At 42.3% G+C, this 288,358-nt stretch overlaps 8 protein-coding genes, 2 long non-coding RNA genes and 1 pseudogene across 15 annotated transcripts; 4 read left to right on the forward strand and 7 right to left on the reverse strand.

Annotated features, from left to right (window-relative positions):
* Window positions 1–5,633: 5,633 nt before the first annotated feature.
* Window positions 5,634–10,480, reverse strand: adra2b (adrenoceptor alpha 2B). The gene has a single exon (XM_041899701.2). The coding sequence runs from the start codon at window positions 9,131–9,133 to the stop codon at window positions 7,535–7,537; it is 1,599 nt and encodes a 532-aa protein (XP_041755635.2). The 5' UTR covers window positions 9,134–10,480; the 3' UTR covers window positions 5,634–7,534.
* A 21,723-nt stretch (window positions 10,481–32,203) lies between these two features.
* On the reverse strand, window positions 32,204–35,105 carry dusp2 (dual specificity phosphatase 2). 2 transcript variants are annotated; one of them, XM_045226823.1, is made up of 4 exons: window positions 34,456–35,105; window positions 34,033–34,109; window positions 33,655–33,874; window positions 32,204–33,212 (listed from the first exon to the last, which is right to left on the reverse strand). In XM_045226823.1, the coding sequence occupies exons 1-4, from the start codon at window positions 34,850–34,852 to the stop codon at window positions 32,998–33,000; spliced, it is 909 nt and encodes a 302-aa protein (XP_045082758.1). In that variant the 5' UTR covers window positions 34,853–35,105; the 3' UTR covers window positions 32,204–32,997. The 2 variants fall into 2 exon arrangements, with proteins under 2 accessions (XP_045082758.1, XP_041740911.2); XM_041884977.2 differs by having other exon boundaries at window positions 34,033–34,163.
* An 8,945-nt stretch (window positions 35,106–44,050) lies between these two features.
* On the reverse strand, window positions 44,051–50,181 carry LOC121572923 (izumo sperm-egg fusion protein 1). 2 transcript variants are annotated; one of them, XM_041884969.1, is made up of 9 exons: window positions 49,750–50,181; window positions 49,525–49,563; window positions 49,308–49,391; window positions 49,113–49,133; window positions 48,795–48,878; window positions 45,554–45,681; window positions 45,255–45,405; window positions 44,772–44,943; window positions 44,051–44,161 (listed from the first exon to the last, which is right to left on the reverse strand). In XM_041884969.1, exons 1-9 carry the CDS (start codon window positions 50,015–50,017, stop codon window positions 44,098–44,100), a joined length of 1,011 nt encoding a protein of 336 aa, XP_041740903.1. In that variant the 5' UTR covers window positions 50,018–50,181; the 3' UTR covers window positions 44,051–44,097. The 2 variants fall into 2 exon arrangements, with proteins under 2 accessions (XP_041740903.1, XP_041740896.1); XM_041884962.1 differs by having other exon boundaries at window positions 49,489–49,563.
* Window positions 50,182–66,490: 16,309 nt separating this feature from the next.
* LOC121587258 (potassium voltage-gated channel subfamily V member 2-like) lies at window positions 66,491–71,101 on the forward strand. The gene is made up of 2 exons (XM_045227005.1): window positions 66,491–67,947; window positions 70,180–71,101. The coding sequence occupies exons 1-2, from the start codon at window positions 66,613–66,615 to the stop codon at window positions 70,438–70,440; spliced, it is 1,596 nt and encodes a 531-aa protein (XP_045082940.1). The 5' UTR covers window positions 66,491–66,612; the 3' UTR covers window positions 70,441–71,101.
* Window positions 71,102–76,670: 5,569 nt separating this feature from the next.
* Window positions 76,671–83,217, forward strand: LOC121530624 (purpurin). The gene is made up of 9 exons (XM_041835730.1): window positions 76,671–76,970; window positions 77,375–77,429; window positions 77,775–77,873; window positions 78,103–79,776; window positions 81,592–81,710; window positions 81,932–82,068; window positions 82,257–82,369; window positions 82,480–82,692; window positions 82,992–83,217. The coding sequence occupies exons 5-9, from the start codon at window positions 81,594–81,596 to the stop codon at window positions 83,000–83,002; spliced, it is 591 nt and encodes a 196-aa protein (XP_041691664.1). The 5' UTR covers window positions 76,671–76,970; window positions 77,375–77,429; window positions 77,775–77,873; window positions 78,103–79,776; window positions 81,592–81,593; the 3' UTR covers window positions 83,003–83,217.
* A 1,416-nt stretch (window positions 83,218–84,633) lies between these two features.
* Window positions 84,634–91,268, reverse strand: idua (alpha-L-iduronidase). The gene is made up of 14 exons (XM_041835731.2): window positions 90,841–91,268; window positions 90,088–90,228; window positions 89,869–89,951; window positions 88,224–88,331; window positions 88,025–88,120; window positions 87,649–87,851; window positions 87,295–87,474; window positions 86,856–87,072; window positions 86,167–86,376; window positions 85,821–85,942; window positions 85,486–85,611; window positions 85,266–85,342; window positions 85,085–85,185; window positions 84,634–84,972 (listed from the first exon to the last, which is right to left on the reverse strand). The coding sequence occupies exons 1-14, from the start codon at window positions 90,987–90,989 to the stop codon at window positions 84,872–84,874; spliced, it is 1,914 nt and encodes a 637-aa protein (XP_041691665.1). The 5' UTR covers window positions 90,990–91,268; the 3' UTR covers window positions 84,634–84,871.
* Window positions 91,269–92,229: 961 nt separating this feature from the next.
* LOC121587259 lies at window positions 92,230–93,904 on the reverse strand. Its single transcript, XR_006004028.2, has 4 exons — window positions 93,869–93,904; window positions 93,573–93,644; window positions 93,431–93,481; window positions 92,230–93,244 (listed from the first exon to the last, which is right to left on the reverse strand). It is a non-coding gene; the product is annotated as an uncharacterized LOC121587259 (long non-coding RNA).
* Window positions 93,905–97,011: 3,107 nt separating this feature from the next.
* On the forward strand, window positions 97,012–97,535 carry LOC121583561. The gene is made up of 2 exons (XR_006003538.2): window positions 97,012–97,155; window positions 97,287–97,535. It is a non-coding gene; the product is annotated as an uncharacterized LOC121583561 (long non-coding RNA).
* A 4,719-nt stretch (window positions 97,536–102,254) lies between these two features.
* Window positions 102,255–122,801, reverse strand: LOC121530628 (poly [ADP-ribose] polymerase tankyrase-1). Of its 4 annotated transcripts, none has more exons than XM_041835733.2 (28): window positions 122,258–122,801; window positions 121,457–121,681; window positions 120,926–121,021; window positions 120,592–120,628; window positions 120,383–120,458; window positions 115,495–115,515; window positions 113,841–113,935; window positions 113,605–113,671; window positions 113,274–113,460; window positions 111,350–111,471; window positions 110,946–111,037; window positions 110,658–110,736; window positions 110,248–110,419; window positions 109,883–109,962; window positions 109,590–109,735; window positions 109,146–109,311; window positions 108,682–108,901; window positions 108,215–108,324; window positions 107,320–107,508; window positions 106,555–106,795; window positions 106,111–106,193; window positions 105,832–105,952; window positions 105,018–105,115; window positions 104,232–104,306; window positions 103,595–103,700; window positions 103,204–103,399; window positions 102,844–103,000; window positions 102,255–102,615 (listed from the first exon to the last, which is right to left on the reverse strand). In XM_041835733.2, the coding sequence occupies exons 1-28, from the start codon at window positions 122,709–122,711 to the stop codon at window positions 102,529–102,531; spliced, it is 3,798 nt and encodes a 1,265-aa protein (XP_041691667.2). In that variant the 5' UTR covers window positions 122,712–122,801; the 3' UTR covers window positions 102,255–102,528. The 4 variants fall into 4 exon arrangements, with proteins under 4 accessions (XP_041691667.2, XP_041691668.2, XP_041691669.2 ...); XM_041835734.2 differs by having other exon boundaries at window positions 103,204–103,390; window positions 122,258–122,799; XM_041835735.2 differs by lacking the exon at window positions 115,495–115,515.
* Window positions 122,802–130,818: 8,017 nt separating this feature from the next.
* LOC121557333 lies at window positions 130,819–192,089 on the reverse strand (annotated as a pseudogene).
* An 11,270-nt stretch (window positions 192,090–203,359) lies between these two features.
* LOC121556351 (5-hydroxytryptamine receptor 7-like) lies at window positions 203,360–285,102 on the forward strand. The gene is made up of 2 exons (XM_041870555.2): window positions 203,360–203,833; window positions 283,645–285,102. Exons 1-2 carry the CDS (start codon window positions 203,373–203,375, stop codon window positions 284,381–284,383), a joined length of 1,200 nt encoding a protein of 399 aa, XP_041726489.2. The 5' UTR covers window positions 203,360–203,372; the 3' UTR covers window positions 284,384–285,102.
* Window positions 285,103–288,358: the final 3,256 nt, after the last annotated feature.

Below are 288,358 nucleotides of genomic sequence, written 5' to 3' on the forward strand. Positions count from 1 at the left end.
CAGAAATACAGTGTAGACATTGTTAATGTTGTAAATGGCTATTGTAGCTGGAAACGGCTGATTTTTATTGGAATATCTACTACATAGGCGTACAGAGGCCCATTATCAGCAACCATCAATCCTGTGTTCCAATGGCACGTTGTGTTTGCTAATCCAAGTTTATCATTTTAAAAGGCTAATTGATCATTAGAAAACCCTTTTGCAATTATGTTAGCACAGCTTAAAACTGTTGTGCTGATTAAAGAAGCAATAAAACTGGCCTTCTTGAGACTATCTGGAGCATCAGCAATTGTGGGTTCGATTACAGGCTCAAAATGGCCAGAAACAAATAACTTTCTTCTAAAACTCGTCAGTCTATTCTTGTTCTGAGAAATTAAGGCTATTCCATGCGAGAAATTGCCAAGAAACTGAAGATCTCGTACAACGCTGTGTATTACTCCCTTCACAGAACAGCGCAAACTGTCTCTAACCAGAATAGAAAGAGGAGTGGGAGGCCCCGGTGCACAACTGAGCAAGAGAACAAATACATTAGAGTGTCTAGTTTGAGAAACAGACGCCTCACAGGTCCTCAACTGGCAGCTTCATTAAATAGTACCCGCAAAACACCAGTCTCAACGTCTACAGTGAAGAGGTCGACTCCGGGATGCTGACCTAGGCAGAGTTGCAAAGAAAAAGCCATATTTCAGACTGGCCAATAAATAGAAAAGATTAAGATGGGCAAAAGAACACAGACACTGGTCAGAGGAAGAAAAAAGTGTTATGGACAGACAAATCGAAGTTTGAGGTGTTCGGATCACAAAGAAGAACATTTGTGAGACGCAGACCAAATGAAAAGATGCTGGAGGAGTGCTTGATGCCATCTGTCAAGCATGGTGGAGACAATGTGATGGTCTAGGGGTGCTTTGGTGGTGGTAAAGTGGAAGATTTGTACAGGGTAAAAGGGATCTTGAAGAAGGAAGGCTATCACTCCATTTTGCAACGCCATGCCATTCCCTGTGGACGGCACTTGATTGGAGCCAATTTCCTCCTACAACAGGACAATGACCCAAAGCCCAGATCCAAACTATGCAAGAACTATTTAGGGAAGAAGCAGTCAGCTGGTATTCTGTCTATGATGAAGTGGCCAGCACAGTCACCGGATCTCAAACCTATTGAGCTGTTGTGGGAGCAGCTTGACTGTATGGTATGTAAGAAGTGCCCATCAAGCCAATCCAACTTGTGGGAGGTGCTTCAGGAAGCATGGGGTGAAATCTCTTCAGATTATCTCAACAAATTGACAACTAGAATGCCAAAGGTCTGCAAGGCTGCAAATGGAGGATTCTTTGACGAAAGCAAAGTTTGAAGCACACAATTATTATTTCTATTAAAAATCATTATTTCTAACCTTGTCAATGACTACATTTCCTATGCATTTTGCTATATTTCCTATTCAAACTCATTTCATGTATATTTTCATGGAAAACAAGGACATTTCTAAGTGACCCCAAACTTTTGAACGGTAGTGTAACTCAATTCACTGTTGACCACCGTTACGACAGGCAGTAATGATGGCCATCACACTGTCATAACAAGATATGGTGTGTGTGTGTGTGTGTGTGTGTGTGTGTGTGTGTGTGTGTGTGTGTGTGTGTGTGTGTGTGTGTGTGTATGAGTGTGTGTGTGTGACACTCAAGGCAGATTTTTAAACAGTATGCTGTGCATTTATTCCATCAGGACGATACAGTAACTGTGTTTGTGCTGCTTTCAGTATGCCTTATACTTTAACCACTTTAAAATGACGTCTTCATTGCTGCTCACATGTTTAGGGGTACACAAGGTTAGAATTGTCCCATAATAAGAAACGAATTATCCCATATTAAGAATCCAATGTTAAACAGTATACTGTGGGCTTTTGGCATCTCCAAAACGTTAAAGGTACAGTAATATTGATCCAGTTAAGTCTGCTATATTTAGGGCCACCCCCAAGAGTCAGTGTGTAATATTCTAACCCCTAAGCCCATTTACTCATGTTCCCTTTAACGTCATAGCAGTACAGTATTACATGATATTAAGTGATTGAAATGACATCATGCCATGCTTATTTAAACTGCTTTATTTTCAAATGGAGGTGAGAGGGAGGGAGTCCAGGGTCAAACACAGCAGGGGAAGAAGAAGAAGAGTCCAGGCAGGTCACAGAGGAGCAGGGAGAATGATGATTCACTATACATTGAGATTTCATGGCCACCCTGTTACCACCAAAAGTTCTATGACAATCACATTCTAGAATGCAAGAGAATGTTATTGTCGCAGAACGATTTGTGCCAACACAGGGGCGGTTGTTTGCTGAGCTCCATGGTTATACAACCACAGACTGTTATAGTGCCTTCCATCAGCGCGGTTAAGTATCTTACAAACCACCATTTAAACTGTTTAAGAAACAAGTAAAAAAGAATACATAAAAAAATAAGCTGCAGGAAAATTCAAGGACATTCAAATCCATATGACCAATATTGTAAAGGAATTTTTCAATTCATGACATTTATCTTCTGCATTGACTGAGTTGCGATACAAAATAACCCAAACCCCGCATACATAGGTCTGCTCATTAATCATGTTCCTCTGCTCACTTTAAATCAATGAATCTCATTCAACATATTCAGATTTTATACAATGTTTAAAACTTGCTTGGAGTGCACAGCCAGGAAGAAAAAAACTATAAATATGAAACGAACAGGAAACACAAAATAGCTCTAAATAAATAAATAATACATAGCTTATCCAATCACAGCCCTTCGTTAGAGCATGATAGAGTCACATGCTCTGAGTCCCTCTCTGTCCGTGTCAGCCGGTGTCCCAGGGCTCTTCTGTCCCTCTGGGGGTCACTAAACGGCCATGTTTGAAAGGACAGAGGTCCAAAAAATTCAATTCTTACCACAAAATGCAATTTCAACAACTAATCCTTACCTCACCTTTGATCTTACTCAGATCCTTAAGAGTTACCATAACCCTAAATAAAGAACAAATAGATCATGTGCATGCTAAATAGTTCTGGTATCCCTCCCTTTTGTCCATTCTAGCAGGCCATCTAGTGACTAGTGTCCCTCAGGGAGAGCTCTTTGGATAGAGTCTCTATCACCACATCTGTTTTCTGTGCTTACCAGTGTGAGGACATCCACAGTATACAATAACAGCCAGCTGGTACCACTAGAAGTGGATCATTAGCAAACACACACTACTCATGCAGGCTCTTATCAAACACACACACACACACACACACAGTCTCTCTCTCTCTCTCTCACACACACACACACCCACACACACACACACAAGGGTCAACAGAATTTGACAACAGGAGAGTAAAAGTGTTGTTGCCGACAGCCCTTGTCCCATAGTGTCATAACACACCATTCACAGTTACAAACACAGCCTCTGTGAGGGAGAAAACACAAAGAGCATCATGACATGTCAGTCTCTGAGAAATACTGTACACAAAGAGCAACCATAAAGAGTCACAGTACCTCTCAGAAATAAAGGAAAGTGCCAGATAGAAGTCCAGTCAGCCAGTGCAGGCACATTCCTAAATCAATCAATTAATCCATCTATCAATCATTCATTCATTAATCCATCCCATAGTTCCTATTTGGGGGTTTAATAAAGTATTACATTATCTTATGGGATGAATGTTCTTCCAGAAACAGGATGTACAGGACATTTCAGTGTTATAATCGATATCAACTAGAGTTTTTTCAAGACTGTTTGAAGTGTTTGTGTCAGGCCAGCGGTAGGTGGCTGAGTTCCTTCTCTCATAGACATCCACTGTTCTGCTCTGTTCTGTTCCATGGGGAGAAGTGTGTTCGGTAATAGCAATGTCCTTTCAGGCTGAAATCAGGTGAATCCACTTAAACAAAGCTAGCCAGTCACTGTCCAGTGTCTTTGATAGAAGAAAAAAATAACTCCCAAGACTATATACTGCACTCCAAAAATCTCTAAATGTCCCAATTTGCTTTCCTTGTCCCAATTTGGGAAAGTATTTATTCTCTTTACAATGTAATGTGCTTGGAATTGTGCTATATACAGTGAGGGAAAAAAGTTTTTGATCCCCTGCTGATTTTGTACGTTTGCCCACTGACAAAGACCTGATCAGTCTATAATTTTAATGGTAGGTTTATTTGAACAGTGAGAGACAGAATAACAACAACAAAATCCAGAAAAACGCAGGTCAAAATTTTTATAAATTGATTTGCATTTTAATGATGGAAATAAGTATTTGACCCCTCTGCAAAACGTGACTTAGTACTTGGTGGCAAAACCCTTGTTGGCAATCACAGAGGTCAGACATTTCTTGTAGTTGGCCACCAGGTTTGCACACATCTCAGGAGGGATTTTGTCCCACTCCTCTTTGCAGATCTTCTCCAAGTCATTAAGGTTTCGAGGCTGACGTTTGGCAACTCAAACCTTCAGCTCCCTCCACAGATATTCTATGGGATTAAGGTCTGGAGACTGGCTAGGCCACTCCAGGACCTTAATGTGCTTCTTCTTGAGCCACTCCTTTGTTGCCTTGGCCGTGTGTTTTGGGTCATTGTCATGCTGGAATACCCATCCACGACCCATTTTCAATGCCCTGGCTGAGGGAAGGAGGTTCTCACCCAAGATTTGACGGTACATGGCCTCGTCCATCGTCCCTTTGATGCGGTGAAGTTGTCCTGTCCCTTTAGCAGAAAAACACCCCCAAAGCATAATGTTTCCACCTCCATGTTTGACGGTGGGGATGGTGTTCTTGGGGTCATAGGCAGCATTCCTCCTCCTCCAAACACGGCGAGTTGAGTTGATGCCAAAGAGCTCGATTTTGGTGTCATCTGACCACAACACTTTCACCCAGTTATCCTCTGAATCATTCAGATGTTCATTGGCAAACTTCAGACAGCCTGTATATGTGCTTTCTTGAGCAGGGGGACCTTGCGGGTGCTGCAGGATTTCAGTCCTTCACGGCATAGTGTGTTACCAATTGTTTTCTTGGTGACTATGGTCCCAGCTGCCTTGAGATCATTGACAAGATCCTCCCGAGTAGTTCTGGGCTGATTCCTCACCATTCTCATGATCATTGCAACTCCATGAGGTGAGATCTTGCATGGAGCCCAAGGCCGAGGGAGATTGACAGTTATTTTGTGTTTCTTCCATTTGCTAATAATCGCACCAACTGTTGTCACCTTCTCACCAAGCTGCTTGGCAATGGTCTTGTAGCCCATTCCAGCCTTGTGTAGGTCTACAATCTTGTCCCTGATATCCTTGGAGAGCTCTTTGGTCTTGGCCATGTTGGAGAGTTTGAAATCTGATTGATTGATTGCTTCTGTGGACAGGTGTTTTATATACAGGTAACAAGCTGAGATTAGGAGCACTCCCTTTAAGAGTGTGCTCCTAATCTCAGCTCGTTAGCTGTATAAAACACCTGGGGGCAAGAAATCTTTCTGATTGAGAGGGGGTCAAATATTTATTTCCCTCATTAAAATGCAAATCAATTTATAACATTTTTGACATGCGTTTTTCTGGATTTTTTTGTTGTTATTCTGTCTCTCACTGTTCAAATAAACCTACCATTAAAATTATAGACTGATCATTTCTTTGTCAGTGGGCAAACGTACAAAATCAGCAGGGGATCAAATACTTTTTTCCCTTTAAATGTACAGACCCAATCCATGTTGATGTTGGTGGAACAAGGTAGACCAGTATGGGAAAAAAAAGTATGAAAATACTAACTGTAAGTCGCTCTGGATAAGATCGTTTGCTAAATGACTAAAATGTAAATGTAAAAAAATTGGAAACAGAGGTCACCCTGTGGTGTAATGCTATTGGAGGAGAGGTGGAGCTGTACCTTTAAGGCTCTCTGTGAGACACTTGGAATCCCAAATGGCACCCTATTACCTACATAGTGCACTGCTTTTGACTAGAGCCCTATGGGCCCTGATCAAAAGTAGTGCACTATAAAGGGAATAGGGTGTCATTTGGGATTTAGAGAGTGTGTTAAATGGTTTCTTCTCTTCATCTTCTTTTAGTCCACCTGCACTGACCCAGAGCTGGGCAGGTGGAAACAAATTCCTGATCCTTCTTATTGCATTCACCGATATATCCTTTGTTTTTCAGTGCAGATGAAGAAAAAGACAAGAGTAGAGGAACAAATAATGGACTATTGAGATGCACCCGCTGTCTTCACAGAGCCAGAGGCAAGGTATGTTTGTGGTACAAAGGTGTCTTTCAAAATATAGCCTAAGCCCCACATTACAGCAGTGGTGGGGATCAGTGTTTGAGAGGGAGTTGAACAGTAAAAGTATTGTTGTTGTCTCTCTCATGTGGATAACATCTCTACAGGAACGTATGCTATTCCTGAGGCAGGAAAAAAGTAACTATGTAGAAGTAAGTAGACAGGCGACCTGGGTCTTGTGTGTTCCTCATGGTTCTGCCCTCTGATAGAGGTACTTAAACAGGCTGACAGGTATTTGGGTTCATTCTCAGTCCTCTATCTCTCCAAAACAGGACAAGCCTATCATCTCCTTACGTTGTTCTGTTTTGTTTTTCAGACGGCTGATAAAAGGATATTGGTTTGTTTTAAAGAATGTTGTGTGTAGATCAGGAGTTCTCAGTGAGCAGTGGTGTATAGGGTTGCAAAATTCCAGGAACTTTCAATAAATTCCCTGGTTTTCCCATAATTCTGGATTTCCTGCTTATTCCATCCTGATTCTGGGAATCTTCCAACAGGGATTTCAGGAAAACAAGGGAATTTATTGAAAGTTTCCAGAATATTGCAACCCTAGTGGTATACTTCTGGACCCAAACGTTTCTCAATTTTAAATTAAACGGATTCTCCAGACAATATGAGTCAGTCAGACAGATTCTGATGAGAGTAGTGCTACACTGTCATTTTACAAGCAACAACATGTCCTTTATGTCACGAGTGACTAAAAAGCCAAAATGGCGTTTTCTTTCCCTCCTCTCTTCCTCCTCTCCATCCACTTTCTGTACATACTGTGTGATGCTCACACCTCAAAACATGCCTCCTACCTTTTAACAAAAGATCATAATCAGATTCGTACACAGTATTATTCTAAAGCCCCCCAGAGTAGAAGTCACGGAACATATATTGCACATGCTCTCCCCACACTATGTCCTTGCAATGGACCGTCACAATTCTCCAGGTAACAGCCGGACTTGTGCAGATATGCACCAAGGGACTAAAACAACAAGCCCTTAGACAGTTTCTTTCTTACACAAGGTATTTTTAACACTGTTGCGAGGTGAGCTTTTCTACAGCTATTCTGAGTCCGCATTCTATTTGGAAAGTCTGTAGCAGTTCACGATAGAATTGGCAGCCATTTGTAATGTCATCAAATAGAATCAAAAAATCAGTGAAATTTCTTGGAAAAGGACAGAATATTTGTGCTGTTTTGTACACCTTAAAGGGTTTAGAGGGGAGTGAAAAGAAGGGACTGACCTTACAGGTAATCTGTTTAAGGCCCCTTTACTAAAGGAAGGTTGTCGTTGGTGTCCTTACAAAGCATCCAGTCTAGAAGAAGGTGCCCTTGGTGTTCTTACAGAGGATCTTCTTGAAGGCCTTCCTGAAGTCCTGGTTGAAAATGGTGTATATGACGGGGTTCAGACAAGAGTTGCAGTAGCCGATCCAGAAGAAGAACTTGAAGAGGGGATCAGGGAGGGTGCAGGTTTCAGGACAGATGGCCTGCAGCGAGTAGGAGAAGAAGAAAGGGAACCAACAGACGACAAACACTCCGATCACCACGGCCAGGACGAACGTGAAGCGCTTCTCTCGGTTCACCATGGCTTTACGACGTGCCGCTCCTGGAGTGGTGTCTGGCTTAGACCTCCTCCCCGCCACCAGCCGAGCCCCCTTAGATGTGACAATCATGTCCCTGTACTTCTGGATGGTGGCAGGGGAGTGGATGCCGGGTGAACCCGCCATGCTAGGTGTGTTGACTCCCCTCCTCCCCCCTCCCTCGTGCTCCATGTCACTGTCAGAGCTGTTTGAGCTGTCCCCATTATTGTTATACTTCTTCCCCTTCTTCCCCTTTTTCCCCCCATCTTTGGGTTTGGCCGGGGCTGGTGGGGGGAGGGTGGAGGAGGGAGAGGGAGAGACTGAGGAGGGAGAGGGACCCAGGGGGGAGGTAGGAGGGGAGGTGGTGGTTGGGGTTGGAGCTAGGGATGGATCCGGAGGATGGAGGAGGTTATTGGGGGTGGGAGAGGAGGGGGTCTCTTTGGCCTGGTCCGGGGACAGTGATGGAGTAATAGCCAGGGTGGGTGGTCTGACGCTGGAAGTTTTGTGGGGAATAGCTGGGGTTTCCCCTCCTTCCTCCTTCCCGTTGGCTTGGATCCCCCGAGGGGTTTGACTTGGGGTGGCACAGCCCACCCCATCCTTCCTGGGCTCGCCTGGCGGGTTCTGTGTGCGCTGCTTGGCGATCTGGTAGATCCTCATGTAGACCAGGATCATGATGAGACAAGGGGCGAAGAAGGAGCCGACGGTGGAGTAGAGGATGTACCAGCGCTCGTCGTTCAGCTGGCACTGAGGCCCCCTCTCACTACCCTCACCGCCCGGCTCGCTCTTATTCAGCGACAGTAGAGGAGGAAAGGAGATGATGGCCGAGATGAGCCACACCACCACGATAGAGGCTTTGATACGCATGGGCGTGCGCTGGCGGGAGTAGGTAACCCGGCTGATGGACAGGTAACGGTCCAATGAGATGGCGCACAGGTGAGCTATAGAAGAAGTGCAGAACAGAACGTCCAGCGCCAGGTAGATCTCACACCACAGAGACTTGAAGTACCAGTAACCCAGCAGTTCATTGGCCAGGGAGAACGGGATGATGAGGGTCGCCACTAAAATGTCCGCAGCTGCTAGTGACACTAAAAACAGGTTCTGTGGTCCTCTGAGTGCGTGGCTGGTCAGGACGGCGATGATGACGAAGATGTTTCCCACGATGGTAAAGACTATCATGAGGGTGATGGCCGTAGCAAAGAGCGCTGTGGCTTCGGGGGAGTAAGGGGCCAGTTGCAGGGAAGAGACGCTCTGATTGCAGGGAAGAGATGAACCGCTGGTCGAGCTATTAGTGTCGCCCAGCCCCACTGAACATGCACTATCCAAAGGTGAAGCCATGACTAACAAGATGGATGGGGTTGATTAAAGTGATGAATAAAATGTTGTTGTAATAAATATGTTTGTTTTATAGTCCTTTAGGATGGCTGACGTAAAATGATATCCTAAAAAAGCAGTAATATAGCTGAGCTTGTTTATGTTGCTGTCAAAGGGTTCACTGAAAAGTTTAGGGAAAAAACATTAGCCTGTAACTTTTCATTCTACAGCCTATAAAAAGTCTTAATTTCGTGTTATCGCAGTTCATTCACCTTCTCCTCCCAATTTCATCCTCCAAGTCCATTCTAATAAGCCAAACGATAAACTATGCCCATGGAGTGCGCCAGGCTATACTGGTCAATGGTTTTCTATTCGAGTGCCCTGAATAAAGTAGAGCGCAATTATATTTCCCGTCGATCGGGGCTATGTAGAAAATTTACAGTATGAAAATAAAACTGCTCAAACAATTAAAAGTAGTCCAACACACAAAACAGAATGGATTGTAATCTCACAGCTGCTTGATTGTTTGGATATTTTAAAGAGGCAGAACGTTATGGCCGGGCGGTTACAGAAATAGCCTTTCAATCTAATTTTAGCCTATAATACAAGGCGACACAGGCGAAATTGGGAACAAGTTACAACCACTTTTCCCTGGGTATGATAGCCAACTTCAGATATCAGTGCGCGCGCCTTTTCTCCCTCAAATCCCCGCTGTCTCTTGGGAGACGCACACAGCAGGGCTATCTGAGCATATACAAGCTGTGTAGATAGGCTAATTTAAGAACAAATAAACCATCGTTATTCTAACAAATATGACATTATCTTCAATTAGCTTCAAGAAAACATTGGTTTGAACAGATTTAGCTCATACAATGGTTGAGCCTCCGCAGACTAACTGGCGTGTTACCAAAACATGTCCCTCACTTCATCGGCATAAACCTGGACATTATTCGAGCAAAATGTATTTCTTAAATAATAAGTTGTTTCTGAATGGCACTGTGAAGTTAGTCCTTTATGTCGTAACTTGTGCACGTCCTCAATATAGCCAAAAAACGTTCTGGAATTAATGAAAACAAAACCGTGTCCAACAGAATTCCAAGTTGCGCATTGAGTCCATCACCCAGAGCTGTTTCAGTTTCCTCGTGTTTCCTCGTTCCTAGACCTCATATCTCGGTTTGGTAGGAATGTGTGCGAGTGTTTGGTATATCCAAGCGCAGATGATGCGCAGTCATGCTTTGGCTGGCTCGTGGCCCCTAGTTCTGTCTCTCTATGTCAGGGTGTACACTGTACAGTATATATTCGCGCAGTGGTAGTCCTGAGTTCAGCTCCTCGCCGCCTCTCTCCTCGAGTTTATCAGTTTGTCTCACAGCAACGCGCGCATCTCCAGGAGTGAGCGTGACCGCGAGCCCCGGTCTAATAACGGGAGCGCCTCTCCTCTCCTCCTCGCGCTTCTCCAACCCGAGTGATGTCAGTACGGGCGTCATGAGACCATGCCATCTCTCTCTCTCTCTCTCTCTCTCTCTCTCTCTCTCTCTCTCTCTCTCTCTCTCTCTCTCTCTCTCTCTCTCTCTCTCTCTCTCTCTCTCTACCCACTAACACATTGTCCATCGGTACCCCGTTATATCTTTAATGTAAACCATTGTAGTAGAACCCGCAGGACGCATAGGTCTCCACACTCATTTATCTTTCTACAAAGACCTACAGAGTGAGTTTCTAACTCTATCACCACCACCAACATCATCACCATCATCACCACCAATCATCATCATCATCACCATCATCCTCATCCTCACCCCTGTTAAAATAAAGGTAAAAATAATAATAACATTATCATCATCATCATCATCATCATCATTAATAATCATCATCATTATAATCATCACCCTTCTCCTCCTGATCATGATTTCATTGTTGGTTCCATAATGGCCTATTGACTACTCAGCAAGATAAAACCTAATTGTATGCTACCATATATTCCCATAAATTAGCCTTTTGACCCCTGCGTGATGAAGACAAAACACTGTTGTTAGTGACATGGATCAATCAAATGCTAATAGTTCAATAGTGAAGAGAGTGGAAGCACATTAAACTGACACACATACAGAAGTGTGCATTGCAAGCTTGTCTCATAGACTAGACGCAACAAATGAAAATCCAGGACACTCAAATTAGTATAATATGGTACCTTTGGTATGGTTACATAAGACAGAAGGTTACTTAAGCCAAAGGTTGCATGTTCAAATCTCATCACAGACAACCTTAGCATTTTAGCTAATTAGAAAGGCTGCTGGTTCGAATCGCCGAGCCGATTAGGTGAAAAATATATCATTGTGCCCTTGAGCAAGGCACTTAACCCAAATTTCTCCTCTAAGTCATTCTGGACAGGTCTCCGCTAAGTACAATTTTAAAAAATGGTAATGTAAAAATGTAGCAACTTCTTACTACTTTTTAGCTACTTTGCAACTACTTAGCATGTTAGCTAACCCTAACCTTAACCTTTTAACCTAACCCTAACCTTAACCTTAACCCCTAACCCCTAGCGTAGCTAACGTTAGCCATTTAGCTAATGTTAGCGTTAGCCACCTAGCTAATGTTAGCCACAACAAATTGGAATTCGTAACATATCATTCGTAACAATTCGTAACATATCATACTAATTTGAGTGTACCGGATTTTTGTTTACTACACTCTAAAAAGAAAAGGTTTATGGAGTATCCTTTAGGGGTTCTTCAAATTGAAACTGTGGGGGAACCCCTATAAGTTCTTCGAAGAACCCTTTAAAAGGGTTCTTCGAATAACTCCTTTTAATGGATCCTCGAAGAACCCTTTGAAGAACCTTTTGGGGTACATTTTTTAACTACCCCCCCTCCCCTATTATTATTATTATTAACAATAATACGCATGACAATAAGAACAATAACACAATATTTTAGTTGTCAGTGTTTATTATAATTTTAGTGGCAAAGCAGAATAAAAAAATCAGAATATGAGGTAAATTCCCAGCAGAGCCCCAAGTCCTATGAGTATACCCTCTGGCCTGTTGATGTTAATGTGTTGATGTTCTGCGTATCCATAGCCAGAATGATTTTGCAGTGCATGGTGATCGAACAGGTTTCCTGTTATATTCATCAGAGGTGTAGGGAGGGTGAAGTCTGTGAATCCCAAAAAATGTAATTATACAGATGATTAACATAACACACAACAGTATTCATACTTTGGTTTTTGTGGTGAATGTGAATGAAAAAACCTATTTTGATAATTTCATACACATACCTTGTCCATAATGTAGAGGCCTGTTGGATATTCATCGAAGAGGTTAGGGAGGAGGATGGTAAATGGGATCTGCATAACATACCAAAACCAATTGACATACCTTTGTATGCCTCCTCCTCTGTATACCTGCAGAAACAAAAGTGAACAGTTCAGTCATCTGCACCCAAAACAGATAGCCTTCAACATATTCTTATAGCCTACATATTCTTACCTCTTTGTTGATTTGATATCCATTGAATTGTCAATTTTCTGTTTTAGAAAGATGTGCACAAATATGAAAAGATAGATGGTATCATCATAAAAAATATAAATTTAGACAAAATAAGGGACAAACCTTACCTTAAGTTGAGGAGGTCTTTACATTGTTCAGTTAAGTGCCTGCACCTGCTGTCCTTTCAAATTCAAATCCAAATGTTTCAGTTGGGCATTTAGGTTCCTGCAAGAACCCCCACCAACTAAGGAGGTTCCTCGATGAACCCCACTTCCTATGGGGGTTCTTGGAAGAACCTTTTGGGGGCAATTTTCAGTGCCAAGAACGCTAAGGTTCTTCAAAGAACTTTGAGGATCTTAGAAGAACCCTTGTTGAACCCCTAATTTTGAGAGTGTATGCTACATCTATCCCTGAGTCTAGATTGGTGCATTATTCAGGCTCACACACACACACAAACACAACTTTACCCTCTCACGACTCTACTCTATTTACACTACCTAAAATAATTGCTTTATGTTTTGATGTTCAATAATGACTAAAAAGAGTAAAATGTAACAAACCAACACCCACACAGAGGTGTGCATTTAACAGTGGATGTATAGGGGGAGTTAGTCACACACACAGTATGCCATGTTCTCATTAAGGGTGTCCACAGCTGGTGGGTGGTTGTCGTGAGGCCATAATGTTTGTTTCCCATTTTGCATCGCCCACACAATGTCAGTTAGGAGTGAGAAACCGACCATAGAATTAAAATCCTAACCAACTCATTCTGATTCCATGACCCCAACCACCAGCAAATAACCGCTTGCGTTCTGTTCAATGCCAAGCGTTCTAAATATAAAAAAGCACTTTTCGCAGGAGAGTGCTCTCCAATCAAGTGTTACCTGCGGTCGTGAGTGAACTACTACGGTTGGTAAAACAGTGAAAGTGGATTCAGGAGGTTATTCTACACAATATTCACCTCTCATACACCCACTCCAAATAAGTCTATTGGAAAATAACAACCCCACACACTCCAAACATATCATAAAGAAACATCTGTCACGCTTCACTGCACATTTTGTGTTACAGAGTGACGGAATGCACCGATTCCACGTTTCTCTGTTTCTCATTAAGAAAAAACTTGATTTTTGTCTTTGGGGTGAGGTTCGATGTGCAGTTACTGATGTTTGTCCCCCATGAGACACCATAGGAACAAAGCCAGTATCACTTCCTCAAAATAGTCAGAGTGAATCAAAGATAACTCAAGAAATCTGTAATCTAGCTAATTAGCTGTTTGGTGCAGTACTTCTCAAGTAAAAAAATGCACAACATGTTCTCTTACGTAAACAAGGTCCAATCCGCTGGCTGCTGGGCAGTCTGTTGCTGCGTTCACTCGCTTGTCGGAGCTTCCTATTTGCTAGCTGTGATGTTGGAAATACGACTTTGTTTCATTCATGTGCTTTTTGGTCGGAACAATTCTTCAACCAATACGATTTTAACTAGCTTGATAATCTAGCTAACGTTGGCTAGCTTGCTTAACATTGACTACAGTATATGATCAAAATAGCTACATTAGGCCCTAGGCCTACCCATATTGTTGTCATCTTTTGTTTGAAAAGTTAAAAGGTCAGTGGTGAAACGTCACAACTCGGCAAATCGAGCAACAACATTTTCACTGAGTTTCCCACTTGTAATTCTGACTTGAAGGGAATTTCAAGTGACACTTCCCAGTCGGAACTAGAAACTTCCGATAACTCCTATAGCACGTGAACGCAGTATGTCTCACTGTCTGTGTGTACTGAGGTAGGACTGGATAGAGTGCAATCCCTGCAGCTGTGTGTCCCGTGTTAGTGGGCAAGAGAGAATTGTCAAAATCAAAACCTTTAAGTAAGTCATGACGAACTCACTAACAAAACTGTTGGACGAGGCTGACTTTGTGAACAAAATTATCCTATTTACACTTTGTAGTCAATTTTGACACTAGAATAAATAGGCCATTTTCTATCAGATAAATTGTTTATCGCCTTCAGTTGCTCTTTAAGCTGAGGACATTATTTTGGGATTTGTGCTTTTGGAATAAACATTAGACTAGAGTCAAACTAGTCGAGGTCTGAGGTATCCTACTGCTCTCCCAGGAAGTACCAATGGATTCCTGTCACTGATTGGCCAGAATGCCCACTCACCTGGTGTCTCCCAGCTAGCACATAAGATTCTGAGAACCATATGTTTCTTAGAGCTTGGTGAGAGCGTATATGTCCAATGGTTATTTTGCATACAACCTTCCCAAAACTTTTTGGGAATGGTGCAGGATAGTTGCATGGCTTTGGAAAATTCTCAGCACATTTAAGGAACTTCACAATTTTGTATTTTTTTCTTGGTATTTCATTACTTTAACCAGAACTTTCCTAAAAGTTCAAACATGGTTACATTTCATTTCAATTTTGGTAATGTTCTAGGAACGTTTTCCAATTGGTTTGACATTGGGAATGTTCTCAAATAATTCTGAGAACGTTAACGAACAATGTTCTTCTGTGGAAATGTCAGTACTTCAGCATAACGTCTCCTCATGGTTCTATTTAAAATCATATTCTCACATTGTTACGAGAACGTTAAGAAACAACATTCTTCTGTGGGAATTTCAGGACTTCAGCATAACGTTTCTTACAGGTTTCCTCATGGTTCTATTTAAAGTAATGTTCTCAAATTGTTTCGAGAACGTTAAGGAAACTTTCCATAATAAACACAAGAATACTTTAGTAATGTTCAGAGAACGTTCTAAATATACATTCAGTTCTCAGCATCAACAAAACTCTCTCTATCCTCTATCTTGTTAAGTGTGTTCAGATGTGTTGGCCGAACCCACTAATTGGCTACACCTGATCTTAGTGAGTGCTCATTTCCTTTGAAATGTGGTCTGTTTGAATAGACTAAAATGAACAGCTTTGTATGAGTTAAAAAAACAAGGCATGCTAGCTCCATCCTGGTGGCGCAGTGGACTCATTCCATGGTTAGAGAAGAGAAGATCATAGGTTTGAAGCTCACTGACACCGTACCACAATGAAAAATTAATCTGTTTGCATGACTAATGCCTAAGCAAATTAAGTTCCATGTGTACTTGGAGTTCAAAACATTTAACACAAACTAAGCTAGCAGAGTTATTAAAATTCTTATTGAAACATTTTCTCAGAACGTTATTTAATTACCTTCAAATAACCTATAATTTACGTTCTCAGAACGTTAACAAAACCTCCCAGGAAAACGTTCAGGGAACCATAGTAAAACGTTCTCAGAACCTCCCTGCAACGTAAAAATGTATGTTTCCAGAACAGGCGAAAGTTTAAAAAATGTTATGTTTTACCGGTCAGGAAACGTATGGCTTCGTTCCCAGAACCCAGTGGTGTAGTGGAGGGTATACTCACTTTTTAATCCCAATGATGCGTATCAAAGTAGTGTTGTGCAGGTATATGGCGTATCAGTTAATAAGGCTGATAGAACAGATCAAAATGTTGATAAACTATTTTTTCTTCACATTTTAGGTGCAGCAAAGTGCACACCGTGGTAGGCGTATGTGCGAATGTTACAAAATGCGAGTGGTTTCATGGACAGAGATGGAAATGTCCATTAGAAATGTAGAAAGAGGGAAGATCTAAAGATGCAACAACTATCATGGATTGCTAATATGACTAGGATAATGCCTTTGGCTTCTAGACAATGAAATACATTTGAAAGAAAACCAATAGAACATATGAGGAAGTCTTTATAAATAATTGCCTCCACTTTTCTATGGTGGGATTTTGGCTATAGGCTACTTTGAAGCAAGGTAAGACATGCCTCATAATATGAAGTAAAACATCCAGGTTTCAAACAATTAAGGAACAGGAAAAATATAACGATGTTAATGAAAGGCCTAACCGTCTTCTGGTAGATGGAAAGGCTTTCCCAAAAACCTTCTCAATGAAATGTTAACTAGCTACAAAGTAGCCTACCTGGCAGAATGATATCATGATTATTTGCATCAATCCAGTGGCCATTTGTTTAGCTAAATCCATCTCATGTGCTGCAGAAACACTGCTAACCAAACAACAGTGCTAGGTGCCTGCCTGCACACTTGAATTAAAGGGTAACTACTCTAAAAAATACAAATGTCTTAGATTTGTCCCAGGCCTCAAAAGTGGTCTCCTGATGTGGACCTCCAATTTTTCTATTAAAAAAGTGTGACTTTGAGAGCAAAAATCTGATTTTAAAAAACAGAAACTTGTGAATTTCTGACTCAGTTGAGTCTCATTTATGTACTTGCACAGTACAGTTTGGGTTGGCCTGACTGTGAAAGACCAATATGGGATTTATCATTTTAGGTCATTGAGTGTGTCACTATTTCTCATAGAACTTTTGACACAGGGCGCCATTTGGGACATTTTTGGCAAAATTACAGTATACCCACTTCTCCAGGCACCACTACACCACTGCCAGAACAAATGAGATACCAAAAATATACGTTCCCACAACTTCCAAGGAACTAAATGTCTCAGGTCCGAATCAGTCCCTGATTAGAGGATAAAACCAGCTGTGCAGCAGTGCCGCAAATCTGTATTTTGACAGCACACCTTATGTATGTAATTACTAGTTGTTTTCATAAATTATTCATATCCCTTGACATATTCTACATTTTGTTGTGTTACAGCCTGAATTCAAAATGTATAAAATTGATTTTTTTTTCTCACCCATCTACACACAATACCCCATAATGACAAAGTGAAAACATGTTTTTAGACATTTTTGCAAATTTATTGAAAATGAAATACAGAAATATCTCATTTACATAGGTATTGACACCCCTGAGTCAATACATGTTAGAATCAACTTTGGCAGCGATTACAGCTGTGAGTCTTTCTGGGTAAGTATCTGAGAGCTTTCCACACCTGGATTGTACAATATTTGCCTATTATTCTTTTCAAAAATCTTCAAACTCTGTCAAATTGGTTGTTGATCATTGCTAGACAACCATCTTCAATTCTTCCCATAGATTTTCAAGCAGATTTAAGCATAGCCGTGGGAAGTAGGTGCTGCAGCACCCCCTGAAAAATCAGAAAATAATAATAATATAAATAAATAACAATGAACCAAATATTTTTTCACAAAAGTAGTGCACTTGGCCTTTAATAGTCCTGTATTAGCGGATCAGCCTGGTCTCAGAGCATTTCGTATTTTTCTGTACGTAAATCAGAGACACTCCATTTAGTATGATATGTTACGTTTGGTATCAAATCAAATTAAATTGTATTTGTCACATAAATAAAATATACACGATGAAATAACAATAATGAGGCTATATACAGGGGGTACCGGTACCTAGTCAATGTGCGGGGGTACAGGTTAGTTGAGGTAATTGCGGTAATATGTACAGTACATGTAGGTAGGGGTAAAGTGACTATGCATAGATAATAAACAGCAAGTAGCAGCAGCATAAAAAAGGGGGTCAATGAAAATAGTCCAGGTAGCCATTTGATCAACTGTTTAGCAGTCTTATGACTTAGGGGTTTAAGTTGTTAAGGATCCTTTTGGAAATAAACTTTGCGCTCCGGTACCGCTTGTCGTGCGGTAGCAAAGAGAACAGTCTATGACTTGGGTGGCTGGAGTCTTTGACAATTTTTAGGGCCTTCCTCTGACACCGCCTGATATAGAGGTCCTGGATGGCAGGAAGCCTGGCCCCAGTGATGTACTGGGCCGTACGCACTATCCTGTGTACCGCCTTGCAGTCGGATGCCGAGCAGTTTCCATACCAAGCGGTGATGCAACCAGTCAAGATGCTCTTGATGGTGCAGCTGTATAGGGCCTCCTGTAGCTCAGTTGGTAGAGCATGGCGCTTGCAACGCCGGGGTTGTGGGTTTGATTCCCACAGTATGAAAAATTTATGCACTCACTAAAACTGTAAGTCGCTCTGGTTAAGAGTGTCTGCTAAATGACTAAAATGTATAACTTTTTGAGGACCCATGCCAAATCTTTTCAGTCTCCTGAGGGGAAATAGGTCTTGTTGTGCCCTCTTCACGACTGTCTTGGTGTGTTTGGACCATGATTGTTTGTTAGTGATGTGGACACCATGGAACTTGAAGCTCTCGACCCACTCCACTTCGGCCCGTGTTATGGTTACAAAAAACAAATGGTTACTTAAGGCAAAAACAAAAGTAGTGTATAACGCAAACGTCTAGCAATGCAAAGGTTGCGAGTTCGAATCTCATCACGGACAACTTTAGCATTTTAGTTCATTAGCAACTTTTCAACTACTTACAAATGTTTAGCTACTTTGCAACTACTTAGCATGTTAGCTAACCCTTCCACTAACCCTAACCCTAACCTTAACCCTTTTAGCTAACCCTTCACCTAACCCTAATCTTAACCCTTTTAGCTAACCCTTCCCCTAAACCTAACCGTAACCTTAAACCTTTAACCTAACTCCTACATTTAACCCTAACCCCTAGCCTAGCCTAACCCTAATGTTAGCCACCTAGCTAGCATTCGTAAAATATCATACATTTAGCAAATTTGTAACATATCATACATACGTTTAGAAAATGCGTAACATATTGGACATTTTGCAAATTCATAACATATTACACTTTTTGCAAATTCATAACATATTGTACTTTTTACAAATTCATAACATATAATACGAATTGAAATTCGTAACATATCATACGAAATGGGTGATGGACATCCACAAATTAATACATACCATACGAAACGTAACATATCATACTATACTGAATATCATACATTTAGCAAATTCGTAACATATCATACATACGTTTAGAAAATGCGTAACATATTGGACGTTTTGCAAATTCATAACATATTACACTTTTTGCAAATTCATAACATATTGTACTTTTTTCAAATTCATAACATATAATACGAATTGAAATTCGTAACATATCATACGAAATGGGTGATGGACATCCACAAATTAATACATACCATACGAAACGTAACATATCATACTATACTGAACAAAAATACAAACACAACTTGCAAGAATTTCAACGATTTTACTGAGTTACAGTTCATATAAGGAAATCAGTGAATTTAAATAAATCCATTAGGCTCTAATCTATGGATTTCACATGACTGGGCAGGGGCGCAGCCATGGGTGGGCCTGGGAGGGCATAGGCCCACCCATTTGGGAGCCAGGCCCACCTACTGGGGAGCCAGGCCCAGTCAATCAGAATGAGTTTTTCCCCACAAAAGGGCTTTACTACAGACATAAATACTCCTCAGTTTCATCAGCTGTCCATGTGGCTGGTCTCAGATGATCCCGCAGGTGAGGAAGCCGGATGTGGAGGTCCTGGGCTGGCGTGGTTAAACGTGGTCTTCAGTTGTGAGGCCGATTGGACGTACTGACAAATTCTCTAAAACGACGTTGGAGGCGGCTTATGGTAGAGAAATGAACATTTAATTCTCTGGCAACAGCTCTGGTGGACAATCCTGCAGTCATGCCAATGACACGCTCCTTCAAAACTTCAGACACCTGTGGCAGTGACAAAACTGCACATTTTAGAGTGGCCTTTTATTGTTCCCAGCACAAGGTGCACCTGTGTAATGATCATGCTGTTTAATCAGCTTCTTGATATGCCACACCTGTCAGGTGGATGGATTATATTGGCAAAGGTGAAATGCTCACTAACAGGGATGTAAACAAATTTGTACATAACATTTTAGAGAAATACGTTTTTAGAGCATATGGAAAGTTTCTGGGATCTTTTATTTCAGCTCATGAAACATGTGTAAATGGAGTGTCTAGGATTTACGTACAGAATAATACAAAATGCTCTGAGACCAAGTTGAGTGGACCGATATAGCCATCTGCAGCGCCAGCACAGGCAAAAAGATTTGTCCAGGCCCCCTGGTACTCAGTAATGTGTTGCATTGGATTTGCCCCAAACATAACACTTTGTATTCAGGACATGAAGTTAATTGCTTTAGTGCCTTGTTGCAAACAGGATGCATGTTTTGGAATATTTTAATTCTGTACAGGCTTCCTTGTTTTCACTCTGTCAATTAGATTAGTATTGTGGAGTAACTACAATGTTGTTGATCCATCCTCAGTTTTCTATCACAACCATTAAACTCTGTAACTGTTTTAAATTCACCATTGGCCTCATGGTGAAATCCCTGAACAGTTTCCTTCCTCTCCGGCAACTGAGTTAGGAAGAAAGCCTGTATCTTTGTAGTGACTGGGTGCATTGATACACCATCCAAAGTGTAATTAATAACTTCATCATGCTCAAAGGGATATTCAATGTCTGCTTTTTTTTTTAACCCATCCACCAATAGGTGCCCTTCTTTGCGAGGCATTGGAAAACCTCCCTAGTCTATGTGGTTGAATCTGTGTTTGTAATTCACTTCTTGACTGAGGGACCAATAATTGTATGTTTGGGGTACAGAGATGAGGTAGTCATTCAAATATCATGTTAAACACTACTATTTTTGCACACACAGGTGAGTCCATGCAACTTATTATGTGACTTGTTATGCATATTTTTACTCCTGAACTTATTTAGGCTTGCCATAACAAAGGGGTTGAATAATTATTGACTCAAGACATTTCAACTTTTCATTTTTAATTAATTTGTAAAAATGTATAAAAATATAATTCCACTTTTACATTATGGGGTATTGTGTATATGGCAGTGACACAACATCTCAATGTAATCCATTTTAAATTTGAGCTGTAACACAACAGAATGTGGAAAAAGTCAAATTGTGTGACTACTTTCTGAAGGCACTATTATATAAACGTACATAGACAAACGTGCTTTCCAGTTTAGAAAGTATTTAATCTGTGTGAAAAACAGCAGGACTTGTTAAGCACATTTTTACTCCTGAACTTATTTAGGCTTGCCATAACGAAGGGGTTGAACACTTACTGACTGAAGACATTTCATCTTTTCATTTTTTATTAATTTGTAAACTTTGGAAAAACATAATTCCACTTTGACATTATGGGTTATTTATTATGTGTAGGCCAGTGACAAAACATCTACATTCAATCCATTTTAAATTCAGGTTGTAACACAACAAAATGTGGAAAAGTCAAGGGGTGTGAATTCTTTCTGAAGGCTATCTATATCATTTTTTTAAACAAAGGGTGACTGATTTCCTACCACTAAGAGCCTCATTCTATAACTTGATGGTTGGAATGGCTCAGAACAGCGTCTCCTAACCTTAACCCTAACCCTAACCCTCAATGATGGCTCACTCACTGGAGAAGAGGCTTTAGGGCCCCCTTGATGCAATTCTGAACTGCAGGTCTAGACCAGCCAGGTCACCCGTAATACAAGTCAGTATTCGATATCCATCCATGTCTGAGGATGTCGGGAGATGAAGTGGAAACTGGCTACTAGGGGCAACAGTGAGAACTGTTACCTTCATCTGTCTCTGATGCCAAAGGTTGCATGTTCAAATCCAGTGATTTTAAGCCTATCCCAAACCTTAACCCTTACCTTTTTTTTATTTTTTATTTCACCTTTATTTAACCAGGTAAGCCAGTTGAGAACAAGTTCTCATTTACAACTGCGACCTGGCCAAGATAAAGCAAAGCAGTGCGATAAAAACAACAACAACACAGAGTTACATATGGGATAAACAAAAACGTACAGTCAATAACACAATAGAAAAATAGAAAATCTATATGTAGTGTGTGCAAATGTAGTAAGTTATGGAGGTAAGGCAATAAATAGGCCATAGTGCAAAATAATTACAATTTAGTATTAACACTGGAGTGATAGATGTGCAGAAGATGATGTGCAAATAGAGATACTGGGGTGCAAATTAGCAAAATAAATAACAATATGGGGATGAGGTAGTTGGGTGGGCTATTTACAGATGGGCTGTGTACAGGTGCAGTGATCGGTAAGCTGCTCTGACAACTGATGCTTAAAGTTAGTGAGGGAGATACGTCTCCAGCTTCAGAGATTTTTGCAGTTCGTTCCAGTCATTGGCAGCCAAGAACTGGAAGGAATGGCAGCCAAAGGAGGTGTTGGCTTTGGGGATGACCAGTGAGATATACCTGCTGGAGCGCATACTACGGGTGGGTGTTGCTATGGTGACCAATGAGCTAAGATAAGGCAGGAATTTGCCTAGCAGTGATTTATAGATGACCTGGAGCCAGTGGGTTTGGCGACAAATATGTAGTGAGGGCCAGCCAACAAGAGCGCTCAGGTCACAATGGTGGGTAGCATAAGGAGCTTTGGTGACAAACGGATGGCACTGTGATAGACTACATCCAATTTGCTGAGTAGAGTGTTGGAGGCTATTTTGTAAATGACATCGCCGAAGTCAAGGATCGGTAGGATAGTCAGTTTTACGAGGGCACGTTTGGCAGCATGAGTGAAGGAGGCTTTGTTGCGAAATAAGAAGCCGATTCTAGATTTAACTTTGGATTGGAGATGCTTAATGTGAGTCTGGAAGGAGAGTTTACGGTCTAACCAGACACCTAGGTATTTGTAGTTGGGCGGGTGCAAGCAGCGTTCGATTGAAGAGCATGCATTTAGTTTTACTAGCGTTTAAGAGCAGTTGGAGGCTATGGAAGGAGTGTTGTATGGCATTGAAGCTTGTTTGGAGGTTTGTTAACACAGTGTAAAATGAATGGCCAGATGTATACAAAATGGTGTCGTCTGCGTAGAGGTGGATCTGAGAGTCACCAGCAGCAAGAGTGACATCATTGATATACACAGAGAATAGAGTCGGCCCGATAATTGAACCCTGTGGCACCCCCATAGAGACTGCCAGAGGTCCAGACAACAGGCCCTCCGATTTGACACATTGAACTCTATCTGAGAAGTAGTTGGTGAACCAGGCGAGGCAGTCATTTGAGAAACCAAAGCTATTTAATCTGCCAATAAGAATGCGGTGATTGACAGAGTCGAAACCCTTGGCCAGGTCGATGAAGACGGTTGCACAGTACTGTCTTTTATCGATCGCGGTTATAATATCGTTTAGGACCTTGAGCGTGACTGAGGTGCACCCATGACCAGCTCGGAAACCAGATTGCATAGCGGAGAAGGTACGGTGGGATTCGAAATGGTTGGCGATCTGTTTGTTAACTTACCTTTCATATACTTTCGAAAGGCAGGGCAGGATGGATATAGGTCTGTAACAGTTTGGATCTAGAGTGTCACCCCCTTTGAAGAGGGGGATGACTGCGGCAGCTTTTCAATCTCTGGTGATCTCAAACGGTACGAAAGAGAGATTGAACAGGCTAGTAATAGGGGTTGTGACAATTTCGGCGGCTAATTTTAGAAAGAAAGGGTCCAGATTGTCTAGCCCAGCTGATTTGTAGGGGTCCAGATTTTGCAGCTCTTTCAGAACATCAGCTATCTGAATTTGGGTGAAGGAGAAGTGGGGGCATGGGCAAGTTGCAGCGGAGGGTGCAGAGCTGTTGGCCGGGGTAGGGGTAGCCAGGTGGAAAGCATGGCCAGCCTTAACCATTCAGAGTTAATGCCTAACCTTAAGAATTTGGAGTTAATGCCTAAACTTTAACCCTAACCTTAAAAATGCAGAGATAATGCCTAAACTTAACCTTAAACACTTTGAATAACTTTGAAATTTGACGTTTGAGAAACATGGATGAATGTCTAATTCTGATGTGAGACTGTGAGAGCTGGTATCAGTATTCTCCTCTAATCAGGGACTGAGTAAGACCTGGGACACCAGTTGAATCTGGCAGTCCTCTGGACCTCAAGGCTTGCATTTGAGTACCCCTGGTTTAGGTGGATCACAGTGAAAGAAGGTCTCGGAGGGACCCATTAGTTTAGTGAGAAAGCCTGCCACTTTGTGTGCATATGTGGAAGAAACCTCAATTGAACCAAGGTGGGTAGGTGCTAGTGGTATGTCTTGCCTCTATGCATCACTCTAAGCAGTTACGTACACACACATGGATGGAGATTATTATTTATGCTCTAACCGAGAGGGAGAGAGAGAGAAAGAGAGAGAGAGAGAGAGAGAGAGAGAGAGACAGAGAGAGACAGAGAGAGACAGACAAAGAGAAAGAGAGAGAGAGAGAGGGGTGGGGGAGGGAAAAAGAGAGAGGGAGAGCAAGAGAGATTTACATTTTGCTTACACTGTGCAGGGTGAAATATTGGCAGGTCAATCATGGCCAATTCAATGTAACACATGCAGGTCTCGGAGGGACCTACATGTACAAATCTCTGTTTGTACCTAATCATTTCAGACAAAAGCACCTGTATGTGTGTATTTGTACTCGCATGTATTTGTGTGCAGGGGCGGCCTGTTCAATAGGGCGATATGGGCGACGCACTGCCAAACGGGAAAAGGAAGGGATTTTTTTTCTAATCAATTATATCACGGCAACAGTAGTTATCAGTGTTGTAATCTATACGTCTGATCTGCCACAGTGCCACACTGCCACTAAATGTCGAATCAGGCTAAAGTCGTGCTTCAAATGGCTCCCCCCCCTTTTGGGGCGATTTCAGTCAGGTTGAAAATCGCCCAGAAGTCTCTCATAGCCTCTAATGTAAAATCTATTTTTTTCAAATTTCAGAGCCTTCAATACAATCTCTATGGGTGTCTGAGGGCTTGCACTTCAGCGCTTTCGTCATACGTAACGTAACGTAACCATGAACGTAACTGAGAAAAGAGTGGATTGTGTCTTTGAAAGAAGTTCCTTTTTGTCGGCGAACAAATGAAGATAAATTGGCAACGAAACAATTAGGACCTCCCAGACCAAATTTAATAATTCAACAGGTTTCTACTAAAGGCGGAAAGTCCTACACCCGAGGATTTTCCAAAAATTGGTACGAATGGAAAAATAACATTGCCACTCAACTTGATGAGGGATACAGGCTAGCTGTCCGCCGCCACAACGATGAGGTTAGTGTTGATAATCACAAGTTTACTGGAGAACTGAGACCAAGTAGAGACTTTGGACAGGGTGGATATGGTATAATAAAGGCAGTTTATTCAGAGGTAAAGATATCTGGAATCGCGTGCACGGACCCGTTCGTCAAACTCTTAGGGAGCTATAAATTAAGCCCCATTACTTACCATATCAGATAAGAGAAATTGCTGCAGCTACATATATTTTACATCCTGGCCCTACATAGTTCACTATTTGCATCACTTACCAAAATATTACATGTGGTCATATATGCTTGGAAAGTGGAGATGCCATAGAACGTCAAAAAAAGTAAACATTGCTGGAGACACATTGCCGTTTTGGAGAAGACATCGCGTTTGCTAGCGAAGAGATTTGTTGTGGCAAATGAACTTGGGCTGGGAATTGCCAGGAACCTCACGGTAAGATATATGCATTGCGAGTCTCATGATTCTATACGTATTGCGATTCGATACTGTGATTTTATTGCGCACCATATGTCTGTTGCAGAGGGATCAGAAAGCCATGAGAACGAGTTTTGATCAGTCATGGAAATAAAAGTGCTGAAAACAAATTGGCTCCCAATGTGAAAAGATTGAGAACAAGCTATGAAGGAACAATAATGGTGTTTTGGTGCAGGTACAGCCAACTAGCGCTAAAATATTGCGATATTGTCAATACAGTATATCGTAAAGTATCACTATGTAACTCGATTTCTTTCACCCCAATCCCTCAAATTAACGGTAAATAACTGAATTGTTTGCCCCACATTTAGCTAAGATGATTAGCTAGCCAGCTAAAATGTTTTATTTAGTTAGCAGTCGCATCTACAATAGTTTACTGTCAATAACATGTCTCCAAAAATGACGTGGTGTCTCCAATTGTGTTGACATTTTACAATTGCGATGCGCATCCATGAGTATCCACTTTCTGTAGCTCAGCTGGTAGAGCATGGCGCTTGTAACGCCAAGGTAGTGGGTTCGATCCCCGGGACCACCCATACACAAAAATGTATGCACGCATGACTGTAAGTCGCTTTGGATAAAAGCGTCTGCTAAATGGCATATTATTATTATTATTATCTGAAGAGAGCCCCGAAACATTGTGTGCAGACATTTTATGCAATAAATGAAGTAGGTTGAATCTAGTAGTTCTGATCTTCTGATTGGTCCTGATGAGTTGGGCGAGGTCCCCTCCAGGCTACTGTCACTGTTGCATTGGCTCTGAGTCGGGTTCTCTGTCTTCAAATGTTCAGCCTAAGAGAGGGGATTTTTGTGTGTGTGTGTGTGTGTGTGTGTGTGTGTGTTTAACAGTGATGATGTGTGTGTGTGTGTGTGTGTGTGTGTGTGTGTGTGTGTGTGTGTGTGTGTCCTCAGAGCAAGAACTCGTGAGTTGGAAGAACTGAGAGGCCTATGGCGTGGGTGTTGTCCTTGGCCACCTGCTGACAAGGCTGACAAGATAGGACCCTTTTGTCCATTGTTATTGGATAGGAACAGAACTTATAACCAGCTCCTGACCTAAATAGATCTTAGCACAACATTTTACTCAACATATCATATTCCATATTCACTATAACAAATATATTTACTACGACATTAGCAAGAACCGCCACATCCTCAGCCGGCTAATCCAGTGTGTGAAGTTTTGCGGAGTGTTTGAGTTAGCTTTGCGAGGCAAAGATGAAACTGAGGGCTCCACCAACCCTGGTAAGCCAACACTTTTGAGATCAGTCAATAAATGCTTCTGGTATTGACTTATATGCTGCCCCTGTCTTCATGTTGTTGCTGGACATATCTTTTTTAAAATGTGTGTAGGTCACCTAAATCATCAGAAAAATTGCCCCCCCTGAGAATTTTTTCAGGAGCCGCCACTGTTTGTGTGTATATGTGTGTGTGTGTGTGTGTGTGTGTGCGCACACCTTTGTATACTGTATCCTTGGCCTGGCAATATGTAACGATTTTGAAGAAATCGCCTTAACACTCACACAGTCATCCTCTCTGGGAAAGCTTCTCTTTTTTTTTTTTTTTTTTTTTTTTTTTTTCTCTCTTGTAATGTGTGTGTGTGTATGTGTGTAGTAACACTAGAACGTAAAGCTCCTGCCAGCAATTTCACAAGTGTTCCTCATTCTGCTTGGCACACGGTATGTGTGTGCATGTGTTACATTGAATTGGCCATGATTGGCCTGCCAATATTTCACCCTGCGCAGTGTAAGCAATATGTAAATCTCTGTTTGTATTCTCTCTCTTTCCCCCTCCCTCTCTCTCTCTCTCTCTCTCTCTCTCTCTCTCTCTCTCTCTCTCTCTCTCTCTCCCTCTCTCTCTCTCTCTCTCTCTCTCTCTCTCTCTCTCTCTCTCTCTCTCTCTCTCTCTCTCTCTCTCTCTCTCTCTCTCTCCTCTCTCTCTCTCTCTCTCTCTCTCTCTCTCTCTCTCTCTCTCTCTCTCTCGGTTAGAGCATAAATAATCATCTCCATCCGTGTGTGTGTACGTAACTGCTTAGAGTGATGCGTAGAGGCAAGACAGACCTAATCATTTCAGACAGTAAGTATTCGTCTGAATAACGTATTTATTCATAGTTCATAGTACTAACTGACATTAACATTTAAACACACACTCTCCCACTGTCTCTTTCCTTGGCCCAAACATGTGTGTATATATGTTTGTGTGTGTGCGTGTGTGTGTGTGTGAGAGAGAGTGAGGAACATATAATCTATAAGTACTAAATAAACCACCAAAAAGGTGCTGAGTAATAGGGGTACATGCTGTCCTTTTTCGTTTTGTTACATATTCTTGCCAAGAGAGAAGGAGTCTTGATATTGACTAAATGCCTTAGCCATGACAGATCTGTATTCCTACGGGGACCAACTCTGACAACAAGAGACGATTGAGGACAGGATCTGAACAGGACACACACACATACTGAGGTAATAAATAGAGCTACAAAGCTCTTCATCCAGGCTTTGGTTTGATCAAGACAGCAAAATTGAATTATATTTTGAGAAAATTAAGCAGTCCTACTTCATATAGGTAGGCTAGTATCCTCATGGGGGTGAGGGGGAGATTTTATGGTGAGGTGTGGAGGAGGTGGGGACACCGAATAAAATGTAAAATGCATCAGGTAATTATACCTCACAGGGAAGCATCAGGGAAATGCTTTGCTCTAAAGTGAGAAACCTTGTTGAAGATGCTGTTGGTGCAGCGGTGGCCTCGAGGTAAGAGAGGCGGGCAGGAGGGTGTTGTATATAGAAATATTGCATTTTATTGTATTGAATTGTACCCTGATTGTTAGTTATACAGTTGAGATATTTTAGATGACATTTTCAAGTTAGAGGGGAATAGCAGGTACTTGTCTTAATGATGGCCTTAGGCCTAGTCAGAAAGATGCCTTTCTTTTTACATTAGATTACATGGACAGGGGAACTGATCCTCGATACTAGATCAGCACTCCTGCTCTGAGACATTCGATAAATACGGCCCCATTTTTAAAATTCCCAGTCTGGCATTTCCTGTCCTTCTGTTGTCGCTAACTTCTCAGATCTCCCCTTCTCACCTTGTCCTTCTGTTGTCTCTAACTTCTCAGATCTCCCCTTCTCACCTTGTCCTTCTGTTGTCTCTAACTTCTCAGATCTCCCCTTCTCACCTTGTGTTTCTGTTGTCTCTAACTTCTCAGATCTCCCCTTCTCACCTTGTCCTTCTGTTGTCTCTAACTTCTCAGATCTCCCCTTCTCACCTTGTCCTTCTGTTGTCTCTAACTTCTCAGATCTCCCCTTCTCACCTTGTCCTTCTGTTGTCTCTAACTTCTCAGATCTCCCCTTCTCACCTTGTCCTTCTGTTGTCTATAACTTCTCAGATCTCCCCTTCTCACCTTGTCCTTCTGTTGTCTCTAACTTCTCAGATCTCCCCTTCTCACCTTGTCCTTCTGTTGTCTCTAACTTCTCAGATCTCCCCTTCTCACCTTGTCCTTCTGTTGTCTCTAACTTCTCAGATCTCCCCTTCTCACCTTGTCCTTCTGTTGTCTCTAACTTCTCAGATCTCCCCTTCTCACCTTGTCCTTCTGTTGTCTCTAACTTCTCAGATCTCCCCTTCTCACCTTGTCCTTCTGTTGTCTCTAACTTCTCAGATCTCCCCTTCTCACCTTGTCCTTCTGTTGTCTCTAACTTCTCAGATCTCCCCTTCTCACCTTGTCCTTCTGTTGTCTCTAACTTCTCAGATCTCCCCTTCTCACCTTGTCCTTCTGTTGTCTCTAACTTCTCAGATCTCCCCTTCTCACCTTGTCCTTCTGTTGTCTCTAACTTCTCAGATCTCCCCTTCTCACCTTGTCCTTCTGTTGTCTCTAACTTCTCAGATCTCACCTTGTCCTTCTGTTGTCGCTAACTTCTCAGATCTCCCCTTCTCACCTTGTCCTTCTGTTGTCTCTAACTTCTCAGATCTCCCCTTCTCACCTGTCCTTCTGTTGTCTCTAACTTCTCAGATCTCCCCTTCTCACCTTGTCCTTCTGTTGTCTCTAACTTCTCAGATCTCCCCTTCTCACCTTGTCCTTCTGTTGTCTCTAACTTCTCAGATCTCCCCTTCTCACCTTGTGTTTCTGTTGTCTCTAACTTCTCAGATCTCCCCTTCTCACCTTGTCCTTCTGTTGTCTCTAACTTCTCAGATCTCCCCTTCTCACCTTGTCCTTCTGTTGTCTCTAACTTCTCAGATCTCCCCTTCTCACCTTGTCCTTCTGTTGTCGCTAACTTCTCAGATCTCCCGCTCTCTATTTCCTATTTTATAAATAAATGTCAAAAAAGTCATAACATTATGAATGAAAATCGAGTCTGAGTCATTTCCTTCTTAAAGAAAAACTCCACCCAAAAACTATATTTTGGTATTTGTTTCATTAGTCCATTGTTGATATAGTCCCAAAATGTTTTGCATGTCAGCAATCAAGTTTTCAAGATATCTAACCTTCAAAATATAGCAATCTAGCCCGTATGATGCATTTGGCATCATGTGATGCTGTGTTTTGCTTCATATGATGCAAAATGCATCATAGGGGCAGATTTCTGTATTTTGAAAGTTACATATCTTGAAAACTTGATTGCTGACATGCAAAACGTTTTGGGACTATATCAACAATGGACTTATAAAACAAATACCAAAATATAGTTTTGGGGCGAAGTTTTCCTTTAAGAGATGACTGGGGTGTTAAGGGGGACTGGTCATAGAGCGCCATCCACTGGATATCTCTAGATATCTAGATTTATTATCTGAATATTACTAAAACTTGGTCTTCAAAGCTATCACTAGAGGACGCTGTTACGTTATAAATCAGTTATTCACACAGGCAGGACTTCGCTGTCCCTTTTTGCTTTATGGTACTGAACTTGATCCACTACAGGCTTGTGCAAGATTTTGCTCCCACATGCTGGAAACAAGAAAGGCTGTGGCCAGTTCACTTGAGTTTAACTTTTGATGGACAAAAACTGACAATTGATGAATGCATATACTATTTCATCCTCATCATGTGTCTATGTGGCCATAGCCTAAGATGTTTGTGTTGGCTGTTGTATCTTTCAACAGGATATCTTTGAGGGCAGGACAGATATAGTGCCTTCAGAAAGTATTCATACCCCTTGACTTATTCCACATTTTGTTGTGTTACAGCCTGAATTCAAAATAGATTAAATATATTTTTCCCTCACCCATCTACACACAATACCCTATAATTACAAATTGAAAACATGTTTTTAGACATTTTTGCTAATTTATTGAAAATGAAATTCAGAAATATCGAATTTACGTAAGTATTCACATACACCTGAGTCAATACATGTTAGTATCCCCTTTGGCAGCGATTACAGCTGTGAGTGTTTCTGTGTAGTTCTCTAAGAGCTTTGCACACCTGGATTGTACAACATTTTCACATTATTCCTTTTACAATTCTCCAGGCTCTGTCAAGTTGGTTGTTGATCATTGCTTGACAGCCATTTTCAAGTCTTGCCATAGATTTTCAAGCCGATTTAAGTAAAAACTGTAACTAGGCCACTCAGGAAGATTCAATGTCGTCTTGGTAACCAGTATTGGGGATAACTACAATGATGTTAATCCATCCTCAGTTTCATCCTATCACAGCCATTAAACTCTCTGGACGCCTGTATCTTTGTAGTGACTGGTTGTATTGATACACCATCCAAAGTGTAATTAATAACTTCACGCTCAAAGGGATATTCAATGTCTGTTTTTTTTTTTTTTTTACCCATCTACCATAGGTGCCCTTGTTTGCGAAGCATTGGAAAACCTCCCTGGTCTTTGTGGTTGAATCTGTGTTTGAAGTTCACTTCATCGACTAAGTGACCTTACAGATAATTGTATATGTTGGGTACAGAGATGAGGTAGTCGTTAAAAAAAATCATGTTAAACACTATTATTCCACACAAAGTGAGTCCATGCAACTTATGTGACTTGTTAAGCACATTTTTACTCCTTTACTTATTCTTGCCATAACAAAGGAGTTAATTACTTATTGACTCAAGACATTTCATCTTCTCATTTTTAATTAATTTGTAAAAATGTATAAAACATAATTCCACTGACATTATGGGGTATTGTGTGTAGGCCAGTGACACAAAATCTCAATGTAATCCATTTTAAATTCAGGCTGTAACACAACAAAATGTAGAAAATGTCAAGAGGTGTGAATACCTTCTGAAGGCACTGTACGTAAACAGGACATCATTATATAAACAAACAAAGACAAACATGTGTTTTCCAGTTTATAAAGTATTTAATCTGTGTGAAAAACAGCATGAAACTGCCTCCACATTGGCAAATAAAGTGCAGTAACAGACAGTGTAAATCACAACTGTCAAAACCATAATAAAATTATTAAAAATACGTTTGATAAAAACAATTGAGATGGCTTCTTCCCTTTGCCCAGAGCAGACCTGCAGGCTACAGCCAACACCTTTGATTTGATGAGGATGAGCTTGTTTCAGATTTGCATTGGTGTTAGGAAATTGATTGCATTGATGTATTGCCCTTAATACAATAAATCACCTGATCAAGATAAAAAAAATCATTCACATTTAGTTTTACAGACAGTAGTTATTAATCCAGTACCCAGCAGCTTGCTGGGGTTTATCTCACAGTATAGGCCTTTATGTCAGCCCTTGCAAAATGTCCAAAAAGGCAAACACCACACACATATTTCTCCTGCCAGCAGTACAGCAGATATACATTTCTCTCACCATGTACTGTCTCTGTGTGTTTCTCTCAGATATAGCCCAGCCAGTGGCAGAGTGGGTAAACATTTCTCTGAGCACAGTTATGTGAGGCTGTGGCCACGCAGAGACACATGAAAACGTGTGAAATCGAATACACATTCTTCATCATAGTCAGTTGTCCGTCAAAAGTTAAACAACACAAGTCAACTTTTTGAACAAATCCACCTAGTGGAAGTGCATATAGAAAGTACATTTCTCTTGAGTATTAATCAGAAATATATCTGTGCGAGTCTAGTGGCAAAGCATATATGTAAATATATCGCTAAATTATGGAGTCAGTGACATAGGACGTCGGTCTCAAACTGCAGCAGCTGTCCCATGAAGGCCAGGTTAGGAGAGATGACCTGGCGTCGCTGCTTCACGAAGTCGAAGGCCTCGTCCAATCGGACGCGCCGGGCGTGGATGAGGTAGGCCAGACAGATAGTGGCTGAGCGAGAGATCCCGGCTTGGCAGTGCACCAGCACACGACCACCACGCTCCTTCACCGAGTCTGCAACAGAGAAGTTAGAGAACAAGGTCGTTAGCGTTGAGCTCTGTGTTTTAGCACACAGTCTCAATAGTCTAAAATGTCTTCCTTCCTCGTCTCTCCAATCTAGATTTATGTGAAAGAAATGTCCCAGAAATTGGCAATCTTTCACCTGTCCTGCGTTTTCAAATGAAGGAGAGGAGACAACGGTCATGTTCCCCTGCTCAGACATTGCTGACGCATGCCAGATCTTACAACGCCTGGATAGGTATTTTACGTATCAGCTAACCACATCATATGTTATAGCAATCTGGTGCCCGACACCACAGTCGATGACGTGGCACGCAACCATTGGTGGATGCATGCAACGTCTGAGCAGGGGAACACGACCAATGTCTGCGCACCAAATTAGAATAAGGTGCCTTTTGGGACACACCCAGAAGGTGATGCTAGTAGTGGAACTGACCTATGAAGGCGATGGCCTCAGGGAAGCGTGCTCCGATATCTGCAGCCAGGCTGTCCTCTACAGTGAGTCTCATGTAGTGCAGTTCCTCTTCGTACAGGTTGGGGCAGGAGGAGGACACGTTGAGCACTGCCGTGATCCCCGCTGCTGCGAGAGTTTCGCGCCGCGACGAGTGAACTGCACTGCCCAGAAACAGGAAGGGGAGGAGCTCCACTGGACCCTCCTGTCAATCAAACACAAACCATCCGATCAAAAACAAGAACCAACCAAAACATGACTGATTTCAATCCATGAAGGAAAACATCCCAAACCAAGTAGGGGACAAATGTCTGAAAAAAAATTCCACATGCAATTATTTCAGTTATTTTCCCAGTCTCTCACCTGATCATAGAGTGGTGTTTTCCGCCCTGTCACACTAGGCTCCAGGTCCATCATTGTAGGGTTGTGTCCCAGCAGGCCTGGGGAGTTGAAACAGACTTCTGGATATTCTTCATGGAACCCTTCAAAGCCACCTGTCATTGAGAAACATTACTATGTCACTCAGCAGCTCATGACATAACTCCTCACATCTTCTGTACCAGATAGGAACATTACCTACTTAGAGGATGGCTTGTAGAGGAAATTATTAAAATGTATGTAACTAAATAATCTGGTTATTATCATATTTAGGCCTAAAGATATTCATTAACAACTCCAACTTTGGACTTTTTGGGCTATTCTTATTCTATTTTGTAGGCCCATTTCATCTCATTCTAAATGATCTAATAGCCGACTTGTTTTGTTTTGTAGCCTGGTAAATCTCACCTTGTAGAAAGCAGATCTGTGTTGAGCTGGACTGGACATCGGCTTGTAGAGCAGTCAGCAGCATACTGGCCAAGCTCTCCCCTTTCAGTTCGGCCATAGAAAGGCTACTCTCATCAAGCACCACGATTGGCGAGAAATCCCCTCTGCGCAGCCGACCAAGGAGGTCCTTGTCCGCGACCAACCACTCCAAACAAACAACGGAGCTCTTGGACCGACGCCGGAGCATCGAGTTCCAGTTGACATTGCGGGACTCGGAGATGCGAGTCCTGGAGAAGGCAAGGAACGGCCGACAGTCCAGCATCACACAGCCGCCTGAGGTGAACTGGTCCCGGGGAGTTCTGAGGATGTGGGCCAACTCAATACCAGTTATCTCCAGAGGCTCGTTGCTTGAACACATGATTTAGTTCTGGTCCCAAAAACAAACAGAAAAAAATAAGAAATTGTTGTCGTTTTGATTTGTTTCTCCTGTGGAAAGTTATAGACTAGCCTAAAAGCAACAAAATGTTTGCCAAAACACACTTGCTTCTTGATCTGAATATATTTAAAACTTGATCAACTAATTTCCACAATTTGACTTCAGCCTATTTCAATAAACAATTCACCTCGAAATCAGTACTAAACTGTCGTTACCTCTTGTTTCTTATTAAGAGATGGGATGAGATGGGAGGGCGGGGTTTTATACCTCACTGCTACTCCACCCTCTTTTTCCACATAAGGAAGACACATCACAGACGGAACGACCATATATGCTCGTCTGTCTGTACCGGTACTCCTTATATGGTGTTTGACGTAAAAACTCAGATTTTCCAAAACCACACGTGGTGCTCAGGGTTTACCCCGTGTTTTGTTCTAAATGACGTCATGTTTAGACTTTAACCCTTCCGTTGTCCTAGGGTCAAAATGACCCGCCACTGTGTTGAACCAACTTTATTTAATTTTTATATTTTTTGGATCATTTGTGAGAAGGAGGCAGTGAGACTTTCAGTATCACTGCCTCCTTTTCTCACTGCCTCTTTCTGTATCACTGCCTCCTTCTCACAAATGATCCAAAAAATATAAAAATTAAATAAAGTTGGTTCAACACAGTGGCGGGTCATTTTGACCCTAGGACAACGGGAGGGTTAAGCACCCATTTTCAACATATGAGAACTTGTTCTCAACTGGCTTACCTGGTTAAATAAAGGTTAAATAAAAATAAAAATAAATAAAATATGCACACACACACACACACCTCATTTAAACTGTCTCCATTGATTCAGGGCTGATTCATTGAAATTGCAGGGGGGTAGCCTGTGACATATAAAACATATTATTATTTACATGCTATTTTGTAATCAATCAAGGGTTTAAAGATAAGGTTAGGGTGTAGGCCTATTTTTAGGGGTTGGGTTAAAGGTTATGGTCAGATAAATATCTGTGTTTCAGTTCCCATCCTCTAGTTGTGTCCTTGCCTCTAGCTACAGTTGGATGTGTGAAAGTTGATTAGAATGGATTCCCTGCTGTTGGTTAGAATGGATATCCATTATCACTGTGGTGGAAAAATACCCCCAGACAGCCAGCCAGCCATCCAGACTACAGAACAGATACAACGTTTGTGAATGACTGTTTGAGATGCATTAAAAAATATATATATATATTGTCTGAATAAGTTCAAATCAATTAAAGAGTAACTTTCATGAAGAAAAATACATCATTAAAAAAACAGATGTTTTATGCTTAGTTATAGTGAAGCAAGTCAATTCTGGTCTTCATTTTGACAGTTTGTTTCAAAAGTGATATATTTTGGTATTTTAGTAGTAAATCTACCTCTTTTTGCCCCTAGAGGTTCAACTCTACCATTGAAATCATGATGCAGAGGGAAGGTGCCTCTACGTCATCTCAATGGAGGGATTCGGTGTGCTGGGTGGTACCACCTCAAGGAATACTATAAAATATCATTTGGCAATGGTCTTGGTAAATGGAGTGTGCCAATATATTTTGCATGATGCTTCCTTGACTACACTACTGACGTTACACAAAATTCAAAGACCTCCCTCTGCAACTGGATCCTGGACTTCCTGACGGGCCGCCCCCAGGCGGTAAGAGTAGGCAACAACACATCTGCCACGCTGATCCTCAACACTGGGGCCTCTCAGGGGTGCGTGCTTAGTCCCCTCCTGTACTCCCTGTTCACCCACAACTGCGTGACCAAGCACGACTCCAACACCATCATTAGGTTTGCTGACAACACAACAGTGGTAAGCCTGATCACCGACAACGATGAGACAGCCTGTAGGGAGGAGGTCAGAGACCTGGCAGTGTGGTGCTAGGACAACAACCTCTCCCTCAATGTGAGCCGGACAAAGGAGTTGATCGTGGACTACAGGAAAAGGAGGGCCGAACAGGCCTCCATTAATATCGACGGGGCTGAAGTGGAGCGGGTCGAGAGTTTCAAGTTCCTTGGTGTCCACATCACCAATGAACTATCATGGTCCAAACACACCAAGACAGTTGTGACGAGAACACCTTTTCCCCCTCAGGAGACTGAAAAGATTTAGCATGGGTCCCCAGATCCTCAAAAAGTTCTACAGTACATCACTGGGGCCAAGCTTCCTGACATCCAGGACCTCTCTACTAGGCGGTGTCAGAGGAAGGCCCAAAAAATGGTCAAAGACTCCAGTCACCCAAGTTGACTGTTCATTATCTATGCATAGTCACTTTACAAATGACCTCGACTAACCTGTACCCCCACACATTGACTTGGTACCGGTACCCCCTGTATAGAGCCTCGTTATTGTTATGTACTTTTTTTTTTTTTTCCTACTTTAGTTTATTTAGTAAATATTTTCTTAACTCTATTTCTTGAACTGCATTGTTGGTTAAGGGCTTGTAAGTAAGCATTTCACGGTAAGGTCTACACCTGTTGTATTCGGCGCATGTGACAAATACAATTAGATTTGATTTTGATTTGATTTGAAAAGGCAGTAAGGCACATTTCTGCATATGACCAAATTCAATGTTTTTACTTAAATACTGTAATGCGGGTTGGATTGAATTGAGCCCCTAATCTTCATTTTCAAGGTGATGATTGCACTTTTATTCCCAATACAATACCGCAATAAATGTGAGTCCACATTTCATATATATATTTTAGCCCTATAGGGGATTCGACTTACATCGGGGCGGCAGGTAGCTTAGTGGGTAAGAGCGTTGTGCCAGTAACCGAAAGGTCGCTGGTTCTAATCCCCGAGCCGACTAGGTGAAAAATCTGTCGATGTGCCCTTAAGCAAGGCACTTAACCCTAATTGCTGATGTAAGTCGCTCTGGATAAGAGCGTCTGCTAAATGACTAAAATGTAAAATGTAATCGCAAGTGGCAATAGATATCAGAAAGTTAGCGCCTTAGCACTGTACTCACTGTACAGAGCCGTGTTTGCTAACGATGCACAGATTTTTATTATCAGTGCGTGCCAATTGACTTCTTTCTGGTAAGTATGCTTTAGTGAGAAAGTGTTGGGATCCGGTACCACGTTTACTCACCCACATACATTTATATTTATTAGCAATTCCCCCCACCCACAACGTCTCACCTGAATGCATTTTAATTGTAATGTTAAGGGGTTGGGCAAATGCTGAAATTGGGGTTGAGAGTTCCCCTTTAAAGGGGAAATGTACAGTTACTACATCAATTTTTTTACTTTTTAAGTCATGATATATAGGCCTACCTATTGATTCTTGAAGAAAATAACTTATAAGTGCTTTGTGAGCTTAGTTAAACTGTCGTACCCCACCAGAGCCCAAAATATAAGCTTGTTTTAACTCCTTTGTTTGTAAACAATGTAAATGTAAATAAACGGTATAGCCTCAAAACATAGTTAGAACTCTAATTTTTATATCATAGATATCAGTCCTTGTATCCATAGCTCTGGCCAAGAATTTGAGAGTGGTTACATTTCTCCAGCCCCTCCCTCAGCTGTTCACCAAATCAGTGGCAGATTGCAGCTTTAAATCAAATCAACAAAAAAATGTCACATGCGCAGAATACAGCAGGTGCAGACTTTACCGTGAAATGCTTACTTATGAGCCCTTTCCCAACAATGCAGAATTAAAAAGTTTAAAAAATATATATTTTGTGAATGTTGAGAATATTATAAAGCAAATGTGCCAAAGAAACAGGCATGGAAAATACCATGCTGCAGGACTATGTGTGTGTGTGTATTAGTGGGTGCATTAATGCATGTGTGTGTGAGCTCTTATGTAATGAGGTAGGCTATTCTGCACAGCAGAGAAGGGTAAACATTCACATCATCCCCTATCCATAAACTGTTTCCCACCCCCTCTCTCTTCCTCCCTCTCTCTGGTTTACATGTTAATCTGACCCCAGTCTGGTTGGAGCGCTCCCTAATCTGAGCTAATGTTCTGTTCCATCATTAACTCTCTTTCATAACATTCATTAACTCTGTTTCAACTTTGGCTCCATTCATTCTATACAACAACATTCATTCTATGACTTCCTGCTCCCTTCTCCACCACTTCCTTGTAATCCACAGCACATCCATTCACTGTTTCTCCCACTCTTTTCCTCCCACTCCACTTCCTCTCTCTCCCTCCAGCTCTCATTCTCTCTTTCCCCTCCCTTGCCTTTGTAAGCTGAGACTGCACTTATTGTACCACACACACACACACACACACAGTCACACGGTTATACATGCCAACAGGCACACACACGCAACACATATCATGCTTGCCAACCGCTGAGCTAGCTTTACTGACATGCAATACAAACACAATCTGTCATCCTCTCCCACACAATACCCAGAATATCACTCAGAGAGCTACAGTACAAATCTGTCATCCTCTCCCACACAATACCCAGAATATCACTTAGAGAGCTACAGTACAATCTGTCATCCTCTCCCACACAATACCCAGAATATCACTCAGAGAGCTACAGTACAATCTGTCATCCTCTCCCACACAATACCCAGAATATCACTCAGAGAGCTACAGTACAATCTGTCATCCTCTCCCACACAATACCCAGAATATCACTCAGAGAACTACAGCACAATCTGTCATCCCCTCCCACACAATACCCAAAATATAACTCAGAGAACTACAGTACAATCTGTCATCCTCTCCCACACAATACCCAGAATATCACTCAGAGAGCTACAGTACAATCTGTCATCCTCTCCCACACAATACCCAGAATATCACTCAGAGAGCTACAGTACAATCTGTCATCCTCTCCCACACAATACCCAGAATATCACTCAGAGAACTACAGCACAATCTGTCATCCTCTCCCACACAATACCCAAAATATAACTCAGAGAACTACAGTACAATCTGTCATCCTCTCCCACACAATACCCAAAATATAACTCAGAGAACTACAGCACAATCTGTCATCCTCTCCCACACAATACCCAAAATATCACTCAGAGAACTACAGCACAATCTGTCATCCTCTCCCACACAATACCCAAAATATAACTCAGAGAACTACAGCACAATCTGTCATCCTCTCCCACACAATACCCAAAATATCACTAAGAGAACTACAGCACAATCTGTCATCCTCTCCCACACAATACCCAAAATATCACTAAGAGAACTACAGTACAGTATTCAATGATCCTTCATTAAAAAGAGACTGTGTGTGTGTGTCTGTGTGTGTCTACATGGAGGTTTGTGTAACAGGATGTATAGCTTCCGGTAATGCTGACATGTGGGCAAACGATAAGAGGAAAACACCCCTTATGACCCACACACATGCATACACACACACACACGCACACACACGCACACGCACACACACACCTTTAAGACCTTTATAGGGTAAAATACACTTGGTTATTTTCCACACGAGTCAGTGAGCAATGCAACAGTGAAATTAAGTGATTGATGCCACCCGCACATGTAGGATGCTGTGACTAACACTGAGGCAGTGTGACAAGTCTCTTTTACAGTTTTTTTCAATTGTTTACACGCGATTTTGAAAACAGAGTTCTTTTTGTCAAAATATAATCACAATTATCCAAACACCACAATCAATTAGCAAAATTCCTAGATTGTTTGCAAAATGACACACTTCAGTCAAAACATACACATTTCAGTCAAAACATATACACATATTTGTGAAAATGCTATTTGTTTTCATTTAACCAACACAGTCATCAATGATCATACACTATTGCAGCCAGTTTCACACTGCTGTGATAAATAAAAAACACATTTAAAAAACAAAACAAAAAAAAAGATTTTTGGCCAGACATTCTTACTGTATGTGAGAGATAATTTAGGTGACAAAAAATAGTGAGAAACTCACAACATTATTCATGATTTGTTTTGAGATATAAGGAGAATGTAGACAAATACTGTAGGCCTACTATAACCTTACCAAGCACTGCACAACACTTGATGCTGCAGACTGAATATTTCAAGTATTTATTTCAATACTTACAGTATTTCTTACCATAATCAGTTACAGTAATCAACCAACAATGATATCAATTACTGTAAACAAATAAAATCCGTAGACAAATAAAAATTACTGCATGAATTACAGTACATACACTTTGACTCTGAAGAAAAGTAAAGTAAAAGTAAACAGAAATGAAAGAAAACTACTGTAAAAGCAACAAGAATACTGTAACTATCCGTCTCTCCGTCTGGCTGGATCAGGCCATAACATTTCATCCACATCACAGGCTATGTCTTCATTGGCAAGGCACCGTTGGAAGAATCGCCTTGTGTGACGAATCCACCCCTGCACTGAAGCTGCTTCAATAAGATCACATGCCTGTTCCATGGCCTGAATGAGGGGCAAACGGTCATAAGGCCGCAGGTCATATACCTTCCACCGCCACGCTGAAAACAATTATTCTATAGGATTCAGGAAGGGGGAGTATGGGGGAAGGTATAAAACGTCAAAATCAGGGTGATCATGGAACCAGTTCTGGACTAGAGCAGCCCGATGAAATGAGACATTGTCCCAAACGACAATGTACCGCATCTGGTCCACTTGGTGTAATGCTGTGACAATCTCATGCAATCGGTCAAGAAATGCAAGTATCAGATTGGCATTATAGGGTCCCAGATTTGCATGGTGGTGGAGGACCCCATTTTGTGTGATAGCAGCGCAAAGGGTGATGTTACCCCCTCGCTACCCTGGCACATTGGTGATTGCCCTGTGCCCAATTACATTTCTCCCTCTTCTTCTTGTTTTTGCAAGGTTAAATCCAGCCTCATCCACATATATAAATTAATGTTGAATTTCAGCAGCATCCATTTGCAAGACTCTCTGAAACACATTAAAGAAAATAGGATGCTATTCAATATCTATAGCACAGTATTTTTTTTGTGACAGAACATTATGAGCAGTGCATGATACCACACCATAGTCAGATGAACAATGCATACCTCCACATACTCATTGCGCAGATGTTTCACTCTCTCTGAATTTCTGTCAAATGGTACCGATACAGTTGCTTCATGTATATTTGATTTTTCTTTAGGATTCGACCTAATGTTGACAGAGAGACTCGTTGGATGTTATTGAAAATATTGTCATCATTGATGATATTGGCTTGGATTTCTCGTAGCCTGATACAATTATTGGCCAAAACCATGTTCACAATGGCGGCCTCTTGTGCACGACTAAACATAGGGCCCCTTCCACCTTGGTGTCCTCGACCCTCAATCCTATGTAAAAAACAAAATAAGATAAAAATAAATAAATAAATATATATATATATATATATATATATATATGCAGCCTACTGTCAAATGTCACAGTAAACAATATTGATTATACAAGCTTCAGTTTCAATGTATACTGTGTGGTTAGCTTACCTGTTTTCTCGATGAAATGTCCGAATTACTGACGCAACAGTATTTCTGCTGAGATTTGGTTGAACTCTTTGTCCAGCTTCCATCAGTGTCAGTCCATGGTTGATAACATGGTCAATAAGTGTTGCACGGATTTCTCGAGTCAAATTTGGTCCTCGTCTTCTTTGTTCAGGTTCTATCAACTCTTCAAGTCCTTCTCTACCTCTTCCTCTACCTAGGTGTCTTCCTCTACCTCCTTCTCTTCCTCTACCTTCTTCTCCTCTACCTATGCCTCTTCCTCTACCTCCTTCTCCTCTTCCTCTACCGCCTTCATCTCCTCTTTGAGCTCCCCTCTCATTCTCACTCTTCTTCTTCTTCTAACTCCTTCCATTTTTGTTGAAGACAGGTGAACTCACCTGCTGCCTTTTATAGCACACCTGAGTGCTGCGTTTTCAAATTAGCACATGTGTGCTTCCACACCTGGTAGATGTGTTTATCCAATTCGTTCATTAGTGTGGTAATTGGCAATCCGGTGCTTTGTAATTACAAGGAAGCAACCTCACGATCCTTATCTGTGTGAAAATGTGTGTAGAGTTTTACAAATCACTGTGTGTAATGTTTTGCAAAAAGGGTGAGGCGGACATTGTGTGTAATGTTGTGCAAATCTGTGGAGGTGTTTTGCTCATTGGAGTACAATTTTGCTAATTGTGTGGAAATTTTAATTTTAGTGTGTAAACAATCGTAAAAAACTGTAAAGTCAAGCGTTGTCAGTAAAAGGGGCTATTCCATGAAGGGGGGAAATAAAACAAAAGCATTACAGTAGTCACTCAGAGTTCTGCAGTTGTTCCTACTCTTGTCTGCATTGTGAGCAACCAAAAAGCCACAAGGTAAGATGACTAAAACTTAGCTTGTTTTCAATTTCACTCACTTGATTACATTGCACAACTGAAGAAAAACCTTGTGTGTACAGTATGTTCGTCAACAGAATTATTGCGCATATCAATGTTGAGCACCATGACGCTTTGCAGAGATACACTGGTCACCTTGAAGGAGCTGGTTTTGCAAATGGAACCTTTTTTGTGAGAGGAAACCATCTTTTGATTGGTTGGCTAATAACTCTCCAGTACAAAATACTGATGGTGATGATGAGTGAAGGGCCCTAATGTAGACTGTTTTACTTCTCTGTTATCTCCCTCTCTCCTCCATCTCTCACTCACACGTCTCTCTCTATAGCTCAAGTGGTCCTCTGTAGCTCAATTGGTAGAGCACGGCGCTTGTAACGCCAGGGTAGTGGGTTCGATCCCCGGGACCACCCGTACGTTGAAATGTATGCACGCATGATTGTAAGTCGCTTTGGATAAAAGTGTCTGCTAAATGGCATGTTATCTCTCTATCCCATTTTTTCACACTCTCTTTATCTGAATAAAAAAGAGAACTTGAATATGAAAATAGTCTCTGTTTCCCCTCCCCCTCACTCCTCTCCCCTCCCCTTCTCCTCCCACAGTGGATTATCTAGAATTAGGTTAACGTTTGGGAATATTAATCTGAAAAAGTCTGTAATCCAGGAGTTTTACCACCATCCCTCGCTACTCTCATCCTCCCTCTTTTCATCCTATCTATAATCTTCTCTCCATTCAGAAAAACGTATTGAGGTCAATCAAGTGAATTAAATAACATGATGTGTGTGTGTGTGCCACACTGAGATACAGTTTTTAACAGTAGCAGTATTCATTTACGCCCTTTCTCTTAACTCTTTTGTTTTTTTAACTCAATGTCTTGTCCATCCCTTCTCATATTCCACGTCAGTCACATTCTTGTTCGTCTGTCTTCATCTCCCCCTTCCCTTCCCTTCCCTCTCCTCCTCTTCTCTCTGTTGTCTCAGAGTCATCAATCTAGTGGAAGGACACACACACACACATACATACACACACACACACACACACATTGTTCAGTCTTTATGACACAATGTCATTCTGTTTTCTCTTCAACTCTGACACCAGAAATGTGTCCTTGATTTTTCAAGGCAAAAGTTTACATTTCTGTTACTTCTCACTCTGCTGGCAACTAAGGACAGTAGATACTTTAAAATGTTACATCTGTCGGTAGGCTGTGGGATATGACGGTAATGAGGAACAATTCTATCGGCGCAATTTCGTAAGGGTGTACCTACACAGGGCATCTTTTGAATTTTGGAAGGGGAGTGAGATTGGACATGTTCTGTCCTTGTTCCGCCAATTTCACATGGTCAAACTTCTCAATTCATCTTTTGAACATCCATTCATCTTTTTTCAAATGAATCCCTCCATCATTCCTCCATCATCTCTCTCCCCTCTCTTTCTGTCTGTCTTTAACCCACTCAAATATTTAAGCAATCATTCATAATTTCATAAATCACTCATTCGGTCACTCTCTCCTCCTCCCCTCTCTCTGTCTTTCTCCCTTCCTCTCCCTCACCCCATCATTCACTCTGTCCCCCACTCCCACCTTCCATCCCTCTCTCACCCAAAAGCAACAGCAAGGCCTAGGCTGGCCGTCAGACTCAGGGCAGTAACCATGGCGATGATGACCAGCAGGAGGTCAGTGGGAGGGTGAGGAATGGGGGAGGCATCATCACCAGGAGGGAGGGAGGGCAGGGTGAGGAGAGATCTGGGAGTTGGGACAGGTGAAGGGGTGACTGTGGATAAAAGAGAGGGAGAGGTGAAGGGTGATCTGGCCTATTCTGTTTCCAAACCTCTTTATTTCCATTCCATTTCATGCATCTTCTACTGGAGAATTGTAACCCCTGAATGTCTATGCCTCTATCAATGGCTTTGTTAGAGACTGATCTGTCCTCTTGAAGTAATCACTGATCTAACACAGCCGGATAAGTGAAAGCAAAGAACATAACTTTTAACAACTCTTATCACTGATTTCTTCAGGGAAGGGAGAAAGGGATGATGCATTTCTGAAGTAGGCCATGGGCCACATGTATTCAAACTGGCATACCAGTGAGCAGGAAGTGTGTGCGTGAAAGGACAGTTCCTTTGCCATCCGTTAGGAGGCAGCGGTACATGCCCTCCTCATCAACATGCAGCTGGTTCAGCACCACAGAGGAATCCTCCGTAACCACCAGCACTCTGAAATCACCCTCTGTCAGCTAGAGGGAAGTGAAAAATGGGAAAGGGATGGATGAAAGACAAAATGAATAACATGACATGCATGTGTTCCAAGCAAGAATGCTCCTGTGTGGTTTTCTGCGTGTGTTTGTCTGTGTGTGTGTGTGTGTGTGCACACTCGCGTCTTACATTTGCAGTCCCATGCGTCCCTGGAGTCCAAGTGTAGTGATAATCTCGCCGGCCCACTACTAGACTATGCCAGGGGAGGAAACAGTCCAACACTGCCTGTCCTCCCTCTGCTGCCTCCACTGGATACTCTAGCAGAGAGAGATCAGTAGGGGGAGGGGTAGAGGGAGGAAGGGAGTGGGGTGGAGGGAGAGAAGGAGGAGAGAGAGTGAAAGAGAGAGGGAGGAGAAGGAGGATGGAGTAAGAAAGAGTGAGAGAATAAAAGAGAGAGAGGGGGAGAAGAGAAGGAGGAGGGAGTGAGAAAGAGAGAAGAATGGTTAGAGGAAGGGAGGGATAGACAGAGGGATTGATTTAACCTCAGATTAGAATAGTTTGATTAGGTCAGTATTACCTAAGTCATCTACACTCTAAAAATTAGAGGTTCAACAAGGGTTCTTCTAAGATCCTCAAAGTTCTTTGAAGAACCTTAGGGTTCTTGGCACTGGAAATGGCCCCATAAAAGTTATTCCAAGAGCCCCATAGGAGGTGGGGTTCATCGAGGAACCTCCTTAGTTGGTGGGGGTTCTTGCAGGAACCTAACTGCCCAACTGAAACATTTTGATTTTAATTTGAAAGGCACTTAAGTGAAAAAGGTCAATATCTCCTCAATTTAAGGTAAGGTTTGTCCCTTGTATGATCTAAATTGATATTGTTTTATGATGATATCATATATCTTTTCGTATTGTGCAAATCTTCCTAAAACTGAGAATGGACACAATTCAATGTAGGCTATAAGAATATGTTGAAGGCTAGCTGTATTGGGTGCAGATGACTGAACTTCTCACTTCTGTGTCTGTCTGCAGGTATACAGACAAGGAGGCATACAAAGTTATGTCAATTGGTATGTTATGCAGATCACATTTACCATTCTCCTCCCTTACCTCTTCAATGAATATCCCATAGGCCTCTACATTATGGACAAGGTACAGTGGGGGAAAAAAGTATTTAGTCAGCCACCAATTGTGCAAGTTCTCCCACTTAAAAAGATGAGAGAGGCCTGTAATTTTCATCATAGGTACACGTCAACTATGACAGACAAATTGAGAAAAAGAAATCCAGAAAATCACATTGTAGGATTTTTAATGAATTTATTTGCAAATTATGGTGGAAAATAAGTATTTGGTCACCTACAAACAAGCAAGATTTCTGTCTCTCACAGACCTGTAACTTCTTCTTTAAGAGGCTCCTCTGTTCTCCACTCGTTACCTGTATTAATGGCACCTGTTTGAACTTGTTATCAGTATAAAAGACACCTGTCCACAACCTCAAACAGTCACACTCCAAACTCCACTATGGCCAAGACCAAAGAGCTGTCAAAGGACACCAGAAACAAAATTGTAGACCTGCACCAGGCTGGGGAAGACTGAATCTGCAATAGGTAAGCAGCTTGGTTTGAAGAAATCAACTGTGGGAGCAATTATTAGGAAATGGAAGACATACAAGACCACTGATAATCTCCCTCGATCTGGGGCTCCACGCAAGATCTCACCCCGTGGGGTCAAAATGATCACAAGAACGGTGAGCTAGTGAATGACCTGCAGAGAGCTGGGACCAAAGTAACAAAGCCTACCATCAGTAACACACTATGCCGCCAGGGACTCAAATCCTGCAGTGCCAGATGTGTCCCCCTGCTTAAGCCAGTACATGTCCAGGCCCGTCTGAAGTTTGCTAGAGTGCATTTGGATGATCCAGAAGAGGATTGGGAGAATGTCATATGGTCAGATGAAACCAAAATATAACTTTTTGGTAAAAACTCAACTCGTCGTGTTTGGAGGACAAAGAATGCTGAGTTGCATCCAAAGAACACCATACCTACTGTGAAGCATGGGGGTGGAAACATCATGCTTTGGGGCTGTTATTCTGCAAAGGGACCAGGACGACTGATCCGTGTAAAGGAAAGAATGAATGGGGCCATGTATCGTGAGATTTTGAGTGAAAACCTCCTTCCATCAGCAAGGGCATTGAAGATGAAACGTGGCTGGGTCTTTCAGCATGACAATGATCCCAAACACACCGCCCGGGCAACGAAGGAGTGGCTTCGTAAGAAGCATTTCAAGGTCCTGGAGTGGCCTAGCCAGTCTCCAGATCTCAACCCCAAAGAAAATCTTTGGAGGGAGTTGAAAGTCCGTGTTGCCCAGCGACAGCCCCAAAACATCACTGCTCTAGAGGAGATCTGCATGGAGGAATGGGCCAAAAGACCAGCAACAGTGTGTGAAAACCTTGTGAAGACTTACAGAAAACATTTGACCTGTGTCATTCCCAACAAAGGGTATATAACAAAGTATTGAGAAACTTTTGTTATTGACCAAATTATTTTCCACCATAATTTGCAAATAAATTCATTAAAAATCCTACAATGTGATTTTCTGGATTTTTTTTTCTCATTTTGTCTGTCATAGTTGACGTGTACCTATGATGAAAATTACAGGCCTCTCTCATCTCTTTAAGTGGGAGAACTTGCACAATTGGTGGCTGACTAAATACTTTTTCCCCCACTGTATGTGTATGAAAACCATTATCAAAAACAGTTTTTTTTTTCATTCACATTCACCACAAAAATCAAGGTATGAATACTGTTGTGTGTTTTGTTAATCATCTGTATAATTACATTTTTTGGGATTCACAGACTTCACCCTCCCTACACCTCTGATGAATATAACAGGAAACCTGTTTGATCACCATGCACTGCAAAATCATTCTGGCTATGGATACGGAGAACATCAACACATTAACATCAACACGCCAGAGGATATATCCATTGGACTTGGGGCTCTGCTGGGAGTTTACCTCATATTAGAATTGTTTTATTCTGCTTTGCCACTAAAATCATAATAAACACTGACAACTAAAATATTGTGTTATTGTTGTTATTGTTATGCATATTATTATTATTAATAATAATAATAATAATAATAATAATAATAATAATAACAACAGGGGGGGGGTAGTTAAAAAATTAACCCCAAAAGGTTCTTCAAAAGGTTCTTTGAGGATCCATTAAAAAGGGTTATTCGAAGAACCTATAGGGGTTCCCCCACAGTTTCAATTTGAAGAACCCCTAAAGGATACTCCAGGAACCTTTTCTTGTTAGAGTGTATGACATTCAATAAGAGTAGACAGTGCTGCTGCATAAAGACACACACACACACACACACACACACACACACACACGGGCTCACCCACGCATGGATGCACACACACTCACCACCGCAGTCCTGAGTGGTAGAGGGGCAGGTGTGCAGCTTGTACTGACAGGAAAAGCAGTTCATTACTCTCTGATACAGCAACCCTGCAGTTTAGAAAGACAGCACAATTTGTTGCTGATATAAAGTAACTGTAATGGAAGAGGTTGTGTGTGTGTGTGTGTGAGACCCCGTGCGTGTGTGTGATCACAGGCCAATAGGTGAGGTAATGATAGGGGAAGCACACAATCAAAGTGATTAAATGATGGCACTATAGAAGGGGATGAAAGGATTGGCAGATTAAAAGACAAACAAATGAATTCATGTCATCATGGACTTACCACATTTGTTAGGGCAGAGACCTGAGAACACGAAAACAATACATTAAATTCCACTCTATGTTAAGTGTTGCCGTAAACTGTTATTACAGGAGGAATAGCTAGAATCATAAACATATTACAGTGACACTGTTAGTATTACTGTTGGTATTATTGATATTAACACTAGGCTTAATGTGTTACAGCTGAACCGTTCACCTTTTTGGACAAAAGTCTGCAGGTGTTTCTCTAGAATTTTCCTGCCTTTCTCCAGAATCTGAATGGCCTCAAACGTCAGAGGCCCTTACACAGGGAGAGGACAGACAGACGGTAGTCAGTTTCACACATACGCAAACGCGCAAGCACGAACACACACACACACACACACAGGCACACACACCTGTGAGTTGGCTGCCCTGGAAACGGTCAAACTCACTCTGGTATTCTGTACTGGCCCTGTAGAGGGTGGTCGGGTCTGGGGGCACACACACACACACACACACACACACACACACACACACACACACACACACACACACACACACACACACACACACACACAGACACAGACACACACACTTTTTAAAGTGCACTACAACCACTACTAAGAGGTCTGAACCTTTATGGCACAGTTGGTAGAGCGTTGGTAACCACCACCTACCAATAACTCCACTATACTGGTTGCTGGTGGTTCTGTAGGTGACATAGGCGTAGTCTAGAATCTTCTTCAGTTCTATCTGGTCCTCTACGGTGGCAGAGGAAGCAGCCAATAGGTAGTCTTCGTGGAGGAGCCTGACCCTGCGGTCACACTGCAGACAGGGTCTCCCCGCAGGGACACAGGACAGCAGGAACAGGAGACACAGAAGGCTGGGGACAGACAGGAGCCGGACAGACAGGGGGAAAGACAGGGCCCTAACTGCCTTTTCCATAGCTAGCTTTACTGACAGAGATGGAGAGAGATTTACCTACGTGGTTTCAACCCCAAAGCATTATGATGCTGCTGACAATGCGTAACTCCATGGCAGCTGTTTTAACGTCTACTGGGCAATGTTGGCAGGAACAATATACAACCTTCTAATATGGGAAGATACACTTGCTAACTGCTCACAAAAAAAAGCAACTAAAGTGCTAGAATTAGAACTAGTACTATATAATTAGAATGAAGAATTCAATTTCTATGGCAGCAAGCAACACATAGCTCTGTGAAGTCACAAAGACTAAAGTCACAAACACTTCATAGAAATATAATTTTACTGTGTTCCTGCAGTAATTTCACAGGGATATCACAGCTGTTTTGCTTTGCATAGTTCAATATAGGCCTAATGGGAACACAACCCTTTGTTTAGTTTGTAGCTCACTGCTGACACTCAGTGGTGGAAGCTGGGCATGTGTAACAGAGAAAGCCTGTAACTGCTCTATCAAATCCACTAATATAATAATAACATCGCTGACATGATAATGTATAGTCATAGAGGATCAATAAAATATGTTCATGATTGGCACTCTATTCTCTGTGCAGTTAAATACTTTAGGGAACTGGTCAAATGTAGTGCACTATATAGGCCAGGGAATAGGGCGCCATTTGGGATGCAGCCAAAGTGTTTCAGTATTAAAGCCTTCATCAGAGTGTTTTCAACACTGAGCTATATATTAATGGTTTTCACCTTTGCCAGGACATGACAGTAACACAACTAATAACATCATAGGCTAACAATGATAGACAGCAGACAAACCATTTAAATAACATACATCTTTATTGGCTGGCTATATCTATTTGTATTGGCTGGCTATATCTATCGGTAATCTAAAACATGCATGTCAGAATGACTGGACATGGATAAAGCAAGCGAATGAACCCTATGTAACAAACCCAGGCTAAGTCCCAAATAGCACCCTATTCCCTAAAGTGCACTATTTTGGACCAGAAATCTATGGGCCCTGGTCAAAAGTAGTGCACTAATAGGGAATAGGATGCCATTTGGGACGCATCCCAGAGATAACAACCCTTCACCACAACAACCCTGTAACGACTCATTATGACAACACTTTACAATAAAACCATATAGCTGTTCTAAAACTACTTTGGTATCCAGAATAAAATTACTCAATTGTTCATGGTAACAGCAGATACTGTATACAAAACAATGATTGATTGCAGTCATTAATTAGTTGATAAACAATTACAATGAAAAGGAACCATTCGATTTCTTATTAGATTTACTATTGTAGTTTATATTAGTTACATTCAATTACACCAATATATCTCAATTCTATGTAAGTTGAAACATTATGTCTTGCCATAATAACAGATAAACTTACTCTACGTTTTTGGCAACCAGAATGTGTACGTGGCTTTACAATAAACAATGACTGGATTATAATGAGAAGACAGTGACCAAATTCTGTTTCAATCTAGTCAATACATGTGGTGAAGTGAAAACACCAAGTAATCAATATTCGATGTATGTACAGTTGAAGTCGGAAGTTTACATACACCTTAGCCAAATACATTTTAACTCAGTTTTTCACAATTCCTGACATTTAATCCTAGTAAAAATTCCCAGTCTTAGGTCAGTTAGGATCACCACATTATTTTAAGAATGTGAAATGTCAGAATAATAGTAGAGAGAATGATTTATTTAAGCTTTTATTTCTTTCATCACATTCCCAGTGGGTCAGAAGTTTACATACACTCAATTAGTATTTGGTAGCATTGCCTTTAAATTGTTTAACTTGAGTCAAACGTTTCGGGTAGCCATCCACAAGCTTCCCACAATAAATTGGGTGAATTTTGGTCCATTCCTCCTGACAGAGCTGGTGTAACTGAGTCAGGTTTGTAGGCCTCCTTGCTCGCACATGCTTTTTCAGTTCTGCCCACAAATGTTCTATAGTATTGAGGTCAGGGCTTTGTGATGGCAACTCCAATACCTTGACTTTGTTGTCCTTAAGCCATTTTGCCACAACTTTGGAAGTATGCTTGGGGTCATTGTCCATTTGGAAGACCCATTTGCGACCAAGCTTTAACTTCCTGACTGATGTCTTGAGCTGTTGCTTCAATATATCCACATAATTTTCCTTCCTCATGATGCCATCTATTTTCTGAAGTGCACCAGTCCCTCCTGCAGCAAAGCACCCCCACAGCATGATGCTGCCACCCCCGTGCTTCACGGTTGGGATGGTGTTCTTTGGCTTGCAAGCCACCCCCTTTTCCTCCAAACATAACAATGGTTATTATGGCCAAACAGTTATATTTTTGTTTCATCAGACCAGAGGACATTTCTCCAAAAAGTACGATCTTTGTCCCCATGTGCAGTTGCAAACCGTCGTCTGGCTTTTTTATGGCGGTTTTGGAGCAGAGGCTTCTACCTTGCTGAGCAGCCTTTCAGGTTATGTCGATATAGGACTCGTTTTACTGTGGATATAGATACTTTTGTACCTGTTTCCTCCAGCATCTTCACAAGGTCCTTTGCTGTTGTTCTGGGATTGATTTGCACTTTTCGCACCAAAGTACGTTAATCTCTAGGAGACAGAACGCGTCTCCTTCCTGAGCGGTATGATGGCTGCGTGGTCCCATGGTGTTTATACTTGCGTACTATTGTTTGTACAGATGAACGTGGTACCTTCAGGCGTTTGGAAATTGCTCCCAAGGATTGCTCCCAAGGATGAACCAGACTTGTGGAGGCCTCTTGGCCTGGAGTCTGACCCAGTGCTGGACACTCTGGTTGGGGATAGTCACCAGGTCCTCATGTGTCTCCTGGCAGAACTCCAGGGCTTCTGACCAGGTCTTGTTCTCCTGGACCAGAATCAGACCGTCTGGAAAGAAGATGGAGAGAAGAGTGTCATTAATTAATTAGTTCATTAATTCATCCATTCTGACTCACCATTGTAGCAAAAGAAAGGATGATTTTCTTCACACTTCCTGTCACCCAATTTGCCATGGTAATTCAGCCATGTGACAGCACAGTCCTCATTCCCGCCATAGTTATCTGGAATTCCGCTCCTCCGGGAGTCATGTTAACTGTGTGTGTGTGTGTGTGTGTGTGTGCGCGCGCGTATGTGAGCGTGCGTATATATAGTGAGAGTGTGTGTGTGCGTGTGTGAACTGAGTGTGGCTGAGATAGTGACAGCGATGCTCCCCATTATAGCAGATGAAATTACTGGCTGTTGAACAGGGAATGTCATGCCAGTTACCATCATTGTTGATCCCGACACATAAGTTGTCACTAGTTGGTTGTTTGTTATCCCAGTTCCTAAATTCAGCCTCTCCCTCTCTGTAGTGATCTCTGTCTGCCAGGGACAATTTACACTGTTATACAAGCTGTACACTCACTACTTTACATTGTAGCAAAGTGTCATTTCTTCAGTGTTGTCACATGAAAAGATATACTCAAATATTTACAGAAATGTGAGGGGTGTACTCACTTTTGTGAGATACTGTATATGTGTGTATATGTGTGTGTATGTGCGTGCATGCGTTTCATGAGATACAAGTACAAGTATCTGTATTTAACTGAATTTACAGTGGGGAAAAAAAGTATTTAGTCAGCCACCAATTGTGCAAGTTCTCCCACTTAAAAAGATGAGAGAGGCCTGTAATTTTCATCATAGGTACACGTCAACTACGACAGACAAAATGAGAAAAAAAAATCCGGACATTGATCAGGAACAGGCCAGACCGGACTGGCAACACACGCCAGTACCTCTCGCCGTGCCTCTACATCCTCCTTCCCCCTGGTGACCAGTGACTCCCGTAACCTGGCGGCCTCCTGCTGCCCCGTCGTCCACGGCGTTAGCCCCCCCCTAAAAAATTTATGGGCTTCACTCCTACCCGTGGCCAAGGCCTCCATCCCTCTTGCCAGACTCGCACTCATCTCCTCCCAAGTCCATCCTCTCTCCTCGTCACGCTGGGTTTTTCTGTCACGATCGTCATTCATAGAGGAGGACCAAGGCGCAGCGTGATGAACAAACATACTTTAATTAGTTAAAGTTTAAACACAAAACAAGAAACGACTCGTGACGTCCAACGGTATCAATGACCGAACACGGAACAAAAACCCACAAACACAAAAGGGAAAACAGACAGTTTAAATATGGCTCCCAATCAGAGACAACCAGCCAACAGCTGACACTCGTTGCCTCTGATTGGGAGTCACTCAGGCAAACATAGAATACAACAAACTAGAATGAACACCACAGAATGAACACACCCTGGCTCAACATATAGGGTCCCAGAGCCAGGGTGTGACACATACACATACACACACGTACACTTACCTGTGATCAGCAGGGGAAGGACCCTGTAATTCTGCATCCTTGTGTAAGGCTACTGTAAATATTGAGATACATTGGTGAGAAAGTATGAAAACTGTGCTAAACTGTATGCTATACACTGTTTATAAAACTGTTTTGCAACAAATGATGAAGAGTTGGTTCACAGTAAAGTTGATGGATAATGGAAATATCGCAGCAAAGTAATCGGATTCATCCACAAACACACAAAAAGTAATGTTTTGCTAAATGGGCAACTACATAGTTGGGCTATGATTTTGATTTGATATGATTTATTTTATTTCTGTGTTTTACACCAATTTGTTCCCAGCCCGTATGGGCTTGTAAAACACGATTTCCTTAAGTACGTGTTCACAAAACACAATTATTACATTTAGCAAATGAAATGCATTTAACAATTAAATGCATAACTAGCAATCATAGCAAAGTACAGCTTTCATCTTATCACAATACACAAACAATACACTTCTGCCCCAGGCTTTAAAAATAAATTGTGCAATGTCGAAGAATCTCTTGCTGAAAAATAACTCCTGCCTATGTTCATCCTGTAGCCAGAACACTTCAGGGTGAGCACCGTCTCAAATCATCGTACAGAGGGCAATAAAACACCAAATGGATTACATTTTCTATTTCCACAAGATCACCCAATAAACACAATCTTTCCTCTTCATAGACTCTGTTAAATCTATCAGACTTAGCTACACACAAACTGACCTTTAGCCTTTTATTAGGTTCAGGACTGTACATATGGTTCAGGCCTGTATGGTCCAGGACTGTATATATGGTTCAGGCCTGTATGGTTCAGGACTGTACATATGGTTCAGGCCTGTATGGTTCAGGACTGTACATATGGTTCAGGCCTGTATGGTTCAGGACTGTACATATGGTTCAGGGCTGCTATTATGTTTTTGCAGATAACAGTAATATTCCTATTCTTATCTATGTATTGAATCAATTATTCTGACTCGAAAGATGTCTTCAATAATCATTTATTGAAAAGGATCTGTTACAAGTGTTAGAAGTTTTGTGTTAAGAGTTTTGTGTTAAGAGTTTTGTAAGTGTATAGTTACATAAAAAATATATTTTCAACCAATATGAATGTCCAGTTGGGGTCCAAACCCCCAGTAACCCACAGAAAGGAGCCAACAATGCTAAATCATAGTAAATACTGGTTTGTTATTCTCCCACAAAGGACTCCTTGCATGACATAACTTTAACATAACCATAACATGCCCTTACCTGATGAAGTCAGTCTCTTTCTCTCTCTCTGTCGCTTGTCTCTCTCTCCTTGTCTCTCTCTCCTTGTCTCTCTCTCCTTGTCTCTCTCTCCTTGTCTCTCTCTCCTTGTCTCTCTCTCCTTGTCTCTCTCTCCTTGTCTCTCTCTCCTTTGTCTCATCTCGTCTGTCTTGTCTTGCTCTATCTTCCTTCTTCTATCAGTCTCTCCCCATCAACATTACGCTTGAAGGATAATTATCATACATTAGTACAGATATTGTACAGTACATTTCCATACTGACATAATATCTCTGTTTCACTGACACAGCTCCATGCAAAGGTGTTTTTTCAGATGTGTCATTGTGTTTGTGACTACAGCTATTCATTGGTCATCTCTGTGAGTCTGATCTCACCACAGCATGCAAAAGGAGTGTGTGTGTGATGAAGTCAAAGATTTTTGCACACAACTAACATGCACTATGCATAATGGAGAAAGATTGAATCCTAAATCAATTTACTTGGTGAAATAACATTTTAATATGGCTATTTGGCAGCTTGGATTACTGTGAACATTGTAGGCCACAAGAAGGCCTCCATGCCCCACTCAGTGTGAGTATTTTCTATGGGAGTACCACAGATGACCTATTACATTGACCAGATACTCCATTGGCCTCTCTAACAATGAAAATAAATGTCTTAAAAAATGGAAGGCAGTCAGGAGGAGGCAAGATCAGGTGGGACCATTCTAGCCAATGAGAGGGCAGATACAAGTGTGATAACATGCACAACTCCGATATAAAGTGTTTTTTCTCAAAGTTGCCAGGAAGTCATGTGTCCTACATATATCAGTACACTAGTAACAACCTAAGCAGTACGAAACGTATATTCTATCAAATAAGACACACGTAGCAAATAAGCCATAACATTTTTTGCTAACCAAATTGGACACTTTCATTGACCTCAATACAAAAACTCCTTGCTTGGGATAAAAATAAAATAAAAAATGCCACCTGCTGGAGAAGACAGATTTTGGGCCCAGTTATACCTCTCGCTTCGCCTCTTCCTCTCTGGGAGTATTTACTGCCATGTTATGTCTTACTATGGCCAGAAGATGGCTCTTTTAAACCAAAGTAGAATTAAGAAAGATAAAGCAATAGTTGAGTTTGAACCCAAAGTTATTTTACCTTGGTTTTGGATTATCATTGATTTGATCATGTGTACATGTTCATATAAAATATTTCAGACACAACCAACGTTTGGTAAGAAGAACCTGTTGTTTGAGTTCAACACTAAAGTACCAGTTGAAGGCACACAGCAGCTCCAGCCAGATGGGTAAGGAAGCAAATAACATTAGTAGATGCCAGTAAGTTTTTGCAGATTCAGAGAGGGATAAACAATGTTCTAATCACAGTTCTAATCACAACCATGATGAAAGGAGACATGCAAAAAACCACAACTTTGAACTTTGCATGGAGTTGTTTGGTGTCAGTGAAACAGAGATGCTATGTCAATATGGAAATGTGTATATATATATACTAATTAATTAACTTTTAAGAATCATCCTCATGGAGAGACTTACAGAAGAAACACGATATAGCAAGAATAATGTATAAGTATAACAGTTGAGCATAAACCAACACACACACACATTTTATTGGTTTTAATGATTAAGTCAGTGCTTTCCAGATTTCAGACCTTTTAGGTAATGAAAAATCCAAAACACTTGTCACATCTTGTGTTTGGTTCTGACCAGATTGTATAATGAAAATGTTATTTTGCACAATATTTGTTTAATTATACATAGCAATGGCTTTTACGATTCTGAAAATCAATTAACATGATTCATGAATTTGATATGTAGCCTTGAGCTACGTGGTGGTCTGGAGAATCACTGTTTTGTTGCATGGCCTGAAAGGGCATGTGTATCAGACCACCTTAGTTTATATTTAACGTGCCAATAGAGAAGCTTCCGTTATGTCTCTGGATTTATCAACCACATGTTTATCTGATATTAAACATTCCTATGGCCAAATATTATGTTGTTCTCTAGGTGTAATCTCGGAAACCCAGAACCAAATAAGCTATTTGATTAAAGGCTGTCATGACAGGTTGATCTATTCTGTTACCTAAGGGTTGATGTCTCCTCCCTGTGTGTCACCCCTCAGATGGGCTGCAGTGATATGTGGAAAAATCTCACCTCAAACTACAGTCCACACCCTTTGATTACATGCATAAAAAGGAACTGTAGCCCTGTCCTATCCTTACAACAATATTGTTTCAAGAAGATACGCGCAACTGAATCTTGATAGTCATCTCTTGACGGTAATGTTGACTTAAGTTTGTTTTCTTCTAGATAGCCCTCTGTTCTGATTTAATTATTATATCTTCAATTATACATATGACGCTGTGGTTCATTTGATACTTTTGTTGATGTATTTCTATAGGCCATAAACTTGACTGTTTCCTTTTTCTATTTTTACAGAAGGATGTGGAATTTGATCTTTGTCATGTGCTTGATTGGAGTCTCCCTCAGTTTCCCAGTAAGTGACCATTTATTCACATTTAACATTTAAAATCATGAGGCAGCAAGCTGCTGATATCATCATATCAACACATGTGTTACTCTTTACCATAATTACATTTGTGTTTTATGTCTCTTATAAAGATGATGGCAAAGAGCAGCAGAAAACCTAATCCAGTTGGCCATTTGCTCAGATATCCCCTGTCAAGACCCTTGGATCAGAGGGACACGGACTATGACTCCTTCACTCCCACCTTTTACTTCGGAGACCATCCATTTCCCCCTCGCCGCATCCCCAAACCTGTCCGTCCTCCACTGCTCCGACCCACACCACCACCCCCACCCCCAGACGAGGACCCATACAGGCCCATCAAGCCCCCTAAGACCTCTGATCCTTCTGTCCCTCCTTTCAAAGGCGCTGTCCCACCTATCACAGGTATTGTATACCCTCCCTGTTTTCTTAGTGGAAACTGTGATCACTTATGTGGCCCTCTGCATCCAACCCTCAGACTCCACAAGTGGGGACGGGGACACAGACCAAAGTGGAGGCCTCCCCTGTGTGCCCATACAAGGAAATGGAATATCTCCCGTCCATGTTTTCACAGCCTCTGATAAGGAGCAATCCAGAGTATTCATTCTGCCCTCTTCTCCCAGTGGCCAACCAGACAGTTTGTCCCCCATCATGCCCTGTACGCCCATATTTGTACATCCTTCAGGACAGAGCCCAAACTCGGGGGCGGAGGCAGCAGAGGGACTTCCTGGACCAATCTTTGTATTCCCATCTGAGGTGGCCACTGGGATGGGCAACAGTGGGGTGAACATGCCGTCTCCTCCCCTACGACCTGACTTTGTTCTTCCTCCCATCCTCATTTACCCTGGTGTTTTTATTCCCATCATAGGAGAAAACATTGGATAGAAAATTGGCTGCCGAGATTCAGTCTTCACTGATTCAAAGTAGTTTTCCCCAGTTCACCCCACAGATCCTCACACAACTCGAGGTGACACACCTTGAGGAGATAGAGCCTCAATGAAGGCTCCTCCTGCATATGGATTAGAATAATATCAGGTTTATGTGTTTGTCTTTTGTATTGAAAGTAGCTGGAGATTAAACTAAATTACTGTATAATGCTGACTATCATATAAACATCCACACTGTCAATCGTTGGGTCTTTTTATACTTAATGCATATTTCTGTTTACCATTGGATGTAAAACAATGATCTGCAAAAAAACGTTTTAAACTTGTGTGTTGCAATGTTACAGTGTATCTGTGGACACTTTGGGAAGACATACTACAATGTATGTCACGGATCCCCCCGGTACTGCTGCTCATTCTGTTCACCAGTTCCAGAGGAACTACGACGTAGGGGATCAGGAACTCTTGGCGGGCAAGAAGGCTCTGAAGGCACTGGCTGGAGAGGTCCAAACACCCTTTTCTGGTGTGGACGGACCACTGCAACCTGGAGTACATCAGGGCAGCGAAGAGGCTAAACCCGAGACAGGCCATGTGGGCTCTATTCTTCGCCTGGTTCCAAATATACGCTTTCCTATAGGCCAGGCTCGAAGAACGTGAAGGCGGACATCCTGTCTCGCCTCTATGATGCAGAGGAGAGGCAGGGAGAGGACACCCCCATCGTCCCTCCGTTCCGTATCATCGCGTCAGTATTGTGGGACGTGGACGCCGACATATGGCAGGCCCTGCGCACGGAACCGTGCACGGAACAGTGCACGGTTCTCCGCGCACGGAACAGTGCCCGGAGAACCGCGCCTACGTGCCCACAGGTGTGCGGGACCGCCTCCTTTCCTAGGATAGACCGTACCATCGCCTGCCTAACTGAGAAGTACTGGTGGCCCACCTTGGCTAGGGACGTCCGGGTTTATGTCTCTTCCTGCTCCATCTGTGCCCAGTCTAAGACACCCAGACACCTCCCTTATGGAAAGCTCCTTCCCCTGCCGGTTCCACAACGACCCTGGTCTCACCTCTCGGTGGACTTTGTCATTGACCTTCTCCCCTCCCAGGGGAACACCACCGTTCTCATCGTTGTGGACCGGTTTTCCAAAGCTTGTCACCTCCTTCCTCTGCCTGGGATCCCGTCGGCCATGCAAACTGCGGAGGCTCTTTTTACACACGTCTTCTGGCGCTACGGGATCCCGGAGGACATTGTGTCAGACCGTGATCCTCAGTTCACCTCAAGTGTATGGAAAGCGTTCATGGAACGCCTGGGGGTCACGGTCAGTCTCACCACCGGGTACCGTCCTCAAGCTAATGGGCAGGTGGAGAGGGTCAATCAGGAGGTGGGCAGGTTCCTGAGGTGTTACTGTCAGGACCGGCCGGGGGAGTGGGTAGATTCTCTACCTTGGGCTGAGTACACACAGAATTCCCTCCGCCACTCCTCCACTAACCTCACTCCTTTCCAGTGCGTGTTGGGGTATCAGCCGGGCCCTGGCACCTTGGCATCCGAGCCAGACCGAGGCCCCTGTGGTGGACGAGTGGTTTCGGCGCGCTGAGGAGATCTGGAACGCTGCGCACACTCGTCTCCAGCGGGCCGTGCGTCAACCTCCACCGCAGTGAGGTGCCTGTTTTCTCTCCAGGCGACCGGGTCTGGCTCTCCACCCAGAACCTGCCCCTCCGCTTGCCCTGTCGGAAGCTGAGCCCACAGTTTGTGGGGCCGTTTAAAGTCCTGAGGAGGGTTAATGAGGTAACGTACCATTTGCAACTCCCTGCTGATTACCGCATTAACACGACTTTTCATGTGTCTCTCCTCAGGCCAGTGGTGCCTGGTCCCCTCGCTGAGGCTGGACCCAGTGACACCCCGCTTCCTCCTCTGGACATTGAGGGAGGTCTGGCGTACTCAGTCCGTGAAGTCCTGGATTCGAGGCGTGGGGCGGGGCGTCTCCAGTACCTCATCGACTGGGAGCGGTATGGCCCAGAGGAGCGGTGCTGGGTTTCTGCGGTGGATATCCTGGATGCTTCGCTGACCAGGGATTTTCACCATCGGCGCCCTGACCAACCCGCACCGCATCCCTGTGGTCGTCCCTGAGGCCGGAGTCGTCCCGCTGCTGGTGCAGCGCGTTGGTGGGGGGTGGGGGGTTGCTCATTCCGTTCACCAGTTCCGGAGGTCTACGTCAACGGCTTTCTAGGCATCACTGACATGGATCATTACCATCAACCCCGGACTGTCTTGTCTCATTACGCACACCTGGTTCCCATTCCCCTTGATCACTATGTGTATATATGTGCCCTCTGTTCCCCATTGTCCTTGTCGATTATTGTCCCATGTCCGTTGGTCTCGTGAGTACTGTGTATTGTGCTCTGGTTGTTTATGGGTCTCGTCCCATGTATTGTGTAGAGGTTACACCTCGCTCTTTGTTTGGGTAACATCCCTTTTGTATATATATACGTGTTTGTGTTGGGTGGAGTAATAAAACCCCTAATACGTATTCCTGCGCCTGTCTTCTAATCATTATACAACGTGACAATGTATTTATTTCATAAATATTAGATAATGGCATTTTAACGTGCAATGTGATTGTAGCTTCTCTGCTTCAGCAAAATGTGTATTGGTCTATTTGTTTTTCTGTGTTTACTCAAATGAATTTAGTTCCCGAGGAATGAGGGCATTCCTTTGGTTTGGTGCTATGCTATAATTAAAACATAATTCTTCCTTTAATGACTACTGTAGAGTCTTGACAGAATATCGCCCTGGGTCTAAAATTCTGTTTTAATTGTTTTTCGCTGTTTACATTGGAACTTTGGAACCACAAAAACATGTTTACCGAGCGTATCGTTTTTTCTTCAAATGACATTGGTTCGTCTGTCTGTATGTTATTTCTGCTACTCTCTCATTCAACACTTTGGGGGATTTAATGTTGAAGTTTCTATTCTTCATATATAGACAAGACTAAAGTGTATACCAGTATTGCCATGTAAATGAGTCAGCAAATGTAATGAATTATCATGGAGTGACACTTGGTTTATCCCACACACCAAATCATGCATATAAGCATACCCCATTCAAACAGCGTCCATTGTTCATTCATCCATCCTATTTGATTCTTATCAGCACTGGATATACAGCAGGAACAGTAACTTTTAATTTGTATTCATTGGGACTGTAAACCCCTTCCTTTTTATGCTGAAGACAAGAGGATACTCAACCTAATCAAGGTAATGCTTAGAATAAAATAAATTTGCCATATAGTGTTGAATGATCAAATGGCCCTGTGTTTTGGACAATCATATCACATGATCTGGATTTTAACCTTTATTTAAAGCTTTTTCAACAACCAGTCTCCTTTTCTTTTTATGTCAGATGGTCCAGCACCATCCTCAGACAGTTGCTAAAATGTTTGGTGTAATTCTAATTTCTGTCTTAAAATAAAGGTTAAAATCTAGGTAATGTGACATGATAGTTCAAAACACAGGGCCCTATGGAATGAATTATGTTAAATTATAATGTATTCAATAAACCTTTGGTACTCAACATTGCTCGTCAAGTTTACTATGTTAAAAACATTGACATTTATTTTACTCTTTCAGAAATGAAGGAAAAGAAATTGGAGATTTTGAGGACCACCTTTTATGTTTTATTTGTGGCAACAGTAGCATCTTCAAAACCAGTAAGAGTGTCCCAGTTGTTTTCGATACATCTGTAATTATTGTATTATAATGTGCACTGTGACACAAAGTCAGTGAATGGAGAATGTGTCAAAAGTGTGCTATGCTATTTTTCTCCACTAAAATAGTATTTATATTTGTGAAAACAGGTCAGTCTACATGGATTCCAATTCAGAAACATGATGGCTGACAGCCTGGAATCGTCTGAGTCCTCAGAGTCCAGCAAGTCTTCCTCAGAGAATGGTCAGCCAATGGTCACTGGCGCTGAGACCGCAATACCAGACACCCAGGAGGAGACAGACCTACCAGACAGCGAAGCTATAGCCTCTGAAACAGCCTCAGAAGTTGATGATGCTTTAATTGCTTCACAAACCGCACTTCAAACTGACGCCTCATCAGCAGATGCACTAAATGGGACAGAAACCGAGGCTACCTCACAGCATCCAGTCATCATCGCAGTGTCTGATTCTCGCAGTCTGACTTCTGATGATGTCGCAACCCATATACGGTCTATGGTCACAACGGCTCTGCCATCAATCACTGACACATCCACAATCCAAACATTCCATGTGGGCACAACTCCTCCCCCGGGTCCATACCCCATACCCATTATGGAGCAGCCAACACCTCCACCAGTCTCCCCAGTACTAAGCCTAACTCCCCAGCAGCCAGTTCCATTGGGAACCACTGATGACATAACTGGTGTGCCAGGTTGTTTTACTGTAGTATACATCACCAGCCCTCGTGGTCAGCCAGTTCCTGCTACAGGTGATAACATTTAAAGCAGAGAGGAAGTTATTATACCTTTGATTAAAGCCAGACATAAAAGCTGGCTTTTTTTTTCATTTGTCTTTATGAGCATATGAGCGCATTGCTGCCACCTAGTGAGCTGCCGGGGCGCCTGCGCTACAACTGGCTGAAATGCTCATGAAAATTATTCAATATAATATATAATATAATATGCCACTTAGCAGACGCTTTTATATATCCATCATCTGCAGTATATAAGTGATAAAGATGTAGATATAGATATACTGTACTTCATATTGCTCAGTGTCTTCCATGAGACAGTCTCCAATTTATTTGTATTTTTTCCCATATTTTGTCTGATTTATTTTGAAAGGTGACACAGATTGCATAAACATTGTGAACAACCTTTTAGTCTACTTGCAAAAGAGGATCTGCCATCTGTAAATAAATGCTCTTGAAATATTTAGAAAAATGACTTTTTCTTGTGTTGCAGAATGTGTTTGGGCTTTTGATTATACTGCTAAACGTATTCCAGGCGATTTGTAGACAATGCCAGCTGTTGGGCATTCTTTGTGACTCCCATTGTGTCCTCATTTATCATTGAATGATGATACATTCCTGGTTTAGTAAGCAGCTTTATCTAAATTTGTACTGTAAAGCTTGTCTTGAGTACAATTGAATGCATGACCCAGAAAGAGACAGAGATCCTGGAGCAGATGGCATTTAACTTCTGGTATGAATGCAATGCAGTGAGTGAACAAGTGAGTGTTGTTTTTTCCGGTATTACAGAGACACTTTTGTTGAGAGATACCAAAGCTCATGGCATGAAGTATGTTTGCCAACACACATTGATCATTTACTTGTGACACACAGACACAGAAAAATCATTTCAAATAGCTTCATAACTTGGACCCCAAATAAACGTTTTAAAGTTGTACTTTTTAATATTCCTACATGGAACATATAGGGACCATAGACCAAGCTGGACCACTAACAGTCAATCTACCATACAAAAGGCAACAGAAGGTAGCTAAATGTATCTGCCACGTTGTATAGATTATAACCTGCAACCTGGTTAGCCCCTTTTTGTCCTGAGATGATAACAGTCTGTAATCTGATGCGTTGCAATTGTTAAGCTCTTGAGCCGCTTAAAACCACTTGTGGTGTAAAATGCATACTCATCTGATAATGTGGACAGAGCAGCATATTAACATGAATAGCCTGCTCAGAAATACCCTCTATTTTCTAGCACTTACTAGGCACTGTTTTTTATAACTCCCAACTGAAAGAAGTAAGATGTCTTCATTGGGAATTGTATTCATGAACATTTATAAAATGTTGATTGACTTTTCAAAGCCTTTTATTCAAGTACCTGTAAAGATGTGTAATATTCATAATTTGAATCTACTGTACATAGATTAAACACTCTTTACAGTCCGTTTGTAGGTCCTATTGAAATCCACGTAAACCTATGGTATGATACTGCTTGTGACTGAGTACTACACCCTAATAAGTCTTGATCTGTGTCTAACTACTGTAACGACCAGGTCTGTCTATTCAGCAACAAACACTATTTCTGCATCTTCTTCACTTAAATACAAAAACGTTGTAGTAAAAATAAAATAAACAAATGCTTGTTCCTAGGGATGAGGTCAGTTATAGTTTAAGTCAGAACACTTTTAATCAAATTTCAATTTAGATTGACCCGTCCCCGACCCTCAGTGCACTAGTTCATACAACCATGTTTTTTGTGACACACTAACATAGTTCTCCTGAGCCTGGCAGCTCCATTTAAACATCAAGGCTATAACAAGTTCAGCTTAAGTCCTTAATTGCTTTAACCAATAGACTGGTTTGGGAACAGAGGAGAAAAAATGAAATAAATTATATTGTACAGTAACTGGCCCAGTACAAGTGCTTGTCTGGTTCTGTGTGTAGACCTTTTAATCAGCAAGTCAATAATCTGATATCCTATAAGAGGATTCCTTTTCCAAGCCAAGTTATGTCAGACAATAAAATGGCTGTTGAGTTCTTTTATAGAATGAATATCTTCTCTACGATCACTGTCACTCTCAGTCTTCTTGTCAGTGTTATTTTATATAATTGTTCTCCATGTGTAGTTGTAACATAATTAACATAATAATTTCTGTAATTTAATATCTTGTCAAAATGAGCTTGTGGCCTCGATTCTAATAGGCTGAGAGAGACCACAGACACCTGTTGTCCACTCTTACAGGAAGCATGTTAATGTCTTAAAGACTTTACCCTCTTTAAACACCCCCACACCCTCTTTGTTCTCCTGCAGCACAGGGGTCTCTATGTCATTACAATCTGGCAATAAACAATTAACAATAACATTCAGACTATTTTCTGGAATTAAGTGAAAACCAAAATGAATGCATTGTATCTCAAGAGAATACAAAAATCCCCTCGGTTGGAGAATCATTAATTCAAATTCTTAATTTGTCCCCTAAGCCTAAGGAAACGAACCATCACCTAATCTTTACATTCTTAAGAGACAATGGATTAGCCTACAACTAGATCACTCAATTGGAGCAGTGCTTGGCCAGCGTTCATGAACGCATGTACTCAGCAGTATCAGTCGACAAGGATGGAGTTGAGGTAACGGCAGCACTTACTCTGCCCAAAACAACACTACAGCAAACCTATTGATGAATTCATGAAGGGGAGAGTTCATGTATCGGTTTGTCTTCGTATACTCAGTTTAATGACACATACCGTATACAGACTTGTTTACAGACTCTAAGGAAGTGAGTTGATGAAGTATGTTCACTGACACGTCAGTGACAGGACAGACGTATTTGTATTTGTATTTATTAGGGATTCCCATTAGCTGCTGTCAAGGCAGCAGCTACTCTTCCTGGGGTCCAAACACATTAAGGCACTTACATTACACACAGGGCCAGAGAGCTCGGGAGGGGATAATGGTCTGTAAATGTTCTGTAAGCACACGGATCCTCTCAGTCAGCAACATTGATGGGACCGTGGCACGCAATGCATCCTGCTAACATCCTCTGCATGCGCTTAATTAGAAGGGGGTATTAAAGTAGAACAGTAATGCTCCCAGATTTGAATCTGCCGTCTGCTGTGTAGCCCACGGAAGGCAACGACATGGGAAGCACCGGGAGGATGCTCAACATGTGGAACAGGAGACAGAGCCTCTTCCCCAACTACAAAGTCACTGGGCCTAGTGCCGAACATAGAAGACCCTCAGAAGACAGCGCCCTTCCATTCACCAAGGACAGCTGTATAAAAGAATGGAATTCCATGCAGGAACTGAGCAGGGACATTTATGACATCTACTCTGAGTATGAGGATGACGAAGATGAGAGGCCTTCGGCTCTTCTTTCAAGGCTGGCTTCACCCACCAAGAATTACAATCTCAACATCAATGTTGGGGGGAAGTCCTATCAGATAGCTTACCGGTTGGCGGCCAGGTACCCCAAAACTAGGATAGGGCGGCTTGCCACCTATACAGACCACAACAAGAAACTGGACCTATGTGACGATTACCAAGTCAAGAAAAATGAGTACTTCTTCGACAGGGACCCAGAGGTTTTCAACAACATCTTCACCTTCTACAGAACTGGGGTGCTGTGGATAAAAGACGAGCTGTGTCCCAGAAACTTTCTGGAGGAGATCAACTACTGGGGTGTGAGGATCAAAAACACCCACCGCTGCTGCCGGATCTCCTTTGAGGAGCGGCAGGACGAAATAAACGAGCAGCTGAACATCCAGAGAGAGCTGGAGGCCGAGGTGGAGATCGAGGAGAACGAGGAGCTGTTTCAGGACATGTTCATGGGCTATAACCGAAGAGTGATCTGGAACCTGATGGAGAAACCTTTCTCCTCCGTCCCTGCCAAGCTCATGGCCTTGGTCTCCAGCCTGTTCGTCCTGGTATCCCTGGTGGCCATGACACTCAACACAGTAGAGGATATGCAGTACAAGACTCCCTCTGGCCAACTGAGCGGAAAGACTTACTGTGAATTTGTGGAGTCTCTGTGCATTGCCTTTTTCACCATGGAGTATCTGCTCAGGCTGGTGTCCACACCTGACCTCCAGACCTTCGCCAGGAGCATGCTCAACACGGTGGACCTGATCGCTATTCTACCTCAGTACCTGCAGCTGGCTTTGGAGTGCTTTGAGAACAATGACTACGTGAAGCACGAACACGACATGAGGACAGTTGGACAGGTGGGGAAGCTGGGCCAGGTGCTGCGGATCATGCGGCTGATGCGTATATTTCGTATCTTGAAGCTGGCGCGCCACTCCACCGGACTGAGGGCATTTGGCTTCACACTCCGCCAGTGCTACCAGCAGGTGGGCTGCCTCTTCCTCTTCATCGCCATGGGAATCTTCGCCTTCTCTGCAATGGTCTACACTGTGGAGCACGACGTTCCCCAAACCAACTTCACAAGCATCCCCCATGCATGGTGGTGGGCTGCGGTAAGTATATTAGTTTATAATAGGCCATTAGGAGTTTTAAAAAAGGCTGTCTAATTTTCATTCTCTGTAGCTTTATATTCAGCTATGTTTCTGGTGATCTTCCAGCGATGATGCAGTGAGGCTCAGGTCTGGCTTCAGGTCTGTAGTGTGTCCGGTCTATGGCTTGCTCAGTAGTCACCTCATAATACTACCTACTGCAGTGTGTACTAATGGCGGTCAGTGGTGTCCACTAACTGAATGATAAGCTTAAACACTGATCTAAGTAACGGTAACCTTTTCACATTAACTGCATGGCCTGATATTACTTAAATGGGTGGTTTATACAGTGGGGGAAAAAAGTATTTAGTCAGCCACCAATTGTGCAAGTTCTCCCACTTAAAAAGATGAGAGGCCTGTAATTTTCATCATAGGTACACGTCAACTATGACAGACAAAATGAGAAAAAAAATCCAGAAAATCACATTGTAGGATTTTTAATGAATTTATTTGCAAATTATGGTGGAAAATAAGTATTTGGTCAATAACAAAAGTTTCTCAATACTTTGTTATATACCCTTTGTTGGCAATGACACAGGTCAAACGTTTTCTGTAAGTCTTCACAAGGTTTTCACACACTGTTGCTGGTATTTTGGCCCATTCCTCCATGCAGATCTCCTCTAGAGCAGTGATGTTTTGGGGCTGTCGCTGGGCAACACAGACTTTCAACTCCCTCCAAAGATTTTCTATGGGGTTGAGATCTGGAGACTGGCTAGGCCACTCCAGGACCTTGAAATGCTTCTTACGAAGCCACTCCTTCGTTGCCCGGGCGGTGTGTTTGGGATCATTGTCATGCTGAAAGACCCAGCCACGTTTCATCTTCAATGCCCTTGCTGATGGAAGGAGGTTTTCACTCAAAATCTCACGATACATGGCCCCATTCATTCTTTCCTTTACACGGATCAGTCGTCCTGGTCCCTTTGCAGAAAAACAGCCCCAAAGCATGATGTTTCCACCCCCATGCTTCACAGTAGGTATGGTGTTCTTTGGATGCAACTCAGCATTCTTTGTCCTCCAAACACGAAGAGTTTAGTTTTTACCAAAAAGTTCTATTTTGGTTTCATCTGACCATATGACATTCTTCCAATCCTCTTCTGGATCATCCAAATGCACTCTAGCAAACTTCAGACGGGCCTGGACATGTACTGGCTTAAGCAGGGGTACACATCTGGCACTGCAGGATTTGAGACCCTGGCGGCGTAGTGTGTTACTGATGGTAGGCTTTGTTACTTTGGTCCCAGCTCTCTGCAGGTCATTCACTAGGTCCCCCCGTGTGGTTCTGGGATTTTTGCTCACCGTTCTTGTGATCATTTTGACCCCACGGGGTGAGATCTTGCGTGGAGCCCCCAGATCGAGGGAGATTATCAGTGGTCTTGTATGTCTTCCATTTCCTAATAATTGCTCCCACAGTTGATTTCTTCAAACCAAGCTGCTTACCTATTGCAGATTCAGTCTTCCCAGCCTGGTGCAGGTCTACAATTTTGTTTCTGGTGTCCTTTGACAGCTCTTTGGTCTTGGCCATAGTGGAGTTTGGAGTGTGACTGTTTGAGGTTGTGGACAGGTGTCTTTTATACTGATAACAAGTTCAAACAGGTGCCATTAATACAGGTAACGAGTGGAGGACAGAGGAGCCTCTTAAAGAAGAAGTTACAGGTCTGTGAGAGACAGAAATCTTGCTTGTTTGTAGGTGACCTAATACTTATTTTCCACCATAATTTGAAAATAAATTCATTAAAAATCCTACAATGTGATTTTCTGGATTTTATTTCCTCAATTTGTCTGTCATAGTTGACGTGTACCTATGAGGAAAATTACAGGCCTCTCTCATATTTTTAAGTGGGAGAACTTGCACAATTGGTGGCTGACTAAATACTTTTTTCCCCCACTGTATGGTTCCTGGATGGTGTCTTAATACTATAATACTATTACAGGGTGGACTTCAGGTCAGCGCACCTCCATTAGAATATGTTTATCTGTCCATGTCTGTGGTTGTTCACATGAAGCATGCCTTATGTGCTTAATTATGATCAACACTCTGGACATAAAGTCAGGACACCTTTAGGCCCCGTATATCTCTGTCTGAAATGGTATGATAGGAATTTCTTAAGTTGTGACTGAAGTGGGACAGATAACACTTTTACATTTCACTGTGAAAGGGGTTCAAGTTCCATAACTCTTGTAATTTCTGCCATCCAGGTGAGCATTTCCACCGTGGGCTATGGAGACATGTATCCAGAGACTATCCTGGGGCGTCTCTTTGCTTTCTTCTGTATTTCCTTTGGAATCATACTGAACGGCTTGCCCATCTCCATCCTCTTCAACAAGTTCTCAGACTACTATGCCAAACTCAAATCCCACGAGTACACCGCAAACATGAAGAACCGGGGGAAAGTTAGGTTTGCCAAAAGGACAGCAATGAAGATCTCACTTTGTTGTGGAGTTGGACACACTACATGATGCTACAGCTAACTGTTTAGGACTTCGTAAGACACAATATCTGCCTGATATTCCTTACATTGGCAACATATATAGTATTGAATTAATGTAATGTTAACTTTGATACCGCTGAAAACCCATGCACCCTCTTGTCTTACCCGTCAGATATGCTTCTCCAGGGGTGGAAATGGGAAGGAGCCTGGGGGAAGGAGCCCGGGGGAAGGGGTTTCCGGGAGTGAAACCATTTTGCAATGTAAAAATGTGCAGTTTTACATTGAATTCATAGATTTTACATTGGAGGGTTCCAGGAGTGATTTTCTTTCTCCATTTCTACCCCTGCGCTTCACCCATATTACCCAATGAGAGTGCTTCTCCCCCAAAGGGTAACAATACCATTTAGACAGAGCATTGTCATAAAGAGCTCCACAGGTATCGAGCAACTTGCCCTGTCAGGTCAAGTTCATTTTATTGCTCCTTTTTTTTTTTTTTTTTTTTTTTTTGGGGGGTTGCATTTAATGATTGAAACACTTTCTATTTTGCTTAATGTCCTTTATGTCACATGCTGCTTTTTTATTATATATATATATATTTTAACACTGGAATAACATGGAGCTTTTATGAGATTTGATTTTGCAATCCTATCATGTACGTATGTTCAATAAAGAGAAATAATGCTACATGATTTTTGTATGTGCCATTAAATTACTGTTGCAAAGATAAACATGATCACTCACTAATAAAGCAATTTTGTGTACATTTTAGGGTAGCCTATGAAATAGGCCCTGCCATGCCTTGAACTCTTTAACCTGTTAATCAAATCAAATCAAATCAAGATTTATTTATACAGCACATTTTAGACATGAAATGCAACGCAATGTGCTTTACAGGAAAACAAATAAAAAACAATGAAAATAAAAGCTGAAATATTTACTACACAACAAACAAGATAAAAAACAAAAGAATGACACAAACTGAACTAAAAAGCACCCTGGGGAAAAGCTAAGCTAAAAAGATGTGCTTTAAGATCTCTTATGTCAACATTTTCAGCCCCCCTCAGCTTCTCTGGCAGGCTATTCCAGAGGCTGGGGGCATAATTGTTGTCATTCATGTGTCATGCGGAGCAAGATTGAGGCCAAGTCACAGATGGAAAAACAAAACAATATAGTTTAGCTACTGTTATATCTAGCCTAGTTGTAAAAGAACGGACATCTGCACAGTTTCACATTGAACATCACTCTGTCGTTTAATGACATGTGCCACGCATTCTGACAACCCATTCATCCGTAACGCAGCACACTGTCGTAAACCATAACAACGTACAGTACGACGTACAGCACGTCGTACCATACATAACATTTCCCCCCCTTTCCAAAACCAGGGACTGGTACCATATAAAATGTCCATAGGGCAAGAACCTAGAGTGATACCTGTAAGAAATAAACATTAACCCTTAAACGGATGGACTCTCCAAACTAGCCAGTTCAGTCCATTAACCTGGAGGTTGACTAAGACACCTAACGGAGCCTAAGAATGAAAAGAGGTTAAGTAGTCCCCCAGATAAGCAGGGCGAGTTCGTGCCCGCATAGGCCTTTCTTCCACCGTCACCGCTTGTGGCTCTGGCCCTTGGGGAACCCACAGAGGCTGGGGCTCAGGTGGTAGTGGTGGAGGAGGTCCATCCGGTGGCGTCTCTGGCCTGCATGTCTGTTTTGTGTGCCTTCGTGTTCCTTGAGGGGCAGGGACTTTTCTGAGGCGGCTGGCGTGCCAGCGTGATCCATTGCTCATCATGAATGTGGCGGGCCCCAGTTGTCGACTGACCTGCAAGGGGTCCGACCAGAATGAGGCCATTTTGTTGCACCGCTGAGGCCGTCGGGCTCGGACCCAGTCTGACACTTGAATGATCGACTTCTTCACCCTGTGTGCCTTGTCAAAACGCTGTTTCATTGCTCTTTGGTGCCTGGTCACTGCCTGCTGTTCTTGGGTGCGCCTAGTCGCCGGTTCTGCTACTCTCTGTGTTCTGAGTCTGTCCAGTGGCAGTTCCATCTCACGACCTAGCATGAGGGATGCCGGGGAGACCTGTGTTGTTGTGTGTTTGCTTGCTCTGTAGTGCATTAGCGTTTGATTCAAAGCAGTTTGGAACGTGCACCCCTGGACCAGGTGCGCTCTGATGCCGTTCTTCAGCGTTTGGTTGAAGCGTTCCACCCCTCCGTTAGCTTGTGGGTTGTAGTAGGCCGTGCGGATGTGTTTGATTCCCTTGTTGCTGAGATATGAGGAGAACTCGGCAGAGGTTAGCTGGGGCCCATTGTCCGTGGTAAGGGTGAGGGGTAGGCCCCACCTTGTGAACAGGCTGTCTAGGATGTCCACGATGGCCTGTGCTGTGACAGTTCCGACAGGAACCACTTCTGGCCACTTAGAGTGGAGGTCATACACCACCACCAGGAAGCGCTGATGGTGAGGGACTGCGTGTCCATGGATCTCGCCACAGATGTCCAGTTGGATGTGCTCCCAGGGGTGGGACGGCCATGCGAGAGGCTGCAGGGGGGTGGGGCGGACTGTCCTGTTTTCCCACTGAGGAGGCATGCAGCACAATCCCTGACCAGGGCTTCAATGTCGTGGTCGATGCCTGGCCACCACACAAGGTCTCGACATCGCTGTTTGACCTTGACTATGCCCAAGTGACCCTCGTGCGCCATGGATAGAACACGCGCACGCAGGCCACTCGGGACCACAGTGCAAAACCCTCGAGAGACACAGACTTCTTCCCAGCAAGAAAGTTCGGTGCTTCACTCTGGCGAAAGTCGCCAGCTCTTCCGGCACATGTGCTGGCCATCCAGTGCGTATGTAGGTGCGCAGGGTAGACAGTGTGGGATCCTGTTCCGATGCTTGCTTCAGCTCCTCCAGTGAGACGACTGACTGAAGAGGAGCGTAGAGCATTTGTACAAGCTCTGTTTCGTTGTCGTCTGGCAAGACGGTTGGAGTAGGAGCGTCAAAGGAGCGTGAGAGGAGGTCTGCCACCACGTTATCCCTCCCGGAGTGAACTTCAGCTGATAGTCATACTGTCTGAGGCGGTCGGCCCATCTGTGCAGCCGAAGTGGCTTGTGGCCAGTTCCTGATGCTGACAGTAGCGTTGTGAGGGACTGGTGGTCGGTTCGGAGTGTGAACAGACGGCCATATAGGTAGAGGTGCCACCTTTCGCACGCCCAGACACAGGCCAGTGCTTCTCGTTCGCCCACAGAGTACCGTTGTTCTGTGGGGCTCAGGGCCCCTTGAGGCGAAGGCGACGGGCCTCTCAATGCCATTCTGCAGCTGTGAGAGGACAGCTCCTAGTGCTCCAGCTGAGGCGTCACATGTGACAATGGTGTGGCAGACGGGGTCAAAGTGAGCCAAGACTGGGGCTGTGGTGAGCTGGCTCTTCAGTGAGCGGACCGCGTCTGAGCAGGCTGCCGTCCAGGCCCATGGCTCATCCTTCTTGAGGAGCTGGCGAAGGGGCGCTGTGGTCTGAGAGTAGTGGGGCAGAAACCGGAGGTAGTAAGCTGTCATGCCCAAGAATGAGGCCACCTGAGAGGCTGAGGTCGGTTCCGGGATCCGGTGGACGGCTTCAATGTTCGACATGAGTGGGGCAATGCCTTTGGCCGACAGGCGGAAGCCCACAAACTCGACGGCTGGAGCTGCAAAGGTGCACTTTCCACCGTTCAGGGTCAGGTTGTTCCGCAGTAGAGCACTGAATACTCTGTGGAGTCGATAATCATGGATGTGGAGGTCAGGGCCGTGGACCACGATGTCATCCAGATAGACCGCCACCCCAGGTATTCCAGCGAGGATGGTGCTCATCACCTTCTGGAAGCAGCTGGGGGCGGAGCTAAGTCCAAAAGGCATGCGTGTATATCTGAACACGCCAGCGTGTGTGACAAAGGCCGTGAGGTCTCTGCTAGCTGCATGGAGGGGTACCTGAAGATAACCCTGACGAAGGTCAAGCTTCGTGAAGATCGTGGAGCCATGGAATTGTGCGGTCAGCTCCTCAGCTGTAGGCAAGGGGTACTTATCCGGGACAACGGCCTTGTTCACAGCACGGAGATCCACACAGGTCCGGATTCCACCGGACTTTTTGGTTGCAATGACCAAGTTTGAAATCCAGGGGGCAGCGTTGACTGGCTCAATGATGCCTGCATCCAACTGTGACTGGAGATCTTTTGTGACATCATCACGCAGTGCAAAGGGAATGCGCCGCAGGGGCTGCATGACTGGGGTCACTTCCGGATTCACTAGGGGCCTGTGAGTAAAGGCTGTGAGGCAGCCCAGTCCATCAAACAGAGTCGGCCAGTTCTGTTGCCATGTGCAGGTAACCTGGTAGATAGCTGACCCACTGTCATCTCTCAGTGTGAATCCCAAGCCTGTGAAGAGGTCGAGGCCCAGGAGGTTGCCACCCCGCTTTGCAACATGAAATGTGAATGATGGCAGATGTTTGGTGCCGTAGTGTACTGGGACCTGGAGGGTGCCTACAATGTCTATCTTAGATCTACCGTACCCACACAGGGCAGTGGAGGGCTGTTGGAGTGGTAGGTGACTGAAAAACTTGTAGTAAGTGGCAAGGTTGAGCAACGACACCGCAGCGCCAGTATCCAGCAGCAAAGGCAAACCCACCTCACCCAGCTGCACAGTGCATGTCCTGAATGACACATGGTTGGTGGAGACGGTTCGGATTTCCGTGTGTTCATGTTGAGAGTGAGATGAAACGAAGGGCCTGTTCTGGGTGGAGCTAGTAGCAGGGGCAGAACGACACACTTTCGCAAAGTGATTGTATTTTGAACAGTTCTTGCATATTTTCCCACGGGCTGGGCAGTTTGAAGCCCTTGAATTGTGAGAGCTAGCCCCACAGTTGCCACAGCTAGTTCTGTTTGTTTGTCTGTGTGCCTGCTGCACGGGCATGTCGGTGTCTGTGTCCATGCAGCTATCGACGCGGGAGGGCGTGCGCAGCGGCGTGATCGTTGTAGTGCGCCTGCTCGGGCTGAAGCTGCTGTGTGAGAATGGCTGGGGGCCGAGTGTATGCTGCAGAGCTGTCTGTTAGCATAGAAGAGCATTCCAACGCCGCTTCAACCTGGAGTGCTATTTTAATAGCTCCAACTAGTTGTAAATTATCCGATTCCAAAAGCAGTTTCTCCCTTGTCTTTTCACATAACGTCCCCTCTATCAACTGATCCCTGATGATCTCGTCCTGAAGTGTCCCGTGAGTTACAAGAGCTAGCCAAATCCCTCAGATTAGCCACGTAGCTTTGAATGGACTCACCCGGCCCTTGGTGTCTCTTCCGTAGCCGGTAGCGTCGGAGGAGCACTCGCTCTTTCCGGCGAAGTGGTTCCGTAAGAGGCTGACTGCAGCAGTGAATGTAGGAGCCGATCCAAGCGCTCTGAAAATCCTCTGTCCCTCTGTACCAAGGCAGTGACGGAGCAGTGCTGTCCTCCGCTTGTCGGAGATTGTAGAAAAGTCCATAGCTTCTAAATAAGTGTTAAAACTATCAAGCCAGTTATTCCACGGGACTGGAGGTTCGCCAGGCACGGCGAGGAATGGTGCTGGCGGTGGTAAACTGAATTCAGCCATCTTCGTCGCCAATGTTATATCTAGCCTAGTTGTAAAAGAACGGACATCTGCACAGTTTCACATTGAACATCACTCTGTCGTTTAATGACATGTGCCACGCATTCTGACAACCCATTCATCCGTAACGCAGCACACTGTCGTAAACCATAACAACGTACAGTACGACGTACAGCACGTCGTACCATACATAACAGCTACTACAGCAGGAGTAGATCCCATACGCTACTAATCTGTCTGATCCTGCCCAATTAGACTGCTGTCTGTCTGAAGCAAAGACCCACAAAAGCTTGCAGCTGCTGGCATCTTGTGGTTAGTGTTGATAGTGCAGAAAGTAGTAGGGCGAGTTTATGACGTCACTCTTGATAATCTAGAACATCTAGCTAAATACTCGGTTATGAAGTTGAGGATTATAAAGTCTGATAAAAATTAGTTTTTTTTTGTCATTTTATAAAACATATGAACGTGAAGTTTTTTTTTACTAGTTATCACAGCCACAAAGTCAAAATGGCCTATATCGTAAAAATTCATGACAACAAAGATTCATTTAAGGTTAGGGTTAGGTATAAAGTTAGCAGTGTGGTTAAGGTTAGGGTTAGGTATAAAAAAAAATATTTTAAAAAGAGGAATTGTTAAAATAGGCGGGGTCTATGACTTTGTGGCTGTGATAACTACGACCTGCGTTCCTTGGGGAAGACTAAAATTATACCGTCCCTACCCTATTGAAATTGACATTTAAAATGGTTAAATTAAGGATTAAGGTTAGGTAAGGTAAGGGTTATGGTTAGGGGGAGGGACGTCCCACTGATCCTCGATAGCACTAACCAAAATTAGACGCCGGTTTTTTCCCACAATCCTTTTCACCAGTAAAGTGACCTCTGGTGTGCAAGATTTCAGAGCAGGCTAACCAACCCAAACCAGCAGCAAAATGGTCCCACCAGTGGCAGTGTCACCGCTTATTAAGGTTTGTGGCAACACATTTGTGTAACATGCTGTTGAGAGTAGTTTTGTTTAAAAATAAATCGTGAATTGTTTCCTAATTTGCAGCTAGCAAGTTGCATAACAATGCTGCATTGTCCAAGACCACTGCCAAAGTTAAAGACCCCTGGCTAGCTAACAACCTAGTGGAATAATTAATAGCTAGCTACATTTTCAACAAATAGTTATTACTTACAAACCTGCAATCATTTACGCATGTTATGCATCAGCTAACAGCTTTGACATTGCATGCAGATAGATTGTTGTTGTTAAGTTAGCTTTAGCGTTGTGACGCACACACCCCATGAATTAGCTAGCATTTGGCTAATGTTAGCATGAAATCATTGCCTGAGTGACACTGTCTGATGTGTCATTTGTTTCTCATTACAGACAGCAAGGTACTCAGCGTTGATAGCTGGTATCGTCTTTGGCAAGAGGAGATATGGTGAGTTGTGAACCTTGAATAAAGGTTTTGCATTGACTAGCTGTGCAGACAGGCAGCATGCTATATGGGCGCCTCAGGTGGTGGTGTACTGACGTTAGAGTACTGAATGTCCTATACTGTAGCCACATACAGTAACGTTAGCTAAGCTAACAACCATAACATTGAAGCCATGCAGGCACTGACCTCGAACTTGTTGAAAAACAGCAATACAACTGACTTTACATTAATAGGATACTTCATAGTTCTTCACATAAATAGAGGACATGATTATGTGAAATCATTTTTAGAAGTAATTCCATTTAAGTTATGAATTTAACACCCTCTCCCCCTCTAAATTAATTTCAGATGAACTAAAGCCCATTGCTGCGGAGGAGAGAAGGATTGAGGAGGAGGAGAAGAAGGTTCGGGAAGAACAAGAAAAAATTGCCAAAGCTCTAGCTGAAGGTAAACGTCCATGTTTGTTTTTAAGAAATTACTGGAAATGTGCTACCTCATGTTTGTCCTTTGAGTAAAAAAATATGTGCATGTGCACAATAGATTTTTTGCATATTCTATAGGAATAGCCTGAATAATAACCGATGGCAGTAAAAACTGCTGCGTCATGTTATTCAAACTCTTAATTGTTTCTGTATAGAAACTTGACATCTACTTTTTTTCTGGTCTCTCACTACAGCCAGTGAAGAGTCCATTTTGAAATGAGCTGGCACTGGGAGAAGTTACTGTGAAGCTCTTCACTCTGCTCCTTTATTTTTCCACTCTTATTTTCCTGGATATACTTGGTACAAAACTCTCCAGCACAGTTATTTTATTGACATGTGCACTCTAACCGATGAACCCTCACTTGGTCTGGAGACCAAATATAGTATTTTGTAGTTATTCAAATGGCATGTAAAATAATGGCTTGCTATTTGAATTCAGAACTGTAATATCACAAATGTAGTATTGTAAGTAAAGTTAAATGTTTGTACCCTTGTTACACACCCTCATAACAATGTCATACATGCTACATGATAAATAAATGGTAAATATTTATTATGTCTTTGAATCTTCATCCTTTCTCCATTTTCCTTGCACTTGCTTAACTAACTTTTTTCGTCACACTTGCTTTGTTTTTAAGTCATGGATATGCTATTATGGAATTATTATTTTTTTACTGTAGTCTACGCTATATGAAGCATCATTCATCAACCATCAACTAATATTTATTGTTCTTTCACATTAGTGTACTTCCTAATCTTCTAGACACTATAAAACTGAAACTACAAAAATTATTAAATTATTACATGAAATAAGATCCTACTGTTCGGTGTCATGGCCATGCACGTGAATAGGAGGACTGTGGTCTGCTGTTATGACTGGAGTGGATCCAACACCTTCTTTCAGGTGAAGCAGACCCTTGACCTGGCACTAGCCAAAAGCCAAAGGTGCCAAGCCACAGTAATTCAAGCTCATCCCCAGGCTAAATGTAAGCAGCAACAATGACAGAAGTGGTTAATAATAGAAAAAGACAAAAGCTTTATTTGTCAACTACATATATTAACTATAGCGCACCTTATAAATTAGTAAGAGATGTGTTCCAATGTATGGCCTTCCTCACTGAAATAATTTTCAGAAATGACAGGGTTGTGACACTTATGCACCCATTTCACCTGGCGTCAACCCTCTTGTAATGCGCTTCAGCAGTCTCCTGCCCAAGAACGTTTTGTCTGGGATTACAGAATCAAACTGGTGCAACAGACCATGTTACTTAACCCAGGGGCAGGAACATAAAGTCCCACGTGGACTGTTAATTTCATAAAGCGTGTATTCTTACAATTGAATAATTTGTTGTTTACTCTTACTTCGGCTGCCTGAACTTGACATTCAATCCCTCTATTTATCCTTATTCAATGAATATATTTTATGTGAGTTCAAAGAAAGTGATACCAACTGATAAGAAATACATGTAATTTATTTCCATTTAATTTACTTTACATGTAACTAAGGAACTATCTAATAACTTCAATTTGCCATGCCCATGTGTAAACAGTACTTTGGCTTGGCTGAGGTGAGGTTAAGGTGAACTAATTCCCTAGACGTGCTTTCTCTGTGTTTAGACTAATATACACCCCTGCTACAATTACATAAAGCCATTTCATTGTTTGTATGGGAGAGTTCAACAGCTTACTGACAGGATTTTGTTAACTGGATTAGTAATAGATTAAGATTTAACCTTCCATTTAGGACCAAGATGTGAAAATAATCAGTGAGCTCGTCTGTGCCTTGGGTATATAAGGATCCTAGGCAGAAGAGAAACACATACCTACAACTTCATTGAAGCTTAACCTCTTGCTTTGTTCCTGAACAGGTATGTTTTTGCTTCTTTTCATGGGAATGTTGTTAAAATGTTGCTGCTAATATTGTTTAGTTATGGGCTTTTATAAAGAGTGGTTTGTAAATAGATTTGTCTGGGACCAATTTGTAGAGAAACTTTCCATCATAGTCAGCTTCTCAGTTTACCAAGTAATGATATGTAAATGTGGTTACCAATTGAGAGGAACAGCTATTGTGCTCTATCAAAATATTGATTTGTTTTTGTTATTACATACAGTGGGGGGGGGAAAGTATTTAGTCAGCCACCAATTGTGCAAGTTCTCCCACTTAAAAAGATGAGAGGCCTGTAATTTTCATCATAGGTACACGTCAACTATGACAGCCAAAATGAGAGAAAAAAATCCAGAAAATCACATTGTAGGATTTTTAATGAATTTATTTGCAAATTATGGTGGAAAATAAGTATTTGGTCAATAACAAAAGTTTCTCAATACTTTGTTATATACCCTTTGTTGGCAATGACACAGGTCAAACGTTTTCTGTAAGTCTTCACAAGGTTTTCACACACTGTTGCTGGTATTTTGGCCCATTCCTCCATGCAGATCTCCTCTAGAGCAGTGATGTTTTGGGGCTGTCGCTGGGCAACACAGACTTTCAACTCCCCTCCAAAGATTTTCTATGGGGTTGAGATCTGGAGACTGGCTAGGCCACTCCAGGACCTTGAAATGCTTCTTACGAAGCCACTCCTTCGTTGCCCGGGCGGTGTGTTTGGGATCATTGTCATGCTGAAAGACCCAGCCACGTTTCATCTTCAATGCCCTTGCTGATGGAAGGAGGTTTTCACTCAAAATCTCACGATACATGGCCCCATTCATTCTTTCCTTTACACGGATCAGTCGTCCTGGTCCCTTTGCAGAAAAAACAGCCCCAAAGCATGATGTTTCCACCCCCATGCTTCACAGTAGGTATGGTGTTCTTTGGATGCAACTCAGCATTCTTTTCCTCCAAACATGACGAGTTGAGTTTTTACCAAAAAGTTATATTTTGGTTTCATCTGACCATATGACATTCTCCCAATCCTCTTCTGGATCATCCAAATGCACTCTAGCAAACTTCAGACGGGCCTGGACATGTACTGGCTTAAGCAGGGGGACACGTCTGGCACTGCAGGATTTGAGTCCCTGGCGGCATAGTGTGTTACTGATGGTAGGCTTTGTTACTTTGGTCCCAGCTCTCTGCAGGTCATTCACTAGCTCACCGTTCTTGTGATCATTTTGACCCCACGGGGTGAGATCTTGCGTGGAGCCCCAGATCGAGGGAGATTATCAGTGGTCTTGTATGTCTTCCATTTCCTAATAATTGCTCCCACAGTTGATTTCTTCAAACCAAGCTGCTTACCTATTGCAGATTCAGTCTTCCCAGCCTGGTGCAGGTCTACAATTTTGTTTCTGGTGTCCTTTGACAGCTCTTTGGTCTTGGCCATAGTGGAGTTTGGAGTGTGACTGTTTGAGGTTGTGGACAGGTGTCTTTTATACTGATAACAAGTTCAAACAGGTGCCATTAATACAGGTAACGAGTGGAGGACAGAGGAGCCTCTTAAAGAAGAAGTTACAGGTACTTAATTTCCACCATAATTTGCAAATAAAATCATAAAAAATCCTACAATGTGATTTTCTGGAGAAAAAAAATCTCAATTTGTCTGTCATAGTTGACGTGTACCTATGATGAAAATTACATGCCTCTCTCATCTTTTTAAGTGGGAGAACTTGCACAATTGGTGGCTGACTAAATACATTTTTTCCCCACTGTATGTATGAAGTTATACTAAAGGAACTTCACTCTTCTCTAGAAATGGACTTCCATATGCTGCCCCTTGTGGTGGTGCTCCTGGCGGGTCTGGAGCAGAGTTGGGCCGCCTCCTGTGTGGTGGACAGTTTCAATGTCAAGGAGGACTTTGACCCCAAGAGAGTGAGTAAAACAAACAGCCCACATGTTGTACAGTAGATATTCTATAGTAGACCTACCTGTCCTGCAAGGCCCTACATCTATCTGTTTTTTTATGTTCTAGTGCTACAGTACGCAGCTAGAAAAATAGTTGTAACACTATTGCTCCAGTATGGAGGAAATAATCATTGCCTAGGCTACCTGCAAGGCCTTTTAATCAACCAGTTTTTTTGTGTGTGCTCCAGTATGCAGGGAAGTGGTACGCTCTGCAGAAGAAGGACCCTGAGGGACTGTTCCTCCAGGACAACATCTCAGCTGAGTACACCATCGGTGACGACGGCTCTATGGTCGCCTCCTCCAAGGGACGTGTCACACTTTTCGGGTAAGAGCTGCCTGGAGATTATTTCAGATGAAACGGCAATAGTCTTAAAAATTGGACATGGCTTTCCGAATCGGTGTATAAGGGTCAAACTGAAAACCTTATGTCTACTACATGTTTGTAAGTTAAAGCCATTTCACATGAATACTGTATCTATGATGTTGATTTGAAATACTTTCCCCTATTTACAGATTCTGGGTTGTGTGCGCTGACATGGCTGCCCAGTACACTGTGCCGGACTCTGCCAACCCTGGAAAGATGTTCATGAACTACCAGGGCCTGGCCAGTTATCTGTCCAGCGGAGGTACGTCTTCTGAATATACCCTTATACACAAATACACTTAGAGGCAGAGACGCAGCAATAGCAACCAGTAAGACGCGCTCGATACTCACAATACTCTCCTCTTCTCTCAGGTGACAACTACTGGGTGATCGACACCGACTATGACAACTATGCCATCACCTATGCCTGCCGTACCCTGAAGGACGATGGAAGCTGTGAGGATGGCTACTCCCTGATCTTCTCCCGTAACCCTCGTGGCCTGCCACCAGCCATCCAGAGGAGCATTCGCGCCAAGCAGGAAGAGATCTGCATGGCTGGACAGTTTGAGCCCGTGCTGCAGTCTGGTACGGGTTATATTTTATTTATAAAGCCCTTCTTTCGTCAACAATTGTTACGAAGTGCTTTACAGTAATCCAGCCTACACCATCAAAGAGCAAGGATCAGTGTTCAGTCTGCATTACTGTAAATGTTACATGCTGAATGCCGCCTTTACAAACATTTACGGAGTTAACTCATCTCCTACTTAACAAATATTTATTACCAGCATAAATTAGCTTTCTACAACTAAAGCAAATGTAAATTTTTGGGATGTCCAACAAATGTAGCCTTCAGTTGAACCTCTTTCTTTTTCTCTGCTCAACAGGAGCTTGCTAAACGTCTACTCTGAAGGAACTTGTGCTGCCAAGGGATCCCTACAACGTGCTGGCTTGGACAGAGATATTTACTGATGACTGAAGAGGGAAATCGCATAAGAGATTTCTTTTTTTATATAAAAATGATACTATGCCCCCATGTACACTATTAGTCAAAAGTTTGGACACACCTACTCATTCAAGGGTTTTTCTTTATTTTTACATCGTAGAATAATAGTGAAGACATCAAAACTATGAAATAACACATAAGGAATCATGTAGTAAACAAAAGTGTTAAACAAATCAAAATATATTTTATATTTGAGATTCTTCAAATAGCCACTTTGCCTTGATGACAGCTTTGCATACTCTTGGCATTCTCTCAACCAGCTTCACCTGGAATGCTTTTCCAACAGTCTTGAAGGAGTTCCCACATATGCTGAGTACTTGTTGGCTGCTTTTCCTTCACTCTGCGGTCCGACTCATCCCAAATCATCTCAATTGGGTTGAGGTTAGGGATTTGTGGAGGCCAGGTCATCTGATGCAGCACTCTATCACTCTCCTTGGTAAGATAGCCAATACACAGCATGGAGGTGTGTTGGGTCATTGTCCTGTTGAAAAACAAATGATAGTCCCACTAAGCCCAAACCAGATGGGATGGCGTATCGCTGTAGCCATGCTGGTTAAGTGTGCCTTGAATTCTAAATAAATCACACTGTGTCACCAGCAAAACACCTCCATGCTTTACGGTGGGAAACACACATACGGAGATCATCCGTTCACCCACACTGCATCTCACAAAGAAACAGCGGTTGGAACCAAAAATCTCAAATTTGGACTCCAGACCAAAGGACAAATTTCCACTGGTCTAATATCCATTGCTCGTGTTTCTTGGCCCAAGCATGTCTCTTCTTCTTATTGGTGTCCTTTAGTAGTGGTTTCTTTGCAGCAATTTGATCATGAAGGGCTGATTCACACAGTACCCTCTGAACAGTTGATGTTGAGATGTGTCTGTTACTTGAACTCTGTGAAGCATTTATTTGGGCTGCAATTTCTGAGGCTGGTAACTCTAATGAACTTATCCTCTGCAGCAGAGGTAACTCTGGGTCTTCCAAAGAAATTCCACAAATTAACTTTTAAGGCACACCTGTTAATTGAAATGCATTCCACGAAGCTGGTTGAGAGAATGTGCAAAGCTGTCATCAAGGCAAAGGGTGGCTATTTGAAGAATCTCAAATATAAAATATATTTTGATTTGTTTAACACTTTTGGTTACTACATGATTCCTTGTGTTATTTCATAGTTTTGATGTCTACACTATTATTGTACAATGTAGAAAATAGTAAAAATAAAGAAATGAGAAAAAATGAGTGTGTGTCCAAACATTTGACTGGTACTGTATACAAAAATAATTATGTCCCTTTGAGCATGACGCCTGCACCAATCCAATGGAGGTAAACTCTACATCACAGAAATACCTATATGAATATTAACACCACCGCGTTGTCACTCATACACTGTTCATCAGTTTGTGTTGGCAACAATACAGTTTAAGAAACCGAGTTGTCTTTGTGAATACATTGTCCAGGGGGAAAACATGAGCATTCTAATGTTATCACTGTCTCATGAGCATAAAAAAAAGATTCAAAATGGTAAACAAATAAATCACCAACCTTTTACTTATTGATTGTGAAATTACAAAATATGTCTGTAAAAATAATTCCATGTAAAAAAAACATTTCAGACGTTTTAAATCAACAATAAATTGGAGCAGCAATAATGGCGATGATATTTTCTGAAAGTAGAAATTTAAAAACACTGTACAAAAGCATTTTTAAAAATAACATACTAAATTTCAGTCATGGTACCATATAGGAAACACTAGTTGACTTTAGTTTTCCTCTGAATATTTCTCAGTCAGTGAATATTCTCCAGTTCTTCCCCAGTAGTCCACAGCTCGTACTCTGTAGCTACCACTAACTTCCAGGTTTTCTGTAATCAAATGAAATGTTCAAATGTGAATCAACAATGCTTAATACAGGCCAACTATTGCATATTGCATTAGATCACAAAAGTAAGTTCGAACTTTCTAAACCATTCTTACCTGGTGAATATACATAGGACGTGAAAATGGTATCCCGGGTGTTTACCCTCTTGAATTCTTCCTGGTCTTTGGAGAACTCCACCTCAAATGTCTTAATGCACCTACAAATAAAATAGAACATGTCCATCGTCAACTCACCACTAAGTAGAATAGCCCCCCCTCCCCCCCAAAAAGTACTTACTTGGAATTTACACAATGATCTTTCCACACAATCATAACTTGGCTTTTTGTGATGCTGATGAATCGCAATCCATTCACCTTATTGGAGATCAATAAAATACAATTAGGGTATTGATGATTTAACAGGACTATGAAAATACCACCCTGAGAAATGAAAGAAATTAATCACCAAGGTGTGGATTATACTGTCATCAAAGCCCATGTCAGCTGGTGGCACTGACCTGGTCTGGCGTGGCCTTCGGCTGGGCACACACATGTATGAGGAGGACAGAGGGCACATAGAGCTTGGCCCGCATGGTCAGGATGCCCTCAGCAGGGAAGGGCAGAGGTCCATCCACCTGAGGATCCTGGGGTCAAATCAACACAAAACATTCAGCTCAGCTACAATGGCTGTAGTTCATTCCATAAAAAACTGACCATGTTCATACATTGCTGTCACTTAAAATGAAGAGGAATATATGTGATTGACTGAAATACAAGCTTACTTGTTGAGAGTGAGACTAGTTATTTGAGAGAAGAATCTGTTATTTTAATGGAAGAGTGTTTTTCTTTGTACCTCCATGTTCCTCAGCTGTCTAAACTGCTCTGCTGTGGGGTAGTCTGGGCTGCCCATGCTCTGCCACAGCTGGAATGGGTTGGTCACATTGTTGTCCAGGTAATATTTCACATACAAAAGTCCTAAAGTCAAAATCACAATCATAATTCATGAAACTGCTGAAGTTGAAGTCACTCTTTTGCTCATCTAGTAACACAGGTTAAATCCAATACTTACGGTACTGAGTATGTCAACATACTGTAAAATGAGTTCTAATCCAACTGCAATTTTGTTTGCAACATCAAAGAAGCCCTTAAAGTTGAGTATATACATATGTCCTGATTCGGAGACATTCGTCGACACCCACCTTTCCGTCCTGTGAATCCTTTGAGAGAGACCCTAATGAAGTCTGTTGTGGTGGATGTGCTGTTGTCATCGCTGTTGTAGATCAGCACAGTGGCCTGCCAGCTGTCAGAGGTCCAAGACATGAGGGGGTCATGGGTGCTGGCAAGGACCCCCACAGTGCTGTTGTCGGTCCCCCCAACCTCCACAACCTCAGCCAGTACCTGAGTCTCTCCTTTTTATAAAACAATAATAAAACTAATATCAACTTCATTCAATTTAATAAAGTCATAACATCTGGGTAGACAGATTCAGTCCCACCTAAATTCTGTGGTGGAAAAAACTAACAAGAACTGTTCTATAAAGTTCTATCACTACAAGAAAAGACAACAGCTATTGAAAATAACTACTGAGAGTTACCTAGAAGGGTCAACACAGGTTTGGACAGTCAGAAAGCAGATAGCCTCACCTAGCAGAGCAAGCAGCCCCATGATGGTCAGTACAGGAGATAGCCTCACCTAGCAGAGCAAGCAGCCCCATGATGGTCAGTACAGGAGATAGCCTCACCTAGCAGAGCGAGCAGCCCCATGACGGTCAGTACAGGAGATAGCCTCACCTAGCAGAGCGAGCAGCCCCATGACGGTCAGTACAGGAGATAGCCTCACCTAGCAGAGCAAGCAGCCCCATGACGGTCAGTACAGGAGATAGCCTCACCTAGCAGAGCGAGCAGCCCCATGACGGTCAGTACAGGCTTCCTGAGCAGCTGGACGTGGGGGGGCTGGGTGTTGTTGACCTGGAAGCGGGCCGTCAGGGTGCGCTGGGTGAACGGGTGAGGGTGGTAGCTGAGGAAGGCGTTGTCATTGCTCAGCAGGGTGTAGTTGATGGTGTTGTTCTGGTAAGACAACAGCAGGTCCTGGTGTTGGGAGATCACCTAGTGGACAGCAGGGTTTGGGTCAATTTAATTTCAATACAGTCAATTCAATAAGTACAATATACTGAAATTCCAATTCCAATGTTCCTTAATGCATTTCAAAGTTTGGAATTGGAATTTAAATGTATTTCCTGAATTTAAATGGAATTGACCCCAAACCTGGTGGTCATAGGACATAGCAATCAAGACAGACAACAGACAAGTCAGTTGACTGTTTCATACCTTGACCACCATGGCTGCATATGTCACATCAGCCCTCCACACCAGAGGTTTGGACCAGCCCACCAATGGATCGGCCTCATCATTGTAAACCGGCAGAGTTCGGAAGAGAGGGAAATGCTCCTGGATCTCTCTTACTGTCTGGATCTCCTGTTCCATGATGGGTAACGAATAGCCTCCACCCTGAAATAAGTCTCACAAGCCCAAGCCAGTTTTCATTCTGAAACTGTGAGTGCTTCAATTGTCAGGATTAAGCACTATTATCTTGTTAGGAGACAAGAGTCAGACAGAATGATGGTTAAAAGAGAGTAATGAAGGTGTGCAGTTTACACACACACCACATAGTCCCAGTCCCACCTTTTTGTGCAGGGCGATGTAGTCCAGCCGCACCCCTGTCTCCCCAGTGAAGAAGTTGGTGCCATTGTAGCAGTGCTGCAGCATGGACCAGCAGTAGGGGGAGTGTGGTGGGGTGTGGCAGGAGTCTCCTGGACCGCCGAAGCGCAGGGCACTACTGGCAGCCCGCAGGCCCTCAGAACAGGCGTCATAGTAGTTCAGGAACCCTGGAGGTGGAAGCAGACCAATAGTCTCTAGTGGGTGCTGAGATACAGACCAAATACAGACTACATACAAATTATTATTCATCAGATGAGATTATATTATGCTTTCTTTCATTCCTTACAAAAAGCATGATGGTACAGGACTGATGCCACCTGTCGGAATAATTGTTTTTTACCTTGGATAGACACAGTGACGTTGTCAAAGTCATGATTGTTCGGTTCATTCCATGTTTCAAAGTTCCACAGAGATACACTTCCCAAGCCATATTTCTCTGTAATTCAGGATGAATAGTGTTAGTGGAGTACACCATTCATATGATCCATAAGATGACATAGGTAACTGTGTGTTCCCCTGTCACTGAACAGTATACTCACCAATATACCTCTTTGCAATGAGATGCACCAGGTTTCTCCACTCCACCACTTGTATTTTGTCCTCAAAGTTGGTGAAGTAGTTGTTCACACTGCCCATCAATTCAAAACCTGCAACAAACAAGTAGAAACAAAACTCAATCTGAACCATATTCATAGTCAGAGAAAAACACTACTGAGAAAGCATATACTGAACAAAAATATAAACACAACATGTAAAGTTTTGGTCCCATGTTCCATGAGCTGAAATAAAAGATCCCAGAAATGTTCCATACGCACAAAAGTTTATTTCTCTCAAATGTTGTGCACAAATTTGTTTACATCCCTGTAGGTGAGCATATCTCCTTTGCCAAGATAATCCATCCACCTGACAGGTGTGGCATATCAAGAAACTGATTAAACAGCATGGTCATTACACAGGTGCATCTTGTGCTGGGGACAATAAAAGGCCACTCTAAAATGTGCAGTTTTGTCACACAACACAAGGCCACAGATGTCTCAAGTTGAGGGAGCATGCAATTGGCACGTCCACCAGATCTGTTGCCAGAGAATGTAATATTAATTTCTCTACCATATGCTGCCTCTAATGTCATTTTAGAGAATTTGGCAGTACGTCCAACCGGCCTCACAACTGCAGACCATGTGTAACCACGCCAGCCCAGGACCTCCACATCCAGCTTCTTCCCCTACGGGATCGTCTGAGACCAGCCACCCGGACAGCTGATGAAACTGTGTGTTTGCACAACCGAAGAATTTCTGCACAAACTGTCAGAAACCGTCTCAGGGAAGCTCATCTGCGTGCTCGTCGTCCTCACCAGGGTCTTGACCTGACTGCAGTTTGGCATTGTAACCGACTTCAGTGGGCAAATGCTCACCTTCGATGGCCACTGGCACGCTGGAGAAGTGTGCTCTTCACGGATGAATCATGGTTTCAACTGTACCGGGCAGATGGCGTCGTGTGGGTGAGCGGTTATGGTATGGGCAGGCATAAGCTATGGACAATGAACACAATTGCATTTTATTGATGGCAATTTGAATGCATGGCGATACCGTGACGAGATCCTGAGGCCCATTGTCTTGCCATTCATTCGCCGCCATCACCTTATGTTTCAGCATGATAATGCATGACCCCATGTCGCAAGGATCTGTACACAATTCCTGGAAGATGAAAATGTCCCATGGCCTGCATACTCACCAGACACGTCACCCATTGCGCATGTTTGGGATGCTCCGGATCGACATGTACAACAGTGTGTTCCAGTTCCGGCCAATATCCAGCAACTTCACACAGCCTTTGAAGAGGAGTGGGACAGCATTCCACAGACCACAATCAACAGCCTGATCAACTCTATGTGAAGGAGATGTGTCGCGCTGCATGAGGCAAATGGTGGGTACACCAGATACTGACTGGTTTTCTGATCCACACCCCAACTTTTTTTTTAAAGGTATCTGTGACCAACAGATGTATTTCTGTATTCCCAGTCATGTGAAATCCATAGATTAGGGCATAATTAATTTATTTAAATTGACTGATTTCCTTACATGAACTGTAACTCTGTAAAATCTTTGAAATTGTTGCATGTTGTGTTTATACTTTTGTTCTGTATATATATAATTTGACCAGACCAGATGGTTTAAACTACTGTACCTGGGAGTAGTCCATTTATCCACAAGAGGTCAATCAGCTGGTCCAGTTGGCTAAAGTTGTACTGGAGTTCTCCTTTGTCAATGCTACAAAACAATACTTTAAATTAGATTAACGAGACATATCACAATGGGATATACAACATACAAAGGTCACCTCACATTTACATATTTGATTTACTAACCCACCACAAGGCCCTAAAGCAGGCATCCCCATACTCACTGTGCTGTGATCAGCTCCAGCATCCAGTGGATCCGAACCTGCTGAATCCCCCGGTGGGGGACAGAGCCCACGTAGGCCAGGTTCAGCTCCTGGTCCCTGCTCAGGTCATACTGGTTGGACTGGGTGTGTGGAAGAGGGGGGCTGGAGAGGGGTAGAAAGCATGTGTTTACAATGAACTGAGTTGTCAGGCAAATTGAGCCTGCTCTGTGGTTGCCCCATTGGGAATCCCTGTGCTTACCTAAGTCAATCAGATTCAAAAGACAGATAATACACCTTATGGAACAGCGGGCACTATGAAGAGACACTCACACAGGCATAGACACACATACACATTTACATTTACATTTTAGTCACATGATAAGACATGCACTCTACACACATGTACACATGGATTTTGTATTGTAGATATGATAGTAGATTAGTGGCCCGAGGGAACACACTTAATGAGTTGTGAAAAGTGTTATGAAATGTAAGATTTTAAATTGTATAACTGCCTTAATGTTGCTGGACCCCAGGAAGAGTGCAGCTAACGGGTATCCTTAATAAATACAGAATAGCCTATGACCAATTGGTGTTTTGTATGTGGTCCTGCCCTTATTTTAATGAAATAAGGTATTGTTTTAGTTGAATTAAAAAAAAATAACACTGTTGCAAAGTGCTCATTGACTAACAGAAAGTAGCCATGAAAGGTAGCATAGTCACAAGATTTCACGACATGACTCTAAACTAAATCAAAAAGGTGCATCAGCCTACCAGAAACCAGTGCTCCTCCAGAAATGTTTCAGATTTCCTGATGGCTTTCCGACATCCACTGTGATCTCATATGAAGAGCCGACAGCATTGGGTATTGTCATTAACAATGCAAAGACAAACAAGTTTACAGGGTGCATCAAACTGAACATGTTAGCAAGACAGCTAGCTCAAGCTGCTAACAAAAACGTAGCTAAACACCATCGCACAAGTACTGGCTGCAATTCTTATGACATATCTAGCAGCTAGGCATCATCCTTGAAATAAATGAGCATTTTAAATTATATATCTCAGTAGTTCAAAGATAGCTAGCTAAGTACAGTAGTTGTTTGTTGTTATATGTCGACGTAGCAGTACAGCTCGCTCAGCTGATTGTGCCGACGTAAAACACCCGCGACATTTACTCTTGCCTACTCCATTTCTCCGTAGCATATTTGTTCAGTACCACATTCCACATACAATGGAGGAAAATTATAAATGTTGGTGTTGCGTGCCCTGTAATCGTGTGTGCCTATTTCAAAATTCTTAAATTGTAATAATTTGTTTATGTTAAAGCTAGAATCCTTAGTTGCTACATCCATTTTTGGACTGGTGGACATGACTGCTTTGTTATTGATTCAATTAAGGATTCTAGATTTCAATGCATTAAAATAAATCACAATTTCATTACACGTTATCAGGTTTTATTAATGTTATTCCATTAACAGTTTAATCACAAGAAAAACTATCTATTGCTGCATAAAGACTAATATAATAATATATGCAGTGGTGAAAAAAGTACCCAGTTGTCATACTTGAGTAAAAGTAAAGATTACTTAATGGAAAAAGACTCGATTAAGTAAAAGTGAAAGTCACCCAGTAAAATACTATTTGAGTAAAAGACTAAAAGTATTTGGTCTTAAATATACTTAAGTATCAAAAGTAAAAGTAAATGATATAAATAATTTCAAATTCCTTATATTAAGCAAACCAGACAGCACAAATTGTATTAGGAAAAAATGTTTTACGGATAGCACACTCCAACACTCAGACAATTTACGAACAAAGCATTTGTGTTTAGTGAGTCTGCCAGACCAGAGGCAGTAGTGATGACCCCGCGTTCTCTTGATAAGTGCATGATTTGGACCATTTTCCCGTCCTGCTAAGCATTAGAAATGTAAGGACTACTTTTGGGTGTCAGGGAAAATGTATGAGAGTAAAAGTAAAAGTTGTCAAAACTATAAATAGTAAAGTAAAGTAGATACCCCCAAAAAACTACTTAAGTAGTACTTCAAAGTATTTTTACTTAGTTACTTTACACCACTGAATATATGCCATTTAGCAGACACTGTTATCCAAAGCAACTTACAATCATGCATACATACATTTTACGTATGGGTGGTCCTGGGAATCAAACCTACTATCCTGGCATTGCAAGTGCCATGCTCTACCAACTAAGCTACAGAGGACCACTACAAAGTGGAAGAAGCAGGGTTTCTGCTATAAATACAAAAGATACCAGAAAACAAGTACAGGGAATAAACTAAACAGACTCTTCATATTGTGTGGGTAGCTAGTTGTCCTCTACGTGTTGTTGTGGTGGGCAGTCTTCAGTGGATTGTGGTGGGTTGTCCTCAGTGAGTTGTATCTCAGACGGCACGAGAGTTGAAGATGCCTGGCCCCTCTCTCTGAATATGATGGGGGGAGATATGCCCATGGTTGGATAGACTCCCTTGAAGGGGTTCATCTGTGGAGTGAAAGCCCTGAATAAGGGGTTTGGCTGGGGTAGAGCTGGGTTGAAGAAGAGGTTGGGCTGGGGTAGAGCTGAGTTGAAGAAAGGGTTGGGATGGAGTAGAGCTGGGTTGTAGTAGCCAGGCATACCCTGTTGTTGAGGGATCAGAGTGATGAAGGAGATACCCTGAGAGTTAGGTTGCTGGGATCCAGGAAGAAGCACACCCTGTTGGGGTCCAGCAGAAGGAATACCTTGTGGGAGTCGGCAAATGGCATATCTTGTGGGAGTCCGGAAAATGGCATACCGTGTGGGGGTGCAGGGAACGTCATACCCTGTTGAGGCATTAAAGGGCCAAAGGGGACTGCAAGTGAGTTGAATGGAATGCCCTGTAGGGTGACTGGTGTGGCCAGTATCACTTCCTGGGTTGGCTGCTCTGGACTCTGGGGGCTGCTACCCTGCACTGGAGCAGTGATGTGGAGGTTGATGGTTTGGGGAAGAACAGGCCCAGGGGGAAAACTCTCTACTGCTAGGAGGAGCTGGGATGGTATGGACAATGATGTTTGGATTGGTTTTAGGAGGCAGATCCAGAGGTAGGGCTTAAGGGGGTTGTGGGGCAGCTGGGACCTGAGGAGGGAGTTGGTTGACTTTTGACAGGGTCTATATAATCTCAGGCATGAAGAGATGGAGGTCCTGTCCCTATAAAACAACCATCCACCTGTCCGTTTTAATCCATTCATCCAGAAAACATGGTATAAAAGCCGTGTAAACGTACTGCCTATGCCTGTGTTATCCTTTCCCTCTTTACTAATACATTTACAACACTTTCTCAAAATATTGATTTATTGTTGCTTTAACTGCAGTATAAAAGATATATCACATTACCTCTTCACTATCACTTGCAGATCGTGCCACTCTTTCATGGTTCTCATTAACCTATAAACAGAGGAGATATTTTACAACACAGTGTCCAGAACAAAGAATGAAAATATTAGAGAATGAAGGGTTCAATTGGCACGGCACTTACCGGGGCAGTATGACATGTAACAAGAAGACCCAGCAACAAAACTACGACTTTCATCCTTACAGTTTCAGAGACCTGTTCAAATGGACTCATAAGAATGTGTTGGCTGCATTTCATAAAAAAACATACATTTTGTTAGAGGGGGAATAAAGAAAAATCATAAAAATACTATGCATGTCTTTTTTATACTTAATTCCTATCTGACAAATCAACGTTAATGTGAAATTGAATTCACAAGACACAAAGATGTGAACCTAACAAACTGATCAGTATAATAGCAATAAGGATTATTATCTTACCTTAGAGAGCATTCCTGTTAATCTTGAGTCTCTGAATTTTACTCTAACCTAGACATAATATAAATGCTTTCTGTAACTGTTCTGTCATCCAATCAGAACCATTTACAGCCACATTTATCAAACAAACAAGTTCAAACAGGTGCCATTAATACAGGTAACGAGTGGAGGACAGAGGAGCCTCTTAAAGAAGAAGTTACAGGTCTGTGAGAGCCAGAAATCTTGCTTGTTTGTAGGTGACCAAATACTTATTTTCCACCATAATTTGCAAATAAATTCATTGAAAATCCTACAATGTGATTTTCTGGATTTTTTTTCTTCTCAATTTGTCTGTCATAGTTGACGTGTACCTATGATGAAAATTACAGGCCTCTCTCATCTTTTTAAGTGGGAGAACTTGCACAATTGGTGGCTGACTAAATACTTTTTTCCCCCACTGTATCTGTGAATAAACAATCATTGTCTGACAGGTGAATATCCAATATGAAGACCTTCATTTTGTTGCTTGGTTCTTTATACCTTTGTCTGGCAGTTCCAGTAAGTGAAAATACACATGATAACCAGATTGAATGTCTTTATTAAACTCAGCAAAAAAAGAAACGTCCTCTCACTGTCAGCAAACTTAACATGTGTAAATATTTGTATGAACATAACAAGATTCAACAACTGAGACATAAACTGAACAAGTTCCACAGACATGTGACTAACAGAAATTGAATAATGTGTCCCTGAACAAAGGGGGGGTCAAAAAAGTAACAGTGAGTATCTGGTTTGGCCACCAGCTCCATTACGTACTGCAGTGCATCTCCTCCTCATGGACTGCACCAGATTTGCCAGTTCTTGCTGTGAGATGTTACCCCACTCTTCCACCAAGGCACCTGCAAGTTCCCGTACATTTCTGGGGGGAATGGCCCTAGCCCTCACCCTCCGATCCAACAGGTCCCAGACGTGCTCAATGGGATTGGGAGCCGGGCTCTTCGCTGGCCATGGCAGAACACTGACATTCCTGTCATGCAGGAAATCACGCACAGAACGAGCAGTATGGCTGATGTTATTGTCATGCTGGAGGGTCATTTCAGGAAGAGCCTGCAGGAAGGGTACCACATGAGGGAGGAGGATGTCTTCCCTGTAACGCACAGCGTTGAGATTGCCTGCAATGACAACAAGCTCAGTCCGATGATGCTGTGACACACCGCCCCAGACCATGATGGACCCTCCTTGCAGCATGCCTAAGGCACGTTCATGCAGATGAGCAGGGACCCTGGGCATCTTTCTTTTGGTGTTTTTCAGAGTCAGTAGAAAGGCCTCTTTAGTGTCCTAAGTTTTCATAACTGTGACCTTAATTGCCTACCGTCTGTAAGCTGTTAGTGTCTTAACGACCGTTCCACAGGTGCATGTTCATTAATTGTTTATGGTTCATTGAACAAGCATGGGAAACTGTTTAAACCCTTTACAATGAAGATCTGTGAAGTTATTTGGATTTTTACTAATTATCTTTGAAAGACAAGGTCCTGAAAAAGGGACGTTTCTTTTTTTGCTGAGCTTATATTAATCTGTATCCAAGTCTCCTTTAAAACTTGTTTTGTTATTTAGGATCAAGCGCATGTCAGAAAGGCCAGAGGTTTGAGCTATGAGGTAAGCTGTATGTTTGAAGGATTTTACTTTAAGAATTGTGTTTGAAAAATATTGCTTCATCCCTATTCCCTGAATCCCTTCTTCACAAATTCCTTCACCATGAATCCATGCTATGCAAACAGGTTCCCTGTATCTCCAACTATTGGAGTACAGCCTATCATAATCCCAGAGACCAGCCAGTACTCTGACCATAGTCCCTACTCCAGCGGCAGGGACTCAAGAAGACATTGTTATGCCTTCACCAGCCACAGTGACCGAGTGTCAGATACAAGTTGACCCTTGACTCGACTGAGACAGAAAGCTCATTGCAGAAAACTCAAGTCCGGTAGCTACTATGTAGTAATGGTTCTAGTTTTGAAACATTGACTTGTTTCTTTTTATGTATATTACCTTCTTTTTTATTTTATTGTTTTATCTATGGAGCTGTAATAACTAATAATCAGGGCCCGTATCCTTAAAGATTCTGAGAATCCTCTCAGAGAGCTCCTAACTTAACCTAAAAATTCCTTGCCAGGAGTTTTAGCTTAGAAGTGATTCCAGAACATTTTCAGTGAACTCTGAGCCAGGAATGGATGAAAAATCCTATCTTAGTGAGGAGGTGTGGTTGACCCCGTTGCTAGGTATGAGTCATCATTTCAAAAGCCGTGATTGGTTGATCCTACAAGTTTGATGAAAATGAACTTTTGGTGATAATGAGCAAAGGATGTACCCTCAAATCAATAAACATAATTATACACTCTAATCTTATGCAGACTATAATTGTAAATAATATTTCACATTCAAGAAAATATCTGGAAAATGAATAGTAAGCTGTAGGGGGTTATAGCCTAACATTAGAATCTAAAATATGTGAAAACTTAAGCTCATTACACCCTGTTCAAATAATGATTTGTGTCTCATTTGCTCATATTAATATCCTAGCTGGCATATTTTGTACTTTCACTTCCATATGGACCCCATTGAAAACAAGATGGCCTATCTCAAGGGGCTGTCCTTAATGAAGTAGAAATTGCAACGTTACAACTCAGTGTGAACTTAACGAGGGTAACACAGCTCAGCTTTTAACAATGTCTGTGATTGCTGGCTGGTCTATTTATGAAGGCTTGTTAACAAATATCCTACAAACACAGAAAATGGAGAAAAAAGGAATCGCAAGCTCGAACTGGACTGAGGAGCAAGGTTTGTTGCTGGCCCAGTTGGTGAACGAACATAAAGGTATGTTACGAGGAAAATTTGGCCCAACTGTCACTAGCCAAGGCAAGAGGCGCGCCTGGGACACAATATCCCAAACAATCAATGCCTCTTTTCCACTGGTGGTGCGGACAGGCGACGATTGTGAGAAAAGGTGGTATGTGCTGCAGTCCAAGGCAAAAGATGAGATTGCAGCACACAAGCGGGAATCCTCACTCACAGGTGAGCAAAATACTATGGCCTACCACATAATCTGGCAATTTGCTCCTGCTGGCAAAGTTAATTTACATGCCTAAGTACTGTGTTCATTGACTGTTTCTTTCTAGGGGTGGACCACCTGCAAAGCGGCTGTCCCAGGTGGCCGACACTGTCTTTCAAGTCCTGGGACACTCTGAGGTCAGTGTCACCGGGCTGCCAACAGGCATTGACACGTCAATGATGCAGGCCCTTGAAATGCAGCAAAGGTAGGACACAGGGTTATTCATATCAACAGTGTTTATTCATTGCAGAAGCCATTTCATGTGTTATCCATGCTCATTGTATTAAATTAATTTAATCAAAACAATAATTAAACTAGGCCTATGTATTTCTGTAGCATGGAGCCATCACAAGAACCGGGCCCATCAAGTTTGCCGCCTGAACCATCTGCAGCTGCTACTCAGGATAGCCCGGCGGATCAAACACCATTCCCATCCGCAGCACCTGCTCCGTCAGCATCCCTGCAGGAGAGAAGATTGCAACTCACAATTGATGTGTTTGAACAACAAAAAAAAGTCCTTTCCCTTCAGGAGGAGTACTACCGCCTTAAAATTGAACACCTAAAAAATAAACCATTTAGAGATTGTGTTCTGTGTCTTGCATTTAACAGTTGCAGGTGATGTGCAGTAAAACTGTGGTAGTTCTTAATACCATCACAAGTTCTCAAATGACATGGGGCTACAGCTTGCCTGAAATGTAAATTTGTGAAGTTTGCCCTGTAAGGCAGTCCACTCTGGGCTAGGTTCCCCTGTGGAATGTGAATATCTTCTTCACCACCATCCTCATCGTTGTCTCCATCCTCATCCTCATCGCCATCCTCCAGAGGTTCTGCAATCTGTCTAACCTTGCAAATATTGTGTAATATTGCACAGGCTATGATGAGTTTGCTGACTTTTTCAGGCCTCAGCCGCACCTCTCCGTGGAGAACATGAAAGCGCCTCTTAGCTGGCCTATGCCACGCTCCACCACCGCTCTTGTTGTCTTGTGGGCCCTACAATAGAATACAGACCTTTAATTATTTGATGGAAATATTGCACTACTTGGATGCTCTAACATATTGCTTGCATTTCATTTCCATGATTTTTGTATTGTTTGGCTTACCTGTTATAGTTTAGTTGGGGCCCTTGGCGTGGCTGGAGGTAAGGTGTAAGGAGCCATGGTTTGCATGGGTAGCCACTGTCCCCTAACAAGTGGCAATTAGCTGGCACATAGCGTCTCTCAAAAAGCTGTCTGATGCCACTCTCGGAGAGCATTCTCGCATCATGTGTGGAGCCTGGCCATTTAGCCACAATGTCCAAAATCTTCCAGGCCGCATTGAACACTATTTGCACATTGATGCTGTGGAAATTCTTCCTGTTAACAAAGACAGCCTCGTCCTCTGATGGCGCAATTATTCTCACATGTGTTCCATCAATTACACCCACAACGCCAGGGAATCCTGCAATGTCCATAAATGCCCTTTTATGTGTGTGTAAAGTGCGGGCATCCAGCGGGAATGAAACAAATTGTGTCACAATATTAGGTTGTGACAAAGCTGTCAGTGTTTGGGTGATGACTCTGCTGACGGAGGATTGGGACAGACCCAAGTCATCACTGCTGCATTGTTGCATTTTCCCTGTTGCCAAATACCTCAGGGTTGTGATTACTTTCTTCTCCGGTGTAATAGCGTTGTGGCGTCGAGTTGGTGAAGTAATTGCATCTCTAAGGAGATCCACCACAAACATGATTCCTGCACGATCCAATCTGTAGCGTCTCAATAATTCCCTGTCATCCAGTGTTTGCAGGACATCTCTCCTGCCTCCTCTGTTGGCCATTTTGTGCAGCTGCTTAGGGTAACTCCTAAGCCACTAAAAGTCCTCTTCCCTGCTCTTAGCAGATCTCGCCTTAGGAGCCCTTTTAAGCGCTAGGACTCTTGAGGAATAGCTTTTATATTAACTGGGATTTTCGTGTCACTTTTAGGGGAAATTCTAAGAACGTCATGCCTCTGAGAATTTTCTTAGAATTTGGCCGCTAGGAGCCACTTTTTGCACAAAAATTATTTAGAGATACGGGCCCAGGTGTTGAACGGATCAAGCTGTTGGGATTTTTGTTTTTAAATCAAGGTATCCATGCCTCATACATCTTTCAACTTAAGTGCTTTTAAAAGCATTATCAGCTCTGTAATTACTTTTCTCTACTACTAAATCATGTTTAACTTCTGCATTGTTAGACATTGCGTTTTGTAACGTTTGGCTATACTAATTGCATATTTAATACTGTATCTTACAAACTGTAATGAATAATCATAGCCAACATGTAAATAAAATGACCAACAAACTGCTCTTTTTTTTTTTTTTAGGGGGTAGATCAGCTTAATATTGCAGATAGATTGTAACTTCCATCAATGTAATTGTCTGTATCACTTCCAATCCCCCATGTTTTTTATATACAGTGAGGGAAAAAAGTATTTGATCCCCTGCTGATTTTGTACGTTTGCACACTGACAAAGAAATGATCAGTCTATAATTTTAATGGTAGGTTTATTTGAACAGTGAGAGACAGAATAACAAAAAGAAAAACAAAGAAAAACGCATGTCAAAAATGTTATAAATTGATTTGCATTTTAATGAGGGAAATATGTTTTTGATCCCCTCTCAATCAGAAAGATTTCTGTCTCCCAGGTGTCTTTTATACAGGTAACGAGCTGAGATTAGGAGCACACTCTTAAAGGGAGTGCTCCTAATCTCAGTTTGTTACCTGTATAAAAGACACCTGTCCACAGACGCAATCAATCAGATTCCAAACTCTCCACCATGGCCAAGACCAAAGAGCTCTCCAAGGATGTCATGGAAAAGATTGTAGACCTACACAAGGCTTGAATGGACTACAAGACCATCACCAAGCAGCTTGGTGAGAAGGTGACAACTGTTGGTGCGATTATTCGCAAATGGAAGAAACACAAAATAACTGTCAATCTCTCTCGGCCTGGGGCTCCATGCAAGTTCTCACCTCGTGGAGTTGCAATGATCATGAGAACGGTGAGGAATCAGCCCAGAACTACACGGGAGGATCTTGTCAATGATCTCAAGGCAGCTGGGACCATAGTCACCAATAACTATTGGTAACACACTACGCCGTGAAGGACTGAAATCCTGCAGCGCCCGCAAGGTCCCCCTGCTCAAGAAAGCACATATACAGGGCCGTCTGAAGTTTGCCAATGAACATCTGAATGATTCAGAGGAGACCTGGGTGAAAGTGTTGTGGTCAGATGAGACCAAAATCGAGCTCTTTGGCGTCAACTGAACTCGCCGTGTTTGGAGAAGGAGGAATGCTGCCTATGACCCCAAGAACACCATCCCCACCGTCAAACATGGAGGTGGAAACATTATGCTTTGGGGGTGTTTTTCTGCTAAGGGGACAGGACAAACTTCACCGCATCAAAAGGACGATGGACGGAGCCATGTACCGTCAAATCTTGGGTGAGAACCTCCTTCCCTCAGCCAGGGCATTGAAAATGGGTCGTGGATGGGTATTCCAGCATGACAATGACCCAAAACACACGGCCAAGGCAACAAAGGAGTGGCTCAAGAAGAAGCACATTAAGGTCCTGGAGTGTCCTAGCCAGTCTCCAGACCTTAATCCCATAGAAAATCTGTGGAGGGAGCTGAAGGTTTGAGTTGCCAAACGTCAGCCTCGAAACCTTAATGACTTGGAGAAGATCTGCAAAGAGGAGTGGAACAAAATCCCTCCTGAGATGTGTGCAAACCTGGTGGCCAACTACAAGAAACGTCTGACCTCTGTGATTGCCAACAAGGGTTTTGCCACCAAGTACTAAATCATGTTTTGCAGAGGGGTCAAATACTTATTTCCCTCATTAAAATGCAAATCAATTTAACATTTTTGACATGCGTTTTTCTGTATTTTTGTTGTTGTTATTCTGTCTCTCACTGTTCAAATAAACCTACCATTAAAACTATAGACTGATCATGTCTTTGTCAGTGGGCAAACGTACAAAATCAGCAGGGGATCAAATACTTTTTTTCCCTCACTGTATATATATATATATATATATATACACACACAAACACACACACACACCATTTTTTAAAAATATATTCCCCTTCATTACTTTCCAACCCCACCACCCTTTCCCTAATTGGAGTAAACTAGTGAACAACAATGCTTAGGCCTCTACTTCCAGCTTATACTTACTATATACAAACTGCTCTTACATGGACAACGTTTATTCAAAAAGTAGACATAATCAAGGCCAGAAAGGAATTTAGACTTAATTTACAATAAAACTCCAAATGACAATGTTAAACATCAACTGTGATACACATCCATTTACACAACCTGTACATACATAATTTTTTTACCATTACATTTGCAATTAATTTCAAATAACTTAAATAGTATCCATTTAAAAGTGCAAATCTTTACGCATGGATTTGAAGTCCATGAATAAGACCATGGCAATCCGGGTTGTGGAGTTCACACTTCTTGTGCAACAAATAATATGTCCGAGTAGATGACTGCTCTTCTAAATCATGTGTGTTCTCCTCGTATAATTATAATTCCTAATACTATGGTTCTCCTGATGTCCTGCTTTATCTGGAATATACCTCAGGCATGTAGTAAGGTCATTCAAGAAGAGTCCATGAATAGCAATCCTATTAATAATAGAGTAATCCATGTGGTACTAGTGTTATCTGTATCATTATAAATCACAAATATCATCAGCTATTCAATGGCTATACAGTATGTATGTATGTATGTAAGGAAGGCTGGGCGGGGGGCAGTATTACAGGGGTTACAGACTGGTTGAGAACAACAGCGTTGAAAAGAGGTGATTCTCCAAGTCACAAGACATGATTAGGTGAGAATGGTAGACAATTATTCTGACCACTGCAGGGCAGATGAGGGCGAATCTCTACAACCCCCTCTCCAGGGGTAGAAAGTGGGGAACCCACACCCGATATTTGCCATACATGCGCCTGTCTATACATGCAGCCAATGCAAAGGAAACTGAAAGCCTATCACCACAAGCAGGAGATAATATACAACAGTTTATTTAATATTATAAACTGGGTGGTTCGAGCCCTGATTGGTTGAAAGCCGTGGTATATCAGATCGTATACCACGGGTATGAAAAAAATATATTTATACTGTTCTAATTACGTTGGTAACCAGTTTATAATAGCAATAAGGCATCTCTGGGGTTTGTGGTATTTGGCCAATATACCACAGCTAAGGGCTGTATCCAGGCACTCCGCGTTGCGTCATGCTTAAGAACAGCCCTTAGCTGTGGTATATTGGACATATACCACACCTCCTCGGGCCTTATTGCTTAAATATATTACAGTATATTTCATAGTATATTACAGTATATTACAATATATTTCATGTCATCTGCCCAGTCTACGGTTACTGTACTGGACAAGAAGAATGGAACTGGAACTCAGTCTGTGATGAAAATAAAAAGGTTTAGGCATTACAATAAAACAGAAAAAAACACCAAAAAGCTTCAGTCATGTGTTGTGGGTCAGGAGGACTGTGTTCAGGAACTGTGTGTGTGAGATTGGTCTGGTGGTGCAGGACTAGGTCTTCTGATCCTCTCCTGCAGCAGACGCGGCTGTGCTCTCCGGCTTAAGGATCTGATAGGTGATGAGATACTCTGGGTAGGCCTGCCAACACACATGGGACAGAAGTCAATGAGAAGAGCAAATAATAAGTACTGGATTACAAAGCAATTTCAAAGGAGATTTTCCATTGTGGATTCTTTAGTCCAGGTCTAGGCTTAAATCTGTGTCCGGGAAACCGGCCCCTAACGTGTAAAAACTTCTGCCTGATTGCCTAATGTCTGGACTTGTCTTTGAGGGGATAAATAAAGTAGAATTCAATTTAAGTCTCACCTGCTCCCCTCTGTAGATGACGTACTCTGCGTAGGCCAGGCCGTTGACGCTGGGCCGGCCAATCACAGAGTGGTGTCCAGGGGGGGCGTGGGCCATCTTCATGGCACTGAACTGGAGGAAGGACTTCCCCAGGGTCACACGGCAGAATAACATCTGCCTGTAGGTCACGGAGAACAGGGGTCAAATGATGGTTCACTAATGAGGTTTCATAATTATCATAGCTCTGATGAAGGCCATGATTGATTGATAGATTAATTGATTGAGAGAGAGGCACTAGTTTGGCAACAGTCTATTCATGAGTAATAGCAGTAAAGCCTCAATGCACCTAAATATGTGTTCTTTCCATCGATCATGTCTCACCTGTGGCACAGGTAACAGGAGCGGTCTTTGTGAGTGGGGCATCCGGTGCCGCCCCCGATGCCATACACATACTGGTTACTCTTAGAGGAGTTCTCAGCAAAGTAGATCCCTGCTCCAAACATCCCTCCGATGTACGCATGCCGCTCGTCAAAGCCTTTGTGGATGATGGCATTTATGAACGGAGAACCTGGAGAACCAAAAGACATGAAACAAGAACAAATGTCAAATACGACTGAAATTCGTATTTGTAAAAAACAAGAAATAATGACAAACACGGTTAACATTTTTCTAGTGATAATCAGTTAAGACATAATTTTTGTTGTTGAATTAACAAGGAGCGTGGTAAAAAATAAAACAGGTCGTAATATGAATATGGAATATGTCTTGTTACCATGGAAGAGCATACGCTCATTGTGGTGGTTGTGGTTCTCATCGGAGATCTCCTTCTGGCGGTGTGTGTATCGCTCCCGCAGCTTCTTATTGACCACCTTCTGAATCTGCATGGACACACAGACAGGAATAAACTACAGCAGCAATACTAATGACTTCTAATCTTCCTTCCTTTTCAGAAGATGGAATCATTAACACTACCAGAGTTCCTGAAACCATAGTGCAGGGGTAGGCAACTAGATTCAGCCCAATGCCAATTTTTGTCAAACGAATGATCGGGGGGCCGGAACATAATTATAATAATTTGTACACTGCAAACTGACCACAACTAAGCTCAAAAAGACACTATTTGAAAATAAGTCATTTCATACCTTGATTACATTAAGACAGGATCACGTCTCGTGTTATTCGTGAGAATACTTGGGAACAGATTTCCTAAATTAAACTAATTTTTGCTGAATTCCTCATGAATTCAGAAAAGAAATGTAATTTTAAAAAAAAACTTGCGGGCAGCCTGTTGCCAACCCCTGCCATTGTGCATTCTTACCAATCAATAAATGTGATGGAGGATGAGCTCCATCCTATGAGCAAATGTAGCGAGTAGAGCGTGTAGTACTGTAATATCATGTACAGCTGACCTTGATGATGTTGTATCTGCTGAACACCCCTCCTGCGTTGCCTCCATCCCTGTGTTCTCGGATGGTACTTTGCATCTGGAGCAGAGAGAAAAATAAACATGAAACGTCTTAAAATCACAGGAATTCATTCGATTTCTCTAAACATGGCACTCAGTTGGTACAGAATCTTCACTCAGCTTCATTAGGATGCTGTAGTTTTCTTTATCAGTACTCAGACCAGAGTGTGATGAGGTCAACTCACAGAATCAAATATAATACATGCGTATACAATATACACCAGTGTACAAAACATTAGGAACACCTTCCTAATATTGAACAGAACAGCCTCAATTCATTTGAGCATGGACTCTACAAGGAGTCAAAAGCATTCCACAGGGATGCTGGCCCATGTTGACTGCAATTCTTCCAACAGTTGTGTCAAGTTGGCTGGATGTCCATTCTTGATACATATGGGAAACTTTTGAGCGTGAAAAAGCCAGCAGCGTTGCAGTTCAAGACACAAACTGGTGTGCCTGGCACCTACTACCATACACTGTTCAAAGGCACTTACATATTTTGTCTTGCCCATTCACCCTCTGAATGGCACACATACACAATCCATGTCGCAAGGCTTAAAAATCTTTCTTTAATGGTCTCCTCCCCTTCATCTACACTGATTGAAGTGGATTTAACAAGTGACATCAATAAGGAATCATAGCTTTCACCTGGTCAGTCTATGTCATGGAAAGAGCAGGTGTTCCTAATGTTTTGTACACTCCGTGTATCTCTCTGTATGGGTGTACCCACCTCCTCCTCCACTGATTGGCCCTCCTTGTCGTCAGGGGCAAGGTCAATGAGGACTGTGCCCTGGTTGGCACAGTGGAATGTCAGGTACGGGTTGGCACCTGGAGAACAAACAAATAACCTGTTACGCACTCATGCTTTGTTACACATTGGGTTGGCTTCCCACCTATACTTTCAGGGCCAGTTTCCCAGACGTATATTAGGCCTAGTGCTGGACAAAAAAAAGAGCACTAAACTTTGAAAAGCAAGTCAGGTAACGATCGTTTTTTGGTCTTAAAGGGGCAGTGTTGCATTTTGAGACAGGCTTGAATAAGCTAAGTAGCCAATAGGCAGAGGGTAGCTAGCACAACTTGTCTGATTCTCTGTAATAATGGTATGGGAATAATAATGCATTTTATTTGTTTTCTTGCGTCAAACAACAATTTCAGTCACCTCCTTGTCTGAAGGACAAGTGGATAAACAGGTTAATGTCAAGCCTCGCATGTTTTTTAAAAAGTCTCATGGAATGTAGGCCTACATTGAACACCAAACATTGGCTGCTACTGTAGGCTGAATGATAAAACAGCTATTTCCATGTTAAAATGTTACGGGGCGCATTTTTTTTTCTCCACTCTGGTAGGCCTACAATATGATCAAATAGCCACAGTAGCCTACTTGGTCACTGTTAAAACTGTAACTTAAAGCAGGTACAGCCTCAGTGTTCACAGTAAACACGTGCTGGAAGTTGCACAGAATTTTCACAACGTTCAAGTTTGCGCTCAGCAGACCAGAAATGTACTCAGTGTCTAAAAAAATGTCAGGGAACATTGGTCCAGACCTTGTAGTCCTCCCAGCAGCCTCTCTACTCCCTTGATTAGTTTGTGTCGGTGGCCGTAGGCGTTGATCCCAATCTCCTTCAGCTCCTCGTGACCCATGTCAGCCAGAACATCCAGAGAGATCTGGGTGAGAACAGGACATTTAATTCAGAGCAGGGATCCTGAACTGTGTCATGACAACAGCAACTTCAAGAGGGGGAAAAAGACAGATGTCAGACTAATTAGATGCCCTGTTAAATAAGTTATGATATAGCATAAAACTCTATCATTAAAACAGTCACCTGTTCTCTCTCAAAGATGTCCCTCAGATGTTCCAGACCCAAGCTCTTCAAGAACTGACTGATGTTCATGTCCAACATCGCCACTGGAATACAAAGCAAATTCAATATGTGAGTAAAATGATAGTCAATACAGATGAATCAGTATGGCCCTTAGTCTTCAACCAGACTTCATTATACATTTTGTATTGTAGATATGTAGTGCCGTAATAATGTTATATGATGTACTGTTTTATATGTAATGTACATGCTTTAATGTGTTTGGACCCCAGGATGAGTAGCTGCTGCCTTGGCAGCAGCTAATAGGGATCCCTAATAAATACAAATACAAATCCAGTGAGTCAAAGCTGGTGATGGAGTTAAGATCTGTTGAATCTACAAGAATATATCAGCTACATGCTAAAACCCCGGCCCCAGTTTCGATCCTGGCTCTATAGCGCTACTTACATGCTCCCTCCTTCCTCTCAGAGCCCGTGGCCCCGTCGGCCACCCCGGAGGTCCCTGCGGCTCCCAGCTCATTGAGGGGCCCGGCCAGGTTGTCGATGCTGCTGGCTGCAGACAGGCAGGAGGGCGTGGAGGCCGGGGAGATGACCGAGCCGGCGCTGACCACTGTGGCCTGGGGCTTGAAGCAACTGGGCAGGGCGTCTGGGGGCATGGCATCCATCAGCAGGGCCCGGATGTCATCAGCCTGAGAGGAAGACATAATTAGATGGAGAAACCATGGGTCAGAACTGGTTGGTCTAAATGTTTGAATTTCAGGCTGTTTCAGTATTGGCCAAATCTCTAGTTTCTGCTAAGTGTGTCAAAATATATAAATGGGAAAAATGGTAAGCATTTAGAACGGTATGGTGCATAAAGATGGCAGCCCCCATGTACTTCTAACAAATGCCTAACTTGCCAAGTTCACCGTACTGTATCGTTCATCTTTTTGTATGGGCATTAGCACAGTAAACACGATTCCAATTCTAGCTCCAAGACGGCGGCAATTAGAAAAAACAAAAAAGTAGATTGTTCTGATTTATAGGCAGATTGAACCATGTCGCGCGCCGTAGTTAAACTGTGGATAGTGCGCAAACGATTGCGTCAGATCTGAATTCCTATCTTTATGCACCTTCACCATTCAAGCAAATGTCTGCCAGTAACAGCAAAAAACAACACTTCATTTTGTGGCATTGCTAGCTGCTCTAACAGTAGGAGATCAAGGCGTGTTACCGTGGCCAGGTCCAGTGCAGTCTGTCCCTCCTGATTCTTCATGGTGGGGTCCGCTCCGTGGGCCAGCAGGAGAGCACACAGCTGGGTCCGGCCCTTCTGAGCCGCCTCATGGAGGGGGGTGAAGGCCCACTTGTCTGTAGCATTCACACACGTGTTGAACTTTATCAGGAGGGCAGCAATGTCCACATGCTGTAGGAGAGAAGAGGAAAGACAGGAGAGGAGCGATTGAGGAGAGGAGCAGAGGATAGAAGTAGCAGATGAGAGGAGAGACTAAATTAGTAACACGATTGAATCATGACATGCCCAGAAACTGATGACAGCCACGCTGTTCCATATCTTCTTAAGCTTTCCACAAGGTGACTTTCATCACAGCGTGGGTGTTTTGTCCTTGTATTTGCTGTACGGGTTTCTATAAGGTTTTGTAACCCAAACAATATCTAAAAAGTCTTACATTTACGTCATTTAGCAGACGCTCTTATCCAGAGCGACTTACAGTTGGTGAGTGCATACATTAGAATTTTTTATATATATATTTTTTTTATACTGGCCCCCCGTGGGAATCAAACCCACACGTTGCAAACACCATGCTCTACCAACTGAGCTACATCCCTGTCGGCCATTCCCTCCCCTACCCTGGACGACGCTGGGCCAATTGTGCGCCGCCTCATGGGTCTCCCGGTCGCGGCCGGCTTCCACAGAGCCTGGAGTCGAACCAGGATCTCTAGTGGCACAGCTAGCAGTGCGATGCAGTGCCTTAGATCCAAGCTGTTACATATCTTAGGCCTCAAGGTCACAGCGTAGGTATTTTGTATGCATTATCTATGTTATAAACCCTTAGGCCAAACCGTACAGCATGTACAATGTCTTCCGAGGCGTAATCTTTGTGCCGACTCACCCCGTAGGAGGCAGCGTTGTGCAGGGGGATGAGGCCTCCTTTGTCCTGTGCGTTGACATCAGCCCCATGCTCCAGGAGATACTCTGCCACCTCCAGGTTGTTGTAGCCAGCTACAGAGGTGGGAAACAAGACGGATGACAACATGGCAGTCTACCGTACAAAAAAACCTGAATGAAAGATCTTTCTGTAATGTGTCAAAGTAATAATATAGCTCCAAATGATCAAACTGTCCAGGGTTTGATGATTTGCCTGTCATCCTTTTATGTAAGGGGATCTACTTATGTTTGAGTGGTAAAGGTCTGTGTCTGGTTTCCACATTTTCCATTCAATGAATTGATTCCACTGCTTTGCGGTTTAGGCTGGGTAATTGTAAAGCACTTTGTGACAACTGCTGATGTAAAAAGTGCTTTATAAAAATATAAAATGTATTGATTGATTCCACAAATTGATTCTGGTAGGTTCAGTACCTGCAAGGTGCAGGGGGGTGGAGTTGCGTCCCTGTGTGTCTCTACAATTGATGTTCTCTGGGCTGCAGAGTTTCTGGACACGGGCCAGACAGCCCTTCTTAGCAGCATCCAGCAAGGCAGCGTCTCCTCTCAGTAGGTCCTGGATGTCCGTGTCTCCATCCTTCACCATGTCCAGAGGCATGTTACCGTCACGGTTCTTCTTGGTGGGGTCTGCTCCATGCTGGAGCAACACACACAAATACATCATGAATGTACATTAAAAAATACTTTGTTCTGTCGTTGAAAATCTCTTCTAGCTATACACATAGCTACACAGAGACACGTTGGTGCTTTGAGCAAAGTCTATAAAAAGCTATCACAATAAATAATTTGCTGTTTTGACTATAGAAATGCCTCAGTATAGCCTTATTATGCTATTGGGACCTCATCATTTCAGAAGATATGAAAGGCACAGCTAGACTAACCTTGAGGAGCAGTTTGCAGATCTCGTATTTGCCCTTGGCAGCAGCCTCGTGGAGAGGGGTGAACTTCCAGAGGTCAGCTACGTTCACCGACGCCCCGTGTCTCACCAGCAGCTCTGCCACCTCATAGTGACCATAGGAGCAGGCATTGTGGAGGGGCACCAGACCGCTGCAGGACAGACAGACTAGTTAGACCACTGAAGGCACAGAGATCCTATAAATAATGTAATTATATGACTAAAGGTTTCAAGTATTGTACGTATTGAATGCTAAATGTAATCCAATGATAAAGATGTATTCAATGCAGAATGAAAGCCAATACAAAGATATGTATTCAACACAAAGTGAAAGCCTTTTTGCTGACAATCTGAGGTAAAAGTAAATGTCTCTGCAAAGACAGTAAGGAAAGACAGAGGTAGTAGGGTGGACTAGTAAGACAACACGTACCCTTTGTCTTTAGCGTGTACGTCAGCTCCATGATGTAGCAGGTACTCCACCACGGCCACACGGTTGTAGCCTGCAGCAAAGTGCAGAGGGGTGGAGTGACGACCCTCCAGGTCCCGACAGTTCACGTTCTGAGGAGTGCACAGTTGCTACAAAACACAGACGAGACAACATAGACAGAATATCAAAAGTGACAGAGGAAGACATCTTGGATTCATGGTGGTAGGTAGATCATCGTTGATGTATGGAACATGATTGAATTCATGAACCCGAGATGATGTAGCTGATCAGCCTACCTGCACAGTGTCCAAATCTCCAGCCTTGGCGGCTTCCAGAAACCGGTAGTCCACATCAGAGTTACGAGTTGGAACATTTTCTGTAGGAAACGGACCAACATCATGAAATAAAACATACTGTGAAATTTGACAAAGCACTGTGCAATATTTATGGGCAACATAACCGATAGTTTCTTTGTTATACATCCTGCTAACTTACCATCACTGCATAGCCTAGATTTAAAGGCCATATGTATGTAATGAATCTTTCATCAAAATTCATAAAACATCTTAGATGCACACAAGCACCATTGTCAATCCCAATGTAGAGAGTAGAATATAAAAGAGAATCTTTGTATTTAACCCAAGGTGCTCTACTACTGTACCATTGAGGATCTGCTGCACGGCCTCGTTGCCCATCTGTGAGGCAGTGAAGCCCTGCAGGGAGACGATGGCCGGGTCAGCCCCGTAGCTCAGCAGCAGCCTGCATGTCTGGATGTGGCCCGCCAAGGCTGCCCTGTGGAGGGCCGTCTGCCCCAGGGTGTCCACCGCATTCACCTGGAGGGTCGGAGACGGAGGGGGGAGGGAGAAGGACGGGGGAGAAGGACAGAGGGAGAAGGACAGAGGGAATAGTCAGTCACACAAACAGCAACAGACTCAAAGCTAAATGTGATACACTTATTTCATAATCTTTTTTTGTGAAGTTATCAGATATGGAGGCTACGAGCCAGAGAGAGAGATATGACAAGCTAAATGAAATGGTATTTGTTAGACTGAAGAGGCCTGCAGTGTGTACCTTGGCTCCATGTTTCTGCAGCACCTCCAGGATGTCGTTGTGTGCTCTCTCGGCCGCAACATGCAGGGCCGTCATGAAGCTACAGACAGACAGGAAGGAGAGAGCGATTGTTTAGGGGCATTGCTTTCCTTGTGCAGGAATCAGCCTCAGAGGATTCTCATTCTGCAGTTTAACAAGCCAACATTCTTAACTGAAACCAATAGATGCTAAAGTATTTTTTTTTGGGGGGGGCCTCCTATACAATATGTGAAACACTGACATGGTCTCCTCGTTGTAATGGTGTCTTACTCTTTGTTCTTGTCATTGATGTTGGCACCTTTACGCAGCAGCAGCTCTGTCACCTGCTTCCGTTTGGGGTGAGGGGAGGCAACGGCACAGTGCTGAAACAGAGGGACAACACCTTCCATTATATCACTGTATGGAGCATGTGTGAATGCCTTCTCAGGTTTTGTGCTTGTTTATAGTGGTCATCCTAGGTCATGTGTCACACAAACGGATTCTGACAGTGACATAGGATGCATCCCAAATGGCACCCTGTTCCCTATATAGTGCACTACTTTTAATCATGGCCCATAACTTTTCATATAGGAAATAGGGTGCCATTTTAGACATCCATAGCTGTTGATTATGAGGTAACGTTCTGTGTCACTGTGACATTGAGCATTAGCCAGAAGGAGCAGTGATGACCTCACCAGGGCGGTCTCATTGGTCTGTGGGTGTTTGAAGCTGATGATCTCCAGGGCCAGGGTCTTCTTCACCTTGGCCATGTCTGCCTCCCGAGCTGCCTGGAGCAGCGAATGACCTTTAAACTCATCTGGATGGCAGAAAGGAGATTGAACGAAAAGGGGAGATTGAAATGTGAGAAGAGCCGAGGGCCGACGCAGACATTCTCATCGGTCTGTAGTCTTTGTGAATTGAGAGAGTAGTCTGTGTGCAAGTGTTTTTTCATTATCATGTATATAAAAATGTGCGCACACATGTATACAGTGCATTCCGAAAGTATTCAGACCCTTTGACTTTTTCCACATTTTGTTACGTTACAGCCTTATTCTAAAATGGATTAAGTAAATTGATTTGCCTCATCAATCTACACACAATACCCCATAATGACAAAGCAAAAACAGGTTTGTAGAAATGTTTGCAAATTTATGAGAAAATAAAGAACTAAAATATCACATTTAAATGAGTATTCAGACCCTTTACTCAGTACTTTGTTGAAGCACCTTTGGCAGCCTCGAGTCTTCTTGGGTATGACGCTACAAGCTTGGCACACCTGTATTTGGGGAGTTTCTCCCATTCTTCTCAAGCTCTGTCAGGTTGGATGGGGAGCGTCACTGCACAGCTATTTTCAGGTCTCTCCATAGGTTTGATCGGGTTCAAGTCCGGGCTCTGGCTGGGCCACTCAAGGACATTCAGAGACTTGTCCCGAAGCCACTCCTGCGTTGTCTTGGCTGTGTGCATAGGGTCGTTGTCCTGTTGGAAGGTGAACCTTCACCCCAGTCTGACGTCCTGAGTGCTCTGGAGCAGGTTTTCATCAAGGATCTCTGTACGTTGCTGCGTTCATCTTTCCCTCGATCCTGACTAGTCTCCCAGTCCCTGCCGCTGAAAAACATCCCCACAGCATGATGCTGCCACCACCATGCTTCAGCATAGGGATGGTGCCAGGTTTCCTCCAGATGTGACGCTTGGCATTCAGGCCAAAGAGTTCAATCTTGGTTTCATCAGACCAGAGAATCTTGTTTCTCATGGTCAGAGTCTTTAGGTGCCTTTTGGCAAACTCCAAGCGGGCTGTCATGTGCCTTTTACTGAGTGGCGGCTTCCGTCTGGCCACTCTACCATAAAGGCCTGATTGGTGGAGTGCTGCAGAGATGGGAGAACCTTCCAGAAGGACAACCATCTCCACAGAGGAAATCTGAAGCTCTGTCAGTGTGACCATCGGGTTCTTGGTCACCTCCCTGACCAAGGCCCTTCTCCCTTGATTGCTAAGTTTGGCCGGGCGGCAAGCTCTAGGAAGAGTTTTGGTGGTTTCAAACTTCTCCCATTTAAGAATGATGGAGGCCACTGTGTTATTGTGGACTTTCAATGCTTCAGAAATGTTTTGGTACCCTTCCCCAGATCTGTGCCTCGACACAATCCTGTCTCGGAGCTCTACAGACAATTCCTTCAAACTCATGGCTTGGTTTTTGCTCTGACATGCACTGTCAACTGTGGGACCTTATATAGACAGGTGTGTGCCTTTCCAAATCATGTCCAATCAATTGAACTAACCACAGGTGGACTCCAATCAAGTTGTAGAAACATCTCAAGGATGATCAATGGAAACAGGATGCACCTGAGCTCAATTATGAGTTTCATAGCAAAGGGTCTGAATACTTATGTAAATAAGGTATTTCTGTTTTATTTTTTTTATACATTTGCTAAAATTTCTTCAAACCCGTTTTCGCTTTGTCATTATGTGGTATTGTGTGTAAATTGATGAGGATGTATTTAAAAAAAAAAGAATTTTTAGAATAAGGCTGTAATGTAACAAAATGTGGAAAAAGGGAAGGGGTCTGAATTCTTTCCGAATGCACTGTATATGCACGTGTGTTCTCTCCAGTCTCCCACTGAACTCACAGGTTAGTCTCTCTTTGAGTTCGGGGGTGGGGGCCATGTCCACGGCACTCTTGTTGTGGCAGTTGAGCAGGGTGGGGTCGGCTCCGTGGCTCAGCAGCAAAGAACACACCTCCACACGGTTCTTAGATGCAGCCTCGTGGAGAGGAGTGAACTGCCACAGGTCCATGGCATTTACACACGCTCCATGCTGTAGACAGACAGGAGAGTTGATCAATTATTCTCCATCAATAAAACCAACATTCTAAAATTGGCTAATTAAAGTGGGGCATCAATGACGGGTCTACAGAAATCCATTTTGTAAAAGTGAACTAGAATCTTTTAGAGCCCTTACCTTGAGCAGAAGCTCTGTGACCTCAAAGTGTCCATAGGAGCAGGCGTTGTGGAGAGGGACCAGGCCACTGCCAGAGAGATAGTCATTAAAATGAACAGCTATTTTATTCTATGAATCTGTGGTTGAGACGTTTCTCTGCTGAGAATGTTCTTAGACCAAGAAACAGTGGAGGAAAACAGGCCTTCAAATGGGGCTGTACAAATACAACTAAAGTTTTGTATTGAGTTTGGTCTTACCCTTTGTCCTTGGCATGGACGTCTGCCCTGTGCTGCAGCAGTAGCTGGACGATGCGGACTCTGTTGTAGCCAGCCGCCAAGTGCAGTGGGGTGGACTGGAAGAGAGGACATGTCATTAGACACACAGAGCTCAGAGTCAATACACATCAGAACACACTGCCTTCAGAGAGCCAGAGTGGGTGAATGGCTGATTATGCTAGGAAGCAAATTGTATTGACGAACGGTCTGTGAGTTTTCAATGCAGTTGAATGGTGGAAGGATGCAAGCTCAGAATGGTTCGAGTATTACACCCCAAAACAATCAACCTATTCTCAACCGCCCTGTCTATGCAAGTCTGACAGAACTCTCAGATCATCCATCTTAAAAGATACTTCTTAGGTCGCACACTGATGCTAGCTTACCTCAAACAAGTTATGAAAAGGAGAAAAGGGAAATCTGACTTGTCCCTCAACCCCTTCCTTCCAAAACATAATATACAGGATGCTAAAAAGCTGGCTAAGGAAGGATTGAATCTACTGTGTATTCATAACAAATGTTGTGTCGGTCTGTATGGCCATTCCAAATCACATGGTGCCTATGTGAGCCAAGCATAATAATGTTAGTGTACGCAAAGCTGTGGAATAGTTTTCCACCCAGGAGTTTAGCAACAGTTTACCTCACAGACAGAAAGGAAGAAACAGTAGCATTCATGCACTGGTAGGTATCAAGACAGAATAAGACCACTGAACAACTCAGACAGGACAGACCAACAATATCATTCATGTTTGATGAAGGCAATCACAAGGAAAAAAATCAAATAATTCAAAAAGCATGAGCAGCGACGTCAGCATAGCACTTAAAGATGAGAAATTATTGATTTTTCTTAATCCAAGGAACACTACCCATTCAAGACTAGTCGAAGTGACAAGCGGACAGTGTCAAAAATCAAACAAACAAATACATACAATATAGTACAAGAATCAACTGACAAAATGTAAGGTGCAGGCTTCCAGACATGCGCATTTGATCAAAACTGAAAAGTCACAGGCCTACAATAAATATATTGATTGAAGAACAAGAAGTGATTGAAACTTAGCAGAGGTGGGAGGGTGTAAAGTAGTTAGATAGAGGACTGCAGAAAGGGGAGGGTGGCACTGTGGAAATCAGGCAATGTGCTATATTTGAGCTCCAAATCCAATGAGCGAAGCAGGCCATGGCTTCAGAACCACTTACTCACCTCCTCCACCACCACACACACACACCAGACCTGGGTTCAAATAGTAGGTACGCCCATCTGTTTTCTTTTAAATACTTTCAGCATGTGATTGAGCCTGGCTGAAGTGCTAGATAGGCATGGTTTTGGTAGTCCACTTTAGGGACTATTCTGTCTGTACCGTTGCAGCAGGAAAGCTCAATCAAGCACAGCTAATGTATTTGAAAGATAACAAATACCATTTAAACCCAGGTCTGGCACACATATACCCCCCCCCACACACATTCACAGGACAGGAGCATGGGGTAGGAAATATGAAAGTGACCAGTAGACCCATGTCCATGATGTGCAATTAATTACAAGTGAGAGCCAGCGTATTGGTCAAATAAAACATGGATTAAAGAAAAAAATACAAATCACAACAGTGCAACAATCAGGTGGCAGTTATCGAGATAAACTTACCAGCATTTTTTGGGATGTTGACTGATCGACAATGTTGCCAGAGTCACACAAAAAACAAAACAAAACAAAAAATTACAAAATTGTAGTATTTTTATTTCACAGCAAAAAAGGATACTTCTAGCCTATCACCCTTTAAAATGAATGAGAAACACACCGGCATTATCCATTTATATAAATTCAAAGTGACACCAGGTACAATGAGTACACAGCTTTAGGGAAATGTGACTAGTCTCACTGTTGCTCTGTAGTATTCTTAATAAGGCAGGCAGGCTCCCTGGTTATCCCTCAGGAAAAGCCAAAGTGCTTATCCTACACCCACACAAGCCCTCAGACTGGCACAGGCACACTGAGGTGCAGGGAGTGAATGCTTTGTTGTCACCACAGTGTGCCCAAGAGTCTTCTTAACAAACGGCCCATTCATATAAACCCAAATGTGTTCTGCCAACAAAACAGATGGAGGAGGAAACGCTGTTATGATTATAATTTTTTTCAATGAGGATTTCCTAAAATGTCAGTTAGGAACAAGGTAATGTGCTTGGAAAACCTAAATGTCAAAGAATAATGAGTATGATTTTAAATCATCCACTTTAGGGACCTGGTTAGCCAGAGTGAATTATGATGCTAGAAAAATACTGCTCATCCTAGCCAATAGTCTCTAGATGATGCATTATTCATAATTATGAAAAGGAGACCAAGATATGGTTTCTTGCCAACTCTGAGATGGATGCTAGCTTTTTGGCGATGACTTCTCTACTCATGAGAATGCACTGGAAGTGAAAAACTGAATAATTAAAACTGGTGCCAAACAAGACGAGGGGTAACTACATTTACAAATGAGCCAGTACTATTCCACAATTACCAATGCAAAGTAGAGCCTTCTGACTTTAAGTACACACTTTCCTCAGACTGAAGTTAATTGTCAAGTCATGACGCCCTGAGTAGAGAGAGGAGTGCTCTGGTGAAACACAATGCCCTCTGATCCAAACACTAAACTCATCAACAGCTAATAACAATGCAAAGATTAAAATAATCCTAAACAACCACCCTATTACCACAACGCACTCATGACAGGAAGTCAATGACCATGTTTACGTGCGCAGAGTATTCCGGATAGTAGCTCATATCCCGCTTGAGGTCTTTTTCGGGATAACCATTTACATGCACCTTCGATATCCCGCTCACGAGTATCCCTGTCCATGAATTAACAGAATATTCATAATTAAAGTTAATATGGGTTAAATGGAATAGTAACTGAAATATGGACACTGACTGTAGGCCTATAACCTCTCAAATGTAGCGTAATATTAACTCCTGTAGAATTACACATTTCTTGCAGTAAAATGATACAACAAATGTTAATTTTGTCTCTGGAACAGGAGTGTAGAAATATGATTTCTTTCAGTATCTCGAGAAAATGCAAATGCATGTGTAATGTGTCATCTTTGACACTCATGCAAGTAGACAGTATTTCAACCACATAAAATATGCCCCCAAGACGAACTGAAGTCTCATTTGAAACGTGTTTCATAGTTCTCAGCTTTTCGTTTCCTTAAAACCGGTCAAACTGATGACATCAGGAAATTTTGCACAGGGCCAATCTTTACACTGTTTTGGAGTCATTGCGTTTTCTCCCCGGTCCTTAAACGAAACAGACAACTTAACCAATGTTAACTAGGTTACTTTCGCATTCATTCTTTCGATGTAAGACATTCTGGTGAGCACTACTTTATTTAGTCTTCTGGGGCAACAAGTTGACAGAAGAGAAGCTGCATGTAACTATAGTTGACAAACAAATGGCCTACCAAATGTAAGAAACTATAAGCAGAAACGTATAGGCTGTATAACCAGTAGGCTATACGGTCCAGTACAGAGTATCAGCAAAATAAATTATGGAATGATTATGGTTGATCGAATTCCGCAGGTAGCCTACATTTTAAAGCAATTTGTTTGACAATGAGATGAAAACATCACCCAACACCCATGATATGTGAAACTGAGCCTGCGCAGACTGTGAAAAACAACAGTAAATGGGATAAGATGTTTACATGCCACAGTATCCCGTCTAAGATAAGCATATCCCAGGCAATTTATCCGGGTTTCTCATAACCTGGATACAAGCTTTTTTGGGTTATTGTAAACGGGATATGATATTTATACGCGTCAACTCAAACAGAATACTTGAGTATCCCGAATAATAATGAGATATTGGTGTGCATGTAAACGTGGCCAGTGACAGTGTGCTAGAGACACAATGCATTAAGCTAAATTTGGAATTTCTATAACATTTCTACAATCCGTGTTTCCTAATCCGGTCCTCGAGTAGCCCCAACAGCACATTTTTGAAAACCTGACTCAACTTGTCAATGGCTTGATGATTAGTTGGCAAGTAGAATCAGGAGCGCTTGTCTTGGGCTTTTTTTAATTTTGGGAGTACGAGGACAGGAGTTGGGAAACACTGCACAACATGATTTCACATTTTTGTTTTAACCCTAAACTGCCACACCTGATTAAATGAGTCAACTAATCATCAAGCCTTTGACTAATTGAATCAGGTGTGCCAGTTTAGGGTTAAAACAAAACAATCCCAGAGGAGAAGGTTGGGAAACTCTGCACTACATGATAGAATATTAATGGATGTGATAAACATGACCAACTATTCAAAAACAAAAATGTTGATCGATATTGGCGACAACTTGGTTATAGCAAATGTTGGATGTGCAGAAGACAGAGGATCAGTGTTACTAGAATTAGAGGTAACTGAGGGACCAAAATAAAAGTGAAAATATTTCCTATGAATATCCCTCTGCAAAAAACTATTTGGAGCAATACTGAAGGAGTACCAAAATGAACCCTCTGCACACAGGGAATGGTTGAATAGGGTAACATACGTTTATATACAATAAAAAGGATTACATTTCGACTACGATCACAGGAGACAAAATAGTTGGACAGATGGGCATCTTTCAAGTCAAAAATCTGAAAAATCCCATGTTGACATCGCTGTTAAATCAGTGCCTTCGGAAAGTATTCAGACCCCTTGACCCTTCCACATTTTGTTATGTTACAGCCTTATTCTAAAATGGATTAAATAAATACAAATCTCAGCAATCTACACAGAATACCCCATAATGACAAAGCGAAAACAGTTTTAAAAATAAACAGAAATAACTTATTTACATAAGTTTTCAGAGCCTTTGCTATGAGACTCGAAATTGAGCTCAGGTGCATCCTGTTTCCATTGATCATCCTTGAGATGTTTCTACAACTTCATTGGAGTCCACCTGTGGTAAATTCAATTGATTGGACATGATTTGGAAAGGCACACACCTGTCTATACAAGGTCCCACATTTGACAGTGCATGTCAGAGCAAAAACCAAGCCATTAGGTCGAAGGAATTGTCTGTAGAGCTCCGAGACAGGATTGTGTCGAGGCACAGATCTGGGGAACCGTACCAAAGCATTGAAAGTCCCCAAGAACTCAGTGGCCTCCATCATTCTTAAATGGAAGAAGTTTGGAACCACCAAAACTCTTCCTAGAGCTGGCCGCCCGGCCAAACTGAGCAATCAAGGGAGAAGGGCCTTGGTCAGGGAGGTGACCATGAACTCGATGGTCACTCTGACAGAGCTCTAGAGTTCCTATGTGGAGATGGGAGAAACTTCCAGAAGGACAACCATCTCTGCAGCACTCCACCTATCAGGCCTTTATGGTAGAGTGGCCAGACAGAAGTCACTCCTCAGTAAAAGGCACATGACAGCCTGCTTGGAGTTTACCAAAAGGCACCTAAAGAACTCTCAGACCATGAGAAACAAGATTCTCTGGTCTGATGAAACCAAGATTGAACTCTTTGGCCTGAATGCCAAGTGTCACATCTGGAGGAAACCTGGCACCATCCCTACGGTGAAGTATGGTGGTGGCAGCATCATGCTGTGGGGATGTTTTTCAGCGGCAGGGACTGGGAGACTAGTCAGGATCGAGGGAAAGATGAAGGGAGGAAAGTACAGAGAGATCCTTGATGAAAACCTGCTCCAGAGCGCTCAGGACCTCAGACTGGGGCGAAGGTTCACCTTCCAACAGGACAACTACCCTAAGCACACAGCCAAGACAACGCAGGAGTGGCTTCGGGACAAGTTTCTGAATGTCCTTGAGTGGCCCAGCCAGAGCCCGGACTTGAACACGATCAAACATCTCTGGAGAGACCTGAAAATAGCTGTGCAGCAACACTCCCCATCAAACCTGACAGCTTTAGAGGATCTGCAGAGAAGAATGGGAGAAACTCCCCAAATACAGGTGTGCCAAGCTTGTAGTGTCATACCCAAGAAGACTCGATGCTGTAATCGCTGCCAAAGGTGCTTCAACAAAGTACTGAGGAAAGGGTCTGAATACTTATGTAAATGTGATATTTCAACAAAAAAATTGTAATAAATGTGCAAACATTTCTAAGCTCTTTTTGCTTTGTCATGATGGGGTATTGTATGTAGATTGATGAGGAGAAAAAAACAATTTAATCCATTTTAGAATAAGGCTGTAACGTAACAAAATGTGGAAAAAGTCAAGGGGTCTGAATACTTTCCGAAGGCACTGTATATATAATATGGCCTGGGCACAAGTTCAGTCAAATTAAAGCGTCCCCTGCCTAAATCCAATACAATGACACAAATCCTCTTCATAGTGTTCCAAACATAATAATCAGACTAGGATGAGATGGTGTTTTTTATCCCCACACAAGTGACTTTTTTTGGTATGTAGGCTGAAAACAGAGTTTCTCTCCAGACTTTTCTTGCTGTTGGTCACGCCAATATTTAGAACAAATCAAGCATACGCTACATATTATACAACATTAATATAAAGTGTGGGCATGTAAGGTTGTGTAGGCGATATCTTTATTACCTTGCGGCCATCACTGGCATGGCAGTTGACATTTAGTGGGGTCAATAGTGCCATCAGCTTCTCTTCATTGCCACTCCTGTAGCACACAGATCATAAGAGAACAGAAGAAAGATCAAATATTTTGTATTAGAAAATGTTTAAAGATGTGGTAGGTAGCCTAATACTACAAACAGATCACTCCAATGAAACAAGTTGATAAAGATACTCACCTTGCCGCTTCCAGGAGTTCATCTTTCTTATACTCACCTGAATACAAAATATCAGGTTAGAACGGCACAGAGTTCCAAGTCAAGACAAGCCATGATTCAGACAAAAGGTTACAGTCCTGGGCCCGGTTTCCCAAAAGCATCTTATGGCTAAGTTAATCGTTAGAACGATAGGATCCTATGGTTCCAAGATTAACTTAGCCTTAAGATGCTTTTGGAAAAGCGGGCCCAGATCGTTATAGTTGCAGTCACGTAAAATACAAGATACAACATAGGAACGTACCCAACGTAATGGGGGAGAGAACTGGCTGAAAGAGAGTAGTTGTATGAAACTCACCGGTGAGCACAGCCTTGGCAGAGGGGTCTGCCAGATCCAGGGCAGACTTGCCGTCCGTATTACGGATGTTGGGATCAGCGCCATGCTGGAGGAGCACTGTGTGAAGGAGACATAGGAAACAGTTTCATTATTTTAATTCAATTATAGTCTTATACCTTGCAGAGTTTACAGTATTTTAACTACCTATAGTAAATCACCTTAGTAAAGTCAATTCTACATCTGCATTATTTGCTCTTTGGGGGTTTAGTCTGGGTTCTGTATAAGCACTTTGTGACATTTGCTGATGTAAAAAGGGCTTTGTAAATACATTTGATATAAATTTGATTGATTGAATATTGTCAACATAACCTTTCCTGGGCAAATTACCAGGGTTTAAGAGTGTTGAAAGACACAACATTGTACATTTGGGTGCCATAATAAGGCACTGGGAGCAGCAATATCACGGTATTATTTTTTAGCAAAGTACTGGTATTCTCAAGTTTAGGATCTATCTTCAGACACACGATTTTTTTTTGCCACATCCACCCTCACCGATGCACACGTCAATCTTGCCCTTGATGGCTGCCTCATGCAGAGGTGTGTAGTTCCAGTTGTCCCGTGCGTTGGGGTCCGCACCTTGGCACAGCAGTAGACTGACCACCTCCGCGTGGCCAAAGGAGCAGGCGTTGTGCAGGGGGATGAGGCCACCGTCGTCTCTGGCGTGCACGTTAGCACCAGTCTGTAAGAGGTGCTCAACCACATCCTTCCGGCCAAAACCTGACACAGTGACAGACAAAACATGGTCAGTGCATCCAGTGTGACAGTAATGTAATGTCAGTTCTATGAAACAAAACAAAAAAATTAACAGCGCACAATATCAACAACCTAACTAACGTTACTTTTTAGCAGCTCCTCTTGAACAGGTTTTCCCAAACTCGATCGTGCCAAGGAATAGCTTGAGAAACACCCGTCAAAACACACATTTGTGCATTTTTGTTTACGTTTAGCAAGTAGCTAATAACTACTAGGGCTGAGAGACTGAGGCCTTCTGTCCCCATCCGTGTGTGTACTAAACTGTTTTTAGCATTAGCTAGTTAGCCAACTAAGCTAGCTGTTTTCGATGGGCCTTCATCTTGGCAAACTAGTTAGCTAACTAACAGTAGCGAATTAAAATGAGCATTCGTAACTAGTTACAGTACAGTAGCTAACTAATAACTAACCATCCATTCTCGTCGTGGCAGACCAAAATTGTGATATTTTTCACAAGCACCATGCGATGTGTGAAAACACTTCAACCTGCCAACTCGCGCTGACAACACAAAAACAAAGCTTGTTAGCGCTATCTTAACTAACCAGCAGCGAAATGCAGAGGGGTAGATTTTCGTCCGGCCATGTCCTTCGCATTCACATTCACCGAGTCTACAAGTCTCTTCACCCGGGATACATCTCCATTCCGACAGGCCTCAAATAGCTCCCTGAAAGCTCCACCGATCCCACTACTACCGTCGCCAGGGGTCGTGCCTCCTGAACCAGGGCTCGAAACACTACTACTCCCCCCGCCGGAGGTTGTTGTGGTCGGGCTTGTGCTGCTCCCACTGCTGAGGGCCGGGACTGGAAGATCCGGGGAGGCCGAAGGATTCTCCATGCCTGTGCTGCATCCACGCTCACCATCCGGAGGCACGAACGTCGCTGTCATAAGATCAAGCGGCGGAGAGCCCGGCGGACTTACCGAAAGAGAACCGTTTCGTGGCGGAGATTGCAGGTTGCCCTGTTGTTGTTGCTGCGATGAGCGACGAGACACCGCCATTTTCGCAGCAGCTCTCAAGTCAGAGAGGAAGAGGCGAAGCGAGAATGATAACTCAGCCCAAAATCTGTCTTCTCCAGCAGGTGGCGTTTTTCTTTTGCTCACGAAGCGAGGACGGTGTTTTGTATGGAGGTCAATGAGTGTCGAATTTGGTCAACAAAAAATGTAATGGCTTATTTGATTGAATATACGTTTTGTAATGCGTTCGGGTGTTACGAGTGTAATATAAGTAGGAGAAGTGACATCTTGGCAACTTTGAGAAAAAAAACACATTATATTTGAGTTGTGCCTCTTAGTGCTATCTGAGATCCTTGGGGCATCCCTACCCTAACCCTTTTTATCTTTCAACTTGTCGACGGCCCAATGACCCAGGTTAACACTAAGAGGCACAACTCAAATGTAAAGTGTTTTTTCTCACCCTATTAGACTACAATCACCCCTTTTTTCTCAAGTTGCCAGGATGTCACGTGTCCTAACGTTGTGGTAGTACACACGCGATATGCCCTCTCATTGGCAAGAACAGTCCCACTTGATGTTACCTCCCCTCCCATTTTTGAAGACAGTGCTCAAGTATGATGGAAGATCTGTGCTCAAGTCTTGTGTAACCGGTGTGAAATGGCTAGCTAGTTAGCGGTGCGCACTAGTAGCGTTTCAATCGGTAATGTCACTCGCTCTGAGACCTTGAAGTAGTTGTTTCCCTTGCTCTGCAAGGGCCGCCGCTTTTGTGGAGCGACGGGTAACGGTGCTTCGAGGGTGACTGTTGTCGATGTGTGCAGAGGGTCCCTGGTTCAAGCCCAGGTAGGGGCGAGGAGAGGGACGGAAGCAACACTGTTACACTTGCAACAAAAACAGCCCATTCACATTTCTGTGAAAGGCTCATTGGTCCTTCTGGTTGGGAAGGACCGTCAGAGTGGGTTGGCGAGAGACGGGGGGAACGATGGTGGAAGGGAAACAAACAGCTTCACGGAAGCGGATGATGAAGTGGAATCTGAATACAATGGCGGTAGAATCAAGGAGAATTAGAGTATTGTTCAAAATAATGGAAAACGGAGCAAAGTAGGGTACAGTGATGAGAATGACCCTTCTTATCTAGTAGGAGTACGGTTTGTTAATAAGGAGCAGCTGAGCAGATAACATTTACATTTTAGTCATTTAGCAGATGCTCTTATCCAGAGCGATTTACAGTTAGTGAATACATATTTTTTTTATACTGGCCCCCCGTGGGAATCGAACCCACAACCCTGGCGTTGCAAACGCCATGCTCTATCAACTGAGCTACATCCCTGCCGGCCATTCCCTCCCCTACCCTGGACGACGCTGGGCCAATTGTGCGCCGCCCATGAGTCTCCCGGTCGCGGCCGGCTGCGACAGAGCCTGGATTCGAACCAGGATCTCTAGTGGCACAGTTAGCACTGCGATGCAGTGCCTTAGACCACTGCGCCACTCAGGAGAATAACCAATCTTGAAGAAACCATTTGAGTTATCCAAACTGGTGGAGAGAGTGCTGGGGAAAGTGAAGGATGTGAGGATCACCAGAGGCGGGCTTGTTTTGAGCTTTTAGTTATGTATAAAGTGTTTGTTGAAGGGAGAAGCCGAGATGTACAAGATGTGGAAAATATCATATTATGTGTTATAAAAGTGAAGAAAATGTGACATGTTGTAATTGCGGTGGGAATCATGAAGCCACGTCTTCTGAATGCCCCACAAGGGTAAAAGGGAATGAGGTGGCCAAAGTCAGGGTTGTACAGAGCATTTCAAATGCAGAAACTGTGAAAAGGGTTGAGGGGTTGAATGTTGCACCAGAAGAGTCCATGGTAGTGGATAGGCCTTCACTGCAGGCTGCAGGGGTTGTCTTACACAAAGGATCCTGACATTTTAAAGGTTAAAAAGGTGGACTTTGTGGCCTTTATCACAATGGGGATCAATGGCACTGCCAAGGTGGAGAAAAGATCTAGGAAGATTGAAATCATTGGGATTGCGGCAGAGCGGTTCCTGGGGCTGAAAGATTTCACAGCAAAGGAGTTACATGGAATATTAGCAAAAGCCGTACCACCTTCTCAGGTCCTAGAGCCTGAGAAGGGAGATATGGAGAACTAAAAGAAGGAAGAAGTGGGAATTTTGTTTGTTTTGGCAATGTACTATTTTTATTAGGGTGGATTGTTAGAATCACTATTAAGTATGGCATTTTTTTATTATTTTTTTTACGTCTAGTTGGTGGCGGCAATACAACTTTTGGATGTAGTCCGCCATAAAACCCACAGAAGAAGAAGAAGAAGCTTCCGGTTTTGCAATGACAGCTTTTCTCCTCTAGCTTTATTGATCTAGCACTTGTGTATTATCTGACAGTGTTAGACTCATGTTCTGGCTGTAACCTACCAAGCAAGAACCTTTTGGCATTATGGCAAAAACTTGGCTGGTTGATTTAAAGGGTGTAATCATTACTTCAGAAAACGCAAACAAGTTACTATTAGACAAATTCGGGAGGGTACCTCTCCCGTTGCTTCTTAAAGCTGCAATATGTAACTTTTGGGGCGACCCGACAATTCACAGAAATATGACTTATAGATCTGTCATTCTCATTGAACGCAAGTCTAAGAAGCATTCTGTTCTATGTGCGCTATTTCTATGCTTCCTGTTCTTAAGTTCAATTTTTGCTTCTTTTACTTTTGGTTTTGTACACCAGCTTCAAACAGCTGAAAATACTATATTTGTTTATGGAAAAGCTATTTCAGTGGTTTTAGATGGTACAATGATTCTCTACACCACTGTTTTGTCACAAACTGAAATTAGCGAAACTATCACGCCTCTCACACCGTCAGCATCATTGCGCAAAATGGTATGCAGCATCATCTGGATATGTGTGCAACAAAAGTTCAACATTCACCTTCTGCTACCATTTCTGTCAAGCCATCTACGCATAGTTTGATGCATACCTTCGATAAATCCAACATATGCAGAACGCACTGCAACTGCCTCTGCAATGCAATGCTGCAAGGCAAACGCAGCATTCCATTAATAATGAATGTGTGTACACTGAACAAAAATATAAACGCAACATGTAAAGTGTTGGTCCCATGTTTCTTGAGCTGAAATAAAATCCCAGAAATTATTTCTTATTTCTCTCAAATGTTGTGCACAAATTTGTTTACATCCCTGTTAGTAACCGTTTATCCTTAGCCAAGATAATCCATCCACCTGACAGGTGTGGTTTATCAAGAAGCTGATTAAACAGCATGATCATTACACAGGTGGAACTTGTGCTAGGGATAATAAAAGGCCATTCTAAAATTACGTTTTGTCACACAACACAATGCCACAGATGTCTCAAGTTTTGAGGGAACATGCAATTGGCATTCTGACTGCAGGAATGTCCACCAGAGCTGTTGCCAGAACTGAATGTTCATTCCTCTACCATAAGCCGCCTCAAACGTTGTTTTAGAGAATCCTTGCGACATGGGGCCATGCATTATCATGCTGAAACATGAGGTGATGGCGGCAGATAAATGGCACGACAATAGGCCTCAGGATCTCGTCACGGTATCTGTGTACGGATCAAATACTTTTTTCCCCTCACTGTACTGACTGGTTTTCTACCTTTTTTAAAAAGGCATCTGTGACCAACAGATGCATATCTGTACTCCCAGTCATGTGAAATCCATAGATTAGGGCTTAATTTATTTATTTCAATTGACTGATTTCCTTATGTGAACTGTAGCTCATTAAAATCTTTGAAATTGTTGCATGTTTGTTCAGTATACTTCTGGTGTACCAAAATGCAATGACGCTGTCGGTGTGATCGAGGTGTTTGAATTTTAGGAACCAGGAAATGCCGGCGCGATTTCTGCATAGTGCATCTTTAAATGGTTAATGGTGTATTCATTATGCCGATTGTTGCGCAACCTTTGTCTGTTGCAAAATGTTTAGCAACAAACCGTTTACTCCAAACGGAAAACATTTTGCAAAGAAAATAGTTTATATTGGACATATTTAGGTAGGTCCCTCTCAGTTTTGTTCCGTTTGGTCCTTAAACGGTTTCCGTTGCAAGAGGTAATGAATATACCCCATGCCTGTGCCTACACGACTACAGAGAAGGGACATCACAGCTAATGGACTATCAGTACAATTAAGTGGAAAGCTTTTTGATCACTTGTACATGCAGCACATTTGGGAATGGCCCCACAAACTTTCTGGGAAAAAAGCTTAACAGGTTAAGAACTTTTCCCATCCACACCAGTTTTGTATCTGGAGCAACAAAACAGAACACAAATAAAAACGACTATGGTTGGTGTTAAATTAAGACAGACTTAAATGTCACACCTATATCACTTCACATAACAAAAATATACTGAAAAATAATATTTTAGGGGTATTTTATTAGAATCCCCATTAGCTGTTGCGAAAGCAGCAGCTACTCTTCCTGGGGTCCACACAAAACATGAAACATGACATAATACAGAACATTAATAGACAAGAACAGCTCAAGGACAGAACTACATCAATTTTAAAATGGCACACGTAGCCTACATATCAATACATACAAAAACTATCTAGGTCAGTGGAGGCTGCTGAGGGGAGGTTGGCTCATAATAATGGCTGGAACGGCGCAAACGGAATGGCATCAAACACATGGAAACCATGGCGTTGTGCCGTGAGGTGTTGCTTTGTGTTTTTTGAAACCAGGTTTTCTGTTCATTTGCGCAATATGAGATGGAAGGGAGTTCCATACAATGCTTTCTTGAATTTGTTCTGGATTTGGGGACTGTGAAAAGACCCCTGGTGGCATGTCTGGTGGGGTAAGTGCATGTCAGAGCTGTATAAAACGCAACATGCAACAATTTTAACGATTTTACTGAGTTACAGTTCATATAAGGAAGTCAGTCAAAATGAAATATACAGTTGAAGTCGGAAGTTTACATACACCTTAGCCAAATACATTTAAACTCAGTTTTTCACAATTCCTGACATTTAATCCTAGTAAAGATTCTCTATCTTAGGTCAGTTAGGATCCCCACTTTATTTTAAGAATGTGAAATGTCAGAATAATAGTAGAAATAAATTATTTCATCACATTCCCAGTGGGTCAGAAGTTTACATACACTCAATTAGTATTTGGTAGCATTGCCTTTAAATTGTTTAACTTGGGTCAAACGTTTTGGGTAGCCTTCCACAAGCTTCCCACAATAAGTTGGGTGAATTTTGGCCCATTCCTCCTGACAGAGCTGGTTCGACTGAGTCAGGTACACCTCCAATTGACTCAAATGATGTCAATTAGCCTATCAGAAGCTTCTAAAGCCATGACATCATTTTCTGGAATTTTCAGAGCTGTTTAAAGGCACTGTCAACTTAGTGCATGTAAACTTCAGACCCACTGGAATTGTGATACAGTGAATTATAAGTGAAATAATCTGTCTGTGAACAATTGTTGGAAAAATTACTTGTGTCATGCACAAAGTAGATGTCCTAACCGACTTGCCAAAACGATAGTTTGTTAACAAGAAATTTGTGGAGTGGTTGAAAAACAAGTTTTAATGACTCCAACCTAAGTGTATGTAAACTTCTGACTTCAACTGTATGAATTAGTCCCTAATCTATGGATTTCACGACTGGGCAGGGGCACAGCCATGGGTGGACCTGGGAGGGCATAGGCCTACTGACTGGGGAGCCAGGCCCAGCCAATCAAAAAAATGTTTTCCCCACAAAAGGGCTTTATTACAGACAGAAATACTTCTCAGTTTCTTCAGCTGTCCGGGTGGCTGGTCTCAGACGATCCCGCAGGTGAAGAAGCCAGATGTGGAGGTCCTGGGCTGGCATGGTTACATGTGGTTTTGAGGCCAGTTGGGACGTACTGCCAAATTCTCTAAAATGACTGAGGCGGCTTATGGTAGAGAAATTAACATTACATTCTCTTGACACAGCTTGGGTAGACATTTCTGCAGTCAGCGTGCCAATTGCACGCTCGCTCAACTTGAGACATCTGTAACAATGTGTTGTGTGACAAAACGTTTTAGAGTGGGCTTTTATTGTCCTCAGCACAAGGTGCACCTGTGTAATGATCATGCTGTTTAATCAGCTTCTTGATATGCCACACCTGTCAGGTGGATTATCTTGGCAAAGGAGAAATGCTCACTAAACAGGGATGTAAACAAATTTGTACACAATTTGAGAGAAATAACCTTTGTTTGAGAAACAGACGCTTCACAGTTCCTCAACTGGCAGCTTCATTAAATAGTACCCGCAAAACACCAGTCTCAACGTCAACAGTAAAGAGGCGACTCCGGGATGCTGACCTTCTAGGCAGAGTTGCAAAGAAAAAGCCATATCTTAGACTGGCCAATGAAAAGATTAAGATGGGCAGTCTGAGATATGGCTTTTTCTTTGCAACTCTGCCTAGAAGGTCAGCATCCCGGAGTCGCCTCTTTACTGTTGACATTGAGACTGGTGTTTTGCGGGTACTATTTAATGAAGCTGCCAGTTAAGGACCTGTGAGGCGTCTGTTTCTCAAACTAGACGCTAATGTATTTGTCCTCTTGCTCAGTTGTGCACCGGGGCCTCCCACTCCTCTTTCTATTCTGGTTAGAGCCAGTTTGCGCTGTTCTGTGAAGGGAGTAGTACACAGTGTTGTCCGAGATCTTCAGTTTCTTGGCAATTTCTCGCATGGAATAGCCTTCATTTCTCAGAACAAGAATAGACTGACGAGTTTCAGAAGAAAGTTATTTGTTTCTGGCCATTTTGAGCCTGTAATCGAACCCACAATTGCTGATGCTCCAGATACTCAACTAGTCTCAAGAAGGCCAGTTTTATTGCTTCTTTAATCAGCACAACAGTTTGATGCTGTGCTAACATAATTACAAAAGGGTTTTCTAATGATCAATTAGCCTTTTAAAATGATAAACTTGGATTAGCAAATACAATGTGCCATTGGAACACAGGACTGATGGTTGCTGATAATGGGCCTCTAGATATTCCATAAAAAATCAGCTGTTTCCAGCTACAATAGCCATTTACAACATTAACAATGTCTACACTGTATTTCTGATCAATTTGATGTTATTTTAATGGACAACAAAATTGCTTTTCTTTCAAAAACAAGGACATTTCTAAGTTTTCCCAAACTTTTGAACGGTAGTGTATAGTGTATATTTCTTAACTCTTACAAAATGTTAGCCATGTAAACATGAACCTCATCGGCAGAGCTAAAGCGATACTTTCTTCGTTCTCAATTCGAAAGTCATCGGTGTCTTAACTCCCATGGCTAGTTACAGGGGGAACGTTGGAGTTCAGAAAATGCTCAGTTATTAAATTAAATCCATTTTTGCTCCATGAAGTAATCCAACACTGCCATCTTATTTCTTATCTCATTGATCAGACATGTCAGGGCAGCAGGTAGCATAATGGCCGACTAGGTGAAAAATCTGTCTGTGCCCCTGAGCAAGGCACTTAACCCTAATTACTCCTGTAAGTCGCTCTGGATAAGAGCATCTGCTAAATAACTAAAATGTGAATGTGTCCACGTCATGTGCGCGACTCAGAAATTAAGCGTTGCTTTGAATGACGCCTGTCTCGATCAATGAGAGAAGACAAAGATTCTAATTGTTAAATTTTCACAATTCCAACATACCACATGCAACTTGACACAGAAGTTTATTAGACACCAGTGCCTTCTGAGAACAAAGAAGGTATCGCTAAGTAAAGGTTGGTCGAGAACTTGCTGATTACGGCTAAACAGGAGCCTTGTATCACTGGCTATCACAAGCTAATTAAATGAATTAGCTAATGATGATAGTCATTTTATCTAATCAGCTAACAAAATGTGTGATATATTGATTCAAGAGAAGATTACTAGCACCTTTTAAAGAGGAACAGGCTTAACTATCTCCCCATGTGATTGGGGGGGGTTCTGTGTCAGACAATGATTAATCTTACCATGAGAACATACAATTTTAAATCTGATCCAAGTCAGAATCTGAAAGCTTCCCCTTTTCTCATCATCATTTATTTTTTCCCTCCTTCAATTTTTCTTCTTCTTTACGGCTTGCTAGGTTGCGACCTCTTAATTGTTGTGCAGACTGGTGTGCTCCTTCTAGGGGGGCTGAGGCTAAGGAGGCAAACATCAGAGGAAGTAAAGCTTGTCTGCCAGCTGGATGGCCTGCTCTGAGTGGAGGTACTGGCCTGACAGGTAGGCCAGTTTGTGGGCGTATTTGCACGGCGCTTGCACCCGGATAGTCCCTAGCCAATACCAGTACATGTGGTACATTTTGAAGGTCAGCCTGGAGTGAGACCCAGTGTTAGATTATGTTAATACTGCAAGAATGACAGGCTTTCATGCTACACATTCCACGCCACCCACCAACCTATAAAGTCAACAATAACTGGGGTATTATGTTAACTAGCGGATACTATTTGGTCCTTACTGCAACCAGAGATTTATGGTGGCATAATCCAGTGTATGTTTAACCTTACCTTTGCAAGTGGTCTGGGGAGAGGTTTGCCGTGTTGTAGACTGATATCTAGTGTGTGGGCAAGCCACAGCCCTGTCGAATGTGATGCGCCATCAAGTAGAAGTCAACCCTGGGGAGAGAAAAATTAATATTTTGATAAATGAGGAAGTGTTAGAAACCTGATGCTGATGACCTAAGCCTAATTCTGATTCTGCCCACTTCTCCACTGAGGATATACAGTCAGAGGGGCAGAAGGGGGCGGATAAACAGCACAGGGCTCCATAATGACAGAGCCAGGACGAACCATTCCCTGTTGGTGACGGTGTGGTCCAGGACAGTCACGGGCGGAAGGGTTCCGAAGTGGTCTCTGGAACAGGAGTACAGGGTGGTGCTGATGTGTTTCTGGACCACGATGAAGGCCAGCTTGGGCTCGTAGTTAGGGAACGTCTAGAAACATTTGAGCAGCTGAGGGATCTTGTACAGCTCTACTGTGTTCAGCTGGCCGGAAACTCCGTCCTGGTACACCACAATCTTCTCTGGGAAGTTGTGGTTCACCTGGAAAAACATTAATCATATAAGACTATGGGTTATTTATTTAAATTCACTAACATTTAACATAGTCCATGGCTATTCTAAAAATTACAAAGTTCTCATAGAGGAGTCGAATAATGGAACACCCAATACTAGCCATGGTAGGGATTGTGATAATGCAAAAATATATAGATAGAAAAGCAATAAAACAAAACAATTGTTAAATAAAATATAGTACAACTACACTGTACCTTTCAAGATAGGGAATGATGTAAAATAATTAGTATTGCATTTTCCATTTATAGTATTTTATAAATGGATAAGACGGCATTAGAAGAAAGGATAACTTGCAAAATAATACATCTTCAAATATAACTAATTGGAACACAAAAGTACTAAATCAACATGGTGGACATAAAAACACAGCAAACAGAAGACATAGAAGGCACAGTATATGGGTATGTGTGGATGTGTTGTGATGGAAGTTGTGGTGTGTGTTTTTTTGTTTGGAAAAGTGTGGCGTTAAGTGAGTGAGAAAGGAAGTGGTTGCATATCCCAGAACCAATGTGTGTTTGTGAGCAGGGGTTGTGAGAGAGAGAGCTTTCAATTTTGTGCAGATGAGGGATGTACATTTAAAAATATTTGTCTTTATTTATTGTCCTATCATGATGGAACAGTCCCCACCCTATACCCTAGACACCCATCTGAGCGACCCATACATCAAAGACAAGTCCCTATCTGTTTTATGGGCCTGCTGTAAGTTGCCTATATGCAGCCAAAACAGAAAGATAAATGCGGTCAGAGACCTACCAGAGCAGCACCGCCCCCTCAAGATTCTGAGCCTGCCTGGCAGGGTTGGTCCTACAAAGCCAGAACCCCCTGATGGGAGAGCATAATATACAAGGAAATTCTCAAAACTGCTAATGAGAACCTTGACAACCTTTTACCTAGCGGTGGGGATTCCGGTGGGGTACCCCCACCCAGGTAGTGGCAGTGCTGGCAACACTGGCTGCAGTAACCCATCGGGAGGGGGGTCACACTTGGACAATCAGAGAGGGGGCATATTATTGTGTCTGACTGCACAGAGATGCTGGGGAAAATGGTCACAACGGGGGACCAGCGTGTGTGTGTTTCAGGGGAAGAGGGTGGATCTGATCGCCATCACCTAGGACTTTACATTGGTTAATCAAATCTCAATCTTGCATGCTTTCTCAAACAGCTGTTACTGTATATGCATTCATAAATCAGGTCCTTTCTTGAGTTGGGCTCTGGGATGTAACAACCGTTGAGCATCTGAGCTTATGGTTGATTGTGGGGGAAAGGAGTTGAGTGTGTAAGAGTATGTGTGTGTCTGTATGTATCCCACATCTGTTGCAATGGGGTAAGGATGTTAGGGACAATATACAGTGGCTTGTGAAAGTATTCACCCCCCTTGGCATTTTTCCTATTTTGTTGCCTTACAAACTGGAATTAAAATATATTTTTTGGGGGGTTGTATCATTTGATTTACACAACATGCCTACCACTTGTCACGCTCTGGCTCCGGGACTGTGTATTTTGAGCCAGGGTGTGTTCATTTGGTTGTGTTTGGTATTGGTTGTGTTGTATTTGGTTGGGTTTCCTTGGTTGGTCGTGTGACTCCCAATCAGTGGTAACGAGTGTCAGCTGTCGGCTCGTTATCTCTGATTGGGAGCCATATTTAAACTGTCAGTGTTCACCTTAGTGTTGTGGGTTTTTGTTCCTTGTCAGTCATTGTAACTGAGGACTTCACGATTCGTCATTGTTTGTTGTTTTTTGTAGTGAGTACTTTAATTTAATAAAGTTATGTTCGCTCAACGCGCTGCGCTTTGGTCTCCCTCATTAGACGATCGTGACAGAAAAACCCACCTTAACCAGATCAAGCAGCATGAAGAAGAGAGAGGATGGACTTGGGAGCAGTTGAGTAGGAGTCTCGACTGGGCCAAGCCAAGAGAAGAGGAGAGAGGTTGGACTTTGGAGCAGTGGGGTGATAGTCTGGCGAGAACGATGGAGGCCTGGTCCACGAAGAGGAGAGAACCCCAGAAAATTTTTAGGGGGGCTCACGACGTCGGACCAGCAGGAGGCCGCGATAGAGCGGTCCAGTGGGTTGCCGGAGGAGGCCGTCGGGTTACGGGGGCCACTGGTCGAAGAGGGGATGGAGGAAGTAGAGGCACGGCGAGAGGTACTGGCGTGTGTTGCCAGTCCGGTCCGGCCCGTTCCAGATCCCGGTGTAGGGCCAGTGGTGTGTGTCCCCAGTACAGTCCGGCCCATCCAAGCTCCCCGCACCAAGCCAGTGGTGTGCGTCGTCAGCCCTGTCCGGCCCGTTCCTGCTCTCCGCGCCAAGTCTGTGGTGCGCGTCGCCAGCCCTGTCAGACCCGTGCCTGCTCTCCGCACCAAGTCTATGGTGCGTTTCGTCAGCCCTGTCCAGCCCGTTCCTGCTACTCGCACCAAGCCAAGGGTGCGAGTCGTCAGCCGGATTCTGCCTGTTCCTGCCACTCGCACCAAGTCAAGGGTGCGAGTCGTCAGCCGGATTCAGCCCATTCCTGCTACTCGCACCAAGCCAAGGGTGCGAGTCGTCAGCCGGATTCAGCCCATTCCTGCTACTCGCACCAAGCCAAGGGTGCGAGTCGTCAGCCGGATTCAGCCCATTCCTGCTACTCGCACCAAGCCAGGGATGTGAGTCTTCAGCCTGGTGAGGCCTGTTCCGGCTCCACGCACCATGCAAAGGGTGCGTATCGTCTGCCAGGTCCGGTCCATTCCTGCCTCACGCGCCAAGCCAGGGGTGCGCGTCGGCAGTCCTGATCCAGCTAACTGGGTCAGATCGGACTGGGGGCACTACGGGGGGATTGTAGTAGGGTGGTGGTCAAGCCCGGAGCCGGAGCCGCCTCCGAGGAGCAATACCCACCCAGCCCTTCCCTATTTGGGGTGTAGGCGCGGTCGGAGTCCGCGCCTTTAGGGGGGGGTACTGTCACGCTCTGGCTCCGGGACTGTGTATTTTGAGCCAGGGTGTGTTCATTTGGTTGTGTTTGGTATTGGTTGTGTTGTATTTGGTTGGGTTTCCTTGGTTGGTCGTGTGACTCCCAATCAGTGGTAACGAGTGTCAGCTGTCGGCTCGTTATCTCTGATTGGGAGCCATATTTAAACTGTCAGTGTTCACCTTAGTGTTGTGGGTTTTTGTTCCTTGTCAGTCATTGTAACTGAGGACTTCACGATTCGTCATTGTTTGTTGTTTTTTGTAGTGAGTACTTTAATTTAATAAAGTCATGTTCGCTCAACGCGCTGCGCTTTGGTCTCCCTCATTAGACGATCGTGACACCACTTTGAAGATGCAAAATATTTTTTTGTGTGAAACAAACAAGAAATAAGACAAAAAAACAGAAGACTTGAGCGTGCATAACAGTCAATACTTTGTAGAGCCACCTTTTGCAGCAATTACAGCTGCAAGTCTCTTGGGGTATGTCTCTATAAGCATGGCACATTTAGCCACTGGGATTTTTGCCCATTCTTCAAGGCAAAACTGCTCCAGCTCCTTCAAGATGGATGGGTTCCGCTGGTGTACAGCAATCTTTAAGTCATACCACATATTCTCAATTGGATTGAGGTCTGGGCTTTGACTAGGCCATTCCAAGACATTTACATGTTTCTCCTTAAACAACTCAAGTGTTGCTTTAGCAGTATGCTTAGGGTCATTGTCCTGCTGGAAGGTGAACCTCCGTCCCAGTCTCAAATCTCTGGAAGACTGAAACAGGTTTCCCTCAAGAATTTCCCTGTATTTAGCGCCATCCATCATTCCTTCAATTCTGACCAGTTTTCCAGTCCCTGCCGATGAAAAACATCCCCACAGCATGATGCTGCCACCACCATGCTTCACTGTGGGGATGGTGTTCTCGGGGTGATGAGAGGTGTTGGGTTCGCGCCAGACATAGTGTCTCATCTGACCAGAGTACCTTCTTCCATATGTTTGGGGAGTCTCCCACATGGATTTTGGCGAACACCAAAGGTGTTTACTTATTTTTTTCTTTAAGCAATGGTTTTTTTCTGGCCACTCTGTGGAGTTTACGGCTTAAAGTGGTCCTATGGACAGATAGTCCAATCTCCACTGTGGAGCTTTGCAGCTCCTTCAGGGTTATCTTTGGTCTCTTTGTTGCCTCTCTGATTAATGCCCTCCTTGCCTGGTCCGTGCATTTTGGTGGGCGGCCCTCTCTTGGCAGGTTTGTTGTGGTGTCATATTCTTTCCATTTTTTAATAATGGATTGAATGGTGCTCCGTGGGATGTTCAAAGTTTCAGATATTTTTTTATAACCCAACCCTGATCTGTACTTCTCCACAACTTTGTCCCTGACCTGTTTGGAGAGCTCCTTGGTCTTCATGGTGCTGCTTGATTGGTGGTGCCCCTTGCTTAGTGGTGTTGCAGACTCTGGGGCCTTTCAGAACAAGTGTATATACAGTGGGGGAAAAAAGTATTTAGTCAGCCACCAATTGTGCAAGTTCTCCCACTTAAAAAGATGAGAGAGGCCTGTAATTTTCATCATAGATACACGTCAACTATGACAGACAAATTGAGAAAAAAAATCCAGAAAATCACATTGTAGGATTTTTAATGAATTTATTTGCAAGTTATGGTGGAAAATAAGTATTTGGTCACCTACAAACAAGCAAGATTTCTGGCTCTCACAGACCTGTAACTTCTTCTTTAAGAGGCTCCTCTGTCCTCCACTCGTTACCTGTATTAATGGCACCTGTTTGAACTTGTTATCAGTATAAAAGACACCTGTCCACAACCTCAAACAGTCACACTCCAAACTCCACTATGGCCAAGACCAAAGAGCTGTCAAAGGACACCAGAAACAAAATTGTAGACCTGCACCAGGCTGGGAAGACTGAATCTGCAATAGGTAAGCAGCTTGGTTTGAAGAAATCAACTGTGGGAGCAATTATTAGGAAATGGAAGACATACAAGACCACTGATAATCTCCCTCGATCTGGGGCTCCACGCAAGATCTCACCCCGTGGGGTCAAAATGATCACAAGAACGGTGAGCAAAAATCCCAGAACCACACAGGGGGACCTAGTGAATGACCTGCAGAGAGCTGGGACCAAAGTAACAAAGCCTACCATCAGTAACACACTACGCCACCAGGGACTCAAATCCTGCAGTGCCAGATGTGTCCCCCTGCTTAAGCCAGTACATGTCCAGGCCCGTCTGAAGTTTGCTAGAGTGCATTTGGATGATCCAGAAGAAGATTGGGAGAATGTCATATGGTCAGATGAAACCAAAATAGAACTTTTTGGTAAAAACTCAACTCGTCATGTTTGGAGGACAAAGAATGCTGAGTTGCATCCAAAGAACACCATACCTACTGTGAAGCATGGGTGTGGAAACATCATTCTTTGGGGCTGTTTTTCTGCAAAGGGATCAGGACGACTGATCCGTGTAAAGGAAAGAATGAATGGGGCCATGTATCGTGAGATTTTGAGTGAAAACCTCCTTCCATCAGCAAGGGCATTGAAGATGAAACGTGGCTGGGTATTTCAGCATGACAATGATCCCAAACACACCGCCCGGGCAACGAAGGAGTGGCTTCGTAAGAAGCATTTCAAGGTCCTGGAGTGGCCTAGCCAGTCTCCAGATCTCAACCCCATAGAAAATCTTTGGAGGGAGTTGAAAGTCCGTGTTGCCCAGCGACAGCCCCAAAACATCACTGCTCTAGAGGAGATCTGCATGGAGGAATGGGCCAAAATACCAGCAACAGTGTGTGAAAACCTTGTGAAGACTTACAGAAAACATTTGACCTGTGTCATTGCCAACAAAGGGTATATAACAAAGTATTGAGAAACTTTTGTTATTGACCAAATACTTATTTTCCACCATAATTTGCAAATAAATTCATTAAAAATCCTACAATGTGATTTTCTGGAATTATTTTTCTCATTTTGTCTGTCATAGTTGACGTGTACCTATGATGAAAATTACAGGCCTCTCTCATCTTTTTAAGTGGGAGAACTTGCACAATTGGTGGCTGACTAAATACTTTTTTCCCCCACTGTATAAGCTGGAAGTAGAGGCCTAAGCGTTGTTGTTCACTAGTTTACTCCAATTAAGGGAGGGGTTAGAAAGTAATAAAGGAAAAAATATATTTTTTAAAGGATATGTGAATATGTATGAATGTATTTATATGTGTATGCATATGTGTGTATGTATTTATGTACAGTACCAGTCAAAGGTTTGGACACACCTACAATTTTTTACATTGCATTCTGCAGTGATACGCCATCCCATCTGGTTTGGGCTTAGTGGGAGAATCATCTGTTTTTCAACAGGACAAGGACCCAACACACCTCCAGGCTGTGTAAGGTCTATTTGATGACTTCACTATTATTCTACAATGTAAAAAATTGTAAAAATAAAGAAAAACCCTGGAATGAGTAGCTGTGTCCAAACTTTTGACTGGTACTGTATTTGCTAAAAAATATATGGGGGATTGGAAGTGATGCAGACAATTACACTGATGGAAGCTACAAAAAGCAGTGTAGCCCACTGCCAGTAAAAACTTTATTTTTTAACTGTAACTGGTTTTGAACAAAACATTTTTATCATTTTTCCAGGCTGAAAGGCCTTTAGTAAGCTTTGTAAAAAAATAAAAAATGATCTGCAGTGCAGCCAGCAGGCACACCCTGAACCCATTGATGACCTCCTCGTTGGGCATCTGAAAGGTCACTCTGGAGTACCACCTGGTCAGCATGCTAGAGGAGGGGAAGAATAGGTGGAAATGTCATAGGATGTATCCCAAATGGCACGCTATTCCCTATACCAGGGTTCTTCAATTCCGGTCCTGGAGGGCCGAAACAATAAAATGAAAATCAATTACTTAAAAATCATACAATGTGATTTTCTGGATTTTTGTTTTAGATTCCATCTCTCACAGTTGAGTGTACCTATTATAAAAATGACAGACCTCTACATGCTTTGTAAGTAGGAAAACCTGCAAAATCGTCAGTGTATCAAATACTTGTTCTCCCCACTGTATTTGCAGCTACTCTTCCCGGGGTCCTATAGCCTATCATGTTTTGGATAACGGCACAATCATTTGGGCTTTATTTGGGATTGGGCTCATAAAATGACTAATGTAGGGCTCATAAAAATATTTAACGGGATACTTCCCCTTGAGTCAGATGATCTCGTGGATACCATTTTTATGTCTCTGTGTCCAGAATGAAGGAAGTTAAAGGTACTTTCGCAAGCCAATGCTAACTAGCGTTAACACAATGACTGGAAGTCTATGGGTATCTAGTAACATGCTAGTCCCGAAGTATCCCTTTAATGTAGTGCTCATCTGGCTCAGACAGCATCAGGCTTGAATTTTCATGCTGATCAAAGTTCTAATCAAATCCAGACATATTCATATGCTTTAGAATGACACTTCCGATTTTTGGGGGAAATACAGGGTTACCCGGGATAAGAGGGATTTATTCTTGGGATGGAACATTTGTAAAATACCGGGAAATTATTCAACCCTAGTCCGAATAGGACTATTGACTGATATGTTACTCTAGTATGTGGCTGTATCTTTTAGGGGGCATGTTTTTTTAACCTGTTCAGGCTGGCGACAAAGCCCATGACTGATCTGTTCTTCTTGCTGGTGTCGTGATGCACGTCCACTCCAATCATCATCATCAGACGTTTCTGTTTAAATGTAGAGCAAAGACGGATGCTAAAAATACTACACTATAACAACAAAAAAATCGACAATAGCAATAGGCAACTAACGGTCATCATGTGAAACACGTTTGTGCCCAGCAAGCCTCTCCTGCTCATCTATAATGCTATTGTCAACCCTCATTTAACTTCCAGCAATATTATTCAAATCAGAGCCCCCCAGTCTTCTTCCTCTGCTTCCAGTCACGACTGTGCCAAAACAGTGTGCTCTGACTGCAACCTGTAGCTTGCTGCCTGATGGCAAAGTCATCCTGGTCACATCACTCTTCCAAAGGATAACATGAGCCGCCCCACCTTTACCAGAACTGTTGAGTGGCAGGTACATTTTAAAATAGCTGACTACGGCCTCCCGAGTAGTGCAGCAGTCTAAGGCACTGCATCGCAGTGCTTGAGGCGTCACTACAGACCTGGGTTCGATCCCAGGCTGTGTCACAACCGGCCGTGACCGGGAGTCCCATAGGGCGGCGCACAATTGGCCCAGCGTCGTCCGGGTTAGGGGAGGGTTTGGCCGGGGGGGGGTTTACTTGGCTCATCGTGCTTTAGCGACTCCTTGTGGCGGGCCGGGCGCCTGCAGGCTGACTTTGGTCGTCAGTTGAACGGTGTTTCCTCCGACACATTGGTGCGGCTGGCTTCCGGATTAAGCGGGCGGGTGTTAAGAAGCGCGGTTTGGCGGGTCATGCCTCTCCCGAGCCCGTTGGGGAGTTGCAGCGATGAGACAAGATCGTAATTGGATCGCAATTGGATATCACGAAAAAGGGGGTAAAATACAACAAAATAAAATAACACAATTAAAATAACTGACTTGACTAAAATAACAAAACAAAACCCCTTACATATTCAGACTGCATACTGAAAATGTCATTTTGCTGTATTAAACTCTACTTGTTTAATATCATCCCATTCGCATGTGTCACTTTATGGGTAAATGTTTTTGTTGTTGTTGTACACTACAAAATAAGGTATTTGTGACTTGAAATCCTGATAAGCTCTCTTTATGTTGATTGCGGAAGATACATTTCGTTTGAATGCATTCAGTTGTGCAACTGAGTAGATATCCCCTTTCCCGCTTTATGTCATGCAAAGCTTTAATTCGGATCTCTGGATCCATCAACCCACTGTCTCCATCTGGTGGACACAATGCATCCCTACACCCAAACTTAGAACAGTCAATGTCAGCCAAAACCTTACCAGTAGAGAAGAATATAACACTAACCAGAGGGACGTTCACGGTCCACAATTCTCCCCCCAGTTTGCAGTTAATCTGTAGCAGGATTTTCTGGGCAACGCTCCTCAGCTTTTGGGGTTGGGAAATGGCCCCGTATGTTGATGGCCTACAAAGCCGAAGAGATTTACATATTATTTTTTTTTATTAAACTTTTTATTTATTTTAGATTAACCTTTGCATTAGGCTAAACAAGCAGTTGAGAAACCTTTTTGTGTGCTCATGAAAACCTGGACATTTTGTGAACATCTGGTTCCTAAATGTTGGTTCCTTGCCTTTTCCCCTGAACCCTTTAGTATTCACATACTGTATCTGATAGGACCTGAGGTGAAGGCTAAGCAAAATAGTGCTGGGACCTAGCCATGTTATTTACTTTATGCTTATTGTATGTTGTGTTTGTTGCTGAGTGGACTATCCTGGCTAAATGAAGATGAATAGTGAATTGTCTGGAGGTGTGGCAGTATCAACCTGAGATGGCACTGGACTCTGGACGCAGTACAGCTTCTTGATGGCGCTGTAGAGGTTGTCTCCTTTGCCTGTCATGATGCACACCACCAACTGCACATTGGGCTGAAAAATGGGCCAAAGTTAAAGAGCGAGAGAAAGCTCATTATAATGGATTCATAATTTATAGGATTTATAGCACTTTTCCACATCAAAGCGCTTCACAATGAAAGGACAAAATTCACCTCAACCACCAGCATTATGTTTTACCGATGTGAATAACTCATACAGCATCACAGAAATAACCACAAAGTTGAGGGACATTAGTGAAACAAATCTCATTTGGGGTGTAAGAGAGGTTGGGTAAATTTCCAGAATTGTTATTATATTACACATCATGGCCTATACAGCTTCTGTGATTCAATAAAAACAATTGTTCACAAAAAAAATAATGTTCCAAGGTGCTCAGAGGCGGTAGTGCCATGTCCTACCTCACTGGTGAGCTCCACCTGGATGGGCGGTCCAGCCTGAGGCTCATTGGCTGGGCCACCTTCCCAAAGCAGGATACTAGCTCCTCTGCCTTCTCAGCACAGCATGTAGAAGATGGCCCAGCAGTTCATGGGGATCTGATAGACAAACAACAGAACAGGCCAGAGGAGAATAGAGCAGTCAGTAAGGAGACAAAATGGTGAGTCTGAGATGGCATTATTCCCTATGTAGTGGACTATTTTTGTCCAAAGCCAGGCTGATTTCCGTTTCTTTTTCTTCAATTAAATAAAACATGTTTTAAGTGGCTGCATAGGACACTAAATATCCTCTCCGTCTGAGTGGAGCATAAATATCCTTAAATCAACCCCAAAACAGACTTCAGTACAGACTAGGGTTTGGCTTGTGGGCGGACGGTGTCGAGTCGCAGGAAGGACACAATATAGAGGACTGTAGTTCCACACATTGGTTATGATTTGGTGCTTAGTCTAGGCTATATGTAAATCTTATTTAAAATTGTTACAAAAGCCACAACCAATCTCATTAAATCCCTGCTAAGAATAAAACACTGTTAGGCCTAGTTATTTTTTTCTTGGTAAAGTGGTTCTCTGTAGCTCAATTGGTAGAGCATGGCGCTTGTAACGCCAGGGTAGTGGGTTCGATCCACGGGACCACCCATAAGTAAAAATGTATGCACACATGACTCTAAGTCGCTTTGGATAAAAGCGTCTGCTAAATGGCATATTATTATATTATATTATTACACAACAGTGGTCCAGCGCAGATCTCACAGCCTACCTCACTGAAGATGCCATCGGAGGAGACTATAACCTACTGGCAAGGTCGAGCGGAAATTATGGTCGCTTTCCAGTCATGGCCAACGTTGCCCAAAAACACTTGTGCATCAAGCGCTCAGTCTGAACATGTTTTCAGTAAAGGAAGCAATTATCACTTCACTCCAAAGACTTCTTAAACCAGAAACGGTGAACATGCTGTTATTTTATTTTATTTTTAGTCATTTAGCAGACGCTCTTATCCAGAGCGACTTACAGTTAGTGCATATTGTTTTTTTTGTTTTTGTTTTCATACTGGCCCCTGTGGGAAACGAACCCACAACCCTGGCGTTGCAAACGCCATGCTCTACCAACTGAGCTACATCCCTGCCGGCCATTCCCTCCCCTACCCTGGACGACGCTGGGCCAATTGTGCCTCATGGGTCTCCCGGTCGCGGCCGGCTACGACAGAGCCTGGACTCGAACCAGGATCTCTAGTGGCACAGCTAGCAGTGGCACAGCTAGCACTGCGCCACTCGGGAGATTGCCAGAAACCTTTAGGTAGGCCAAAGACAACAAAAACAACCAGAACTAATGGTTTCTCATTGCTATTTTTTTTATTTAATTTTAAATGTAGCCTATATTCAAATCCAGATGCATCCAGATTTGTATTTACAGGAACCATATGCATTGGGTGCATTACCCATTAGGGCGTCAACCCACGATGCTCAGAATGACAGAAAATTACATTTCAATTATGGTAATTGTTTCTGTATGATAAGTTGGATTAAGGAATAAAGACAGACACCAATGTTCAGTTCAATAGCCTTGTTGAGCCTTGTACAAATCCCTACGTCTGGAGTCTGGGGAACAGTCCAACTAGTCGATTACCTATCAACTAGACTCCGTAACATCATCCTTTTCAATAGAAAGTGCAAACATAACGGCATAACATTGCGTTCTTAACAGTCAAGTCATAACAATTGAAAAGCATGACATTTTCTTTTTACTTCAGCTGTCATCTTCCTTTTTTAAATTTTTTTTTTTTTTTTTAAATTTCTGAAATATTTTTTTTAATTAACAGACAACAAGTTAAGTCTCTTGCTTACAGAGTAAGCCTGTCCGGTGGCTTGCACAGCCGACCCACCCGTGAGTAAGTATTGGCTCTGACAGGGGTAGGATTAGGGGCCACGAGCTGGAGAGTTTGGTGGGGTAGAAGCTTCACCTTCAGTTGGCTCATGTCTCAATTCTGCACCCCTTACCCTTAGGCCTGGACTGTGATCCAGCTCATCTAAGTGAGTGTATGGCATGTTCTGGTTTGTCTGCTCTGCTACGCGCAGATCCACCCGATTGCGACGATAGAGGGAGCCACCAACATCCACCAGGTAAGAACGTGGTGCAACTCTCTGTAGGCATGTGCCCAGCCTCCAAAGTCCTGTGTGGTCTCCCGGCAGCGGTTTCATCCTTATAGTTTCACCCACCTCCAGCTCTGGTAGGTCTCGAGCAGTCCGGTCGTAGAAGCACTTAGCGAGCTGCTTTCTGTGACGCAGTTTGTCCGTGACGCCAACCATGACGCAGGGCTCAAGTAGCTTGTTAGCTACGGGGATAGTAATCTTCAGACGTCTGGACAGAAGGCGTTGTGCTGGGCTGCTGTCCATGTTTTCGGTGGGTGTGTTCCTCCACTGTAAGATCGCTTTCCATGGGTCGTTGCTGTCGCGCAAGGCCCTGCTTAACAGGTTTTTTGCAATCTTGACAGCTGATTCTGCCTTGCCATTTGCTTTTGGGTGTCTTGGAGAGGAGGTCACGTGGTCAAACTCCCATTCTGAGGCGAAACGCTTGAACTGTGCAGTGAATTGTGGGCCATTGTCCGTGATTACCTTGTCAGGCTGACCTTGCCTTGCAAACTGCGCCTTGCAGCGCTTTATGACCGTCTCTGCGGACAAGTCAGGGAGCAGTTCAATTTCCCAAAAGTCAGAGTAATGATCAACGAGGAGAAGATAGTCCTTTTGTCTGTGGCTGAATAAGTCCATGCTGATGATTTGCCAGGCCCTTGTGGGCAGTTCGTGTGACATCATGGTTTCCTTTTGCTGTTCATGAGCGTACTCGTTGCATGTGGTACAGTTGCTGACAAAGTCTTTAATTTCTGCTTGCATGTTTGGCCAGTATAATGTTTCCACGAGCCTGACGGTAGCATGCGTCACCTCCAATGTGACTGGAGTGTATGCGGGTAAGCATCTCTGGACGTAGTGATTTGGGAATAATGACCTTCTGACCTCTGAACAAGACGCCATTTTGCACACTGATCTCATCTCGAAAGGTCCAGTATTCTCTCACTGTGAAAGGTGTCTCCTCTTTCAGATATGGCCAACCTGCAGAGCCATGGACTTCAGTGACTGTAGGTGTTCGTCCTTGTCAGTATGTTGCCTGATCTGGGCTAGGCGGTGATCTGTCACGTTTAAGTAGTCTGCCTGATTGATCTGTTGAACATCTTGTTGTTCCTGCTGTAGCGAACAGATGGCCTGCCGCTGATAGGCAGTGCCTCTACCTGTACATTGTGCTGTTGCCCTGCTCAGTGTGTCGCTGATGTACATCTCAGGTCCTGGCTTGTAAATGACCTTCAGGCTGTAGTTTTGCAGAGTCAGGAGCATACTTTGAAGCCTCTTGGGCGCGTTGAGGAAAGGTTTACTGAATATGGCAATGAGTGGTTTGTGGTCAGTTTCAGCGGTGACCAGCTCTCGACCATATAAGTAGTGATGGAATCGCTGGCAGGAGAAGACGATGCTGAGGCACTCTTTCTCAATTTGTGCATAGTTTTGTTCGGTGGGGGTGAGCGCTCTCGAGGCAAACGCAACGGGCTGGCCTTCCTGCATAAGGCAGCATCCAAGTCCCCTTTGGCTAGAGTCGCTCTGGATTGTGACAGGCTTCGTGACGTCGTAGTAGCGCAACACTGGCATGGATGAAGCCAGATATTTCATCTCCTGCACTGCGGCCTCGTGCTTGGGTAGCCAGTGCCATGGTGTGTCTTTGTCCAGCAACCGGCGCAGAGGCTCACAGACTGCTGATAGGTGTGGCATGAACTTTGCAAGATAGTTTGCAAAGCCGATGAGACGCTGTACTCCTTTTGCATCAGACGGGTTTGGCATGTCGAGGATCGCTTGGACCTTGTCTGGGTCCGGCTTCAGGCCTTTTGCCGAGAGAATGTGGCCATGGAAGTGGACGTCTTTCACCTTGAACTGCAGCTTCTTCAGGCCAAGACGAAGCTTAACTGATCGGCAGCGCTCCATCAGTGCCAGGAGCTTCACATCGTGGTCGCGTTCTGCTTCTTCGTCTGTTTCACCACAGCCTACGATCAGGATATCATCGGCGATGGGTTCAATGCCCTTGAGCCCAGCCAGTAACTCGTGCTGCTTGCGTTGGTATACCTCAGGCGCCACTGAGACACCAAACGGGAGCTTGAGCCAGCGTTTCCGACCCCCAGGGGGTCCAGAAGGTAGTCATGAAGCTGCTTTCTTCGTCCAGCTTGCATTGAAGGAATGCATCTCGGGCATCCACCAAGGTGAAAATCCTGGCCTTGGGAAGCTTATAGAGGACATCCTCTAGTGTCGGCATGATGTAGTGGGATCGTTTCAGTGCTTGGTTCAGATGCTTTGGGTCGATGCAGACCCTCAGCTTCTCTGGTTTTTTTCACTATGACCATATTGCTGATCCAGTCAGTTGGTTCAGTCACAGATGTCATGTGGCCATCGGCCTCATACTTGTCCAGCTGGGCCTTCACAGCCACTTTCATTGCAATGGGCACATTGCGAGGAGCACACTGGACTGGAGTAATGCTCTCATCCACTTCAAAGTGTACCTCCCCAGGCACTGATTCAACGGGCATGTTGAATACATCGTCATATCTGCTGAGTAGTTGTTCTTTGGACAGGGGTCCATGCTGAACATGATCCACAATGTGCAGGTCATTTGGTACAGTGAACTGCATCAGTCCCAGGCGTTCGCATGTAGAGCCTGAGAGGAGAGGATTTTGACTGGTTTTCACAATCTCGAACTCCAGCTTGTGTTTGCGTCCCCGAATAACACATTCGGTCTCAAAGGTGCCCATAGAGCTCATTAGTTCTCCTGAGTACAGCTTTAGTCTAGTATCGCTGGGAAATAGATGTGTGTCAGGTGCCAGATTGATTTTGTCTTTGTAGCTCATTACGTTGCATGTAGCACCCGAATCCAGTTGACATTGTTGTTGCTTGTTGTGTAATCGTAGTGTCACAAACCATTTCTTCCCTCTTGAGTGTACAGCCCCAATGGATTCATGCATGTAAATGTCACTTTCACTGTTCAGCTCTGAACATTGAGTAACATCATCAACACAGTGAATCTTGCCCTCACTCACCCTTCTTTTGCTTTTTGAGACACACTTTTGCAAAGTGATTATTAGTTCCACAAGCTCTGCATGGTTTTCCATAGGCCGGGCAGTGCTCTTTGCCACGTGTGTGTGTATTCCCACAGTATTTACATGCTACGGGGCTCTCTGTGTTCACCGTTCGTGGTGAATTACTCTGCCTCGATTGGTTTTGTCTGAATGTCTGCCTAGCAACAGCGTGAACAGTATCAACGTCGGAGCGTGGGGTTTCGCTTTCCATTGCTCTCATTCTCATGTCAGTGACTTCAGCAGTGCGGCACATTTCGATGGCAGTTACTAATGTTAAGCCTCTCTCTCTCAGTAGACGCCGGCGCGTATTCTCATTTGCAATTCCCAGTACTATTTTGTCACGAATCAGTTCATCTTTCAATCCCCCGTATTCACAAGTGGCGGATTTCTCTCTCAAACGGGTTACAAAGTTGTGTACTGACTCACCCTCTTCCTGTTTGCAGCTTCCGAAAACGAACCGCTCGTAAATTACGTTTCTGGCGGGTTTGAAGTAATTCTCCAATGCATCCAATATAGCCTTTGCATCACACTGTTGTCGTGCCGTGAGGGTGAGATTGTGCCGGTAGATATGTGTTAGAAATTGCGTAATTCAAATCTGGTATTGGAATAAGAATCAAGAGATCTTCAATCCAAGCTTAATTTATTATATGCAAAATGTATGTATGATAAGTATGAAGGTTCGTATATACGGGTCCACTGAAATACCACGCAGGGCACTCAGTTAACTAATCCATTGTTCTAAGTTCTTCTTAAAATACTCTGACAGAAATCCTCCACTTCTTCTGTTGGCCAACCAGAGCAAAGGACTGAGTGTGGTCCAGACTCCATTTCAGCCAATCCGTTCCATTTGTTACAAGGCATAGTTGCTATGATAATAACCTGCGGAGTCAGCACCGAGAATACACAAAATCCACTGTAGCCAGGTTCAAGGACAGTTTCACAGACAACAAAGAGAGAGTGTTCTTATCAGCCTGTTATGTGAAACAATCCATATCAGTACAGTGCTCCTCATTAATGCATTCCTTCCAAGCTATTCATCACATACAAATCCAATTAAAAAAATAAAACCCATCAATTCCCCCTTTTGACACCCTCTAGGGTGTCACTCATTAAAATACAATACAAACAAAAATAAACACTTTTATTAATAGACAATTTGATAATAAAAGTCCTTCAGTCCTTCCATCGACACCCAACTTGCAAACTGTTACCAGTCATCAAAGAAGTTCAAACCATCACATAAGGAAAGACAAACATTCACATGGTTAACTTGATTAATAAAGCATAAAACACAGGATTAATAGAACACAAAACACAAGATTATTAAAACTCTAGGGTGTGATTAGAGATTTTTAAAGGGACATTTTTGAATTCCCTCTTTTGACACCATTTATGGTGTCACTCTAAACAGAGTATAATCACCCTTAAGAATAACAGGATATGGAAATTAAATCACAACATTTAATGTTAATAAAAAATAAAAAATTATAATTTTAACCCTCTATTCCTCCCCTACACCTAACATGTACTGAGTTGGCTACCAGCCACCCAGGAATCCTTTACCTTCACATCAGGAAGAATAAACAATCACAGTGGTTAGTAAAAACATAAGGTAATAAATGAGCAAGAACTGAAAATAAATGCGTGTATGTATTTTACTAGGCAAAACATGGATCATCCAGCTTGGTCTCAGAGTCAGTAGCAGAGTCACCTGCATCATCCTGGGCCGGTAACAACAGCATCATACCCGACGCCTGCACCACTCCTACCACTGACCTCCTGAGACAGGGGACGATGCAAGCAGCACAACACATTAACAGCAAAAACACAATTACTAGGGTCAGAAATCCAGTAACCACCATAGAAGAGTACTCACCAAACCAGTCACTCAGCCAGGAAATAAGACAACATCCACAAAGAACAAGTATACCCATAGAAGCTATAACTTCACCCAGAATAGTCACAACAATAGTTTTCCATTTACCAAATATGTTATCAAACCAACCGTTTATGGAGCTATCAATACCAGAGTTCTCAACCAGTTCGTTCGCCAGCGTGGTGATGGTCACTCAAACGCTTTGGTCACGGGCCCGTCCGGTGCTATATTGTTGGAGATGAAAGTACAACACATATATCCAAACAGAACACAAACCCCGTCCTGCTCAGCCAAAAGCATATCTAAAGCTATTCTATTCTGCCATGTCATTAAGCTAGTTGCCGCTGTCTGCTCAGCTAATCCCTTTATTGCATCACGAGTGTGGTTTATAAATACTTTGCTGGTTATATTAAATATAATTTATCCAATCTACATTTTTATTAATTGTTGACCACCAGAAAATACTTGATTCAAACCCAGCTGCGATCTGATTGTGGATCCCATCAATATATATATCCTTTCATCAAAGGATCCCGGGAGGAGGTCCTACTTTCTATGTGACAACTCACCAGTCTCCGACACGTTTGATTGTTTGCGTATGTAGGTGAGTTCACAATCAGTTATCACCACACATCCATCAGATGTCAACACGGGTCTGGTTTTTGGCTCCTAAAATCCTCTGGCTGCAACAAAGAGGAGAGATTAGACTAGAAAAACAATTTAGAATCCCCTGTGACTTCAAATTGAGGCAACCCAGGTCGGGACGACCCCGTTATCGGGCTTGCATGGAGGATAAACCTGACAGAGAGTCAAAGCCTGTCAAGGGGAACGGAGTAGTTGTCAACCCTGGTTTGGCTGTCCCACAGGCAAAACAGTCCTCTTTAGACATAGTTTTTTGCCGTATACTGAATCCATTCCAACCACAGGTTAAGATTTCTATACCCCGTTTCCACCTGTACTACTTCCTCCAGGTCTATAGTTTTGCACTATCTTTACCACAGCCCCGGTCTCACTACCTCCCTCAGAGAGGTTTACTCTAGAATTTCCCCTTTCCCTACGTCTAGCTGTCTCCTATGCCTTTTCAACTTGTGTTAGGTTAACTACTACTTCTGGCTGAAACAGGAGGGTCCGTGTGTGTTAGGAATATGGCCCCCACAATCAGACAGCTACCTACCGTCGGGAGACCTGTGAATCCCCACCCTTGCCCTGAGAACATGTCAGATGCCAGAGGCCAACCCATTGCTTCACCTTCTATCGAACTCACACAGGGATGATCAGACAGGGTAAGGGAATCTTCGTTAAGGAGCCAACCCCCGAGCCCTTGTGGTGATCGGATCTTTCTCCTAACTCTGTGTTTGTTCGTCAGGTGTAGCTGGGTTTACCTTTTTGCAGTGAGTGACATGCACCCAAATGGATCTCTCAGCTATTCTGCTGGCAAAGGCAGTACTTGGTAGGGCCCTTCCCGCCAGGCCTGCTTCAGTCTCCTGGTTAGATAGAGTGGGTCACCTTCTCCTTTAGTTCACCTGTGGGGCACAAAACCTCTGACATACAGGTGTGGTTAATAAACTATCATACATGTTTTTTTTTGTTTTTAAGTATTTTGTCCTCTCCTTCGTATATATTTAATATTTAATCCAACCATCCCCCTTTTTGACACATGATTTGGCCATGTGTCAATATTACCACCTATCTAAACAATCACTTTAGTTAATATTGGTAATTCATTATCCAATTGCCATTCCTCCACTCTCTCTTCTGTTATTTTATGGTTCAAATCAAATATATTATTACCAAATTATAATCTTCTTCACAATTTTCACAGTACTATAAATTACCCTCAACTTAGTAAAATAAACTATCTTAAAGTCCTCCTCTCATGCCTTTAGAATTTACTAGTGTGGATGATTAAAATAACACCAGAATGTTAAAACAGAGTTCAGAGGCCATTGAAATCATTTAACGAACTGTTTAATCCCATAGTATACTAAACATTACCATTATTCTAAATATTTCATAAATGTTAGCTATCCCAAGTGTTCATTAAATCCTCATGACATTCATTCTCATAAGAAATCATATATACCCCAAACTCAGCCAAAAGCTAAAAAAAAACTCCATAAAATTCACTGTGTGCTCCTCTAAGACCTATCACCCCTGACCTGCTGAAAACCCCCCAAAATTGAAACAACAAGGCTTTATAAACATCATACTAGGTGTGTTGTTTTTTATTTGAAAACCCAATTTGAAAAACAACCACAAATAGCCAGGCCTTAATTTGGTAGTTCACTTTTATGACCTAAATACGGCCTAACTTCACTACTGCTCCCCTAGCCCTTGGCAACATTCCAACGAGATGAGCTAATCTCTTTCTCCTGGTTATCCCCAGTCTTAACCCATCAATAATTGTTTGTATCAATCTAATTCCTCATAACTAATCTATAAAACCACTCAAAATTCCTCGAGTATACAATTATTATTTAATTGATTACCCTAACTCTGCTACATGTACCAAACATTTATATTTTCCCCGCTAAACCATTTCAGTTCGCTATTCAATTTATCTAACTGTTCTCTCTGATTATGCCCTAATTAATAAAACAAATACTTGCTATCGTTGATTAGCATACATTTAATGATGTTCCTACCATCTGAACTGTACTGTCTCTCACCCTCCCCTTGCTCCTTCGGGGAGAGCGCATGGTAACCTTATAACATATTTTCATAGACTTGTCTAGAATACTTCTATTTAAGCTATCTAATTCAACCTTTCACATCCACATAGTAATCTAGGTATATAGCCCCACTGCGAAAGCTTTGTCTACTGTCCCTACCTGTGTTCGAACCAGGGACATCGCCAGTCACTCCACACCATCTACGATTCTCACAAAGTAAATACTTTCACGTCGCACATCCAGCCACGTCATCACCCCCGTCTAGCCAGCCCTTCCGTCTCAAACACCCTAGTAGCCTAAATAAAACACACTCTAACAGCGTTCTGCATTTTCCTCTATCATCGGGTTTAAGAACTAACGTAACAACATTAACTATTCTCTATTGCTGTAGTAACGTCTTGTTTGGTTCAGTTTATTTATTACGGAGTGTCCATAATACTATAATAATACATAATCGAATTCCCCTCATGCATACAGATTTCACTTTATGCCATTGAAATGCCAAATAAACCATAATAGTTCAATGGAGCCCCTTATTGGCTCTCCCCTACCTATACATTACTTCTACAACCACTTTAGTTATGGTCCGATTACAAATTAAACCTTATCACATGATCAAACAACGCCACAACCTTAAACTCATATGGGGCGGCAGGCAGCTTAGTGATCAGTAGCGCCGCGCCAAGAACCGAGAGGTCGCCGGTTCCAATCCCCGAGCCGACCAGGCGAAAAATCTGCCGATGTGCCCTCGAGCAAGGCACTCAACCCCAATCGCTCCTGCAAGTCGCTCTGGACAAGAGTGTCTGCCAAATCACCAAAAATGCAAATGTAAATATTCTCTACTTTCTCACCCATCTCATCCCTCGTCAGAAACCCACAGGCACCTCTCAAATAATCACCCCGTGGTGTTCCCAGCCAACTCCAGTCTTTCCTCGCTCCAAAAGCCACACTTTCGCTCTCTCCAGCCCCTCCCCTCGCAACTCTCTCTCTTCAGCTTTTGAGGAGCTGGCTCTTTTGAAGAGCTGTTTTTCGTTTTAGTGTTCTAAATATTCTGCCGTTATTTAAAGTACTTTCATCTAGTTATTCAAATCAAATTATTCCCACCTAATTAGTTAAAGTTGGTGCATGTTTATATTTAAATGATAAACCGAATTATTTCAGTCTAATTGTTTAACCAGTATTTTGCAGGGTCAAACATTACATCAAATAATCAAAAAAAAAAAAGCCTCAACCCAAGCACCTAAAACCAGTATTATGCTATGTCAAACATCAAACACTGAATCAAATAATAAACCAAATTGTTTCAACACAACTATTCAAAACCAGTTCAGTCACACAATTAATCACTTTAGCTTTATGTTCCCAATTGTTTTAACGGGTTATATGGTTTAAGCAACCACAAACCCAACAGTTATCCCCAAATTATACAGTTTGGACAGGCACAGACGTCTTTGATCCCCAATTAGTTTTCTATCAAGGGATACTGGTTTATCATTCACACTCTCATTCATACGACCACACTCTCACTGTCTAACCTTTTATCATGCTTCCTATGATTTTTAAGTCATAAACCGTACTGTCACACCACTTGTGTAGAATAACTTCTATGGGAGTCAGACCCCTCTAACCATAGTTCACTACTTATTTAAAACACCTCCTATGGGAGTCACACCCTCTAACCATAGGTCACACCATTTATTTAAAATACATCCTATGGGAGTCACACCCTCTAACCATAGGTCACACTGTTTATTTAAATTACATCCTATGGGAGTCACACCCTCTAACCATAGGTCACACTGTTTATTTAAAATACATCCTATGGGAGTCACACCCTCTAACCATAGGTCACACTGTTTAATTAAAATACATCCTATGGGAGTCACACCCTCTAACCATAGGTCACAATGTTTATTTAAAATACATCCTATGGGAGTCACACCCTCTAACCATAGGTCACACTGTTTATTCGCTTTAAAGTGCCACCTATGAACCTCTAGTCATAGTTTGCACTCCCATGGGTTTAACCATCACAATTATCAAACATTTGCATAGTACATTATGAAATCGAAGTAGTATACTGTAATTGTTATTTATAGTAGAATAGGGTTCACTTACATCAAACAGGTGCTTCACAAAATTAATTTGGATAAAGCCAATGTGCAAAACTTCAGTTATATTACAATAGGTGTTTTGCTTACCTTTATAGAAGCCCGGGCAATTTGTGAAACACAGTTCGATGACAGTGATGTCCAATAGGCTGGGTGAATTCCAGCGAAGTGAAGTTCCGCTACCAGATCACGTCGGGGTCACCAATTGTTAGAAATTGCGTAATTCAAATCTGGTATTGGAATAAGAATCAAGAGATCTTCAATCCAAGCTTAATTTATTATATGCAAAATGTATGTATGATAAGTATGAAGGTTCGTATATACGGGTCCACTGAAATACCACGCAGGGCACTCAGTTAACTAATCCATTGTTCTAAGTTCTTCTTAAAATACTCTGACAGAAATCCTCCACTTCTTCTGTTGGCCAACCAGAGCAAAGGACTGAGTGTGGTCCAGACTCCATTTCAGCCAATCCGTTCCATTTGTTACAAGGCATAGTTGCTATGATAATAACCTGCGGAGTCAGCACCGAGAATACACAAAATCCACTGTAGCCAGGTTCAAGGACAGTTTCACAGACAACAAAGAGAGAGTGTTCTTATCAGCCTGTTATGTGAAACAATCCATATCAGTACAGTGCTCCTCATTAATGCATTCCTTCCAAGCTATTCATCACATACAAATCCAATTAAAAAATAAAACCCATCATATGCCTGCATTCGCTGCCCATTAAACTCCTCAGAGTTGCCGCTTGTACCTCGTTGGGTTTCTCATGTAGACCGGTCGCCAGCGCATAGTCCTCGAATTCCTCCCTGAAGTTGTCCCAATTAGTATTCCAGTCCCCTGTGAGAACCATGTGATTTGGTGGCGGAATGTTCGCTGCCATAGCAATGGAATAGGAGATTTCTTTGTCTTCAGTCATGGAGGTAGGTAGTGATGCTAGCTAGCCAGCTAACACGAGTTGATCAGTGTTGTGAGTAGGAAACGGCTTGTGTTCGCATATGGAACGTAACTGCGCCTATACTGTACTTAGCTACAAAAATAACAAACGTGTGTTTTCCGAGCCACTTCTGATACCATGTTTCTGTATGATAAGTTGGATTAAGGAATAAAGACAGACACCAATGTTCAGTTCAATAGCCTTGTTGAGCCTTGTACAAATCCCTACGCCTGGAGTCTGGGGAACAGTCCAACTAGTCGATTACCTATCAACTAGACTCCGTAACAGTAATGCATCTAATGAAGCAGTCTATAAAATGTATTTTTCAAATATTTGCCAAAATGTAATTAGCGGGAAAACACCACTCTAAACAGAGCACCTGGGAAAACACCATTCTAAACAGCGCACCTGATAGAGGTTCTATATGTGACAGAGATGTAAATCTCTGTTAGAAATGTAGGAAGAGGGGGAATCTAAAGATGCAACAACTAGGGTGGGTTGCTAATATGACTAGGATTGTGCCTTTGGCTAGTGGACAACAAAAGAACGTTGATATGAAAACCAATGGAACAGGAGAGAAATGACATAGCGGTGGGTACAATAGGGAAGTAAATGGAAAACCATTTGCCAACATTATATAATTACTCTTGTCTATACAGAAATAAATAAAATACTTCTAAATGCTTCACCAGAAAGCATGACTTAGCCACAGAGGAATCGGGATCATTAGCTTATTTCTTTTAATAGCTGTGGATTGTTTCAAATCACAAGCTTGTAGGCCTATGCCTATTTGGGAAGCCCGCTATTTGGGCAGCGAGCGTGGCAATAGGCCTAGCTGATTGTTGAGTTGCGGCTGTCAGTGAAAAGCATCTAAAATATGTGTGAAGATAATGTATCTTGAGTATAATTTAAAATGTTGAGACAAGAAGAAGGGGAGGGGTGTGTGGTAAAGATATAGGCGAGGCTCTCTCCAGAATAGCTCAGCTGTCTCTCACAAATTCTTTCATTAAATTAATTGTTTGCCCTTAGATTTTTTAAAATAAATTCCCCATTACATACTGTATGATATCAGTAATAAATGTACCGTTAATCCCGTGTCATTTGGTGACATAGATTTCTGTTAAAACATGTATTAGTCATTTATCGTTCTCATTATCGGAGTGGAAACGTTGTTTGCAGAGTTCACAACCTGCTACACTTGGGAGAAACAAGTTTTGTTTTTGAAATTTGTCAATTTCTTAATTGTCTTTTGTTTGGAGTGCTCCACGTGAGCATGTGTCTGGTTTCTCTGTCCTGATAATGTTGAGGGAGCATGCACGCCTGAGCACGCATAGAAGTACCTGGTCTGCTGTGCGGAAATGTAGGAAAGTGTTTTTACATCGATTGCGAATGATAATATAGTAAAACTATAGTTCCTCATAGTAAGCTATTTGAAAAATCTTTCCAACAATCTCCCCCTCGATAATCACCTATCTTCGGTGTGAAAGAGCAATGGAATTTATTGGCCTATAGGCCATGAGTTCCATGCGTCCATTTCTTTAGCCGCCAATGGATCACGGTGTATTAATGTGTCCATATGGCAGAGGCTGGTGATCTCGCATTAGTTTACTTTTCACTTTAAGATTTTTATCATTTTAATTCAGATGATTAACCACTTGACAATGATTTTTAGAAATGAAAACGTTACTATTGAAATTAAACTGTTCCACGAAAATCCGCATATCAAAATCATAACTGGCACGCAGAACGGTAGAAATGGTAGGATAAATTGTAAGCTTCCCCAAATTTACGCGCCACCTATGAAGTCTTTATAAAATAATTGCCTCCAAGTTTCGGATTTTGCCTATAGGCTACTTTGAAGCAAGACATGCCTCATAATATGAAATAAAACATTCAGGTTTCAACAATTAAATATGTTTTGAAAATGCATACTGCCTCAAGCTCACATTGTAAAGTGGTGGGTGATGTGCTGATTGCCTGTTGCCTGCACTTGAATGGGGAATCGGAGGCGCGCTTCAATTATCCACTGTGCGCTGTTGTGTGCTGCCTGACTCCATTCAAATTCAAAGGCTAAAACATTGTGTGGCATCACGATGTCGTCACTATCGACGATGGCTGTTAATCATCGTCGCTATATGGTGCTATCGTAATGTCGCCCAAGCTACAGTAAGCTAGTCATTCCCCTGACATCCTCAGTTGGCTGTACTTGACCCTTTGACCCTGAGACTCACACAGCTGATGGAAGCATCCCTGACAACCTCCCTGGACCAGCTGACATCAGCTCCAGTGAACAAGGATGCAGAATTCTTCCTGTAGTCTAGATGGAACAACACAATAGTTCATAGTACTTTTTATAGTTACACAAAGAAAGGTCTGTGATCCTGTATGCATGTGTAGTGTATGATGAATTATGACTTTGCTAATGTTTTCAAGTGGAACCTGAGAGGATGTTTATTCAGTGTTAGAGGGAGTAGTTTTAGGGTGACACACCATAGAACAGAGGAAGTCTGTTAGGTGTCCTCCTGGGATTGGTCTGTAGGGGAACACCCATATCAGATTACATAGCATATATACCACAGTAAAGACAAAAGAGGACAGAATAATCATATTAGAGATGGGGCGATTATTCTCTGGGTATCTGCAGGTATCTGTAAATCGACGCTGTAACCCTTTGTTATGAATAAACCTTATGATGAAAATACAGCGTCAGAGGGTCCTCCTTGTCACACAGCATAATTAGCAACGTTAACTCGACACTACAAAATGGCGGCGAGGATTTGGAAGGTATTGCGTTTTTCCTCAGCGTTTCATTCATGGGCGCCGAGCTGACTCTAGCTCCAGAGGCAGATAAGGGTGAGTTTGCTCTCAACTTTGGGCTCTGGTCAGTTCGTGTGTCTGTGTGTGTGCGTTGAAAGAATGCACCGTTAAAGAGCTTGCGTGTGTGCGTTGCTGATGTGCTGTGAGATAGGAGTCCGTTCTAAATTTGTTTGCGCTGTTAAACAACGCAAAAAGGGGGGAATGTCTATAGAGATATTTTGCTTGAATGAAGTTCAAGAAGAATAGATTGAGAGGAATAAGGCCTAGGAATATGTGTGTAACTTAGAACCGCTGTGAATCTACGGAAACCCTCTTAAGGAGGTGATCATTATGATGGGCCAAAAAATCCTATAACACGTTAGGTGGAGTAGGTGAGTCCAGGGGACTTGAGGCTGTGGTATATATTTGATTGTATGTTACCGCTCAGCTTGTGGTTGCCGAATCATTTGTTTGATGTGACCGCTCATTAAATTTCCGGCAGGACCTCGTGGTAGCAGAAATTTAGCAAACAAATGAATTTTACGACGTGGCGGAGGGAGAAATGCTAAACGTGGCCTGCTAATAATGCTTCATGCTACATGCTAATGCTAATTTATTCATGCTACATGCCAAATTTGATGCGTGCTTACGTTCGATATTTTTTCCTTGGGGGTCCATTGGAATGGGTCGAGCCTCCAAAACTGTGTTTAGTTAGCGTGGGTTTTGTGCCCTATGTTTTGTGAGCTCTGTTAAGTGTTATTGTTTGTCTATAAGGGGTAAAAGAGAGGAAGGATAGCGGGACTGTTAACGTTCTGAAGTTGTCTGGCTTGGAGAGAGCTGGGAGAGAGCTCCTTCCACTGTGAAATCATAGTGATGAATGTACTGTGCATGCGTGTGATTTTAAGACACTAGAGTGACGTAGGGGTAAATATGCCACTCCTCTGCTACACTGTGCTGCGGGGAGACGCAGACGAACGAAGGAACAAAGAGAAGGGAACATTTAGAGGCTAATAGTGTATTCTGGTTGTTACATCGGCTGTTTGACGATGAAACTGTTTTCTTGAGACCTATTGAATTGATAAATGAGAGAGAGATGTTGACGGATTAAAAATAAAAATTAAATAAATAAATAAAATAAAAATGTTATTGAGCTATTTATATTATTCCTGAGTTAATTCTTAGCGCGAATGTGACTAGAGGAATATTGAATGGTTGTAATAACTCAGTGACTGCATAAACTACTAAATTATTGTCTGTTTCTTTGTTCTTTTGTGATATGAGAGACATAAGAGGAACGAGGAGAGAGAGAGAGAGAGCGGAAGTGCTGACGTGTACATCATGTGACAGGGTGTGACGCGACAGAGTCTGCTGCGACAGGATCAAGTCAAAAAATCAAGGCTAGTACTGTTTTATTTACAAAAAACCTTGCCTTCCCATAAAGGATATGTTGTGTGCCTAGCTTAATTGATGTTATGACAATTTGACAAGGACTTGGCAAAAGACTGATCAATTGATGAAAATAAAATTGCATTTTGGAGTTTTTGTGCATGAGTGGGTTTGATTAGAGTTGAGGGGAATCGAGTACTGACATTCTGTAAAATTAAGATAATTGGGAGCTTATTAAGCAATGAGTTTGTGAGTGCTGTAGTGTTGTAGGATTAGAAGTCTTTATTTTTTGGATTGCTCTGAAGTTGACTACTTTCATTTACTTTCCTGATTGAATGTGGTAAGATTGCCACTAATCAATAATTTGGTAAAATAAAATAAAATGAATAGATAAATAAATTGATGAATAAATTAATTGATTAATTAATTAATTTGGGGAAGAGAAAAAAAAATAGAGAGAAAAAAAATTGGGAGGAAACTATAGGCTATATAGTCTAAAATAGAAATAATTTACAATAAATGAATATAAAATAGTTGTTACATGGGGGGGAAAAGGACATAAGAACTATGAAAGTAATTACACCTGTTGATATAGTTGAAAATAGTAAACATTGCAATACCATTAACTAAATGTTATCTGGAAAAGGGAATAAAAGTTGGCCTGACATTGAACAACCATAGCTAGTAGAAGGAATTTTAACCTGACGTCATCAACATGATGAAAGTGATTGAATAATAGAGAGAGGAGAAGCAGAGACGACCAGAAAGATGAATCCAAAACTCCAGAAGTAAGAAAAAAACCGAGATGTCTGGAAACTAAGAGAAGAATACAAGATATTTCAGTTCTGATCAAAGCAAAGATGAAGACAAAGATGAAGACTTGGAGATTAAAGGTGCTTCATATTCAAGAGGATTTTATTCTACAATGATTAGTAAAGAAGAAATAGAAAGAGATATAGACTGAAGTATATTATGCCTGGATAAGGGGAATAATTTAGAAGAGACAAAGAGAACTGGAACAACAACTCAAGAAGCTGAAGATACAGAAGAGAAGAGGGAAAAACTGCTGAGAAAAGGATCCCAAGAATTGGAGGAGAAAAAGTATACATTGATGGAAGATGATATTTCGAGGACAGAACTTAGAATATAAGCTTTTGAAGAATACCGATATGTCAACAACAAGAAAGAACAGGACCAAGAAACTCTCAGAAAACTTGATGAAATACAACTGGGGGGAGAAGAAGAAGGAGAAGAAAAGCTTTGGTTATGAAGAATCAGTGTGAACCAAATCAACAATCACTGCCATAGCTTCAACTGAACAAGGTCAAATGCAATTGTACCTGCCACAACTAGTGGTACAAGTTGGTTCATATCCATAGATAGTTTCTGGAAAGAAAACATTTCAGAGGAAGATACAGGAGCAAGTGAAGATCATCTGGAGGACAGGTGAACCCTTAAAGGAGCAAGGATTCTAGGAGTGCCTAGAAGATCCGAAGGGGGGTGTCAGCTGGTAGCACCAATTTGGAAAAATATCCAACAATTGAAGTGAAAATAAAAGGACTATGAGAAGTGATGGTGTATAGCGGAAAAGCTTTTATCTGTGTTCAGCCTGAAGAGGTTACACATCTCACTATGTAAAATTAACTAATTAGGATAGGGATTCGAGAGAGTAAACAGCTGATTACTCTTAAGGAACCAATTGAGATCTGCTATAAAAATCAGAGAAAATTAAAATACCCATACTGGTATCAGAACATATACCTATTGCATTGTTGGGAAGAGAAGCATTGTGTAAGTTGAACTGTACAATAAGATGTCCACCAGACGGCTGTCTGGTAGAAGATTTTAAAAGAGTAGGGTTTTTGGGAATCATATTTGCTTGAAAAGATTGTCCTCCTTCCTATGGGACAATCTGTTTGAAAAATAATGTTAAAAGGGGTGACTGTTATTCTTGGTTACATTCCTACACCAAGAGATTTCAAACTAGGCTAAAAGATGCTCAATCGTTTGCCAAGTCTGTGTGTAAAGAAGTCAGAAGCAGGTGGGGACTTCCCGATCACATATTGAAAAATTAGTGGTAAAGGATTTTTGTGGATAAATCAGTGAAAGGGTTTTTAAAAGTTAGGAGAAAAGTCAGATTAAAAAAAAAAAAAAAAGTTAGGAAAACTAGGGTTGAAGGAACTCTAGGACAGTAAGCTAAGTTTCAAAGTTAGTAGTAAGAGAGAGAGGATAGTGGTGAAGGAAAAATGTAGAGTTTAGTGAGAAGATAGATATGGTAGGAGTTTAGATCTGTTAGGAGCAGTTGCATTGAGAAAGTATGCGTTGCTGAATGATAAGAGAAGATTGAGGGTGATTGAGTATCTATATTTACAATTCCCAGCAGGAAGATCAAGGTAATTGTAAGTGTATTTTTTATAATGAAAAGTTTGAAAGTGAGGGATTAGAGTTAGGACTGAGAGTGAATGTAGTGACACTAGTGGTGATAGATGGAAGTACAAGTAAAGAGTTCAAAGCTTCGGGGAAAATGGATGAATCAACAATGACATCAACACTTTAGTATATTATAACAATAGTGAGAAGCAATTTAACTATTTCAACATTGACAGTTATTAAAGCCATAAATATATCACATTTGATTACAAGGGAGCAAATAGCTCCAGCACCAATTTTAGAGGAAAAGACTGTTATTAGGATTAGGATGGGTGATACAGCTCATTTTCCTTGTAGGGTTAAACATTTGTTTAGGCCTAGGTTTAAGTGTTATTGGTTAAATGAATTAACCTAGGTGAATTTGTTAGATAGGAAGGAAAATCAGTTAACAGCGCTTCATGAAGCATTGGAGAGGTAACCAGTGAAGGCTAAAAGCTGTTTTTGTTCTAATAAAACATATGATGGATAGGAGTTATTTAGGGGTTTGTGTGGTGAGAGTATATATTCTTACCTATGGATGGATAGGATGTTGTTACATGTTGAAGTTGAAGCTTCCATATTTAAAATTAAAAGAGGGGAAGCAAAGGGACAGAGAAAAATCTGATTCTGAAAGAGAGAAGTTTCATAGTCTGGGAAGCCTATCATTGGAGGATAAGTCTAAGAGAGAAGTGGGGATTTTTCCATGGTATGGTGTAAAATTTTATTATTATTATAGTATTTTATTACTAGACTTTTAAAAGCAGCTTTGAGAAAATGTATGACATCCTCTTGTGGTTAAACTTTGAGGGAAAAGCCGTTTGTCCTAAGTTATTTTTCGAAAGCTTCAACGTGGCCCCTAGGAGCTGTGATGGGAGGCTTTCTGAACACAGGACAGGCCTAATAAACCTAAACATAGCGAATGATTAAGAACCAGAAGAACTCTATTCAAGTTGATCATAATCATTCGTAATTATAATAGTCTGAATTATTAGTCATTAATTTTAGAGCCCGACCGATATGGGATTTTGGGGTCCGATAGCGATTTTAGGGAGGCAAAAGTCACCGATTACCAATATGGTTTTTTAAAGGTGGAATGAAAAACATTTTTTAAAATACAAATTGTGCTCAAAAGGTTTAACTGATACTGCAAATGATGATTTCTTAACTAAATATTAAAATAAATAAATTTGTTGTTTACATGATGACCACCAAAAAGCAACTATATCCTGTATAAATACAAAACACTTCAGTTTACCTTCTTAGGTATAACTTACAGATTTGTCTATCTATGGCAGTGGATAAGAATGCAGAAGTGTTAGTGCTGAAGCACAAGCACACAAATAAACAACTGCTGAATGAATTGAACCTAGTCTCAACATGAATCTGAAACTGCACTTTTCACAAGATCACAAACTATGCAGTGAAATCCTGTAACATGCAGTTCATAATGTCACCACTTTGGATTGAGTAGATTCACTACAGTGCTTTACAACAGTCAAGGGTCATGTAAAGAAACACTTTATGGCAACCTTGCAATGAGAGCTTGTTCAGAGATACTTTTGAGGAGATGGGAAACTCCATTGGAATTGTGCCCATTGTGCATGTTCCCATGCGTCGTCAATGATAGCTGTCCTTCAAGGAATGTAGCTATGGGAGTCAATAGGCCCTTTTCACGATGACGTCATCTAACTTCCGCCTTTCCGCGTAGCAGGTTAACTTCACTTCCGTTCGCCCGTAACCTGAGACTTCTCAACGAAAATACAACTGTTGACCACTAACTAGCAAGCTAGCTACTTGAAGAAATTCCAAAAGGTACGTTTAAGTTAAATTAGTAAAGTTAAGAGTAATAATGTTTACGTATATGCAATGGTTTGTAACTTGCTAACGTTATTGTTAATTCATAATTGTTCACTGCCTTAGTTACTTAAAAAGTGGGCTAACGTTAGCTAACAACAACTTAGTACCAGATACCGATAACGTTAAAAGGTAGCGTTACATTGCTGCCTGGCTGTAATGTAACAAGTTTACTTAGCTAGCTATCTAACCCTTTGTTAGGCAGTTAGTTTATTCATGAATGTATAGTAACTCACCTATTCAAATACTGTTGTGCATGATAGCTAGATAAATATTGATTCCTGGTCAAAGCTGAATGTTAATTTAGCTGTTTCTTTTCTCCCGGTGTCTGTATCGCAACAGTATCCCATCCAACACCGAAGCATGGCACAATCTTCGAGAAGATGCTATTGCAGTGTACCATTTTGTTCAAACAACAAACAGAAATTCCCGTATCTGAGTTTTCACGATTTCCCTGTTGATGGAGAAATACGTGACCGTTGGGTGAGGGCGATCAGGAGAGATGAGGGACCAAGTTTTAAGATTCTTCGTGGGAGCACCTTTGTTTGCAGTCAGCACTTTCCCCCCTGAGGATAGATACACATCGGCCAGTGGACGGATCCGTATTAAACAGGGATCAGTGCCGTCTAGATTCCACTGGAATGATTGGGGTAAGGATAGGTAGACAGCGTTAAACGTAATACTACTGTAATCCAATAATATATTACTTGTACAAAATGTTTAATAATTTAATCCTGATGCAATATAGCTGCTACATTTTGTCATTTTAGGGACTGAAAAGTGATTACCAAAATGTATCATGACAAGCATATGGTTAATTTCACACATATAGGAGGCGGCTCACAAGCTCGGGAGTCAGTTTACCAGCGAGCAAGAAAGCGTCTTGGTGTTGCTGTCCTGGATGATTCTGATCATGAGATGCCTGACAGCACAGAGGGTGCTTTGCCTGCAGTGACAAACGATCACGACTATGCCTGCCGTCCTTCTCCTGGTTAGTATTACAAATAAGAGTAACCATGTATCTGTTTGGCAAAAAAAGTAAAAGTATATGGCAGTTAAGTAAAAATACTATTTTATACTACGATTTGGAGTAACTGGTCTCTCTGTGAAAAGACTTGGCGTTTTAAACCTCATCCATCTTAGAAGCTTCTTCAGTTTTATTTATTGAAAATGGGATGGGATAGATGAGTAATAACTAACCTACCAACATGTATGCTTTTTCTTCCCCTTAAGGTAAACTGGACAGTGCTACTCAAAGAATTCGAGAGTTGGAGCTGCAAGTGTTGTCCCTAGAAATTGAGATCCAGCACCTGACAGTTAAGAAGCAGCATCCACTCCTTTTTAATTTTTGTGTCACAGATGAGGACTATCGCTACTACACACGATTCAGCTCAAAGGAGGTCTTCACTGTGTTTTGGGATTCTGTTTATCCCTATGCTTCACGGCTTGTATACTGGTCTAAGGCACAGCAAACGGCACATGTGACACCTAGCCCTCACCGAAAACTTCCACTTATTGATGAACTATTTATGTTTCTGTGTCGTGTTGCAGCTGGGCTTCAGGAGAAAACCTTGTCTACCATCTTTGAGGTCAGCCTGTCCACAGTTAGCCGCATCATTTTAACATGGACTAGCTACCTTTACCAGGTTCTTGGCTCACTGCCGGTGTGGATGACAAGAGAGCAGGTGCAGGCCACAATGCCTGATAAGTTCAAGCTCTACTGCCCTCAGGTGAGAGTTATAGTAGACTGCACCGAGATCCGCTGTGAAACACCATCCTCCCTCTCACTACAGTCAGAAACCTTTTCGAGCTACAAAAATCACACCACCTTTAAAGGGCTGATTGGTGTAGCTCCATGTGGTGTTATCACATTTGTATCAAAGCTCTACACAGGCTCCATCTCCGACATGGAAATAACACGGAAATGTCAGATCTTGCATTTACTTCAGCCCGGAGATGAATTAATGGCGGACAAGGGTTTCCTGATCGAGAGGATGTTGTCAGAAGTGGGGGCAACACTCGTCATCCCTCCACTGAAAAAATCTCCTCAGCTCAGCAGGGAGGACACTCTTAAGACCCAGGCCATCGCCCGGCTGAGGATTTTAGTCGAGAGGGCCATACGGAGGGTGAAGGAGTACCATATCTGGGATGGGCTTGTTCCTCTTTCCACAGTGGGTTCAGTGAATCAGCTGTGGGCCATCTGCTGCCTCATGTCGAACTATCAGGGACCTCTTGACATTAAAGGAGACAAACCAGTCTGATGTTTTTGTCAACTGGAAGTTGTATATTTCCTGAGTAAGCTAGATGGGCTGTAAATAGAAGTACTTTTATATTACTGTATTGTATGTACAAAAAAATGTAAATATGAATTAACTTTGTTGGTAATTTAATTGATCTAATGTTATACTGTATGTTTTTGTTAAGGGTAATAACTTTTTCATAGCTATTAATGAACCTAATGTGATATATTGTAAAAATATCCAACTATTAACCATGTTATGTGCTTATGTGTCATGGCACTGATGGAACTATTAAATATATGTTTGCAAGCAACTGCTTCCAATCCTTTTGATTTTGGTAAGAGCATTTACAACATCGCAATCCTTTTCAAAATTTGTATTTCAATACATAGATATACAGTATATAACACAATTAAGTTCATTTGCAGTTAAAGAAAAACATGTCGACATTTACATCACAATCCTTTTCAAAATGTGTGTTTCAGTACATAGGAGATATACAGTATATGACAAGTTAATTTGCAGTTAAAGAAAAAAATGTCAAAGGTTCACCTTCCACATTTACCTTAACACTATTTACACATAAAATTCTGCCTTATGTTTTATAACTTAAGAAGACATCCATGTAGATGTTATAATAGAAATGATCAAGCTTCTGTCGCATTGAGTGGATAATCTCCTCATCCCTAAAGATTCTCTCAACTGTGAAGTCAGTGCGGGTATCTGTAATGAAGTCACACCACTGAAGTCCGCTTAAGGCGAGTTGGCCTTGAACCTGATAGTAGTATTTGTGGCTCTTCTTAAGGCAGGCCTGGCCTTTAACTGTGATCAGGTGTTTAACTTGGGTAACATTTTCAACATCGCAACTCTTAACCTCAGCAAGACCAAATGGTGGTGCTTCTGTTGGGCAGAAGACTTTAGCATCCGGGCTGGCTGCAAGGTGAGGTGAATCAGGGTGGATGATGACCCCGCATTGTTTCAGAGAGACATCACAAAAATCAGAATATTGCCTCAGTATCTCAGGTTCCAGATCCAACCCTCTTCTCATAGCAGCTGTCTGAGGAGTTCCTCTCAGAATGCGGGTTGCCAAAGCCTTGGCAGACAACTCCCCCACGAAAATGGCATATTTCACGGAATCTGCTGGCTGTCAGTCGGGGTTTGCGTACCTGGCTCCACAGCTGGCATTCTGACTGCATTCTTGTTTCTGCTTCAATAGCAGCAGACATCTCCTCTGACACAATCAGGCTGTCCAAATGACATTGTTGTATGTAGTTGGGCTCAAAATCAATGGGAAATTTAAAGTTGTAACCTTCAATAGGCAACTGAGGAAACTCACTGGCACCAGGGTGTTTAATAATATCTCTACTTAATTCTAGAGGGCACTGGTAAGAAAGCACAGACCCAAATGGCACAGGGCCAAATTTAGAGTCCACCAAATTAAGGCCCTCAAGCCCGTGCAGCAATTTGCAAATCCCTGGTTGTGGACGGATGTCTTTCAGTTTCTCAGCACTGGCCATGACGTGAGGATCCGGAATAGGCCCTGGCATGAAAGTGAGATATGTCAAGTTTAGATTTCATTAAATGCCACCTTATCTTTTTCACTAAAAAAAGACAACCACACTCATCCAGTCTCGTACATGCTTCTAATACAAATAAAAAATATCCACTGAAAGTCTATATAAAAAGTAACAAATAATAATCACTTTTATGTTTGTATTATTTTAGAAATGCACTAAAGTCTTTGTGCTCTAGTACAGGCGGGGGCTCATTCAGACTCACCATCATAGGCTCGGTACAGTGTGCACTTCACACCAGCTCTGACACTTGTTTTTTTCTTAGCCGCTGGTTTACCCACCGCCATATCATTGGTGGCCTCTGGTACAATTCCCTGTGATATAATAATGATGAACAATACATTGTCAAAAGTCAATACAAACTGCAAAGTTCTGCATCAGTGTAACAAATAATGTCTGACCTGTGTCCTAGGCCGGTGCCAGGTCTGCAGTGCGCTGGTGCATGACAGAGGCAATGGCACTGTCTTAAAGCCCATGGTAACATAGTGAGCACTTTGAAAAAGAAGTGCTACTATGTGATTACATAGTGCTTTCCCAGCAGAGCAGGAACATGACATGTGATTGAGTACCACAGGAACCTCTGCAGAGTCTAGTGTAACCTGTTCATAGAGACATAACAATTAGTGCTGTACTTACAAAACATTTTTTCTGCGTTTCATTATAAACTACTGTACACAATTTTCAAAACCCAATTTCTTTTTTTAATTAAGAAAAATTGGCTGTTCTGAAACCTTTGACAAGTAGTGCCAACACTTATCGAAAATTTGAACATTTTGAGTTATCACAGAATCTTTCCCAGTCTTTATTGCCGTCAACAACCCACATCGGTTTGTAAGAATTTCGTTGTGTATTAAGTTTAATGATACAAAATCAGAGCTCAGACTGAGAAACAAACTGATCCACAGTGGAACTTTGTGGAATCATTCTTATTAAATCTGCAACCGCAGCAAAACACAACAAAAAGAAAACTTATCTATCTTAACCTATCTTATCATAATGTTAGAGAACTGTTTATCTGAGAAACCTGAAGCCGATGAGCCTCCTCATTTTTCTTCATGGACCTGTAACATCGCCCTCTCACTGTCACCTCACCGTTAACTACACTTGAGACTGTTTCAATACAGTGATTGGGAGAAAGGGGCGCAGCATTAGCCATTAATACATTACTGACTCTTATCTTACGGTCGATACAAACAGCAGTAATATTAAAAAGAGGCTGCAAAACAGAAACTCGTCAGCTCATAACCTTCGCTAGCATAGGGCTAATTTAAGCTAAATAAAGATAAACACGTACCTTCATAATCAAACAGGTAACCTTCAACGAAGAACTTGTAGCCTTTATCAAGCTTCGATCTTGAAGTAAGGGACCACTTGTCAGCAAGTCGTTCTACGTCATTAAGTCGTATTGGTGGCAGATGTGAAAGGGACTGGGTGAACTCCATAATGATGTGCTACTAGCTAAGCGTTCCTAAGCGACACCGGATGTAAACATAACCTGCATCGCGGCAGAACGGAAGTTGTCTGACGTCACGTGAAAAGGGCCTATTGGGCGCTAGCTCACAACCCCAACATTAGCATGGATTTCGTCAACAAGTACAACACTACAAATATTTTCCAAGATTTGAGATAATGAACTTGTTCTCTGTAATATCGTATAGCTTTGGAATTGTCACATTACGTACTTTCAAGGAAAATAGGCAGGTTTCTCGACTCATACCCTGATTTCGAGAAGGGATCGCGTGACGAGTAGCTTAGCAACCACGTGACTCAACATGACAACGATTGGTCGACAGTCTGCTGAGTAAGGCGTTATACGTTCCTAAATTCATTGCCCAACGGGATTCCCATCTCCTCTTTTAATAATATGTCATTTAGCAGACGCTTTTATCCAAAGCGACTTACAGTCATGTGCGCATACATTTTTTTTAACGTAGGGGTGGTCCCGGGGATCGAACCCACTACCCTGGCGTTACAAGCGCCATGCTCTACCAATTGAGCTACAGAGGACCACTTTTCTCCATCTCTGGCTTGTTATCACATAATGTACTGTCTGTTGTTATGACAAGCACACGCTAGCTGTTCATATTATTATTATTTTTTAAATCTTACTGAAACTATAATGTAAATTACTGTTATTCAAAAAAATTGTATTGGCTATATATTTCAACTGCAAATGGCTTGCGCTGATGACGGAACACGTTAATGTAGGAAAATGCATGTCGCACTGGTTTTAGTCACATGCTCTAATTTAGGTAGGTAGCAAAATATCTTATCTCATCATGAATGATGCGCATGGCCAGAATTATGGATCTGCGCTAACGAACCAAATAAAACAACAATGATGCGCATGGCCAGAATTATGGATCTGCGCTAACGAACCAAATAACAATTTACATAATTGGCCCAGACAGTAACAGTGTTACTTGTGTATTGTAATGACCTGGCTAGATCATAAATGAACAATTGTCCAGACAGAGGTTTGAGTTTACGAATTCCCGGTTTATTAACCAAACTCAACACAGGCTACTGTTTGGCCGTAGCACACGCCAAATAAATCAAGGATACCCGTATAAAACAACCGTGACCACCTCTTGTTAAGGCTAGATGAAAGAGAGAGAACAATGGCTAAGCATGGTCTTAAACTAGCGATGCTCCACCCCCATACCAACCCCCCGCCGCTCCACCAACCACCAGGATGCCCGGCACCTGAACATTCCAGGCATTCCCATGGTTGGCAGATAGCAGGTTGACTGGCATGTCGGACCCCGCGAACACTGGGTACTGGTAACTACATTGCTGGTTAGTTAGCCAGCTAGCGTTAACCAAGTGAGCATGTGATGAGGATAGGGCTGCAAGCTACTCACCGTCAAACCACCATGCCCACTCACTGCTGCTTCTACCCCCAAGCCATAAACCACCATGCCCACTCACTGCTGCTTCTACCCCCAAGCCATAAAACTGCTGAACAATTACAGTTTTTTCTGATTGGTTAAGCAAATTTTTTGTAACTATTGGCTATTTTTGCAAAACTCTACACACAAATAAGAAAACCTTTCACCCAATTATCAAAACATTGTAGTTCTCTTGCAAAAGCGAACACAGCTAGATTAACTCTTCACACCTTCTTAAAAATGGTGTTTTCGTATCAAACAGTAAACACAAGCCATCATCTACTAAGCACACAATGTGCCAACTACACACTGATGGTATGAATACAAAACACATCTGGCTTTTGCTTTCTCTGTGTACAGATGTCAATTTGAGGTCATACTTTTGTCATAGTGTCATGTAAACATACAAGGATCCAAACTTCAAGTATTGGTGTTTATTCACACTCATCAAAACCAAGACAAAGTCAGAACACAAAATAGTAATTTCACAAAAAAAGAAAAACAATCAGCCTACATCATGTCGTCTTTCTGGGTCCGGCCACAAAATTTCGTCCACATCGCATGCGATATCCTCCAGTCCAAGGCACCGGGGAAAATATCTCCTTGAATGCCGTATCCAGGCCTGACATGATGCCTGGTCAATATCTCCACATGCCTCCTCCATTGCCTGTAAAAGGGCTACCTGTTGATGAGGATGACGGTCGTACACTTTCCAGCGCCAGGCAGAGAAGAACTCCTCGATGGGATTTAAGAATGGAGAGTATGGAGGGAGGTTGAGTGCCATGAAGAATGGGTGGTCTGTAAACCAGTTGCGGACCAAAGCAGCCCTATGGAAACTAACATTGTCCCATATGATGACATATTGGGTATGCTCTGGTCTCTGAACAGTGAGCATGTCATGTAAGGTGTCCAGGAATGCAATAATGTGTGCAGTGTTGTATGGGCCTAAGGTTGCATGATGGTGAACAACACCATTTTGGCTTATAGCTGCACACATGGTTATGTTACCACCACGTTGTCCTGGGACATTGATGATGGCACGGTGTCCAATAATGTTCCTGCCACGTCTCCTGGTTTTACTGAGGTTAAAACCGGCCTCATCTACAAAAAGTAGCTCATGTCCCATGGCATCTGCTTCTAGTTCCATCACTCTCTGGACAAGACAAAACAAATGCAACACATCAGGCCCATGCACAGCACTACAGTATGCACTTCCAAATTCAGAACCAATGACACTATAGCTTACCTGCACATAGTCATATCGCAGTTGCTTTACACGTTCTGTGTTTCTCTCGAAAGGAACTCTGTAAATTTGCTTCATTCTTATTCTGTGGCGCGCAAGTACACGACTTAGTGCAGAAATACTTACACTGTGTATATTTTGAAAGATGGTGTCATTATCAATTATGCGCTGCTGTATTTCACGCAGTCTTATTGCATTATTGGCAATCACCATGTTCACTATATGGGTCTCTTGCTCTGGAGTGAACATTCTTCCTCTGCCCCCAACATCTGGACGTCTAGCAATTCTGTAAAGTAACAATTTCAGTATTTTTGCATGTATGGTACTGTTGTGTTTCTCATTAGAGTATGGCAGTGCTACAAAGTAGTTACCGATTCTCATTTCGAAATGTCCTAATGATGCTTGCCACAGTGTAGCGGCTCAAATTAGGCTGAACCCGTTGGCCAGCTTCCCTCAGGGTCATCCCATGGTTGATGACATGGTCCACTATTGTAGCTCTGATGTCATCAGTTATTCTATTTCTTACTCTTCTTACCCTTCCTCTTTCCCCTCCTCGTCCTCTTCTTGCTCCTCCTTGTCCTCTTCCTCTAACTTCCTCTAACCCTCTCGCTTCTTCAACTCCACGTCCTCTTCCTCCAACTTCTTCAACTCCACGTCCTCTCCCTCGGCCTCCTCGGCCTCCTCTGATTCTCACTCTTCTCCCTCTTACTGCTCCTTCCATTGTACTCCACACAGACAGCTTACCTGTGGCTTATTTATAGTGCTTAGGCTGATTGCAAAGTGAACTAATTATCTACAACAGTTTTCACATGTGCAAGTGTGCCAGACAGTTGGCAAAATAGTGTTAATGATAGCCATACATGTGTATAATTTTGCTAGGAGTGTGTTGGAAATTTGGTAATTGAGTGTAAGCAGTGAGTTGTGTTTAAAGTTCTGCAAAAAGAGTGTTGTGCAGTGAATTGTGCCTACAGTTTTGCAAAGTGTGTGTTACAAAATTGTAAACTGAGTGCAAAGCAGTGTTTGTGCTTTTAGTTTTGCAAACTCAGTGAGTGGTTTTGCTATACGTATTAATAGTTTTAGAAATTGTGCTACAAGAATCACGATTAGCGCTTAAGCATTCAGAAAAAACTGTAATAAAATGGCCACCCGGACCAATTCATAACTGCAAGCTACTCACCGTCAAGTGAGCATGTGATGAGGATAGGGCTGCAAGCTACTCACCGTCAAACCACCATGCCCACTCACTGCTGCTTCTACCCCCAAGCCATAAACCACCATGCCCACTCACTGCTGCTTCTACCCCCAAGCCATAAACCACCATGCCCACTCACTGCTGCTTCTACCCCCAAGCCATAAACCACCATGCCCACTCACTGCTGCTTCTACCCCCAAGCCATAAGACTGCTGAACAATTAATAAAATGGCCACCCGGACCAATTCATAAAATGCCCCCCCCCCTCCCCCTCCCCCTCCCTTTGTTTTTACACTGCTTCTACTGGCTGTTTTGTTGTTGTTGATTTATCTATGCGTAGTCACTTTACCCGTACCTACATGTACAAATGACCTCAACGAACCTGTACCCCTGCACATTGACTTGGTACCGGTACCCCCTGTATATAGCCTCATTATTGTGTTACTTTCATTTTTTTTTATACTTTAGTTTATTTAGTAAATATTTTCTTAACTCTATTTTCTTAAAACTGTATTGTTGGTTAAGGGCTTGTAAGTAAGCATTTCATGGAGCATGTGACAAATATAATTTGATTTGATTCTCAAGTTGTGATTTACGGGCTGAATGATGTTCAATGAGCAGCTCATAGAGCGCGCTCTTCAGGCAACCATTGAAACGTTCTAAAGATGACCGGAAATGAGCACACGTATTTGTTCATTCTATGTATACAATATCGGTGCTTTAAATGGTGGAATAAACACCAATACAAATATTTATGTGAAAGGCTAATATCGGCCGATAAAATCGGTCAACCGATGTATTGGTTGTGCTCTAATTAATTGTGCATTTAATTTAACAAACGACTGATCAATTGCTGTTAACTCTATGGATTTCAGGAATGACGACCCAGCATCCAACCATTTTTTAAGTGTAATGTGTGAGGGAGCATGTTGTCTGATATCTAATGAGCTGTGTGGAGCCTCACCACCAGATAAATTAATGTTCATTTTATGTGCGACTAACTAATTTCCCTCAGATAAATGTTGATTTTTTAATTGTGCTGGGTGTATCCTCACCACCAGGATGTCTTGGCTGATCTCCAGCCCCCAGTGTGCCAGCTCCTTCTGGGCCTCTGGGTTGGTGTTCATGTTCTTCAGGAGCTGCTTCAGGGAGGGGGTGTGCAGCTCACTACTCACTCACATTGATGTGCATCGTCAGGTCCTGGGACGGTAAAACCGTCATTCTGTATAGCACTATACCAATAGAACGAGAGTAATTCTATCTCTATGATGTTGCCCTTCCCAGTTACTCTCTGACATGTCTGGGTTCAAACAGTATTAGTCCCCCCCCCCCAATACTTGGCGCGCTAGATTGAGCCTGTCTGGATTGCCAGCTGGGTTTATGGTTTACAATTGAGACTATTCCATTTATTTAATTGAGGCAGGAAAACTCAAGCAAGCACAACAAAAGTATTTGAAAGAAAACAAACACATTGTCTGGTTACTATTGTTATCAAATGCTGCGTTATCAAAATCACTGTGCTGCCTTCATGGACTGTAGATGTCAAGGATGTAAATGTCACAGAAAACCCCAGAGGGAAGAGAATGCATTGCTGACACAATGATTGTACCTTCATGGCGCGGAAGTCCTTTCTAATTTTGTCAGGGATTCCAGTCATGAAGGAGAGCTCAGGCAGAAGCAGGATCACGGCGGTTATGACTTGCTGCAGGCCCGGCGGCAGGATTAACTCGGCAAGGGGGCATCAGAAATGACTAAAGGGGGCACAACTATTTCCGCTTACTGATAACATGGGATGGATAATAATCGATAGTACAATTACACACAATGTATTTGCAGCCACGCACGGCTGTCTTGCCGCAAGAATACAGGCTACTGCACCGCTTTACAAAAATGGACAATTCATAACCGTCTTGAGAAATTGCAAGTTTACATTTACGTCATTTAGCAGACGCTCTTATCCAGAGCGACTTACAAATTGGTGCATTCACCTTATAGCCAGTGGGATAACCACTTTACAATATGTTTTTTTCTTTCTTTGGGGTGGGGTAAGTGGGGGTAGAAGGATTACTTTATCCTATCCCAGGTATTCCTTAAAGAGGTGGGGTTTCAAGTGTCTCCGGAAGGTGGTGAGTGACTCTGCTGTCCTGGCGTCGTGTGGGAGCTTGTTCCACCATTGGGGTGCCAGAGCAGCGAACAGTTTTGACTGGGCTGAGCGGGAACTGTGCTTCCGCAGAGGTAGGGGGGCCAGCAGGCCAGAGGTGGATGAACGCAATGCCCTCGTTTGGGTGTAGGGTCTGATCAGAGCCTGAAGGTACGGAGGTGCCGTTCCCCTCACAGCTCCGTAGGCAAGCACCATGGTCTTGTAGCAGATGCGAGCTTCAACTGGAAGCCAGTGGAGTGTGCGGAGGAGCGGGGTGACGTGAGAGAACTTGGGAAGGTTGAACACCAGACGGGCTGCGGCATTCTGGATGAGTTGTAGGGGTTTAATGGCACAGGCAGGGAGCCCAGCCAACAGCGAGTTGCAGTAATCCAGAAGGGAGATGACGAGTGCCTGGATTAGGACCTGTGCCGCTTCCTGTGTAAGGCAGGATCGTACTCTCCGAATGTTGTAGAGCATGAACCTACAGGATCGGGTCACCGCCTTGATGTTAGCGGAGAACAACAGGGTGTTGTCCAGGGTCACGCCAAGGCTCTTCGCACTCTGGGAGGAGGACACAACGGAGTTGTCAACCGTGATGGCGAGATCATGGAACGGGCAGTCCTTCCCCGGGAGGAAGAGCAGCTCCGTCTTGCCGAGGTTCAGCTTGAGGTGGTGATCCGTCATCCACACTGATATGTCTGCCAGACATGCAGAGATGCGATTCGCCACCTGGTTATCAGAAGGGGAAAGGAGAAGATTAGTTGTGTGTCGTCTGCGTAGCAATGATAGGAGAGGCCATGTGAGGATATGACAGAGCCAAGTGACTTGGTGTATAGCGAGAATAGGAGAGGGCCTAGAACTGAGCCCTGGGGGACACCAGTGGTGAGAGCACGTGGTGCGGAGACAGATTCTCGCCACGCCACTTGGTAGGAGCGACCGGTCAGGTAGGACGCAATCCAAGAGTGAGCCGCGCCGGAGATGCCCAACTCGGAGAGGGTGGAGAGGAGGATCTGATGGTTCACAGTATCAAAGGCAGCAGACAGGTCTAGAAGGACAAGAGCAGAGGAGAGAGAGTTAGCTTTAGCAGTGCGGAGAGCCTCCGTGACACAGAGAAGAGCAGTCTCAGTTGAATGACCAGTCTTGAAACCTGACTGGTTTGGATCAAGAAGGTCATTCTGAGAGAGATAGCAAGAGAGTTGGCTAAAGACGGCACGCTCAAGAGTTTTGGAGAGAAAAGAAAGAAGGGATACTGGTCTGTAGTTGTTCACATCGGAGGGATCGAGTGTTGGTTTTTTGAGAAGGGGTGCAACTCTCGCTCTCTTGAAGACGGAAGGGACATAGCCAGTGGTCAAGGATGAGTTGATGAGCGAGGTGAGGTAAGGGAGAAGGTCACCGGAGATGGTCTGGAGAAGAGAGGAGGGGATAGGGTCAAGCGGGCATGTTGTTGGGTGGCCGGCCATCACAAGTCGCAAGATTTCATCTGGAGAGAGAGGGGAGAAAGAAGTCAAAGCATAGGGTAGGGAAGTGTGAAAAGGACCAGCAGTGTCATTTGACTTAACAAACGAGGATCGGATGTCGTCAACCTTCTTTTCAAAATGGTTGACGAAGTCATCCACAGAGAGGGAGGAGGATTCAGCAGGGAGGAGAAGATGGCAAAGAGCTTCCTAGGGTTAGAGGCAGATGCTTGGAATTTAGAGTGGTAGAAAGTGGCTTTAGCAGCAGAAACAGATGAAGAAAATGTAGAGAGGAGGGAGTGAAAAGATGCCAGGTCCGCAGGGAGTCTAGTTTTCCTCCATTTCCGCTCGGCTGCCCGGAGCCCTGTTCTGTGAGCTCGCAATGAGTCGTCAAGCCACGGAGCAGGAGGGGAGGACCGAGCCGGCCGGGAGAATAGGGGACATAGAGAGTCAAAGGATGCAGAAAGGGAGGAGAGGAGGGTTGAGGAGGCAGAATCAGGATATTGGAGGGAGAAGGATTGAGCAGAGGGAAGAGATGATAGGATGGAAGAGGAGAGAGTAGCGGGAGAGAGAAAGCGAAGGTTGCGACGGCGCATTACCATCTGATTAGGGGCAGAGTGAGTAGTGTTGGAGGAGAGCGAAAGAGAAAAGGATACAAAGTAGTGGTCGGAGACATGGAGGGGAGTTGCAGTGAGATTAGCAGAAGAACAGCATATAGTAAAGATGAGGTCAAGCGTATTGCCTGCCTTGTGAGTAGGGGGGGACGGTGAGAGGGTGAGGTCAAAAGAGGAGAGGAGTGGAAAGAAGGAGGCAGAGAGAAATGAGTCAAAGGTAGACGTAGGGAGGTTGAAGTCACCCAGAACTGTGAGGGGTGAGCCATCCTCAGGAAAGGAACTTATCAAGGCGTCAAGCTCATTGATGAACTCTCCAAGGGAATCTGGAGGGCGATAAATGACAAGGATGTTAAGCTTGAATGGGCTAGTGACTGTGACAGCATGGAATTCAAATGAGGAGATAGACAGATGGGTCAGGGGAAAAAGAGAGAATGTCCACTTGGGAGAGATGAGGATTCCTGTGCCACCACCCCGCTGACCAGATGCTCTCGGGGTATGCGAGAACACATGGTCTCCCACAGTACAGGCTGGTTGGGTATTTCCCTATTGTGCATGTAGCTACACAGCTACATGCACAATACCCATCAATCCAATGCAAAACAGTTGCTAATTACCGTAATAACACTTCCTCATGCCAATACAATGCATCTCCAATCGCGGAAAGCAAACAATAATGTACAATGCACTACCACGACTAATCGGTACAATGCAGCTTGGACGCAGCTACCTGCGTATGATAACAGAGAAATTAGTATTCCATAGCAATTAGTTGTTTATGGCAACACTATAGCTACATCGTTACTCAACCATTGGTCAAGGTCTGCCCACCCTCATCAATGTAATGAAATGCACCTCTTCTACCATATAAAACAACATTAAAAACAATCTGATTATATTATAAACCCAACAGTTCCAATCCAATCACATCACAGAAATCAAGCAGTAGACTTGGCAGCAACTCCAATAAAGAAAATCACATCTATGCCTATTTCTGACATTTGCCACGCATTTCCAAAAGCTAGCAAATAACAAAATAATACAAGCCCAGCCAGGCTGCCTGTTCTTACCCAGATTCAAAAGAGTTGTAGGCGCCTTGATGCTGTGTTGAACCTCCTCAGCAGTCTCTCATACCACTCCCCACGGAATTTGCTTGTAAGATCCCTCTCAAATGCCAGTTGAATCAGCTGCGCTTTCCTCCTGTGCAACATGCTCCATCTGTGCTCACTGAATACGTTTTTCAATGTTGAAAAATAGTTCTCGCAAGTTGCCGTGGATGCTCCAAATGTTAATCCCAGCTTCAATGCCATTATCACAGTAGGCATTGCTGTTAGAGGCCCGGAGTATCTATCTAAAATGCTCTGCATAGTCCATTTTTCTTCTCCAGATCGGGCAATTTCAGTCTGTAGAAACTGGCGTGCGACAGTAAACTCAACTTCCCCAAAGTCTCCTGAGATTAAGTCCAGCAGTGGTTTCACCTTTTCCACATCCATAAATGTTTCATTCTTTGGGTGCAAGGCACACAGGGCCTCAACAAGTTGTCTGTTTCGTTCGTTAAATCTTGCTGACATTTCTCCCAGTACAGCATCCAGAATGCTGAAAAGTATTTTGCACTCCCTCTCATTATCCTCTTCTTGCTGGCCCATTGTTGTTTCGACCACATATTCTTTCAGATTACTACTCACTACTCTTTGCTGTTTGCTTGGAGCAGGGGTGTCCGTGTGCTTGTATTTCTCCAATAACTCAAACTCACTGTCACGTTGCAGTTTTTTCATGCAATTGTGGGCACTGCGGACGACTCAGATGCCAGTGTACAGATCAGTTGCTTCAGCCTGAAGTAACTTGTTAGGGGGGGGTTCGAGCAGGCTGAGGACTTTATGGACCATGAAGGCAATGAATCTGAAGCTCGGCTCGGAAACAGCTTTCAATAGGCCCACAGCCTCAAGTCGCACCTCTGTACCTTAGGTGCCGGTACTCTTGATTTCTCTGAGCAGGTGGATGATGCTGTCCAGAGATTTTATAATGACACTCGTGGCTAGATGACCAGTCCATCGCTGCTCAAGCAGCCGTTTCAGTTTCTCTCCCGTATATTGTGCAGCCACAGTTGGTTTCCTGAGAAACTTGTAAAGGGAATTACACACATAAAAAAAGTCATCCAATGCACCCTCAGAGGACATAGCGTGCACTATGACTAAATGCAGCTGGTGGTTAAAGCAATGCACATAAGGCACTTCCCGATTCAGCTTGTCCTGCACTACCCTTTGCATGCCCCCTTGTTTACCAGACATCATACTGGCCCCATTATAACATTGACTAAGAATCTTCTCGGTACTAAGGCCAAGATTTGTTAGCTCTGAAAGGACCAAGTTAGTCAGCGATAAAGCATCACATTCTTTACTCATTGCCATTGACAGTAGCCGCTCACAAACACGATTGTTTTCGCCCACATAATGGAGTACAATTGAAATGTTCTCGCACCCCGTTAGGTCTTTAGTCCCATCCACTTTAAATGTGTACCATGAATCACCTACTTCCTTTACAATTTCTTCTGTGACTACCTCACTCATGAGCCCAATTATTTCGTTCTGGATGGCATGAGATGTGTATGTGGCATTGCGGGGAATTGTGCTTAAGGCACTAGCAAGTTCCTTGTCTTTCCTGAGCTTATAATCTAACATCGCCAGAAATAGTCCACCGCGCACCTCCCCTCTTGCATCCATCGCATCCAAAGTTCCCCTAAGAGGAAGCTCATTGACAGCAAGAAATTCCACAATGTTCACAATCGATGACAAATACATATGATTTATTGCAAGCTGTGCAGAATTCACAAGTGTTGAAATCTCCGCTCCCTGTGCATTCCTTTCTTGTCTTTCTGTCCAAAGTACCATGCATTTCAAATGTTATTTGCTTGATACGTGCCTCCCCAGTCCCTTGTTGCTATCAATGGCATGTCGCTAGTTATTATATCCAGTTTGGGTGAATGCCTTATCGGCGTTAGCATGGAGCCAATGTTACATTTTCGACAAGGATAGCAGAAAGCTGCATTTGCCTTGCAGGAATATTCCAGCCACTCTCTGCCTTTGAACCACACGCTACAAAATGCACGTTTTCTCCCACAGTACAGGCTGGTTGGGTATTTCCCTAGACAAACCTGCGTTGGCTCCTCATCACCGAGGTCGTCAGGCACTAACGGAGGTGTCGGTGCTTGTAATATCCTGGCGGTGCTGCTGCTAGGTTCGGTCTTGGCGGCTGCAGGCCCCTCCGCGGGTTGGTTACCTCTTATGTCACCAGGCAGCAAGACGGTTGCGCAGGTGCCTTTGCTGCTGGGCTCGGCGGCCTTGTCCTCGGTGATTAGCGTAGTCTAAGCGGCCTTGGCCTCTGTGGCAGGCTTCTCCCCCTCCCCTACCCTTTGATCCGATGCTGCGGTTGTGCCCTGGTGAAGCCACATTCTAATATCCATCATGCTATCAGCTACCTACCTAACTGTTAACATTAGCTCAATTCCATCCAGCTGCGCGGTGAAACATATTTTTTTCGTACTACATAACTTTGAAAGTAAACCTAAACAGTCAAATTGACCCCACCTTTCTACAGTGAAGGCCAATCAAAATTTGTTTTTTTTCAACTGGTAAAACGTGTATGATGTATATATGATGCGTGCAAGGGAGTTGCATGAATGAAGCATACACAACAAATGGGTTGGGCATGACGGAGGGGGCAGATTGTGGGACAGAATAGGGATACAAAACTGAGGGGGCACAATATTCAAACTAAGGGGGCATTGCACCCTCGTGGCGCCGGGCCTGATTTGCTGGAAGACACACAAAATGAAATAGAACGTATTGCATATTGTATCTCTATGGAGAAAAATGTCTCCAACTACACAATAAAAACTCAAAAGGGATTATGTGTTATAGTAGAACAACATAAAGAGCTATGAAAACAGAGTATGTTGAGATTAATCTCAATACTGACTAGTGCCACAAGGTGGCATTCTGTGTCAAGGATACAGACAAGTATTTTGTTTCAGGGTTGTTGGGTGTGTGAGGATAGACAAGATCATATTTTGAGATGAGAATGAATAAATAAGTACAAAAATATAACTATTTCAAGATAAAGCTACATTTCATAGCTTCAGCTAATGAGTCCATAGGAATATTTTTATCTTTCCCCCTTGCTTGGACCTCTCTTTGGGTCGATGGATAAGCATGGGTTGGGCCATATCTTTTATGGTGATGCCGTAGTTTTTGCTGTTCATTTTACAGGAAAAAAGGTATAATAAACACATAGGAAATGCACTTGAACAACACACACTTCTCTGTTCAAAAACATAGTATAGTTGCCTGCTTGACATTGAATGAATGGCCGACTTCAGACCAGGCCTTACCTGTAATACTTGACGAAGGTGGTCGTGGAGCCGTCGGCCATGGTGAAGCAGTCTTTGGGGGACTTGCCCCACTCAATGTCATCTATGCAGTAGGTGCGGTTGTTGTAGCGGGTGATGACAATGCTGCCGATCAGCGCTTTGGTGCACTCATCCCGGAAGCTTTCCTTGCTTTGCTGGTAGATCATGTTCGTGGGAGGCAGAGGGGTCAAAAGGACCAAGGTTACCACTCACGGCCCTGCAAGTCAGCCCATTTGTTTCCCAGCAAATGGTCCTTTAGTGACCAAGACTAAACATAAACCCTCAGTCTCACAAGTCCCTGAGGTAGTTTTGAAGTGGTTGAGGCATACACCGTATCCAAATATCTATGAGCAGGCTGATGCACTTTCTGTGAGAGCTTGCTGATGTGTGTTGAAATATATATATGGGTGTATCAGTGAAAATGCTATTTGTAAATATCATTATGGCAAAAAAAGGCCTGTTTAAATTGGTATGAACTACAGTAGACAGTGCACCATGTGGATATACACACCATGTGTATATACACTGAGTATATCAAACATTAGGAACACCTTCCTGATATTGACTAGCACCCCACAGTTGTGTCAAGTTGGCTGGATGTCCTTTGGGTCGTGGACCATTCTTGATAGACATGGAAAACTGTTGAGCGTGAAAAACCCAGCAGCATTGCAGTTCTTGACACAAACCGGTGCGCCTGGCACGTACTACCATACCACGTTCAAAGGCACTTAAATCTTTTGTCTTACCGATTTACCCTCTGAATTGGACAAGTACACAATCCATGTCTCAAGGCTTAAAAATCCTTCTTTAACCTGTCCCCCTTCATCTACACTGATTGAAGTGGATTTAACAGGTGACATCAATAAGGGATCATAGCTTTCACCTGGATTCACCTGGTCAGTTTATGTCATGGAAAGAGCAGGTTTCATTAATGTTTTGTACACTCAGTGTACACCTTAAAATATCTAGCAAGAGAACGGATTTATCATGCATATTTTAGAGTATCACACAAGTTAGTCAGTGACGTAATGTAACCATTCTTCTAAGTGGTTAGGGTGATACAGGTGCACTGAAATGAACTCACATGCAGTCAAGGATGGACTCGTTTCACAGCACTTTGTGGGACACATCCACCTGGAGGTACAGGCCTCCGTCAGTGTGCTTTATGCACGTTGAGTAACCTGGCCACACCTGCAGCCTAGAATATGAAGATGGAAACCAAGGGGCTTGAGTCAGCTGCTATTAGCATTGAGATTTCAGTTGGAGTATAATTTCTCAGTTTGAGGACAAATCTAATTACAGTTGAAGTCGGAAGTTTACATACACCTTAGCCAAATACATTTAAACTCAGTTTCACAATTCCTGACATTTAATCCTAGTAAAAATTCCCTGTCTTAGGTCAGTTAGGATTACCACTTTATTTTAAGAATGTGAAATGTCAGAATAATTGTAGAGAGAATTATTATATTATATTATATTACACATTCCCAGTGGGTCAGACGTTTACATACACTCAATTAGTATTTGGTAGCATTGCCTTTAAATTGTTTAACTTGGGTCAAATGTTTCGGGTAGCCTTCCACAAGCTTCCCACAATAAGTTGGGTGAATTTGGCCCATTCCTCCTGACAGAGCTTGTGTAACTGAGTCAGGTTTGAAGGCCTCCTTGCTCGCAAACGCTTTTTCAGTTCTGTCCACAAATGTTCTATAGGATTGAGGTCAGGGCTTTGTGATGGCCATTCCAATACCTTGACTTTGTTGTCCTTAAGCCATTTTGCCACAACATGGGAGTATGCTTGGGGTCATTGTCCATTTGGAAGACCCATTTGCGACCAAGCTTTAACTTCCTGACTGATGTCTTGAGATGTTGCTTCAATATATCCACATCATTTTCCTTCCTCATGATGCCATTTATTTTGTGAAGTGCACCAGTCCTTCCTGCAGCAAAGCACCCCCACAGCATGATGCTGCCACCCCCGTGCTTCACGGTTGGGATGGTGTTCTTCGGTTGGCAAGCCTCGCCCCTTTTCCTCCAAACATAACGATGGTCATTATGGCCAAACAGTTCTATTTTTGTTTCATCAGACCAGAGGACATTTCTCCAAAAAGCACGATCTTTGTCCCCATGTGCAGTTGCAAACCGTAGTCTGGCTTTTTTATGGCGGTTTTGGAGCAGTGGCTTCTTCCTTGCTGAGCGGCCTTTCAGGTTATGTCGATATAGGACTCGTTTTACTGTGGATATAGATACTTTTGTACCTGTTTCCTCCAGCATCTTCACAAGGTCCTTTGCTGTTGTTCTGGGATTGATTTGCACTTTCCACACCAAAATACGTTCATCTCTCGGAGACAGAACGCATCTCCTTCCTAAGCGGTATGACGGCTGCGTGGTCCCATGGTGTTTATACTTGCGTACTATTGTTTGTACAGATGAACGTGGTACCTTCAGGCATTTGGAAATTGCTCCCAAGGATGAACCAGACTTGTGGAGGTCTACAATGATTTTTATGAGGTCTTGGCTGATTTCTAATGATTTTCCCATGATGTCAAGCAAATAGTCACTCAGTTTGAAGGTAGACCTTGAAATACATCCACAGGAACACCTCCAATTGACTCAAATGATGTCAATTAGCCTATCAGAAGCTTCTAAAGCCATGACATCATTTTCTGAATTTTCCAAGCTGTTTAAAGGCACAGTCAACTTAGTGTATGTAAACTTCTGACCCACTGGAATTGTGATACAGTGAATTATAAGTAAAATAATCTGTCTGTAACCAATTGTTGGAAAAATTACTTGTGTCATGCACAAAGTAGATGTCCTAAGCGACTTGCCAAAACTATAGTTTGTTAACAAGACATTTGTGGAGTGGTGGAAAACCAGTTTTAATGACTCCAACCTAAGTGTATGTAAACTTCCGACTTTAACTGTACTCACCGATGTTTCCCAAGTATGACTGCGCTTTTTGGATCGTAATGATTCCGCCCCACAAGCTTCAGTCCCAGGATGCTCATTAACCTTGACAACATACAGGGAGAGAACAATAATGTCTTGTCGCACCATTCAGTGAAAAGGCTTTTTAGGATTTAGGGGGAAATGGACCGTTTTAAAAGAAGTCTGGACTTGTGTGTAAAACAGCTGAGGCATCTCAAGAAAGCAAATGTCTTTGCTTGAAGCTATCAAGCGAGGACAATAGATGACTCCACGTAGAGAACAAAGGGGAGGTTAGCTAAATATTGACAGCATGGCTGCACTTAGGTCTGGTTTCCCCCCAGAGAACTTCTCTCATAGGTAGACCACAGGCCTTTAAAAAAAACTACAAAAACAAGTCAAGGTCAATTAGTGGTGGACAATTAGCGGCTCATATTGCAGCACTGGGGTGTATTTTTATTAGAGACCAAATGGAAAACAACATACTGAAAACAGGAAGGGACTACCTGAACTTGTCCAATAAGATCCATTGTTTTACGTTGTAAAATGTTTTGCTATGGTATGCCCTAATGAAGGCTGCATTTTGCCCTTATGAATAAGGCCCTGTTACCTCCTCAGCACCACGTTGTAAAAGGGGATGCACAGGTCAGAATGGGGTGGCAGGACCTCAGAATGGGGTGTCATCTGAACCTTGATGTCAACCTCCTCCGTAAGCAGCTGTTCCCATTGAGTGTATTTCCAAGTATAAGCCAATTATTTGCACATAATTAATACACATCTATACTCAAGACATACAGTAGGCCAGACTTCAGAGGCATCATTGAAAAGTAACCTACCTCTTCCATCTTCACATGGAGGTAGAGAATTGAGCCGTCAAAAGCAACAACCTCTCCCGTGGTGGGGCGATGGTCCTTTATCATGCCAAATCGCATTCCCATTGACTCCACGTTGGGACTGAAAAGTGGGACAAATTGAATAATAAGTTAAATTTAGATGTGCTGGCGCTACTGAAATGTTTCTATGGAATGAGGTGCTCATCTGAGTGAAGTCATAACTCATGTAGTCCCAAAAAACATTTTCAAATACTCCTCAACAGAGCAAATGTTATTTCTACAGCAGATATTTTTCACAGGAATGTTGCTTTTGAATGTAACTATTTTTTCCTAATACATGTACTTATGTGAAAGTGACATGCTACTGATAGACTGCCTCATTCCTGCAGCCAATGGTGATGTGGTTTGAGCCTATGGGCAGTTTTGTTCCTTTGGTACCAATCTTTTGCAATGGTTCACTGCAAAGGGAGAGAAAATAACCTTTCAATGACTAGGTCTAACAGTCATAGTCATAAAACACACAATTCATAATATAATGAGCTCCAAAAGTATTGGCACAGTGACACATTTGTTGTTGTCTTGGCTCTGTACTCCAGCACTTTGGATTTGAGGGTATTTTCATCCAAATTGGGTGAACCGTTTAGACATTACAGCACTTTTTGTACATAGTGCCACCATTTTAGGGGACCAAAAGTATTGGGACAAATTCACTTCTGTGTATTATAGTAAAAAGTAAAGTATTTGGTCTCATATTCATAGCACGCAATAACTACATCAAGCTTGTGACTCTACAAATTTGTTGGATGCATTTGCTGTTTGTTTTGGTTGTGTTTCAGATTATTTTGTGCCCAATAGAAATTAATGGTAAATAATCTATTGTGTCATTTTGGAGACACTTACATTGTAAATAAGAATATAATATGTTTCTAAGCACTTCTACATTAATGTGGATGCTACCATGATTACGGATAATCCTGAATAAATTGTGAATAATGATGAGTGAGAAAGTTAGACGCATAAATATCATAACCCCCCAAAATGCTAACCTCCACTGTTGTTGTAATGGTGCGAGGTTAGCATGTTTTGGGGATCTGATATTTGTGAGTCTCTATTGTGTGGCGCACATAAGGTGATGAAGTTACACTTGTATGCAATTCATTACTAAATGTTTGCCATCAGATATCTTATAATGGCTTTCTGCCAGAAGTCAAAGAGCTCTGGATGAGTTATCTGTACAGCTGCCATTTTTCCCCTATTCTTCCTACTAGCATTTTTTTTCTCTTCCGTTCTTCTCCCCTCTGCTCCTGTACACATGCTGCTCTTCCTTCAGAAAAGCATGCATCACAATTTCTCTCATTCACGTTTGCTTGTAAATGTCCACTCACCAAAAATGACATTCGGTAGCTACTAGCTATGCTTGTATAACTGTATGAGCTGGATTTGCCTGTCTTTGCAATTAGTTTGTTTTCGCTCGTTAGCGTTTAGCTATTAATTTTTTTGCTATTAGTTTGTGCGAATTGTTGACTAATCAATTTGGCTATTTAACACTAGAACCGCCTGGCCTTTCAGCATATACAGTGCATTCCGAAAGTATTGAGACCTGTTGACTTTTTCCATATTTTGTTACGTTACAGCCTTATTCTAAAATTGATTAAATAGATTTTTTCCCTCATCAATCTACATACAATACCCCATAATGACAAAGCGAAAACTGTTTTATTTCTTTAGCAAAATTATAAAAAATGAAAAACAGTAATACCTTATTCAGATCCTTTACTATGAGACTCGAAATTGAGCTCAGGTGCATCCTGTTTCCATTGATCATCCTTGAAATGTTTCTACAACTTCATTGGTCCACCTGTGGTAAATTCAATTGATTGGACATGATTTGGAAAGGCACACACATGTCTATATTAGGTCCCACAGTTGACAGTGCATGTCAGAGCAAACCCCAAGCCATGAGGTCGAAGGAATTGTCCGTAAAGCTCAGAGACAGGATTGTGTCGTGGCACAGATCTGAGGAAGGGTACCAAAAAAGTTATGCCACATTGAAGGTCCACAAGAACATACTGTAAATGTGACTAGTTGTTGAAAACACTGGAGATCAAGAAAAAGAAGGTAAAGAGCAAGCCCTGCGTGCATATTATGAGTGCCAAACAGGTGCTGTATAGATTACAATATAATTTTTCTGACCTTTTGGAACAATGTAAACAACACTAAATAAAGTATACGCCTACCAGAGAGTCTGTTGTAACGTTTTTTTGTCAGGCCTTTATTACAACAGTCGCATTCATTCGTGAATGTAATTTCTGAAATGGAATGGTTTATTTGTTGTTTAAGCTAATTATTCAAGGCTCCCTTTATTTTATTTAAAACTAAAATGCTTGATTGCATTTCAAATCATGAATGACTCATATGCTGTGTGATGACATGAACGAATGAATGATTGATACAGTAGCCTATTGAAAGTTAAGCCTAAGTATGTTACGGTATTAAGACTAAAAAGGATGTGCTCTTAGGCCTACAGCTCGATGGTGGTTATACAAGGCTGCTATACTAAGCCTACTACTGATAATTACATTACTTATAATAATAATAACAACAACAACAACCACAATAAGAAGGAGATCAATAAAAAGGAGCGTTATTATTAAATATAATTTTTCAGACAATTTGGAACAGTGTAAACACAAAATAAATTATAAATAATACCAGAGAGGCTGTTAACGAACAAAGGTGTAAAGCCTTTATCACAGCAAAGCAAAGATATTAAAAGTGCCATATTTGTTTACTTCATATGTCATTGTGTGAGGCTTGGTGCTCTTGGAAACAGTAAGCTATTAAACAAACACTCAAACAGGCAACAGAAGCAGGATCTGTCTTATTTCTGTAGATATATTGATGATGTATAAAGCCAGGCACATTTAACCGTTAGGCTATTGATTAAGTTTGTGTTTCCTCTCTCCTTAATTTTCTTAGACAATAAGGCAGGGGCTGTTTTCTCATCTCCTCATTCTGCTGCTGTTCTCAACACCATTACGCTATTATGCACATAGCAACATGGTCTAGGAAAAGGCAGCAATTCAACAGCGCACTGATGTGTTTCAGAACCGTGTACAGCGGTTCCGCTATCCAACAAGGGAGAAAGTGCATTTTTAATAAAATAATATTATTTTTATTAGTGTTGCACCATTGTTCTTATGTAATATAACCATATACAATTTCAGTAGCACGTTTTAGACTGACGGACTGTGCCATCCCCACGGCCTCCACAATGGACCAGTCGACTCAGACAGACCTCCACAATGGACCAGTCCACTCAGACAGGCCTCCACAATGGACAAGTCCACTCAGACAGGCCTCCACAATGGACCAGTCCACTCAGACAGGCGCGAATCAGACAGGTGTCTTGTACACCATATTTGTTGTACTGCTCGACTAAAGAAATCTCAGTCGACCAATAGCCTATCGACTAAACAATCGACCAGTCGAATAAATGGGGTCAGCCCTAGGTGTTTGTTAACATGACAGCGCATTTTTTATTTGATTCGGCGCCATTTAGGTTAGGTTAATTGATCGGAGAATCCTGCATGATGTAAAAAGTGTCTGTCACATTACATTGTCATACATTTTATCTCCAGCCTGTAGGCTACAGAAAAGGCCACATACTCTTTCTACCATATCCTAGATCTGCTACATTATTTGCATGTGCATTCGGAAAGTATTCAGACCATGACTTTTCCACATTTTGTTATGTTACAGCATTATTCTAAAATTGATTAAATTGTTTTTTCAATCTACACATAATACCCAAATAATGACAAAGCAAAAATAGGTTTTTAGAAATTTCTAGAAATGTATAAAAAACAAAGAAATGAAATATCACATTTACATAAGTATTCAGACCCTTTGTTCAAGCACCTTTGGCAGCGATTACAGCTTCATGTCTTCTTGGGTATGACATTACAAGCTTGGCACACCTGTACACACAATGGATAATTAATAAATAATGAGATGGGCATATAATGAGAAGGATAAGGATATGTGAGCGGATTTCCTGTATATGCACAGCATAAATTATGCATTCTAGAAGCAAAGGACCTTAGTAGCATGGTGGAACTGGCCTGCTTTTGCCCCAGGCTAAGCAGCAGGTTTTGAGCTTATCACCTCATTCTCCTTCCTACCTGCTGCCTCTGCCCATCATGTCCTCAGGGAACCCATCTCCCCCCAGGCCGGCGACTGCCACTGCGCCAGTAGGGCCTGTCTGTGGTTTGAGCTCTGCTCCAAAATCTCCAACAGCACCCCTTTCTGCACCAAAAAGAACACCAGAGAAAAACACCAGGGGATTCAGTTAATTCATCCCTCTTCTCCTTCATGGGGCCTCATTTGGTGCGTAAGGAAATCAAGCAAGCGTACCAGTTCCCTAAATCTTTTAAAGCTCAAATTACTATTTGACTCTGTTAAATTTTTAGGGGAGTGCTCAGTACTTAGATGCTAAGTGGGATAAGGCAAATCTATTTATTGCATACAAAAGATGGCTTAACTTTAGTGCATCAATATTTAACAGATTTCTAATATCCGACTTTTTTCCAAAGTAAAGGCCAACCATTATTCTTAACCCTAGTCATTTTAACTAGTGCTGAGCGATTAGTGCCTTTTTGGAGTTCGGTTCGGTATTGATTATTCAAAAATAATCAACGTTTTCAATTTCGGTTTTGATTATTTTGGTTGAATGCTCTAACACAGAATAAAACAATTAATAAAACTCCCATGATGGTGGTGACTGCCCATTACTGCTTATCACTTACTAACCATCATTTATTCACATTCCTTTACTAAAATATTTCAGTTGTGTATATTACATTGGTTTTATTTGATGACAACTCCCTACTACATCGCACAGTTCAGGCTGGATCTGATTTCTCTAGAGAAATTGTGCAATGTGCGCATTGAGCTCGCAGAAAAAAACTGAACGAAATGGAATTCAAATAATTGAACTGATGTAGATCAGAAAATTAACCAACATTGTGATTAATCACTCAGCACTAATTTGAACTCAAACTCAGAGATGGAGTGGAAAACGTGATCTTCCCAGTTAGTTTGATCCAGTATGCCTTCATCTCTAGGCTGTCTCCCAAATGGCACCCTATTCCCTATGTAGTGCACTACTTTTGGGCTCTGGTCAGAAGTAGTGCACTACATTGGGAATGGGGTGCCATTTGGAATATAAACCTAGTCTTTCATAAACTCATTATTACTCACACACTGGCAGAGCACCCCTGCGCCAGGAGGTCTTTGAGGGTTCCATTCCCCTGCCTCTGAACATGGACACCAGAGACAACCCCTGGCCTTGGGTGGTATTTGAACAATTTCGAGCGGGCGGCAGGTATCCTAGAGTGTTGGGCCAGTAACCAAAAGGTTGCTGGTTCGAATCCCCGAGCGGACTTGGTGAAAAAGCTGTCGTTATTGCTCCTGTAAGTCGCTCTGGATAAGAGCGTCTGCTAGATGTAAGTATGTCATCTGCCCTTGATTGAGCTTGTATTGAGTGCAATGGAACTAATTCAATAGTCCCATAAGCGCAAACCACATTGAACCCTAGTCTGAGTTGAAGTTAGAAGAAAGACTTTACAAATCTGAAGTAACACAACACAAACTTGCTTGATTACTACTTCTTCTTCTGCCTGCAGACTTGGTATCTCTTCAGGCCAGTCTTGTGTGACAGGTTGACCTGGAGGGGCACCCCTCTTGCCACCCCTAACGTCGGCTCAGCTGTCGAGAGAAGCAGCCCTCTTGTGCGGCCAAGCCCACCATCTTCTGATGTGGGCATGAGTATCCCCCTGGCGAAGCCAATGGAGGGCTCGCTCGCTGGGAAGGGCACTCCTCTCCTTTACTGCATTAGCATTGTATCACCAGGGTTGGTGAAACCCCTGGCTCATCCTAAGCCCGCAGACCCATCTGCTGCAAACAGCAGACCTCTGGCTCTTCCTGTTGCTGGCTCATCTGACAGAAGTCCTTTCTCCTGCTGCTGCAGCCAAGGCATGTGGGAGGCCTGAGAACCGAGTCTTGTTTGGATCCATTCCGACTAGCTTCTCTCACATACAATGACTGTCAGCTGCAAATGAAAAGGCAAAGGGAAATATGGAAACTCGCTAAACCATGTGAATGCTCCAGATGTTAATATGCATGTAATTTGTATTTTCTCATAATGAAAGACCTACTTTACTAGTATCAAAGCAGGTATGGAAAATGTATTATGACGGGGCAAAAGACAGCAGGTGACTTGCTGAGTGTGCTCAACGCAGAGGGCGCACCACTTGAGTTCACTCAGCAAGGCTCAGCCGCCAAGCCAATTCATGTCAGGGTAGAAGTTGCAATATTGACGCTCGAGAAAGCAACTGGTTGCGGCCAGTCGGGGATAGCTAGCCGGCTAACTAGTTGCATGTGTTTTTTCTCCCTAACATTCATTAGACTAGTAACGTAAACTACTCAGACATTTTATACCAACATCAAAGGTTAACTCAATATTGCAATAGCAATTTCTAATGTTTAACAAAAGCTAATGAATGCTAACAGGTGCATCATTAGCTAGCAGCAAGCGTGACTGCTTTTTCTTGCAAGAACATGCACCGGTGGAAAACGGGAGCCGAGAGATAATCATATTTCAGCATGCTTTGCTATTTCGTTGCGTGTGAAATATGGAGTGAAATATGATTCGTTACAATTCAGAATGCCAAACCTTATTTTCATCAACTTTTGCTGTGTTTACAGGCGTTTGGAGGACTTGCATCTCAAAATGTGTACCAACCTTTTTGCCACTTGACAACTGTACTACAGTCTGTAGCCAAAATTACCAGAATGTCTGGACACACCCTGGTAAATTGAACAAATTTGTCAAAAGTGCATTGGCTCACGAAAGCTGTCAATCTGGGAGAAAAAAATATTCAATATTCAATAAAATATTGTAACATTTTATGACAACATACATTTTCACAAGTGATGGTGTAAAAATGTTAGCAATCTATTTTATAATATCTGACATGATGTAGTAGAAGATGCTATGGTCAATTCTAAACATGTTCATTGTTGATACCGTAGGAAGACAGCTGTTTTGCATGCATCAATATTTATCATCAGTCGGACCTAGCATTGCATTTTACATGGAAGGTTATACTGTAGCAAGTAAACAACGTTTATATTTATTTCTCTTAATGATTTTACCCTGAATAAGCTCACCATGGGAACCTGTCAAGAAAAATCATTTTGTCTTGTGACTTGTCATCACTACAGTGCATGCTGCTGGATGATAACAGGAATGCATATCACCAAAACCAGCCCCACATACTGTATCACCTGAGTGGGAGATGGAAAGTGGGCCTGTTGTTTGGATTACATTTTGATTTATAGCTGTACACAAGAGACTGAGAGATTTGTTTGATGTGTCGATACAATTGAACATCGTGCAGGCAGTTGACATTTTATGTTTACTCACACACATATTTTTGGCTGCTGCAAAGTCACCCTGCCGTTTTCCTTTCAGGCCAGCTGCATCCCAGCTGGTCCAGGCCATGGCATCAATGTGGTGGTGAGTAGTCCTAGGGATAGACCTACAGTAGTAACCCCACTAACAACAAACGTTCCTGCGACTTTAGAGAACGTTTCCTTAAGAGTCTCATTAGGTTATTACCTAACGTTTTTATAGAAATGTTCCAGTGACCCTCAAGGACTGTTTCTAAGTAAGAGACCATTCCTTTAATGTCAAACAGAACTTACCCATGTTGTCCGAATATTCAATATGAATGTTCTACAGACGTTCTATGGGAACGTTGCAAGAATATTCCTGTGTCCAGTTTTCTGAGGGTTTGGAGAATATTCCATCAACGTCCCACCAAACATACACAGAACATGGTTGCTGTGTTCTAAGAATATAAGATATTAATGTTCTAGACACATTTCATGGGAACGTGGCAAGAACATTCAAGTGTCCAGCTTTCTGACGGTTAGGAGAATATTCCATCAACTTCATGCCAAACATACGGTTGCCATGTTCTCTGAATTTAAAATATTAACATACTAGACACGTTTCATGGGAACGTTGCAGGAACATTTCTGTGTATCCCCCACATCACGCCTTCTTACTGTTGCCAAGCCCATCAAGACCCTGATTGGTGAACCACTGAGCCATTCACAGCTCTTTGTCTGTTGGCACGGTGACAGACTTTTTTTGACTTACATGATTACATTGTGCATGTTAATTTATACATTGATTATTATCAGTGGCGATTTTAGTATGTCAATCTTGGTGGGGCAAACTCATTATAATTTTTTTATGCATGCCAGCAAAGCCACTACACTACACAACACTAAACAATACATTAATTGCACTAATATTCGATGATGACATTTCTTTAAAACAGGCTATATGCTACAGGTGCACCACCAAGTCAGAACAGTAGGCTAAGTTATTAGGGGAAAGGGACCAAATTATTAGGGTGAGGCACATGGGCTACTAACAGTTTACTACACAACATACACTAAGTATTACTTTCTTAGCATATACATATCTCCCTGGCATCTTACAACATTTATGCAGAAGCATACAGTGAGGGGGAAAAAGTATTTGATCCCCTGCTGATTTTGTACGTTTGCCTACTAACAAAGAAATGATCAGTCTACAATTTTAATGGCAGGTTTATTTGAACAGTGAGAGACAGAATAAAAACAAAAGAATCCAGAAAAACGCATGTCAAAAATGTTATAAATTGATTTGCATTTTAATGAGGGAAATACGTATTTGACCCCCTCTCAATCAGAAAGATTTCTGGCTCCCAGGTGTCTTTTTATACAGGTAACGAGCTGAGATTAGGAGCACACTCTTAAAGGAGTGCTCCTAATCTCAGCTTGTTACCTGTATAAAAGACACCTGTCCACAGAAGCAATCAATCAATCAGATTCCAAACTCTCCACCATGGCCAAGACCAAAGAGCTCTCCAAGGATGTCAGGGACAAGATTGTAGACCTACACAAGGCTGGAATGGGCTACAAGACCATCGCCAAGCAGCTTGGTGAGAAGGTGACAACAGTTGGTGCGATTATTCGCAAATGGAAGAAACACAAAATAACTGTCCATCTCCCTCGGCCTGGGGCTCCATGCAAGATCTCACCTTGTGGAGTTGCAATGATCATGAGAACGGTGAGGAATCAGCCCAGAACTACACGGGAGGATCTTGTCAATGATCTCAAGGCAGCTGGGACCATAGTCACCAAGAAAACAATTGGTAACACACCATGCCGTGAAGGACTGAAATCCTGCAGTGCCCGCAAGGTCCCCCTGCTCAAGAAAGCACATATACAGTGGTGAAAAAAAGTATTTAGTCAGCCACCAATTGTGCAAGTTCTCCCACTTAAAAAGATGAGAGAGGCCTGTAATTTTCATCATAGGTACACGTCAACTATGACAGACAAATTGAGAAGAAAAAAATCCAGAAAATCACATTGTAGGATTTTCTATGAATTTATTTGCAAATTATGGTATTAATGGCACCTGTTTGAACTTGTTATCAGTATAAAAGACACCTGTCCACAACCCTAAACAGTCACACTCCAAACTCCACTATGGCCAAGACCAAAGAGCTGTCAAAGGACACCAGAAACAAAATTGTAGACCTGCACCAGGCTGGGAAGACTGAATCTGCAATAGGTAAGCATATTGGTTTGAAGAAATCAACTGTGGGAGCAATTATTAGGAAATGGAAGACATACAAGACCACTGATAATCTCCCTCGATCTGGGGCTCCACGCAAGATCTCACCCCGTGGGGTCAAAATGATCACAAGAACGGTGCGCAAAAATCCCAGAACCACACGGGGGGACCTAGTGAATGACCTGCAGAGAGCTGGGACCAAAGTAACAAAGCCTACCATCAGTAACACACTACGCCGCCAGGGACTCAAATCCTGCAGTGCAAGACGTGTCCCCCTGCTTAAGCCAGTACATGTCCAGGCCCGTCTGAAGTGCTAGAGTGCATTTGGATGATCCAGAAGAGGATTGGGAGAATGTCATATACAGTGGGGAAAAAAAGTATTTAGTCAGCCACCAATTGTGCATGTTCTCCCACTTAAAAAGATGAGAGAGGCCTGTAATTTTCATCATAGGTACACGTCAACTATGACAGACAAATTGAGGGAAAAAAATCCAGAAAATCACATTGTAGGATTTTTAATGAATTTATTTGCAAATTATGGTGGAAAATAAGTATTTGGTCAACAACAAAAGTTTCTCAATACTTTGTTATATACCCTTTGTTGGCAATGACACAGGTCAAACGTTTTCTGTAAGTCTTCACAAGGTTTTCACACACTGTTGCTGGTATTTTGGCCCATTCCTCCATGCAGATCTCCTCTAGAGCAGTGATGTTTTGGGGCTGTCGCTGGGCAACACGGACTTTCAACTCCCTCCAAAGATTTTCTATGGGGTTGAGATCTGGAGACTGGCTAGGCCATTCCAGGACCTTGAAATGCTTCTTACGAAGCCACTCCTTCGTTGCCCGGGCGGTGTGTTTGGGATCATTGTCATACTGAAAGACCCAGCCACGTTTCATCTTCAATGCCCTTGCTGATGGAAGGAGGTTTTCACTAAAAATCTCACGATACATGGCCCCATTCATTCTTTCCTTTACACGGATCAGTCGTCCTGGTCCCTTTGCAGAAAAACAGCCCCAAAGCATGATGTTTCCACCCCCATGCTTCACAGTAGGTATGGTGTTCTTTGGATGCAACTCAGCATTCTTTGTCCTCCAAACACGACGAGGTTGAGTTTTTACCAAAAAAGTTCTATTTTGGTTTCATCTGACCATATGACATTCTCCCAATCCTCTCCTGGATCATCCAAATGCACTCTAGCATGGGCCTGGACATGTACTGGCTTAAGCAGGGGGACACGTCTGGCACTGCAGGATTTAAGTCCCTGGCGGCGTAGTGTGTTACTGATGGTAGGCTTTGTTACTTTGGTCCCAGCTCTCTGCAGGTCATTCACTAGGTCCCCCCGTGTGGTTCTGGGATTTTTGCTCACCGGTCTTGTGATCATTTTGACCCCACGGGGTGAGATCTTGCGTGGAGCCCCAGATCGTGGGAGATTATCAGTGGTCTTCTATGCCTTCCATTTCCTAATAATTGCTCCCACAGTTGATTTCTTCAAACCAAGCTGCTTACCTATTGCAGATTCAGTCTTCCCAGCCTGGTGCAGGTCTACAATTTTGTTTCTGGTGTCCTTTGTCAGCTCTTTGGTCTTGGCCATAGTGGAGTTTGGAGTGTGACCGTTTGAGGTTGTGGACAGGTGTCTTTTATACTGATAACAAGTTCAAACAGGTGCCATTAATACAGGTAACGAGTGGAGGACAGAGGAGCCTCTTAAAGAAGAAGTTACAGGTCTGTGAGAGCCAGAAATCTTGCTTGTTTGTAGGTGACCAAATACTTATTTTCCACCATAATTTGCAAATAAATTCATTAAAAATCCTACAATGTGATTTTCTGGAATTTATTTCCTCAATTTGTCTGTCATAGTTGACGTGTACCTATGATGAAAATTACAGGCCTCTCTCATCTTTTTAAGTGGGAGAACTTGCACAATTGGTGACTGACTAAATACTTTTTTTCCCCACTGTAGTCAGATGAAACTCAACTCGTCGTGTTTGGAGGACAAAGAATGCTGAGTTGCATCCAAAGAACACCATACCTACTGTGATGCATGGGGGTGGAAACATCATGCTTTGGGGCTGTTTTTCTGCAAAGGGACCAGGATGACTGATCCGTGTAAAGGAAAGAATGAATGGGGCCATGTATCGTGAGATTTTGAGTGAAAACCTCCTTCCATCAGCAAGGGCATTGAAGATGAAACGTGGCTGGGTCTTTCAGCATGACAATGATCCCAAAAACACCGCCCGGGCAACGAAGGAGTGGCTTCGTAAGAAGCATTTCAAGGTCCTGGAGTGGCCTAGCCAGTCTCCAGATCTCAACCCCATAGAAAATCTTTGGAGGGAGTTGAAAGTCCGTGTTGCCCAGCGACAGCCCCAAAACATCACTGCTCTAGAGGAGATCTGCATGGAGGAATGGGCCAAAATACCAGCAACAGTGTGTGAAAACCTTGTGAAGACTTACAGAAAACGTTTGACCTGTGTCATTGCCAACAAAGGGTATATAACAAAGTATTGAGAAACTTTTTTTATTGACCAAATACTTATTTTCCACCATAATTTGCAAATAAATTCATTAAAAATTCCTACAATGTAATTTTCTGGAGAAAAAAATCTCATTTTGTCTGTCATAGTTGACGTGTACCTATGATGACAATTACAGGCCTCTCTCATCTTTTTAAGTGGGAGAACTTGCACAATTGGTGGCTGACTAAATACTTTTTTCCCCCACTGTACAGGCCCGTCTGAAGTTTGCCAATGAACATCTGAATGATTCAGAGGAGAACTGGGTGAAAGTGTTGTGGTCAAAATCGAGCTCTTTGGCATCAACTCAACTCGCCATGTTTGGAGGAGGATGAATGCTGCCTATGACCCCAAGAACACCATCCCCACTGTCACACATGGAGGTGGAAACATTATGCTTTGGGGGTGTTTTTCTGCTAAGGGGACAGGACAACTTCACCGCATCAAAGGGACGATGGACGGGGCCATGTACCGTCAAATCTTGGGTGAGAACCTCCTTCCCTCAGCCAGGGCATTGAAAATGGGTCGTGAATGGGTATTCCAGCATGACAATGACCCAAAACACGCGGCCAAGGCAACAAAGGAGTGGCTCAAGAAGATGCACATTAAGGTCCTGGAGTGGCCTAGCCAGTCTCCAGACCTTAATCCCATAGAAAATCTGTGGAAGGAGCTAAAGGTTCGAGTTGCCAAACGTCAGGCTCGAAACCTTAATGACTTGGAGAAGATCTGCAAAGAGGAGTGGGACAAAATCCCTCCTGAGATGTGTGCAAACCTGTTGGCCAAGTACAATGAACGTCTGACCTCTGTGATTGCCAACAAGGGTTTTGCCACCAAGTACTAAGTAATGTTTTGCAGAGGGGTCAAATACTTATTTCCCTAATTAAAATGCAAATCAATTTATAAAATGTATGACATTTTTTTGTTTTTATTCTATCTCTCACTGTTCAAATAAACCTACCATTAAAATTATAGACTGATCATGTCTTTGTCAGTGGGCAAACGTACAAAATCAGCAGGGGATCAAATACTTTTTTCCCTCACTGTACAATACATTTTTGGACTCACCTTCTTGTGCTGTGCTCACTTGAACAGGAAGGTGGCGCGGGGGTCCTTCTTGTACTTTGGCATTCTCTGGATTTATCGTGCTTTCAAGACAACTGGGAACTCTGAAAAAAACAAGGTTGAATCATGACGTTAGTGTTCTTCAGGTCGGAGCTCTAGAAAGAGGCCCGAGTTCCCGACATGGAATTCTGAGTTGGATGACCGTTCAAAACGTATTTTCCCAGTCAGAGCTCGTTTTTCGAGTTCCCAGTTGTCTTGAACTCACTGAAGTCTGTGATTTCCCAGTTCCGAGTTTCTAGCTGTTTTGAACGTGGCAGAAGTCATGCTGGATTGACAGCATGGCCAATGTATTCAACCTTTTCTGTCCCATGGTGTTGCATGTGAATGTTTATCCAGCTTGGAAAAGAGACCCTTAAACCTAGACTTGGACCACACACCCTCTCCACTTAAAAGCAGGCTAGTGAATGCTTTGCAACGCTTGTAGTTAGCCACTGATACCTTCCAAACCACTCATTGTTGAATTTGCGATTTCCAACTTGTTGTGTAATGTTTATGTCCAATGGCCGATGAGCACCGATACGTTTTATCTATAATTTCTTCTCATATGGCAAGGTTTGAAAAGGATTTGCCAGTAGGTTGTCGACTTGATTCATGATGATGACTGCTTGTCTACCTTGCTAGCTAAGATTTTGAAAGTATGATGTTGACATGATCAGTCCAATCAAAGCTACGGTAGATATAAGGTGATTTGACGTCATATCTGTGGCCAATGACCTTGAGCCTTCTTGGATGGGCACTTCTAATGTAAATCTATGGCAGCACCCAAGGGGCTTACATTTTCGAGCTCTCCCCATAGATTTTGCGATGACGTAGTGTCCCCATGAGTGACAGAACACTGAGCCAATCACAGCACAACTAGAGAACATTACCAACCCCTATGCTCCGTATTTTCCACTGGCTGCCCCACCACCACAGAAAGCACTGAGCTAGGCTGAAACAGCTGCATTTTGGAGCTGCCTTAAGAAGCAATAAAGAGACCATGTTTGTATGAGGCGTTATGAACTCAATTATTATTTATATTTTTTACATTGTTTGCAAAATGATATGTGACACGTATTAATGCCAAAATAACATGCAAAACAAGTGGGGCTCAAAACAGGTGGGGCTCTGTCCACACCTGGGATTTGAACTCACAACCTCTTGGTTCACTGCATTCCGATCTTCCTGCTAAGAGTGTCATTGGTGCTGCTGGCCTGTGTTCGAGAGCCGCTAGAGGAGTCACACTACTCTCACATTCTTAGTAATATATGTTATGTCATTATTTATCAACAGTTACAACACCCCTAATTTATCTAATTCAAATTAGTTTCTCATTGAAAGATGGGAATCTGTAGGATTACCCCTTGAGGCCATATTTTGACCACAGCTGGGAAGTACCATCCTCTCCACCTCCAGCATTGACTATTCTAAATTCTGCATGTGATTGACATTATAGGGGAAGGTTGTCATTGACATGTGTTATTTGCATGATTTAGGAAAACAGCTGACTTCCTGCATTTCAACACATTTTGCCATGGGTCATAGAGAAAAATGTGCAGTTTTATAAGGCTTTTAACAAATGTATTTTCATGTGCACTACATCATCACACACAGGATTTTATCTGCAACAAGTCAATCAGATGGAAACGCATCTCTGGTGGGAAAATGTGCATATTGTTTTTATGTGGATTTTAGACTATTCCCATGAAAACCTGTCGCCAATTGGATGAAAACCTAGCTATAGTCCTCGTTATGTCAACTGGTTTATTGGACATTAGTCCAGTTAATTACTACCTTCCAAGAGATGAGGCTGTCACACAGCTGCCAACCGCTGAATATAACTTTTATAATTACTCTGATTATTGGCATTTGTAATCATCATAATCTTGTGATTATTTCACGTCCCAGAACCGAGTCCTCGACCAGATAATGTCAGGGGATTAAGGTCACGGTAACAAATAATCCTCAATTTACCACCAACAAAACGAGATAAACAATGTTTATCTTCATCTCGCCTAGAATAAGCCTGCATTATCACAAACTGTCCCATAGAACATACTACACTACATGACCAAAAGTATGTGGACACCTGCTCGTCAAACATCTAATTCCAAAATCATGGACAATTTATATGGAGATGGTCCCCCTTTTCTGCTATAACAGCCTCCACTCTTCTGGGAAGGCTTTCTACTAGATGTTGGAACATTGCTGCGGGGACCTGCTTCCATTCAGCCACAAGAGCATTAGTGAGGTCGGGCACTGATATTGGGTGATTAGGCCTGGCTCGCAGTCTGCGTTCAAATTCATCCCAAAGGTGTTAGATGGGGTTGAGGTCAGGGCTCTGTGCAGGCCTGTCATGTTCTTCCACACCGATCTCAACAAACCCTTTCTGTATGGACCTCACTTTGTGCACACCGATCTCTACAAACCCTTTCTGTATGGACCTCGCTTTGTGCACGAGGGCATTGTCATGCTGAAACAGGAAAGGGCCTTTTCCAAACTGCTGCCACAAAGTTGGAAGCACAGAATCGTCTAGAATGTCATTGTATGCAGTAGTGTTAAGATTTCCCTTCTCTGGAATTAAGGGGCCTAGCCCGAACCACGAAAAACAGCCCCAGACCATTATTCCTCCTCCACCAAACTTTACAGTTGGCACTATGCATTGGGGCAGGTAGCGTTCTCCTGGCGTCTGCCAAAACCCAGATTCGTCCATTGGACTGCCAGATGGTGAAGCGTGATTCATCACTCCAGAGAACGCGTTTCTATTGCTCCAGAGTCCAATGGCGGCGAGCATTACACCACTCCAGCCGACGCTTGGCATTGCGATCTTAGGCTTGTGTGTGGTTGCTCGGCCATGGAAACCCATTTCATGAAGCTCCCGACAAACAGTTATTGTGCTAACGTTGCTTCCAGAAGCAGTTTGGAACTCAGTAGTGAGTGTTGCAATCGAGGACAGACGATTTTTATGCACTATGCGCTTCAGCACTCGGCGGCCCCGTTCTGTGAGCTTGTGTGGCCTACCACTTTGTGACTGAGCCATTGTTGCTCCTAGACGTTTCCACTTCAAAATAACAGCACTTACAGTTGACCGTGACAGCTCTAGCACAGCAGAAATTTGACGAACTGACTTGTTGGAAAGGTGGCATCCTATGGCGGTGCCACATTGAAAGTCACTGAGCTCTTCAGTAAGGTCATTCTACTGCCAATGTTTGTCTATGGAGATTGCATGGCTGTGTGCTCGATTTTTATACACCTGTCAGCAACGGGTGTGGCTTAAATAGCCGAATCCACTAATTAGAAGAGGTGTCCACATACTTTTGTATTTATAGTGTATCTGCTGTTAAAAGAGAAGACAGCAGAGAATGGAGCTCTGTATTTGATTGGCCAGGACGATTATACCTATTTTTACACTGTCAGTCGCAGTAGTTTGGGCTTGGGCAGACTGACTCCTATACCCATTTTTCCCAATTTAGTCACATTGGATAACAAAATAATTCACTCTATTCTACTATCACAAAGGCAAAGTTTTAGGGAATTGATTCCTTCCCTGGAGCCACAGATAGAACAGGGATTGCTGGGCTGACTGGTTGCCCGTAAAGAGGGGAAAGGATGTGCTAGACTTGTAAATCTCATACAGGGTTAGTTTTTTACATTTCCTTTTAACTTGTTTTGCAGTCTGACTATCTCACAAAGCCGAAGTGACCCCAATCAGCAGCTACTATCTACAGTTAGTTTGAGTTGTTAGTTTGAGTTGTTCCTCCAGTCTGCCAGAGCAGCTGTTATCCCAATTAATCACCTCTGCTTCTCCCCTCCTCTCCATTACATGAGGCTGATTGAGGTGCTGACTGGCTGCTGACAGGTTGTTTTGCATAAGCTCTCTGTGCTCGGATCCTCCAGGTTTTCCTGGATAACAATGTGTACCACTGCCTCCTTAGCGTCCATTCCAGTGATAATGTGCCTCATTGTAAGTGGGGCAATTTCAATGACAGTAGGGCTGGCCAAGCACTGGCGTCACTGGACATTGGCGGTAATCTAATGCAACAATCATCATTACCGGCGTGCCCATCAGTGAGTAATGACAAGCGAAGCCCTGGGCAGCGCTGGCGATCACATCTGGGGTAGAGACAGACAGCTCAGGCAGTGGTGGTATGTGGGAAGGAGCTGGCCTTCCCAAGGCCCAGAGGGGTTAACAGACCACAGCTATTCCCTGGATGATAATGTGAGCAGCCTAGGAAGTGCTCTATCCCTTATTTACATTTACATTTTAGTCATTTAGCAGACGCTCTTATCCAGAGTGACTTACAGTTAGTGAGTGCATACATTTTTAATACTGGCCCCCTGTGGGAATCGAACCCACAACCCTGAGCTACACGGGACTACCTTATGTCCTATCCATGCTGTCTGTCTCCCCCAGCATTTTTCCAATGTTGAAAATAATGTGTTTTCAACTCCAGTGGTTTTGACTGAATGTTCCTCCTCCGTTTATTTATAGACAGTTACCCTCTGCCAGGCCCAGAGGTGGCATGGAAGGCACCAGAAGGACTGTTTCCTATCTGATCTGCAAGGTCACAGTCCACAGAGCATCTGCATGGGAAAATCAGGTACTTTCCCATGTATTGAATAGGAAGCAAGATAGCTTGTATTTATTGTGCACATGTCAACCATTTGTTTTGTTTATTATTATTCAGGTAACCATGTACTTGACACTTCAAAACCAACACAACAAAAAGTATTACACATATTTGTTTTTTTGTAGCGTCCCTGTAATCAATCATACTATGACCAAACTCTGCCAAGAGATTCGGGTGTTTATGGCACAGGCAGTAATGCACTTGCTCTATTTCTCCATGGACTGCTGGTTCAGGCCCCACCAATGATTACCCTTTATTTACTATACCAAGCAAAACAGTATGTCCAAAACATCTGGATAAAATGTTGATTACAAAGAACAGAAAGTAGTCATTGTAAATGGTTTATGTTAAATAATGTGAAATTAAGAATTGAATTTTGGGCATTTATAGTCCATAAATCTAAATTGAGGATAGTATTAGGCTAATACGGCAATGTCCTCAATTTGAACCAGTATACTATACTGTCTGTCCTCAATTTAGATGTCCGATTATGTAAATATGGTAAATGTGAAGAATGATCCGTTTCCTTCATTGTTTAAATCCTGTTGTCGTCGTCCCTCCCTACATAATCGCTTTATAGCTTTTAGTACATGAGAAATCCCCTTTTTCATACGATTCAATTAACTTGCGTCGTAGCCTATGTTTGTGAACTCATTTTCTGGTTTGAGCGTTCGCAGGCGGAACTAAACAACTCCGGAGTAAAATCACATCTGTCGGCGAAGCGAAACAAACCACACTGGGAAACAAGCGCGTCTTGAAAACAACTTTCAAAAATAGCTTAACATTTTAAGTGATTTGTGACGTTTTAGTGCTTTTTCAGGGAAGATTTCTCTGAAGATAACTCGGTGCTGTCCATAGAATGCAATATTGTTTTTCGCCTCTTATTCTTGGAGAGGTGCGAATCACTATTTTGGGCAGGTGAAACGCTCTGACTGTGCCTGGCCTTGAGGAGTGGGCTTATGTTTCTCAGTACTGGCTGTCTTTTTATATAAGCAAATAAGAAAATAGCTACTGGATCCAAGACCAGAGACATACTGATCAAGTATGCGCTTAACTGGAGTAGCCTACACTGGCGAGGTGTCCCTTGGATCACCGCTGGGATTACGTTGTCGTAATGTTCAATACTTCGGACGTCGATCACACTTTCGATAAGAGAGAGGATGTTTCCGAAGTTATCAATGGCACTCTGGGGCTTTTCTACAACGTCACCGCTGATCCTACAGTCATGTGGAACGATACGTGCGGGGAGCCACTACTTGATTTCGGCAGTGGAGAGAAGATAATTATCGGAGTGATGTTGGCTATCATCACAGCGGTCACCGTGATGGGAAACACATTGGTTGTCATAGCGGTTTGCGTGGTGAAGAAACTAAGACAACCATCAAACTATCTTCTTGTGTCGCTGGCCGTGGCAGATCTCTCCGTGGCAATAGTTGTCATGCCTTTTGTTATAGTGACAGACCTAACTGGGGGCAAGTGGCTTTTTGGGGAGGTGTTTTGCAACATCTTCATTGGTATGGATGTAATGTGCTGCACAGCCTCCATCATGACCCTGTGCGTGATCAGCGTTGACAGGTGAGTTAGTTAAACTCTAACAGTGGAATAAAATGTAGGGTGCGTATTGGTTAAGTGGGACACTTAAGCTTTATAATGGATATCTTTACACTTACGCTTTATAATGGATATCTTTAAATGTGTACAATAACAACCAACAATCAATGCCTGTGTGTTCGTGAGGAAGTATGTGATGATAACGAATGGGTTCAATGGGCATTAAGTCATCATTGTGGGCGTGGCATCCTGTGTAATGACACGTGTCTTTAGAGGCATAATGGTAAGTAAAATGACATGGGTTCTGAGGTAAATAATGTTAAGGATATAAAAAAATAAGTATTAAGGATATAAAAAACTAAGAAAGGATATTCAGTGTCTCATTACAGCATATTTTGTAATGGGATGTAATTGTAAATCAAAATGACTGTAAATGGTTTTCTTACTTCTCTCACCTTTTTAGAATATTGACATTTTGGCAGTGTCCCAGGATGCCAATTAACTACTATAAAAACTGGGAGACTCCTCTAGGCCATTTTAATAAGGGCGGCAGGTAGCTTAGTGGTTAAGAGCGTTGTGCCAGTAACCGAAAGGTCGCTGGTTCTAATCCCCGAGCCGACTAGGTGAAAAATCTGTCGATGTGCCCTTGAGCAAGGCACTTAACCCTAATTGCTCCTGTAAGTCGCTCTGGATAAGAGCGTCTGCTAAATGACCTATTATTATAATGCAGAAAAATATTTAGTGGGATTATGAAATACATGTTTTCTTAACAGAAATCCATTTTCTAAATCGGATCTAATGTTTGATTACATTTTCCTCAAATCTGCTAGCTTGCTAGCAAAATCTAGCATAGCTGCATTTTACTTAAGATATGAAAGATATTACCTCACCAACATAAAAAATCCTATCTAGCTATATTCATAACCATACAGGTATATGATGACAAAAAAAAGTGTATTTTGCTGTATTTGACTCTGGTGACAATAAAACAGTCATTTAAATTTTAAGGGGTGAGGTCTTTCTGGTTTCATTCTACAAAATGACCACTAGGGTATATTGTTGAGAATGTTGAGCTGATAGGCCTAGATGAAGTTCATTTTATTTTATTTATAGGCAATGCAATTACATATAGGCTACATCATATAATTATAATCAAGTATGATGATGATAATAGTGGCCTCCTGTAGCTCAGTTGGTAGAGCATGGTGCTTGCAACGCCAGGGTTATGGGTTCGATTCCCACGGGGAGCCAGTATGAAAAATGTATGCACTCACTAAAAACTGTAAGTCGCTCTGCATAAGAGTGTCTGCTAAATGACTAAAATGTAAATAATAATACGAATAATAGCCTAATAATAATCATAATAATAGTAACAATAACAATAATACATTATAATTCCACAAAAATATCTAAATAATGTTTTAATACATTTCATGTGAATGAATAATTGAAATTCCTCATATACTCTAATTTATCCTTCTTTACAATAAATAATGAAGTGTCCCACTTTGCCAATCAAGGTGTCCCAATTTGCTGTTATCTCGGGACAATATGTGTATGAAGAAGAGTCATCCATCCTGTTTTTAATATTTATTTATTTCTTCTTTTGTATAGTGTAGTAGAGTTTTTAGGCTATTTAGAATGGTATCATGTTGGGGGTTAAGACAATGGGATGATTCTCTAAGGTGTTCCAGAAAGCACATTTTCAGAAAGTGTCCCACTTTACCAATACTCGCCCTATAACAAGGAAGGAAGTATCTAATGTATAGGCTGTTAGGTGACATTAGTCTAGGGTTGGGCCGATATGTGATTAAATCGAATATTGTGATATTTGACATTGAAGATGTATCATGAAGTACAAGACGATATATCGATAAGACTAATAAGTGCAAGACTATACTCTATTTGAACATTACAAATAAAAACAGTGCCGTTTTTTTTTCAAGTTAGACTGTATCAATATGTTGAACATTAAGTCTAAATTAATAAACTAAGCCAAAACAAATTCGTCACATGAAGATTATTTAATGAGAATAGCTAGGTTTCCATCCATTTGCCGACAGATTTTCATGCGCATTTTTCCCACCAGAGATGTTTCCATCAAATTGACTTGTGGATAAAATGCTGTGTGTTTTATTTTATTTATTTCACCTTTATTTAACCAGGTAAGCCAGTTGAGAACAAGTTCTCATTTACAACTGCGAACTGGCCAAGATAAAGCAAAGCAGTGCGATAAAAACAACAACACAGAGTTACATATGGGGTAAACAAAACATAAAGTCAAAAATACAACAGAAAATATATATACAGTGTGTGCAAATGTAGCAAGTTATGGAGGTAAGGCAATAAATAGGTTATAGTGCAAAATAATTACAATTAGTATTAACACTGGAATGATAGATGTGCAAATAGAGATACTGGGGTGCAAATGAGCAAAAATAAATAACAATATGGGGATGAGGTAGTTGGGTGGGCTAATTTCAGATGGGCTGTGTACAGGTGCAGTGATCGGTAAGGTGCTCTGACAACTAATGCTTAAAGTTAGTGAGGGGGATAAGTGTCTCCAGCTTCAGAGATTTTTGCAATTCGTTCCAGTCATTGGCAGCAGAGAACTGGAAGGAATGGCGGCCAAAGGAGGTGTTGGCTTTGGGGATGACCAGTGAGATATACCTGCTGGAGCGCATACTACGGGTGGGTGTTGCTATGGTGACCAATGAGCTAAGATAAGGCGGGGATTTGCCTAGCAGTGATTTATAGATGGCCTGGAGCCAGTGTGTTTGGCGACGAATATGTAGTGAGGACCAGCCAACAAGAGCGTACAGGTCACAGTGGTGTGTAGTGTATGGGGCTTTGGAGACAAAACGGATGGCACTGTGATAGACTACATCCAATTTGCTGAGTAGAGTGTTGGAGGCTATTTTGTAAATGACATCGCCGAAGTCAAGGATCAGTAGGATAGTCAGTTTTACGAGGGCATGTTTGGCAGCATGAGTGAAGGAGGCTTTGTTGCGAAATAGGAAGCCAATTCTAGATTTAACTTTGGATTGGAGATTCTTAATGTGAGTCTGAAAGGAGAGTTTACAGTCTAACCAGACACCTAGGTATTTGTAGTTGTCCACATACTCTAGGTCAGACCCGTCGAGAGTAGTGATTCTAGTCGGGTGGGCCGGTGCCAGCAGCGTTCGATTGAAGAGCATGCATTTAGTTTTACTAGTGTTTAAGAGCAGTTGGAGGCTACTGAAGGAGTGTTGTATGGCATTGAAGCTCGTTTGGAGGTTTGTTAACACAGTGTCCAATGAAGGGCCAGATGTATACAAAATGGTGTCGTCTGCGTAGAGGTGGATCTGAGAGTCACCAGCAGCAAGAGCGACATCATTGATATACACAGAGAAAAGAGTCGGCCCAAGAATTGAACCCTGTGGCACCCCATAGAGACTGCCATAGGTCCAGACAACAGGCCCTCCGATTTGACACATTGAACTCTATCTGAGAAGTAGTTGGTGAACCAGGCGAGGCAGTCATTTGAGAAACCAAGGCTATTTAGTCTGCCAATAAGAATGCAGTGGTTGACAGAGTCGAAAGCCTTGGCCAGGTCGATGAAGACGGCTGCACAGTACTGTCTATTATCGATCGCGGTTATAATATCATTTAGGACCTTGAGCGTGGCTGAAGTGCACCCATGACCAGCTCGGAAACCGGATTGCATAGCGGAGAAGTTCCATGATTAGAAAAACTAATCATGGAAAAACTATAATAATTAAGAAACCCATTATAATTGTTTTTTACCGTAGTGAAACTATTATCTTTGACTCCTGAACAAACTAAAATTAAATAAAACCCATAAGAAATTATGTTCAGTTTTAGTTGTTTTTTCTTCAAAACGTTGGGCAAAAATCAAATGGGTTTTTCAAGCATTTCTTTCCTATGGGGTTTTCAGGCATCTGAATCTGGCAGGTAAATGCTGCCAGGAGATGGCGATGTTTCAAATAGGCCTAGCTTGTGCATCACTAATCTCTCGACAGACTAATTGCCTCCCACAATGTACCAATGTTCCTGCATACACGTCTGTAGAAGTTCCTGCGTCAGTTGGGACAGACAGAAGGAGTCGGAAATGGGACGTATGTCACCGGTGACGTCACCGCCGTGTCTTCTTATTTTCCTAGTGTAAACATACCCGCCGTACACAAAGTAGTAGCTAGCTAGGAAGATGGAGAACGCAGAGGTTATTTATAATGAATGCCTTTCGTAAGTGGCTAGTTTGCATCATCTACCTTCACTAAAACCACTGCAAAGGTTTTGCCTGCAAACTTTGGTTTCGAATGGCGACATCCTGGGAGAGTTGTCTGTCTGAAGCTGACCCTCCCCTGAATTTTTTTTCCCCTTTCGAAATGTCCAAGAAAATCCAACATCTTCCCCAGACCTAGTGCTGCTGTTGCCTAGGTCTGGGATTTCCAAGACTAGTGCATCACTATCATTAACTAACAAATGTGCTATGACATCTTATAAATCATAACCAAAACCAAATTACTTATCTCAACCAAATTTAGAATTCTTATTGATTCACTTGGTCCTTATCAATCAAAGTTAAAACCCTCAACTTTATCACCCATTACAACTGTCAGAATGTACTCTTCTGTACTCTTCTATAAACATACAGTTCTCATCCTGAGAATAAATACAGATCATTATCTCAACGCATTCTTAATACTATTAATTTAGCAGTGTATATACCTCCTACCCAAATTAGCAAAACATTTCAATTTTTTTTTATTATCGACACATATAACCAACCCCTTCCTTCCCCGGCACTTAAATCTTCTGGCGTCTCTTCATTATGTTCTTCAGACAGCTTCATAGTTCAAAATGAATTGCCCATGACAATGTCCCAACTTCAATGTCTCATCAGAGTCACCAGCATCTCTACACCCCATTGTGTCTTGTCCATTTGCCAACCAGTATACCAACAACCTGAGAAATGTTGTATTCGAACAGATCTTTCTCCATTCTCACTCAATGGTGGACTCCTGTCCCACTCCCTCGATATAAAAACATGAAAGAAAATCCGTTGATAGCTTCAATTGGCTGTTGTAGGCCGGTTGCAGGTAGAAGTGGTGCTGTATAGGAACGTCTTCAACGCCTCTATTCATCTTCAGCCGGTTCAGAGGTTGTTTCTTTTTAAGGTTCACACCATTCTAGGCCAAATTATCCCTGCTATGCATCAAGACACCATCTGTATTTACCTCAATTGAAGACAGAACATTTACATTTACATTTTAGTCATTTAGCAGACACTCTTATCCAGAGCGACTTACAGTTAGTGAGTGCATACATTTTTTCATACAGATGAAGGTCGTGGCTCGTGCTGAGCCGTAGTTTCAAGCTGATGTACCTCCCGGAGGGGATCTTGGACGAGAAGGCTTATTTTGATGCAAATCAATGTGTAATTATGCATGTACTCATTTACATGTCCCAGGCTTTCCTATTCAATCCTGATGGCTGATGGAAGAAAATAGTACTATGGGATTCTTAATTGGCAATCTGTGTCAATTGGCCTTCGGCCTTAGTAGGCTGCACAGAGGTTAACAGAAATCTACTTTAAGAAAAGGCAACTTCTGATTGCAATAACCTCAGTGCTTGGTGTTTAATGATAATGGATGGAATAAGCAGAATAAGGATCCTTTGGATGGCCTCTGTTTAATGTGTCTTGTAGCTCATTGTTAGGCCAGGCACAAGTCACTACACCACCTTAGGCTCAGCGAGATATCTAGTGAATTTACTGCCAGTAACCAAAGTCAAGTTATAGGTGGAACCTAAATAGCAAGTGGAAATAAAGGGCTGGATTCATTAAACAGAGTTGAGCAGCGCCAATGACTGCCATGATTGAATGTAATTATGGATCTCCAGTGCCTTGGTAGCCAGACCTACAGTGACACAACACACCACATTAAGAAAGTCCTGGTTTCCCACAGCCTCACTGCTTAAGGGGTTCAGCCACTGCAATAAAGGTTAAACCCCCATCCATTCTCCCATGCAGCTAAGTGGACTATAAGAGAGTTAATATAACAAAAAGAGGGAGTGGGATGGAAAGGAGATGGCTCACTCAGGCTCAGCACACAGATTACAGACAAAGCATGTCCACAGAATACTGATCGATCGGATGAGAGGAGGAAGTGTCTTTGAATTGGCACCCAGAGATCCCACATCGTTGCTGTGATCTTTGTTGCTGAGCAGGGCTGTCTGTGTTATAAACCAAATCTTTCCTGCAGAGATGGAAGGTGGTGCAGAGATACAGTACAGTATTTGGAGGGCATCAACTACCACAGGGGAAGATTATGGAGCGATTTTGCCAACAGAAATTGTATTTGAATACCATAATTTTGAATTTGTATTAGGACATTGAATCTGAATTTCATATTTTGGAATTTGTAATGCACAAATTGAATCATTGAATTCATAAATTGACCTTGTATTTCATGATCTGAAACTGAATTGAATGAATATTGCATTCAGCTTTAAAACCACTAACCTTGTGTTGTTGTCCTGGCCCACCAGAGGTAGGTTCCCTGGCGCTCACTGTAGGAACGGATTGCCTTTTCAGGAACTTAACAGTTTAAGTGAGTTCATTCCTAATCCAATAAATCCATATAAGCATTGATTATATGACAAATTATGTTTTACCAATTATTCTTAATACCAATTCCTAATATACTTCCCAATTTCTGTTAGGGAAACCCTCCACATATATAGAAATGAATAGTGTGACAGTCAGGTGATTCTTGAAATTCTGGAAGATCTTGAAGTTCTTGGAGGTCTGTCCCTCCACCGAGGGAATCAGCCATCACACGTAGCTCATCAGTAGCATTCCCTTGCCATCGTCTCCCATCACCTGATCCTTGTCAGCTCCAGCATCCTCAGCTCCCTCATCTCTAGATCGTCGGTTTCCTCGTAGTACTCTGTTGCATTGGTTTATATGATACCAGGTTGATCTCCCCTCTATCCATACATCCGTTGGTGTAGACTGGGTGATGATGTATGGTCCTTTTAGATCTGACCCTTCTTCTGTCCCTATGGTCTAGGATCATGCAGAGTCCTTCTCCATTTATCAACATCGCTCTGTGGAGTGTGTCCTTCTGGCAGCATACCAATAGGGAAGTTGAGAGTCCCTGCTGCAAAGACACACAGACAGAAACACAAAAGAAAACAATGCTCTGCAGTGGCGGTGCCATCTTTCTCCTCTGGGTTTGAACACTCTTACAGTGGGACACATAAATGCAGGTATCTCTCTCTGCTACTTTCCCCTCCATCAAGGTAGCCAGCAACACCTAGTACTGACCTCCTCACCTGGATTTTGTCCATCTCTGACTTCTTTAATCCTTTACCGTCAGTCTCCCATGTGCATACAATGCCCAGATTCTCCTGTTAGTTTTGGCAGAGAAGCCTTCACCCTTGGGGAGAAAGTCTTAGCAACATTGTTAGGTGAGACACCATATGCTACTATACCCTGTCTTCTTATCATTCAGGAGAAGCCTTGAGAAGTGCCCATTCTTGCATCTTGCTATAGGTCACCAGTTTCATAGATAGGCCTCCTCTACATACAGCCTTATACCACAAATACACTTTCACCTAAAACATTTAGTCTAACCCATAACACATTAATTACTACTGCTCATATTCTTCATATAATTTGCATATTTACCAAAAAACCTCATTCGAGCAGTACTTCCCCCCTTTGGACACATGACTCACATCGTGATTCATGCATTCAAAAACAAAACAATGACATTGTTTGTTAAGCCAAAATAATAAATGACATTAAAATGACAACATTTGATAATACCTTAACTTAATTGTATCCCATAATGTAATTCAAGTAATATCAACATTGACTAGCGCCAGGTGTTCCTCATTCCGGACTAGCTCTCTCACTCTTACCTTATTATGGTCCGAATCATATATATGACTATTGCCAAATTATAAACTTCTTCATAAATTACCCTCAACTCTGTATAATAAATTACCTTAAATTACTAATCCATTGCCTCTTGGCTTTCCAGTGTGGGTGATCAATTCACACTAGAAAGTCAGGTCCGAGGTCATTCAAACCCTTCAAAGAAGTGTTTCATTCTATAGTAGACTAATCATTAACAACAGTCAAAACATTTAATACATTTTGTATGCCAAGTGTACAGTAAGTCCTCATTACATTTCTTCTCAAAATAAATCACGTGTTTACCCAAAACTCACTCAGAGAACAATAGCTTCAGAAAATTCTGTGACTTAACATCTTTGACCCGTTAAACCCCCCTAAAATCTAAATAACAATATATATAACAATTATTTTAGGTGGGTTGTGTGTGGTTATTTGAGAAACCCTATTGGAAAACAAAAAACAAAAATGGCCAGGCCTTATTTAATTCGGTAGCTCCCTCTTATGACCTAATTATAAGACTGCCAAATTTTACTAACTGCTCCACCTATCCCCCAGACTTTTGAAACAGCCCACTGAGAGATAAGGAAATCCCCCTTTTCCTGGAAGAGAAAGTATACATTTCGTTAACATTCAATTATAATCAGCAATCAAAAAATATTAATTTCACACAAAACATGATGCAGATATACCCTGTCCTACCTCACATCAATAATCGTTTGTTTCAATCTAATTCCTCATAACTACTTCAGAAGAAGATTACATAAAATCTCCCAATTAACCTACTTTCTTTTTAACACAGAAAACCCTCTACAATCTCTGTTATCCTCTACCGCTGTCTTTCTATCTATCGGTACTTTAGCAGATGACAAATTATTTTTAAGTTATAGTCAAAACAAACAAAACTATTCACAGGGATACAACTTAAATCACTATGTTATCCTATCCGCCATGGGTTGGTAAGACAACCTCTTTCGTATAATCTTATCAATTCAACCAGTGATTCAGGTCAACAGCATCAATGTAACAGTTTTTCTTCCTTCCCTACATGGGCTTGAACCAGGGACCCTCTGCACACATCAACAACAGTCACCCTCGAAGCACCATTACTCGTCATTCAACATGCAGAGCAAGTAAAAAAACTCCTTCAAGGTCGCAAGTTACGTCACCTATCGAAACGCTACTAGTTAACACCACTAACTAGCTAGCCATATCCCACAGGTAACACTCACCACACTTTTGACATCCTTCTCCTTTACCGCAGCAACCATTGATCCGGATACACCAAACGTAACCCATAATGACACTTACAGCTCTATCACGTTCAGCTAACCCCAGTTGCTAACACCCAGAGATCAACACATAGAAACTCTCCATACAACAAATAAAAACCATTCTCAAACAGCGTTCTGCCTTGACCTCTATCGTAGGTTTAAAAACTAACTTGACAACTTTAACAATCAATTGCTGCAGTATCTACATGTTTGATTCAGTTTATCTGTTACGATATTGTATCAGTAATATTTCTGTAGTGACCTCAGCTACAAGTTCCTATTTTCCTCAATTAATGTTATCTTTCATACTCTGCTCCCTTCCAACACTGCTTCATAATCCCTGGTGTTTTTTAAATACTCGATTTATTCTCTTTGTCCCCTTGCTTCACTTCCCATTAAGATAAGACACTCGCTTCCCTGTGCGTCGTCCCTATACAATACTATTATTATCCCCTTTATCAACGAAGATAATACCAATCCGCCATTATTAAATTCAGCAGATCTAGGTAACTGTCCTTTCTAAGTAGGCTACAAGTAACAAACCAAACACTTGCTGTAGTTGACAAGCATATATTGAATTTATATCCATATTATCAATATCCAATTAATTGATAGACATTACGCCACCATTCTCAATCGTTTATCTAGCTAACCATTATGCAACCCCAAAAGAATTACTACCTCGAAATCGTCTCGCTATTCCTGTTAAATAAGTGAGTCTTTCAATTTGAACCCAGCATGCTGATAGATCTTCCATTCTACATCACCAAAAATAAATACTTTGTAGTATCTGTCTAAGCAACACATACCAACAGTAGAATTACACTCATAAACCCAGATTTGTTTACTCTATGCCATTTCCCCAATGCTATTGAAATGACACAGAAATCCCACAAATAGCACAATTATACTGGTTTATCTTCTCACCATCCGATACAAAACGAGATTCCTTCACTACATCACCTTACCTCTGCAATGATAATTAGTTTAATAGAAACCCCAAATTGGCTTTGTACTATGTTATAAGTTACGTCTATAAATTCCAGTCCTTATGGGCAGTTAATTTCTTAACCCTTATCTCTATCAAATGATCCATCACCGGAACAAACTCAGAAAACCTTTATTTATTATTTCCCACCCCTCTACCTTTGGGTGAGCAAGTTAATACATACATATTACTCTAATTGCCTCTCTAGTAATCGATTACCCACATAAACTTCATCCTATTTTCACATCTTCACATACTCCATATAGAAGTATGGCCACGTGTAGCTCAGTTGGTAGAGCATGGCGCTTGCAATGCCAGGGTTGTGGGTTCGATTCCCACGGGGGGCCAGTATGAAAAACAAAACATGAATGCACTCACTAACTGTAAGTTGCTCTGGATAAGAGCATCTGCTAAATGACTAAAATGTAAAATGTAGAACTTTAGAAACACCTAGGTACTCACATCAAACAATCCCTTCGTGTTTTGTTTAACAATCCTTACTCAACACAAATCAACTTCTTCAAACATACTCCCAGCAGAACCAAAAAAAATAAAAAATAAAATAAAAATAAAATATATATAAAAAAACAGACTGTAGTTTCAAGGACACTGACCTTCCTGTCATTGGACACTCACCGGTTCTCTAACCTTCAGGAAACCCCGTCAAAGTCAAGCCTCTCCTTAAAACATATACTTTTTCATTACACTCTAAAATAACCTCACATTCTCCATACCACTCCTTGATATTATATGATGGGCATTGATGTACGGAACCACAATATAATGTTATATCAAAGCTTATTATCCAAACTTATATAAACCTATCATACACATTCATATAAGTTATTATGCACCCTTTCAGATTACAATTACTTTCTGCTCTTTGTTCATAAAATAGCCTATGTTGTTCCATATACAGTGGGGGAAAAAAGTATTTAGTCAGCCACCAATTGTGCAAATTCTCCCACTTAAAAAGATGAGAGAGGCCTGTAATTTTCATCATAGGTACACGTCAACGATGACAGACAAATTGAGAAAAAAAATCCAGAAAATCACATTGTAGGATTTTTTATGAATTTATTTGCAAATTATGGTGGAAAATAAGTATTTGGTCACCTACAAACAAGCAACATTTCTGGCTCTCACAGACCTGTAACTTCTTCTTTAAGAGGCTCCTCTGTCCTCCACTCGTTACCTGTATTAATGGAACCTGATTGAACTTGTTATCAGTATAAAAGACACCTGTCCACAACCTCAAACAGTCACACTCCAAACTCCACTATGGCCAAGACCAAAGAGCTGTCAAAGGACACCAGAAACAAAATTGTAGACCTGCACTAGGCTGGGAAGACTGAATCTGCAATAGGTAAGCAGCTTGGTTTGAAGAAATCAACTGTGGGAGCAATTATTAGGAAATGGAAGACATACAAGACCACTGATAATCTCCCTCGATCTGGGGCTCCACGCAAGATCTCACCCCGTGGGGTCAAAATGATCACAAGAACGGTGAGCAAAAATCCCAGAACCACACGGGGGACGTAGTGAATGACCTGCAGAGAGCTGGGACCAAAGTAACAAAGCCTACCATCAGTAACACACTACGCCGCCAGGGACTCAAATCCTGCAGTGCCAGACGTGTCCCCCCTGCTTAAGCCAGTACATGTCCAGGCCCGTCTGAAGTTTGCTAGAGTGCATTTGGATGATCCAGAAGAGGATTGGGAGAATGTCATATGGTCAGATGAAACCAAAATATAACTTTTTGGTAAAAACTCAACTCGTCGTGTTTGGAGGACAAAGAATGCTGAGTTGCATCCAAAGAACACCATACCTACTGTGAAGCATGGGGGGTGGAAACATCATGCTTTGGGGCTGTTTTTCTGCAAAGGGACCAGGACGACTGATCCGTGTAAAGGAAAGAATGAATGGTGCCATGTATCGTGAGATTTTGAGTGAAAACCTCCTTCCATCAGCAAGGGCATTGAAGATGAAACGTGGCTGGGTCTTTCAGCATGACAATGATCCCAAACACACCGCCCGGGCAACGAAGGAGTGGCTTCGTAAGAAGCATTTCAAGGTCCTGGAGTGGCCTAGCCAGTCTCCAGATCTCAACCCCATAGAAAATCTTTGGAGGGGAGTTGAAAGTCCGTGTTGCCCAGCGACAGCCCCAAAACATCACTGCTCTAGAGGAGATCTGCATGGAGGAATGGGCCAAAATACCAGCAACAGTGTGTGAAAACCTTGTGAAGACTTACAGAAAACGTTTGACCTGTGTCATTGCCAACAAAGGGTATATAACAAAGTATTGAGAAACTTTTGTTATTGACCAAATACTTATTTTCCACCATAATTTGCAAATAAATTCATTAAAAATCCTACAATGTGATTTTCTGGATTTTTTTTTTTCATTTTGTCTGTCATAGTTGACGTGTACCTATGATGAAAAATACAGGCCTCTCTCATCTTTTTAAGTGGGAGAACTTGCACAATTGGTGGCTGACTAAATACTTTTTTTCCCCACTGTACCTTGATGCCATCTGGTGAACAAAAAATGGTTGCATCGAGTTTACTTAAAAGGTCTCTTCCCATCAACGCCATAGTATTTGTAGCACTTACTATAAATGAATGTTGAAAATGTAATATCCTCCAAATCAATTTGTAATTGGGGAGATATAGGATCAATTTGCGGAATTCCACTAATTCCGATAGACTGGACTTTCTGTTTACTTAAAGGACACCTTCAAACTTAACTGTGGTATTTGTAATGGGCTATCCGAAATATGCAATTGTGGTGCATCGATCATGTATTTAGCCTATCGGTGTTGTATGTCATTATTACATTTACATTATATTTAAGTCATTTAGCAGATGCTCTTATCCAGAGCGACTTACACATTTAAATATAGATGGTATCAATACAGGAATAGAGCAGATATGGATGAAAAGTTAGAGAGGGGTCACATTTCTTACTAAGCTGCTTGGGTTACAATACAGCAAAAAACTTTGATGCAACACTTAAATAGAGCATTGAAACTGTACAATGAGTGGTCATTTCAGTATTAATACACATAGAGAGAGGACACGATGCTTACAGCTGCACACAGGGTATCTATGCACTTCCATATAGCACGTAAGTGTCCCTGTAAATAAACTACTGTGCCCAGTAAGAAAAGATACATACCAATGGGCTACTCCCAGTGACACACAGTGTCACACACATTATGGCATTGTATTTATTTTCTTAAATAAAACTTCATGATACTGTACATTTCATAAATATATTTTACAATCAAGAAATGGATACAATTTGTATCAACAAACAAAGGTCATTTCTATACATTTTAGGCTTTGTCGTTTGCGGCACTTCAAAATGGGAGGGGAGGGGGCTCTCTGCTCTCATCAAAAGTATGAAACATGCACATGATATGTCAAAATAAACGAAATACTAATGTGCATTGGATATGTCCCAATACCTTGATTTCAGAAAATTGTATTTTACTCACTGAGAAAAGAAACAATTCCATGACAGTCTTTAGAAATGATATTATAACCAACACATTTCACATCATTATGAAGCCTTTCAAACGTGAGGGAAAGTTCTGAGGGGAAAGGTAGGCACGCAAACTGTAAGCCAAATGCCAGAAACAACCCTGACGGCAGCCTCGCATTCTGAGTGTTTCACAGGAAGAAACATTTAGGCAGTGTGTCACACCTTCTCATGAAGAGACAACAGGCCCAACATGGCCTGCTTTTAGTTAATGAAAAAACAAAGTCAACAAAGCCCCAAAATTATTTTGGGCAAATAACATTCAGAAATGTTTTTTGTTTTCTTTACATGTGTTCATTTAGATGGGTTCTCTCAGCATTAATAAGGAAACAGATGCTTTTCTTTAAAGTATTTTGCTAAGGAGACTTCACCAGTTCCTTTGTAATTACAAATATTAGTCACGTTAGACACACTGGAAGTGCCATCCTGTGCCATTAAGTCACATGCCAGGTCCCAATGATATATACACGCTCAAAATGGTTCCCCCATAATAGATTACCCGGCTTCTCCTCTCTAGGTTTATTCTGGGAATTAGGTTGCGGTTGGGCAGGAGTCCAATTTCCCTCTCTCGATCTCCCTAGATTATTATTGTTCCCCTGCTTCAACGAAAAATTCCATAATTTTATTTGCTAATCTATTGTTTAAATTGACATTTTGGTTTTGTTTGATTATTCTAAATATCATTTTATATTCATTTCCCATACACTCTCTAGTATATCTATTTTTTTCAATGTTTATTCGTCCTGTATGACCTCTAAACCTTCTTTCTGCCGTTTCGAAGGCCCTACCAGACCTTTCTAACCACAATGCCCTACATATCTCGCGCCATCGTTTGATCTCAAAGTTATCTGTTTTAGGAAACATATATTTTGACCTGAGTTTAAGAAAAACCTATGTGGACGGATTCTTTTCATAAGGTAGATTATGTTGCTCCATTGCCAAATTACCTAATGTCCTAACTGACTTTTCCTCCTTCCTAATGATATTTACAGTCCATTGTACTCATTAAATCCCATGCTTTATACACCTCTTTCATATAATCTAGATCCCATTTCGGGTTGCTTATGGCTGTATTATCAATTATATACTTTCGCTCTACCTGTAATTTATCCCTTTTAAAATGACCATCTTGAGGATAGTCATTATCTGTCCATGCTGATAAATCACTAAGATATAGCTCCACATAGAAAAATCCTCATTTACTTAACTCCATTTGCACATTGTCTGATTTTCACTACTTTTACAAGAGACTTGTTCTAAATGCGGATTTGTCTGTAATAATTTAGTCATTTCCTTTCTCTCTCTTTGAGGTAAATGAAGCTCTGATTTACTCTTAATGGTGACTGTTTTTCCAGATACCGGTCTACTAAGATGGCCATTCATTACTTCTATTAGTTCATGCAATATTAGTAATCAAATACTTGAATCAACTCCCCACCTTGATCTTTATTAAAATGTTGTTTGCCTATTTTGTCATTGGTGCCATGATTCAACAGGCTCACTTGTATCTGCTCTGATTGTTTTTATGCAGTATGAGTTATTGTTTTCTCTCTCTCCTGACCGTTTTGAGTAATTCACACAGGACTAATTCTCTCTTCACCAAGGTACTCTACCTCTTAGAGGATTGAACCTCCTTAATTTATACTTCTCCTCTATAGTGCTGTCACTCCCTTAATTAATTATGGCTTATTTTAATTTATAGGGCTTTTACAAAGGAATCTAACCTTCTACAAAGGACTTTTACCTTCAACCAAGGACTTTAACCTTCAACCAAGGACTAATTTTCTCATAGGGCTTTTATAACACGGTTGAGGCCTTGAACCTCTTCACATCTAACACTTTATGATGATTATTTCACGCCAAAGGACTTAGGTTCAAGTCCTATATAAAATAGTTTTATCCTATTTTATAATGTTGTACACCTTATAATCTCGTCATATTTTAGGACTCGAACCTCTGAACTATTTTATGATCCATTAAAAGACCCTACGCCCAATCTTGTTAAACCCACTCTCCTTCTCCTCTGTTGTTTTCTACTCATTACTCTGAACAAACCCTGCTTAGAATCATAGCACCATGTAATTATGTAATTTGATATTTCTCCTTACATCTATTTACGTACTCAAATACCACTCATCTGTTCCCCTCAAATCTTTTTGAATTTTAAACGTTCGTTACAGCTCAGCTTCACCACAGATAAGCAGAATTTGACATACAGTGGTCCTCTGTAGCTCAATTGGTAGAGCATGGCGCTTGTAACGCCAGGGTAGTGGGTTCGATCCCCGGGACCACCCATACGTAAAAATGTATGCACACATGACTGTAAGTCGCTTTGGATAAAAGCGTCTGCTAAATGGCATATTATTTATAATTTAAAAAAATAAAGTCTGCTTACCTGTTAGTTCGGCTGTGAACTGCATCATGTTCGTTTAGACACCAATCTGTTATGATGAGTTTCTCTGGTATCGAGTACTTCAGGATGTAAAACAATATGGGATACAGATTAAGAGTTGATTCATCATTATTTAATTCAGTACTGGATTCAATGACAGGTGGTACGGACGTAGCCTCCTGCCATCTGAATGACTTCCATAGAAAATCTCTGTTTACAGTGGGGAGAACAAGTATTTGATACACTGCCGATTTTGCAGGTTTTCCTACTTACAAAGCATGTAGAGGTCTGTAATTTTTATCATAGGGACACTTCAACTGTGAGAGACGGAATCTAAAACAAAAATCCAGAAAATCACATTGTATGATTTTTAAGTAATTAATTTGCATTTTATTGCATGACATAAGTATTTGATCACCTACCAACCAGTAAGAATTCCGGCTCTCACAGACCTGTTAGTTTTTTTCTTTAAGAAGCCCTCCTGTTCTCCACTCATTACCTGTATTAACTGCACCTGTTTGAACTCGTTACCTGTATAAAGACACCTGTCCACACACTCAATCAAACAGACTCCAACCTCTCCACAATGGCCAAGACCAGAGAGCTGTGTAAGGACATCAGGGATAAAATTGTAGACCTGCACAAGGCTGGGATGGGCTACAGGACAATAGGCAAGCAGCTTGGTGAGAAGGCAACAACTGTTGGCGCAATTATTAGAAAATGGAAGAAGTTCAAGATGACGGTCAATCACCCTCGGTCTGGGGCTCCATGCAAGATCTCACCTCGTGGGGCATCAATGATCATGAGGAAGGTGAGGGATCAGCCCAGAACTACACGGCAGGACCTGGTCAATGACCTGAAGAGAGCTGGGACCACAGTCTCAAAGAAAACCATTAGTAACACACTACGCCGTCATGGATTAAAATCCTGCAGCGCACGCAAGGTCCCCCTGCTCAAGCCAGCGCATGTCCAGGCCCGTCTGAAGTCTGCCAATGACCATCTGGATGATCCAGAGGAGGAATGGGAGAAGGTCATGTGGTCTGATGAGACAAAAATAGAGCTTTTTGGTCTAAACTCCAATCGCCGTGTTTGGAGAAAGAAGAAGGATGAGTACAACCCCAAGAACACCATCCCAACCGTGAAGCATGGAGGTGGAAACATCATTCTTTGGGGATGCTTTTCTGCAAAGGGGACAGGACGACTGCACCGTATTGAGGGGAGGATGGATGGGGCCATGTATCGCGAGATCTTGGCCAACAACCTCCTTCCCTCAGTAAGAGCATTGAAGATGGGTCGTGGCTGGGTCTTTCAGCATGACAACGACCCGGAACACACAGCCAGGGCAACTAAGGAGTGGCTCCGTAAGAAGCATCTCAAGGTCCTGGAGTGGCCTAGCCAGTCTCCAGACCTGAACCCAATAGAAAATCTTTGGAGGGAGCTGAAAGTCCGTATTGCCCAGTGACAGCCCCGAAACCTGAAGGATCTGGACAAGGTCTGTATGGAGGAGTGGGCCAAAATCCCTGCTGCAGTGTGTGCAAACCTGGTCAAGACCTACAGGAAACGTATGATCTCTGTAATTGCAAACAAAGGTTTCTGTACAAAATATTAAGTTCTGCTTTTCTGATGTATCAAATATTTATGTCATGCAATAAAATGCTAATGAATTACTTAAAAATCATACAATGTGATTTTCTGGATTTTTGTTTTAGATTCCGTCTCTCACAGTTGAAGTGTACCTATGATAAAAATGACAGACCTCTACATGCTTTGTAAGTAGGAAAACCTGCAAAATCGGCAGTGTATCAAATACTTGTTCTCCCCACTGTATATAATGCTTTCCGAGCTGCTTCTGTCCCACACAGTTGCCAACCATTATTGAGTGTCACTCATCTACCACAATAGCATCCACATACTTGGTATTGTATGTCACCCCAGCCAGGCCATTCCATCACGTACACCTTCTAAGATTATCACAAGTGGCCCCCAATCTATCTTGGCACGCAGACCTTCTGTCCCTCACCAGTGACCTCTATAACACATGGCGTGTCCTTGTCCTCTCTCCTACATGCAGCTTAGGAGTTTACCTACATTAATGAATCCTGTATCAAACAGTCGTCATATCACCAGGGAATATATTAAAAGTTCCTGTTCCATACAGAATGCAGACAATATTTTAATCAATAAAGAGTGGTCAACAGTATCGAAAGCCTTTGATAAGTCAATAAAGAGGGCAGCACAGTGCTTCCTCCTATCCATAACCTTTACCACATAATTTAACACCAAGGTTGCAGCAGAGATGGTGCTATGACCAGGCCTGAAACCAGACTGGTGAACACTTAGAATACATCTCGTATCTAGGAAGGATCTAAGCTGACAGTTGATTAATGACTCCAAAGGTTTAGCTATGCAAGACAATTTCAAGATATGGCGATAACCTTTGTGGAAAGGGAGTACATGGGCCGCCTTCCAATCCCTGGGGATAGCACCTGAGATAATCGTCAGATAAAATATATGTGTCAATGACTGCAATTAGGGGAGCAGAAAACTGTAGCAAGAAAATGATGTATTTCCGTCCTGTCAAGTGATCTTCCCATTAGAAAATCAATGAGCAGACAAAACATTTTATTTATATTTTGTAATAATGTATAGTAATTTTATTTGGTTATCCATTCGCACCAGAACATGGATACAATCATGCATAATTACGTGTGCTGGTTAATGTATTGTGTTTTCTATGGATTATGTACAGTGTTTGTGTTAATTGTCCACATAAGCTGCAATGCCTTCAGAAGGTATTCACACCCCTTGACATTTTCCACATTTTGTTGTGTTACAGCCTGAATTTAAAATGGATTCAATTGAGATTTTATTGTCGCTGGCCTACATACAATACCCCATATTGTCATAGTGGAATGATGCTTTTAGAAATGTGTACAAATTCATTAAAAATGTAAAGCTGAAATGTCTTGAGTCAGTAAGTGTTCAAACCCGTTTTTATGGCAAGCATAAATAAATTCAGGAGTATACATTTGCTTAACAAGTCACATAATAAGTTGCATGGACTCTGTGTGCAATAATAGTGTTTAACATTATTTTTGAATGACTACACCATTCACATACAATTATCTGTAAGGTCCCTCAGTCGAGCAGTGAGATTCAACCACAAAGACCATGGAGGTTTTCCAATGCCTCACAAAGAAGGGAACCTATTGGTAGATGGGTAAAAATAATAGCAGACATTGAATATCCCTTTGAGCATGGTGAAGTCATTAATTACACTTTGGATGGTGTATCAATACACCCAGTCACTACAAAGATACAGGTGTCCTTCCTAACTCAGTTGCTGGAGAGGAAGGAAACCGCTCAGGAATTTCATCATGAGACCAATGGTGACTTTAAAACAGTTACAGAGTTTAATGGCTGTGATAGGAGAAAACTGAGGATGGATCAACAACATTATAGTTACTCCACAATATTAATCTAATTGACAGAGTGAAACGAAGGAAGCCTGTACAGAATAAAAATATTCCAAAACATGCATCCTGTTTGCAACAAGGCACTAAAGTAATACTGCAAAAAATGTAGCAAAGCAATTCACTTTTTGTCCTGAATATTATGTTATATTATGTTATGTTTGGGGCAAATCCAATACAAGACACTACTGAGTACCACTCTCCATATTTTCAAGCATAGTGGTGGCTGCATCAGGTTATGGGTATTCTTGTAATCGTTAAAGACTGGGACTTTTTTCAGGATAAAAAAAATTAACGGAATGGAGCTAAGCACAGGCAAAAATCCTAGAGGAAAACCTGGTTCAGTCTGTTTTCCACCAGACACTGGGAGATTAATTAAAATCTACACAAATCTACACTGGAGTTGCTTACCAAGAAGACATTGAATGTTACTGAGTGGCCGAGTTACAGTTTTGACTTAAATCAGCTTGAAAAATCTACGGCAAGACTTGAAAATGGTTGTCTAGCAATGATCAACAATCAATTTGACAGAGCTTGAAGAATTTTGAAAATAATACTGGGCAAATATTGCACAATCCAGGTGTGCAAAGCTCTTAGAGACTTACCCAGAAAGATTCACAGCTGTAATCACTGTCAAAGGTGATTTTAACATGTATTGACTCAGGGGGTTGAGTACTTATGTAATCAAGATATATTATTGTTTTATGTATTTCTTTACAAATGTTAGAATTTTTCTTCCACTTTGACATTAGAGTATTTTGCGTAGATCGTTGACAAAAGGCACTGTGTATGTATTACAGTCCACCTACTCACAATGCTAGATTTGACTATATTTCACCTGACTACATGATTTAAAATTCATGCAACATTTGATGTCATTCTGCAAGCATGCCATATGTGACTCACTCTCCTATTGAGCAAACTGGACCTACCCCATTGCCAAACCTCCCTGCTTTCAATGGGCAAATAAACATGCTCTCTGTCAATTACACTGATCCTTGATATTAATATGTAGATAAAAATCACCAGGATGGGCAGCTCTTCAGCAAGCATACTCAGAGTACACACAATGTTCATGCTTTTTGTACTAGCCTCTCTTTGATTTGCCAAAATGCTTACAAACTAAATTATTTCCTCAATGTATCTTTGCTTGCATCATCCACAGATATTTCTCCTGATGATGACTGATACCCTGATTTAGTTCTACATTGAACATTTTGAAAATAATCCCCAGCATTATTCCCCTCACCCCACCCGAACCACTCTTCCTCCTCCTCCTCTTCTCACTCAATCTTTAAGAACTATCACTTTCTGCCAGGAGAGAGAAAGAAGAGAAGTCTGCTTGTGGGAATCATTGCTCACTGTAATTGACTGGTTCTAGATTGCTCTGATAGCACGTTGCATTGTGCAAAGAGGAGACAGGTTGGAAGCACTCCACTGTTCCCAAATAATAATGTATAAAATACATTTGAGTGAACAATCAGGTTGCGCCGCCTCATTCAGAGGCCCCAATGAAGACAAAAGCTGATAGCGGTTACCATGATCAGATTATCCTTCTCCCTTGCTCATAATGCCTTATTAGTCCAATACATTACACCAATAAATTATTCATGGCACCAGCACTGCTTACTCGAAAACAGAATAATTCTGTATGTCATAAGAGCTAATACTATTAAAGGGGAAACAGGAACACTCTGACGCACAAGCGCGTCATCAATTAACATAATAAAAAATCCCCATCAAAATCTGTCTGTTTAACCTAAAGATATCCAGGTTTTTTTGTATGGGCTGCGTCTCAATCCACCCCATCTGCCTATGTTGGCCTTCCACATTTGCGGATGGAAAGTGGCAGAGCTACAGCGCTGTTTGTCAGATCAGGAGACATCCTGAAAATCTGTCTTCTCGCGAAAATGTCTGTAGTGTCCGAACCATTTGGTTTAGTTCTACAAATTAATGGAAAGGGAAGACTCACAAACATGATGGTGTTCTCCGTTTTGTTCTACGGGACTCGTCTGAAGGTAACCCGATACTGGTTTAAAAAATGAATGGAAGTAGTTTTGTGCCCCCTATATATCCGACAGACACTTAAAAACCTTATTACTTATGATTTATTTTTGGACTGTCTGTTTTGTCATTTATGAATGTGTTATTCAATGCGTTTCGATGGGCTATAGCAGTAACGGCCAAATTCTAAATTTTATCCAGATATTTAAAAATATCAAAAAATATATATACCTGCAGGGGTCCTGAAATTCAAAATCAAATAGCTAAATGATCCATGGTATGACCATCTTAAAACAATTCCATACTCACATTTAGACTGAGAAAATAAAGTAAAAGGGCCAACATACCAGGAATGAATGATAACTAAAAAATCCTTACAAAAAGAACCGAAATAGCTAATGAATTTGCCAAATATTACCAAAAACTAAATACTCCAGAGGTGCAAGAATCTAACATAGAGAAAATACAAACCTACTTAGAAAAATGTTTACTCCCTAAAGTGACCGATGAACAAAATGCTAAGTTAAACCATCAAAACTAAGTTTGAACTTAAATGGGATCAAAATAAACTGAAATACTTAGGGATTACCATCCCCCAAGATTTGACGAAACTACATCAGTATAACTTTGGAACACTGGAAAACCAGCTTATACAGGACCTACAAAGATGGAAATTGAAACTATTAAAATGATTTGGATTCCTGTTCCAGAATCTACCAATAACTATTACTCTAAATATTATTTAACAGTGGGACAAACTACTGAGTAGTTTTTGGTGAGGAAGAAAAGCCAGTGTCAATCTTAAAACAATCAATGTAAACAAGCAGGGGGGCTAGCATTACCAAACCTAATGAATTATTACATAGCCGCCAATGTTCCCTACATTTTTGGGGGGCACTGAGCTAATTTTCGGTCTTGTGAGCGGAAATTTGAACATTGAGAATTTTGTGCAACTTCCGGCACACGTTTACAGTGAACACTGAGGCTGTACCCTTACAGTTTTAGACAGTAGCCAATATGCTATTGTGGCTATTTGAGCATAATGTAGGCCTACCAACAAAACCAATGGAGCAAATCCCATAACATTTTCACATGGAAATAGCTTTTGATTTCTATGATATAACCTACAGTAGCCTATATGCGGTGTTCAATGCAGGCCTACATCGCATGAGACTTAAAAAAAAAAAGTTTTTACATTATGATGGGCTTGACATAAATGAATTATTTTTTACTTGTTCTGTAACACCATGGGCCAAATAGGTGACTGTAAATTGCATTGTATTGTGTTGTATAAAATGTAATTATTATTACCATACAGAGAATTAGACAATGTAGGCTACCCCTCTGCCTATTGGCTTATTTGCATATTCGAGCCTGTCTGAAAATACAACACTGCCCCTTTAATTAAGACATACGCTTTTTACCTGACTGGCTTTTCAAAGACAGTTTGAAATGTAGCCTACACGCAGTAACTCCTCATTGCTGACCTATACTTATCTATAACTGGGCTAATAACTCGCTAACTAGCAAAGAATATGAACAAATGTGCACACGAGTGGCTCTGCGCTCTGATCTGAACTGAACTGATCTGAAAAGCGCATTCACTCGCGGGTGATTGAAAGACCGCTCATGGGTTACCCCCGCCAATATAATACTACTCTGTTGCACTCTAGCTCTGACTACAACAAAATCACAGACTCAATCTTGCAAAGTTAGATTTGTTTTGCTTTGTTGAATTGAAAAGGGTCTGATATAATGTTGATTCGATCACAGAAAAAACGTTGATCTATATAGTGCAAACTAATGGGGCGAACTCAGTGAAGTTCAATCTCTTGCGTCTGCACGACATGGCATTTCTTCTGAGCGGCAGTCCTGGATTAAGTGTGCGGCCACGCACTCTCGCCGTTGAGAGGGAACATTGATAGCCGCACAACTAAAAATTAATTATTGTATGAACCCGGCATCAACAGCTAAATGGAGACAGATGGAAATCCAACTATATTTATGAAGACAATCAATACAGACTCTCGGAAGATAATACCTGTATAAATAACACCATAAAGGTCTGGACAAAGATCACTAAAACAAAATGCATCCAAACAGACCTGATCTACCTGCGAGAAATTGTAATGGACAGCGACTTTAAGCCAAGTATGATTGGTGATGCATTTAAATTAATTGGGAAGACGAGCTGCAAATAGTAATAACCCAAGAGGACTGGGAGGACATATCTAGAAACACGTCCAAGAGAACCAACTCTCTACTCTGGAGGGAATACTCTTGGAAAATTCAGTCAAGATTTTTCATAACTCATATAATACAATCAAAATACAACCGTGACATCACACCAAGTTTCTGGCGTAACTGTGGGGAGAGCAGAGCTAACCACACTCACATATTATATTCCTGCCCAGTCTTCAATCATTTCTGGACCGAAGTAAGTGTGCGTATGCATGAGTGGGTGCGTATCTGCGTGTGTGTGTGTGCTTTTGTTTGTCCTGCAGTAAAAAAATTACCCCTAAAAGGCTTAGACTTTTAGGGGTTAGTATTGTTAGGGCCCTTCCTTCATGATGCCGATATGGTATGGAGGATAAATATGACCTATGATGACATGGTCCTATTATGAATCAACAAGTGTGACAGAAGCATCCGTGTGTGAAAAGATGGTTTGAGAATGACCATATTTGAAATATTCAGCCAGGTCAGTGTGATTGACACTGACAGGTGAGGAAAATTGATGTCTCAGAGAGACAGAAACTATGGTATATGGCCAGTGGTTGTTCACCCTCCAGTGAACTCAGCATCTGCCTTTCTAAAGCATATGTCACTGATGGACCGCTCACAACAAATACTTCAGCTGTCCCCCATGCAGGTGGTTCTAAAGGCCTACATTTTCAAAACAATCTATAACAGGCTGTTGTTGTCAATAAGATTGGTAAATAAAGGTAAATCATGAAAACTAAAAATATCCTAAAACCTCCCTGCCTTTCCTGCTTATGCAGAATGACTCCAACTTTTCTTTAAGCAATCGATTTCTTCCTTCCTCGCAAATATATTCCATCAAGCTAACCTTTAAAAGGAGAAATAAACAAAGCTAATGTGTTAAACATAACCACGTTTTTGAGGACAGCAGCACAGAGAGCAAAGTCAACATGACCTCACCCCTTGTTGGACATTGTTGACAAATTTGGCTTTCCCTTAATTGATGAGAGACAGACAATTGGCCCCAGTCTTTAAAGGAGGTTGTCTCAGTCTCGCCCTAAACAAAAAAGAGAGTGATTGTGACTGGTGATTATCAGGGACCATCGTGTGAGATAAAATGTCCTAGTAATTAGGGTTCTGAACTGAACAGCTCATCGCTTATGCTCAGCAGAGCCAGGGAGAAAAAGTCCTTATGTGAGGGAAAGCATGTCTAAAATGATTAGATGGACAATTGGATCCGTCAACTACTTGAGACAAATAAGACACGTGCATGTGCACAAAACAATCTTCGAGCAAGGGAAGACCTTTCCAGAGTTTAGTTTCATGCTGCAACTCACTTCTCTGTTGTGAAATTAAGTCTAAACTGATTTAGCACGGTAGCGCCCCAGATCAATAAAGCCATTTTATAAAGATATAAAGTCATCTTGAGATACATGCTTGAGATTATCAGGAGATCATCTTTTGGGATGTCAGTATTATTGGCAAGTTGGGTATTTAGACGGATTGACTGTATCTGCACACTAGGCTACATTCAGTCATATCCTAGAAAGCCAGAAAAGGATTTGCTCTTCAGTGTAGCACACTCATTTAGAAAACTACTGTGCAGTTGTAGAAACATTTTATAGGCCTATACACTATTGATATCTATAAAAAAAGACTAATGCTGTGTTTGACATGCCTTTCAGAATTCCCAGCAAGGTCACTCTACGTGATAAAAACTAACATTTTGATTGTGGATCAAAGAGAGAGTGTCCATGTGTTTCAGGGGACCCGTTTAAAGAAGGCGAGGTGCAGAATCGCTAATCTTGATTACATAATGTGGATTTATTTTGGATGCAAGGTGGGGATTTGTAGATCAGTGATTCTTCGCAGTCCGACAGCATGCATCACAATGTAGTGATTAGTGAATCTCAATCACGTATACAAGCATTGGTTTTTCGCCCTATATGGTCCCTGGTCAAAGGAAGTGTACTATAAAGGGAATAGGGTGCCATTTGGAACGCAACCTGAGGGGACCTCTAGATGAACATGAGATGCTATCCCAGCATCTTAGGCAGGGATAAAGGATGCATAGAAAAACATGGACCACTATGCTGGAACTAATCTCTGTGCTTCTCGGACATTTCCCCGGCTGTCAGGTCGGTTGGTCCCTAGCTGCCCCGGGCCTGGATGCACTCAGGCATGCACGCACGCACCCAAGCGTGTGCGCTCACACACACACTGACTGCACATTGGAGAGTGTGGCCCCACTTCACAATGATTGAGGATGACGTTTTTTTTGTCTTACATTTACATTATATTTTAGTCATTTAGCAGACGCTCTTATCCAGAACGACTTACAGTTAGTGAGTGCATACATTATTCTTTTTTATTTTTTCATACTGGCCCCCCGTGGGAACCCTACCAACTGAGCTACATCCCTGCCGGCCTTTCCTTCCCATACCCTGGACGACGCTGGGCCAATTGTGCGCCGCCCCATGGGTCTCCCGGTCGCGGCCGGCTACAACAGAGCCTGGATTCTAGTGGCACAGCTAGCACTGCGATGCAGTGCCTTAGACCACTGTGCCACTCAGGAGACCTATGGGGAGTCTTGGTATTGATTTTCTCTATGGGTAGTTTCTGCATCATTTGTGGTTATGAAAACCATGCAGGTGAATGAGTTCTGGCTCAACTATCATCCATGGATGAGGATCTTCTCAATTGGGTTCTACTCAGCTGAGCCAAACTATATTCCTGAACAGCTCTTACCACGTACATGGCCACTGCACAAATCTTACTCTGGAAAGTGTGAATAGGGAAAGATTTTTCAGAAATATGATCAGGTCTATTCTCCAACCTTTGTTATTGCTTTTCTGCCCCTCCTCACTCTCCAAACATACAAATTCATCACCATCATCATCATCGATGGAAATAGTCTTACCTAGTGTGAAAGCATTAGAACTGCCCTTGTCCAGTTCCTAAAAAGTTGCTTTCTCTTGAGGCCAGTTCTAGTTCTCACCCCTCTGAAAATAATACAGTATGTTGTATATACATTTTTTCAAAAGCCAGATATTAATTATTCATTGGCAACAGAGGGGAGAGGGAGGATATTCCCTGTCTAGAGTCACACAGCCGTTGACAAAATCTAGATAGTACTAAGGGAATGGAATAGTTAGTTATTGCAAAGAGACATATCCTCATTAAAATTGCAAATGAAAAATAACACTGTCTTGCACTCAATGCATTTTTGGATGGAGGGACGGATATAGGTCTGTCTTAAAAAAGGTGTGGTGTCCCTCTTACATGGTCAGGCAGGCTGCTAGACTAAATATGTCCATTCTCTCTATGTGTGATGTGATTCCCATCCATTGTAACAGCTTGCTTTGGCCCTTAAATACATTCTGCCCAATGTACCCAGAACCAGTTCACGCCTGGGGCAGGTAGCATCTAACATACTGTAGCGATCCTCGCTATTTGACCCACGTTACAATTCCAAGTGGGTTAACACTATTGGTGCGATACTTAGGGTGTTTGCCTTTCATGCCAGAGACCTGGGTTCGCTTCCCTGTCCTGCTGTTTGTTACACTGGTGTCAGGAGTGGGAATGGCGGCTGTGAGGCCATTGGAACGAACAGCCCGGATGTGGGATGTGTGAGGGGGCTGAGTAGTCGAAGCACGGGGATGTGTCTTACTGTTCGGAGGGGGCAGTGAATAGACGGCGTAAGAGAGGCTTACAACTATGTTGGCAAATAAATAATCCGCCTCTACCCTCCATTCTATTGGCGAACGTACATTCATTGCAGAACAAACTGGACGAGCTCCGTTCGAGACTATCCTATCAATGGGACCTGAAGAACTGTATTATCCTATGTTTGAGTCGTGGCTGAACAAGGACATGGATAATATACATCTAGCTGGTGGGAGGTGTGTGTCTCTTTTGTTACAACAGCTGGTGTGCAATCTCTAATATTAAGGAAGTCTCGAGGTTCTGCTCGCCTGAGTTAGAATACCTCATGATAAACTATAGACCATACTATTTTAAGAGAGTTTTCATCTATATTTTTCGTTGCTGTCTATTTACCACCACAAACCGATGCTGCCACTAAGACTGCATACAATGAGCTGTATAGGGCCATAAGTAAACAAGAAAATGCTCATCCAAAGGCGGCGCTCATAGTGGCCAGTGATTTTAGTGCAGGGAAACTGAAATTCATCTTACCTCATTTCTACCACTATGTCACCTGGGCAATTAGAGGAGACAAAACTCTAGATCACCTTTACTCCACACGCAGAAACACATACAAAGCACTCCCTCACCCTCCATTTGGCAAATTTGGAGGGTGAGGGAGTACATCACTGGGGCCGAGTTCCCTGACATCCAGGACCTCTATACCAGGCGGTGTCAGAGGAAGACCCTAAAGATGTGAAAGACTCCAGCCACCCAAGTCATAGACTGTTCTCTCTGCTACTGAACGGCAAGCGGTACCGATGCACCAAGTCTGGAACCAACAGGACCCTGAACAGCTTCTACCCCCAAGCCATAAGACTGCTAAATTGTTAGTTAAATAGTTAACCAAATAGGTACCCAGACATCTGCGTTGACCCTTTTTGCACTAACCTTTTGACTCATCACATACGCTGCTGCTACTGTTTACTATCTATCTTGTTGCCTAGTCACTTTATTCATTTTACATTTAAATTTTACATTTTAGTCATTTAGCAGACACTCTTATCCAGAGGGTCTTACAGTTAGTGAGTGCATACATTTTACATACTGGCCCCCTTGGGAAAATATGATTCCTAGTTATATATACATATCTACCGCAATTACCTGGAACCCCTGCACATCGACTCGATACTGGTACCCTGTTATCACGAGAATTTTGTTATCTCAGTGGTTGAACTCAACTATCACTCAAGCTTTGAATAATTCCCAAAGGGTGTAAGGCTCTGGTTTAATAATGAATTAAACAAAGTCCCGTTCTGCAATAGGTCAGTATTTTTATTCATGAGAGCTCTCCCGCTAAAAACACACACAGACTTTTTATATTCGTTCACACAAAGGAACTGGCTCTGCCCACCTTTAGGCGGCCTGTGACTTTCCACAGTATAGAATGTTTAAGTTTGACAGTTTCTAGGTCTCCTTTCCCCTGGAATGTTTGTCTCCAGCAGTTTCTACCCCTCTTCTCTGTTAGTGGGTTTATTGTCTTATAACTCTAACACAGTTTACACAGTCATACAGTATCGGGGTGGAATACTTTTAGTCATTACTCTAAACATAGAAGAATTTGTATCACCTGTGTATATAGCCAAGTTATCGTTTTATTATTACTTTTATTATTACATGTTATTACTTTTCTATTATTTCTCTATTTTCTTTCTCTCTGTATTGTTGGGAAGGGTTGTTGGGAAGGGCCCCTAAGTAAGCATTTCACTGTTAGTCTACACCTGTTGTTTATGAAGCATGTGACAAATACAAATTTATTTGATGAGCTACGTTACAATTCCCACCAAATGGGACAACCCTATTGGCGTGATGCGAAGGGTGTTTGCCTTTCACACCTGTGACCTGAGTTCACTTCCCTGCCCAGCTGTTCGCTACAATACTTTATATAGTCCCCTTTTTACTACCTTTGATAGTTGCATGTGAGCCGGTGCCAATTCTGTAGAACCATTGAACATACCAGTGCAGTACATTGCCTTCAGAAAGTATTCACACCCTTTTTCCACATTTTATTGTTACAAAGTGGGATAAAAATGGATTAAGTTATAATTGTTTTGCAATGATCTACAGAATTTACTGGAAAGTGGAAGAAAAAGTCTAACATTTTTCAAGAATCTATGGAAAATAGAACACTAATATATCTTGATTAGATAAGTATTCAACCCCCTTTGTCAATACATGTTAGAATCACCTTTGGCAACGATTACAGCTGTGAATCTTTCTGGGTAAGTCTCTAAGAGCTTTGCACACCTGGATTGTACAATATTTGCCCATTAGTCTTTTAAATATTCTTCAAGCTCTGTCAAGTTGGTTGATCATTGCTAGACAGCCATTTTCATGTCTTGCCATAGATTTTCTAGCCTATTTAAGTCAAAACTGTAACTAGGCCACTCACTAGGAACATTCAGTGCCATCTTGGTAAGCAACTCCAGTGCCTTGTGTTTTAGGTTATTGTCCTGCTGAAAGGTGAATTTGTCTCCCTATGTCTGTTGGAAAGCAGACTGAATCAATTCCTTTAGGATTTTGCCTGTGCTTAGCTCTATTCCGTTTCTTTTAATCCTAAAAAACGTCCTTGTTCTTGCTGATGACACGAATACCAATAACATGATGCAGCCACCACCATGCTTAAAAATATGAAGAGTGGTACTCAGTCACATCACTGGGGTGGATTTATCCCAAACATAATGCTTTGTATTCAGGACAAAAAGTTCATTTCTTTGCCACATTTTTTGCAGCATTACTTTAGTACCTTATTGCAAGCAGGATGCATGTTTTGGAAATGTTTTATTATGTACAGGCTTCCTTCTTTTAACTCTGTCATTTATGTTAGTATTGTGGAGTAACTACAATGTTGTTGATCCATCCTCAGTTTTCCCCTATCTCAGCCATTCAACTCTGTAAGTGTTTAAAAATCACCATTGGCCTCATGGTGAAATCCTTTAGCGGTTTCTTTCCTCTCTGGCAACTAACTTAAGAAGCGCGCCTGTATCTTTGTATTGACTGGGTGTATTGATACACCATCTAAAGTGTAATTAATAACTGTACCATGCTCAAAGGGATATTCAATGTCAGTTTTTTTTTTACCCATCTACCAATAGGTGCCCTTTTTTGTGAACCATTGGAAAACCTCCCTGATCTTTGTGGTTGAATCTGTGCTTAAAATTCACTGCTCGACTGAGGGACTTTACAGCTACAGTATAAAGAATGCCTCTACCATTTATTGTTGTTTGTGAGCCAGTGAATAAGTTCAACCAAGGGTAGGCCTGTGGGTGTGTGGGTGTGTGTAGTTGTTTGGTGCAGAATGAACATCCACCCACCACAGCACAGCACACGACCTGGATGACGGTTGCACAGGTAATACAGAGTGACACAGAGTAGGATGCACACTCAGTGGCATTCTCCCTCCCCCCTCCACCTCTCCAAAGACACAGTGCCTGAAATATGTAGGATAGGAGGAATGTGGCTGAGGAGAGAGGACAGAGAAGGTCTCCTCTAAAGCTACAGTAGTGTGGTCATATCAAAGTGAATGCGTGCTTGGAGAGGCATGCTTTTTTCTCATGTAGTCCTTTAATATTCATCCCCAAGAAATTATGTGTTTTCTGCATAAGTCTATCAGTTTATTGACCACTGATATATACAGTGAGGGAAAAAAGTATTTGATCCCCTGCTGATTTTGTACGTTTGCCCACTGACAAAGAAATGATCAGTCTATAATTTTTATGGTAGGTTTATTTGAACAGTGAGAGACAGAATAACAACAACAAAATCCAGAAAAACGCATGTCAAAAATGTTATAAATTGATTTGCATTTTAATGAGGGAAATAAGTATTTGACCCCCTCTCAATTAGAAAGATTTCTGGCTCCCAGGTGTCTTTTATACAGGTAACGAGCTGAGATTAGGAGCACACTCTTAAAGGGAGTGCTCCTAATCTCAGCTTGTTACCTGTATAAAAGACACATGTCCACAGAAGCAATCAATCAATCAGATTCCAAACTCTCCACCATGGCCAAGACCAAAGAGCTCTCCAATGATGTCAGGGACAAGATTGTAGACCCTACACAAGGCTGGAATGGGCTACAAGACCATCGCCAAGCAGCTTGGTGAGAAGGTGACAACAGTTGGTGCGATTATTCGCAAATAGAAGAAACACAAAAGACCTGTCAATCTCCCTCGGCCTGGGGCTCCATGCAAGATCTCACCTCGTGGAGTTGCAATGATCATGAGAACGGTGAGGAATCAGCCCAGAACTACACGGGAGGATCTTGTCAATGATCTCAAGGCAGCTGGGACCATAGTCACCAAGAAAACAATTGGTAACACACTACGCCGTGAAGGACTGAAATCCTGCATCGCCCGCAAGGTCCCCCTGCTCAAGAAAGCACATATACAGGCCCGTCTGAAGTTTGCCAATGAACATCTGAATGATTCAGAGGAGAACTGGGTGAAAGTGTTGTGGTCAGATGAGACCAAAATCGAGCTCTTTGGCATCAACTCAACTCGCCGTGTTTGGAGGAGGAGGAATGCTGCCTATGACCGTAAGAACACCATACCCACCATCAAACATGGAGGTGGAAACATAATGCTTTGGGGGTGTTTTTCTGCTAAGGGGACAGGACAACTTCACCGCATCAAAGGGACGATGGACGGGGCCGTGTACCGTCAAATCTTGGGTAAGAACCTCCTTCCCTCAGCCAGGGCATTGAAAATGGGTCGTGGATGGGTATTCCAGCATGACAATGACCCAAAACACATGGCCAAGGCAACAAAGGAGTGGCTCAAGAAGAAGCACATTAAGGTCCTGGAGTGGCCTAGCCAGTCTCCAGACCTTAATCCCATAGAAAATCTGTGGAGGGAGCTGAAGGTTCGAGTTGCCAAACGTCAGCCTCGAAACCTTAATGACTTGGAGAAGATCTGCAAAGAGGAGTGGGACAAAAACCCTCCTGAGATGTGTGCAAACCTGGTGGCCAACTACAAGAAACGTCTGACCTCTGTGATTGCCAACAAGGGTTTTGCCTACCAAGTACTAAGTCATGTTTTGCAGAGGGCTCAAATACTTATTTCCCTCATTAAAATGCAAATCAATTTATAACATTTTTGACATGCGTTTTTCTGGATTTTTTTGTTGTTATTCTGTCTCTCACTGTTCAAATACACCTACCATTAAAATTATAGACTGATCATGTCTTTGTCAGTGGGCAAACATACAAAATCAGCAGGAGATCAAATACTTTTTTCCCTCACTGTATATATATATATATATACAGTGGTGTGAAAAAGTGTTTGCCCCCTACAACCTAACAACTGGTTGGGCCACCCTTAGCAGCAACAACTGCAATGAAGCGTTTGCGATAACTTGCAATGAGTCTTTTACAACGCTGTGGAGGAATTTTGGCCCACTCATCTTTGCAGAATTGTTGTAATTCAGACACATTGGAGGGTTTTCGAGCATGAACTGCCTTTTTAAGGTCATGCCACAGCATCTCAATAGGATTCAGGTCAGGACTTTGACTAGGCCACTCCAACGTATTTTGTGACCTCTTGGATGAGTTGTCGCTGCGTTCTTGGGGTAATTTTGGTCTGCCGGCTACTCCTGGGAAGGTTCACCACTGTTCCATGTTTTCGCCATTTGTGGATAATGGTTCTCACTGTGGTTCGCTGGAGTCCCAAAGCTTTAGAAATGGCTTTATAACCTTTTCCAGACTGATGGATCTCAATTACTTTCTTTCTCATTTGTTCCTGAATTTCTTTGGATCTCGGCATGATGTCTAACTTTTGAGGATATTTTGGTCTACTTCACTTTGTCAGGCAGGTCCTATTTAAGTGATTCCTTGAGTGAGAACAGGTGTGGCAGTAATCAGGCCTGGGTGTGGCTAGAGGAATTGAACCACAGTTGAGTTGTGTTATAACAGGGGGGCAAACACTTTTTCACACAGGGCCATGTAGGTTTGGATTTTGTTTTCCCTTAATAATAACAACCTTCATTTCAAAACTACATTTTGTGTTTACTTGTTATCTTTGACTAATATTTAAATTAGTTTGATCTGAAACATTTTAAGTGTGACAAACTTGCAAACAAATAACAAATCAGGAAGGGGGCAAACACTTTTTCACACCACTGTATATACAGTGAGGGAAAAAAGTATTTGATCCCCTGCTGATTTTGTACATTTGCCCACTGACAAAGACATGATCAGTCTATAATTTTAATGGTAGGTTTATTTGAACAGTGAGAGACAGAATAACAACAAAAAAATCCAGAAAAACACATGTCAAAAATGTTATAAATTGATTTGCATTTTAATGAGGGAAATAAGTATTTGACCCCTCTGCAAAACATGACTTAGTACTTGTGGTGGCATAACCCTTATTGGCAATCACAGAGGTCAGACGTTTCTTGTAGTTGGCCACCAGGTTTGCACACATCTCAGGAGGGATTTTGTTCCACTCCTCTTTGCAGATCTTCTCCAAGTCATTAAGGTTTCGAGGCTGACGTTTGGCAACTCGAACCTTCAGCTCCCTCCACAGATTTTCTATGAGATTAAGGTCTGGAGACTGGCTAGGACACTCCAGGACCTTAATGTGCTTCTTCTTGAGCCACTCCTTTGTTGCCTTGGCTGTGTGTTTTGGGTCATTGTCATGCTGGAATACCCATCCACGACTTATTTTCAATGCCCTGGCTGAGGGAAGGAGGTTCTCACCCAAGTATGGTACATGGCCCCGTCCATCGTCCCTTTGATGCGGTGTCCTGTCCCCTTAGCAGAAAAACACCCCCACAGCATAATGTGGTGTTCCCGTGGTGTTCTGGGCTGATTCCTCACCGTTCTCATGATCATTGCAACTCCACAAGGTGAGATCTTGCATGGAGCCCCAGGCCGAGGGAGATTGACAGTTATTTTGTGTTTCTTCCATTTGCTAATAATCGCACCAACTATTGTCACCTTCTCACCAAGCTGCTTGGCGATGGTCTTGTAGCCCATTTCAGCCTTATGTAGGTCTACAATCTTGTCCCTGACATCCTTGGAGAGCTCTTTGGTCTTGGCCATGGTGGAGAGTTTGGAATCTGATTGATTGATTGCTTCTGTGGACAGGTGTCTTTTATACAGGTAACAAGCTGCGATTAGGAGCACTCCCTTTAAGAGTTTTTCTGTATTTCTGGATTTTTTTGTTGTTATTCTGTCTCTCACTGTTCAAATAAACCTACGATTAAAATTATAGACTGATAATTTCTTCGTCAGTGGGAAAACGTACAAAATCAGCAGGGGATCAAATACTTTTTTCCCTCACTATATATATATATATATATATATATACAGTGGGGAGAACAAGTATTTGATACACTGCTGATTTTGCAGGTTTTCCTACTTACAAAGCATGTAGAGCTCTGTAATTTTTATCATAGGTACACTTCAACTGTGAGAGACGGAATCTAGAAAATCACATTGTATGATTTTTAAGTAATTAATTTGCATTTTATTGCATGACATAAGTATTTGATACATCAGAAAAGCAGAACTTAATATTTGGTACAGAAACCTTTGTTTGCAATTACAGAGATCATACGTTTCCTGTAGGTCTTGACCAGGTTTGCACATACTGCAGCAGGGATTTTGGCCCACTCCTCCATACAGACCTTCTCCAGATCCTTCAGGTTTCGGGGCTGTCGCTGGGCAATACCGACTTTCAGCTCCCTCCAAAGATTTTCTATTGGGTTCAGATCTGGAGACTGGCTAGGCCACTCCAGGACCTTGAGATGCTTCTTACGGAGCCACTCCTTAGTTGCCCTTGCTGTGTGTTTCGGGTCGTTGTCATGCTGGAAGACCCAGCCACGACCCATCTTCAATGCTCTTACTGAGGGAAGGACGTTGTTGGCCAAGATCTCGCGATACATGGCCCCATCCATCCTCCCCTCTATACGGTTTAGTCGTCCTGTCCCCTTTGCAGAAAAGCATCCCCAAAGAATGATGTTTCCACCTCCATGCTTCACGGTTGGGATGGTGTTCTTGAGGTTGTACTCATCCTTCTTCTTCCTCCAAACACGGCGAGTGGAGTTTAGACCAAAAAGCTCTATTTTTGTCTCATCAGACCACATGCCCTTCTCCCATTCCTCCTCTGGATCATCCAGATGGTCATTGGCAAACTTCAGATGGGCCTGGACATGCGCTGGGTTGAGCAGGGGGACCTTGCGTGCGCTGCAGGATTTTAATCCATGACGGCGTAGTGTGTTACTAATGGTTTTCTTTGAGACTGTGGTCCCAGCTCTCTTCAGGTTATTGACCAGGTCCTGCCGTGTAGTTCTGGGCTGATCCCTCACCTTCCTCATGATCATTGATGCCCCACGAGGTGAGAAATTGCATGGAGCCCCAGACCGAGGGTGATTGACCGTCATCTTGAACTTCTTCCATTTTCTAATAATTGTGCCAACAGTTGTTGCCTTCTCACCAAGCTGCTTGCCTATTGTCCTGTAGCCCATCCCAGCCTTGTGCAGGTCTACAATTTTATCCCTGATGTCCTTACACAGCTCTCTGGTCTTGGCCATTGTGGAGAGGTTGGAGTCTGTTTGATTGAGTGTGTGGACAGGTGTCTTTTATACAGGTAACGAGTTCAAACAAGTGCAGTTAATACTGATAATGAGTGGAGAACAGGAGGGCTTCTTAAAGAAAAACTAACAGGTCTGTGAGAGCCGGAATTCTTACTGGTTGGTAGGTGATCAAATATTTATGTCATGCAATAAAATGCAAATTAAATACTTAAAAATCATACAATGTGATTTTCTGGATTTTTGTTTTTGATTCCGTCTCTCACAGTTGAATTACAGACCTCTATATACTTTGTAAGTAGGAAAATCGGCAATGTATCATATACTTGTTCTCCCCACTGTGTGTGTATGTATGTGTGTGTATATATATATATATACACTGCTCAAAAAAATTAAGGGAACACTTAAACAACACAATGTAACTCCAAGTCAATCACACTTCTGTGTAATCAAACTGTCCACTTAGGAAGCAACACTGATTGACAATATATTTCACATGCTGTTGTGCAAATGGAATAGACAACAGGTGGAAATTATAAGCAATTAGCAAGACACCCCCAATAAAGGACTGGTTTTGCAGGTGGTGACCACAGACCACTTCTCAGTTCCTATGCTTACTGGCTGATGTTTTGGTCACTTTTGAATGCTGGCGGTGCTTTCACTCTAGTGGTAGCATGAGGCGGAGTCTACAACCCACACAAGTGGCTCAGGTAGTGCAGCTCATCCAGGATGGCACATCAATGCGAGCTGTGGCAAGAAGGTTTGCTGTGTCTGTCAGCGTAGTGTCCAGAGCATGGAGGCGCTACCAGGAGACAGGCCAGTACATCAGGAGACGTGGAGGAGGCCGTAGGAGGGCAACAACCCAGCAGCAGGACTGCTACCTCCGCCTTTGTGCAAGGAGGAGCAGGAGGAGCACTGCCAGAGCCCTGCAAAATGACCTCCAGCAGGCCACAAATGTGCATGTGTCTGCTCAAACGGTCAGAAACAGACTCCATGAGGGTGGTATGAGGGCCCGACGTCCAAAGATGGGGGTTGTGCTTACAGCCCAACACCGTGCAGGACGTTTGGCATTTGCCAGAGAACACCAAGATTGGCAAATTCGCCACTGGCGCCCTGTGCTCTTCACAGATGAAAGGAGGTTCACACTGAGCACATGTGACAGACGTGACAGAGTCTGGAGACGCCATGGAGAACGTTCTGCTGCCTGCAACATCCTCCAGCATGACCGGTTTGGCAGTGGGTCAGTCATGGTGTGGGGTGGCATTTCTTTGGGGGGCCGCACTGCCCTCCATGTGCTCGCCAGAGGTAGCCTGACTGCCATTAGGTACCGAGATGAGATCCTCAGACCCCCTTGTGAGACCATATGCTGGTGCGGTTGGCCCTGGGTTCCTCCTAATGCAAGACAATGCTAGACCTCATGTGGCTGGAGTGTGTCAGCAGTTCCTGCAAGAGGAAGGCATTGATGCTATGGACTGGCCCGCCCGTTCCCCAGACCTGAATCCAATTGAGCAGATCTGGGACATCATGTCTCGCTCCATCCACCAACGCCACGTTGCACCACAGACTGTCCAGGAGTTGGCGGATGCTTTAGTCCAGGTCTGGGAGGAGATCCCTCAGGAGACCATCCGCCACCTCATCAGGAGCATGCCCAGGCATTGTAGGGAGGTCATACAGGCACGTGGAGGCCACACACACTACTGAGCCTCAGTTTGACTTGTTTTAAGGACATTACATCAAAGTTGGATCAGCCTGTAGTGTGGTTTTCCACTTAAATTTTGAGGGTGACTCCAAATCCAGACCTCCATGGGTTGATAAATTTGATTTCCATTGATCATTTTTGTGTGATTTTGTTGTCAGCACATTCAACTATGTAAAGATAAAAAGTATTTAAGAAGATTATTTCATTCATTCAGATCTAGGATGTGTTATTTTAGTGTTCCCTTTATTTTTTATATATATATATATACACACACACACACACACACACACACAGTTGGGGAAAAAAGTATTTAGTCAGCCACCAATTGTGCAAGTTCTCCCACTTAAAAAGATGAGAGAGGCCTGTAATTTTCATCATAGGTACACGTCAACTATGACAGACAAAATGAGAGAAAAAAATCCAGAAAATCACATTGTAGGATTTTTAATGAATTTATTTGCAAATTATGGTGGAAAATAAGTATTTGGTCAATAACAAAAGTTTCTCAATACTTTGTTATATACCCTTTGTTGGCAATGACACAGGTAAAACGTTTTCTGTAAGTCTTCACAAGGTTTTCACACACTGTTGCTGGTATTTTGGCCCATTCCTCCATGCAGATCTCCTCTAGAGCAGTGATGTTTTGGGGCTGTCGCTGGGCAACACGGACTTTCAACTCCCCTCCAAAGATTTTCTATGGGGTTGAGATCTCGAGACTGGCTAGGCCACTCCAGGACCTTGAAATGCTTCTTATGAAGCCACTCCTTCGTTGCCCGGGCGGTGTGTTTGGGATCATTGTCATGCTGAAAGACCCAGCCACATTTCATCTTCAATGCCCTTGCTGATGGAAGGAGGTTTTCACTCAAAATCTCATGATACATGGCCCCATTCATTCTTTCCTTTACACGGATCAGTCGTCCTGGTCCCTTTGCAGAAAAACAGCCCCAAAGCATGATGTTTCCACACCCAGGCTTCACAGTAGGTATGGTGTTCTTTGGATGCAACTCAGCATTCTTTGTCCTTCAAACACGACGAGTTGAGTTTTTACCAAAATGTTCTATTTTGGTTTCATCTGACCATATGACATTCTCCCAATCCTCTTCTGGATCATCCAAATGCACTCTAGCAAACTTCAGACAGGCCTGGACATGTACTGGCTTAAGCAGGGGGACACGTCTGGCACTGCAGGATTTGAGTCCCTGGCGGCATAGTGTGTTACTGATGGTAGGCTTTGTTTCTTTGGTCCCAGCTCTCTGCAGGTCATTCACTAGGTCCCCCCGTGTGGTTCTGGGATTTTTGCTCACCGTTCTTGTGATCATTTTGACACCACGGGGTGAGGTCTTGCGTGGAGCCCCAGATCGAGGGAGATTATCAGTGGTCTTGTATGTCTTCCATTTCCTAATAATTGCTCCCACAGTTGATTTCTTCAAACCAAGCTGCTTACCTATTGCAGATTCAGTCTTCCCAGCCTGGTGCAGGTCTACAATTTTGTTTCTGGTGTCCTTTGACAGCTCTTTGGTCTTGGCCATAGTGGAGTTTGGAGTGTGACTGTTTGAGGTTGTGGACAGGTGTCTTTTATACTGATAACAAGTTCAAACAGGTGCCATTAATACAGGTAACGAGTGGAGGACAGAGGAGCCTCTTAAAGAAGAAGTTACAGGTCTGTGAGAGCCAGAAATCTTTTTCTTCTCAATTTGTCTGTCAAAATTACAGGCCTCTCTCATCTTTTTAAGTGGGAGAACTTGCACAATTGGTGGCTGACTAAATACTTTTTTTCCCCACTGTATATATATATATATATATATATATATAATAGCAGTGATGTATTCAACACTCTCTATACCCTTCTCCCCAGTGGGAAGTTATGCAATGCAGGCTTCAAACAGTGTTTTCTAAACAATAAGAAGTTGGAGTTCGTCCGACATACTGGAATTTGTGAAAACATAATTGAATAATTCAGTTTGCTGGGAACTTTATTTGTTGAAAGCATGCATTCACAATAATAGTTTTGCCTCAGAACTGCCCTCCACCTTGTTGGGCATTTGACAAAAATAGAAAATACAAAAAAATGTCTGATCAATGTGATAGGCCTATAATGTCACCATTGAGGGTACAGTACTGTCTGTTTTAATTTCATAGCCATTAATTACCAAAACACATTGTTATAGAGCTACAGAACCAATCCATCATAATGATCTGTGAGAGAGAAGAGGTCCCAGGGACTTGGAGGAGAGGATGGCAGAAAGGATAATAACATCACCTTGGTGGCTAGGCTACATCGTTTGTCTCCATACTTCATAAATGTACTTTCCCTCTACAATATTGACTCTGTGAGGTTAGAAGGTGCACTTGGGTCTCCGCTATCACGGAACTCTGATAAGCTGTCTGGCCAGCTCTCATCGCACAGCAGGTAGCCTAGCGGTTAGAGAGGTGAGCCAGCAACCTGAGCGTTGCCAGTTTGAATCCCAAGTCCAATGGGAAAAATTTGGTGGGAAGTGAGCTGGAAACCGGAGGGTTGCCGGTATCAAATCCTAGATGCCATTGCCTGCCGTTGTGCCCTTGAGCCGTTGTGCCCCCCGTGTAAAACCTAGCAGTACTACTTCTTTCTGAGAGTGAAGCGAATATTTAGCAAGAAAACATTACTATTTGTCTCTCTGAAATGAAATCATCAAGTGATAGACTTTAAACAAATACTGTACATGTCTGTCATTGAACAACCCCATGCCATGATTAGATAGTGAAAGAACACACACATCTCTTTCATAATTTCTTTGAACAATAAATGCAAATGTACAACATTTCTGAAATTGGATATAAAGCATTTTGGAATTAAACTCTTATGCATCATACAGTGCATTCGGAAAGTATTCAGACCCCTTGACTTTTTCCACATTTTGTTACATTACAGCCTTATTCTAAAATGGATTAAATCGTTTTTTCCCCCCTGATCAATCTACACATAATACCCCATAATGACAAAGCAAAAACAGGTTTTTAGATTTTTTTGCAAATTAATAAAAATAAAAAAAACACGGAAATATCACATTTACATAAGTATTCAGACCCTATACTCAGTACTTTGTTGAAGCACCTTTTGGCAATGATTACAAGCTTGGCACACCTGTATTTGGGGAGTTTCTCCCATTCTTCTCTGCAGATCCTCTCAAGCTCTGTCAGGTTGGATGGGGAGCGTTGCTGCACAGCTATTTTCAGGCCTCTCCAGAGATGTTCAATTGGGTTCAAGTCCGGGCTCTGGCTGGGCCACTCAAGGACATTCAGAGACTTGTCCCGAAGCCACTCTTGTGTTGTCTTGGCTGTGTGCTTAGGGTTGTTGTCCTGTTGGAAGGTGAACCTTCGCCCAAGTCTGAGGTCCTGTGTGCTCTGGAGCAGATTGTCATCAAGGATCTCTTTGTACTTTGCTCCGGTCATCTTTCCCTCAATCCTGACTAGTATCCCAGTCCCTGCTGCTGAAAAACATCCCCACAGCATGATGCTGCCACCACCATGCTTCACCGTAGGGATGGTGCCAGGTTTCCTCCAGATGTGATGCTTGGCATTCAGGCCAAAGAGTTCAATCTTGGTTTCATCAGACCAGAGAATCTTGTTTTTCATGGCCTGAGAGTCTTTAGGTGCCTTTTGGCAACCTCCAAAAGGGCTGTCATGTGCCTTTTACTGAGGAGTGGCTTTCGTCTGGCCAATACCATAAAGGCCTGATTGGCGGAGTGCTGCAGAGATGGTTGTCATTCTGGAAGGTTCTCCCATCTCCACAGAGGAACTCTGGAGCTTTGTCAGAGTGACCATCGGGTTCTTGGTCACCTCCCTTACCAAGGCCCTTCTCCCCCGATTGCTCAGTTTGGCCGGGCAGCCAGCTCTAGGATGAGTCTTGCTGGTTCCAAACTTCTTCCATTTAAGAATGATGGAGGCCACTGTGTTCTTGGGGACATTCAATGCGGCAGAATTTTGTTGGTACCCTTCCCCAGATCTGTGCCTCGACACAATCCTGTCTCGGAGCTCTACGGACAATTCCTTCAACCTCATGGCTTGGTTTTTGTTCAGACATGCACTGTCAACTGTGGGACCTTATATAGACAGATGTGTGCCTATCCAAACCATGTCCAATCAATTTAATTTACCACAGGTGGACTCCAATGTAGTTGTAGAAACATCTCAAGGATGATCAATGGAAACAGGATGCACCTGAGCTCAATTTCGAGTCTCATAGCAAAGGGCCTGAATACTTATGTAAATATATATATTTATTTATTTATTTATTATTGAACCTTTATTTAACTAGGCAAGTCAGTTAAGAACAAATTCTTATTTACAATGACGGCCTACCAAAAGGCAAAAGGCCTCCTGCAGGGACGGGGGCTGGGATTAAAAATAAATAAATATATATATATATATAGGACCAAATACATATTACAACAAGAGAGACAACACAACACTACAGCATGGTAGCAACACACGACAACACAGCAAGGTAGCAACCCAACATGAAAACAACATGGTAGCAACACAATATGGCAGCAGCACAACATGGTAGCAGCACAAGACATGGTACATACATTATTGGGCACAGACAACAGCACAAAGGGAGGAAGGTAGAGACGACAATACATCACGCGAAGCAGCCACAACTGTCAGTAAGAGTGTCCATGATTGAGTCTTTGAATGAAGAGATGGAGATAAAACTGTCCAGTTTGATTGTTTTTTGCAGCTCTTTCCAGTCGCTAGCTGCAGCGAACTGGAAAGTGGAACGACCCAGGGATGTGTGGGCTTTGGGGACCTTTAACAGAATGTGACTGGCAGAACGGGTGTTGTATGTGGGCTCCCGAGTGGCGCAGTGGTCTAAGGCACTGCATCTCAGTGCTCGAGGCATCACTACAGACCCCCTGGTTTGATTCCAGTCTGTATCACTACCGGCCGTGATTGGGAGTCCCATAGGGCGGCGCACAATTGACCCAGCGTCGTCCGGGTTTGGCCGGTGTAGGCCGTCATTGTAAATAAGAATTTGTTCTTAACTGACTTGCCTAGTTAAATAAAGGTAAAATATTTAAAAAAAAAAAAAATACAAATGTGGAGGATGAGGGCTGCACTAGGTATCTCAGATAGGGGGGAGTGAGGCCTAAGAGGGTTTTGTAAATATGCATCAACCAGTGGGTTTTGCGACGGGTATACAGAGATGACCAGTTTACAGAGGAGTATAGAGTGCAGTGATGTGTCCTATAAGGAGCATTGGTGGCAAATCTGATGGCCAAATGGTAAAGAACATCTAGCTGCTCGAGAGCACCCTTACCTGCCGATCTATAAATAACGTCTCTGTAATGTAGCATGGGTAGGATGGTCATCTGAATCAGGGTTAGTTTGGCAGCTGGGGTGAAAGAGGAGCAATTACGATAGAGGAAACCAAGTCTAGATTTAACCTTAGCCTGCAGCTTTGATATGTACTGAGAGAAGGACAGTGTACTGTCTAGCCATACTCCCAAGTACTTGTATGGGGTGAATACCTCAAGCTCTAAACCCTCAGAGGTAGTAATCACACCGGTGGGGAGAGGGGCATTCTTTTTACCAAACCACATGACCTTTGTTTTGGAGGTGTTCAGAACAAGGTTAAGGGCAGAGAAAGCTTGTTGGACACTAAAAAAGCTTTGTTGTAAAGCATTTAGCACAAAATCCGGGGAGGGGCAAGCTGAGTATGACTGTATAATCTGCAAATAAATGGATGAGAGAGCTTCCTACTGCCTGAGCTATAATGTTGATGTAAATTGAGAAGAGCGTGGGGCCTAGGATCGAGCCTTGGGGTACTCCCTTGGTGACAGGCAGTGGCTGAGATAGCAGATGTTCTGACTTTATACACTGCATTCTTTGAGATAAGGTATTTCTGTGTTTTTATTTTATTACATTTGCATACATTTATAAAAACCTGTTTTCACTTTGGCATTATGGGGTATTGTGTGAAGATTGATGAGGGAAAAAAATCATTTTAACGTAACAAAATGTGGAAAAAGGCAAGGGGTCTGAATACTTTCCGAATGCACTGTACGTAGAGAGAGTAGGCACAGTGATGGAACCTTGAAAACGTCCCAGAATAAACTTCCTCAGGCAAGGTGTTAATGTAAGGATTAGGGATAATTGGGTTGTGAATAATTTGCACATTTTGCACTGTGGGTTCAATACAGAGCAACGCAAGTAAGAAAAAAAAGAGGATAGAGTATGATGGATTAGCTATAAGCCTCCAGGAGATTGAGACCTGCTTCTTTGCTATGCATATAACGTGGCAGTGACTTGCATGTATAATCTCAGAGCAAGGGAGAGAGCATACTGGGGGGAAAGGCCAACTGTTGACACAGGTTTTAAATGGCACAGGGAGTTTGGCTTAAATCATGTTGCATAAAACATGTTGCAGGTTGCATTATTCATCTGGGATAGACAAAAGCTAAACGTTTTACACAGAGTAGGATAATGGGAATCCCATTGATGGAACAGATTACATATTGTAGATTGTGTGTGTGTGTGTGTGTGTGTGTGTGTGTGTGTGTGTGTGTGTGTGTGTGTGTGTGTGTGTGTGCTTTGGCGTTGTTATAATGCTCTCCAACCAAGGGTACTAATGAGACACAGATATACTGTACATCCCTGTGGATATGTAGATTTATCATGTTGGTAAACAGTCTTCCACACAAATGACGATTGGTAGTGAATCTTTGTTGTGTGTGCTGGTGTGTGCGTGTGTAGACATGTATCTACTCTACATATCCACATCATTTAGAATGATGATGCTGTGGCATTTTCCTGCTTCCTAGAACACCACCACAGGGAGAGAACACAAAGTACAATTATGATGTTGTACATTTCCTGTGAATCACAGACTCTGTTTTTCTTTTAGCTTTCTAAAGGCCAAGTCAGCAATCTTTCAGTGAACAAATAGGCTACTTATTTCATGCTGGAATGAACTGTCATGACTTTGACACCCACTTAGTAATTTACAATAGGCTATAGCAGAGTGGAGACTTCTAGAATTTTAAAACCCTTTCACTTAATGTAGAATAACCTGTTTAGGAATCCTTAATCAATCCATCAATGCTACTTTAGATTCACATATAACAGTTATGTTATATATTGTTTATACTGTAGATGCCTGGTGCAATCCATGTTTACTGTGTGAGTGTACACTTTGTGTTTGCTCCCCTGTAAAGGTACACTTCAGGTGTCTATCTAAGAGGATATATATATAGCGTAGAGATAACAAGTCCTAGCAATATTCAAACTTGTCCCAACTTGCAAGTGAAGATGATCAAATAGATAGAGGGTATGAACATAAGCTATTCCATGCTTACTTTTTTGCTCATAGCACCGAATGTGTTTTAAGAGATAAACAATATTGTGCTTCACTGTAAAGTTTCCCTGGTAATGGGATATATTGAGATAAAGTGGAGAGTTATGTTATAGTTTCCTGCTATATTATTCTGTATGTGCAGTGAACAAACAAACAGAAACATAGACTCTCCCCCAAATCTGTCATTTCTGATGCATGTCAGTATTTAGGTTTTCATCCAATTTTAGACAGATTTTCATGCAAATATTCTAAAATCCACATAAAGAAAATATGCACATTTTCCCACCAGTAGTGTGTTTCCACCAAAATAACTTTCTGCAGATAAAAATCAGTGTGTGATGATGTAGTGCACACAAAATGTACTTTTCTGCTTAAGTTTTCATATATCAAATAAAAATGTAAAGTTCAATGTGTTTCCATCGCATTTTCAATTCTACCGATAGCTTTGTCATAAAAACTGTTGCGTTAAAAAGCAAATGTGCCTACTCTGATCTTGGCACGTGCGCTCTAGCCAACAGCTTGCAGATACAGTGTGGGCAGGCTGTGCAGTTCATCATAATTTATTTAATCTGTAGCCTAATAAACTGCATGGTTTCCCTAGTCATAGTGGGAGGACTACACACCATATCATCACGACTCCAAGTTTACTTCAATATGATGGTTGTGATATCAATATTTGTGCATAAAGGCGTTTACACTGCCATTTCTCACATAATTAATTTTACAGACACAAAAAGATCCCACCATGGATCTGTCGGCATTTATAAAATTGTACCGGAATTTACTGTTTCTATCACAGCTGTTTGTGATTTTTTAAAATACGGTATGACTTTACTCGCATAAAAACTGTGGATGGAAACATGGTTAGCGCCTGGTTTCAAATTAGATTACATTAATTTTTGCTTCCTTGCTGTCTCTGTTGGAGGAGGTATATTCATGGCTGATATAAGCAATAGGGTAAGACAGTTTCCTTTCCTTCTTGATAAAAATAATTAGTCATGAATTTCCATGTTAAGATATTCCCATGTTTTATTTGTACTTTTTTTGCCCTAATCTCTCAGTAATGTTTGGTGTTTGCAGCAACAAAGGTCAAACTACACACACTGTACCAGCATTTTCTGTGACGTAATTTTCTGTGACGCAGGTCGTTGATCATTTTGAGCATAACAAATAGTTACCTACCTCTTCCAGTAAAGGTTTGTTTACTTCTAGGCAGTTGCGTGTCCACCCCCCACCCTGAAACCTGATTGGCCACCCCAGTGGCCCCCCAAGAAATTCTAAGATCTGAAAGGCCGCCTCTGAATATATTGATAATTTTGACCAAGACGCACCGACAGCAAGACTCATCAATCTCACCGGAGAACGCATCCGAGCGAGGCAAACAGCACCCCTCTGTCTTAGTAGGTGTAGCCCATGTATCTGATGCTGTCTGGCCGAAAAGAGCATGACATGTCATATTATTTTTGTGCAGACAGCATCAGATACATGGGCTACAGATACTAAGACAGAGGGGTGCTGTTTACCTTGCTCAGATGCTTTCTCTGGTGAAATAGATTCAGCCTCTTGCGAATTGAAGGACAGTATGAAACACGGATGTACACAAATGAGAAATAATTTTATATGTTTTATTTCTTTTTTTATTGTTAAAATTTTTGGTCCCACTACACGCCACTTTGTCCCTTTCCATTCAAATGGTGGGTGCAGAGTGCACTGTTCGGATGCTTGACTTATTCTTATTTTGAAGTAGAAGAACTTGCGCAGGTAACTGACTTAGCCTACTTTTCGAAGTGATTTGTTTGAAAATCAGATGAAAACATCAAGACTGGTTGTGGTCATGACACATTTAAAGGTAATACATTTGTGACTCGTTTCAGGAAACAAGGCGTATGTCACGCGTCACTACTTCACAGGAGAGCCATTTGAACGTAAACTTTTTTTTCTTTATCAAAATGCGTTTTGGGGCAGAAATGCCTTCTGGAACATGTGAACTTTCATGTGCCTTAATAACAAACTTGTATGCCATCTGTAAATACGAATGCAATTGTTAAATTACAAGCCTAGTTGGTTTAGCTACAGAAAAAGACAGCAACCTTCATGATAGCCATGATTGGCTGAGATAATGAGTGGACTGGACATGCCGAGAGATGAGTTTGGATTGGTCTGCCATGTAGCACCTTCTGTCTATAGCATGAGCTGGTTAGTATGTGTAGGTAATCCTTTCTAACACAGCTTTTTTGAAAGATATCACATAGTGGAACTACATAAGTGTTGCTGTCCACTTTCTGGAGGACCGAGTTTTGAAATCAGTGGAATTAGAGTATGATAACTAAGGAAATGGAGAAAATTCTGGAGCAAATATGTAGACGGAGACGAAAAGAGAACACATAGAAGGCTGTTGTATAAAACACCTGTCTACGGATAACTAAGCGCAAAAATGGCTGACTCACTAGCTAACATTACGTGTATGAGCTGTGTGTAGTTATATTATTTGTATCTCAGAGCCATTTGCATCGCTAGTTATAGCCTAATGTTATCTAGCTAACATTGAACCTGGTTGGTTAGCTACCTGCAGATTAATGCAGGGTAGTAACGTTATGAGTTGGGATTATGGTTCATTGTTTAGCTAGCTAGCTACATGTCTAAATAAAAGACTCCACTACTATGCAAGTAAACATTTCAATTTTTTTTTAATGATGTCACTGCGACAACTGTCGATAGACGTAGCTGGTAAATTCACTCCGGCTATCTACTCCGATTTCAGAGCACTCTCGTCTGAGTGTGCGAGAGCGCAGAATAACTGATACATTTACGAACGCTCAACACCCGTTGAATATGGCCGGTGTCAGTAAACGTTGGCAAAAAAATTTAATTAAATTGTTGCCAGCAGCACAGTTGCAGTCACCAACGCTCTGGATAACATAAAAACAGCCTAACCAGCTCTGCTAGGGCGAGTAAAATGGTCAGAGTGAGCTGTTCTCTCATTTGTGTCTGGAAGTAGCTAGCAAGTTAGCCAGTTAGCTTGGGTGCTTGACTGCTGTTGTTAGGTCAGAATGCTCGGATCAACCCTACTCTTCGTCCAGAGCGTCCAGTGTGTGCTCTGAACGCTCCGAGAGCGAAACGTTCTGAATTTACAAACGGACAATCTGACAACACTGGAATTACTTTCCCATTGTTCCTCAACTGTAGTGTATGATATACCATTTTCTAGCTCTGAGTCTCTACTTTTATCCAATGTAAAAAACACAATTTCAAATGTTGCTACATAAGACCGAATCGAGCCGGTTGGTCACGTAAGGTCCCACAGTTGACAGTGCATGTCAGAGTAAAAACCAAGCCATGAGGTCGAAGGAATTGTCCGTAGAGCTCCGAGACAGGATTGTGTCGAGGCACAGATCTGGGGAAGGGTACCAAAACATTTCTGCAGCATTGAAGGTCCCAAGAACACTGTGGCCTCCATCATTCTTAAATGGAAGAAGTTTGGAACCACCAAGATTCTTCCTAGAGCTAGCCGCCCGGCCAAACTGAGCAATCGGGGGAGAAGGGCCTTGGTCAGGGAGGTGACCAAGAACCCGATGGTCACTCTGATAGAGCTCTAGAGTTCCTCTGTGGAGATGAGAGAACCTTCCAGAAGGACAACCATCTCTGCAGCACTCCACCAATCAGGCCTTTATGGTAGGGTCGCCAGACGGAAGCCACTCCTCAGTACATGACAGCACGCTTGGAGTTTGCCAAAAGGCACCTATAGACTCTGACCATGAGAAACAAGATTCTCTGGTCTGATGAAACCAAGATTGAACTCTTTGGCCTGAATGCCAAGCGTCACGTCTGGAGGAAACCTGGCACCATCCCTACGGTGAAGCATGGTGGTGGCAGCATCATGCTGTGGGGATATTTTTCAGCGCCAGGGACTGGGAGACTAGTCAGGATCGAGGGAAAGATGAACGGAGCAAAGTACAGAGAGATTCTTGATGAAAACCTGCTCCAGAGCGCTCAGGACCTCAGACAGGGGCGAAGGTTCACCTTCCAACAGGACAACGACCCTAATCACACACCCAAACCAATGCAGGAGTGGCTTCAGGACAAGTCTCTGAATGTCCTTGAGTGGCCCAGCCAGAGCCCGGACTTGAACCTGATCGAACATCTCTGGAGAAACCTGAAAATAGCTGTGCAGCGAGACTCCCCATCCAACCTGACAGAGCTTGAGACGATCTGCAGAGAAGAATGGGAGAAACTCCCCAAATACAGGTGTGCCAAGCTTGTAGCGTCATACCCAAGAAGACTCGAGGCTGTAATCGCTGGCAAAGGTGCTTCAACAAAGTACTGATTAAAGGGTCTGATATTTCAGTATTTTTTAATATATACATTTGCTGAAATGTCTAAAAACCTGTTTTTGCTTTGTCATTATGGGGTATTGAAGAGGGAATATTTAAAAAATATCAAGGGGTCTCTATACATTCCGAATGCACTGTAAATGGTCTGGGCTAATTTCTCTCATACTGAATCAGGAGCCGGGGGACAGAATAAACACCCAGTCTCTCAAAATATTTGGATGTCCCTCACCCTTCAATGTTGCGATGAATATTTGCAAAATGTATTGCTCATAGAATTAAAAAGGTCGTATCGTATATTATTCATCACGATCAGACATGATTCCTAAAAGGAAGATATATTTGAGACAACATTAGATAATTATTTGAAATAATTGAAACTATGAGAATGCATGGAAGCCAAGCATAATCTTTATAGAAGATTTTGAGAAAGGCTAGAATTTATAAGTGCCTGGATTATTTCAATTTTGGAGAATCTCTCATAAAATGGATAAAAGTAATATATAACACTCCTTTATGCAAAATTATAAATAATGGTTATTTCTCTGAGAATGTTGAATTGCCAAGAGGTGTAAAACAAGGTTGCCCTCTATCACCATACTTGTTCGTTATTGCCATTGAATTGTTAACTTTATCATGAGATCAGATTTTTATAGCTAAGGGGTTCGAAAATAATGCATTAGAAACAAAGGTATCAATGTATGCCGACGATTCAAGTTTTCTCTTGAGTCCACAATCTTCAACCCTGAATGGCCTTATTGAGGACCTGGATAATTTCTCCAGTTTATCTGGACTAAAACCCAACTATGATAAGTGTACTATATTACGGATTGGGTCTCTAAAAGACACAAACTTTCATTGTTATGTGGTCTCCCGATTTAAATGGGCGGACAGTGCAGTTATGTACTTGGTGTTCACATCCCGGAAAAGTTGAATGATCTTGCAACTATCAATTTTGATAGAAAACTAAGCAAAATACACTACCGTTCAAAGGTTTGGGGTCACTTAGAAATTTCCTTGTTTTTGAAAGAAAATCATTTTTTTTGTCCATTAAAATAACATCAAATTGATCAGAAATACAGTGTAGACATTGTTAATGTTGTAAATGGCTATTGTAGCTATTTTTATGGAATATCTACATAGGCGTACAGAGGCCCATTATCAGCAACCATCAGTCCTGTGTTCCAATGGCACGTTATGTTTGCTCATCCAAGTTTATCATTTTAAAAGGCTAATTGATCATTAGAAAACCCTTTTGCAATTATGTTAGCACAGCTGAAAACTGTTGTGCTGATTTAAAGAAGCAATAAAACTGGCCTTCTTGAGACTAGTTGAGTATCTGGAGCATCAGCAATTGTGGGTTCGATTACAGGCTCAAAATGGCCAGAAACAAATAACTTTTATGATTTTATGGGAAAATTACCCTTATTAATTCTCTAGCGATATCACAGTTTACATATCTATTCATGGCTCTACCGACTCCGGGATAATCTTTTTGTGTGCAGAAATATGTGAGCCAGTAAAAATATGTCATTTTATTTGGAATGGCAAACCAGATAGTTAAATAGATATATTTATATAATGAATATGAGTTTGGAGGGCTAAAACTATTAAATATGAAGGTATTAAACCTCTCTCTTAAAGCTTCTATTATACTGAAACTGTATCTAAATCCAAACTGGTTTTCCAGTAGGCTACTAAGAGAGGCACATCCAATGTTTAAAAGGAGGCTCTTTGCTGATATACAGATTAAAACCATTGATTTCTGGTGGAACGATGGAACCCTGTTTTAAAGTACCCTCCTTTTTAAATGAAGCCATACAGAGTTGGCTACAATTCCAATTTTATCCTCCAAAAGAGGCAGAACATATATTACAGCAAATAGTATGCCTAAACTCCAATGTACTGATTGCGGATAAACCAATTTTCTTGAAGAGAATGTATAAGGAAGGCATCATGTTTATGAATTACATTGTAATTGACAGTAAAATTATGTTACACAAGCAATTAATCAAGGTTTATGGAGATGTATGCTCAATACAAAATTGTAACCAACTCATCGCAGCTCTGCCACAAAAATGGTAGAGGCAATTACTTAAAAGAGGAAGGAATGAATTAGTTTGTCTGCCACCAATAAAAAATCATAAATGGCTTAAAATGACCACTAAGATAGTTGGGAACAGATTTTCGATGTCCAAATACCTGTCACGATCATCTATGTCGTCCAAGTATGACCAAGGTGCAACGTGTCCAAGAAACATGACTTTATTTAGCAAAGTAACCAAAATCCAAAACAAAAGACGACTCAATGAAGTCCACGGTACACAGACCGAAAACGGAACAAAAACCCACAAAAACAAGGTGAAAACACACAGTTTAAATATGGCTCCCAATCAGAGATAACGAGCCGACAGCTGACACTCGTTACCTCCGATTGGGAGTCATATGGCTAATACAACAAGGAAGACAACCACCTAAACACCCCAACCAAACAGCACACAACAAAACGAACATACCCTAAACCCAACCTAACCCCACACAACACCCAACAATACAAACACACCCTGGTTCAATAACAATGTCCCGGAACCAGAACGTGACAGTACCCCCCTAAAGGTGCGAACCCCCGGGCATCCAACATAGAGACTAGGGGAGGGTCTGGGTGGGCGTCTGTCCACGGTGGCGGCTCTGGCCCCGGTCGTGATCCCCACCCCCACCACAGTCACAACCTGCTTCAGTAGCCTCCTCCCAATGACCACCCTCCAACTAACCCCACCTGGACTAAGGGGCAACACCGGACTAAGGGGCAGCACCGGACTAAGGGGCAGCACCGGGATAAGGGGCAGCACCGGGATAAGGGGCAGCACCGGGCTAAGGGACGCACCGGACTGGGGCAACCGCTAAGGGACAGTACCTGACTAAGGGGCAGCACCGGACTGAGGGGCAGCTCCCGGACTGAATGGCGGATCCTGGCTGGCTGGCTCTGGCGGATCCTGGCTGGCTGGCGATCCGGGCTGGCGGCTCTGGCGGATCCTGGCTGGGCGGCTCTGGCGGATCCTGGCTGGGCGGCTCTGGCCGGATCCTGGCTGGACGCTCATGGCTAGCTGACGGATCTGGCTGCTCATGGCTGGCTGACGGATCTGGCTGCTCATGGCTGGCTGACGGATCTGGCTGCTCATGGCTGGCTGACGGATCTGGCTGCTCGTGGCTGGCGGAAGGCTCTGGCTGATCCTGTCTGGCGGACGGCTCTGGCTTGATCCTGTCTGGCGGAAGGCTCTGGCTGATCCTGTCTGGCGAAGGCTCTGGCTGATCCTGTCTGGCGGAAGGCTCTGGCTGATCCTGTCTGGCGGAAGGCTCTGGCTGATCCTGTCTGGCGGAAGGCTCTGGCTGCTCCTGTCTGGCAGAAGGCTCTGGCTGCTCCTGTCAGGCGAAATGTTCTAGCGGCTCCTGTCTGGCGGAAGGCTCTAGCGGCTCCGGTCTGGCGGATGGCTCTGAAGGCTCATGGCAGACGGGCGGCTTTGCAGGCTCAGTACAGACGGGCGGCTTATGCAACGCTTGGCAGACGGGCAGTTCAGGCGCCATAGGGCAGACGGGGTTCAAGCGCCCGTAGGGGCAGGCGGGCAGTTCAGGCGCCGTTGGGCAGACGGGCAGTTCAGGCGCCCCGTTGGGCAGACGGGGCAGTTCAGGCGCCGTTGGGCGAGACGGCAGACTCTGGCCGCTGAGACGCACTGTAGGCCTGATGCGTGGTGCGAACTGGGGTACCGGGCTGATGACACGCATCTCAGGGCTAGTGCGGGAAGCAGCAGCAGGGCATGCTTGGCCCTGGGGACGCTACCGTGAGGCCTGATGCGTGGTGCCGAACTGGGGTACCGGGCTGAGGATACGCATCTCAGGGCTAGTGCGGGAGCAGGAACAGGGCATACTGGACCCTGGGGACGCACCGTAGGCCTGATGCGTGGTGCACTGGAGTACCGGGCTGAGACACGCATCTCAGGGCCTAGTGCGGGAAGCAGGAACAGAACGCACAGGACTCGGGAAACACACAGGAGGCTTAGTGCGTGGTGTAGGCACTGGTGGTACTGGACTGGAGACAGGAGGTGGCGCCGGAAATACCGGACCGTGCAGCGTACTGGCTCCCTTGAGCACTGAGCCTGACCAACCTTACCTGGTTGTTGCTCCCCGTCGCCCTGACCAGTACAGGAGGTGGAATAACCCACCGGCTATGTAGGCGAACCGGGGGACACCATGCGTAAGGCTGGTGCCATGTAAGCCGGCCCGAGGAGACGCACTGGTGACCGGATGCGTGGGCCGGCTTCATGACATCCGGCTCAACGCTCAAACTGCCCGGCCGATACGTGGAGCTGGAATGTACCGAACCGGGCTATGCACGCGTACAGGAACACCATGCCTCTACGCTAACACGGTGTCTGCCCGTACTCTCGCTCTCCACGGTAAGTACAGGGAGTAGGCGCAGGTCTCCTACCTGACTCGCCACACTCCCTTTTAGCCCCCAAGAAATTTTTGGGTAGTACTCTCGGGCTTCCACCTTGCCTCCGTGCTGCCTCCTCATGTCGCCCCTCTCGGCTTGCGCCTCCCGCTCTTCACGAGGACGGCGATAGTTCTCCCGGTTGATCCCAAGGCCCCTCACCATCCAGAATCTCCTCCCATGTCCATGAATCCTTTATGGGAGTCCATAAATCCTGTGTAGTAGGTCCTGTTGCCGCTTGACACGCTGCTTGGTCTTTTTGTGGTGGGTTTTTCTGTCACGATCGTCTATGTCGTCCAAGTATGACCAAGGCGCAACGTGTCCAAGAAACATGACTTTTATTTAGCAAAGTAACCAAAATCCAAAACAAAAGACGACTCAATGAAGTCCACGGTACACAGACCAAAACGGAACAAAAACCCACAAAAACAAGGTGAAAACACACAGTTTAAATATGGCTCCCAATCAGAGATAACGAGCCGACAGCTGACACTCGTTACCTCCGATTGGGAGTCATATGACTAATACAAACAAGGAAGACAACCACCTAGACACCCCAACCAAACAGCACACAACAAAACGAACATACCCTAAACCCAACCTAACCCACACAACACCCAACAATACAAACACACCCTGGTTCAATAACAACGTCCCGGAACCAGAGCGTGACAATACCATGGCATCGGGTTTATGAACTGATTGACGCATCAATCCGTTCTTTTCAATTTAAGCTATTATACAACATTTTTGCTACAAAAATAAGTATCAGTTTATGGGGCATTGAACAGTCAGTACTGTGCAGACTCTGCCACGTGTAAACAGACTCAATAGAGCACCTCTTTTGGTACTGTCCATCGGTGGCTTGTTTTTGGAGTCAGGTCCAGGAATGGTTGTTATGTCATAAAATCAGGGCGCAGTTGGGCCTGCAAACTGTATTGTTGGGGGATTTGAAGGACAACAGTCAGTAAATAGGAAATATAATTGTGCTCTTGGGTAAAATGTTTATATTTTCAGAAATGTTGCAGATGGTATAATGGAGGGATGTATTGAGACACCATGGTAGAATGGAGGGATGTATTGAGACACCATGGTAGAATGGAGGGATGTATTGAGACACCATGGTAGAATGGAGGGATGTATTGCTGGGATGTATTCTTCCATGGTAGAATGGAGGAAATGGTAGAATGATGATTAACTGGGAAAGATGGGTTGATCTGTGGCTGTCTGAAGGTGGGAATAAATACATACAGACATGCACAGTATAAATGTTTGAGGTAATCCAATCAGGGGTGAGTGTGGGGATGTGATTATTTTTTGTTTTGTGTTTATTTATTTATGTTTTCTGTTTTGGTTTCCCTTTGTGAGTGGTGTGTGTGCTGGTCCTGGTGGTTTGGTGTGCTCACTTCCATGCCCGCCCGGGCGGTGCTTGGTCCTTTACGCCCTTGGAAAATCCCTTTGGGGTGGGGGCTTAGCCCTGCCAGCATCTCGGGCGGATGGGTGGGGGCGAGTGCACCCACTGACCAGAGCACCCACTGATGGGAGCGGCCATTTGTATTGTCTTTGTATTATATTGTATTGTTTTTGTTAAAATAATTATAAAAAAATTTACTTTTGGAATTGATTTATGATTTATTTGAAAAGGGAAATGTACCAAACCTAAGCTGAAGTATTAATGAATTGAACCATCATAATTATTTTCAAGAAATTCACCTTGCATCTATTAAGGTTGAAAATGTTATGGCCCCCCTAAACTGGGTCTGTGCCCCACCTTTGCCACCCCATTCAAAATGTTATGGACACGCCACTGCTTGTAGGAACATCAATGTCACCACGAAACACTGAATGAATATTGATATGAAGATTACCGTTGGTCTATATTGATAAAACCATATGTCCTAGTAATGTTTTACTCTCTGTTTGTAGAGCCCAGGGCAGTAGACACATTGATATACTCCAGGGAAGGCTTAACATTTACCATAACTAAAGTCTCTTATCTTTCCAGCTATACACTGAGTATACAAAACATTAAGAACACCTCAATAACAGAGCATAGCTTTCACCTGGATTCACCTGGTCAGTCTATGCCATGACATAGACTGACCAGGTGAATCCAGGTGAAAGCTATAACCTGTTATTGATGTCACTTGTTAAATCCACCGAACTTGACACAACTGTGGGAAGATTTGAAGTAAACATCGGCCAGCATCCCTGTGGAACACTTCCGACACCTTGTAGACAATGTTCCCTCAAATTATTTTCGGCACAATTTCAGGTCCGCTGAGCTCAAACTTAAACGCTGTGAAAATTCTGTGCAACTTCCAGCGTGCATTTACTGTGAACACTGAGGCTATACCCGCTTTAAGTTACGGTCTTAACAGTGGCCAAGTAGACTACTGTGGCTATTTGATCATAATGTAGGCCTACCAGAGTGGCCTACAGTGGGGAAAAAAGTATTTAGTCAGCCAACAATTGTGAAAGTTCTCCCACTTAAAAAGATGAGAGAGGCCTGTAATTTTCATCATAGGTACACGTCAACTATGACAGACAAATTGAGAAAAAAAAATCCAGAAAATCACATTGTAGGATTTTTTATGAATTTATTTGCAAATTATGGTGGAAAATAAGTATTTGGTCACCTACAAACAAGCAAGATTTCTGTCTCTCACAGACCTGTAAGTTCTTCTTTAAGAGGCTCCTCTGTCCTCCACTCGTTACCTGTATTAATGGCACCTGTTTGAACTTGTTATCAGTATAAAAGACACCTGTCCACAACCTCAAACAGTCACACTCCAAACTCCACTATGGCCAAGACCAAAAGAGCTGTCAAAGGACACCAGAAACAAAATTGTAGACCTGCACCAGGCTGGGAAGACTGAATCTGCAATAGGTAAGCAGCTTGGTTTGAAGAAATCAACTGTGGGAGCAATTATTAGGAAATGGAAGACATACAAGACCACTGATAATCTCCCTCGATCTGGGGCTCCACGCAAGATCTCACCCCGTGGGGTCAAAATGATCACAAGAACGGTGAGCAAAAATCCCAGAACCACACGGGGGGACCTAGTGAATGACCTGCAGAGAGCTAGGACCAAAGTAACAAAGCCTACCATCAGTAACACACTACGCCGCCAGGGACTCAAATCCTGCAGTGCAAGACGTGTCCCCCCTGCTTAAGCCAGTACATGTCCAGGCCCGTCTGAAGTTTGCTAGAGTGCATTTGGATGATCCAGAAGAGGATTGGGAGAATGTCATATGGTCAGATGAAACCAAAATAGAACTTTTGGTAAAAACTCAACTCGTCGTGTTTGGAGGACAAAGAATGCTGAGTTGCATCCAAAGAACACCATACCTACTGTGAAGCATGGGGGTGGAAACATCATGCTTTGGGGCTGTTTTTCTGCAAAGGGACCAGGACGACTGATCTGTGTAAAGGAAAGAATGAATGGGGCCATGTATCGTGAGATTTTGAGTGAAAACCTCCTTCCATCAGCAAGGGTATTGAAGATGAAACGTGGCTGGGTCTTTCAGCATGACAATGATCCCAAACACACCGCCCGGCAACGAAGGAGTGGCTTCGTAAGAAGCATTTCAAGGTCCTGGAGTGGCCTAGCCAGTCTCCAGATCTCAACCCCATAGAAAATCTTTGGAGGGAGTTGAAAGTCTGTGTTGCCCAGCGACAGCCCCAAAACATCACTGCTCTAGAGGAGATCTGCATGGAGGAATGGGCCAAAATACCAGCAACAGTGTGTGAAAACCTTGTGAAGACTTACAGAAAACGTTTGACCTGTGTCATTGCCAACAAAGGGTATATAACAAAGTATTGAGAAACTTTTGTTATTGACCAAATACTTATTTTCCACCATAATTTGCAAATAAATTCATTAAAAATCCTACAATGTGATTTTCTGGATTTCTTTTTCTTACATTTACATTTACATTTTAGTCATTTAGCAGACGCTCTTATCCAGAGCGACTTACAGTTAGCACATACATTATTTTATCGAACCCACAACCCTGGCGTTGCAAATGCCATGCTCTACCAACTGAGCTACATCCCTGCCGGCCATTCCCTCCCCCTACCCTGGACGACGCTGGGCCAGTGTCGCCGCCCCATGGGTCTCCGGTCGCGGCCTCACGACAGAGCCTGGATTCGAACCAGGATCTCTAGTGGCACAGCTAGCACTGCGATGCAGTGCCTTAGACCACCGCGCCACTTATTTTGTCTGTCATAGTTGACGTGTACCTATGATGAAAATTACATGCCTCTCTCATCTTTTTAAGTGGGAGAACTTGCACAATTGGTGGCTGACTAAATACTTTTTTTCCCCACTGTACCATCAAAAACAATGGAGAAAATGCATCCCATAACATTTGAAATGGAAATAACTCATCATTCAGCCTACGGTAACAGCCAATGTGTGGTGTTCAATGTAGGCCTACATTCCATGAGACTTTTGAAAAAAACATGCAGGGCTTGACATTAACCTCTTTATCCACTTGTCCTTCAGACAAGGAGGTGACTGAAAGAGTTGTTGTGTTTGATGCAAGAAACCACTTTACAAAATAAAATGCATTATTATTCCCATACCATTATTACAGAGAATTAGGCAAATTATGCTACCCTTTGCCTATTGGCTACTTAGCTTATTCAACACTCTCTAACACTGCCCCTTTAAGACAAAAACATCTCTTTACCTGACTTGGTTTTCAAAGATGTCTATAAATGTACATGTTTTGTGCTCATGTAAGAAGCAATCACTCCCCTATTGTTTTAGGTGTTCTTAATGTTTGGTATACTCAGTGTAGGTTAGCTCCAGTATCTAGCTTGAGACATTTTATACAGTACAGAAAGAGAGACATGTACAGAGTCTGAGCAGATATTTAAAATGCTGTAACATGAGAAATCTGTTAAATAAAACATGTTATCGTGTGCTGATGTCACGATCTGGATGTTTTGAAAAACTGATGGAGCTCCTCCGTCTTTCAAGGAAATCTTAATCGTCTCTCTCTTTCTTTCTTTCTTTCTTTCTCTCTCACACTCTCTCTCTGTCTCTGAGGGTGTTTTTTTACAATGTTGACCTGCGAAGTGCTATTAGGGTTGCATAATTTAAAAGGTATTAGGGACAATTAAATCTTGACCTTTAACCAACATCTTTTGGTTTTTAAATGCATTCAAACTGACACAGTAAAGAGTTTGAAATAATCTCCCCCACATTCCTGTTCTATTCATCTAGAGATGTTTAGGTTACAAGCGGAGGCTTCAACCAGGGAACTTAGATTGTGAAATGTAGGGAAGTGAGACGGATACAAATAAAACCTGCTCATTATGGGGTCGGTTACCTTGGTAACCATGAACCTCAAAATCGTCCCAGAGGTCAAGAGCAAAAAAACATATTAAAAGTATTTATGCTCCCCATTAGGGGTTGAAATGCAGACCTCGTAATAGCAGGGCCTATTTGATTAAGAGGCTCCAGCCTCCATTTGAAGCAGCTATAGCTAAATCAGGGACACACAGAGTGTTTCTTGGTAGTCTTAAATAAATACTACTTTGAAACAAAAGTATACACCTCACACACATGGTTATGGGCTTTAAAAAAAGAAGACACCTGTCAGATATAGAGTTGAAATGTATTCAATTTTGAGTTTGCATCCCAATATTACACTTTATATACATCACAGAAGACTGAAATATAATAAAACCGTTTGACATAGAAACACCGGATTTTCGGCATTTAATGTAAAGTAATGTTTATTAATTATGAAATTATGAAAAATATAAATAACATTCCACCCATGAGGCCACTAGGTCATTTGACTGCAGGAAAGGGCTACCAGTACGATGTAGATTACACAGAATGAGTGGTAAGCAAACATGAACCACCATGATTAGATAGAAACAATGGACTAGTTAAAGCATAAATATTCAGCTTCTACCAATAGACATACATATTCAGCTTCTACCAATAGACATGAATATTCAGCTTCTACCAATAGACATACATATTCAGCTTCTACCAATAGACATACATATTCAGCTTCTACCAATAGACATACATATTCAGCTTCTACCAATAGACATACATATTCAGCTTCTACCAATAGACATACATATTCAGCTTCTACCAATAGATTTAAGTCATTGCATAATAATGATAAAAGAGTTGGCACATTCATAAATATTTTAGTGACCGTCTTAGGACACCCAGTAAATGAGTTTGGGTTCTGGGACTGGCTGGCTCATAAATATACTCTACATGGTAGTATTACATGTTGTACAGCACAACTGTGTGTGTATGCTGGTTTATCACAATCTAATTTATATCCTCTCTTCACTCTTATACCTTAAACATCTATCTATAATTGGTTTTTAGGTATAATTGCTCACAATATCCAGAGGAAATGATAGAGCTTATTATCTAATCACAGACTCATACACACACTAGAATTAAACTTGACATACACACCTGCTCTTATATATAATGTGACAGACCAGCTGTGCACTGTATTAGTGTGCCCATTAACCGTTTATTGTTTTGACTTTAATAGCTGGCTATTATCTTTATCAGTGGGAAACTCTATAAACTCCAGTGGTGCAGGTGGTTTCTGAGTTCTACAATGATCCACTGTAAATAAGGCCACAAAACATATATGTTTTATTGACCAACACACAGTACCAGCCGCTGAACAGGCTGGTTGGAGAGAGAAAGGAAGGAAGGTAATCTAACTTTGGGATAATATGTGCTCACGAAGTTGCAGGGGCCAGGGTTACTGCTCAAACATCCTCCACTTCTAAAGTGGAAAGAGTTATTAAAGATTCAATGGTATGGTTTCCAGTCGATGAGGCACAGGCCGGACAAATAGGTCTACAGATGATATGCTTTAGGTGGGATTCTCCCATGTTTCAGTGTAACAGGGTTGGTTATGTTTCCACTTGACACTGCAGAAATATGTATTTGATGTTTATGTTTTCTAATTGGTTGGTTCAAGTCAGATGTCAATAAGGTGTTATGCCATTGGTCATGCTTGCAGATAGAGGGAGATCGCGAACGCAAATTCTTCCCATTCTGATATTGACATGCAAGCGGTAGGTCACGTTTTGGAATACTGTATTCTATTTTACAAAGTGTACGAGTTCACTATGTACATGTCCTGATGTGTGTGTGTGTGTGTGTGTGTGTGTGTGTGTGTGTATATATATATATATATATATATATATATGTGTGTGTGTGTGTGTGTGTGTATGTATGTATGTATGTATGTATATATGTGTGTGTGTATATACACTACCGGTCAAACGTTTTAGAACACCTACTCAAGGGATTTTCTATATTTTTACTATTTTCTACATTGTAGAATAATAGTGAAGACATCAAAACTATGAAATAACACATATGGAATCATGTAGTAACCAAAAAAGTGTTAAACAAGTCAAAATATATTTTTTTATTTGAGATTCTTCAAATAGCCACCCTTTGCCTTGATGACAGCTTTGCACACTCTTGGCATTCTCTCAACCAGCTTCACCTGGAATGCTTTTCCAACAGTCTTGAAGGAGTTCCCACATATGCTGAGCACTTGTTGGCTGCTTTTCCTTCACTCTCCTTCTTGGTCAAATAACCCTTATACAGCCTGGAGGTGTGTTGGGTCATTGTCCTGTTGAAAAACAAATGATAGTCCCACTAAGGCCAAACCAGATGGGATGGCGTACCGCTGCAGAATGCTGTGGTAGCCATGCTGGTTAAGTGTGTCTTGAATACTAAATAAATCACAGACAGTGTCACCAGCGAAGCACCCCCATGTAACCGGTGTGAAATGGCTAGCTATTTAGCGGTGTGCGCTAGTAGCGTTTCAGTTGGTGACGTCACTCACTCTGAGACCTTTAAGTAGTTGTTTCCCTTGCTCTGCTTTTGTGGATAACAGTGCTTTGAGGGTGACTGTTGTCGATGTGTGCTGAGGGTCCCTGGTTGAAGCCCGTTTAGGGGCGAGGAGAGGGACGGAAGTAACACTGTTACATTGATGCTGTTGACCCGGATCAATGGTTGCTGCGGAAAAGGAGGTCAAAGGGGGGTGAGTGTAACCAGTGTGAAATGGCTAGCTGGTTAGCGGTACGCGCTAGTAGCGTTTCAATCGGTGACATCACCGATTGAAGAGGGTCCCTGATTCAAGCCCGGGTAGGGGCGAGGAGAGGGACGGAAGCAACACTGTTACACCCACACCATAACACCTCCTCCTCCATGCTTTACGGTGGGGAATACACATGCGGAGATCATTCCGTTCACCCACACCGCGTCTCACAAAGACACTGCGATTGGAACAAAAAGTCTCCAATTTGGATTCCAGACCAAAGGACTCATTTCCACAGGTCTAATGTCCATTGCTCGTGTTTCTTGGCCCAAGAAAGTCTCTTCTTATTATTGGTGTCCTTTAGTAGTGGTTTCTTTGCAGTGATTCGACCATGAAGGCCTGATTCACACAGTCTCCTCTGAACAGTTGATGTTGAGATGTGTCTGTTACTTGAACTCTGTGAAGCATTTATTTGGGCTGCAATTTCTGAGGCTGGTGACTCTAATAAACGTATCCTCTGCAGCAGAGGTAACTCTGGGTCTTCCATTCCTGTGGCGGTCCTCATGAAAGCCAGTTTCATCATAGCTCTTGATGGTTATTGCGACTGCACTTGAAGAAACTTTCAAAGTTCTTGAAATGTTCCGTATTGACTGACCTTCATGTCTTAAAGTAATGATGGACTGTCGTTTCTCTTTGCTTATTTGAGCTGTTCTTGCCATAGTATGGACTTGGTATTTTACCAAATAGGGCTATCTTCTGTATACCCCCCTACCTTGTCACAACACAACTGATTGGCTCAAACGCATTAATAAGGAAAGAAATTCCACAAATTAACTTTTAAGAAGGCACACCTGTTAATTGAAATGCATTCCAGGTGACTACTTCATGAAGCTGGTTGAGAGAATGCCAAGAGTGTGCAAAGCTGTCGTCAAGGCAAAGGGTGGCTATTTGAATAATCTTTTTTGGTTACTACATGATTCCATATGTGTTATTTCATAGTGTTGATGTCTTCACTAATATTCTACAATGTAGAAAAAGTAAAAATAAAGAAAAGTCCTTGAATGAGTAGGTGTTCTAAAACGTTTGACCGGTAGTGAATATATATATATATATATATGTGTGTGTGTGTGTGTGTGTGTGTGTGTGTGTGTGTGTGTGTGTTTATTATCTATATATGTGTGTGTATATATATATATATATATATATATATATATATATATATATATACATATATACACACACACACATATATATATATATATATATATATATATATACATATATATATATATATATATATATATATATATATATATATATATATATATATACAGTGGGGAGAACAAGTATTTGATACACTGCTGATTTTGCAGGTTTTATCATAGGTACACTTCAACTGTGAGAGACGGAATCTAAAACAAAAATCCAGAAAATCACATTGTATGATTTTTAAGTAATTAATTTGCATTTTATTGCATGACATAAGTATTTGATACATCAGAAAAGCAGAACTTAATATTTGGTACAGAAACCTTTGTTTGCAATTACAGAGATCATACGTTTCCAGATGGTCCATTGGCAAACTTCAGACGGGCCTGGACATGCGCTGGCTTGAGCAGGGGGACCTTGCGTGCGCTGCAGGATTTTAATCCATGACGGCGTAGTGTGTTACTAATGGTTTTCTTTGAGACTGTGGTCCCAGCTCTCTTCAGGTCATTGACCAGGTCCTGCCGTGTAGTTCTGGGCTGATCCCTCACGTTCCTCATGATCATTGATGCCCCACGAGGTGAGATCTTGCATGGAGCCCCAGACCGAGGGTGATTGACCGTCATCTTGAACTTCTTCCATTTTCTAATAATTGCGCCAACAGTTGTTGCCTTCTCACCAAGCTGCTTGTATATGTATATGTATATATATATATATATATATATATATATATATTGTATATATATATGTATATATATATGTATATATGTATATATATGTATATATATATATATATATATATATATATATATATATATATATATATATGTATGTGTGTATACAGTGGGGGAAAAAAGTATTTAGTCAGCCACCAATTGTGCAAGTTCTCCCACTTAAAAAGATGAGAGAGGCCTGTAATTTTCATCATAGGTACACGTCAACTATGACAGACAAAATGAGAAAACAAAATCCAGAAAATCACATTGTAGGATTTTTTATGAATTTATTTGCAAATTATGGTGGAAAATAAGCATTTGGTCAATAACAAAAGTTTCTCAATACTTTGTTATATACCCTTTGTTGGCAATGACACAGGTCAAACGTTTTCTATAAGTCTTCACAAGGTTTTCACACACTGTTGCTGGTATTTTGGCCCATTCCTCCATGCAGATCTCCTCTAGAGCAGTGATGTTTTGGGGCTGTCGCTGGGCAACACGGACTTTCAACTCCCTCCAAAGATTTTCTATGGGGTTGAGATCTGGAGAATGGCTAGGCCACTCCAGGACCTTGAAATGCTTCTTACGAAGCCACTCCTTTGTTGCCCAGGCGGTGTGTTGGGATCATTGTCATGCTGAAAGACCCAGCCACGTTTCATCTTCAATGCCCTTGCTGATGGAAGGAGGTTTTCACTCAAAATCTCACGATACATGGCCCCATTCATTCTTTCCTTTACACGGATCAGTCGTCCTGGTCCCTTTCTAGTTCTATTTTGGTTTCATCTGACCATATGACATATGATGGTAGGCTTTGTTACTTTGGTCCCAGCTCTCTGCAGGTCATTCACTAGGTCCCCCCGTGTGGTTCTGGGATTTTTGCTCACCGTTCTTGTGATCATTTTGACCCCACGGGTTGAGATCTTGCGTGGAGCCCCAGATCGAGGGAGATTATCAGTGGTCTTGTATGTCTTCCATTTCCTAATAATTGCTCCCACAGTTGATTTCTTCAAACCAAGCTGCTTACCTATTGCAGATTCAGTCTTCCCAGCCTGGTGCAGGTCTACAATTTTGTTTCTGGTGTCCTTTGACAGCTCTTTGGTCTTGGCCATAGTGGAGTTTGGAGTGTGACTGTTTGAGGTTGTGGACAGGTGTCTTTTATACTGATAACAAGTTCAAACAGGTGCCATTAATACAGGTAACGAGTGGAGGACAGAGGAGCCTCTTAAAGAAGAAGTTACAGGTCTGTGAGAGACAGAAATCTTGCTTGTTTGTAGGTGACCAAATACTTATTTTCCACCATAATTTGCAAATAAATTCATAAAAAATCCTACAATGTGATTTTCTGGAGAAAATAAATCTCAATTTGTCTGTCATAGTTGACGTGTACCTATGATGAAAATTACAGGCCTCTCTCATCTTTTTAAGTGGGAGAACTTGCACAATTGGTGGCTGACTAAATACTTTTTTCCCCCACTGTATGTATATGTATATATATATATATGTGTATGTGTGTATGGTACCTGTTAGATATTGGGGGCATCCTGGGATGTGCTTTTGTATGTTATTGCTGTAAGAGCAAGTTAGCTAGCATACTCTAATTGTAATGGTCGCATTAGCCCCTGCCAATTCACAGTTATTTCCATGCTAACAGCCGAATCACGAATCTATAGCCATCAACATACTGTTGTCCTGCACATCTAATGTGCTTCCTTGTGTGTATCGTCAGGTACTTACATTTATTGTATTTTGTTCTATTTTTGTCATTGTTATGATGTTTGATTACAAAATCCCCTGTCTGATATAGACATGCAAGTGACGAATCACGAATCTACAGCCATCAACATACTGTTCTCCTGCACATCTAATGTGCTTCCTTGTGTCTATCGTCAGAATAAACACCAATCAACTGGGCTCGCTGGCTAGACAGTCGTTTCTTTCCAAACACAACGCAAGAGAGTTACGAAGTATGATCACATCTGTTACACTGGTGCCGAGACCAGTTTTAGCTGGACAGCTGTTACATCAGCACCTGCAAGTAAATGGTAATAAAGGTTGGAGTCTGTTTGGTCAGCTCCATCTCAACACACACGATCATAAAAAGAGTTAAGAGTGAGTGGTGCCACAGCTCTTCACTGGTTACGGTTAAGGTGTCTGCATACATAGTGTCTGTTAGTTCCTAGCAGAACTTGGCTAGGCAATGTGAATGTCTGTGCTCGCATACTCCCTTAAAATACCTTTGACTGAAAAACAAGAAAAACCGGCAATATTACTGTTTGTCCCTCTTGAGATGCTGTAGCAACAAGTACACTTCCTCAAATTAGTCTGAATGAATCTAAGATAATGCAAGAAATCTGTAATTAATCAACGTTTTTGCCAAGGAGGCCATAGTCGCGCTATTTTACATCTAACTAAGATGTTTGGTAAAGTATTTCTCAAGTGAAAGAATTAGCAGGAAAACTAGTCGTCTGTTGTTGAATGACAACAAACACTAGAGGTAAAGAATCCCTACTGTTGACCAATCACCGACGAAGGGGCGTAGACTTCGGTTACCGAATTTCAATAAGCTTCAAGAAAAAAATGTGTGCGCTCGAAAAGCCCCCCCCCCAAAAAAAACAGCAGAAGGCTGCCGAACACCAAAACGAACAAAAACGTCACAAAATGTTGTCATAATATATGTGCAAACCGTTTCGACTGGGAAGCATACGGTAAGCTTTATGGGCTCCGATGGTAAAAAATTAATGTGGGCCTGGTCACCGTTTACAAATCAGGGTTGTCAAGGGTGGGGCCAGACAGAGCACATTACGGATATCCATATTAATGTTCCATTAGGGAGTTTTTCAAGGATTCTAATAGTGTCACAGGGTAGGGAGTACTTTTATGCAAGCACATGTGTAGTATTTGTTTTCTTTCAAAATACTAAAGCTTTTGCTTGATTGAGCAGAAGGGTCCCAACCCCTCCCATCTGGCACTCGATCAGGCTCTCGATCTGGACTGGCATTTGAACCCAGGTATTTTGAGATGTAGAGAAAGGGGATGGCATGTGGGGTAGGGCTGGTGGGAAGACAAACCCCAGCGCACAGATAAAACCGTACAGGGATGACTCAGCCAGAGTTTATGTAAGAGACAAAGCCGTTTTTATATAGGCACTTCCAGCTCCTAACTGACCTTTCCACTCACTCGTTTTAATCTTGACCTGGCCACAGATGGGCTAGACAGCCAGGGTCAGTCAAATGTCCATACACATAGTAAGAGGGGCAGGGGTTAATGGGAGAAAGCCCAATTAAAAAGACAATGTGAAAGAGAGAGGTAGGACATTCTCTTTTTTTCTCTACTTTAGATAGGAGTTATTGGGGCACTGACTGACATCATTATACAGGCACATTTGTGTTAGTCCATTATCAGCAGGAGGACTTGTAAGGCAACTGCAGCATACGTCAGTAATACAGAGCTATTCAGTATGAAGATGTGCTGAAGTTGCTTTCTTTCTGTGCATTCAAGTTTCTCCATGGCACTAACATTTTCTTTATATTTAGCAAATTAACCATGAAGCGAGCAGCAAATGTACTGAACGTTTAAAGAAAAACAGCAACTTGACAGTTCTCGCGTTCTGAAAAAAGTAAACTTCATTTCAGATTAGCATCAGCCCTGGCTGCACATGTGCATCTCATTCAAATCCACTGTTCTCTCAAATACATTGTACAGTGTTGTTATTGCAAATGCACATGACATGTACAGTACATCTGATATTTGATACTAAAGCAGAGAGCAATCTACATTTGAAAAACTCAATCCAATTGTTTTGTTGACACCGAAAACCTCCCTTTAAGATAAACCCAATTTGTTTGAAAATTACATAATTGTATTCTTATTCTTAGAGACTCTCGGCCTAAAAGCTACCCAGCAGACTATATTCCTTTTTTAGTGTGTTGCTTTTGTTGATGTTGCGGGAAGCCATTCCAAATTAGCCACTCCAGCCCAGTTAAATATTTCACCATGTTTCCCATCTCAGACAGAACGCTTGAGTGGTGCTCCTGCACCTGGAGGTGAATAACAGCCACTGCAACCATGATGCAGATCCTGGCCCTTCCATTATGCATGTGTGCAGAAAATAGTTCCACTTTACTGTGCTTCGCCAGCCTAGCGGAAGTAACGGAACTATCCATTAGCTCAGCCACACTGTTTGACTAGGGCAGGGGGTCTCCAACCTTTTCTAGCATAAGAGCTACTTTTAAAAAATGAAACATGTCGGGAGCTATTCATTTTTTTATAGCTTTCAAATAGGCACATTCTTCTCTTCTCCTCTACCCTGCAACTCTTCCCCGGGTCCTTGGTGTACAAGATATGTGTTTTCTGTTAATATACCTTGTAAAATAATGGTTATTAAACAACTCTAAGGGGCCCCATAAAATTATATTCACATTTACATACAGTACCAGTCAAAAGTTTGGACTCACCTACTCATTCAAGGTTTTTTCTTTACTTTTACTATTTTCTACATTGTAGAATAATAGTGAAGACATAACAACTATGAAATAACACATATGGAATCATGTAGTACCCAGCAAAGTATTAAACAAATCAAAATATATTTTATATTTGAGATTCTTCAAATAGGCACCCTTTGCCTTTATGACAGCTTTGCACACTCTTGGCATTCTCTCAACCAGCTTCACCTGGAATGCTTTTCCAACAGTCTTGAAGGAGTTCCCACATATGCTGAGCACTTGTTGGCTGCTTTTCCTTCACTCTGCTGTCCGACTCATCCCAAACCATCTCAATTGGGTTGAGGTCGGGGGATTGTGGAGGCCAGGTCATCTGATGCAGCACTCCATGACTCTCTTTCTTGGTAAAATAGCCCTTACATAGCCTGGATGTGTGTTGGGTCATTGTCCTGTTGAAAAACAAATGATAGTCCCACTAAGCCCAAACCAGATGGGATGGCGTATTGCTGCAGAATGCTGTGGTAGCCATGCTGGTTTAGTGTGCCTTGAATTCTAAATAAATCACAGACAGTGTCACCAGCAAAGCACCCCCACACCATAACACCTCCTCTTCCATGCTTTACAGAGGGAACTACACATGTGGAGATCATCCGTTCACCCACACGCGTCTCACAAAGACACAGCGGTTGGAACCATAAATCTCCAATTTGGAGTGTGCAAAGCTGTCATCAAGGCGAAGGGTGGCTATTTGAAGAATCTCAAATATAAAATATATTTGTTTAACACTTTCTTGGTTACTACATGATTCCATATGTGTTATTTCTTAGTTTTGATGTCTTCACTATTATTCTACAAGGTATATTCTACAATGTAAAAAATAGTACCAATAAAGAAAAACCCTTGAATGAGTAGGAGTGTCCAAACTTTTGACTGGTAGTGTAAGTATTCAGACCCTCGCTGCACAGCTATTTTCAGGTCTCTCCAGAGATGTTAGATCGGGTTCAAGTCCGGGCTCTGGCTGGGCCACTCAAGGACATTCAGAGACTTGTCCTGAAGCCACTCCTGCATTGTCTTGGCTGTGTGCTAAGGGTCGTTGTCCTGTTGTAAGGTGAACCTTCGTTCCAGTCTGAGGTCCTGAGTGCTCTGGAGCAGGTTTTCATCAAGGATCTCTCTGTACTTTGCTCCGTTCGTCTTTCCTGACTAGTCTCCCAGTCCCTGCCGCAGAAAACATCCCCACAGCATGATGCTGCCACCACCAGGCTTCACCGTAGGGATGGTATTGGCCAGGTGATGAGCGGTGCCTGGTTTCCTCCAGACGTGACGGTTGGCATTCAGGCCAAAGAGTTCAATCTTGGTTTCATCAGACCAGAGAATCTTGTTTCTCCTGGTCTGAGTGTCCTTTAGGTGCCTTTTGGCAAGCGGGCTGTTATGTGCCTTTTACTGAGGAGTGGCTTCTTCCGTCTGGCCACTCTACAATAAAGGCCTGATTGGTGGAGTGCTGCAGAGATGGTTGTCCTTCTGGAAGGTTCTCCCATCTCCACAGAGGAACTCTGGAGTTCTGTCAGTGACCATCGGGTTCTTGGTCACCTCCCTGACCAAGACCCTTCTCCTCCGATTGCTCTGTTTGGCAAGTCCATATTATGGCAAGAACAGCTCAAATAAGCAAAGAGAAATGACAGTTCATCATTACTTTAAGACAAGTAGGTCAGTCAATCCGGAAAAGTTCAAGAACTTTGGAAGTTTCTTCAAGTGCAGTCGCAAAAACCATCAAGCGCTATGATGAAACTGGCTCTCATGAGAACCGCCACAGGAAAGGAAGACCCAGAGATACATCTGCTGCAGAGGATTCGTTCATTAGAGTGAACTGCACCTCAGATTGCAGCCCAAATAATTGCTTCACAGAGTTCAAGTAACAGACACATCTCAACATCAACTGTTCAGAGGAGACTGCGTGAATCAGGCCTTCATGGTCGAATTGCTGCAAAGAATCTACTACTAAAGGACACCAATAATAAGAAGAGACTTTCTTGGGCCAAGAAACACGAGCAATGGACATTAGACCGGTGGAAATCTGTCCTTTGATCTGATGAGTCCAAATTTGAGATTTTTGGTTCTAACCGCTGTGTCTTTGTGAGACACAGAGTAGGTGAACGATTATATCCGCATGTGTGGTTCCCACCGTGAAGCATGGAGGAGGAGTTGTGGTGGTGCTTTGCTGGTGACACTGTCTGTGATTTATTTAGAATTCAAGGCACACTTAACCAGCATGGCTACCAAAGCATTCTGCAGTGATACGCCATCCCATCTGGTTTGCGCTTAGTGGGACTATCATTTGTTTTCAACAGGACAATGACCCAAAACACACCTCCAGGCTGTGTAAGGGCTATTTGACCAAGAAGGAGAGTGATTGAATGCTGCATCAGATGACCTGGTCTCCATAATCACCCGACCTCAACCCAATTCAATCAATCAATCAATCAAATGTTATTTATAAAGCCCTTTTTACATCAGCAGATGTCACAAAGTGCTATACAGAAACCCAGCCTAAAACACCAAACAGCAAGCAATGCAGATGTAGAAGCACGGTGAAAAAAGTGAGATGGTTTGGGATGAGTTGGACCGCAGAGTGAAGGAAAAGCAGCCAACAAGTGCTCAGCATTTGTGGGAACTCCTTCAAGACTGTTGGAAAAGCATTCCTCATGAAGCTGGTTGAGAGAATGCATAGAGTGTGCAAAGCTGTCATCAAGGCAAAGGGTGGCTACTTTGAAGAATTTAAAATATAAAATATATTTTGATTTGTTTAACACTTTTTTTGGTTACTACATGATTCCATATGTGTTTTTCATAGTTTTGATGTCTTCACTATTATTCTACAAAGTAGAAAATAGTAAAAATAAAAAATAAAACTTGGAATGAGTAGGTGTGTCCAAACCTTTGACTGCTTCTGTATATATATACGTTTTTATACTCTCAATATTAAAAAAATGTCATAGAGAAACAACGAAAATGGATGTTCTGAGTCCATGTCAATGCTTAAATCACATCAGAAGACACATTTTTAGGTCTGGAAAAAAGTGAACTAACTTAGATTTTTTTTACTGTAATAAACATTTTAATTTTGTGTTTAAAGGGAGAGGAATGTGTAGGTCTAGCAATGTTTCTGCTGTTAGGCCTACTGCTGCAGCACATGTCATGGCAACACAAAAATGTATGCACGCATGACTGTAAGTCGCTTTGGATAAAAGCGTCTGCTAAATGGCATATTATTATTTATTATTATTATTATGGCAGAGTTTGCAAAACTATGGCCACCTAATTGATACAAATAATCATGTTATCTTTATGTCAGGCAGAAAGTCTTTCTGTCCATCCATTAGACGGTTATCATTACTAGCATCGTTGCTAACTGACTACATATGGAGTGATAGACAAATGCGCGCTCCAAACAGAGAGACATGGGCAATATTGCTGGAAATTAATTGGCAGATATTGTGTTAAGTTTTACTTTTTAAGCCACTAGTGGCTAACCAGGGGTGGGATAATGTCAATGTAGTTTTGATTGGATAGTACCTAGTAGCTTATGTTTATGACAGTTTGCGATGGAACACATAAAATAAATGGTAGCCTGTGATCTACCTGGTGGAGACCCCTGGTCTAGGGCATTTTAATCCCCTGGGCTCAGGAACACAACAATTGTGGATAGGCCCTAATCCCACTAGGTGGTAGGGCGTAGCAAGCTATCTGCTTTAGTTTGTGAGATGATCGATATCTGTCGAGGGAGGAGCTGGTTTTTACATATTGTGTATATTTATTTATTCTGAACACATTTAAATTTTTTGTCAATTCTTTCACATTTTTTCAAAATGTTAGCTAGCTGGACAGGCAAACGCTGCCGAGTACTAAACTGTAAACCAATCAAAACTTGTGTACTATCCATGGTCCTATCTCTGCTGATCACGTCTGCCAATCACATTATCCTTATCTAAAGTAGTACACAGCTGGTGACATCTCCATCCAACAAACTGCAATTAGGTCAAGTATTTTTTATTTTTTTGTAATCAAACTATTTAGTCATAAACGTGATACCATCAATGCAAGCTGTAAAATTACTTCCAATTTAGAACACAGCAACCTCAGTAATGTAACTAGCTTGCTAGTTATTTAACTAGTTACAACAAATAGATATGTTGCTAGCTAGCAGGAGCAGATAGCTTTATCACTAGCTAGCATGTCAAGGAGCGTTTTAGCTATCAGTTTATTCCAAGTAATATTTCAAGACCACAAAAATCTATAGGACAAGTAGTAGGACCCACTAATTTCATTCATACTGACAAATAATAAATGTCACATTATCCCTGTCAATAGTTGGAGTAGGATGATTGCAGAGCACCCTGCCTCAGACTGTCAGGATGTTCATTTTCTAGCTCACAAACTACATTCCTTTGCTGTGATGATTTATTCTATTCATTCTTGTCTCTCACTTTTGTCTCTAATCAACTCTCCTGTCTCCTGCTCCCAGAGATCAATCAAGTGCTATTAACCAAGCATAGGCTGATTCACTCACCTGTGAGGAGAACCAGCCTACTGCAGTTTGAACTAGCCATGCCATCACTATTTAGACTTTGGGACCACGTATGCATTTGCCTGTTGTCTTTTCTTTGTGGGTTTTGTCATACACAGTCTAGTGCATTTTTTTGGTTGAAGAACACCAACTACAGATACATGTGCTTGTTTGAGCAACTCAAAGACTAAATTCAATGTAGAATCAGTTTAACAGGTGACAAACAGATTATTTTACTATTGTAACATGCAGTGGGGAGAATTCTATTGTCCCTGTCAGGAGCCCAGGCTTTTGCCATAGATGGTGGACTTCTCGTCTCTGGCCCACACAAGCTTTAGATTTAATTCTGCTAAGACACTTGTCTCTCTCTACATCGGTCAGCTACATTGGTGACCATGGTGGGATCATTTTGATACACCTATGGGGCCTGGGGCACACAAATGCTCCCAGAGAGAAGGGGGAATACTGACAGTTCTATAGTCTCCTTAAGAGGCCCAGGCTTTTGGCATAGATGGTAAAGCTCTCATTTCTGGACTGCAACATTGTAAGATTGTGCCCTCCACGGCACTTGATATACATTGATTAGTAAGTTACACTATATTTAGATACTTCAAATATCACTTGAGACACCTTTGCTATTTGTCTCCGTACTCAATAATGGCGAAACACTACTTGTGATGGTGTTCTTTGTTCGAATGTATATGCATGAAATGTACATTATGGGTAACATGTCTCACACTCAGTCATAGTTAGTAGAACAGCAAATGGATTGGCAAGATTTTGGCACCGTCAACTTTTAGGTTAGTAGGAAAGTTAATCATTTAAACCACCTTAATATACTCACATTCACTGAACATTTATAATTTTTAACTCAAACATTCATTTCCCAACTGCTTTTTCTATAGTCCTACAGGCTCTTTATCATTCTCCATACCTTATATTCCAATGCATCCAACATTATACATGCCCACCATGGTATTGGGTAGCTGCTATTTGAGAACTCATCTGGTTTAGAAATCAAACTCTGTTTATCTTATTGCAGAGCACATTGTACAACTGTTTTTTAGAGAAGATTGTATTGCAAGGTATGCTATATGTGTAGGCTATGCCATATGTATTGGCTAATATGCATATGCAGCTGTCGTTTTTAAACCTCCATTCTAGCATACATGACACATACACACACTTTATATCTACATGCTTTTATTTTGGTTTCTGTGCAAAGTGTATGATTGAATGTTTCTTTAAGCCTGCAGCTAGTTACTTGAAATGAGGCATATAATCATGCATAAGCATGATTACAAAATGTAATTCACTGACAGAGATAGCTAATGAAACACAAATTGACATTTACAGTAGCTGGCTAGGCTACTCAAACTGTAACATTGGCTAGCATTCAATAAATTGGCTAAATGGTGAACAGAGTTCCCTATTCGTATTGCATGCTGCATATTTAAAGTGCACTTGAAAACCGATATTTAACTTATTTCAGTCTTTGGGAGCTAGCTACAGTGCCTTCAGAAAGTATTCATAACCCTTGACCTTTTCCACATTTTGTTGTGTTACAGCCTGAATTTAAAATTGATTAAATTGAGATTGGCTGTCACTGGTCTACACACAATACTCCATAATGTCAAGTGGAATTATGTTTTGAGAAAATTTTACAAATTAATAAAAAATCTAAAGCTGAAATGTCTTAAGTCAATAAATATTCAACCCCTCCTTTATGGCAAGCCTAAATAAGTTCAGGAGGAAACATTTTCTTAAGTCACAATACGTTGCATTGACTCACTCTATGTGCAATAGTAGAGGTTAGCATTATTTTTGATGCCTCATCTCTGTACCCCACACATACAATTATCTGTAAGGTCCCTCAGTTGAGCAATGAATTTCAAACAGATTCAAAGAAGGGCCCCTATTGGTAGATGGGTAAAAACAAAAGCAGACATTGAATATCCCTTTGAGCATGGTGAAGTTATTAATTACATTTTGGATGGTGTATCAATACACCCAGCCACTACCAAGATACAGGCGTCCTCCCTAACTCAGTTGCCGGAGAGGAAGGAAACCACTCAGGGATTTCACCATGAGGCCAATGGTGACTTTCAAACAGTTACAGAGTTTTATGGCTGTGATAGGAGAAAACTGAGGCTGGATCAACAACATTGTAGTTACTTTACAATACTAACCTAAATTACAGAGTGAAAAGCAGGAAGCCTGTACAGAATAATTCCAAAACATGCATCCTGTTTGCAATAAGGCACTAAAGTAAAATGTGGCAAAGAAATTAACTGTATGTCCTGAATACAAAGTGTTATGATTGGGGCAAATCGAACTCAACACATCACTGAGTACCACATATTTTCAAGCATGGTGGTGGCTGCATCATGTTATGGGTATGATTGTCATCAGCAAGGACTAGGGAGTTTTTTTGGGGGGGATAAAAAATAAATGGAATAGAGCTAAGCACAGGCAAAATCCTAGAGGAAAACATGGTTCAGTCTGCTTTCCAACAGACACTGGGAGACAAATTCACCTTTCAGCAGGACAATAAACTAAAACACAAGGCTAAATATACATTGGAGTTGCTTACCAACACAACATTGAATGTTCCTGAGTGGCATAGTTACAGTTTTGACTTAAATTGGCTTGAAAATCTATGAAAAGACTTGAAAATGGCTGTCTAGCAATGGTCAACAACCAACTTGACAGAGCTTGAAGAATAAAAAAAAAAGTGCAAATATTGTACAATCCAGGTGTGCAAAGCTTTTAGAGACTTACCCCAAAAGACTCACAGCTGTAATTGCTGCCAAAGGTGATTCTAACATGTATTGACAAAAAATAAATAATACAATGTTTTCCTTTTGGGGTATTGTGTGTAGATGGGTGAATTCTTTTTTAAAAATCAATTTTGAATTCAGGCTGTAACACAACAAATGTATCTACATAAACCAAATCACATACAACTTTAAATGAACTTGCTTCTCACAGAGAAAACTAAACTAAACATACTAAATATACTAAATATACTAAACTACATGTATTCAATGTCTCAGCAGATAAAAGTAAATCCAATACTACTTGAAATCATCAGCATGGTAATGAAGCAAAGAGCAAAGACTGGATATTTCCCAAATAAATAGTTTATTTAATATTTTTATGTAAATACAACATTTACATGAAAGAAATGTGAACACTATGGGGATGTTGACCTTAGGATGTTTAAAGGGGCCATACGAGTCTAAGCCCTGTCTAATCTGGGGGAGTGGGGGGTTCTACTAAGCTATGTGGAATTATTTGAAGAAGGTCATACCAAGGATAGTTTTGCTATTTGATTTTTAATTTTAAGAACCCTTGAAGTATCATTAAAAAAAATATATATATATAATATTTGCTGAAAATGTTTATTTGGCCTTACTGTTATAAGCCCATACAAACGCATTGAATAACACATTCACTACATGGAACAACAGATAGTCCCCCCAAAAAAAATCTAAAGGAAGTTTGTGTTGAAGTGGTCTGGGTGATATAAGAAAGATCAGGTAATATTATTATTATTAATTTTTTTACATGTATTTAACCACTTATTTTTTGGCACTAAACAGGCTAAGCCCTATCTAAGCCGGGGGAGGGGGGTTCTACTAAGCTATATGGAATTGTTTTAAAAGGTCATACCAAGGAATGTTTTGCTATTTTATTTAGAATTTTAAGACCCCTTGAAGTATACATTTTTTTTTTTTTTTTAATAATTTGCTGAGAAATTGTATTTGGCCTTACTGCTATTTGCCCGTACAAACACACTGAATAACATATTAATTACATGGAACAACAGATAGTCCCCCCCCAAAAAAATATTAAGGAAGTTTGTTCTGAAGTGGCTGTCCTATATCTGAGAGACATAGGGAAGATCAGGAAACCGTTTGTTTTTGTTGTTGTTGTTTTTTTTACATGTATTTAACCCCTTATTTTTGGCACTAAACACTCTCCATATATACTTCCATTCATTTTTTGAACATTCTTGTGAGGCCTGTGGGTGTCCTAGAGCAAAACAACATGTACATGTGTTCGTGAGAGTCTCACCCTTCCACAGAGGGGTCATATTAGTGTGTTTTTCAGCGGCAGGGACTGGGAGACTAGTCAGGATCGAGGGAAAGATGAATGGAGCAAAGTACAGAGAGATCCTTGATGAAAACCTGTTCCAGAGCGCTCAGGACCTCACAATGGGGCGACGGTTCACCTTCCAACAGGACAACGACCCTAAGCACACAGCCAAGACAACGCAGGAGTGGCTTCAGGACAAGTCTCTGAATGTCCTTGAGTGGCCCAGCCAGAGCCCGGACTTGAACCCGATCTAACATCTCTGGAGAGACCTGAAAATAGCTGTGCAGCGACGCTCCCCATCCAACCTGACAGAGCTTGAGAGGATCTACAGAGAAGAATGGGAGAAACTCCCAAAATACAGGTGCCAAGCTTGCAGCGTCATCCCCAAGAAGACTCGAGGCTGTAATCGCTGCCAAAGTTGCATCAACAAAGTACTGAGTAAAGGTTCTGAATACTTTCGTAAATGTGATTTTTCAGTTTTTTACTTTTAATGCATTTACAAAAATGTCTAAACTTGTTTTTGCTTCGTCATCATGGGGTATTGTGTGTAGATTAATGAGGGGAAATAAACAATTAATCAATTTTAGAATAAGGCTGTAACGTAATAAAATATGGAAAAAGTCAAGGGGTCTGAATACTTTCTGAATACACTGTACGTCTGGGGGTAGGCCATGTCAAATGGATACATGATGTAGGCCAGAGTATAACTGGATAGATATACTACCCAGCTAGCACAGATGTTTCAGACCAGAGAATCTTGTTTCTCATGGTATGAGAGTCCTTTAGGTGCCTTTTGGCAAACTCCAAGCGGGCTGCCGTGCCTTTTACTTAGGAGTGGCTTTCGTCTGGCCACTCTACCGTAAAAGCCTGATTGGTGGAGTGCTGCAGAGATGGTTCTCTTTCTGGAAGGTTTTGGTCACCTCCCTGACCAAGGCTATTATCCCCCGATTGCTCAGTTTGGCCGGGCGGCCAGCTCTAGGAAGAGTCTTGGTGGTTCCAAACTTCTTCCATTTAAGAATGATGGAGGCCACGGTGTTCTTGGGGACCTTCAATGCTGCAGACATTTTTTGGTTCCCTTGCCCAGATCTGTGCCTCGACACAATCCTGTCTCTGAGCTCTACGGACAATTCCTTCGACCTCATGGCTTGGTGTTTGCTCTGACATTCGCTGTGAACTGTGGGACCTTATATAGACAGGTGTGTGCCTTTCCAAATCATGTCCAATCAATTGAATTTACCACAGGTGGACTCCAATGAAGTTGTAGAAACATCTCAAGGATGATCAATGGAAACAGGATGCACCTGAGTTCAATTTCGAGTCTCATAGCAAAGGGTCTAAATACTTATGTAAATATGTTGTTTTTGCTTTGTCATTATGGGGTATTGTGTGTAGATTGATGAAGAAAAAAAACTATTTCATCAATTTTAGAATAAGTCTGTAACGTAACAAAATGTGGAAAAAGTCAAGGGGTCTGAATACTTTCCGAATGCACTGTATTTAAAACCCATTCACAGTCTTACCACAGAGGTGTAAGTGCACTGGGACTGACAGAGAGAGAGAGAGTTTGAGACAGATGTTTATTAATGCATTAGTCAGAGTTCAGGTGGGGGAGTGAGTGGAGTGGAGTGGTGGCATGACTGTGTTGTTGTGTAACCAAGGCAAGATACATACACCAACCTACCAGTCTGAACCACAACTCTCCTTGAAACACTCTCAGATTGCTATCACCCAGTCAATAAGAGAACGGAATGTATATGTTTTTAAATAACATTCTTCTGTGAAAGTTACTTATGTTTTCTTCTGTTATTTATAGAACGTTTTCTTAATGTTCTGAGAATGGAATTTAGAGCTAATTGATGTTAATGTGTAGAATTTTTTACATTCACAGAATATTGCCAAGAACTGACATAAAAGAGAACCATACATTCTCTGAATGTTCTGAGAATATCTCTTTAGTCACACAATTTTTTTTTAAATGTTGTAAAAATATGAAATTAAATAGAACCACATGGGAACGTGTGTGGAATGTTCTGTGGAAGTACTGAAATTCCCACAGAAGAACGTTGTTTCTTAAAGTTCTCTGAACTATTTGAGAACATTACTTTAAATAGAACCATGAGGAAACATTTAGGAAATGTTATGCTGAAGTACTGAAATTCCCACAGAAGAACATTATTTCTTAACCTTCTCTGAACTATTTGAGAACATTATTTTCAATAGAACCATGAGGAAACCTGTAGGAAATGTTATGCTAAAGTACTGAAATTTCCACAGAAGAACGTTTTTCCCAATGTTGTTCCCAATGTCAAACCAGTTGGAGAACATTCCTTGAAGATCGTCCATTACGAAAAATTGTATTAAATGTAACCATGTTTGAACTTTTAGGAAACGTTCTGTTAAAGTAATAAAAATAAAGAAAATAAAAATGTTTTGTCAAGTTCCTTAAATGTGCTGAGAATGTTCCAAAGCCATGCAACTATCCTGCACCATTCCCAGAAAGTTGTGGGAAGGTTGTATGCAAAATAACCATTGGACATATACGCTCTCACCAAGCTCTAAAAAACATATGGTTCTCAGAACGTTATGTGCTAGCACGGAGTGCTGTAGTGTTTTCTCCTCTGGGACAAAACTATGCAAAACAAGCAGAGAGGATAGAGGAGACTAAATTGATTGCAAAAACAGGCAGGAGATTCATTGTACTAAGTTCAGTGTACAGTACTCCTGATCCTGCTGCCCCAGTGTCTCTATGTTTTGCATTGTATGTAGCCTTGTATGTTTATCCTGCTTGCATTTCCATATGGGATAATAAAGTTTACATTGCTAAATTATTTTTGTTTCTTCTCTCTCAGGTATCTGGGAATCACCCGGCCCCTCACGTACCCAGCCAGGCAGAATGGCCAGCTGATGGCCAAGATGATCCTGGGGGTGTGGCTGGTGTCCGCCTCCATCACCCTGCCCCCCTTCTGCGGCTGGGCCAAGAATGTCCACACGGGCGGCGTGTGCCTCATCAGCCAGGACATTGGATACACCATCTACTCCACGGCTGTGGCCTTTTACATCCCCATGCTCGTCATGCTCTTTATGTACTACAAGATCTTCAGGGCCGCCCGCAAGAGCGGCCTCAAGCACCGCTTCACAGACTTCACCCGGCGCGAGCGGCTGGAGACGGTGGCCAGTGAGGCGCTGAGGATGCAGGGCCTGAAGCCGCAGGGCGTGGCAGAGGAGTGTGCGGCGCTATCCCGTCTGCTGTCCCGCGAGCGCCGCAACATCTCCATCTTCAAAAGGGAGCAGAAGGCGGCCACCACGCTGGGGGTGATCGTCGGTGTGTTCTCTGTCTGCTGGCTGCCCTTTTTCATCCTGTCCACAGCCAGGCCCTTTATCTGCGGGGTGGAGTGCAGCTGTGTGCCCATCTGGCTGGAAAGGTTCCTCCTCTGGTTGGGTTACGCCAACTCCCTCATGAACCCCTTCATCTACGCCTTCTTCAACCGGGATCTGCGGTCCACCTACAAGGACCTGCTGCGATGCCGCTACCGCAACATCAACCGACGACTGTCCGCCGTGGGCGTGCACGAGGCCCTCAAGGTGTAGGAGGAAGAGGACAAGGATGACGAGGAGGAGAGTTTGGGGCCCCAGAAGCGTCCAAGGAATTTTAAATGCCGTCCTTTTGCAAAGACTACTGGGAAGTGCAGTCTCTGTGGTTGTATAATGGAGGCTCAGAGGGATGACCTGTGACCTGGCGGTAGTATTGTAGATAAAGACAGAGACTGACTGACTTCCTCTCTAACCCACTGCAGAGGCACAGAGATAAGGCCATTACTTAGGTTTGTGTCTGTGTGACTCACTCAGTCATTCTATTTTGGGACCCAAAACCATGGACCGTATTTGACGGTCTATTCAAGTTGACACTGGCTTTGTGAATATGCTACAGTTCAGTCTAGACTTCATATTCATGTCAGGTGGATGGTGCATTAACTGGGGAAATGACATTCGGACCCAGGCGATAATTCTGGGTCATTAAAAGCATGGGCTGTCAATGGATTTCTTCATGATGATATTTGCCAAACTGATGCTTAGGCAAGTGGGTGCCATTGGCTATTGACTTAAACCAGTGAAGGTCACGGAATCGGTATCTACGTAACTGTTTCCAGTTCAACTTGTCCGTGGTACAGTAGGTGATGATGGTGAACAATTGAAAGTGGTCTGTATAGGTATATGTTAATCTATTATTTTGTGGAGGCAGTTGTGTTTTCTGTTTACCAACAAAAACACTGCAGAACAGAGGGGTATACTACAAAGCAGGATCAAGGAGGCTGAATATTCTGAAAATGTTGAACGTTTTTAGAAATATAATCTTGAAATGAGCATTGGCTCATTGACTCAACAACCAAAAACACATACATGTATCTATGTTTAGCTTTCTTAATGAATCTGTTATTTCTGGTTGTTTATCAAAGTTAACTGGCTAACTCATTGAATCTGCTTTGTAGTATACACCTCAGAATGCAATTCTTTGTGTTGTCATTTTACTTCCAGACATGCCTTTGTCTGTCAGTTTCTCTCTTCAATCATTTAATTGAATACATTGATCTCTGCTGGCCAACATCACTTTAGTATTAAAGAGTTAACTACAAAATCAACCCAAGGGACACACACACAGACCCAAGGGAAACACACACAGTACATGGCCAAGATAATATATTACTTTGGAATATAAATTGTAACGCAAATGAAAGCCAACAAACAAAAGTTAATCTTTTAATGTTACCACAAAGCACTTGAGGGTAGCAAAGATGACAAGCCTGTGATTTGATTTAATGGGGAAGAGGTAGAAGAGAGGTGGTACAACAAGTAGGCCTAATGGTTATCGTCGGAAAATGTACTGTAACTTGAAACATACAGTACCAGTCAAAAGTTTGGACACACCTACTCATTCAAGGGTTTGTCTTCATTTTTACTATTTTCTACATTGTAGAATAATAGTGAAGACATCAAAACAATGAAATAACACATATGGAACCAAAAAATATATTTTATATTTGAGATTCTTCAAAGTAGCCACCATTTGCCTTGATGACAGCTTTGCACACTCTTGGCATTCTCTCAACCAGCTTCATGAGGAATGCTTTTCCAACAGCCTTGAAGGCGTTCCCACATATGCTGAGCACTTGTTGGCTGCTTTTCCTTCACTCTGCGGTCCAACTCATCCCAAACCATCTCAATTGGGTTGAGGTCGGGTGATTGTGTAGGCCAGGTCATTTGATGCAGCACTCCATCACTCCCCTTCTTGGTCAAATAACCCTTACACAGCCTGGAGGTTTGTTTTGGGTCATTGTCCTGTTGAAAAACAAATAATAGTCCCTCTAAGCGCAAACCAGATTAGATGGCGTATCGCTGCAGAATGCTTTGGTAGCCATGCTGGTTAAGTGTGCCTTGAATTCTAAATAGATCACAGACAGTGTCACCAGCAAGGCACCCCCACACCATCACACCTCCTCCTCCATGCTTCATGGTGGGAACCACACATGCGGAGATCATCCGTACACCTACTCTGCGTCTCACAAAGACACAGCGGTTGGAACCAAAAATCTCACATTTGGACTCATCAGACCAAAGGACAGATTTCCACCGGTCTAATGTCCATTGCTCGTGTTTCTTGGCCCAAGCAGGTCTCTTCTTCTTATTGGTGTCCTTTAGTAGTGGTTTCTTTGCAGCAATTTGACCATGAAGGCCTGATTCATGCAGTCTCCTCTGAACAGTTGATGTTGAGATGTGTCTGTGACTTGAAACCTGTGAAGCATTTATTTGGGCTGCAATTTCTCAGGCTGGTAACTCTAATGAACTTATCCTCTGCAGCAGAGGTAACTCTGGATCTTCCTTTCCTGTGGCGGTCCTCATGAAAGCCAGTTTCAACATGGTTCATGGTTCATGGTTTTTGCGACTGCACTTGAAGAAACTTACAAAGTTCTTGAAATGTTCCGTATTGACTGACCTTCATGTCTTAAAATAATGATGGACTGTAATTTCTCTTTGCTTATTTGAGATGTTCTTGCCATAATATGGACTTGGTCTTTTACCAAATAGGGCTATCTTCTGTATACCAACCCTATTTTAATTTAATTTTTTTGTCATTTAGCAGACGCTCTTATACAGAGCGACTTACAGGAGCAATTCGGGTTAAGTGCCTTGCTCAAGGGCACATAGACAGATTTTTCACCTAGTCGGCTCGGGGATTAGAACCAGCGACCTTTTGGTTACTGGCACAACGCTCTTAACCACTAAGCTACCTGCCGCCCCAACCCTACCTGGTCACAACACAACTGATTGGCTCAAACGCATTAAAATGGAAAGAAATTCCAGAAATTAACTTTTAACAAGGCACACCTGTTAATTGAAATACATTCCAGGTGACTACCTCATGAAGCTGGTTGAGAGAATGCCAAGAGTGTGCAAAGCTGTCATCAAGGCAAAGGGTGGCTACTTCGAAGAATCTCAAATATAAAATATATTTTGATTTGTTTAACTCTTTTTTTTGGTTACTGCATGATTCCATATGTGTTATTTCATTGTTTTGATGTCTTCACTATTATTCTACAATGTATAAAATAGTAAAAATAAAGAAAAACCCTGGAATTAGTAGGTGTGTCCAACATTTTGACTGTGACTGTATATCTCTGAGAAATGCCCATTTACAAAATCCACAGGAACCCTCATAATTTCAGAAAACAAAACTCTTCATTTGGCATTCATTGTTCAGTGGAGTCTGCATTGAAGCTCGCATCTGTCTAACATGCTATGCATTATCCATGGAGGAGCAGAATATTGTTCATAGTAAGTTTGACATACATATGTAGGATCTTAAAACCTTTTACTGCAGTGGACTAAATCAGGGTCACACAGAGTGTTTCTCGGTAGTCTTAAACAAATCTACTTTGAAACAAAAGTATACACCTCACACACATGGTTATGGGCTTAAAAAAAGAAGACACCTGTACCGTCAGATATAGAGTTGAAATGTATTACATTTACACTTTATATACATCACAGAAGTCTGAAATATAACAAAAGCGTTTGACATAGAAACACACGGCGGGTTTTTTGAAATAATGTTTCTTAATTCAAAAATTATGAAAACTATTAATAACATTCCACCCATGAGGCCACTAGGTCATTTGACTGGAGGAAAGGGCTACTTTGATCACCCTGTTGCAGGAGAGCCTTCCTTCAATGCAGGACATTTAAAACTTGTAGTGTATTTGAAGTTTAAATAGGCTTCTGAAGTTTGTAATATCCAGACTTGGTTTCCCCTTATGAAAAATGTATCAACCTCTAAAAAAATTTAAATTAATTATAATCCACATAATAATTTACATTTGCTGTTGCTGGATTATTTTCTTGCTGTAGCAAACTGGATCAAATTAAGATCTTACATCTGTAATTCAGCAGCACAGTGGTTTAAACTTTACTTCACCCAAGCACACTTAGGCACATACAGTGGGGAGAACAAGTATTTGATACACTGCCGATTTTGCAGGTTTTCCTACTTACAAAGCATGTAGAGGTCTG

Source organism: Coregonus clupeaformis, chromosome 18 (genome assembly GCF_020615455.1).
Source record: "Coregonus clupeaformis isolate EN_2021a chromosome 18, ASM2061545v1, whole genome shotgun sequence".
Lineage (NCBI taxonomy): Eukaryota > Metazoa > Chordata > Actinopteri > Salmoniformes > Salmonidae > Coregonus > Coregonus clupeaformis.

Bases quoted from the DNA above. Each gene is read 5' to 3' on its own strand.
- adra2b (XM_041899701.2), bottom strand. From the start codon at position 9,133: ATGGCTTCACCTTTGGATAGTGCATGTTCAGTGGGGCTGGGCGACACT.
- dusp2 (XM_041884977.2), bottom strand. From the start codon at position 34,852: ATGTGTTCAAGCAACGAGCCTCTGGAGATAACTGGTATTGAGTTGGCC. The intron at 34,164-34,455 runs GTGAGATTTACC...TCTCAATGACAG, and splicing joins ACAGATCTGCTTTCTACAAG to GTGGCTTTGAAGGGTTCCAT. The intron at 33,875-34,032 runs GTGAGAGACTGG...TTTGATTGACAG, and splicing joins AAACACCACTCTATGATCAG to GAGGGTCCAGTGGAGCTCCT.
- LOC121572923 (XM_041884962.1), bottom strand. From the start codon at position 50,017: ATGGAAAAGGCAGTTAGGGCCCTGTCTTTCCCCCTGTCTGTCCGGCTC. The intron at 49,134-49,307 runs GTGAACGGTTCA...TCGTGTTCTCAG, and splicing joins GCAGACTTTTGTCCAAAAAG to GTCTCTGCCCTAACAAATGT. The intron at 48,879-49,112 runs GTAAGTCCATGA...TCTAAACTGCAG, and splicing joins TCTCTGCCCTAACAAATGTG to GGTTGCTGTATCAGAGAGTA.
- LOC121587258 (XM_045227005.1), top strand. From the start codon at position 66,613: ATGGGAAGCACCGGGAGGATGCTCAACATGTGGAACAGGAGACAGAGC. The intron at 67,948-70,179 runs GTAAGTATATTA...TCTGCCATCCAG, and splicing joins ATGCATGGTGGTGGGCTGCG to GTGAGCATTTCCACCGTGGG.
- LOC121530624 (XM_041835730.1), top strand. From the start codon at position 81,594: ATGGACTTCCATATGCTGCCCCTTGTGGTGGTGCTCCTGGCGGGTCTG. The intron at 81,711-81,931 runs GTGAGTAAAACA...TGTGTGCTCCAG, and splicing joins AGGACTTTGACCCCAAGAGA to TATGCAGGGAAGTGGTACGC. The intron at 82,069-82,256 runs GTAAGAGCTGCC...CCCTATTTACAG, and splicing joins GGACGTGTCACACTTTTCGG to ATTCTGGGTTGTGTGCGCTG.
- idua (XM_041835731.2), bottom strand. From the start codon at position 90,989: ATGTTCAGTTTGATGCACCCTGTAAACTTGTTTGTCTTTGCATTGTTA. The intron at 87,852-88,024 runs GTAAAAAACAAT...TTCCACCTCCAG, and splicing joins CGTCACTGTGTCTATCCAAG to GGTTCCTGAACTACTATGAC. The intron at 87,475-87,648 runs GTGGGACTGGGA...GACTTATTTCAG, and splicing joins ACATCGCCCTGCACAAAAAG to GGTGGAGGCTATTCGTTACC.
- LOC121530628 (XM_041835733.2), bottom strand. From the start codon at position 122,711: ATGGCGGTGTCTCGTCGCTCATCGCAGCAACAACAACAGGGCAACCTG. The intron at 106,194-106,554 runs GTAAGTAGCGCT...TTTGTATTCCAG, and splicing joins TGAGAGGAAGGAGGGAGCAT to TGGCGATGTTGGACATGAAC. The intron at 103,400-103,594 runs GTAACAAGACAT...TCATGTCTTTTG, and splicing joins TGAGCGTATGCTCTTCCATG to GTTCTCCAGGTTCTCCGTTC.
- LOC121556351 (XM_041870555.2), top strand. From the start codon at position 203,373: ATGTTCAATACTTCGGACGTCGATCACACTTTCGATAAGAGAGAGGAT. The intron at 203,834-283,644 runs GTGAGTTAGTTA...CTTCTCTCTCAG, and splicing joins TGCGTGATCAGCGTTGACAG to GTATCTGGGAATCACCCGGC.